The 205205-nt window shown below is 42.8% G+C and overlaps 5 protein-coding genes across 7 annotated transcripts; 1 reads left to right on the forward strand and 4 right to left on the reverse strand.

The window, feature by feature from the left end:
* The first annotated feature begins 25138 nt into the window (after window positions 1-25138).
* Window positions 25139-61691, forward strand: LOC121158219 (endoplasmic reticulum metallopeptidase 1-like). 3 transcript variants are annotated; one of them, XM_040982879.1, is made up of 7 exons: window positions 25139-26574; window positions 43915-44027; window positions 44943-45087; window positions 52303-52505; window positions 53324-53439; window positions 59826-59989; window positions 60089-61691. In XM_040982879.1, exons 4-7 carry the CDS (start codon window positions 52306-52308, stop codon window positions 60251-60253), a joined length of 645 nt encoding a protein of 214 aa, XP_040838813.1. In that variant the 5' UTR covers window positions 25139-26574; window positions 43915-44027; window positions 44943-45087; window positions 52303-52305; the 3' UTR covers window positions 60254-61691. The 3 variants fall into 3 exon arrangements, with proteins under 3 accessions (XP_040838813.1, XP_040838814.1, XP_040838815.1); XM_040982880.1 differs by lacking the exon at window positions 25139-26574 and adding an exon at window positions 39081-39186; XM_040982881.1 differs by lacking the exon at window positions 25139-26574 and adding an exon at window positions 41186-41859.
* Window positions 61692-63952: 2261 nt separating this feature from the next.
* Window positions 63953-81586, reverse strand: LOC121158217 (guanine nucleotide exchange factor subunit RIC1-like). The gene is given in 13 exon segments (XM_040982877.1): window positions 63953-66566; window positions 67305-67493; window positions 67635-67812; window positions 70275-70466; window positions 71246-71532; window positions 74408-74544; window positions 74631-74789; window positions 75070-75738; window positions 75740-75784; window positions 76208-76324; window positions 79811-79949; window positions 81200-81355; window positions 81582-81586. Coding segments are annotated over 13 exon segments (2562 nt in total). The 3' UTR covers window positions 63953-66277.
* Window positions 81485-92026, reverse strand: LOC121158222 (kinesin-like protein KIF20B). Its single transcript, XM_040982883.1, has 4 exons — window positions 91529-92026; window positions 89918-90019; window positions 89420-89570; window positions 81485-81753 (listed from the first exon to the last, which is right to left on the reverse strand). Exons 1-4 carry the CDS (start codon window positions 91613-91615, stop codon window positions 81602-81604), a joined length of 492 nt encoding a protein of 163 aa, XP_040838817.1. The 5' UTR covers window positions 91616-92026; the 3' UTR covers window positions 81485-81601.
* Window positions 92027-94680: 2654 nt separating this feature from the next.
* Window positions 94681-154114, reverse strand: LOC121158220 (kinesin-like protein KIF20B). Its single transcript, XM_040982882.1, has 17 exons — window positions 153999-154114; window positions 127333-127480; window positions 123808-123894; window positions 120100-120216; window positions 118579-118717; window positions 117891-118075; window positions 113951-113987; window positions 112239-112463; window positions 109993-110104; window positions 108741-108812; window positions 108505-108651; window positions 106975-107137; window positions 99261-99545; window positions 97952-98088; window positions 97605-97743; window positions 96143-96371; window positions 94681-94979 (listed from the first exon to the last, which is right to left on the reverse strand). Exons 1-17 carry the CDS (start codon window positions 154055-154057, stop codon window positions 94927-94929), a joined length of 2334 nt encoding a protein of 777 aa, XP_040838816.1. The 5' UTR covers window positions 154058-154114; the 3' UTR covers window positions 94681-94926.
* A 3445-nt stretch (window positions 154115-157559) lies between these two features.
* LOC121158218 (kinesin-like protein KIF20B) lies at window positions 157560-193568 on the reverse strand. The gene is made up of 11 exons (XM_040982878.1): window positions 193548-193568; window positions 173922-174206; window positions 172612-172751; window positions 172265-172403; window positions 167281-167565; window positions 165971-166110; window positions 165624-165762; window positions 160640-160924; window positions 159331-159469; window positions 158984-159122; window positions 157560-157752 (listed from the first exon to the last, which is right to left on the reverse strand). The coding sequence occupies exons 1-9, from the start codon at window positions 193566-193568 to the stop codon at window positions 159431-159433; spliced, it is 1473 nt and encodes a 490-aa protein (XP_040838812.1). The 3' UTR covers window positions 157560-157752; window positions 158984-159122; window positions 159331-159430.
* Between the last annotated feature and the right edge of the window lie 11637 nt (window positions 193569-205205).

A 205205-nucleotide genomic window follows, 5' to 3' on the forward strand; every position in this document is an offset into this window, starting at 1 on the left:
TGGTAGGGATATGCGTATCTGTGAATTTTTGTGCCTGAAGAGTATTGGAACCAATCCTCTGTGGTAATCAGGAGATCATTTCCACGGGAAACAAGAACGCAAGTGGTCCTGGGAAGGCCAGCCTCCAGAGTAAGGAAGTGCAGGGCCGACACAGACAGAGCCCTCTTCGTCACGGGCCTTTCCGGGAGCGCGGGAGGGGAGGGTTAGTGCGCCCTCCCCATCATCGTCCAGGTGACGACTGGCCAGCATCGCTTGAGTCCATGGGGGAAGAATTACATAGGGGCGGGAGGTACGACTTCTCCACTCGTAAACCTGAACTTGCTGCCTAAGACAGAGACAGTCATCCCCTTAATGTTCATGTCTGGGGGTGCCGGGTGCTGCAAAAGTCTGAGCTTTGTGGAGCTCTCCTGTGAACTGTGCTGCTTCTCAACTATGAACGTAAAATTTCTGTTAAAATAGATGTTAGTTTAACAGTCACTGCTTGTCCTCTCTCAGTGTCACTTTCTTAAGAGTTTATTCCCACTTCCGTGTCTTCAGTTCTGTAACTGTCATGTTTGGGAGAAGGCAAGAGGTCATTCCAGCGTCTTACTTCCGTGGCCTAGACAAACCTTCACGAGTCCTTCACCAAGAGAAGCAGTGACTAGATCTCTTTTTCTAATTGTGTCCAGCCCATAGCCCTTATCTGAGAAGTGATGACTGTAGACTTGAAGTCTAAGAAGGGGTTACAGTAGTGGGTGCTGCGTAGGTTCATTTAGACTTTGCAGATGGGGAACTAGAACAGCATACAACACACATCCCAGCAGCGCTTTTGTGTAACAGGACAGCACCAAATTCGTGCTTAAAGTGGTAGGTGCAAAGTTCTGGATTCTAAGCTAAGAATTCTAGTTGAGACTTACTGTTCCCTTAATGAAATAATGGTGCAATGTTCTAGCATGCCATTAGCTGACTTTCCCCGAGCTGTGTGCAGTCTCACAGTAACTATGCCCTGAGTAGTTATTGGACAACGAGGACCTCTTGGCTTTGGAAAGATCTGAAAATGATACATCTCCATGTTCATTACATTTGCAGTTGTGAGTAAGCATTGCAAAAAAGCAAGACTTTGATTCTCCTGTAATTGCAATTTATCAGAATTTTATTAAGTAAATATAGAAACATTTTGAATAGAAAAGTGGTGAGTATTAAAGCAGAGTAGGGCACTTTTGGAAGATCCACATTTCAGACAGCCTCCCCTTAGACAGCTAAGCAGGAACCGAGTTCAATGTGCCTTTGTTGGATCAGCGCTTTCTCTCTTTTTTAACAGCCGCAGCTGGTGGTGGCCAGTAACTCGCACAGATATCTGGACGGTTTCTTTCTGTTGAAGAAACAACCCCTTGTTCTACCCCAGACGGATTATCAAGGTCATGTTCTTGCATAAAAGCATCATCAGTCCCACGTGAACCAGGGGTCTCCACCTCTTCTCAATTACAGATCTGTTCCTGCGCCACTGCTTTTTGCCCTGCTCTGCCCCCCTGCTTTAATGCAGTAAATTGCTGGTGTGACCCAGCTATGTAGGCTAGGATGGGGGTTAATTTTCAAAACAATGCTTGTTTGCTAAAGCCCATTTCTTCAGCCTTGTCTTGAGCTACGCGTGACTTTACCTTCCTGTTTTTCCGTCTAAGCTCAGAAAATAAGGAACTCACCTACTTTTACGAGAGCAGAAACATATATATATATATAAATATATTTTTTCCTCCTGTTCCCACAAATATACATGCAGCCTGGATTTGGCCTGAGAAGGAATTGAGTCGCTAAGCGAGTGCAGAGTGGGGATGTCTCCTGCCTTCACGAGCTTCTTGACTCTGAACCAACCCAGCTCTTCATCAATTCAAGTAAGGAAGAGAACCAATGCCAGAAGTGACTGCTGCCCCACAGTGTGTCTGTTCGAATTTCAGTGACCGTTTCCCTGGGCTTACTCTCTCAGCATTCTACAAGTTTTCGTTGCTTTGTTGTCAAGGCTAGAAAACACACTTCTGTTTGTGGGCTTTTGTGTCTCGGTGAGTTGAAAGAATATTGTAAAATGAACATCAGCCCTGACCGCGAGCAGCCATGCCCACTTGCCCTCACCAGCCTGGGCAGCATGCCTCCACTCCGCCCCTCTCTGGAGCCACACCAGTCCCCCTGCCAGTCCCTGCACCGGCCATGCTGATGTGTGTCACCCTCCTGTGGTTTCTCCTTTCTGACCTCACGATTCTGTCAGTCCTCTTGCTGATCGTCTTTTCCCGATAGCATCGCTTCTCCATCACGGAGCCTTCACGACAGGCTGCCTTGAGTGCGTAGGTCGTTAGTTATGTTTATCTCCATGTGATTTTCAGTGGTTCTTGTATGCACGCGTCGTCTTTCCTACACAGGTTGTAAGCTCCCTTTGAGCAGGGACCGTATCTTCTCATCCTTTTGTATGCCTAGGACAGTGCTGTGCACAGGTAGGCGCGAAATAAATGCTTGTTAATTAAATTGAATCAATTTAACTTACAGCAGTTACATTATGACATTAAAACTGTTACTTGCATGAAAAATGTTACTATGATGAAAGAAATGGATTATGTGTTGATGGGCCAAGTTTATTATTTCATTAGATTGGAATGCTGATGAGTAAATAAAGCCAGAGTTGATTTCAACTTGGAAAATTTTTGCACTGTGGTAATCATATCAGATATTCGATGTATTATATTGCCAAATTTACGGTGTGGTTGACACTCCCTTGCCGTTGCTCTGCCTCATAAACATGGTGAGAGGTGACAAACTGCTCCCCCAAGACATTCGCCTCCCTGAGGCGGTGCGCTCATGTGATATGCTGAGCAAAGTTTCAGCCTTTCTGTCAGTTGAAAAATGCTTGGAGTTTTTAAACCACTTAAATACACTGACTGGAGCATGTTGGTTTGTCCTGCCGTCTCCCCAGCGGCAAAATCCCCACACAGCGACTGCTCCTTCCGGGCTGTTCGAGAACTGTTCACGGTGGCTGGCACTGGGATGATCGGACTGCCAGCGGTTGTGTCTGCATTGCTGTTTCCATGATTATGATCAGAGCTCTAGGGAAAATTCAGACAGCAAGGAAGCAGGAATTAGGTGGCGAATCTCTGCAAAAACTAAATTTACTTAACCGAATTATTTGATCATTCGTTTTGAAAACCCAGAACCTGCATTCACACACACTCTTTGAATTGTTGCTTTTGACCTTTGAGGAGTACACATGAGCTAAACCAGCTCCAAGGGTTTATTACAGCATGAGCCTCATCAGGACTGGTTTTTTTTTTTGTTTTTTTTTTTTTTTCTTATCTTAAAGGAATCATCATGTTTTTCTTCAAGTCTCTGAACCAAAAATATATATCAAAATAAAAAATAAACAGGTTGTCAAAAACAAGAAACTTCAGTCAGGCTGGCAGGTGTTCTTAGCTTCCATGTTTGTATGAATTTTTGAAAGAGATGCTGAAACTTAACTATAACTTAAAAAAACCTCAATTGTCGTATTTTGTTCCGTCTACTTCCAACAGGAAGAAAGTCCGTCGCTGTGATGTTACAGTCGTTCTCAAACCTCTGGAAGGTGTTTTTCCTCCAGGTTGTCTCGTTTGTCAATTATTTTCTCTGCTTGACCTTGGGTGCGCAGGTTGCCTTATGTGGGAGTGGTCTTGATGGAGAGTGAAGAGAACTTAACTGTTAATGTTATAGCCTTCATGTATTACATCAGGAGTTTTCACTCACATCTTAGCACCGCCTGCTCATCACATCAAATTTGGGAATTTTAAATAGAATTAAAATACGAGACACCACATGATTTTATCACTCATAGTAGCGTCTAATAACAGCTTTGCTGTTCAAATTCTCAATCATATACACAAAAACCTCCCCAATAAAATATTTTAGGTCAAAAATAGCAACCAATTTTATCCCACTTTTTAAATTTAACATTCTCATTTCATAAAAATGACTTAAGGATATATTTAATAAGTATAAAATATCTGTATATTTAGTTAAGGTCTTCTAAATTTGAACTTTTGGATTGATTTTTTAAAAGATTAAATATTAACTTTAAATTTGGGCCTTTTAAGAACACTTTGTGTAAAAGTGTTAATTGTTCATCTCCATTTTTATTTTAAAGATTTGTTTGAGACCGAGCAATTGAGAAGGACAAAGATCTTCCATCTGCTGGGTCTCTGTGGTGACCACAACAGCTAGAGCTGGGCCAGAATGAATCCAGCAGCCAGGAGTTCAACTCTGGCATCCCAAGCAGGTGGCAGAGGTTCAGGTGCGTGGACCATCTTCCACTGCATCTCAAGCAGGTGGCAGAGGTTCAGGTGCGTGGACCACCTTCCACTGCATCCCAAGCAGGTGGCAGAGGTTCAGGTGCGTGGACCACCTTCCACTGCATCCCAAGCAGGTGGCAGAGGTTCAGGTGCGTGGACCACCTTCCACTGCATCCCAAGCAGGTGGCAGAGGTTCAGGTGTGTGGACCACCTTCCACTGCTTCCCAGTCACATTAACAGAGATGCTGGCATTGCAAGCTGTGGCTCAGCCTGATATGCTGGCCCTTTTAGTTTAGGTTTCTAAATGAACACATATACTTTTGAAGGGAGTCTCAGTCAACTTATTGACACCCGTGTTTGATCATTCATAGAAATGATCCATAGATCTCTCATACACACACAGAGTCTGTCGGCATACTGATGTCCAGGATTCAAAACGCCTTAGATTTTTTTTTTTTTTGGCAGTTCCTGGAAGTTTGTCAGGACTTCATGAAAATGGTAAGTCTCTCCTAACTCCCCATGGAGCGGTTGACCAGTTGGTGGAACCTGCCACTCGGCCTGCTTTCTAACATGCCACCACAAGGCGGCGCCCGAACCATTTTCTTTAAGTTTTTAACCTAATTCCCATGGAGCGGTTGACCAGTTGGTGGAACAGGCCACTCGGCCTGCTTTCTAACATGTTACCATAAGGCGGCGCCCAAACCATTTTATTTGAGTTTTTAACCTAATTCCCATGGAGCGGTTGACCAGTTGGTGGAACGGGCCACTCGGCCTGCTTTCTAACATGCTACCACAAGGCGGCGCCCAAACTATTTTATTTTATTTAAGTTTTTACCTAACTCCCCATGGAGCGGTTGACCAGTTGGTAGAACAGGCCACTCGGCCTGCTTTCTAACATGCCACCACAAGGTGGCGCCCAAACCATTTTATTTGAGTTTTTAACCTAATTCCCATGGAGCGGTTGACCAGTTGGTGGAACAGGCCACTCGGCCTGCTTTCTAACATGTCACCACAAGGTGGCGCCCAAACCATTTTATTTGAGTTTTTAACCTAATTCCCATGGAGCGGTTGACCAGTTGGTGGAACAGGCCACTCGGCCTGCTTTCTAACATGCCACCACAAGGCGGCGCCCAAACCATTTTATTTGAGTTTTTAACCTAATTCCCATGGAGCGGTTGACCAGTTGGTGGAACGGGCCACTCGGCCTGCTTTCTAACATGCTACCACAAGGCGGCGCCCAAACCATTTTATTTTATTTAAGTTTTTACCTAACTCCCCATGGAGCGGTTGACCAGTTGGTAGAATGGGCCACTCGGCCTGCTTTCTAACGTGCCACCACAAGGTGGCGCCCAAACCATTTTGTTTAAGTTTTTTTTTTTTTTTTAATTTTATTAATTGTATTGCATTATGTGACACAGTGTTATGGGCACTGGGATTCCCCCCTCCCCTCCCCGAACCCTCTCCCCATGGTGGATTTCTCCACCTTGTTGTATTACCACAGTTCAAATTCAGTTGAAGGTCTTTCATTGGAAATATTTACCAAGCATAAAGTCCAGTGTCTTATTATCCTAGTGGGTTCAATGATTTCTTGGTGAGACCATCTCTGGTCTGAAGGTAAGTCCAGCTAAGCATCATCCTAAACAATTAAAGGCCCCGACATGCCGTCAACAGCCATTTACAACCTCATGGCATCAATTGACATGACATTGATTAATAGTATGTTGATGGGAAGATGCGGTTTCTTAACTACATCCTGTGACTTCTTCATAGACATTTCAATTTTGGTTTGTATTCAGCCTGATTCCATACAGTTATCAGTTTAGGTACAATACATTTTTTTTTTTTTAATTTAGGATGGGTGTGCAGAGAAATCCCCAATACCCCAGTGAGGCGTTACTAATCTTTGTGTCCCACCTAGTGAGGCCTGTTTGGGTCCACGCTGGGCGTTTCCTGTCTGATTCTAAGCTTTCCATGTTGTTGTCTGTCCATTCTAGATTTTTTGTTTGTATGTATATTTGTTTGTTTTGAGAGGTTACTGGAGCGATCCTAATGGTCACCGTGAGGAACGGTGGGGACCCAGAACCAGAGCCAGGCCAGAAACCAGCGCCATCGGAACGACGGCCAGGAGCCCTGAGCGATCTGCAGAAACAGAAGAATAATAAACTTCCTCTGGGAATAAGGAGGCGAACTCTCTGTTTAAATTTTTAACCTGACTGCCCATGGAACGGTTGACCAGTTGGTGGAACGGGCCACTCGGCCTGCTTTCTAACATGCCACCACAAGGCGATGCCCAAACCATTTTGTTTTAAGTTTTTACATTGAATTGACACTAACGTGACTTTTTTCTACTACCTTCCTTTTTCGTTTATTTATTTTTACTTTTAAATTTTTACTTATTTATTTTTTATTTTGAATTTTTAAAAAATTTGCACCTAACATCCACATCTGCTGTTAGCTTCAGCTAAGATAATCCTGCCAATATCCCTGAGATGTCAGGCTTCCTAGGAATGAGGACACGGCCTCCCCAGTGAGCTGAGGCTCCACAGCAGGACGGTGACGACAACGTGGCCCCGGGCACCACGCTCCTTACGGGCTCTGGCATTGGGGCGGGACAGTGTGACCTAAAGGAAAATGGCCAGTCTAAGGTAAAATCATTCCTTATTCCTTTCTGAGTCATATTATTCAGGAATTGTTTGATAAATATTTATGGACAGGTCCGGGGCCCACCCGCCGCCTTCATGGGGCGGTGAGTGGGATTTGGGAGGGGCGCGACCTTGGGCCTGGGTTATTTAAACCTCCAGCAGCCTCCTGGCAGCTGGTGGGTCTCAGGATGGGGCGTCTCATGCCTGGATCCCGGACGGCCGCCATGGGCACATGGTGAGCCGTCCTCCCCGGGCGGCCAGTGCGCCATTGGTGCCAGGCTCCGCCTGCTGGCCGCCCGGCTGGGGAGCTCTGGGGATTTGGTTCTTTGAGTTGCTGCTTAATTAGCTCCAGGTTGAACCCATTGTGCTTCTTGGACCTGAAACAGGCAGTAACTCTTCCTTAGCAAAACTTGTAATCACTAATAATGCTGAGCACCAAATACCAGTCATGCAGAAGCTATGGCTTGGGGCTTGCCCTGCACAAGTAGCTCCAACAGTTGGCCAATGTGTCAACTGGTAATGGAACAGAGTAGATTAGGCACGACTGAGCAAACCTTAGCCCACAAGTAAAACTAGAAACCAGGAGGGAGCAGAGGTCATGCCGAGCTAGGCTCTTGTACCTGCTGGTCTGTGGGAGCCTGGGACGCTAAGCCACAGTGTCTAAGGCAGAGTTCGAGACAGGGGAGGGGCTGTGCCAAGCTGAGTCAGAGCATCCATTGGCAGGCATGTGATCTATGCCTGGGAACGGACCCGATTGGGGAGCAAAGGGGACAACCCTAGCTGGGCTGAGGTTCCCACCAAGAGGCGCGTGGCCTGGAAGGGGGCTGCGTTCTGATCTGGAAACAGTTGTAGTCTCCCTTGGCACAAGTGTGGACTGGGATTGGATGCACCGAACAGGGCCGGACCCCGACTCCCCCTGGTGTTCTGGAGGACCAGGGCAGATGTGGGATGGACTAGGCAGGGTCTCAAACCCCTACTGAGCCATGTGTGAGCCATACGTGGGTATGGACAAACCATGGCTGGGCTGGAACATCCAACAGCAAGAACCAGATTGGGTTGAAGGCCAGTCAGGAAAAGCCACAGTTCCTGCTATGACAGGAGGTGGACTGAGTAGGGTTGGCTCATGGACCCACTGGTAAGCGTGAAACCTGGCATTGGGAGAGGTTCTGATGGAGGAGCCTGGGCAACTCCTCTGGCAGGACACAGACCCAGCAGGTAAACGCAAGAAACATGATAGGAAACAGCCCAGAAAAGGCCATGGAAACCTACCCACTGGCATACAGTTGGCAGACGTGGGGGCAAGACCAGGCTGAATCTGTCCACATCATCCACTGGCAAATCCAGGCACCAGTGTGGGTCGACCCAGGGTCGGTCGCAACAAAGACTAGTGCACATTATGGAATGCCGAGGTGAGGTTGCCTGTACCAGAAGGGACCGCAGCGCCCAACCAGCCTGAGAACAAGAAAGGAAGTGGGCAGAGCTGGCAGGGGAATAAGGGAGGGTTCCTTTGCTGGACAGCTACTTCTGCAGGAGAGCATGGGCTGGGATGGGGGCAGACCAGACTAGGCAGAGCTACCACACCTGTGCGCCTCATGTGGACTAGATCAGGGAAAAGCCAGGCTGGGCGGATTATTCCTACTGGTGCAAACAAAATTAAAGTGGGCGAGGTTTGTTTGGGCAGCATCAACTGGAATCTGGGAGTGGGAGAGGCCTGGGAGGGAAATAGTGGGCTCATCCCTCTTGGGTTACCACTTCCACGGGAGGACATAAAACTAAGACAGCGGCTGGGGTGGAATGGGATGTGGGACAGACTGGATTACTGCTACACTTACTGGCAAACCAGGGTAGGGGGTGGGCCTGGTTGGGGTTATTGTGGGTCGCTCCAACCTAGGCTACAGCTCCCGCTGGTTTATGTGAGGGCCAAGTATGTGCTGGGCAGAACCAGACTGGACTGCAACACCCATTGGTTCCAGTGGAAGTCGGGAGTGAAAACAGAACCAACCCAGGAATTGCAACCACCAGCTGATTGGAGCGATGGACGGTGCCAGGCCCTGTACTTGTTAGCACATACAAGAAGTTTCTTTGGAGATCTTCCTAATTTAAATGCTGGACTCAGAACCCTAACGAAGAAAAGAGAGAAGACAGAACAGGTCAACCAACCATCTAAGCTATGATGGACTATGTCAATCAGTGGATTTTTCAAAGACCTCATAGTGCTTGGAGCGGCAAGATTGACAGCGATTCATAACTGTTGCAATATCAAAACCACTTGAGCAAGAACCTCAGAGCATGCCCTACACCCGGGACTTGGGGAGGGTGGGAAATTGGGTGGGCCTTCTCCCTTAATACCCCCCTTTTAAACATGAAGGTAACAATATGGAAAACATATTAGTATTATCCACTTTCCTGTAGCCCTTGAACCTTCTTACCCTAATTAACTATGTAAAGAATGTCAAAATAAAATTTATTAATAAAAAAAAATATTTATGGAGAACTTACGGGCTAGCTATTACTCTGGTTGCCAGGAAACTTCTGTGAATAAAACAGATCAGGGTAGGTTTTTTTTTTTTTTTAAGATTTAATTTTCTTGCAAAGTCAGACATACAGAGAGGAGAAGAGACAGAGAGGAAGATCCTCCATCTGATGATTCACTCCCCAAGTGACCGCAATGGCCAGAGCTGTGCCAATCCAAACCCAGGAGCCAGGAGTCTCCCCTGGGTCCCCCAAGCGGATGCAGAGTCCCAAGGCCCTGGACCTTCCTCGACCGCCTCCCCAGCCACAAGCAGGGAGCTGGATGGGAAGTGGGGCCTCTGGGACAAGAACCAGTGCTCATATGGGATCCTGGTGCTTCCAATGTGTGGACTTTAGCCACTAGGCTACCGCACTGGGCCCAGACCAGGGTACTTTTATTTTCTTTCTAATCATGCAATATCAGACAGAAAGCTGTAAAATAAGACTACATGAGTTACAAACATGGCCGGGTTGGAGCCAGGAGCGTTTTCTCGTGTCACGAGGAGTGTCCAGGACTCAAGCACTTGCCGTCCTCCTTTGCTTTTCCTGGCCCTTAGCAGGGAGCTGGCTCAGAAGTGGAGCATAAGGGACACTGCTGGTGCCCAAAGGGGGTACCACTGTGCCAACGCCGGCCCCAACATCACCACTTCATATGGTGCCCAAAGGGGGTACCACTGTGCCAACGCCGGCCCCAACATCGCCACTTCATATTAGAAACATACTAGGGAGTATGTCTCTACCAAATAAATGTCAAACAAAAACCATTGAAAATATAAATATGAGTATTCAATATTTAACATTAACATTGCTAAACTTTAAGCAAGAGTGTTTGAAAACAGAAAATATGAATAGTGCTGATCTTTGTCATTCTGCGCTGCTGTTTGCTCACGTACAGTGAGTGCAGGTAAAGTCACCTTCAGCGTGGGCATGAGGCGAGTTGTTTCATGCAAGCATATTTAAAACAAATGGCTTTTTAGAAAACATTTTTGTTTTTCCTATTATTTTGCTAATTCAGGTTTTAGTTTATGATTTTTAAGGGAGTATCTGTATAATATTGATATTTTATAAGACTTGTGTTTACACAATGAAAATCAAACAATTAAATACATCCTTACAATATCTTCACTTGCTTCTTATTGTATGTTCTTTCTTGAGATGTTTACAAAGAATGGTAAACCAGCATAAATATTCAGAACCGGAACAGGCCAGAAAGTACCGGCGGGCAGCGTTGGGCAACGCGCCCTTAGAACTGCCGGCCGCACTGCCGAGGTCCTGACTCGAAGCTGTTCACTTGAGAACTTGTGTTGCTTTTCAAATGTGTTGTTATGGCACCACCACTCATAGAAATTTTTAAAAGTAACGTACAGATATGTTGTGTTGATAAACGTATTGATATTTATTTCAATTAAAGAATAGCTAATAGAAATGAGTGCCGCGAGCTCCTGTTTGGGACATTACGGCAGCCCCAGCGAGGCTGAAGGCTGAGGTGCCGCCTGCCCACCTCTCTGCTCCGGGAAGGGCTCTGGAAATGTCTTTAGGTATGGGGTCCACTCTACCTAGTTAGTGAGGGTTCAGCTGTTCGTTGTTAGTCTTCACTTTCCATAGGGGAAATACTTAGGTTTTCCCTTTTCCTTGATATCTCAACTTATTTTTCTTGAGACCCTGATAAGTGCATATTTTCTCAAAATTTCCATGTTGAAATGCTAATATGGAGGAGTCCGCATGGGGGCCTAGTGGGCCGGACATGTCCTGGGTGCCCGTTGGCCAGACAGGTGCTTCCCATCCAGCCCGCTGCTAATGAGCTCTGCAGAGGGGCTGACGAGGCCCAGGTGAGGCAGCCACGGGAACTCAAATGCAGCTCTGGAGCCTGGCTTTTGCATAGTGCAGCCCTGCTGCGGCCGCTCCTGGGGGAAGCCAGCGGGTGGAAGGGTTTCTCTCTCTCTCTCTCTCTCTCCCTCCCTCCCTCTCCTCTCTCTCCTCTCTCTCTCTCTCTCTCCTTTTCTCCTTCTCCCCACTGCCTCTCCTTGCCCCTCTTCTCCCCTCTCCTCTTTCCCCTGCTCTCCTCTTTCTTACCTTCTCTCTTTCTTCCTTCCCCTCCCCTCTGTTCTCTCTTCCTATCTGTCGAACTCTTTTAAATAAGGAAATGATTTTTAAGAAGATGCCAGTGTAGAGTACCTAGATGCTGCTCTCGCATTTTCAGCTAGAACTTTCTTGCGTGTTTCTTTGTAAAGCTACTCTGTTGACTCTGTTTTTGGGATTCCTCCCAACTCAGATAACTTCTGTTTTTGGGTTTCAGTATGACTCCGCGTATCTTTAAAAATATTTTCTGTTCTGCTATGAGTTTGGTGAGATAGTGAAAGGTCATGTCCTTTCTCCTATCTTGAGGAGAAATCCGGTCAAGAAATGAGTCCAGGCCTTTTCGACAGTGTTGGGGAGCCCGAGAGTCAAGGTTCCCGCCTGCCTCGGAGATGGATGCTGCGGTATCGAGCTGCCCCGGACGCCTGTGCTGGCAGGTAAGTGTTTTTATCAACAGGGTTTGGTTTTTTACTTGTTTTTCTTTGTACAAAAATGAATCATTGTGACCGCAATAACTGCTTTAATATATGAATCTGCTTTTGGATGAAACACTGGTTGCGATCAGAGGGAAGGTTTTTGTCATGAGCGACACCTGTCTTACGTACAGCAACTGCTTGCACCTGCTCTCAGGCCCGAGACTTTCAATTAACTTGCTTCATTGTTGCATAATTTTAAGCATACTGAGGGGTTGGCAAGTAAGAGGTGCAGAGTTCGGGAGAAGGAAAGCTGTTTGCACACGCTCCTTCCCGCTCCTTCCCATGTGCGGTGGCAGTTAGGCACAGAGAAGCGAGGAATGAGTGAATTCCTTCGGGGGGAGGACGGCACACAGGAGCGGTGACTTTAGGACCGTCGTGGTGGAGTTCAGACACTTGGCCGGTGAGAACTGTGAGCCGTCCATGACAGATGCTGCCTGCGATTCAGTTTAACTTTACAGACAATTCTTGTACAGTGAAAAGCAAACAATTAAGAGTAACTTTATATATGTTTAAAAGGGTTGAAATGATGAGGCACAATTTCATCAAGGTAAAGATAGTGTCCTGTGGAAATACTTAACAGGTGGATTCAAATCTAGTGAGGAATAACACATCCAAGATGTTTGGAGCGACAGGAGCTTGATTGTGGTGGAAATGTGCTGGCTTTTGGCTGTCCTTCATGGGACTATCGAGAGATTGGCTCCTGTTGATGGATTCAGCAGGAAATAATTTCTTCTTGATGGAAATAAAAGGGTTGTGTCTTTCTCAGCATTGCCCAGAGCAGCTGGGGGTGGCCTAGAGCACATGACCTAGACCCAACAAATCCGAAACTAAAGGTTCTTTAACTCACAAGTGAGTGACACACTGGGGCCATCCAGTGGGGAGGCATTGTGAAGGCGTGCCCTTGTGCACTGAACTGAGCTAAGCGCGATTTTTGCTCTGGTTTCGTTGGCAGCTTGCTCGCTCGCTCTCTGTCTCTTCTCCTCTTGTTTTGTTTGTCTGTTTTTTGTTGTTGGCCCAGAGATCTTGCATCCCCTGACTCCCTCCCCGAATGGCTGCAAAGGCCAGAGCTGGGCTGACCTGGAGCTGGGGGCCCCTCTGCACGTGCATCGTTCTCCCCTGCCTTCCAGGCCATCAGCTGGAAGGGTAGCAGGGACTCAAACATGTGCCCAGATGGGGTGCTGCTGCCTCAGGCAGAGGATGAGCCCACTGTGCTGCTGGAGCAGCTTTGGCAGAGCTCTTCAATTCTTCATATATTAGGCCTGATCCTAAGCTTATCTGATTTTCTTAAAGTAGGAGTTGGGAATTTTTGTCTGCAATTGAAAACTCTAGATTGTGTCCAATAAAATCCAGTGATAGAGAAAACAGTGAAGGGTTTTGTGGATTGGGTTCAAAACAGAGGGACAGAAAGCAGTGTGAAAGTCAACACTGGAGGCCAGCACTGTGGTGCAGTAGGTTAAGCTTCTACTTGTTTTTTTTTTTAAGATTTATTTATTTTTATTGCAAAGTCAGATATACAAAGAGGAGGAAAGACAGAGAGGAAGATCTTCCATCCGATGATTCACTCCCCAAGTGAGCGAAACGGCCGATGCTATGCCAATCCGAAGCCAGGAGCCTCTTCCGGGTCTCCCACACGGGTGCAGGTTCCCAAAGCTTTGGGCCGTCCTCGACTGCTTTCCCAGGCCACAAGCAGGGAGCTGGATGGGAAGTGGAGCTGCCAGGATTAGAACCGGCGCCCATATGGGATCCCGGGCGTTCAAGGCAAGGACTTTAGCTGCTAGACCACGCTGCCGGGCCCTAAGCTTCTACTTGTGCTCGCATCCCATAAAAGTGCCGCTTAAAGTCCAGACCATTCCATTTCTGATTCAACTTCCTGCTAATGTGCCCAGGGAAGCAGTGGAAGATCGCTTACATCCTTGTAAGCTATCTTTGGAACATAGCTTCCAACCATCGCCTCTGTGCCCATGTGGGAGACCCCAGGAGAAGCTCCAGGCTCCTGGATTTGGATCCAGCCAAGTTTTGGCCATTGGAGCCACGCGGGAAGAGAGCCAGTGGATGACAAATCTTTTTCTTGGTCTCTCCTTCTCTGTTTAATCTGCCTTTTAAATAAAATAATTTGTTAAAAGTGAATGCCAACCGAAGTACCTCAGTGACCGAAAGCAGAGACAAAGTCCAAGGCGTCTGGTGGGGAAGCAGTATGTTCCTTTACCGACAGAAGGAGCCGCCCAGTATTCCACACTCTTGGGACTCGGTTCATGAGAAATCATCTAAGCTTTGGGGAACACCTAAGTTCCACCAAAATTGATTTAAAAATCTACTTGTTCACAATTATGCTGTCGTTCAAAGCAAACAGAGAATTCTAACTCAAGGGAGAGGTTAGTTACGGATGCTGTCTGGGGTAGAGTCGGTGTAAAGTGGAAAGATCTAAAGCCCCCAAATGTGTTAATTCGCCTAACCCAACGGTGAGCAGAGTTTATGCCTCGCTTAAATATATTTTTTAAAAGATTTATTTTATTATTTTTATTGGAAAGGCGGATATACAGAGAGGAGAGACAGAGAGGAAGATCTTCCGTCCAATGATTCACTCCCCAAGTGAGCGCAACGGTCGATGCTATGCCGATCCGAAGCCAGGAGCCTCTTCCGGGTCTCTCACGCGGGTGCAGGTTCCCAAAGCTTCGGGCTGTCCTCGACTGCTTTCCCAGGCCACAGGCAGGGAGCTGGATGGGAAGAGGGGCTGCCGGGATTAGAACCGGCGCCCATATGGGATCCTGGGCGTGCAAGGCGAGGACCTTACCACTGCGCCACCGCACAGGGCCCTCGCTTAAATATTCTCCGAGTATTCACTTCGGCCTGAAGTTGGGCAAATTCCTCTACCACAAAGTCTATTTCATGATTGAGACTTGCATATTTCAAGCAAATTTTTTTTAAAGTTTTATTTGTTTTAATTGTTATTAACATTGTATTATGTGATACAGTTTTATAGGCACTGGGACTCCCCCCACCCCTCCCACAACCCTCCCCCCTGGTGGATTCCTCCACCTTGCTGCATAACCACAGTTCAAGTTATTGATTAGAAGGGAGTAAGAAGCAGCGCATGGAGGCACTCTCACGCCGCCGTGACGTCTGGGCATTCTAGATCGAGCTGTTGTAGGGTGGGAACCATCTACACTTTGGAAAACGTATTGTCTGTTTCTGTGCTTATGTTTTTAGTTGCTACCTATTGCTGGGTTTCTAAAAATCATCCCGAGATGTGTGGTTTAAAGCGATGATCTGTTCAGCTGAAGATTCTGTGATTTTTCTGCGTGGTTCCGTCGGGCAGGGGCATTCAGCTGGGGGCTGGGCAGGCCCAGGATGGAAGCGTTGGCTGTGCAGCGGCTGAAACTGTTGGTGGCTAGTCGGGGAGGGGACTGGATGTGCTTCTGCAGTGTCTTCTTCCAAGGAGGCTGTCCTTCCTCCCAGCAAGGTGATCTCAGGGTTAAGAGAACAAAAGCCGTGTGGGCCTGGAATGTGTCAAAGCAGGTGACAAACCAAATCCAGAGGAAGTGAACCAGAGCAGTGCAGGAATGGCCAAAGGCTCGGAGGGGTGGGAACCGTCGCCGTGGTAAAATATTCAGTGTGTATATCTGGACTGAAGGCTTTTATACCATTTTGTTTCTCTAAGGGTGGAACTTTTCTTACAACACATGCACTCAGCAAGGCAATCCATTTTACAGTAATGCATTATATAAGTAAGTAGAAGTTTGATTATCTTTTAAGAACACGAGCAACCACATGTGCCATATGGAATCTCCTTTGAGAAGGCTTTCCATGCGGGACGAGCAGTAGGATTTGGTTAAGGTAATAGATGAGGTGCCCACTTCACATACTGTCTGGGTTGACATAGCTCACTGTGCTTTTTAGCCTCCTGTAGGCAATTGGCATTGAATCCTGGGCTCCTGGTCATGGCCTGGTACAACCTTAAATATTGCAGGCATTTGGGAGAATAAACAGATGGATGATCCCTCTCTTCCTCTCTCACCCTTTCTGCTTTTCAAATAAAATGAAAATGAATTAAAGAGTAAGGATAAAAATGAAAGAGCTGGATCTAATTTTATTACTTGTAAAATAGACTACATATCATTTCACAAGATTGTAAAGATAAATAGAAGAAAATATATAGTACTTAAATCTATCTTCGCATATGTTTATATTTTTAAAAGATTTTGTGTGGCTAGCATGATGGCTCAATTGGCTAATCTTGCACATGCAAGCACTCACATCTCGTATGGGTGCTAGTTGGTGCCTTGGCTGCTCTAATTCCCATCCAGCTCCCTGCTTATGGTGTGGTAAAGTGTACTCCTGGGAGATCTGAAACAGGCTTCTGGCTTTGGATTGGCCATCATTTGGAATGCGAACCAGTAGATGGAAGATCTTTATCTTTTTTCTGTAAATCTACCTTCCCAATAAAGATAAATCTTCAAAAGACACGACTTTAGGCATTTTATTTGAAAGAGTTACATAGGAGGAGAGATACACAGAGAGCTTTCATCTGCTAATCCACTCTCCAAAAGGCCTCAATATTGAGGTCTGGGCCACCTGAAGACAGGTACTTCATTCAGAGCTCCTGTGTGAGTGCAGAGGCCCAGGGACTTTGAGCCATCCCAGGCACATTAGCAGTGAGCTGGATCAGAAGTGTGGCTGCGGGGACTTGAACCGTCCCCGTATAGGATGTTACTGCCACAGGCAACACCTTCACCTGCTTTGGGGCAGCACAATCCCCACATTTCTTGTGCTGTGATGATGATGTCATTGAGAATACTAACTATTGTGGTCATGTTAAACTTTGTGCTGCAAAAATAGACTGTCACATCTTCTTGTAATGTGTGGAAACGGGAATGATTTAGCGTGTTGATTTTTGTGTCCTGAAGCTTTGCCAGCGTCATTTATTCGGTCAGTCTATGTGGGTGGAATGTTCAGGATATTCCATACATCAGATCAAGTCGTGTGTGTCATTCCTGTTGGCACGCTTTCAGCTTTATATTTCTTGCTAATGCTTTGGCTAGAACTTCTAAAACTAAACTCAACAGAAACTGTGAAATCGGGCGTCTCTGCCTTTGTCCGGATATTAGAATTGCTTTGGTCCATCACCAGATGTGTAATGTTATCTGCGGGTTTTCAGGCATGCTTTTTATCGTAAGGTGGTTTCCTCTGAACCATTAAAGAGAATGGAATGTTAGTGGCTTTTGTCTTAATCAGTTTAAAACACATTCAGTTTTTGTTCTTCATTCTGTTAATGTGATATATTGGTTGACTTGCATAGGTTGAACCATCCTTACATTTCAGGAAAAATCTCATTTGGCGTGATGTGTAATAGGCTGATGACTTTGTAGGCTGGTGTTTTGTTGAATTTCTGTAATTTTCTTGTAGTCTTTGGGTATTGAACGTGCAGGAGTTGGCAAATGTTTCCTCTTCAATTTTTCAGAATTTGATGAAGATTGGGTTTTTTGCTCTATACGAAGTGAAGAAACTTCACAAATCTCGTGACGCAGATTTAGGAGTACAGCAATGCTTACCACCCTACGCCCCCTTTGGCTGTATTCCCCACCCAGCCGCCTCCTCTTTAATTTCTTGTTTCTCCTAATTTTACAATGCTTTGATTTCAAGTCACTCTACAGATCAAGAAATACACAATTGTCTTTTTTTGGTACTGGATGATTTCGGTAAACCAAATAGTTTCCAATTGGATCCATTTAGTTACAAAAGACAAGAGTTCTTTAAAAATTTCTGGCTGACTGATATTTCATAATATGTGTATGTGTGTCACATTTTATCTGGTCTGAATTGAGCTGCTCTCAGCATGGGTTGCAGAAAAAGCTCATATGCTGATTTCATTTGACTAAATTTCCAGGAATAGGACAGTTGGGTCGTATGGTAGATCTATTTTTAAAGCTCTGAGGAATCTTTCCCACCAACAGGGGGTTAGGGTTCCTTTTCCCCACATCCCTGCCAGCATTGATTGTTTTTGATTTCTGCATTTTAGCCATTGTAACTGAGGTGAGGCCAACCCTCCCTTTTGGTTTTTATTTACATTTTTCAGATGGCTAGTGAACCTGAACATTTGTGTCTCTGTGGATCATTTGAATTTCAAGCTTTGAAAAATGCTTGTTCATGTGCTGCGCCTGTTTAACTGGATTGTTGTTGATTTTCCTGGATATTAATCCTCTACCAGTTGCATAGTTTGCACCTATTTCCTCCCATCTGTTGACTGCTACTTCGTTTTGTTGATGGTTTCCTTTGCAGTGCAGAAGCTTCTTAGTTGATGTAATCCCGTTTTTCTATTTTTCATTCAATTTCCTTTTCTAAGGAGTTTTTGCCTGTGCCTCTGTCTTGCAGAATTTCCCTAATATTTTCATCTAGTAACTTAATGTTATCATGTTGTTGACTTAGATCTTTATACCTTATACGAAAATCAGCTCTAAATGCCTTTAAAGTAATTAATTCCCTTTCGATTTATGCTTCTGTGCCCATGGATCTCATTTTCCTGGCACCATGTGTTGAAGAGACTTTTATACCTGGAGTGATTTCAGCTTCTTTGTCAAATATTGGTTGACTGTAGATATGTGGGTTAATTTCTTGGAAACTATCCTGTTCTGTTGACCTGCGTGTCTATTTCGGTGCCAGCTCCAGGCTGTTTTGAAAACTGCGATGTAGTACATCTTAATCTGGTATTGTGATGCCTGCAGCTTCGTGTTTAAGATGCCTCTAGCTATTTGGGGTGCCTTGTATTTCCATATGAATTTTCGCATCCTTTTCCTAGATCCGAGAAGGTCATAGGTGTTATGTTTGGGATTATATTAAAATCTATACATTTTTTGGTAGGTTTGACATTTTGGCATTAATTCTACATGTTGTGGTGTCTCCTGTGCTTTAATGTTTTGTAATATTCATTATAGAAGTCCTTCACATCCTTGGTTACATTTATTGCAAGGTATTTACATTTTTTTTGCTGTTGTGAATGTGACTGATTTTGCACGTGTTCTCTGGTTGACAGGGAATTGTAGAAAGGATATTGACTTTTCTGTCGATTTTATCTCCTACAACTTTGCCAAACCCCCTTGTCAGTTCCAGCCGTCTCTTAGTGGAGTCTTTTGGTTCTCCTACAGAGAACCACGTCATTTATTTAAAAAGCCGGCTTGGCTTTCTCCTTTCCAATTTGTGTCCATTTTATTTCTTTTTCTTGCCTAATGACTCTGGCTAAAACTTCCAGGACTGTATTAAATAGCAGTGGCGAGCCCTCACATCCTTGTCTGGTTCCAGATCTCAGCAGGCATGTCTCTGACTTTCCTGGTTCAGAATGATGAGTTTTCACATACTGCTTTGGCTGTGTTGAGAAATTTTAATTCTGTATTACATTTGTTTAAAATTTTTTTTTATCATGAAAGGATGTTGTATTTTATCAACTGCTTTTTTGTGCCTGTTGAGAAAAGTCATGTGTCTTTTAGTCTTCACATTGTTAATGTTGTGACACATTGCCACACAGCAGCGATAAATCCCCCTTGGGCTGGGTGAATGGTCTTTCTATGTGTTGTTGCAATTGAATGTCTAGCATTGAGCTGTATATTCATCTGGGATATTGGTCTGTAGTTCTTTATTTTGTTACTAAGGTGTTGGTAACCTCCTAGAAGGAGTTGGGGAGGAGTCCTTCCCTTCCAGTTATTCTGAATATTTTGAGCGAAGTCTGGTAGCATTCTGCACTCAAGCAGTCTCTGTTCCTCGGGCTTTTGTTTTGGGGAGTGCCTTTAGCACTGATTCAATCTTCATCTTAGGAATTTGTTTTCTATGTGGTCATGACTCCATTTAGGTTTTTATGTGTCAAGAAATCTAACCATTTCTTCTAGAGTTTCTGGTTTGTTAACCTGCAGATTTTGTACCAATTGTTTGTATGGCTGTTGTTTCCCATTTCATTTCTGATTTTATTAATTTGTGTCTTTGTGGTTAGTTGGTCAAATGGTGTATCAGTTTTTTTTTTTTAAAGCTAGCTTTCCTATTTACCAATCTTGTGCATTGCTTTGTTTGGATTTTTGATTTCGTCCTTGTTTCTTCTTGACTTCTAATTTGGGGTTTGGTTTGTTTCTCTTCCAGGTCTTTGTATTGGTGATAGATAATTTATTTGAGGCCATTCTGATTTCTTGACAGAGGCACTAATTGTTATGAACTTCTCTTTTTTTTTTCTTTTTAAAAAATTTATTTATTTATTTTTATTTATTTTTTATTGTTAATAACATTGTATTATGTGATACAGTTTTATAGGTGCTTGGATTTCTCCCGCTCCTCCCACAACCTATGAACTTCTCTTAAAGCTACTTCCGTTGGATCCCAGAATTTGTGACGTGTCATGGTGTCTTCTTCATTCCCTCTTCCATTTCTTCTATGATCCACTCTTTGTAGTAGCGTATTATTCAGTCTCCGTGTATTTGCATATTTCCTAGATTTCCTTGAGCTCTCGATTCCCAGCTTCATTCTCTGGTGGTCCTAAAAGGTATATAGTATGATTCCAATTATTTCTTTGAATTTGAAGAACCTTGCTTTACGAGCAGTCCTAGAGTAGGTTCCATGAACTGCTGAACAAATTGTGCATTTTGCATTTGTGGAATGAAATGTTCTATAGGTGTAAATTGGATTCATTTGGTCCATAATATGGATTAGCCCTGTTACTTTGATTCTTTAATTGACACCCCCCCCCCGTAAAAGTGGGATATTCAAGTTTCCCATTGTTATGGAATTGGAATACCATACCCCCTTTAGAATCGGCAATAATTGCTCTTGCTTTGGGTGCTTTCATGTTGACTGTAGTCTCTGCTTGCTGAACTGATTCTCGAATCATTACGTAATGGTGTTCTTCACCTCTTTTTACCAGTTTTTTTTGTTTGTTTGGAAGTCTATTTTATCTGATATTAGAATGGCTGTACCTGGGCTGTTTTTCCTGTCGGCATGGGATATTCCTTTCCATTCTTTAGTTTTCAGACTTTGTGTGTCTTTGTTGGTGGGATGTTTCTTGCAGGTGGCAAGTAGATGGGTCATTTTTTTTTTTTTATTCCATTCAGTCAGTCTGCATTTTTGGAGAGTTTAGGTCATTTTTGTTCTGGGTTATTATTAACTTGATCCTACCATTTTACCAGGAATATTCTCATTATTTCATTTGTGCTTTGTGCCTTTATTAAGATCTATATACCCTGGTGTGTGTGTGTATAATACATATTAGCTTTGTGTTCTTAATGATGATGGTTATTATTCTTTATTTCTGTGTATAACACATCCTTAAGCATCAGTTGAAGGACTGAGTTGATGGTAGCAAGTTCTTCCCCATTCTGTTTAAGGTCTTTATTTTACCTTCATGTGTAAATGAGTGCTTTGCTTGCTAGAGTATTCTGGGCCAACAATGCCTTTTTCAGAACCTGGACTACGTCTCTTCATTCTTGCCAACCTTGTAGGGTTTAGGATAACAAGTCGGTTGTCTGTCTGTTTGGGGGTCCTCTGAATGTTTGCTTTAATCATGAAATTAACTCTTCAAACTTCTTTGTTAACCAGTGGTTCAGAGAGGTGTGAAAGTATTTAATTTGCTTCTTAGAAAAAAATGACTAATAACATTATGAAAAAGACTCAGTAGGAAGGGCAGTTTGGAATTTTTTTCATGACACAAGTGATAAAATGCATGGGCTAACGCAGCAAATGTGTTCTCCAACATGAGATTCTGTTTTGTGTTTGTGTGTTCTTTGAGTTAAATTTTGGAAGGCTTAAATATTTATGCAGGCAACATGTCACTCTTACCATAATTTATTGTCACTTCTAAAGTGAAAAAGTATATGTGTGTGTGTATGAATATGTCCAAGTTCTTGGCTTTTAAAAAAAGTATTTACCCTTATTTATTCACTAGATTATCTTCATTCTCTAGAGCTCATTAAAGATGCACAGGCCCTGAGTCAGAAACCACTTGAGGGTTTTCAGGGGAAGGAACTGAATAAGGGAGTTTGACACTCCTGGAATTCTGTGTTTAACAGCTGCTGGGCATAGCAACAACCCCTCTGCCTGAAGGAGTGCAAGGAAGCCTGTTGTTGCATCCACTGGACTGCTAAAGCTGAGTATTACGTCAGTGCCAGTCACAACACAGCTATAATTACAGAGGCAAGGCGACCGACAGACCGACCGGAACCGACACCCCTACCAGTGCAGCCCCGACCAGCACGTTCACAGAGCTTTTGTAGGGCAGTTGGCAGTGGCTGGCACAGTGTAGCAGCAGAGGCACTACGCGTTCACTGCCCATCTCAGCTGGGCGTCCTGTGCTCGTCTCCCCTCCGGTCTGGCAGTCCAGATAACCAGACTTGGGCCTTGGCAACATCTGTGAGATAACCAGTCTCGGACCTGAATCCCTGGGAACTGGGGACCATTCACGCTGAAGGTCACGTAGAAGGCTCATCCTGCGAGCCCACACAGTCCCATAGCCGAGCAAACAAGGCAGGAGTTACAAAGCGAGAAGCATTGCAGTGGGCAGTGAACCATGATCACTCCATCTTTATTTCAGTTCGACACTGTGACATCACCAGACCCAGCATCCTGGAGAAGCGGGCTGGATGACTCAGCCCGGAGGCCACAGGGAAGCACCAGTTAAAATAGGTGCGGGCCTCCCGAGGGGCTGGGACAAGACTCTGGTGACAAGGGTTAATAAGATCCTAGAATGCTAACTGTCCCTGGTTGCTAGAAAACATCAAAAGAACCCAGAACAGGAAGCAAGTACCGTTCCCACCTCCTACACACTTGCGAGTACTGTGCCTTGGTGGCAACTGCTTGGAAGACACGTGGCAAGTAACTAGACCAAAAAAAAAGCAAATAATATGCAAGCTTTCTGGTCTCTTAACATAGATGACAGAACACTGAAGGGCTAAAAACGAGGCTGGCAAAGCCATTGTTTTCTTTGCTTCTGAGTGGGCAAATTGCATAGAGGTCACTTGGCTGGATTTGGGGCTCCTGCATCTTTTCTTGCAGTTTTGCGACTCTCCACCAGGGGGAGCGAGAGGCCAGTTTGTTTAAGGGTTAAAGTTTAGATTGGATAAAGAGAAGATGAACTGTTGGGGAGGCTACTTGTTTCCTTAGAAGCTTGCTGGAATGTTACCTTGTTATTGTCATAGTCGCTAGGGCTGTTATGTCTACGGGCCGGTTAGCTGGCTGAGACTTCGGATACTTCTGTTGTAAGAATCACGGTCTCATTCCAGCTGGCTCAAGAAGAAAGAATTTCATTATCAACACACAGCAAGGAATATCATGGATGTTTCTAGAAGAGAAACAAAGTACAGCCAGGGCTTAACGGGGGCAGGGCTACTCCTTATGCATGATTCATTCTCCACTGTTTATTAAGTAGGCACTGGGGTGCTGGGGCCTCGCTACACAGGGATAGATGAGATGTTCAATGAGAGTTTAAGAAACCCACACACACAAAATACTGTAGACTGCTGTAAGTACTGCGAGGGAAACTGCCCGAGGATGCAGTCACTAAAATGATGTGAAGAAATTAACTTAAATCCGATTTTTGATTTTTTTTTTTTTTGAGAAGAAATAAAGCTGCAGGGAGGAAGAGAGGCGGAGAGGGCATGAGGGCAGAGCTCCCGTGTGCTGTAGGCTTGTCCACGTGCGTGCCACAGCCGCATCTCCTGCGTGGTCTACTGGGGCCACCATTTGCACCTCCCAGGTCTGCATTATGATGGGATGCAGGGAGTTGAAGATGGGACACGGGAGTCTTTAAAACAGGGCTAAGTGCTGCTGCAGAGTCCTCTCGGAGAGCTGTTTGAGTATCCGACAGAATGACTAGGAGCTGCCAGCTGAGGAATGGGCAGGGAGTTTGATCCATCGTAAAGGGTTAGAAGAGGAAGCAGGTAACCATTTCCTGTGCACACATAATCACAAGGTTGGCTTGTTAATTATCTTATTCTTTTAATATGAGCTCAACACACCCATTCATGGTGAAAGGGACTATTCAATCAGAATAGCCAAAACCCTTAGTTGAAGGAATCTGGGAAATGAATACAATTACATCCAGAATAGTTCTCTTATTTTATACGTAGTTTATTCCACTTGATAATTTAAGGCAAGGATTATTAATTTGCTCACAGCTTGTTTCCCAGCATGACTTCCTACGTACTCTGAAGGTGCCTGACCATACCTCGCTTTGCATCTTCACTTGGCAGCTTTCCCGGTTCTTGTGAGAAGTTTATTTTAGGAACCGGCAAATCTGGCTCTGTCTCCACTTGAACATCTCGGAGGCAAAGTGGAGCCAGACACAGAAACGGAGTCCTACCTACCAATGATTGTTGTTTTAAGTCCTTTCATTCAGACCACACTGCACGGTCTGACACGCACATGGACAGGCAATGGTCCGAGGTCTCGTAGGCAATCCTGATTCTCTCTGACAACTCCTAAGTCCTGGGATAATGCTGCGTTAGTGAGATGGCAACTTCCACTCGGGAGGTTATTGACTGGCCCACCACTGCCATCTTCCACTTCCTGGTTTCATATAGAACATTCTACCATTAAAGCCATTGGTTTGATGAAGCTTAGTGATGGTTCTGCCTCATCCATCGATGCTCCTGTGCCCCACGTATTTGGGATAATACACTTCTAGAAAACAGATGTAAATCAAGGGGGTGGAACATAGTCTACCAGAATGAAAGAATGAAAATAAAATAATGAGTTTTTTTTCTAGCTGTGTAAGTCCAGCCAAAGCGTTATTTAAAAACCCTGCCTATAAAGAAAATATTGCACCTAGAATTTTCTAAGAAAAAAAAATCAGAAAATTTGATAGCAAATTTTAAATGATAGCATTGGCAATTTGCTTTTCTTTCCTTTATGAAAGTACTTTTATTTCTCTAAAGGCAGTGAAAGAGAGCTCTCCCATCTTTTGGTTCATTCTCCAAATGCCCGCAACAGCGGTGGCTTGGCTGGGCCAGGAGGTTCAGATTCCCAGGTGGGTGCTGGGATCTCAGCTTTCTGAGCCATCCTTACTGGCACGCAGGGCATGCAGTAATGGGGTATTGGGATAGGAAGAGCAGCAGGGACCTTAACATGAGACTATCATGGGATGCAGCCACCCCCCAGCAGTTTTAACATTTATTTATATTGAAAAGACTGATTTACCTAGAAAAGGAGAGGCAGAAAGATCTTCTACCCATTGGTTCACTCCCCGAATGTCCAATCTGTATCCAAGAGCCTCTTCTTGATTTCCCATGCAGGTGCAGGAGGTCGTGGGCCTTACTCCGCTGCTTTTCCAGGCCATCCACAGGGGGCTGGACAGGAAGTAGAACATCCGAGACATGAATCGATGCTCATTTGGGATCCTAGCACTCGAAGAGGGTGCGGTAAGCCAATTGGGCCATCATGCCGGGCCCACCCTAAGCAGTTTTCAAATCGGATGCCTTCACTCAGAAGTGAAAGTTTTAACGACTTGTACTAGGCCAAAGAATACTTTGTGTTGTTTTTTTTTTTAAAGAATGTCTGACATCTTTCACTGTATTTGCTTTTTTTAAAGCATCATTTTTCTTTGGGTTAGAAAGGGATGGGAAGAAAGAAAGGGAAAGATAATCTATTTTGGGGTTCACTCTCTGAACGCTTGCAATATCTGGGGCTTTCAAGCGACGGGCACGGACCCCAGTGCTAGAGGTACCATTTGCTGCCTTGCAAGGCGTGCACCAGCAGGAATCAGGAGTTGGGACTCCCCACGTGATGCAGGCATCCCAAGGGCTGTCTGTCGCACCTGCTGCACCCCTCAATCCTCACTGGCAGCTTTTACTCAAGCGCCCACTCGTGCCTTTGTGCTAATTGTTGAGCTATTCCCAGAGAAGTAGCAGGCATCTTTGGTCCTAGCCAGTTGTGTTCCATTATCTGTAGGAGTTTTCTTGGTTTCTACAAGTTAGTGGCTGGCAGGACTGCCAAAAGATAAATCACGTTATGAAACATTCCATTCCTCAGAACTAACAAATATTTTATCTGGATACATGAGCAAGACTCCCATGAGCAAAGAATCATCTAAAATGAACTTGATTTTGTCCAGGAAGGATGAGATGCAATACTCAGAAAAGGATTGTACTATACACAAGATGGTAGATGTTCATTTTTCAATGCTGATAGTTTTATGTTCAGCTCACGGAGGTGTGAAGAAAAGGATTGAGCCTAGGACAACTTTTGAAGGTTTTTTTTTTTTTTTTTCATGTCTCAGTGACTGATGAACATGACAGGCCAGAATTCACCTGCCAACTCTAAGGATCATTAGTGTGTCGTTAAGCTCTTTGTGCCTCAGTGGCCAAGCCTATAAAATGGGCATCATTCCAGCATGTACACACCTAAGATTATGATGATAATGGAATAAGATCAGGTTGCTGAAGTACTTGGTGTGTAAATAAACGCCTTTTAAACAATCATATAGCATTACTAATGGCCTGTGATTTTGTTTGATCACTTCTCTTTAACAGGGGGCATCTCTGGTGCTGTGGTTCTCAGCTGGGATTGAACTTGACCTCAAAGCCAGGGGAGACTTGGCAGTGTGCGGAGAGATGTGGAAAAGTGGTGCTACAGGTGTGTAGTGAGTGGAGCTCAGACAGCAGAGCCGCTGACCGTGCTGCAGTGCACAGGGAGCCTCCTACACACCCACCAGTGTTCATGTTGCCGAGACCGAGGAAGCTGTTCCAGGATACACTTTGTCACTGTTTGTAGCTGAAGTTTCAACTTCATGTTATGTTCCCTGACGCAGTCTGGGTACTTCCCTCCAACTGTCCCCGCTGGAGAATCTTGAGGGCAGATTCCAGGCCCCTTCCATCAGTGCCTGTTTGCTGCAGTGTGTTTTAAAGCTCCACAAGAAAGCTGTGCCTGTCTGTTGTGCCTGGTGACCACATCCTCTGAACTAATACCCAGAACATCAGTGCTGATGGGGGATGAGAATATGCACCTGGTAGCAGTCAGCACAGGTTTCGGATTTGAAAAATCCCCCATTGGACAGCTGCGGAGCTGTCACAGGGCGGTGACTGTGAAGGGCCTGGCTTAGACAACGGCTCCAGTAGTGAGAACCTTCCAGGGCTTCCTGTTGTGGAGATGGTCACTTCCTCATGAGATGCTCAAAGGATTAACTTAAATCATGATGTGCTTAGAAGTGACATAGTGACTTTCATTGCAGACAATTCATTTCAATGACAAAAAGCTTAAGAACATAACTAGTTCTGTCTTATCCTTTCTTCTCGTTACATCTTTCATTCATGCTCCCTGGAAAGTAACAAAATGAGACAAGGGAGCCAAAGAGAGACATTAAAATGGGATTTTTTTCCTATTCCCCAAATAGGAGAATTTAAAGCTTTCTTCCAAGCTGATCGCGTTTGTTCTTGCAGCCCTCTGGCAGGAGGAGGCATGGGAGCTTGGACTTGTTTCTGGGCTCATCTTCAAAATATCGAATGATCTCTCAAATACTTTCTCCATTTCTTGTGACAAGAAAAAATAAACCATGATCGTAACTTGCAGCTTCTTCCTCTTTCCCTCTCTAAAAATGTATGAAGGATGCTTCCTAAACCTTGAGTCCAAGGCCAACACACAGCAGTGCAGGACGTAGAAAAAGGCAGTCTGTAACATTAGATCTGATAAAATGGGGATTGTGTGTGTGTGTGTGTGTGTGTGTGTGTGTGTGTGTGTGTGTGTGTGTGTGGTGTGAGAATCCATATACACACATGCCTGTCAAGCATGAGGGTCAAAGAGAAAATGTGAAATTCCACTGGCTTGCTAAGCCCTGCCTTAGTGAGGACTCTATTTGGGTGGCAGAAAGTCCTGGGTCTAAATCCGAGGGAAGACCCTGAGGAAGAAGTGTGGAGGGCTCTTCTCCCTAAAAGAGGTTGGAGCCCATCACTGTGTCCAACCAGGCAGCCAGCAGAAGGGGAAACAAATCATTTCTTAAGAAAGAAGGAGCTTGTTTGCATCTGAACTGTACTTCCCCTCCCTTCTCCCTGCTATTTGCTTCCTCCTTCCCTTTTCTCTGTCTGATACTGCTCACTCTTTGTCATCCTGCCTTTCAAATAAATCTTTTTTTCTTTGAAATTCCAGAGGGACCTGAGGGTGATGTTTTATTTGAGCTGACTATGCTTAACTGATTTGATATTTGAACAGATGTTTGAAAGAGAGGAAAAAAAAAATTAACCATGAAGAATTAGGGAAGAACAATGTGGGAAAGTAGAACAGCTAAAACTAAGGTCTCGACTGGATGTATCTATTCTCTCTCCCTCCCTCTAAGAACAACAACGGCAGATCATTGCAGCAGAAGCAGAAAGAAGTTGGGGAAAATGGTGAGAGTGCAGTCCAAGAACAGTGGCCTTTACCCTGAAGGAGAGGAGAAAGCTTCAGAGGGTGTGGGGACAGGTGTGATGGAGCAGAGCTGCATTTCAGCAAGCTCACTTGGGTTGCTAATTTGAGATGCCTTGGGGTGGGGAGGGAGGGTGGGGCAGTAAATTCCCATTGGGAGGCGTGTCAGTTATCTGAGCCAGAGGTGAGGGAAACTTAAGCTCAACTGGTGTCAATCCCAGTTGGAGGAAGTGGTTCGATTATGCAGAGAACTTGGAAGAGAGTCAAATCAGGCTTTCTGAGACAAATGTGGACTGCAAGATGAAGGCAGCAGATGAGCAATGCTATGGCCCCAACATGTTCAGGGAAGGGCAAGAATGACGTCAGCTAGACCGTTGTGACAACAGTCAAGGCCTGAGGGAAGTGGTGCCGGGCAGTGCTGCAGTGTCTGACTCGGCAGCTGAACTACCATCTTTTTCGGACTTCTTTTTGGTGTCTCTTCCCAATTGTTACTGTAGTCCTTAAGTACAGAACTACAATAGTTCATCCACCTGCTGTGGATTTAGTTGTTTACTCCCCAAATTTGTATGTCCTAATACCCAGTGCCTAAAATGTGGCTTTACTTGAAACTAGGGTCATTTCAGATAAGATTCAGATGAGGCCATCAGGACGATCCCAAATCCAGATGACGAGGGCCTAAGATGGAGACTGAAGCATCGCGTGTGAGTCAAGGAGAAAGGAGGAGCCACGTGTGCCTGCAGGGAGGAGAGGGACCAGAATAGAATGTCCTGTGTAGTCATCTTCTGACAAATTGATGTTGTCAGTATCTGACAGGCTTTAACCCCGAGGAACTGTGGGACAACGATGCCTGTTTTCTGAGACATCCGCTGCTTAGTCCTTTGTTAATTCCACCCTAGCACAGGGCGCATAGCGTGCGCTGGGCCATCTTTCTGATGGGGGACCCTCTACTCGTTGACAGTGGAGGCCCAGTGTTCTGGATCTCTGTGGTTGCGTCTGAAGGAATGTGAGAACTGACCTTCCTCAGTCACCTCGGTCTCCTTGGCTGGGCTGCAAACTCGGTCGACATGACAGATTAACAAAGGGGAAAGCATAGGCAGCGGCTTCATGTTACCTATGAAAGAAGTGGCATAAGTTTATTTTATTGAAACACCTTTGAAATCCACGCATTGTATTTTCCATGAACATTTTGAACTTCACCCTCCTCCCCAAGGCTGAATTACTCATCTACCTGGGCACAGGAGACAGGACAATGAAATTTGAAGAAGTGTCAGATGATTGAAGATTTCTTGGTATATTGAGTTACAGAGAGGATAGGGGCTTGGCACTCCTGAGGAGAGACTGTGGTACAAATGACAGATTGAGGGAGGGAAATGGAGGGTCAATAAAAGTTTGCTTGCTTTCAGACCAAACGTTTCATGAACTGGTGTTGCGCAGTGAGCTAAGCTACCAACCACAGGCTGGCATCCTATATTGGCATGACGGTTGAAGGCAGTCCTGGCTGCTCCACTTCTCTTCCAGCTTGCTGCCAGTGTGCCTTAGCAAGCAGGGGCAGCCCCGATGCTTGGTCCTTGCTGGATAATCCGGGGAGAGACTCCAGGCTCCTGGCTCAGCCTGGCCCAGTCACAGACATTGTGGGTATTTGAGGGAAACGGACCAATGCTTGCTCGCTCGCTCTCTCTCTTCCTCTCCCACCCTCGCCCCACCACATGCTTCAAACATTTAATTAAGAAAGTTGTCACCTTGCAATTCCCTCTCCTGGGATCCTAGAGGTAATCCCTGTTTGATAAGACTCCTGGATGAGTCTGATGAGAAGCAAATTCCCTTTGGAGAGTCGCTGTAGATGATGAGCTCCCAGAGACAATTCGGCCTTCCTCTGTTCAAGTGTTCTCAGTTGAGTGAAAGCCAGCGCACTATAGCACCATCCTTCATCTACACAGTGGGTACTGGTGGAGTTTTAGAATTAATACATTCATAAAATATTTAGTGAAGAAAATAATAGTTAAATAGTGAAAGGAACTATTGGGGTTTTCTGCAAGAGAATGGTTGAGCATCTGTAGGGGGTAAAAAGCCTGGTCAGTACAAAGTTGCTGCCAGTTCTAAAACATGAGGAAGTGCCCCATCTCAAGGGACTAGAGAGAGAAGGGAGGAGGTACAAGGGGTGAGAGAGGGAAAGAGAGCGACAAGGAGCAGAAAGATTGCAGAGGTCTTTGCAAATTCTGCACTGTTACAGGCTGGAGAGTTCTGTGTTCACGGGAGTGTTTTCGTGATGCTCCTGGACAGTCGGCCAAGATGACCGGGTGCGGGGAGCTGCTCTGTTATCGCCGTTTGGGGGATTGTGGTTGGGAAGACGAAGTAAAAAAGGAGCAAACATACAAGGAAGCTTAGCAAGGTGACAATGTTGGAACAGTCCAGAATTCAACAGTCACGGCAGAAAGATGGTGACCACATGAAGACATTCCTGATGACAAAGTGACCAAATGATATCACATTGGTTATTTTTTTTTCTGATTTGCAAAGCACATAAAACTTAAGTTCTACATATTCATAATAGAGACTAAAATCTTCTAATATTTACTTTCCGTTGCTGGTCTCCAATAGCTAAACATGCCTTTGATGCATATTCTGCTAACAGTTGTTACCCATCGGTGTGCTTCTGTAGGTTGGCATGGTTATTTTCAAAAGACTCTAAGTATAGGAATGATTCATATTTGACTTAGATGTGTTACTCTAACCCCCAGAGCAAGTGAAATATTTTGCACACATGCGAATGATTGCTTTTCTGGGGAATAAAAAAGCACCCCTGTTTGTAAACCTGCCACATCACACCCCGAAGGTGTGTACTGGGATTGGTCCAGAATAGAACAAGAGAACAGAGATCTGGTGGGACAGGTAACATGAGGAGCTTAGGTTAAGATGGTACTAATAGTTGAAACTAACCCAGGTTTCCTTAACTCAAATTGGGATGAAAAACTAAGGTTCACGACAACAGTGTTTTAAGAATTAGAGGAGAAAATAATTTCAGCTAATATCTGACTTTGAAGGGTAAGATTGTCACGACTATGCTTTCAATTTCTGGAGACGCCAACTCCATGATGAACCTCTAATGAAGGATTTCGTGGTATCTTTTAAAAAGAAGTCATGCGGTCACTAAAACTGTCTTTTCTGACTTCTTTTCTCTCATGTAAAGCAGGGATTCTCAGTTTTAGCAGTATTAAAATTGTGGGCCAGAAAATTCTTTGATACTGGGGACTGCCCTGTGCATTTGAAGATGCGTGCTTAGCAACATTTCTGGGCTGGACCCAGTGGATGCCAGTAGCAGCCCTGATCCAGTTGTGACAACTGCTAACTTCCGCACAGATTGTCGCTCATCCCGTTGGGATAGTTGGTGATCTGGGACTAGTGGAGGCCCCTCACGATACACTGAGCACAGTTCAATGGGTTTGGCACTTGCAGATGTGAGCGAATGGACAGAAACTGGGAAGTCAAGTGATTCTTGGTACTTTGTTAGCTCAATCTGCTGTGAGTGTGCCCACCCTTTCTGTTCAATCTGTTGTAGTGGGCTATGATAATGGGATCGTTATCCCTTCTAGGAGCCTATACTTTGAAAGAAACAGGAAATTTAAAAGCACCGTGTTCCGTTGGTGGACATGACAAACGTCTAATGTCACCAAATCATGCTAGTGACCTCGAGTGTTTTTCAGTTTGACACATGAAACGTATCTTTGGGCCTCGCAGACACCTAGGAAAGGAGGGAGAGCAAATCCTCCAAGGCACATCTCGCAAGATTCCCTCCTTGGAATTCCCAGATGGCTGGAGTGGGTCAAACAGCGGGGGACAGTGGAAATGCACCCCCAACTCTCACTGGACTGCCAAGAGAAATATGACGATGCGTTTCTGGCTCTTAACCCCCAGCTCTATGATCCCCAGTCATCTTTTCCCATAGTCTATATTCTTCATCAAATTTATTGCAAAAGGATATACATTTTAAGTTTTTTCAGACATTCATTTCCTAATGAAGGTTCCTGCATGTAAAACTATATATTTACATTTTTGTCTTCCTAATCGGGCCCTTGTTTCCAGGGGCCCACTCGGGGAAGTGAGGATGAGTGGAAGGTAGCGGCTTCTCGCCCTGCGTGCCTTCCGTCACAGCCTGACATCTGCCTCGTTCTCTTGGGCAGTGTTAGTGTTTCGTTTTCGTGCCTTTTGGTGGTCACAGCGGTGACTTTTGTGCATCTATTTCCTCTTTATTTCTTCTGCTTCATGCTCCACAGGAATTTGTTTTCTTTTTGGTTATGTCTCCAGCACTTAGAATAGTGGCTTGTCATGTGTCCTAAGTCTTTTTTTTTTTCCCTAGAGATACATTTGTGTTTATTGGAAAGTCAGATGTGCAGAGGAGGAGAGACAGGAAGATATTCTGTCTGTTGATTCTCTCCCCAAGCGGCCGCAATGGCTGGAGCTGAGCCAATCCGAAGCCAGGAGCCCAAGCCCCTTTCAGGTCTCCCATGTGGATGCAGGGTCCCAAGGCTTTGGACCGTTCTTGACTGCTTTGCTAGGCTACAAACAGGGAGCTGGATGGGAAGCATAGTTGCCAGGATTAGAACCGGCACCTGTATGGGATGCTGACACATTCAAGGCGAGGACTTTAGCTGCTAGGCTACTGTGCTGGGCCCTGTCCTAAGTCTTTTTACATGAGGTTCTGTAGCTCCCTAACCCTATGACCTAAGTGCTGTCTTTATTCCCACAATATAAGTGATACAGTCATAGACTAAGACACCTTGATCAAGGTGGCACATTGAGAACTGGTGACACCAGCATTTGGACACAGATCTGCCCGGCTTTCAGGATCTCAGGCCCTGCAGCCTCTTTTCCATCTGCAATGTTTCAGTTGAAACCAAGTCAATTTCTCAATGGTCAGATGACTTTTTCTGAAGTCTTTGATCACCAGTGGGGTTTGTCCTTTTGTCCCGGGGTAAAGCCAGGAGAAGCCACGGTAGCCGGGCAGTTGGGCGTGTAAGCGTGGATCTGGAATCCTTATTACTCAGAGGGCTGGGCTCGCTTGTTCCCTTGAATACATCCTTCTGGGTGTGGTGGTTTGACTAGGGAGAGGGCAAACAGGAGGGCACTCAGAAGCAGGGCAAACAATAAGGAAGAAATGGAGCCAGCAAATGAATGTGTCAACAGATCTCTGAATGGAGAAAGGAATAAATGAATTGGAGCGAAAGCTTTCCAAAGCAGAGAGCGGACATTGCGTCATATTTAGTAATCTGCCCGGCTTGCCCTCGGTGCTCGGATGAAAGGAGAGAAAAGCGGCAAGCTGTGTCTTCCCGCTCTCCTTCCTTCCACCACACCTGCCCTGTGCAGGTGAAGCCCAATTAGTGACTGGGAACGTCTTACGGGGTCTGGAAGCGTTCTCGTATGCCACCTTTGTCATCTGGTGCCGAGGGCTGACTGCAGCCGTCTCAAGCTGCGTTTGAGTGATGGCTTCGCAGTGGCTTGCACATTTGAGGAAATGGTTCTGTTCTTGGACTTCACGTCCCTCCGTGATTCCTCGCTCTCTTGAGATATCGCGAGAATGGTTAGCGATGTAGACTGCACACTTAAACGCAGTGGAGCCACGAGTCTCACTCAGCCCCAGTGTGTCTTGGGGCTAGCACTGCAGCACAGTGGGTTAAACTGCTAATGGTGGTGACCTTCTCCCACAGTTGGAGTGGTTGGTCTGAAACCAGCGAATCTTGCTAAATATACCTGGGAAACAGTCGGTGGTGCTCAGGCGCTGGGAGCCCATCACCCACCTGGAAGCCGCAGGCTTCAGCTTGGCTCCATCCTGGCTTCTGTGTGCATTTAAGGAACAAACCAGAATGTAACAGATCTGTCTCTTTAATCTCTCTCCTTTTCTGTATGTTGACCTGCCTTTCAAATAGATATATTTCAAAACATAAACCTGATTGTCGATTGCCATGGAAAGGAAAACCACGGCAGGGTGTATCATCTGTCCTAACAGGCTTGCCATGGTGTATAAAGTTGCCAGAGTAGTCACTTGGTTTCCATCCCACTTTCTTTCTGGTTCCAACTTAACGTATTTTCTTACAGAAAGGCAGATTCCCAGCTTTCTGTATTTTTCTTATTGGGAGGTAAAGCCATTTGATAGCTTTGTTACTGGTTTTGCTTTTGGGCCATCTGTGTCTTTTTTGTGGCTGCAGTCCACTTAAGTTGCTGCAGGTTCGTCATTCCTCAGATGTCTTTGGAGGTTGGAGGGAGCCTCACTGTTGCAGTGTAGATGCTGGACGCGGGGACTGTTCTCGGCAGGTCTCGGTTCCCTGTTTGGTCTGGGGGCTGTGGAAGCACACGGACACCCACGGACACCTCGTGGGCTAACGGCTGTTGGCCCGCATCACAAGAAGTAAAGTACTAAAAGAAGAGGTGAATGCCCAGTGAACCCCAAGCAGAATTGCCAAAAGCTTTTCCCTTCCACCTTTTGATCAAAATTTTATCTGGATGGATGTTTAATGGTTTTAAAGATCATTTTTGTATTTATTTTACTTGACAACCTAAAAGACAGGGAGATGAAAAAAGGCACAGAGAGGCCTCTTACTGCAGGCTCACTCCCCAGAAACCCAGGACTCGGGAAAGTGACCCAGGCCTCCCAGGAGAGGGACCATCCAGGGCACATCGCTACATCCCTGGAGTGCTTTGTTGGGAATCAGACACCAAGAGAAGAGCTGGGCCTGGAACCTAGGCATTCTTTTTTTTTTTTTTTTTTAATTAAACTGTCATTGAGTCTTTTTTTTTTTTAAAGATTTATTTTTATTTTTTTATTGGAAAGGCGGATATACAGAGAGGAGGAAAGACAGAGAGCAAGATTTTCCGTCCGATGATTCACCCCCCCAAGTGAGCCGCAACGGTCGATGCTATGCCGATCCGAAGCCAGGAGCCCCTTCCGGGTCTCCTGCGCGGGTGCAGGTTCCCAAAGCTTTGGGCCGTCCTCGACTGCTTTCCCGGGCCACAGGCAGGGAGCTGGATGGGAAGAGGGGCTGCCAGGATTAGAACCGGCGCCCATATGGGATCCCGGGTGTGCAAGGCGAGGACCTTAACCACTGCGCCACCACGCCGGGCCCCCTAGGCATTCTTACATGGAAAATGGGCATCCTAAGTGAGGTTTTAACTAATGCATCCAACACCTACCCTCCTATTTGTGCGTTTATGGAGTATGACTGGTTTAGTTATGAAAAACTCGCAAAAAATATTTATAGAAAGAATGGCTAAGCTTATACACAGGCAAATGTGCTGCTCTGAGTTGGTGTGAAATGCGATGCACTTCCCTGTGGTGTTGCCAAGGGTTCTAAAGTTCATCAGATCCCTCAAGCTCTGTGAGCCACGCTGTACGTGTGCCGTGTTTCTTTTGGCAAGAGACGGTTACAAGCTGCTCTGCCTCTTGCATTTCTCCTCTTGCTACCTTGAAGGTGACACACTGCACCTGACCTGGGACTCAGATCCCGACGCTGCAGCGACCACATGCGCATGGATGTGCACAGCAGTCCTTTCCTATTCAGACTGGGATCTGATGGTTTGTTATTAGTGGTCCTCACATAGCCCCTCCGGACTGAATAAGGGACACTGGGAGATGCTCCTGGGAAGAAGGCCAAAAGAGAAAGCGGAAGACGCAAAAAGGGATGAAATCTCCTCAGTTCAGGGTCTGCCAGAGAAACTGAGTCTGTATGATATTCCTGAATCCGTTTCTCCACTCATAAAGGAATAAAATCAGTATGAACTTCAGAAAGACATAGTAAAGATAATTGAGAGAATTCATGCGGCGTACAATATGTACATAATAAAAAATTTTAATTTTCATGTCTAATATTTTAATTATGAGTTAATCTAACATGTAAATATTTTATCTTTATGTTGTTATTTAACATTTTTACTTTTGTACGTACAAAAGTAAAAATATTAAATAACATTCCTTGCTCAGGATACTAGTCAAGCCAGTTAAAGCCATTCTGCAAGAAAGAAGCTCTTATTCTGTAAGGCCCACAGTTTTAAAAGTATGTAGACCCCATAGGACCTTGTACAAAAATTCATGTATAAAAATATTTGCAGGAATCCAAAGGTTATGAATCCCAGATAAGAGTGCCTGACAGTTTCATAGGCAGAACATATAATGGAAATGGAGAAACACATTTGGAAATAAGCTACAGCAGGAAAAATGTCAGGAAATGAAGACTGGTTAGATGCTTGTGCATCAGCGAGGGCTCCAGTTACTCAGGACCTGCAGAGTGGAAGCCCAGAGGCTGTGGCTGTGGTCACTTGTCTAAGCGGGCTCTTCCAGGCTCCAGGCCCAACCAAGCCAGACCCTCGCATGCATCATCTGCCTTTTGAGGAAATCAGACTGTTTTTCTCTCCACTCCTGCTTGTGCCTGAAAATGACTTAAGAAAAAAGATAAATTGCATAACTTGTAAACAGTCTGCACAAGTCACTTTCTGTTACTCGTCTAGTTTGAGAGCTTAGGATTTATGACAACCTAACAGAACTTCAAGCCGTGAGTGTCGAGGTTGTCTTTGGTTTGATATTGCTTGGGACGTGGGATTATTCCCGAAGCAGGCTATAGCTAAACGTTCTCCTGTGTCTGGAACCTTTGTGCCCAGGGCAGGACTGGACAGCCCCTGAGCGGTAAACGAAGGCCTCACGATCGGCGCGGTGCACAGCCTTTATCTTCCCAAAGCTCCTGCTCTGTCTTGCCTGCATGTTTTGGCCCTTCATTCATAAATATTTTACTTGCAGCATCTGTTTGAATCCAGGCTCCCAGATTTGCCGTAGTGTCCCACTCACTCACCATCCAGGTGTTCTAAAGCTTTTCTCTGTCTTTACAATGGATTTGGACTGAGATGAACAGGTCCCACCCAGGCAGGACTCGGTGCAGGACAAGCTGGGCCCCCATCCTGCTGCCAGAGTGCCTCACTCACCCTGCTCCTCACTCTGCTTAGTATTGAAAATATCAAGAGGGGGAAAAAAACCGGGAAATTAAGGCCTGGCTGTTCACACAAAAAGCAGAGCACAGCAAAGCAACCTTTCTTGGGGAGCGATATTTCACAACCTTCTTTGTAGCCGCTGGGAGTGCCATATCTTTTTGCGTTGCCCTCTTTGGACTCTATGGGCCGCGTGCAGGGCAGGCGCCACCGTTCCTCCATGAGCACTGCGTATCCTCTTTGTCTTCCTTCTCTGCCTCACTGGGTTCTTTGCCCCAGCTGCTGCAGCTCGAGAATACTCTGGCTTTAAAAGTATGGGGAAAGAGATGCTGTCCTCGACTCTAGTCTTAGAAGTAAAATCATTTCCACATAATCTTTGTGCCATTATTCCTTTGTGACTTTGGACAAGTCAGAACTCATTTTAGAAGTTTTCTCAGGTGTTCAGTACGATAGCAAGATCTTCCTAAATCAGCTCGTAGTATTTTGCAAAAATCAAGTACAATAAAGTTTGTGAAAACGCCACCTAAAATGCAGCAATAATATTAACTATAGTGAATGATAGAACAGCTAGTTTTTATGATTCACCAAGTATGGGTTGAGTTTGTCTTATGTTATTCCAACTGGAGCTGGCTCTTGGAAGCGTGTGTGTGTGTGTGTGTGTGTGTGTGTGTGTGTGTGTGTGTGTGTGTGGCGACAGTTACCTCTCGCACTCCGTCCATGGTGTTTTCTTCAATCAATGTTCCAACCTGTGTCAGGAAGACATACTTCTATCCATTCAGATTATTTCTGTCCACACGTGGGCCGTGCGGTGACGAGATTAGCAAAGATAACCAGTTGGTCTGGTTCGCTCTTTTGTTCATTGTCATCTTCATTTTTTCCATTAGAGCAAGATTTGAAGGATTGATGAGCAAGCGAGTCAGAGAATGAAATATGTACACTTAATATACAAAGTGGTTTTTAAAATGTAACCGAGAACTTGAGGAGGACTAGGAGTCAGAACAGACATTTATACATTTTATTTGAACTGCTATTAAATGCCAGGTTCTATACTAAAGCAGGAAAGTATAGCCTCAAATCTCAAGTAGTCATTTCAGCATTTCAAGTGGCCGTTTCATTCTCAGCATGTGAGGCAGGCAAGGTAGTGTTGGCTGTGTACAATGAATTCTTTGTAAAAGATCAACTGGGTGCACTATGGACCGTGTGAGAATCACCCACCGGGGAGGGTCAGGAGTAGGGTGGCAGGGCACCCACCTGGGAGGGTCAGGAATAGGGTGGCAGGGCAGGTTTCTGGACTGAGCTCACGACCGAGTTGAATCTTAAAGACACAGCACAAAAGTTGCTCCCATGGTGAAACACAGTTCTTATTCCCCCTTGGATATTCTGTAATCTCTTTATAGCTTGATTCCACATTTTCACTTACTCTAGCCTGATTTTGCAATTTTTAACATAAAAAGTTTTAATTCTGAGAATCTAGAAGTCTTAAATCGAAAGGAATCCACTCTTGAATTTGAGACATGATTTGCTGAAAAACTCACCACCCCTCTTTTGGAAGACGTGAACCCAAATACAATCCCTTTAGCTGAGAGCATGTGTCAAAGCTTTAATAACGGAGTTGTCATTATCGCCTTACCTGGCCTGTGGAGACTTCGGGCATTAGAATTCAGGAAACCATTATAAACCATTCTTCTTGTTTTTGTTTTGTCTTTTTAAAAATGATTTATTTGGGAAAGAGAGGGAGGAGCAGAGGGAGGGGACGAGAGGATGAATGAATGTTGGTTGTTCATTTTCTCCCTAAATGCAGAAAACCACCAGTTCTGAGCCAGGCTGGAGGCAGAAACCAGGAACTCCAGCGAGATCTTCACATGTGGCCTGGCTACGACAAGAAAGGTCAACTGGATTTCGAAATATTTTTCCTAATGATCCTTTCTCTAAGATGTGTCAAGACAATTGCCATTGAAGTGATGAAATGCCATCAGGAGTGGCTTTGTATGATTCAGTGCACAGAGCTACCTGGATGAATCTCGGGGGAATTATGCTGAGTGAGAATCAAATGTCCATTCCCTAAAACTGCATTCTAATTCTTGGAATGAAAAATTCTAGAAATGGAGGACAGTTTGTTAGAAATTAAAAGGAGGAAGGGCATGGATGTGTAATCAAGGAGCAGCATGGGGGATGGTATGATGATGAGCAGCATGGGGATCGTATCATTCTGGTTTAAAAATTTTTTAGATTGTTTTCCATGACACCTGGTATAGGTATAGGGATTCGTCCTCTCTCTTCTCCCTCCCTCCATTCTCTCTCCACCTCCCTATCTCTCCCCCACCCCCATATTGTCACAAAGGACTTATTCTTCACTTTGTGGTGGTATCCATTCTGGTTGTGACTTTTTTGGTGGTGACTTTCTGCTAGAATTTTGCAAGATGCTGTCATTGGAGGAATTTGAGTAATGGATACATGGGACCCCTTTCTTACCAATTTCAGCTCCCGCATGTGAAATAACTAAGCATTTAATTAAAAATTCAACTACAATGAATTTACCAGTCATTTTAAGTTTTTTTTCCCCATCTGATTAAGTTTTCATGCCCTGATTTGGAATTCAAATTCCCATGACCTTAACCCAAACTACCTGCCAGGTCCTATTTATTAACCAAACAAGACTTTGCTGTAGGAACCTAGGGCTTTTCCACATTGGCCCCTGAGCTCCAGGACAGCCTCCTTGCTGCCCTCTGTTAGACCCTAAGCCAGGTGTTGCCTGCTCCATGGAGGTCTCTGCAAGGACAAGCACCTGAAGATTTTTATTACTAAAAATATGGCGATGCTCTGTATCCTACCTTTCATTTCTGTGATTTTTGGGTGCATTTCTCCTCTTTTCTTAGACTTAAATATTATTTGCAGGTCGAACCTTTGCTTTTCATGTGATGTAGTTGATCTGTGCATAACACTGACAACTCCATTGGCACAGATCAAGTTATTGATACCCTTGTAGCCCTGGATGCTTTGTTCATATTGTTTTGACTCTTCAATGACTATTAAGTCAACGTGGTTTCCTGTGGAATAAATTTTCAATTTTATGTTTGTAGATAAGTGATTAACATACTGTATTTGCAAATGGTTGAAATTCTCATTACTTGGGGGCTTATAAAAGCTGCCATTTAGAGGTTTTTCCAGGCTTAAACAGCAGGAGTACATTGTCAAGAAGTAACTTCATGCAACTGAAGTGTAACAATGTCTTTTTTTTTCAGGTAAAATGAGTAAAATATATACATTTAATAATGGTTATATATTTAACCAAATATCAACTCAACATTTAAAAATGGGACAAAGCAGCAGAGTTATAACACACATGGTATTAACTAAATTCTTAAATAATTTAGGAATCTTTCAGGTGTCACTTGATTTCTCTCTGCTTCCATGAACCGAAGTTATAGGGCTAGGAGAACACCGGGTTGTTTTCTAGCTCTGACCTTTTGTGGTTTCATGAATGTGGGATGACTGAGCACTGGACACAAAGGTTGAGCCATGTGTCTTTCTGTCCGTTAATCCTTCCCGTTGCGTTCATGTGGGCTGAGTCTCCGAGTCGGCCACTGTGGGACCAATGACACTGGGGACACCGTGCTGCATTGAAACCAGCTTCTGCTGTTTGTGACTCACTCAGTCCCGCTGTCCCTGACTGTTAGCTAGAGATTAATCACGAGGAATGGTAGGCTGAAAGGCAGTCGAGTTCAGACTTTGCTATTAGACATGTTCAGATTTTCTGGCCTCAAGCCCAAGCCGTGTTTTTGGCTTCCATTCTTCCCCACCATGCTCCTTTTTTGATGATAAATTTTAACCTTTACCTGAAAGTAACAATTAAAAACCTAAGAAAATGAAAGGCATGCTCCTTGTATGTATAAATACAGCATTGTAGAGAGTCTCAAACGAGGTCAACGTAATAGCTAGTACAAAGGAAGGCCAAGACAGAGAGTATATAAAGAACTTTCATAGTCAAGGTCAAGAGTAAAAGTCTCTTAGGCATTATTGTTGTTGAAACAACTATTAGCGTCCAGAGATTTGTGGAGTAGATTAGCAACATACACATGGCATTTGCTGCATCCAAGCAACTCTTAAGAATTTTATAAACACTATGTTATTTAATAGAAAATCCAATTAGGTGTTACTCTATTTTGTGTATAAACCAACTGGAACTTAGAAAGATTGAGTAATTGGTGCCAAATTCCGAGAACAGCGAGTACAGAATGGCCCATATTTTTAGGTAGAACATTTACTGCTTCTCAAATACCAAAATCTACATTATCATGCGAATGCTTAATACATGAGCATGGCTTAATAATTGACCTGAAATTCTGTTACCTAGTGAGTATTTGGCTTATAAAGATCAAGGTCTTGGTAGCATATTTGTACTTTGAAATGGAAGTATGGTTTCTGTGTGACTAAGGTATTTGCAGTTAATTGATATTGAGCTCCTTCTGTAGGCGTTATTAACCCACCAACATGTCAGAACATCTGGGGTGATGACAGCATTGAAGAGTACCAGACAGACAGAATCCCTGACAACTAAAGGTGGTATATGATTCTAGATTAATATTGTGATCACAGGGGAAGTGCGGGAAAGGGAACTGTAGAGAGACTCTGAAAGAGCTGTAAGTACTTCTAGATTATAGTATGTTCCAGTGTTCTGTCAACATGTGGGAACTGTAGAGAGACTCTGAAAGAGCTGTAAGTACTTCTAGATTATAGTATGTTCCAGTGTTCTGTCAACATGTGGGTTCCCATATTAGATAACAGTATTCTCATGTTGGGAAAGAACGGTTTTATTCCTGAAAAAAATGACGTATGTTAGGATAAAAGGACATGCCATGTACGAATTATCATCAGATTGCTCCCACGTGTATATACAGAGTGGGAGAACAGTGGAGAATCCTAAACTAGCGAGGCAGATACACAGGAATTCTTCCCATTGCAACTTAGAACATTGTAGTCTTTTAAAAATAAAAAAAAATTAGAAATCAGTTACCAATCTAAATCAGTTCTATTTTTTTTTTAATATTTAGTACTTCTGTCTGCTAGCACCCATCCCGAACAATCTGTAAATAAGTAACTTGACAAAAAACAAAGAACAATGATGAAATTCTGATGAAATCACTTCAGAATAGTACCCTGTCTACTTCAGTATTTATGTAAAGGTCAGAAATACTCTTTTTTTTGCCTGTCTTTTGCCACAGGTACTTCTATTGAGTGTAGTGCTAAACCACCATGAATTTCATGTTATCTTGGATATTTAGGCCTGGGACTTTTCTGTTTCCTTGGAGTAAGCCACTGCTTAGCAACGGAGGACTGGTTCACAGCTGGCCTAGAGCTTCCTGTTCCTTGCAGGAATCTTGATGTCCTCAGAGAGGGTTGCAGCCTGTACTCTATCAGATGTCAAAGCCGTTATTGAGCCTTCTCCTACTCTTGCGTGTTGCCTTCCATTTTTATTTTTCAGAACACCACAATCTTAGTGTGTACTAAGAAAAGTTTCAACTACCCTGAAAGTCATTGAATTTGAGACCTAGGGAGTTTGTCTATCATGTCTAATTCTCTATTCTCCATATATCTTTTGCCCATCAAAAGAGAAGGGCTAAAACACATCTTCAGAGAACCTAGAAAAAAAAATCCCAGAGTAAACTGCTAAGTGGGAGTCTGATGGGCAGTTTGTGTTTCATGTGAAACTGTAGCCTGGGTAATTCCGTGCACACTGAGAAAGTCGCCAGGAGGTACTGCTTTTGTTGATGTGCCACTTGCACATGGCAATTCCAAAAGTCAAGTGACATTAGACACTTAAAAACCAGCGCTCTGCCCAAGGAAGGGACGTTGGAGTCCATCGTTCCCTTCTGAATAACGTGAAGCAAGGGCTGAACCTGCTGCGAACCTTAGAATTGGCTTTGGGATTATCACACAAGCTTTATTTTTTTATCAGCTATTCGTGTTTAGCTATTTCAGAATCAAGTCAGAAGCAGAGCTTTGACAATTTGTATTTCTGCATGATGGATTTTGAGACAGAACTGCATTTGTGCCTCTAATATGGATTTCTTCATGATAGAATTCCTTATGGAATTTCCTGTAGCATGTGGAGGAAGAAAATGCCTTTTAACTTTTCAAGGTTTTAAGAATTATTGCAAGCATGGCTTTCATACAAAGAATGGAATACAAATAATGTCTAAAAGTTCAGGATAAGCCAATATAAAACAGATATTTTCTGTTTAATCCTGTAATGTCTTATTTATACAGTGAAGATTTAATTTTTAAATCTTTAAGCTTGCTTCTGGCTTTTGTCTTCTTTTGTGTCCAGTCCTCTTCCTTATACATTAAAAACTGTTCTGCTGGGTTGGTGCAAAGCCATTAAAACATTAACTTGTCTACCTATTAATTTATTTACACATGGCTTTATATACATCTTTTAGAAATGTGGACACCGTCTGGTTTTAGGAAAAGGCAATCTTCTATATTGAGATAATTTTTCCCTTCTTAGTATCAAAAAAAGTTTTTAGTACTTCTCAACACTTTGGCCGTTGCAATTTTCTAAATAATAATTATTCCTCCAATCTCACAAGCTACTCCAAATTATATATCTTATAGGCCCACACAAGTCGGAGAAACCTTGCTTTCAAGTCTAAGAAGCTCATGGGATTCACTCGCATGGTTGCACTTGTCTGTGGCAGTTATGGTGTCCTAACAACAGTGTTGCTGAGGTATCTGGTAATGTAACTTAGAAAAAAATCTGAATCTGAGGTTACTGTTACTATTTTAGGTAGCTGCCCCAAGGACATTCTGGGACCTGCACATCTACTTGATTTTACTTGAGTCGAAGTCAGCTCAACAGGAGTGCATGATAGCAGGCAGCATCGCCAGTGATGCCCTTGTGAGGATGTGAGTGTGACAGTGTGAACACAGGGACTGTTCCCCGGCGGTTCCCTTCTCGGCCACAGACCTCTCCTCCAAGGAACAGGAAGTTCTCCCTTGCTGCATCAAGCAGCAGCAAATTTTTAAAAATGTGATTTGACAATTAGATGAGGCTAGGGAAAAGGCCAGGACTCTGCTGAAATGAATGTAAAGTATAATAAAGATGTTTTAAAACTAAATGGGGTACAGGATTTTTAAACCCTTAAAATATTCAGCTGATGTGCAATTTGGAACTCAGAGAATAATATATAGAGTATTTCCTGAGAGATTGTTGTAAAATCTTTGTCCTTTGTTTCAGATCAGATTAATTGATCTGGTCAACGCCCCATGTGGGATCACTCTCAGCAGCTGTCATATTCCAGCTTTCTATCTTGGACACGTCTCTGCACGTACAAGGCTTCTAGAATCTTCATTTCTGTCTTACCTTGCTCCAATGTATTTTTCTAGTTTTCTAGTTCTTTTTTTTTTTTGATGGGGGTGGTGATTTAGAGAGGCATCTTTATTCTCCCCTAAATTATAGTTTCCTTGACATAACAGAACATATGTTCATCTGTCTTCTAACAGTGTCTGGGATTTAGTAGGAATTGAATGCTTATGGAAGAACTGATGTCATTTATCTCAAATGTGTGCTGTTTATTTCAAGATTAAGAAAATGCTTTGTAACCCTTTGAAAATTAATAGTGATACTTTTATTTGCATGACAGAGAGAACACCCACATATTGTTACACTCCCTGAATGACCCCGACGCCGGATCAACACTGGACCCAGGAGCTGGAATGCACAGGAACAGGTCTCCCACATGTGTACCAGGAACTAAACCACTTGAGTCATTACTACCACGTTAGCAGGTAAGTCAGAAAATACACTCTAGAACACCAGTGTGGAACAGGGGTACCTTTTATTTTGTATTGGAAGGGTAGAGCAATAGAGATAGGGAGGTACAATCTGCTTCTTTATCCCACATGCTCACAAAAGCCACAGGTCAGCTTGGTCATCGCAGGAGCCATGGCCTCCATCTTGGGGCCTCCTGTGTGCGTGCACAGACCCAGCTCTTGAGATTACCTGCTGGTACCCAAGGTCTGATTTAGTGGGAGTCTGGATTGGAAATGAAGTGAAACTCAATCTCAGACACTTGGGTAAGGATTGTGGGCATTTCAAGGGAAGGTTAACCTTCCAGACCACATGTCCACTTATCCCCCCAATGCCTGAGAGAGAGACACACACTGAGAGAAGGTGAGAGAGAGGAGAGAAAAAGAAAGACACACACATAGAGTCAGAGAGAGTGACAGGGAGAAAGAGGAGACAGAAAAAGAGAAAGAAAGAGACACAGGGAAAAAGAAAAATGGAGACAGACAGACAGACAAAGAGAGCCAGAAAGAGACACAGAGAGAAAGGGACAGAGTGAGAGAAAGAAGATAGGAGAAATAGACAAAGACACAGAAAGAGAGAGATAAAAATAGAGAAAGAGGCACACAGAGTGATAGAGAAAGACACACAGAGAAAGAGACTGACAGAGAGAATGAGATAGGAGAAATGAGACAGAGACAGAAAGAGAAATAGACACAGAAAGAGTGACACACACACACATACACATTGAAGGTGAGAGAGGAGAGACAGAGAAAAGGAGACAGATTCAGAGACAGAGAGACAAAGAGACAAAGACAGAGATAAAATAGAAACACACAGAGAAAGAGAAATAGAGACAGTGACATCCAGAGAGACACACAGAGAGATACACACAAAGAGAAAGATGGAAAGACAGAGAAGAAAAAGACAGAGACACAAGGGTGGATGAATACAGAGAAAGACACAAAGAGACACTGAGACAAATAGATACACACACAGAGAGAAATAATGTGACAGAAAGAGCCTGAGAAAGAGAAAAAGAATGAGAGAAAAAAGATAGGAGAAATGAGACAGAGAAATAAAGATAGGAAAGAAAGAAAAAGAGAGAAATACGCACAGAGAGAGAGACATAGAGAAGTGGGGAGAGAGGAGAGACAGAGAGACCATCAGAGACAGGGAGAAAGAGACAGAAAAAGAGATGGAGAAAGACACAGACACAGAGACACAGAGAAAGAGAAGGAAAGAGAATCAGAAAGAGATAGGAGGAGAAAGAAAGGAGAGACGGATACATAGAGACAGATGAATACAGAGAAAGACAGAGAGAAAGAGAAATAGAGACAGTGACACCCACAGAGACACACAGATAGAGAAAGAAAAAGATGGAATGAGACAGAAAGACAGAGAGCAAGAGAGTCAGAGGCAGTCTGAGACAGAGTGACAAAGGAAGAGAGACACAGAGATAAAAACAGAGACACACAGAGAAAGAGAAATAGAGTGACAGAGTGACGCAGAAAGACACAATGAAACAAAGACAGAGATACAGAAAGAAAGAGGGCGGGGGGGAGGAAGAGAGACAGAGGTAGAGAAAGGAGACAGATGGATACAGAGAGAGAAACACAGAGACAAAGAGAAACAGACAGATTGTGAAAGAGAATTGAGGAGAGAGAGAATGACAAAGATAGCAGACATGAGACAGAGATACCTAGAGATGCAGAGAAACAGACAGAGGAAGAGATAGACACAGAAACTGTGAAAGAGACAAAGAGGTAAAAATAGAAAGACACAGAGAGTGACAGACACAGAGAGCCAGGGAGCAACAAAGAAGGAAAGAGATAGAGACTCAGAGATAGTCAGAGACAGAGAAAGATACACAGAGAAAGATGGGGAAATAGTGACAAAGAGACAGAACGAGAGAGACAGGGAAATAGAGATACACAGAGATAAAAATAGAGAAGGAAATAGATAGAGTGACAGAGCCAGAGAAAAATAGAGACACAGAGACAGAGAAAGACAGAAACTGAATCAGAAAAAGAGAGGAAAGAGGAATCCACCATGGGGGGAGGGGTATGGGAGGGGTGGGGGGAATCCCCAGCGCCTAGAAAACTGTACTACATAATACAATGTAAGCAACAATTAAAAAAAAAAGAGAGAGGAAAGAGACAGAGGGGAAAGACAGAAAGACAGAGACACAGAGAAAGAAAGAGTGACAGAGAGACCCAGAGAGAGAAAAAGGGAGAAAGAGAGACACACAGAGAAATAGAGAAACACAGAGGAAGAGACATACAGAAAGAAGGAAAGAGGAGAGAGAAGGAGGGAGAGCAAGAAAGGGTCAGAGTCTTAGAGTGAGAGTGACAGAGAAAACAAGGGAAAATAGAGACAGAGGGAGAAAGGGAGAAAAACAGACACAGAAAAAGAAAAAGAGAATGACGCAGTGATCCAGAGAGACACACTGAGAAAGAGAGAGAGACACACACACAGAGTCAGACAGTCCAAGATAGCAGGAGAGTGAAAGAAGGAAAAGACACAGAGATGCAAAGAGACACACAGAGAAAGGAAAAGGGAGATACAGAGAAAGAGACAGAAAAATAGAGTGACAGAGACAGACAAAGTCAGAGAGATAAAAAGAGAGAAAGAGGGAGAGAGACACACACAGAAGGTGAGAGTGAGGAGAGAGAGAAAAAGAGATGGAAAGAGGAGATAGATACAGAGAGTGACAGAAAGGAAGGCAGACAGACGGAGACAGACACAGAAAGAGAATAAGAGTGAGACAGAAAGAGAAAAGAGAAACAGAGGCACAGTGAAAGAGAGTCAGAGAAACCAAGAGACAGAGACAGAAAGGAGACAGATGAAGACAAAAAGAAAGAGTGTCAGAGAAAGAAAAATAGAGTGACAGAGACACCCAGATTCCCAGAAAGACTGAGAAAGGAGGGAGAAAAATAGAGAAAGAGACACACAGAGAGACACACACATTGAACGTGAGAGAGAGGGAAGGTGGAAGAAAGGAGAGACAGCGAGAGAGACAGATGCAGAGAGAGAGAAAGTGAGACAGAAAGAAAGAGAAAAAAATGGAGACAGAGACACAAAGAGAAACACAGAGAAAGAGACAGAAACAGAGACAAAGACAGATAAAAATAGACACACAGAAAAAAAAATAGTGACAGAGTGACAATGAAACACAGAGACACAGACACACAGAGAAAGATGGAGAGAAAGAGAGAAGAAAGATAGGAGAAACAGAGACACAGGAGACAAAATACAGAGAAAGAGTTAGAGGCACCCAGAAAGAGGAGAGAAACCGAGAAACAGAGTGACAGAGACACCCAGGGAAACAAAGACAGAAATAGTGACAGAGAGCAATAGAGACATAGAGAAAAACAGAGACAGAGAAAAAGAGGTAGAGAAAGAACAGAGACAGATGAATACACAGAGACAGAGCAAGAGACAAAGAGAGACAGAAAGAGATAGTGAAAATGAGACAGAGCCAGAGAGAGAAGGAGATATAGACACAGAGAGAACAAAGTAAGAGAGAAAGAAAGGCAGAGAGACAGAAGAAAAAGAGACCACAGAGAAAGAGAACTAGAGAGTGACAGAGAAAGAGATAGAGACACAGAGAAATAGAGTGATAGAGAGAGAGAGACAACACAGAAAAAATAGTGACAGAAAGATAGAATGAAAAAGAGACAGAGATAAAAATAGACACAGAGAAAGAGATGCAGAGAGCCAGAAAGTGACAGAGACAGAGAAAGAGACAGACAAAGATAGAGACAGACAGAGAAAGATACATTGACACAGAGAAAGAAACACACACAGAGAAAAATGGAGAAATAGAGTGGGAGAGACAGAACGAGAGAGACAGAGACAAGGAACTAGAGACCCAGAAAGAGAGAGAGGGATAAAAGTAGACAGAAAAAGAAAGAGAGTGACAGAGACCCAGAGGGAAAGAGGAGAGACTGAGAGAGACAGACAGAGAAAGATAAAGAGAGAGACACAAAGAGATAAAAATGGAAAGATAGAGACCTAGAGAGAGACAGAGAAAAGACAGACACAGAAAGAATGAGCCAGAGAGAGACAAAGAGAAAGAAGAAAAGAGACAGAGACAGCGTCAGAGAAATGAAAAAGAGACAGAAATAGGGACAGGGAGAAAGAGATATTGACATACAAGGAGAAAGAGTAAAAGAGAAAGAAAGAGACAGAGATATCCAGACACCCAGAGAGACAGAGAATGAAAGGAGAGAAAGAGAAAAAGAGACACACACACATTGAAGGTGAGAGAGAGAAAAGGTGGGAGAGAGATTCAGAGACAAAGAGAGACAGAGAAAGCAAGAGAAAGACAAACAGAGATAAAAATAGACACACAGAGAAAGAAAAATAGAGTCACAGTGTTCAAGAGAGACACAGAGACAGACACACAGAGAGAAACAGAGATGGAGTGAAAGAGAAGGAGAAATGAGACAGAGAGAGAGAGAGACAGACAGTGAGAGAGAGGAGAAAGATAGACAAAGAAATAGTGACAATGAGACCCAAAGAGACAGACACAGAAGAGAGGGAGAGAGATACAGAGAGAGACAAAGACAGAGATAAAATACAGATAAAAATACAGAGAAAGAGAAGCGCCATAGAGAGAGACACACAAACAGAGAAATAGAGAAACACAGAGGAAGAGACATACAGAAAGAAGGAAAGAGGAGAGAGAGAAGGAGGGAGAGAGACACAGAGATGCAGAGAGAGAGAAAGCAAGAAAGGGTCAGTCTTAGAGTGAGAATGATAGAGAAAGCAAGGGAAAATAGAGACATAGAAAAATAGAGAATGACACAGTGAGAAAGAGCGACACACACAGAGAAGATGAGAGATGGAGACAGAGATGCAGAGATGCAGAGACACACAGAGACAGAGACAGAGCAAGAGAGAGTCAGACACAGTCTGAGACAGAGAGAATGAGAAAGAAAGAGCGAGATACAGAGAAAGAGACAGAGGAAAATAGAGTAACAGAGACACAGACAGAGCTAGAGATAGAAAGAGAAAGAGAGAGGGAGATAGACACACAGGGAAAGAGAAATAGTGACAGAGACCCAGAGACAGAAAGTGAGACACAGAGAAAGGGAAAAAGTCAGACAGAGTCAGAAAGGGGGTGACAGAAAGAGACAGACACAAACACAGAGAAATAAAGAGTGACAGACAGTAAGAGACAGAGAGACAGAAAGACAAAGAGAAGAGAATGAGAGTGAGAGAGAAAAAAGAGAATCAGAGACGGACAGAGAGAGACAAAGAACAAGAGTGAGACAGACTGAGTGTGAGAGGAAGAGACACAGAGTGAGAGATGGTAAGAGAGCAAGAGAGAAATAGTGACAGAGACCCAGAGATTGAGAGAGACAGAGACACAGAAGAGAGAAAGAGAGATCCAGAGACAGAGATGAGAGAGAAATAGTGAGACAGAGAAAGAGAAACAAATAGAGTAAGGGAGACACCCAGAGAGAGACACACACAGAGACACACACACATTGAAGGTGAGAGAGAAAAGGAGAAAGAGAGAGAGATGCAGAGAGAGATAGAGACAGAAACAGAAAAGATGGAGAAAGAGACAGTCATAGACAAAGAGACAGAGAGACAGAGACTCAGACAGAGAAAGAGACACAGAAAGAGAAACACAAAGAGGAGACAGAGAAACAAAATCAAAGAAAAATAGACACATAGAGGAAAAAAATAGTGACAGAGTGACACAATGAAACACAGAGAGAAAGATGATAAGAAAGAGAAGAAAAAGATAACAGAGAGAGAGGAGAGATAGAGACACTGGAGAGAGAATACAGAGAAAGAGACAGAGACTGAGTCAGAGACCAAGAGAGAATGAGAGAAAAGAGATAGGAGAAATGTGAGAGACAGAGATAGACACAGAGAAACAGAGTGACAGAGACACAGACAGTGAGAAAGAGACAGATTGAGAAAGGAGAGACAGACGCACAGAGATAGATGAATATGGAGAAAGAGATAGAAAGAGTGACAGAGATATCCAGAGACACACATGTTCACAGAGAAGGTGGGAGAGAGGAGAGAAAGACAGGGAGAGAGGAGAGAGAGACAGAGAAAGTGGGACGAGACAGAGAGACAGAAGCAGAGAGATAAAGAGACACAGAAAGAGACAACCACAGAGAAACATACACAGAGAAAGATGGAGAAATAGAGTGGGAGAGACAGAATGAGAGAGAGAGATAAAAGTAGACAGAGAAAGACACAGAGGGAAAGAGGAGAGACTGACAAAGACAGAGAAAGAGAAAAAGACACAAAGAGATAAAAATGGAAAGATAGAGACATGGAGAAAGAAATAGTGAGAGAGAGACCTAGAGAGAGACAGAGAAAGAGACAGAAGGAGAAAGAGTGAGCCACAGAGAAAGAGTGAGACACAGAGAAAAATACACAGAAAAAGGGTGACAGAGTGATCCAGAGAGAGAATGAAACAGACACACAGACAGAGAAAGAGAATCAAAGACAGATAGAAGAGACAGACACAGAGACAAAGTGACAGAGACACAGAGAATCAGAGAGAAAGACATTGAATGAGAGAAAAAAGAAACAGAAATGAAAGAGACTGAGTGAGAAAGAGGAGAAATAGACACAGAAAAACATTGTAAAAGAGACACAGAAAGAGAGACAGAGAGAGAGAGACAGAGAGAGAAATAGTGACAGAGACACCCAGCGAGACAGAAACAGATACAGCGATGCAGAGACAAAGACAAGACAGAAAAAGAAAGAGATAATGAGAGAGAAAAAGAAATAGTGACAGAGAGAAATTGCTTAGGAAATTGCTCCATCTAACGCCTGGAAAGGAAGGGGGTGTGGGTGTGGGTGTGTGTGTGTGTGTGTGTGTGTGTGTGTGTGTGTGTGTGTGTGTGTGTGTGTGTGTGTCTGACTGACTGTCTGTCTGTCTGTCTGTCTGACTGACTGTCTGTCTGTCTGTCTGTGTCTGGGGTGCTTCACTTTAAAGGCTCCGCTAAACTGTGACTGGAAACTTACATTCTCATAAATGTGTGTTGTAGATGCAATGCAACAAGCACGCACATATCCCCTTAGCCCTGCAGACCGCAGGCGGCCCCTTGCCCTGGTTCCACGTCCACCTCAGTTTTCGGTCTGGTCACACTGGCTCACTGGGGCGAGTCCAGCCTGGGGATGTGGGTGAGCTGAGTGGGACGGCTGTTTGCTCATCCGTCTTAACCTGCTTACAGCACATGACTAGAACATTTCACGGCCTCGACGGGCAAGTCGTTAAGCAGGACTCAGGAATATGGATCAATGGCTTTGATTACACTGGGATGTCGCATATCACCCCGCACATCCCCGAGATCAACGACACCATCCGGGCTCCCTGTGAGGAGAGCGCGCCCCTCTGCGGCTTCCCGTGGTACCTGCCCGTGCACTTCCTCATCAGGTGGGTTGGCTGCTCTTCTGCCGCGGGGCTGGGTGGGTAGCACCGTGTTCTCTGCCGTCCGGGCACTGTGATGCTGGTTTCTCCCATCACTACAAAACTTGTGTTTCTTTAGCCGGGTAAAGCAGTCGATAGATGATTTTGTTTTGCTAAAATTTGTAAAAAAAAAATTTATTTTTATTGGAAAGGCAGATTTACAGAAAGAGATACAGACAGAAAGGTCTTCCATCCGTGGGTTCACTCCCCAAATGGCCACAGTGGCTGGAGCTGAGCCAATCTCAATCCAGGAGCCAGGAGCCTCCGGGTCTCCCACGCGGGTGCAGGGTCCCAAGGCTTTGGGCCGTCCTCCACTGCTTTCCGGGCCACAGGCAGGGAGCTGGATGGGAAGGTGGAGCAGCCGGGACACGTGGGCTCCTGGCGTTGCAGGGTGAGGATTTAGCCACTGAGCCATCATGCCAGGCCCCATTTTGGTAAAAAACTTAGACTCTTTTCTCTCGAAAGCTGAGCAGTTAGGGCGATCTGCCTCCCACCATCTGATACAATATCTAGTCGTTAAAAAATCAGTATCAAGTTGTTTTACCTTGGGAAGGTTTTTAAGGATTTGGCAGTGAAAGATTAGATAAAAATCGGAATGGGTAGTGAAGCGAAGGCCAGCAGGTGCCCTCCAGTTCCTGCGCTGTAGCCGTCGGTGCCACAGTCACGCGGGTTCCCGAGGCGGCGACGTCAGTGTGAGCTCATGCCCAGGGACCCCGAGCGTGCCCGTGAATTATAGTTACCAACTGATAAGGCCTCCTAAATAGTGAAGCTAACTTTCCAAATAGGAAAAACTGGTACCTTCCCGCCCCAGAAGTTTCTCCGAGAACTCCTGCTCATTTCAGACTTGTATCCAAAGAACAGACACCTTGGGATTCTGTAAAGTTGACTTTTGAAGCAACAGGTGAGTCGTGCGCCGGTCCTCTCCCCTTCTGCCGCGTGCCCGTCATGCCACGTCGCCCTCAGGAGCTCTGTGTTTCAGAGCGCAAGGAGGAAGCTTATTCTGACTTCGTAAAGCAAATGTCTTAGATGATGTTCTTCAGAGCACTTGGGAACAAGCTGACCGCGTGGCCTGGCGGAGGCTCACTTCACTGCCTTCTCTGCTGCCGAGCGCCAGCTGCCCTGGCCGTTGCTCCCCGTCTCCCTGCTCACGCTTGGGCTGTCACTGGCTCGTTTCCTTAGTTCACTAAAGCAGAAGTAAGGCAGTGAAGGCAAAGGAACAGTTACTGATTTTAGATTATCTTTTCTAATATATTCATTCAGCACTAACCAGTTTGACTCTTAAGAATCGCTTACACTCCAGCTCACAAATTTAAGTTGTATCTTCATTTTAAATTTGGTAAGACTGAAAATTTCTCTGTTTTCTGGACCCTTTTCTTAAATTTAGAAATGTTTTCTTGCGACCTGCCTGGTGGCTTGCATATTAATTCTCTGCCCGCATGGCCGGCATCCCAAATGGGTGCTGGTTCCTGTTCTGACAACTCCACTTCCTGTCCAGTTTCCTGCTGATGGCCTGGGAAAGCAGGGGAAGATGTCCACTGATTGATTCCTCAGATGCCCACTTACAGTGGCTGGGGCTAGACTGTGCCAAAGCCAGGAACCTGGGAAATGAGTCCAAGTTGCCATGAGTGACAGGGCTCCCAGCACTTGACCATGCCCGCTGCCTCCAGGGGCTGCGGTGGCCGGGCCCCAGAGCCTGGCGCTGCACCCAGGCGTTCAGGAGGGGGCATGGGCATCGTGATGGTGAGCTAACTACACGCCCAGAGCTTGTTCTGGTCTTTAATATTTCACTGTGACGTGAACCTACGCTCACTGTAAGCTTACCCAGAGTGTGCGTGCTGCTGAGCAGTGCACGTGACTGCGGGTCCTTGTCGCTTTCCTGTCACTGCTGGTGGGCTGTTGGAGCCAACTGTGAGGTGTCCCGGCCTCCTGGGTGCTCTGGCGGGAGGCGTTCACACACAGAGGAAGTGTTACTGTCGTCAGCAGTGTCACCATATCATCAAACCAATCCGCTCTTTGTCCCTGGTCCTCTCTTTCCCCTGAAGTCTTGCTCGTACAGTTCTCACCTTTTCCTTGGCTGACTTGCCTTTCCCCGTCCACCCGTTTACTCCGTGCAGCACAGTAAGCCTCGTCATGCCTGCAGCCCAGCTGGGCGCCCGCTGCTCGCGGCCACTTCACTCCTGCCCCAGCCCGGCACCACGTGGCGGCTCGCGGAGGCCTCTGCACCCCCAGCGCCGAGACGGACGGACGCTCTGCAGCCTTTGTGGCCGGTGAGGGAGTGAACCAGGAGATGGAAGATCTGTCCCCCGCCCTCTCTGTAACTGTCCTGAAGCCTTTTAAAACCCATAAAAATCTGGGCCCTGTCTTATGTCGCAGCCTGACAGCTGATCTTAAGACAGGGTGGCCTCTCACCTGCTAGGTCATTCCACACCCAGGAGCCTGAGCCCTCCCCGCGGCCCCCCGCGCACTCCCCAGGCCTGCTAGCAGCCCAGCAGCCGGGCTGCCCTCTGCCCTAGGGACCGGGCACGTGGCCACCCGGGTGGGGTCCCAGCCCGCAGTGCCTGGTCCCACTGTCGGTTGCTGGCTGTTGATGTGCAGGGCGTCCTGACACAGCTCAGCACCTGCCACGTTTGTGGCCGCTTTGTTGGTTGCCTCTGTTCCTCTGTTTTTGTCTTGCATTTGTAGACTCATTTTAAATTTAAAAAATTTATATAAGGTGAAGTTCCATATATTTCATTTATAGGTTTAAGTGCACTATAGCTCTTACCCCAGCCTCCCTCCCAGTTCCCTAGTGTTAGGATGTCTTTGAAAGGCAGAGTTAGATGGTCGGCCCTTCCCGCCTGCCTTCCTCCCAGATGGCCGGGACAGCCGCCCCAGGGCAGTCCGAGCACCGTACGGATCGGAGAAGGAGCAAGCAGGATTCCGGCCACGCTCCGTGAGGGGTGTCGGCACTGCAGACGGAGGCTGTGTCCACTACTCCATAGTGCCGGTCCCTCTTGTTTTTTTTTTTTACAGTGGCATACTTGCGGTTTATTTTATAATAACAAGCTTACCCATTCCTCAAAGAATTCAAGTAATAAGTAGAAAACAAACAAATCCCCACTGTTCCTCAGGAATATACGCGAAAATAGATGTCAGCTGTGCTCATCTGCATTTTTTTATATTCAAGTTACTGCAAACCAGGGAAAACTGTCTTTTGGTGACTGGCTTATTCACTAAGCCTAATGGTTTTCTGTTGCATCCATTTTGTTGCAAAAGATAGCATTTCATTCTTTTTTATGGCTGAGTAGTAATCCAGCGTGCCACAGTTTAAGATTTATTTTATTTTTACTGCAAAGGCAGATATACAGAGAGGGGGAGAGAGGAAGATCTTCCGTCCGATGATTCACTCCCCAAGTGAGTGCAACGGCCGGTACTGCGCCGATCCGAAGCCAGGAGCCAGTAATCTCTTCCATTTCTCCCATGCAGGTGCAGGGTCCCAAGGCTTTGGACTGTCCCCCACTGCCCCCCCCCACCCCCTCCAGGCCACAAGCAGGGAGCTGGATGGGAAGTGGTGCTGCCGGGATTAGAACCGGCGCCCATATGGGATCCCAGCAAGTTCAAGGCGAGGACTGTAGCTGCTAGGCTACTGCACCGGGCCCAGCATGCCATATTTTCTTTATCTACTTACCCATTGATGGGCATCTGGATTGATGACACATCCCGGCTCTTATGGACGGAGGTGCTATGAACACAGGGATACAGGTAGCTCTCCTATTGCGAATTTCATTTTCTACTCTCATATTTTTAGCTGAGAACTCTCCGTGCTGTCCTCCCCAATGGTTGTACAGATTCACGTTCCCCCCAAACTTCCATGCTGGCCCTTGCTGTGTTTCTGATTTTGATATGACAACATCCTTCTATCTGGACTGAGAGAAAACCTGTTACTTCATCTCCTGGGTGGAATCTTTTCCATGTGTCTGTTGGTCATTTGAATTTCATCCTTTGAAAAATGCCTGTTCATGCCCAGTGTCCATTTCTCATTTATTTATATTGGAAAGGAAGATTTCACAGAGAGACAAGAAGATCTGTTCACCCCACAAGTGGCTGCAAGGGCTGGAGCTGAGCCGATCCAAAGCAGGAGCCTCTTCCGGGTCTCCCACGCGGGTGCAGGGTCCCAAGGCTTTGGCCCGTCCTCCACTGCTTGCCCAGGCCACAGGCAGGGAGCTGGATGGGAAGTGGAGCAGCAGGGACATGAACTGGCTCCCATATGGGATGCTGGCACGTACAGAGGATGAGCCAGTTGAGTCATCGCACCATCTGTTTGCCCATTTCTTAACTGGATTTGTTGCTGCTGTGTTTCTTGACCTCTTTGTAGATGCTGGAGGTTAATCCTGTGTCAGTTGCACAGTAGGCAAATACTGGATGCCATCCTGCTGGCCGCCTGTCTCCTGTGCTTCCTCGCAGTGTGCGAGTTTCCTGGTTTGACTTAATCCCGTTTGTATGCCACTCTGTGCTGCCTGTGTTTCTGGGCCTTTTTGCCAGGAAGGCTTTGCCAGTGTCCTTCAGAGCTTTCCTCTGGTAATTTGGTGGTTTCGGGGTGCCCACTGCAGTCCTCCAAGCATTCTGAGTTGACTTGTGCGTGAGGGGGAGGCGAGGGCTCTGTGGACTTGCGCACCCTGGCGCAGCGCTTCCTGGACCGTTTGTTGAAGACACGGTCCCTTCTCTGGGCACCGATTGTTTGTTAGCTCATTTATTGAAGAGCTGGTTGTAGATGTGTAAACTAATTAATTTTTTGGTTTCTATTTAGTTTTGTCTACATATCTGTTTTGATTCCAGCTGTCCTGTGGCAGGTCTTACAGTCGGCCTGATGCTGCCTCGGGCTTTGTTTTAGTTAAGCTTACTGCAGCTGTCCATGGGCTCCTCTGTTGCCATCTGTCTCTGTCCGTTGTTTTGCGAGTATTCCTTCTTCTAGTCCACAACCACGGATTCGCCTCTCATAATTTTCACCGTAAAGATCTGTAACCTGCTTGGTTATATTGGTGGACTCTGCGCTACACGGGGCCGCTGTTGAGGCACAGTGGGTAAGGCTCAGGAGGCCTGCAGTGTTGGCTGCCAGTTCATGTCCTGGCTGCTCCACTTGTGCTCCAGCTTCCTGTTACTGCACCCGGGAAAGCAGTGGAGGAGGGCACAGGTATCTGGTCCCCTGCCACCCACGTGGGAGACCTGGAAGAAGCTCTGGTTTGCCCTACCCTGTGCCCGGGCGCAGTGACCCGGGGGATGGGCCAGCAGATGGAAGGTTTCTGTCCTCTCTCTCTCTCTGCCTCCCACGTACATTAGCAGGGGCCTTTACTGAAAGCAGCATGATGCTGGCTTTCCAAATGGCAGCTTAGCCCGCTGTACCACACTGCCTGCCCATGTGTGTTTAGCTGGATATTTAAAAATATTTTGTCTTAAACTGCTTTTTGTGGTTGCCTTAGACTTGAGCTTACAACTACTTTAAGCTCATTTTTAGATCCACTTAAAATAACAATGCTAATTCCCTTTCCGCTTCCCTTGTATCCTCAGTCATTGGTTTCACTCGTGTGCGTGCGTGCATGCGTGTGTGTGTGTGTGTGTGCGTGCGTGCGTGTGTTTGAGTTTGGACACAGCACACACACTTGCTGTAATTCGCGGCTGGCTATGTTTGGGTCACCTAATCAAAAACAAAACCCCCTGAAAGTTACTCTCCACTTGTCTTGCAGAACTGCTTATCCTGTCTTGGCTTACTGGAAGTATCGTGGCTTTTCCTCCCCCCGGCTTTAGTGTATCACAGCTTATTTTTACAAGGTTAAGTTTCCTGCTTTCCAGATGGAGCTGCTCAGCTCTGTTAGCTTGGTGCAGTGGTTAAGCCGCCGTGTGGGGTGCTGCACCCCACACCGGAGAGCCCGTTCTCACGTCCCGAGCCTCCCGCACCCATGGGAGGCAGTGACGGCCTCAGATTCCAGGCTCCCGCCACTGGGGCCCAGTTCTGTCTGCTGTGGACCGCAGGGGAAGGAAGACCTCTGCTTCTCAGATAAAGTTTCAAATTTCATTTTGAGTTGTTGTTTCTGATATTTACAGTTGCAGGTAACTGTGCTACTTTCTGACCTTGGTAATGTAAGTACTTCATGCTGGGAAGTATGTTCTGTGCTGTGAACACACGGAGTGTGAGGTTCACGTGAGGGCACTTGAGAAAAGTCGTGTAAAGCGGAAGTCAAGGATGCTTAGAATTCTGTAAGCCACGATGCCATTTCCCCAATGCACATTAGTGTTCTAACCTCATTCCATTCGCCTGCTCGTATGATTCATTCATCTTGTTCAGATCCCCTGTGTCATTGTGGTTGATTTTTTTTACTGAGAGTAGAATACCAGTATGTTTTATTGGGGTGTTGGAATGTCACCCATCTTGTCTAGTTCTGTTTCATAAAACACGTTACATGGTGCAAAGATAGTTTTTAACCGACTAATTTTAAAATGCCCATTTGAATATGTTTTTCTTGAAAAAAAATTTCTTTGGCTTATCAGGCTTTTACCAAAACTATTTCAACGTTGTTGAAACACTTAATACCTTTAATTCAATAAAAAGTTTGTCAGATTGGTAAGCTATTTTAAAAACTAAATAAACCTAACTCACTCACTTCTGAGTGGGTTTAGATTTATCTAGTTTTTCATGACTGATACTTGGACTAGTCTTATTTGAAAGACATCTTCCATTCTCTGGTTCGCTACCTGGATGGCTGAGCTGGCCAGCTTCTGCTCCTTCCCAGGTGTGTTAGCTGGAAACTGGGTCAGGAGGGAAGTGTCTGGAACCTGAACCAGGATTCTGGTGCCACAGGCGGCAGCTTTGTCCACCTGCTATGCCCCCACACCGAATGCTGTGAGCAGCCGAGCACCGGGGCGGTGACCTAATTAGGCTTTCTCATTTGGCGTCCCATCCTTCCCCGTTGCGGCTCTCTCATCACTTTGGGCGTTGAGCCTGTACCACAGGAATGCAGAAGGTATGGAGAGACTTCAGAAAACTTTGTGGGAAGTATAATTAAAACATTTATTTTTAAACAATTTTCAAGTAAAACAAGAGGGAAAGACAGGAAGTAGTAAGGTTATTTTCATGGAAAACGTGTATGAGAAATTATGCATTTTCTTAAAAAATCTGAATTGTATCGCTTTCCTGCAAGCTTTCTGAAGTGCTCAGGCATAACGTGCTACAACAGTCTGAGCCTTGGGTGGCTTGGTTGCTTTTTCAGATAATTCTTACAAGACTAACTCTTCTTCCTTCCTGCTGTCTTTCAGGACCCAGCCACATGTCATTCTACGTGCGCGCTCACAAGGGGTCCACCCTCTCGCAGTGGTCTCTGGGCAATGGCACCCCGGTCACAAGTAAAGGGGGGGACTACTTTGTCTTCTACTCCCACGGACTCCAGGCTTCCGCGTGGCAGTTCTGGATAGAAGTGCAGGTGGGAATTTTCTTGGCCAGGCTCCCAGGTGGCCCTAGCGAGCATCCACGGGTTTTGCTGTTGGCGTGCTAAGAGAGCTGCCCGTTTCTCTCCTGGCAGGGCTCGGCGGACCAGCCTGAAGGCATGGTCACTGTGGCCATCGCCGCCCACTATCTCTCCGGGGAGGACAAGAGATCGCCAGCACTGGACGCCCTGAAGGAGAAGTTTCCAGACTGGGCGTTCCCCTCCGCCTGGGTGTGCACCTACAGTGTCTATGTGTTTTGATCTTGTGACTGAGCGTGAAGCATGTGGCCAGTGGATAATTCCTGTGACACAGTCTCTCCCTGGGTCACGTGGATGTTTGTAACTCAAGTCACTGAATTTTAATGGAGAAATGTTGGAAGAACTTCGGTTAGCACTTTTCAGGGCCCAACACTGCAATGGTTAAGCTGTGGGACATACATGGCCTGCTGACACTTGACACTGCCAGTCCTCTGGCACTTAAGCACAAGCGGGCATCGCCACTGTCATTCTGTGACCTTCAGGACAGAAGCCCATGACCACTGCAGTAGCCACTCCTCCAGGATCAAGGACATAAACTGAGGCCATCCTTAAGGAGACAGAAGTCCTAGCCAGCCCGCGTGCTGCCTCAGGGGAAGCAGCTCTCGAGGTCTAACTGGGGGGCCCTGGGAAGGGACAGTCCTGCAGATGGGACACTGGGCCACGCAGTGGACTTTAGGCCCCAGCCTGTGCTGAGCCACCTGGCCCCGAGGGGAGCAGGCTGGGGTCACCACAAGTTGACAAGGGGTCCCCGAAACGGACTCTTTCCCTCTGAAATGTGCTCCACTTCCCTAGGGATTCTTGCAGACTTTTTAGGTTCCAAATTATTTTCTGTGCAAGTCCTTAACTTCCTCAGCACTGACCTGCCGCTCTGGTTACCATGGGGTAGAGCAGAGTGGAAGGGGGAAGGTGGGGATTTTATAAGTATTATTTTTTTTCTCGTGGGAGTCTTCTATTTTACAAGGTTAATCCTTTAGGACATGATGTCCTGGCTGAATTGGGGCCTTTTGTTCTCAACCGTGCCCAGTGCTTGTGTCGTCACTGACGGGGAAGATGGGCATGCGACACACGCTGATCTGGGCTCTAGCTATGACGTCAGTGGTAAACTGCTGAGCTTTCTGGATAAATTCTATGAAACGACAGGCCAGGAGATAGGTGAGAAAAAAGGCACAGCCAAAAGGGGGAAAACAAAGTTGGCATCTCCTGGGAGTCCAGGCATTGCAGCGCGCCCTCAGGGCGCCAGGGGCAAGGGCGCAGGGCCGGGATGTGCTCGCTGGAGCCTGGGCTGCGGCAGTCACTGTCTGGTAGACAGGCTGTGCTGTTTCAGGTGTTTCAGGTGTCTGGCTTGTGCTCCTCTCCTGCCGGGTCTTGTTTGTAACCGTTAGCACAGTTGAGGGCTTAGACTCACACTTGTAAGGGAAAGGAAAGAGACCAATGAATTTGCAGACAGGCACACTGCCCCGTGGCTAACATAATCACTAGAAATTAGTACGTAGGAAAGCCACCCCCCATCTCACCTTGAGGACCTTCTGTGAGAGCTGCTGCCTGCGTGGCCTCCTTGGGAAAGGATGCTGGGACTCCTCAGCAGGGGTCACGGCTGTCCTCGGGGGTACTTTCCTCCTCAGCATTATGGTAGTTTTGATGCTGTATAGTCAGTAACAAGCTGCTAAGCAGTCTCAGGGCTTGTTAATACACTGGCCAGTTGTCTTTAGCGCCCGAAACAGGTCGTCATAATCAGCATAGCGTTACTGCACCATTAGGAAGCACACCATCGGAACATCGGAACACCTTCCCCGAGGGTCTTGCCCAGCTCTAACTAATGCATTATTTTCTACAGAGTTAAATTCAAGTAGCACAGTACACTTTCAGGGAAAATATGAAGAATTATGATTTAAGTGCTTTTTCCTTCTGTTGAGCTAAGAATGACTGTCGCATGGAGTGCTTCCACAGTTAGCCAGGATGCCTCCAGCCGTCCCCGCCCCGGGAAGCTGGAGGGAAGCAGACTGTCTGATCCTGGTTTGCTGCCTTGTTGAAGATTTGTTGTTGCCTTACAATGTTACTGAAATAAACTTTTTACCATAAATGATTGCTCTCTCTAATGAATGAAGCAGTTAACTTGTAATGCAGAAACATGCCATACCATTTCCTGTCCACAGGGTGGCTAGCATCCCAAACCAGCCAAAGTGACACATGTTCTCTGCCTCCATCACTTTCACTACAAACTGAAGTGGTGGTACCCTTCCAGAGAAGTTGACCATATTTATACATCTTAAAGAACTTCCTTTTCAACAGTGACCACCCCCCACAGAGCGTGCCTTGGAGGTGAAGCAGCTCTTCGTGGCGGACTGTAACCACAAGTATTTACGCATCTCTTTGAAACTACCGCCTTCACATTTGATTTTCAAAAATGTAACCTGTAATTTCTGCTCAGTTGCACTCTGCAGTGACGCAGTGGGGCTTACCCCAGAGGTCGTTGATTTAATGCAAAACAGTAAGGTAGTACACTCAGTAATACAGAGTAGAAGCAGGGGAGCGTCTTAACAGACGAGTAAACGCTCTCCAAAAATCCTATGAGAAACCTCAAGCTAATACGGTACTCAGCAAGCCGGCAGCTCCCCTAAAGAGCAAGAAGACACGAGGCGCGGCTGTGTCTCAACTAGTGGCTCCATCTAGCTGGGGAATTTGCCAAGTTCAAAGGGACAGGATGGATCTTGGTTGAAATAAAACACAGCCTCAAATGTATGGCATTTTCCATCAACTCCTGCAAAGCTACAGCCATTAAGCCCGCCTGGTACTGATCTAAGGACAGCCTATGCAACGTTACACAACAAAGTACAATTAAGCAAATCCAGCGCCTGGCGTGATGGCGCAGTGGTTAAGGTCCTCGCCTTGCACGCCCGGGATCCCATATGGGCACTGGTTCGAATCCCGGCAGCTCCTGCTTCCCATCCAGCTTCCTGCCTGTGGCCCAGGAAAGCAGTCAAGGACGGCCCAAAGCTTTGGGACCCTGCACCCTGTGGGAGACCCGGAAGAGGCTCCTGGCTTCCGTGCTCACTTCGGGAGTGAGAAGATCTTCCTCGCTGTCTCTCCACCTTTCCAAAAAAAATAAAGCTTAAAAAAAAAGAAGTAAATCCAGCGCCTGGCGTGATGGCGCAGTGGTTAAGGCCCTTGCCCGGGATCCCAGATGGGCGCCGGTTCTAATCCCGGCAGCTCCTGCTTCCCATCCAGTTCCCTGCCTGTGTCCGGGAAAGCAGTTGAGCACGGCCCAGGGCTTTGGGACCCTGCACCCGCGTGGGAGACCTGGAAGAGGCTTCTGGCTTTGACTGTTGTGCTCACTTGGGGGGTGGGTGGGGGGAACATACATCTTAAACCTGAGACACCGGCCGGGTAACAGGTCTGTGTGGAGGTTAGGACACTTGGGATACCCTTCTCCTGTGTGTCAGTGAAAGAGCCTCCTAGGCTTCGGTCCCCACTATGGGGGAGTGAGTCCTTTCTCTGTCTCTCCTTCTTTCTCTGTCTCTCCTTTTTCTTTCTCTGTCTCTCCTTTTTCTTTCTCTGTCTGTCTCTCCTTCTTTCTCTCGTCTCTCCTTCTGTCTCTCCACCTTTCCAATCAAAATAAAGCTTTAAAAAAAAGAAGCAAATCCAGCACCCGGCATGATGGCGCAGTGGTTAAGGTCCTCGCCTTGCACGCCCGGGATGGCCGGTTCTAATCCCGGCAGCTCCAGCTCCCTGCTTGTGGCCCGGGAAAGCAGTTAACATTTAACATTGCCAACTCTGATTCTCCCATTACATATCTACATAGAATAAGAATTTTAAATCTCTGAATTTCGAGTTGCAACATAAGGAAAATTTAAAAAGGTAAAATTACAAAAAGTGGCTTTCAATACATATTTTTGCTGTTGCCTGATAACAAATAAACAGAAGTTTGTGCAATCATTTTTATTGCCCTTATTAAAAAAAATACAAATTACAGAAGTAGCAACAAATTTAATTACAAGCAAATGTTGACTCTCCCCTTAGATGATTTCTTTTGGTATCAACAAATAATTGACATGAATGCACTAAAATTCAAATAGTTATAGTAATATTTAAGTTCCTTGGTTAAAATGATGGCTTAAAACAATTGATGTGAACCAAACAACATGGTAAAAATGAGTTTTTCAAAGAATTCAAAGTATCTAATAAATAGAACATGTAAACTTACCAATTTTCTTCCCTTGTGGCCTATTTATTAGTTGAAAGCCAACATTTCACAGAGGAAGGGACTCGCTCACGGCCTCCACCGCAGGAGTCACCCTGTGGGCGCTGCTCGCAGGGTGACCTCGGCGGCAGCATGGTGTGAGCTAGCCAGCTGTGTGCAGCTGTTACTAAATGAGGATCTGCAGCAAACGACAGTGATGCTGGTTCCCTCTGACGGACCGGGGCAGGAGAAGAGAGGTCAGTTTATTTTCTGGCTGGGCTGCCTGGACTCATTCAGGAAACACTGACCTTCCAGCCATTCAGGGAAAGGTGGTTTGAAGCTGACTTAAGTAACAGTAGCACCAGAAGGACCAGGTACCAATAAGACCATATTTGATCCATTAGGAGTTTTATGGTGTGAAATTATTGCACTTCTAATGTAAAAAGTAAATGACAGTCAATTCCCCCAAATCAGTAATTTTGAAGAGTTTGATGAATTATGAACCAAACAATTCAAGATAGTTTCAATTCCCTTCAAAGGAAACGGGCTAAGAACTGAATCCGGGTATTTCCTTTCCAGGGCAGCGAGAGGACCAGGCCTTGTTTCTGAACTGGAATTGCACTGTGAGAAGAGGCTTTTTTTTTTTAAACATAGTGGTACGAATTTGGTCCATATCAAATATGTTGTTACAAAAATAAGTTTTTGTAAAAAATAACATTGCATTCCTTGTTCAAATTGCACAGTACAAACAAGCTATCTAAATTAATACTGTTATAAGGTAATTAGATACAGTGGAGGATAGGTGACTAGTATGAACCAATTATGAAATATGCAGTTTTCACAACATGAAAACAAATTTGTCATCTACAAATACATAAAATACTCTAAAGTTTACAATGAAGGATGCATTCTTTACAGACTAATTTTTAGTAGCCGTGATAAGGTTCAGCAGTCTATTTACATAAAAGTCCATTTTATTCAATTTACAAAATCAATAAATAGTAAACTATGTTAATTTGCACAAAAATCTGTTCCATTTCATGATCAGTGTGAGCATTTTGTTATGACCAGCTGAGCCAATAAGGAGTCTGTCTTTATGAAGACCGCTCTTTTTGGGAAAGAAAAACAAGCCCTGTTGCTATAATTCTCTAAGTATTTATAGGCATGCGGAATCCAGCATAAAACCTTACAAATTATAATACAAGTGCTAAAAATATGAGTAGTGTCTTTGGATTTATTTACACCAAGAGTATTCACAAAAAGGTACAATTTTTTGATACAAAACAGTTTAGTGGCATCTACCAGCAGAATTGGTGAGAATTCCTCAGCCTGTGCCCACACTGATCTAGGAGGAACAAAGCTCGCTCCAGCGGGCACCCTCGCTCCGTGTGGACAGCCTGCACGGATAGGACTGGGGTCTGACGGGCTGCCAACGGCAAAGGAGAACGGCTCACGCTGACACGGGCAGGGGAGCTGCCAAGCCGGGCATGGAGAACGGAACCGGAGAAGGTTTGTTTTGGTGCAGACACCCTTGGCGTTCACGTGTTATGACACTCAGTTTCCACGGCTTTTGGAGGCCCCCGCGGCACCAAAACCAACATCCCGGAACTCCGCTTTCCACGGCCCTCGTGCGCGTCCCCGTGCTGTGCCAAGGCAGGCATCTGTTCGGGAGGGCCAAGCAGGGAGTGTAGTGAGCTCGGACCCGGTCAAGCACCTTAGCACACACAGTCAACCAGGGAAAAGCGCGAGAAGCTCTAAGCAGTCAAAAGCTCACCGGGGCCAAGCACTCCCTTAAGAGCTACCAGCCTGTGAATAAAGCCCAAATCTGCTAATGTACGTATGTACAGCATGTTGTATTTCTCCTGCAGCTTAAGAAATTTTTTATGAAAGATGCTTTATTTGATATCACATTTTTACGGAGTCGGAGATTTCTTACTTAAAATCTAATAATACTTTACGAAAGAGACTCTGAGCCCCTGCGTTCTCTTCCCCTTTAAGTCATCCGTCAGCAACTAGGACACAGTGGACTCAGCTGCTGCTAATACTGCTTGTCACACGTCGCCTCACGGTCAGGACACAGAGCAGTCGTAAGTCCCATCCGGAAAGGGCTCCTCCTGCTCTGCCCGAGCCGTGTCATCCTCCTGGCGGCTGGCTGCACTGGTCCCCGCCGCCTCGCCCTGCAGGACGGCTCCGTGGCTGCAGGATCCCCTGCGCTCCTCGGCCCGGGGACTGGCCTGCTCCGTGGTCTTGCCTGTGGTTACTGGCTGGAAGGCGTCAGGCTCAACTTGCTCTTCCGTCATCTCACTGAGCTTCTGCAGTTGAGGCTTAATCATGTTTAAAAATGGCTTATATCCAGGGCTAAGCAGAGGGGGAGAGAAAAGCAGCTCTCATCTTCCAAATTCACAAGCCTTGGTACAGTGTTAGATCAACATCTAAGCGCGGACAGTAAAGGCAGCAGCAGGCTGTGGGAGAAGGCAGGCTGCCGAGTGGCCTGCTCAGTGCCCTGGGACTGCCACACATGGGGCCACGACTCCAGGATCTGAGCATTAGAAGCAAACACTGACATTTTAACATCAAACACATGTGGCAACTGAAGAGAATGAGGTCCATGTAAGGGAAATCCTGACGCAGAAACCCACATCCCGCTGACAGCAGCGGGGCTGGGCTGGACCACGAGGCTTCTCCAGTCCCGTCAAGCACTCAAAATGTGAGCTTGCTAGCAGCCACCATGAAATGCTAACTTCAGACAGATTTTTTCATCTTTTCAAGCCGACCTTTTCTTCAATTCCATAGAACTATAAGCCTTAAGTTCGAGACTAATTCTAAGATGATCTGCTGTGCGGCAGCCCCAGCCTAGTGATGTCTTTTCATATTGCAATGTATAAACTCAACTTCACTAAAGAGACATTAATCATTCAAGTAGCTGGGTCAGGAATGACTAAAGTAAAAATTAATATATGGGAGTATTTTTATTTCTAGTTAACTTAAAACTATCAAACTTGAACAACATAACTAAACCAGCTGAACCACAACTAAGCTGTGAGGAGAAGGGACAGATCCACCGAGGGCTAAGGGGCCCAGGGAGACCACACTTACCAATCCGTAGAGGCCCACTGGTCCACAGCACGGAGCCCCGTCTTAATGTTCTGTAACATCTCTCCATCCACCTCTGAAGACTGTATAATAGCCAGAATCTGGTTGATTACTGAGGATTCTCTCAGAATCAGGCCAATGACAATGCACCAGTCCAAACATCCGGCCTCCATGAAAATATGCAGGAAGTACCTAGAGCGGAAACACCAGGGTTGGGACTGGGAAGAAGCGAAGCTTGCATGGGGCGGCAGTGATCAGAAGGCAGCGGTCCCTCTAAGCCATCTCTACGAACTCCCCGAGTCGAGACTGAGCTTGAAGATCTGAGGGACTCACCGAAGCTGGACCTGGGATTTATGAGGGCCTTTGCTTGCCAGCTCCATGGAGATGTGCTCCAGCTCGGACGGAGTCAGACTGAGCGTGGAGAAATTCTCCTCGACCACCGTCCAGTCCCCATCCACCATGGAGCTGCTCTCAGTCAAATCCGTGGCTGAACCAATACTGCATTCGTCACCTGATGAAGAATCAGCAAATCACAAACCAGGTTCATGTGGAACACACTATGTATGAATTTTGCCTAAATATTTACTTATTTATTTCAAAGAGTTACAGAGGACAGACAGATCTTCCATCGGCTGGTTCGCTCTCTAAGATGGCCACAATGACAAGCGCTGGGCTAGCACAAAGTCAGGAACTTGAGCCAAGTCTTCCTGGTGGGTGGCAGGTGCACAAACGCCTCGCCATGTCCCGCTGCTTTCCCAGCCACTGGCAGGGAGTTCAACAGAGGTGGAACAGCCAGCACCAACTGGGGCCCACAGGTGATATACAGAGTAGCTTTATCTTCTATGCCACAATGCTTACCCCTCCTTTAATTTTAACTTTGAGCTGTTTTTGCAGATGTTAGCTTTACAATTTTGAACCAAAAAACACTGGATTCACTGCTGAGCTTGTGCCATTCACAGCAGTAGATGCTTGAGAAGAAGGTCGCTGGAGTCGACCAGACAGTACGTGCCTTCAGTGTCACAGTGACCATGAGCGGACAGTGTTCTGTCTCCCACAAATAAGCTTTGATCAAGTCCTTAGATTCAGCTAAATTACAGCAAATACAGAGGAAACTGCTTAAAAACTAAGCACTTAGAAGCAATCAATAAAACTACCATGAGAAAAGATCCCCAGACACAAGTTTCTTCAATGAATGTTCTATAAGAGGTGGGGGAAGAGAAGGGTACACTCAAGAACAGATTTAAAAATGTGAATGCAATGTGTGAGCCTGATTCGGGTCTTGACTCATACTATTACAAAACCGTGACATTTGGGTGTTGGTTCAGTTGGCTAATCTCCCCTGTCAAGTGCCAGGATCCCATGTGGGCACTGGTTCACGGTCCCGACGCTCCAGGGCCCGAGATGTACATCAGCGTGGGAGGCTAGAAGACTCCTGCCTGGGGATCAGCTCAGCTCCAGTGACACGGCCGTCTGGGGACTGAACGCTGGATGGAAGACCTTTCTCTCCTCTCTGGAAATCTACCTCCCCAACAAAAAGAAATCTTTTTTTTTTTTTTTTTAAGATTTATTTATTTATTGGAAAGTCAGATATACAGAGAGGAGGAGAGACAGAGAGGAAGATCTTCTGTCCGATGATCCACTCCCCAAGTGAGCACAATGGCTGATGCTATGCCGATCCGAAGCCAGGATCCAGAAACTTCTTCCAGGTCTCCCACACGTGTGCAGGGTCCCAAGGCTCTCGGCTGTCCTCGACTGCTTTCCCAGGCCACAAGCAGGGAGCTGGATGGGAAGTGGAGCTGCCGGGATTAGAACCAGTGCCCGTATGGGATCCCAGCGTGTTCAAGGCAAGGACTTTAGCCACTAGGCCACGCCGCCGGGCCCCAACAAAAAGAAATCTTAAGAGAAAATCAGGACCTTTGAGAAACAAGCGGATGGAAGACTGACCTGTCTCCTCTCTGTAAGTGTCAAATAAAAATAAAATAAATCTTAATAAAAAAGTGTTCTTGTAGGCTAGCTATTTACAGATAAATTATGTGTACTGAATCAGGATGAATTTGTCACAAGTTGTAACAACAGAAGCTGGGTAACGGGGGAATGGCTCGCTGTTTTTCTAAATGTCTGAAATCCTCTTTCACAAAGTGTCCTAAAAGTAGCTGACCACTTCACACCCCTTAGCAGGACTAGTCCAAAAAACAACAAACCCATACACTGGCAGGAATGTAAAAGTGGTAACGCTGCAGGGAAGGGTACGGGGATTCCTCACAAAGTGACAAGAACTGCCGCTGGACTCTGACGCCTGCTCCACAGTTACTGAAAGCCGACTTCTGAGAGCGCGTCGTGCCTCAGTGTTTGTACCGGCATCCCCCCAGAGACAGCCCAGATGCCCCTTGCCAGCCGCGTGGGCAAACGGGCGCAGTGTCCACGCAGTGGCTGGAGTGGCATTCCGCCTCAGAGGAAGCAAATGACGACATCATCCGAAGAAGAACAAGCCGTCCCAAAGACAACTTCTAGAAGGTTCCTAGTCGGGTACTTCATCAGACCAGGGAGGTCGGGCAAGAACGTGGATGTAAATAAAGCTACTAAACTGTTTAAAATGGTTAAGACAATGTTTTTATTCTAATGAGAAAAAAAATTTCTACAAATTTTTAATGGGTAACTGATAATGGAGTCGAACTATTTTCATCCTGGTCTGCGGTAAGAATTCTCCATGTATGAATAGCATTTTATCTACTTGGGCTCAAATTGATGGCAGAGTCATCTATTGGTGTTGATCTATAATGACATTTAAATGATTTCATTTCTCTAAGATAAACAGATCCAGTGTAGGCAGAGCCAACATGCCCGTCCTCTAGTACGCTAACTTGGCCTTGCCTCATCTTTGGACCTGCAGGCAGAGTGGAGTTCTACTCAGCAGAGCTACAGCACATGCCTTACTTTGAAAGGAACTAAAGAGGAGCTTGAAGTGATGGTTACCTTTATTGGATAAGGGTGACAGGAAGGCATCTTGCATTTGCGGCCCGTGGGATGAGGCTGTGTCCAGCTCAGGATGGCTGGGGCCGACACTGCCCAGCCAGCTCTGACTTCGCTGCATGGCAGAGATGCCAGCCTCCACGTCCAGGTTTGGAAACGGTTCAGCCGACTGAGACTTGAACAGCTGCTCTCCCACTGCAGTGAAGTTGCAAAAACAAGACAAAACACAAATGGAAAAGAAATTCAAGATGTACCTGTGGAAATTTCCAGTTTAGCTGTTGAGTCTCTCCCATTTGGCCAGCCAATGCTAATACTCAGATAATTATCCTCCTTCACCCTGAAGCCAGGAACTTAGGCTTCTACCAAAATGAACCTCACTGTAAAATCTCATCTAACAGTATCCTCATTATCTCTGAACTGGAAAGAAACAAAACTTTTATTCTGTCAGTCTTCTAAGTGGTTAGCCTTGGGCTCTAGGATGCTATCAAGTTTCCAGATGGCTTATTAAAACTTTTTGTTTAAATTTCTCATAGAAAGTAGAACAGTTTTTTTAAGATTCAAAAGGAAAAAGCAATTTTTTCTTTTGCGTGAATATACAGCTTCATTTCTCTCCTCTCCTACCAGACGCTGAGGTCGTCAGAGATGCATTTTTGTTATTTTTAACGACCAGTAAAAATCACAATTTAGCTCATCGCGAGGTCACAATCGCCTAGCTCCAAAGCTCCTCTCCACAATTATGGCAGATTTTTTAAGTTCAGTCAGTCCTCAACTTGCTTATGATGTAGAATAACAAAGGTTAGGATTATGAATTAGATTTCAAAGAGTTGGGGGCATAAGCTCTTCGCAGAATGTTGCAAATAACGCACAAAGAGTTGGCTTTGAGTTTGACCGAAGTATCGAGTAAGACTTCCCTGACTCTAACAGCAACATGTCAAGATGGGTGGAGTACAACGCAGATTTCCTCGTGCTATTACCTGTTCGGAATTTCCCACTTTTGAAAGGAGAACTGATGGAAGAGGCTGGGATGATGGGGAACGGCCACAGGAAGTCTTTGTGCAGTCTCTTCAGGGCCACCACAAAGTTATCGACCCGAGCAGCTCGCGTACGCTCCTTGCACAGCCAAGCAATGAGCTCAAAGCCCAGCTGCGCGGTGAAGCAGCCCAGATCCTTGAGCCGCATGTCCTCTAAGAGGCGCCGGGCGTGTCTCCAGAGCATCATGTCGATGTACATGTTCTCAGCACAGTCGCTGTCTTTACTCCATCTGTAAGTATGAACACAGAGACACTCCAGAACGGTTCCAACCGGCGGGCTGCGCCTAGCTTCCTGCAGTAACACTGGTACGTCTGAGAGAGATGGCCTCAAAGGGCTGGCCCTGCACAACTTCATGAGCACAGAACACTGGGGGCTCTACAGAGTGACTACACGGAAGAGGGGAAAATTGCGACAAAAGAAGCTGGGCCAGGAAGACAGAGATGAATAGCTGAAGAAAGAAAGAGTATGAAGGAATGGGTATCTCAAAGGATGAATGAAAGGAGGGAAGGAAATCAGATTCAAGAAACCAAGCATAGCATACAGGCCCTGGTGTGAGTGAACCAGCAGGTGCCAGATCTGCTTCTCCCTTCTTCTGTAAATCTGCCTTTGCAACAAATAAGTCCTGAAATAAAAGGAAGGGAGGAAGGAAGCAGAATGGAATCCCTCAACATGGGTTATATACATGTGGGAAAAGAAAACTGATTCTTTCAAATGGCTGGACTGCCTCGAGCCCAGCATCCCTCATGTGCATGGCCCGAGATGGCAGCACTGCCTCACTGGGGCCCGTGAGGCAGAGGAGCTCAGGAGAAGAGCCTTGTCTCTGGATAGATCTGTCTGCACTGGGAAACCGACGGCCGCTCGCCACTTGTATGGATGTTCCCGTTGCCTCTTATATTTCTTCACCCGGGAAATGTGCAGCATCGGGGGGCATTGAGTCAGCTCGGCCCCGATGCCTGGGCCCCTAGCCCCAGTCACTGCTCCCAAGTAGTGTGTGAATTCAGGGCTTGCTGGTGGCCACAGCGCCAACCGGTGCCAGGCTTCGCCCGCTGGCTGCGCCGCAGCAAGCTCTGGGCCCTTGAAGGGGCGAAATGACTGCCCAGGGATATCACTGGATAAGGCCACTGTACTGCAGGTAAGCAAAGGGACTGAGATCTCGTGGTGTGGAGGGGAGAGACTGGAAGGTGTTCATGGGTCAGGCTGACACACTGGCCCACGTGAGTCCTGAGCAGGGCTTGTTAGCTTGGAACTTTGCTGACCACCACGTGCCAGTCCATGTGAAAGCTAGGGCTGGGGGACCGTGTAGCAGGGCTAGATCTCAGTACCAGACTGAATGTCAAAACAGGGGATGGGTCACATTAAGCAAGGTCAAAGACACTAACCAGCAAATGAGAGAACCAGGGCTAGGGGAAATACAAGTTCCCCAGGTTAGCTTATGAGCTGGGGTGATGATAGCCTGAGCTAGGTGTGACCAGGGAACCTGCCAACACTCATGGGTACAGGAACCAAGATTAGTCAGGGCAGGTCCAGGCTGCAGCACCCACATGTGCATCCTGGAACTGGGTGTGGGCAGTGGGCCAGGCACAACACTCATCAGCTCATAAAAGGACGGGGGTGTGGGGTGCAGGCTATGCTGGGCGAGGGCCTGACACCTGCTGGCATGCCTGAGATCTGGGTCTGGGAGTGGGCTGAGTAGGCGAATGTGGGAAACTCCCCTAGCGGGTCACAGCTCTCACTGGTGGACATGTGGTCCAGGACTGGGGGTCAGTTAGCTGGGCAAGGTAGCTCCAACTGTTGGCAAATGTGTGGGCTGGTTTTGGAAGGGGGTGGACCTGACAGGGCCAAGCAAACCTTACCTCACTGGCAAGTGCAGAAACCAGGTTGAAGCACAGGTTATGCCAGGCTAGGCTGTCACACCTACTTGCATGAGCTGGGGATGGGAGCAGACTGAGCAGGATCAGGTCCCAACACCTGCCAGCGAGAATTGGGACTGGAGGCAGGCTGGCTTAGGCCAGCCTGCAGCACCCAAGGACAAAGGCCAAGACAGATGAGGGGCTATGCTAAGCTGGGTCAGAGCAACCACTGGCATGCACAAGATCTGTGGCTGGGAACAGGCCTGGCTGGGGAACAGAGGGGATGCCCTGGCTGTGGTTCCCACTGGTGAATATGAAGGACAGAGTGGGGCTGCGTTCCGGTCTGGACATGGCTGCAGTGTCCCTTGGCCTGAGTGTGGACTAGGTCTGGGTATACCAAGCTGGGCTAGACTGCAGCACCCTCTGGTGCGCATGAGAACCAGGGTAGATGCAGGACAGGCTAGGCTGGGTCACTGCCCCTGCCGAACCATGCATGAACTATGACTTGGTGTGGACCAAGCTTGGCTAGGCTGTTAACACCAACAGTGAAAACCAGGACAGGTGAAAGTCAGTCAAGAAAGGCCACTGTTCCTGCTAGGGCAGGAGATGGACTGAGTAGGACCGGCCATGGACCCACCGGCGTGTTTGAGATCTGGCACTGAGAATCTGGCTGAGAATACACTATTGCCTTGTAATTGTTTATCTCCTTCCATGGCCGCACTTGCACATGATGTAGGACACGGGGGTGTGTGCACGCACGTGTGTGTGATGGTGGATGCTGGTGTGATGTGTGACTGCTTTCTCTTCCCACCAGCTGTTGTGTTAACGGTGGTGAGAGAAAGCAATCAAACACCACAATAAAAAATACTCAACAGAATACAGTTGCTTGGCTCAGCCGCTCACTGTCGGAGGACCTCAGCCCTGCGCTCACAGAGTCAGAGTGCTTTACCGTCAGGAGAAGTTAGAACTACTGCCTTCAGCGAGGCTTCTGCAATACCTGCAAATTTCTCTCTCTCTTCCTTTTAATTCAGAGGTAATCCATGGTTAGTTACAGCAGGTGTATCAAAATTGATCTCAGCAACAACAGAAAGTATGGGAGTGAACGCAAAAGCAAAGGAGAGCGTGCATGGCCCTCCCGGGAGGAAAGCAGCTGCAAATGGGTCGTAGCTATTTGCACAAGATCCAACTTATAAATGGCCTGCAGTGCGTGTGTCCCGGATGCACTAAAGAAACAGCAACAACTTTTTGTTTTACCTCTTTCCAGAAGGGCCGGATGGCATACTTAGTGTCTTCTGTAAGCTGAATTTACTAGGTGCGGCATTTTCAGCTGACTGCGATAAACTGATGCTCCGGTTCCTGAAGAACTCAAATCCGCCACTAGAGCTGGGTTCCTAAGGTTACACACACCGTGCAGGAAGTCAGGGAAAGGTGTCACGGGGCGCGGGACGCAGAGAACCCACGAGGCTGTGCGACTGACCTGAGCTGTGGGGGTGGGAGGAGGTGTCTCGGACTCTCCAGAGCCGATGGCTTTAAGGAATCGGATCATATGCCGACACAGGTCCCACTTGCCTTGTTCCAGAGCTGTGTTGAACAGGAGGGTGGCATGCTGCCTGCTGACTGCGGGGACTTCCATGTTCTAGAAACAACCAAGGGAGACAGCACTCCTTTTACTCAGCGCATCACTGGGGAGGCTAATGACCAGTTTTCACTTCTAGGGTTTCCTAAGGTCAGGGCCTGCACGTGCCGCGCTGCGGACGCTGGCTGAGAGAGAAGACTGAGGGAGCAGGAGTCACCGAGGAGAAATGCAGCCAGCACCCGCTAGCAGGATTAAACCAGCCGGCTCTCACTAACTGCTGTCGACTTCCAACACTGGAGTGTCAACAGGATGTTGCATTCAGTGCAACCCTGCAAGTTACCTGCAAGATGATAAGGTACGAGGCGGCCGTCTCCAAATCCTGGGCCATCAAACACTCTTCAAACAAGTCCTTGGGGTTCCCGACGGCTGCAAAAAGGTAATTCCACAGGGCATACTCGGTCTTCCTGGCGCAGTGCACCACCGTCTGCAGGAAGAGCGGGAACTCGGTGATGAATTTGGCCACGGTGGGGAGCAGGGGGTCGGGGATGGGCTCCCGTGAGGTAGCTTCTTCTTCCAGCACTTCGTGCAGCATGAGCTCGAGCACGTGCGGGAAGTAGGGCAGCGTGGCGCAGGACTGGGCCAGGAGCAAGGCCTGCTCCCCGAGGTTCCGGACGAGCAGCTGCCGCAGGAGGTGGTGGAGGTAGATCTGAGAGGTTCTCTCCACGACGCAGAAGGGAAAGAGCACCTCGGGCTGCTCCCTGCCACTGCGCGTGTACAGAGAGTCGTAGAGCACAGTGTCGTTGACGGCACCGAGGACCAGCGCGTCCAGCGGGTAGATGTTGATGTGGAAGGGCAGCATGATCCTCTGGGCCAGGAAGGAGTGCGGCTTGCGCTGGTCCCTGGGGAAGAGCGGGAGCCAGACCTTCATGCCCGCCCCGCCGCAGCTCAGCCACAGGGCCTCCAGGAGGTGACGCTTCTGCTTGTCGGCCCGGCACGTCGTCCAGACGTTCGTTCTCCACCGACTGGGCCAGCACCACGGGAAAGCAGAATGGCAGCTGGGGGAGGAGAGGCGACAGTCAGCCTTTCTGTTCCTTTACTGCGTGTGGAGCTTCTCAAATTCCTAGGGATTAGTTAATGACCTCTTTCAAGATGAAAGTTGAACAACTTTGGGGCAAAAGCAGGGACGGCTCTTTAGAGTTAGAATTAAGCACGGTACCTTTCCTCTCAAAGCATAAACAGGACAATCCCACACTCTGCCACCCGCTGTGTGTCCCTATTACAACTTCAGCTCACACCACCTCGGCAGTAACATCTGACACACGCAACCACTTACTCTCAACAGTTCCACCTTCATAATGTCTTATACTCGGAAGCTTAAAACCAGTTCCAAGTCCTTTTGCAGCTTCTAAGGCGCATGGCGGCAGTGCGCCCTGCACTCACCCAATGCCGTCTCCCCGTGTTCCGAACGCCGCACTCACCAGCTTCCTCTGGTTGGGGTGACTGTCCTTCTCCCGGATCTGGGGGCCTGACCTGTCCCTCTGCATCATGATGAGCTGTCCCGCAAGGTTTAGCATGATGCTCTCTGCGTCACGGGCCTAAAAGTTCAGAAAGAGAAACTGGTTTCATACTAAATCAGATATAGTTTTGGCATGTCTTTTATAAAGTTTACAGATGGAATCATGTTTAAGTGAGGCTGTACCATCCGTAGCCACGCTGCTGGGCCCTGCAGGGACGCAGGAGCTGCGCAGCGAGGGTGGAAGGGCGCTCAGCACGGTCTGCAGCCTGTGGCCAGTGCCTTCAGGTGACTGCGCGGGGGCTACATCATCTTACAACTGAAAGGAACTTCAACAGTCCACAAAATTAATCTCCCTAGTACAGGAAGAGAAGGTTTCCAGGATAAAGATGGAACCAGAAACACACAGGAGGAAGTGAAGGGCTTGGTGCTTTAGTTGAAGCTGCAATATAAATGAAGACGCAAGAGCTAGGGCATGAGAGCTGTACACGAAAAATGAGACTCATGGGAACAGAGCAGGAATATTTTGGGAACTAAGTGGATGGTATGTTGTAAGGAGGATTTGGAAAGTCAGGTAAAGTACAACAGGAAACATATTACTATGTATGTTCTCAAATAGGAAAGTTCTGGGTCTGGCGCGGTAGCCTAATAGCTGAAGTCTTCACCTTGCATGCGCTGACATCCTATATGGGCATCAGTTCATGTCCCAGCTGCTCCAGTTCCCATCCAGCTCCCTGCCTGTGCCCTGGGAAAGCAGTCGAGGACGGCCCAAAGCCTTGGAACCCTGCACCCGCGTGGGAGACCCGGAAGAGGCTCCTGGCTCCTGACTTTGAATCAGGTCAGCTCTGGCTGTTGTGGCCACTTGGAGAGTCAACCATCGGATGGAACATCTTCCTCTCTACAGATCTTGCCTTTCCCATAAATAAATAAATAAATCTTAAAAAGGGGGGAGGGAGGTTCTTTTGGGAAAGAATTTTTAAAAATCTGAATTAGGATGGGTTGCTGGGGAGAGGCAGACTTCACGGGCGTTGAAAATTTCCACCTGCAAGGTTAGAGAAACTGACTTCCCATTGATTCCTTTCATCCAGCTTAAGCATAACACACAATTTGTGAGAAATATTGCTTTGGAGGAAATCTCAGATGTCAAGTATTTTTTTTACATGGAAGAAGTTAACAGCATCTTGATTTCAAGAAAAAAACAGAACGTGCTGCTCTTGTAGACACGGGTGATAGGAACAAAGTAAGGGGGCCTAGGTAAGACGCTAGAGGAGCTGGTGCCAGCACCGAGGGATGCCGCTTAGGAAGCAGCGTGGTGTCGTGGGGCCCTGGGCCATCCCACACTGAGGTGCCAGCTCTGGAGCCCAGTCCCTGCTCATGCCCAGGAGGGGGCAGAGGGGGCCTGCTTCCTAGCCCTGGCTGTGGTTCCTATCCCTGGCTGTGGTTCCTAGCCCTGGCTGTGGTTCCTAGCCCTGGCTGTGGTGGGCATCTGAGGATTCGGGCAGCAGATAAAAGCTCCCTCTCTCTCTCAACTCTGCCTTTCAAATACAGAGGAATAGTCTAAAAAAGAAGAGAAATTTAAGAAAAACTTTTCTTTTTCCTTCACTAAATTTGAAAGACTGAGCCCGAGCTGAACACGCCAGCAGGTAAGTGTGAGGCTGCGTTTCCTGGGACACAACCACAGGGGGCCCAAAGGAGCCAGGGGCATCATCGGGGCTTCTGGAGGCAGTAAGAAAACAGAGAGGCAGAGCATCCCACGAACCAAGGGAGGAAAGACTCCGACGGAAGAGACGCAGACTCCGCCCGGGCTCTGCTGCTCCGTGGCTGAGGAGCTGGGAACTGTCGCCACCCTTTGGGGCTCAGCCAGGGACACAGCGGGCACCCTATCTGCGAAACAGCCAGGCAGAGACTCTTCCTCCTTTCTGCTTCCAGTCTCTGGAAAGAGATTATATACGCGGAAATGGCAAACTAAAAACTCAGAAATCTGTAACACGCGAGAAATAACCAATAATTTGCAGGATTGAGAAAATACGGAATTTGAAATGTGTGTGGAAACGTAGGCACTCTGGTACCCGGAAAATGTGGCTAGGTGGCAGAGCAAAAAGAAGAGCGTGCAGACGCAGAACGGAGGCGGATGGCCGGGGCGTGGCCTGCTCAGTGCAGCCCAGCACGTGGGCCGTGACCGGCAGAGCCCCTCGGCCGGAACCACTCCATCTCACTCTGCTTCACCGACACGGCTGCCGGGAAGGGCGGCTGGAGCCAGACGCTCTCCCTCGGGAGGCGGTGTCACACACGGTCTAACCGCCACCCCGGGCACTGTCTTAACGCACTTCTTGATCTGCCCTTTGCCAAGGTACACAGGTCACCGTGCAAGGCCTCTCTGGGATGCAGTGTCAGTGACGGCAAGGGTTGCCCACTCCACCTGGAATACATGGACTCCCCCTCTGTCCCTAACATGAAGACTTCACCCGTGATGAAACGGAGAACAGCAACACAAAGCTGCATATTCCCTTCATCTGAATTCACAAATATCATGATTTTGTCACACCTGTGTCATCTGTGTGAGTTAATTTCACAAAGTATTTTTAAGCAAGTTATCATTCCCGCTTACCTCCATATATTTAATTTTATAATCAAATAGGAGTATTTATATAACTAATTATACAATACAGTTAGCTATGTAAGCATATGTAAATGTAACAGTAATTATATAAGTGTATGCTTATAAAACTTACTATGTTTAATCACATTCAATATATGGGCATACGCTTATACAACCTTGATGCTACCGCGCTAGGCCCGAGAAGCAGTTACCGTTGACCCTAACACATTCCACCCACACACTCTTTACCTTCTGCAAAGTAACTTTCCTTATCAAATGGGACTAACTGGTTACAGTGGCAGAACTTGCATAGAAACCGGGAACTGTATTTTGTTTTCTTGAATGAAAGAAGCTTCTAGAGTGTGCACCAGGAGGAAGCTGAAGACAGCGGTGCAAGCAGAAGCCAAGTTCTCCTTCCTAAAGGAGATGCGGGTTCCCGGATGTCACCGCGGCATGCCACAAACCACATGACTGTCCTATGCTTCAGGGTCCCAAGGCTCTGGGCCGTCCTCGACTGCTTTCCGGGCCACGAGTAGGGAGCTGGATGGGAAGTGGAGCTGCCACGATACGAACTGGTGCCCATACGAGATCCTGGCACATGCAAGGCGAGGACTTAAGCCACTAGGTTTTTGCGCTAGGTTCATCTGTAGGCTTTTGAATTACTGCTCCCTCTGCTTGATCTTCTCCCTCCTGACTCAGATCATCTCTAGTTTTTTTCTAGGTTTCAACTGAAGTGGTATAGAAATCTTTTGTTTCTGTACCAGCCAATGCAGCACAAGAACAAGTGAGGATATATTTAATTAGTTGTTGAAAAACCATGCACAAGTCACTTCTGCTTAGCCTACCGTGGTAACTGCATTTCCCCACAAGCTGTATTAGATTGTCAGCATTGCGAGCCGAACGCGACTCCCATCAGCTTACAACATCACCAACAGAGAGGCCCAGGCGGCGCTGGCAGCGGAGTGGTACCTGCTGTGGTATTTTCAGCACGAGTCCATTCTCCGTGCTCACTGACGTCAGGGTGACAGACACCACGAGGAAAGGGTGAGGGATGTAGCGTGACATGGAGACCTCCTGCAGAACCTGAATGCCAGCGGAAGTGTGCACACTGCAAAAACAAGAGACAGCACACAAGTGAAGGCTCCCGCTGCTCACAGGCTCACTCCTGATACGGACAGGATCAGCATCTTATGCTTTACGGACGATCTGCATCTCTGCTACCTACCGTCTCCTGCAGATGTTTCAGCCACAACTGGAGAGGGTGAGGAATCCAAAGAACACATATGGGACAAGAAAGGAAGAGTAAGACGTAGGAGAGAAGATTAAAACAAATAAAAAACCTAACGCAGCTGTCAAGAGTGGAGATATTTAACGGGAAAAAAAACCCTAGCTGATCCAGAGAGGACGAGGGTTCCATCACTAAAGCTGACACGTCTGAAGTGTTAACGCTGTGCTAGTTTCCAGTCACTGAGCTACTACAGCCACCGGGTACTTTATAACTGGTTCAACAAAAACAGACATACAAAAAAATATCAGAAGAAAGCAAGATTCAAGAGCTGCAGTCCAAACGATGCAAGCTGACCGGATGCCAAGAGTTCTCGGGCAACAGGTAGTAACAACAGGGTTTCGTTTCTCCCCCCTCCAGGACGGTGGAAATAAACCAAGCACAGCTTGCATTCTCCCCAGGTGCGAGGCCGCAGGGCGCCCTCCAGCCTCCCCGGTGACTCCCAAGACTAAGGCAGTCAGCACTCAGTCTGAAGTTGTGATAAAAATTCAGTCCCTGAGAGTTAAAAAACTAGGTTTTCTTTTTTTAAATTCAGTTAAGTAGCTGAAGGAGTTAGCATTTCCTTTTGTTCTGTCAGTTACTAAGTAAAATAATAGTAATTAAAATTACTTGTTTTTTGACATCCAAAAAAGTATAAAGATATAGTAACTTTTTTGAAAGATTTATTTATTTTTATCGGAAAGGCAGATGTACAGAGAGGAGGAGAGATGGAGAGGAAGATCTTCCATCCGATGATTCACTCCCCAAGTGGCTGCAATGGGGGGTGCTGCACCGATCCGAAGCCAGGAGCCAGGAGCTTCCTCCATGTTTCCCACATGGGTGCAGGGTCCCAATGCTCTGGACTATCCTCAACTGCTTTCCCAGGCCACAAGTAGGGAGCTGGATGGGAAGCAGGCTGCCAGGACCAGAACCGGTGCCCACATGGATTCCCAGGCATGTTCGAGGCAAGGACCTTAACCACTACGCTATCGTACCGGGCCCAATATAGTAACTCTTGAGAAAACACAATCTAGAGAGGCAAAATTAGAGAGGAGCAAAAAAAATGACTTTTCCTATGCTACACGCATACTCACCCATCTGATTTTCTTTCAATACTGTAAAGGCATATTGAACAGTCTGCTCGAAACACTACGACCATGTCCCGGAAGACACTAAGCAGCAACGTCTCCACTTGTGTCTTGGTTACATGAGCAAAGGCGTTGTCCAGATTTGACATTCGTAGGTATACTCTGAGCTGAACAAAACAAAAATCAAATCAGGAAACAAGAAGGCTGCCTGGATCAGTGAGCACTTCACACGGTGCCTTTTGTGAATCAACTTTTTCAAGTAGGAATTCAAAGACTTATTTGAAAGTTAACTCCAAACAGGTCACGGTTCTACTTGGGCACGCCAGGCCGAATGTACGTAATATAGTCACACACAAGCAAAGGCTGAAGCGATCAAAGCTGTGAATACATCATTCTGAGCGATTCCTATTAGAACTGCGTATCTAGACCTGGCCCGACAGGAGACCAGCAATTTCTCAGAATAACCTCATCAATCAACAATCCTACCTGTAAGAAGACTGTTGGCAACGCCCGCGTCGCCACGTACCCCGAGCTCCAAGTCTCCAAGTCGAGCGGAGGGACTAGGGTTATGAGACAGACAAGACAGACAACACACAACACACAGTGGGTCATTCGTGTGAGGAGAATGCCGAATGCTGTTTATTTGAAGTCAAGCTGCATCTTTTATAGTCTGCTTGGCCCCTCCCAGGATCCTCCCAATGGTTAAGCCACACCTAAGCTCCCCTAAGGACATGCAACAAGGGGAAACAATAAGGAGGGAGATTGCTAAGCCACACCTAAGCTCCCCCAAGGACATGCAACAAGGGGAAGCAGGAAGGAAGGAGATTGCAGTCAAGCCACAGGCTAAATGTATCAGGCCATGATTGCCTTTCCTGTTACACCCTTGAGAAACAAGCTGTGCTGTGGAGTTAATCCTTGGGAGACTGGGGCCTATATCTCCCCCTTTTTTGTTTTTTAATGGACGCCTGTCTTAGGTTGTCCAGCAGTCAGTTGATGCCTTACCCGTCATGGGGAGCCCCACCCGGGGCACGTGGGATCCCTGTCTTAGGTTGGTCATCAGCTCTGCCAGATCTTACCCGTCTCTGGCTGCCCATTACACATCATGCTCAACTAGAATTGAGCTCTAGGATTTTCCACAGCTAAAGTCATCATAGTTCAAATGATGACCTGCTCCAGGGCTTGTTGCCTAGGTGGCAAAGAGGAGTAAACAGTACTGCAAACATGGCTGTAGCCATTAATCCCATGGCTAAGACTCCACTCCATTCCTATAACATCCCTGCTCTCAGTTGAATGCCATTTCACGGGGGTAACACGTATATGATGTTAAATTGAGGTAGTAGCTGAAGATCTGCATTTCCCATGGGCAGGATACCAGGAAGTTGCACCACTGCTGTCAGGGTGTCCTCCTCCCAATGGCTTTTATCCTGCAAGAACATCATTCGGAGTGGGATCATGCTGAGTTGGAGCCAGGGAGATTTGTCGTGTAAGTCTCTCGGGAACCCATCTCGGCGTTTCTTCATCCTGAGGAAAAACACAAACGGAGCCTCGCCCCCATGTTAGTACTGGGTCTGGTCCCCGCCATTTATTTGTGGCCAGATCTTTCCATTTTACTTGGCCTTTATTCTCATTAGCAGAGCGTAGCCAATGGCGCTCTGCAGGAACTACATCATTGGTGACAGTTAAAAAATTTAACACATAGATGGCGGATGCCAGTAGGGAATGGGGAGAGCTGCAGTGTTCGGCTACATCCCCTTTCTTTATTTTTTCTAGATAAACTTTAAGGGTGCGATTGGGAAAAACAACCGGATGTCTTTTGAAAAACTGCACTAAGGGATGGGAAGGATAATGATTAATTAACTGAGAAGAAACCGTGGCACAAAAGACAGACCAATCATCAATATTATTTTGTAGCCACGCCACCTGTTGGGAATCATAGGGAATGGAGATGAAATCAGGATATTTCCCTAAAATCTGCAGGCTGATCTTGCATGCCTTATACAACAAAGATATAACAGCAGTGGGATAGGATTGCACAATTTGTCCAGTGGATGCTGGGGAGTGGACCCAATATATAGGTCCAGTCTGCCAAAACACTGCTGTAGGCGCGTGATTGGAAGGAAAAACCAACAACCGCATTGGCGCCTTATAATCCACATAACTGACATGAGCATTCTGAATGGCATGCTGGACTAGCTGCAGACATTCCCTGCCTTCTTTGGACAGTTATCTGGGTGATGAAGGATCTGGATCACCTTTAAGAATATCAAAAAGGGGCTTGAGTTGCCCAGTAGAAATATGCAAAATTGGTCGGATCCAATTAATATCACCTAACAAACTCTGCAAATCATTCAAAGTTTTCACATCACTTAATCTGATGGTCAAATTCTGAGGGGTGACACCAGTTGGCAAAAGCTGATGGCCTAAATACTGATAAGGAAAATCTGTCTGAATTTTATCCGGGGCAACAACCAATCCGGCTGTGGCTAAAGCCTGATAAATACATTGTGCTGCTGAGGATAGGATGGAACGAGTTTCAGCCGCGATCAAAAGATCATCCATATAATGGATCAAATAGATATTTGGAAATTGTGATCTAATTCTTTTTAAGGCCTTATCCACATAGATCTGACAAATAGTAGAACTGTTCATCATCCCCTGAGGGAGGACAACCCAATGGAAACGCTGGGAAGGCGCTTTTAGATTGATGGACGGTAAGGTAAAGGCAAAACGCGGAGCATCTTCCAGGTGCAAGGGAATGGAGAAAAAGCAGTCTTTTAAATCTAACACAAGCATATGCCAATCTTTTGGTATTCCCACAGGAGATGGCAAACCAGGTTGCGTGGCCCCCATAGGGGCCATGACAGCATTTACTGCACGTAAATCTTGTAAAAGCCTCCAGTTGCCATTTTTCTTTTTAATAACGAAAATTGGGGTGTTCCAAGGAGAGGTGGATGGAACAATATGTCCAGCCTCAAGCTGCTCCTTTACCAATTCAATTGCAGCCTCTAATTTTTTGCTTGAAAGGGGCCATTGTTCAACCCAAACAGGTTCATCTGTTTTCCATGTTAATTTAATGGGCTCCTCTAACTGACGAGGCTGCTCTACAATGGCCCCTGCAAAAAATGTCCTAACCCTGTTCTATCCCCTGGGCTACGAACTTCAATCTCTTTATCACAGACTGGTTGGGGGTCACCTTGAAGATGTCTGCCCAAGCCCTTTCCAGGAAAGTATCCTTGTCTATTAAGCATATTTGGCACAGGCTGAGAGGTCAACACAACATTCATGGCACTCAGCAAATCTCGTCCCCACAGGTTGATGGGAATATGTGGTAAAACATATGGCTGGAAAATTCCTGAATGACCCTCTTGATCCTTCCACCTTAACAACCTAGCACTTTTCTGTGGTTGAGAAGTTCCTATCCCTTGGAGAATGGTTGGGGTGGCCTCTAACGGCCAGGAGCTTGGCCACATTGCCTGGGATATAACTGTAGTATCTGCCCCAGTATCAAGTAATCCTGTGAATTTTATCCCTTCTATCTCTAACTGCAAGGTAGGTCGGGTTTGCATGTCGGAGACCCAACATGCCAAGGGGCCGGAATCACCAAAGCCTCCTTGTCTATCTCTTTTATGAATAGGGTTGTCTGTTGGAACCTTAGGGATCAAGATCAGCTGGGCAAATCTCGCTCCTGGTGGAATGATGATAGTGCCTTTGGCTGATTCTACCATGACTTCTATTTCTGCGGGGGTATCCTCATCTATCACTCCTGGGAGTACTCTGATTCCATGCATGGTAGCACTGCTTCTTCCTAGGATCAGGCCCAAGGTATTCTTAGGCAAGGGGCCCCTGACTCCTGTCTTTATCTGCTGGGGCCCCAGGAGTGGGGTCAATACCTCTCCGGAGGCGGCACAGAGGTCCAGTCCTGCGCTACCTGGTGTTGCTCTGAGGAGAGTTGAAATGTCTGCATTCCTTGCCGTGGGAGCGGGACTCTGAAAGGAGTTGGTGCTGTTCCAGAAGCTACAGGTGTCTGCTGGGCTCCGTACACCTGAGGTTGGGGGGCCCGGAGCGGGCCCCTGACCCCGTTTCCCGATAAGGGATTGCCTTGGGCATCATACCTGGACCTACAATTGCTGTCCCAATGATAGCCTTTATGGCATCTGCTACAGATATCTGGGACTGGCAAGGATTGTGGGGGGTGATCTTCCTTGCCGCGGAATTTTAGGACACTGTTTTTTAAAATGTCCAGGCTGTCCGCATCCGAAACAGGCTTTAGGACGCGCCCTAGGGTGGGGCTGAGGGTATTGAACAGCAGCTGCTATCACTTGCCCAAGGGCATGGGTGGAATCAATATGTCTGCAAATTTTAAGGTAATCATGCAGAGACTTATCTCTATGGGACCGAAGAGCATCCTGGCAATATTTATTGGCATTCTCAAAAGCTATATGTCTAATTACTGACATAGCTGGTTCTAGGTTACCAAAGATCTTAGTAGCAACCTGCATAATACGGTCCACAAATTCTTGAAAAGGTTCTGCAGGGCCTTGCAAGACCTTAGAAAGCTGGTCTCCTGTATTAGCGTTAGGTAAAGCCTTCCAGGCTCCAAGGGCTGCATTTGTTATCTGTGCATAAACTCCTAAATCATAATTAACTTGTTGTTGGATGCCTTCAAAAGGTCCAGTGCCAGTAAGCATTTCAAGGCTTCGATCTGCATGTCCCACAGCTGCATTCTGCTCAGCAAAATTTCTGCACCTATCCTGAAAGTCCCCTCTCGATAGGAGAAAATCACCGCCATCCAGAGCGGAACGGCATAATTGCATCCAATCACTAGGAGTAAGATTCAAACTTGAAAAGGACTCTACTAGTGCCAGAGTAAAGGGTGCCTGGGCACCATAATCTTTAACAGCCTGCTTTATATTTTTGAGGTCTTTAAATTGAAGGGGATGATGCTCCCGGCGAGGGGGACCCCCTCGAACTGGGACCTCTATTACTGGGAAACATCGAACCCCGCCCACTGGCTGATCAGTGGGGCTATCACTCCAGGGCCGCATGGGATACTTATTGGGTGAATGACCCACAGCTTCCTCCTCAGGAGTGGTAGGGGTCACAAAATTAGGGGCATATGGTGGTTGCCGTGAATTGGATAATTTGCCAGAGAAATGTTTATCTATTCCCGCCTTCTTTAATTTTCTTTTAATGTCCCTAATTTCTTGCTTTAAGAGAATCTTCTCCTCATCTCATTTGTTCTCACTCACTACTGAAGAAGAGGCCTCATTCTCTTCTGAAGAAGAGGCTTCATTCCCCCAAGAGTCAGCTTCACTCTCCTCTAAAGAAGAGGCCTCACTCAGGGTGGCCTCACTCGAGGTCTCATTCGAGGCCTCACTTGAGGCTTCCACAGACCGCAGAACCTCCCTTTCCTGGATTTCTTCAAAAGTAGTCTGCACTTCTTTTAACTGTTTTTTAATTTCCACCTTATCACTAGATAAAGAATCACGGACTAAGCGCCACAAAGAAAAGTTGGTAATAGGGAAATCTGGGTCCTTTTGTAAGCAGGATTGTAAATTAGCCTTAACCTGTTCCCAATCAGGGATACTCAGGCTCCCTGAAACAATAAACCAAGGACTACTGGATCGAACGGCTTTAACAAAATTTCTAATCATCCTAGTTTTAACTGGCTTCCCCAGTTGATGTAAAAGTTCTTCAAGCTCAGCAGCCAATTTATCCTTGGAGAAGGCAGAACCCATCTTTTTCGCAAGGCAAATGAAACACCAAGATCCAACAATACTTCAAAATAAGGCTAAACCTAACTGTATTTCACAACAAATCTTAAACCAAACTGTGTTTCAAAATAAGACTAAAACCTACTATATTTCCCAATAAATCTTAAACCAAACTGTATTTCAAAAGAAAACTCCCTCTCCTACCAGTTTAGGAAAGTCTTACAATACGTCCCACTTATCCGCTGACCAGCTTCCCGGGACGACCCTTCGTCGTGTATCCTCTCTTTCTCGATCTCCAGATCGGGACCTCCAGATGTTGGCAACGCCCGCGTCGCCACTTACCCCGAGCGGAGGGACTAGGGTTATGAGACAGACAAGACAGACAACACACAACACACAGTGGGTCATTCGTGTGAGGAGAATGCCGAATGCCGTTTATTTGAAGTCAAGCTGCATCTTTTATAGTCTGCTTGGCCCCTCCCAGGATCCTCCCAATGGTTAAGCCACACCTAAGCTCCCCCAAGGACATGCAACAAGGGGAAACAATAAGGAGGGAGATTGCTAAGCCACACCTAAGCTCCCCCAAGGACATGCAACAAGGGGAAGCAGGAAGGAAGGAGATTGCAGTCAAGCCACAGGCTAAATGTATCAGGCCATGATTGCCTTTCCTGTTACACCCTTGAGAAACAAGCTGTGCTGTGGAGTTAATCCTTGGGAGACTGGGGCCTACATAAAACGGCATGATAATTTGTAACACAATCATCTTTAAATCGTTTGTCACTTGAAAGAGGTTAATGCAACAGTAAACTCATAACCAGTCAACTATGCACAATTTAAAATAGTAAGGTACTAGATGAACTTCAGTATTCATGTGTGAAGGTGTCCAGTGAACATCGGGGATGGTGTGATGGCTTAGTTGCCCAATCCTCTGCCTGCAAGTGCCAGCACCCTACATGGGCACCAGTTCATGTCCTGGTTGCTCTCTGCTGAAGGCCTGGGAGAGCAGTGGAGAGGGCTCCGGTCGTTAGGCCCCTGCACCCACCCGGGAGACCTGGAATAGCTGCTGCCATTGTGGCCTCTAGGGAATGAATCAGCCTGGCAGATCCATCTCTCCCTCTTGCTGTAACTCTGCCTTTCAAATAAAAGTAAAACAAATTCTTAAGAAAAAAGAGAAGGGTTTGCTACGAATACAGTATGTTTTGTCAAACTGTATTGAATCTGTCAGGCATACTCTGATAGTTTTGACGCTCCGTATCTAAAAGTTCATGGTTATCCCCCTTGCCTGTGGTCCTGCTGAACTATGATCATTTTGCTGTTTGTTCAGCCATTTAGTGGGGCTGAGTCTCTGGCTATAATTGAACATGAGAATGTGTTATCTCACAAAAAATTTTTAATTAAAAAAGGACAGCCGGGCCCGGCGCGGTGGCGCAAGTGGTTAAGTCCTCGCCTAGCACGCCCGGGATCCCATATGGGCGCCGGTTCTAATCCCGGCAGCCCCGCTTCCCTTCCAGCTCCCTGCCTGTGGCCCGGGAAAGCAGTCGAGGACGGCCCAAAGCTTTGGGAACCTGCACCCGCGTGGGAGACCCGGAAGAGGCTCCTGGCTTCGGATTGGCATAGTATCGGCCGTTGCGCTCACTTGGGGAGTGAATCATCGGACGGAAGATCTTCCTCTCTGTCTCTCCTCCTCTCTGTACATCCGCCTTTCCAATAAAAAAATAATAAAAATAAATCTTTAAAAAAGGACAGCCAAGAGGCCTCACAAATCTGAATCCCCCAAACTGTGGATGAACACGAAGCTGACTTGTAGGAACACATCAGGGTGTTTTCAATCTTCACCGGAAAGAGTGACACTGACTAGCTCAAAACAGGTTCCAGATGACACCATATTCCTTCTAATGATGACATATTTTTGGAACTTTAGACTTTCACAAGCAAATCTTTCCATGGTCCTTTCACCTTAGGTTCTAATGGTCAGAGTGATTTTTGTAAATAACCGTACAAAGAAAATGATTATTCAAAGTTAAAGGGCACCTAAGCAAGACGTTTGAGAAGCTCTGGGTCGTTTTTCATAGCAAATATTAATCACACAATCCGTTTCACTGAGTTAACTGTCTCCCACTGCCAGGCCCTTTCCCTACCCTGCCCATTCTCCCCACCCCTGGTGTCCAGTTCATACTAGTGCTCCACTCGTCTAATCCCCAAAACACCTCATCGTCCACGCTCCCCCGCGAAGGGCTTTCCACCTGCCACGAGCAGGACACCTACTGCTGCCTCAAACTGCATCCACACTCCTGTCCTTTACTGGGTCTCCGCAGGTGGTAAAGCCTTTCTCCTGCACTGTCAGCAAACACCTGGCTATTTCATCATTTCAACTACTTCTTCTCATTGTACACAATGCAGGACCAGGCCTGTTTAAAGTGCGATATCCGCTAAGCAGCTGTTGAGGCTATGTGCTCATGAGAGATGAGAATGTACTCTACATCTCATGGAAAGATCACCATGCATTACAAACCTTTTGACTGAAGAATTGTTGGAGAACGCTGTAAGGAGTCTCCAAATTTCTGAAATGTTCCTTCTTTTTTCTTAGTGGTCAAGTTTACATCTATCGTGGGTGCCTGACTCCGTAAAGAGTATGTTTTCTTAGGTGATGGACGTATGGAAACCTAATAAACGAAGAGTTTTTGTTACTGTTGAGGAGGAATGCCAGAGGAAACAAGTGATGGCTGCAGGTGAATTAAAGAGGCCACAGATAGGTTATGAATTCTCGTGTAGAAACGCAAGAGGAGCCTCACCGGGCACGTATGACATCAGCAGTGCCCGTATTGATCAAATGCTTTAGGTTCCTTCCCAAGCAGAGACAGCCCCCAGGAGAGGGAAGATAACTGAGTTATACCGGGCACACCTGGCATTCTAGATAAGTACTGATCAGAATTTGCTATCTTTATTTATCTCCTGGTTTAAATATACATAAGTTAAAGTTACAGAAATGTTCTTGACAATGAAGACAAACCTTCTGTTCTTTTTTGATGGAAGAATTTCTATGCTCTGAAACAGGGAAGTCCAAATTACTTCTGGGAGTAGCATTCTTCTTATTCTCACATTTCACAAAGTCCTACAAATAATGAATGAGACCAAGGGTTAACTTCCTGACAAAGTGCTGCTTCTCTAGACTCAGAAAAGGAAATCCATAAAATACTACACATGTATTGCCATTTAAAATAGTGGTTTGTAATTGAGGGTGATTTTGACCTCAGGTGACACGAGGAATGTCTAGAAATACTTTGATTTGCCTGGAACAGCAAGCTGTTCTTGGCCACCACTGGGCAGAGGCTAAGGTTACCCATGCAATGAGCACCCCCGCCCCCTAGGTATCCATGCCAAAGTGTCAATTGTGTTGAAGCTTAGCAGTCCCGTGAGAAGATGGGAATTTTTCACATACATCATAAATAGTACCTGAGAAGTATAAAAGGCATAACGTGTTTTATTTCAGATTCATCTTTCAAATACTACATAGCAATACACCTAAAATTCCCAAATTTTCTAGCATCTATGTCCAGGATCTCTTATTTACATTTGACTATCAAAAGCAAAACTCAAAACTCCAGTGGATATACAGGCACATGTGCAAATCAGGAAATACTATAATCTTTCTTCTGTACCACCTAGGCATGACATCTTACTCAGTTATTTTCTCACATATCCTCAACAAAGCAAGCTCTTTTATATGCAGAGTGAAAGGTAACCTATTTGAATATTTCCATTATTTTGAAAAGGAGCAAACTGAGCAGCATGAAGCTGATATGACTTGTCAAATCTGCATGGCTAGTGTAGCGCACGGGGGCAGCCCTATAACCAAAGAGCCACGCTAAGGAGGACGAAGTAGTTCCTGGCCTGCAACTATAGAAAAGCACAAATCGTAACAGAGGCTGATTGAACAAGCATTTCCCAAAACTTGCTACAATCACAGAGACCTAAAATCTTAGTTTATTGACAAAAACTATTACTCAAGCAAACATAGCAATTCTGTTTTCTTTTTTTAAAATTTCTATATCAATCCTTTTGAACAGGACCAATTTACAAAAACAGCTCTGCAACAAAATATATCATCACTGGGCCTTCAGTCTAAATGAAACAAATAATATGCTATAAATTTTAATATTCATAGCTTTTTGTCTCAGTATGATTAAACTAGAGAGATATGCTTTAAAGGTATTGCCATAACTGGGGCCAGCAAGGGGGCATAGCCAGCACCTGCCATGCCAGCATCCCACATGGGTGCTGGTTTGACTACTGACTGCTGTATTTGGGTCCAGCTCTCACTAATGCATCTGGAAAGGCAGCATGGTTCAAGTGCTTATGTCCCCCACCCAGCCTGGTCCAGCCCTGACAATGTGGCCGTTCAAGAAATAAGCCAGTGGATAAAATCTCTCTCTCTCTGTAACCGTTTCAAATAAATAAATCTTGAATAAGAAAAAAAAAAAAGACCATAAATGAATATGCTGGTCTATGAGAGCAGGGCTTATCAACACGAAGATAGGGCAGCAAAGCTCAACTATGTTGTCTGACTGAGCTCAGTAAGAATTATTTGTTAAGTTTGCCCGTCAGATAAGCAATTTATTGCCTCCTCCATTTCATTGCTCTTCCTCTTCCGAGCCTTGGAAATCTTAACTGTCACTGGTGTAGCACAACCAGCGTGCTTCACCGCCATTCTGTTGGGATGCAGAGGTGTGAACTGAATCTCTAACTCAGGCTTTGGGAATCGAGTGCTTTGATCATTTTCTGATGATACTTCACAAGAGTCAAGAACTACCGATCCATCCTAAAACATAATTGAAAAGGAAAAAAATTAGCTGTAGAATATGAATTTACTAACCACAAAAACACAAATCCTTTCAAAGAACTATTCCTAGCAATAAGCCAGTCAAGATTAAAAAGTGTGCAAGCCTATTGCAAGGCTAAAAGATGGGAGTTATCACTCACCCTCTCCAGGCTCGCCCATGATAGGTCAAAACTGGGAGAAACTTAGATCTCATTTCTCAAAGGTAAACCATTCTAAGAATTATCTAGAGAATTTCTTTAAAAGATTATTGGACTCAGGCCCGGCGGCATGGCCTAGCAGCTAAAGTCCTTGCCTTGAACTCCTGGGATCCCATATGGGCACCGGTTCTAATCCCGGCAGCTCTGCTTCCCATCCAGCTCCCTGCTTATGGCCTGGGAAAGCAGTCGAGGACAGCCCAAAGCCTTGGGACCCTGCACCCGTGTGGGAGACCCGGAAGAAGTTCCTGGATCCTGGCTTTGGATCGGCATAGCATCGGCTGTTGCGCTCACTTGGGGAGTGAATCATCGGACGGAAGATCTTCCTCTCTGTCTCTCCTCCTCTCTGTATATCTGACTTTCCAATAAATAAAATAAATCTTTAAAAAAAAAAAAAGATTATTGCACTCTACCACAAATCTATCAGATCGGAAATCTCTAAAAACAGTCCAGGACTTTGAACATGCACTACAGTTATGCACATTTAAAGCCAGTTGCATATTCATTGTTGGTGTTGCCACCTAGAGATGGAGTCTTGGCTGTATTAGCAAATTTTCATAGAATGTAGTAGAAATAATTTGATGGTCCTCAGGCTGTCTTCCCTTTCTCTGGGAATGCTAAGGTTCAGGACACTGCCCGATGCCCCATCTTAGAATCCTGCCACTGTACGAGGAGACACCATGCCCACAGAAGTCACAAGCTCAGTACAGTGGAATATGAATGAGTCATTTTGTGTTTTCAGCCAAGTTCGGCATGCTGAGTTTATGAAGGTGAAAATGGAAGACAGCATTATAATAAGATTCTCCAAAACTCTGAAACATATAGCAACTTCTAGAATTACTAATGGGAAATTGAAATTTTAAAAATTTAGGAAAATACATACTTAGGGTTAAAAGAAATTTTACGATGTATGACTTCATGCAAATGAGAATCAAACCTTGTTTACAGATTAAAAAACTTTACAGATTCATGCTGAGATTTTCCACAAGCTTTACAGTTTATATTAGTCAATGCTAATTACTTGAAACTACCTAGAACAATCAAGGAAAGGCCAGAAAAAAGGAATGGCTCATGTTATCTTTGCATATGCAAGTATCCTTCTCTTCCCTTCTCCCTCCCTCACAGCCTCTCTTCGTTTTTATGATCCAGTTTGCCATCGACACATCTGTCTTATTAGATTCTCATTCCTTGATGACTGCACATCCTCACTTCCAAACAGGGAGTGCTCCCAATAATCATGGTGAATAATTATTAAAGTAATTTTACCTCAAAAGCTTTTAGTAACATAGAGCTAATTCGTGTCTAATGAGAACCTCTGTACACTTCAAGGTTATTCACAGAACTCTAAATTCAACATAAATCAAGCGAATTCTCAGTGAGTTACAGAAGGTTGATGATAGAGTTATAACATACAATTTCAAGACACAGTAGCAAACAGTGTTTTAGGGGATGCTGCTGCGGCCAGTAGGCACGGTTGATGCACCAGTTCCCCTAGAGGCACCAGTTCAAGTCGCAGCTCCTCCTCTTCCAACCCAGCTCCCTGGTATGCAGCTGGGAAAGCAGTGGATGGTCCAGGGCTTGGATGTCTGCAGTTGGGCATCTGTGGGTGACCCAGAGCTCCTGGCTCTGGGCTGTGGACTGGCCCAGCAATGGCCACTGCAGCCATTTGGGCAATAAACCAGAGGATGGAAGATCTCTCTCTCCTTTGTTCTCTCCTTCTATAACTCTGCCTTTCAAATAAATATAAATCTAAAAATAATACAAATAAAAGTAGAAGACAATGTTTTATTAAAGAAACTCTTTACAGTGAGTAATCACTTTTATCTTTGGTGGGATTTTCAATGACTGATCATCAAATTCATTCACACTAACAGATCTGTTTCTCAGAGAAGATTAACTTTGCTTGGTGATCTAGTTTCCCAGAAGAACTTCACCTTTCCTCGGAAATCTCTTCGCACAACCAACTGTGCAGTAAGCAGCCTCAAACAATAAACTCCAATACGCGTGCAAGCATTCATTAGTGCTGAGTAAATAACTCAAAAGCAGACAGTGCCACCTGACACTCACCTCTGCTGCAGTCCCAGAAACTTTAAAACCTGCTGACTGAGGGATGGAGCTTGTTCAAACCCCAGACCGCATAGGCTGTGAGAAGTTTGACATTATTGCCATTTTACATCATAAAATATGCAAATTTCAGAACATGCAGATAAAATAACATTAGGTCATAAGGTAGTGGGTTTTATATATGTGTATGTCTGTATACATGCATACATATATACACATACATATATATATAACACAAGTAATAAGGAGTTAAGGGAATACACATGTGGACAGTGGCTAAGATGCTGCTTGGACAGAGAGAGATCTCCCATCCATTGGTTAATGCTCCAAATGGCCAATAAAATGGGTTGGGTCAAACTGAAGCCAGATGGCAGGCATTCCATCGAGGTGTCCCATATGGCTCACAGGCGCCCAAGCACTTGGGCCATCTTTTGTTGCCTTCCCAGAATATCAGAAGGAAGCTGAACTGGAAGCAGAGCAGCTGTGACGTAAACTGGCTCCTACATAAGATACCAGCAATGCAGGGAGACTTAGCCGGTGGTAATACAACACTGGACTCCCTTTTTATTGTTGGTTTTAATGAATTCAGTAAAGGAAGGATACATATCTGTAGGTATTGCTTTAGAATAATTTGCAAGACATAATTTAGAGAGGAAGAAAGCAAAGCAGAAAATCACTCTACTTATGCAAACTTTTTAAGACATATGTATCCTTCTATATATGTCCACAAATTTCCCATAAGGCTTATAGAATCTTCCCAATGACCATCACTGAAAAGCAGTATAAAGGTGAAGGCACTTAGACTTCTCAATTTTGTTATCACCGTCTTCATTACTTTTTCTGTAATTGGTTTTAAAATAAACATTTGTAGTAATAAACTGTACTCTTCTACTCCTCATCAAAACAAAGAAATAAAAAAGCTTAAAGTATTACCTTACTAGATTTCTTCAGCCCTTGGACTAATAAATCTGATTCTGAAAAAACAAAGAATTTTGAAAATAAGTTCATATCTAAGAAACGATGACTAAACTCATGAAACACAAGTTTCTATAGTGGACACTTTTATCAGCATTACATTCAGGAAAAAGAATTTTGACAGCATTACAAAGGCACAGCATTCGTCTTACAAGAGAATAATGTTTCAGAAAAATGATACTTTCAAAACCCAGGATAAAAATGAGTGACACGTTAAGTAGTAGAGAACTGGCATGACACCAGAGAAGAGACAGAGTCAGGGCTTTCCTGGTCCACTCCAAAGGCAGAAGCATCACTTACCGGCTGTTTCTCTACCCATCTAGTATTACACAGAAAAGGGAAGATGATTTTATCCAATTTTCTCCAACTCCAAATGTTGCAACTAATCATACAGAAAGATACTTCAAAACCACTAATGGAAAATGAGTATTATGAAAAAAACTATCTGTATTTCAAAAACTTTTACTTCAATACAGACTTTCTCTTTTCCTTTTTCCGTTAAAATTTTGAAGTACCCTCCTACAAATGTAAGATATCCTCAAAGACAGAACAAACCTCCAATCTAGCTTCAGCCACCCCATAGGAGTTAGTCTATTTCAAACTTGTAAGCCAAGAGCATAATCTCCTACACTAGAATGCATAAAGAATATGGAAGAATAATTTCTTCATTTACGGAAAAAGCTAATACTTTCTCTTGAAAAGTCCTTGACCTATAGGTTAAGATGGCAGAAACCTTTCTATCACATGGGAGAACCTGGGACTGATTCAAGCTTCCTAGTCATGCAGATTCTGGGAGGGAGCTGTAGACAGGCCCATTACGTTCCTGTCACCTAATGGAAATTTGGATTGAATGCCAATACGCAGCCACAGACCAAGCCTTCCTATGGCTGTTGTGTGCATTTAGGGAGTAAACTAATAGATGGGAGTGCTTTCTGCCTTTAAAACTAACTATTTCCCAAAAACTAGTGAAATACGTGATGGTCAAATATATTTCTTGTAGCAAATTTGTATAAATTCATATAAATGATTACATACTAAAACTTACTACCCTAGGTTAAGGAATTTCCTGGTCACTGTAATAAATAAGTTGTGTAATTCTCTTATATTTATCAGATTTTATATGTTTATAATATCTACAAAGGAGTAAAATACATCTACTTACCATTCTCTCTCTTTTTTAACTCTTCTTTGGTTTTGATTAATTCTTCTTTAATTTTATCTAATTCAGTTTTAACTTGACTTAACTTTAGTTGAAAACAAGCCATGGCTTCCTGGGGATCAGCAAGAGATGCAATGCATAAGTGAGCAATTTCAGCCTGTTTCTTAATATCAGTGACATCATCTTGAAGAGAGTCAATAATATCTTCAAATCCTACATAATTATGTGCTTCCTAAAAACAGCAAAAACCACATGCCTAATGTTAACCCTGGGTTTCACCCTGACGTGTTACCACATAATACACAGAGCTTTAGAAACAGCCAAAAACTTATGATAGCCTTTTAGGCAAATCATATAGAAGCCCCCAATGGAAAAAAAAAAATTTCATTCTACTACTGATTTTTTAAGGAACAGAATCATTTTTCCTCATTAAAATGTCACAGGGAAAATGTCCGAAACAGTGAAAATTATACAATTATGGTAAGTTAGTTAGGTATCATCTCAAATAAATAATGATACTTAAAAGACTATGTTAGAATAGCCAAGAAAACTAATCTTCATTTAAACAACTCAGTTCAATTCCAAATCATAGCAGTGACACAGAATGGTGAAATGACAGCAAGAGTCTAGACATCACTGTCACAGGTCCCTGAACTGAGTGACGACAAAGCAAGCAAGTGGTGCAGGCGGCCCTGTGCACCACGTTAAGCCACTGCTTCCAACACTGGATTTCCACACTATAGGGGCCTGCTTGAGTCCTGGCTGCTCTGCTTCCAGTGCAGCTCCCTCCAATGCACTCCACAAAGCAGTCAAAGCAAGATGGCCAAAGCACTTGGGCCACCTCCTGCCACCCATCTGGGAGACCCAGATGCTGTTCCAGGGGACTGGTTTAGCCTGGCACACCCTCTGGCTGTTGGAGGCATTTGGGAAGTGAACCAGCAGATGGGAGATAGTTCCTTCTTTCTCTCTAATTCTGACTTTGAAATTAACGTAACTATTTAAAAAGTGACAACAACAACAAAAAAACCTAGAAAACCCAAGAAAACCTAGTCAGTTTTCTGAGGAAACAGCAGAAAAGGATAAATTTTCCTTAAAACTAGGAAGCTGTAATTATTCAGTAAGAACAAATATTTTTGTGGTAATCAAAACAGTAAGTAAATTACTCCTTTTAGAGTTCCTTATATCTTTAGATAGTCTAATTTAAAAACTGGAAGTTTAAGACTAAGCTGGGGAAGGTTTCTTATAATTAAAAACACTGAACCTCTTTGTCAGTCCATATAATGACTCAAGCAATATCAAAACAATTTGCATTAACATTCCTAACAAAACAGATATAAGTATAATAAAAAAAAAAAAGAGTTATTTTGCGTTAATTCTAAACTAATGTTTCTCATCAATAATGCCACCACATATTATATCCTGCTATCAAACTCTCCCTGGAAATCTAGCATTTGAGATACAATACCTCAGTTTCAACTTTCACAGCACAAACTCTATTGCTTGGTTCTTCCTGAATGTCACATACACCAACCAATTCCTTGAAGATCGCCAAACGGCATTCAGCATTTTCTTCTGACATCTCTCGTTCCTGAAGCATTGCTTCTCTGCATTACACAAATTAGTTCCATTTAAAAAACAGAACAGAATTCTACACTGCCAAGGGCTAGTACAGATTAAAACAAACTTCATGTAAGACGATTAGTAAAAGCTATTTTCAAACTACTGAAAAGAAATGAGAACTCAGAAAGCAAGAAAAGGAAACAAGGCAATGAAATTCTCAGTTTTTACTAAATCATCAAAGAAACAACTTACTTAAAGTCAGCCTCACGTTCAGCCAAATATTGAGTAAATTCCTGTGTAACTTCTCGAATTTTAAGTTCCAATGTTAACTTCTCTTTTTTTTCATTTATCAGTTTTTTTTTCAGTTCTTCTATTAAATTCAATAGTTTCTAAAATATTTAAATATTAGAATTCTTATAAAAGGATAAACATAACCCAAATACTGTCCAACTATTTCAAAAATAATTTTTATCTAATCAACCACAATTACGTATCCTTTTTAAAAATTGCATTCTCACTAAATTTTTGGCATTTGCAGATTCATTACTTTGTAATCTCTCCACCTCATAGGAAGACCTACATGAAAAATAAACTCAAACATCTCAATGCTCAGCTGAACTAAGAAAAAAGTAAATTTGCCTCATGTATTATCCACCAGGAACTACTTACTATTCCACTTAAACCCAACACTGTGAATTTCATTAGTAGGGATAGCCTCTACTTCTAAAAGATATCAATGCTAGATTAAAAATGACTACACAAACGTGATGCTAAAATCAATGTTTTTTTGTAAACAGAAATTAAATGGTTATTCAAGCTATATTAATACCACCAGAGAAATCTCAGGATGGGTGGCCTAACAGATAGCTTTGTTACATCAATATTAGGCTTCTTAGGTGAAAGAACAGTCATGGAAATTATGAGGAAAATTTCTCATTCTTAGAAAATAAATACCATCATAGTTAGTTTTAAGGTATAATTTTGTATAGGTTTTTACCTACAAGCAAAAGAATCTTTACTTACATATTTATAATATGACAACAATTGGTGACCCAACTACTCATTATACTAGCATTTTTATAGGCTTAAAATTTTTCAAAACAAACTTGAGATACAAAAAATGTCAACGTATGATTGAAAAAATGGGAGAGGAAACCTTAAGAACTATTAACTCTGTATGCCAATAAACATATACCATTAAAACATTTTTAAAGTTATTTATAAAAATTGCTAATGAACTTCAAATTGGAAAGTCAGATATACAGAGAGGAGGAGAGACAGAGAGGAAGATCTTCCATCTGATGATTCACAATGGCCAATGCTATGCGGATCCGAAGCCAGAAGCCAGGAATTTCTTCCGGGTGTCCCACGCGGGTGCAGGATCCCAAAGCTTTGGGCCATGCTCAACTGTTTTCCCAGGTCACAAGCAGGGAGCTGGATGGGAAGTGGAGCTGCCGGGATTAGAACCGGCACCCATATGGGATCCTGGTGCATTCAAGGTGAGGACTTTAGCCACTAGGCCACGCTGCCAGGCCCCAATCAATAAGTTTTTAATACCTACCTTGTTCTCCTTGCAGTTAAGTAAAGTCTTATCTTCCACAGTTCTATCCAAATCTTCATCACTAAGTTCCATTTCTTTATTTTGAGTTTCTTCACCTTCTTCTAGATCCTCAGCCAAATCTTCATCTTCTACCAAATCTTCAAGATTATTTTCCCATGAAACAGTGGCTCTTTTTACATTTAACATTTTATTATCTGAATTATTATCTACTGATATGTCTTCAGAAGACTTGGAAGTTCCACCAGCTCTCTCTCGAGAGGAATTTAAAGCATCAGGAACATAAACCTGTTAAGATACCCAATGTAACTTTTAGAATAGCAGCCAGGTTTTTTCTAAGATGGCGGCGTAGAGTGCAGATGTGTTTGGTGGAATGGAGAGTCTTTAGGCAAGGAGAGGTACAATAAGTAGATTTCAGGGAAAAAATAGGGCTCAGGAAGTGAGCAGGGGGCACCTGGAACTCTCCTGGACACAGGGAAGCTGCGGAAACGAGACAGCAGTGTTGTAGTGGACCGAAGAACCCACCAGCAGTTGGCGAGTAGCAACTCAGATCCCAGTGATCCAGGCTCTAGCGATCCGTTTCCAGCGCCAGCCAAACATCCAGCAGCGGCCTCCACACAGCTCTTGTGACCGCCAGGTGAGAGCCTGGGTCCGCGTGGGGAATAGGAAAGTTAATATAGTCTGGGCGCTGACAATCAAGCTGAGTGACTGGAACCAGCAATAGGCAGAGGGAGCAGGGGACTCAGGGCGCCATCTTGTGCGGAGAGACAGAACGAGGAGTTGACAGAGCCGCACAGCGGCTCCTTTCTGGCTGTTTACCCGGGACTGATCTACGTGGGGAGGGAAACGCCAGCTTCGCTCCCTGCAGGGTTGGTGTGGTCCCTGGAGCTGACGGCGGACAGCCCACCCACCTCCCGACCTTTGCTGGTGCCCCTACGGGCGCCATCTTGGACACTGTGGCAAGTGCTCCAAACACTGATAAGCTGCAAGAGGAGGAGTGGTAATCTGCTCATGTGCTAAATCGGCAGCTCTCAGATAACAGTGTCACGTGACCAGACAGTTTTACACTGAAGGGAGAACAGCTGAGTCACCCAAGTACTGACCTGGGGACAAAAATACCACCATTTTAGAGCACTGCACAGCCGCAGAGAAAACAGCCCATACAAGGCACGCCGCCACCTCCACCCAAAATACCCCCAGGAAGTACTCTGACTTATCGGCCAGCAGCGGGCGACAAGCTCAGTGCTGCCTACAAAATCAGTACCACAGACAAAATAATTGTCAGGACAGCTGTGTTTCCCAAATCCGGGGCACTGATTGAACATAAAAATCAACTTATAGACCTGTAGGTAATATACCATAGAGATGATTTCGTCAAACAGAGCGGCAACTACAAAAGGTAAAAGACAAGACAAAAGTACTGTGAATGTTACTGAAGACTCTCCAACAAAAGAGCAAAAGCTCCGCCCACTCTCAGAGTTAACTGAGGAAGACATTGAGAAAATGGGGGACAAAGAACTCAGAAAACTCATTGCAAAGCTGATGGTCTACAATGAGAAGCACAAACAAGAGTTCAAAGAAGAAATAGCAGTACTACATCAAATTAAGGCTGATATATCAGAAATTAAGAACACAGTAGAGCAAATTAAAAATACAGTGGAGAGTCTCAACAACAGAATGAATGAAGCAGAAGAAAGAATATCAGAATTAGAAGATATTTCCTGTCACCATGAAGCAACAAGCAAAAAGCTGGAAGCAGAGCTAAGTCAAGCTAAAAAAAGTATCCAAGAATTAAAAGATATGATTAAAAGGTCCAACATAAGAGTTATGGGAGTTCCAGAGGGTGCAGAAAGAGAAGTCGGCATTAGAGGAGTATTCAGTGAAATAATAAAGGAAAACTTCCCTAATCTGAGCAAAGAATTGGAAAATTATATACAGGAGGGATACAGAACTCCAAACAGAGTTGACCAAAACCGAACTTCACCGCGACACATGATAATCAAGTTCTCTTCAGTTGAACAAAAAGAAAAAATCCTTAAATGGGCACGGGAAAAAAATCAAGTGTCCTATAGGGGAGCTCCAATCAAACTCACAGCTGACCTTTCAGAGGAAACACTACAGGCCAGAAGAGAATGGAATGACGTATTCCAGATCCTAAAAGAGAAAAATTTTCAGCCCAGAATAACTTACCCTGCAAAGCTCTCCTTTGTCTTTGAAAATGAAATAAAATTCTACAGCAAAGAAAAATTTCAAGATTTTGCCTCATCTAAACCTGCCTTACAAATGATATTCAAGGATGTTCCCATGAAAGAAAAAAGAAATAACAACCCCCAGAAACAAAGGCAAATGTGGAGAACATCCCACTAAAAGGCTAACAAACGACTCAATTATAGAACAACACATTGCCAAAATGACAGGACCAAACTGCCCCTTATCCATAATAACGCTGAATGTAAACGGCTTAAACTCATCAGTCAAACGCCATAGATTGGAGGACTGGATCAAAAAACAAAACCCTACTATCTGCTGCTTACAGGAGACACATCTCACCAACAAAGATCAGAAAAAATTGAAAGTGAAAGGATGGAAAAAGATATTCCAAGCAAATGGTAAGGAAAGACGAGCAGGTGTAGCCATTCTTATATCAGATGACATGGACTTTGACGTAAAGAGCGTCAAAAGAGATGAAGAAGGATACCACATAATGATCAAAGGATGCCTTCAGCAAGAAGAGATCAGCATACTAAATGTTTACGCTCCAAATGCCAAAGCATCTAGCTACATGAAACAAATATTAACGGACTTAAAGGGAGAAATAAACTCCAATACGATCATAGTGGGAGACCTGAATACCCCATTAACACAAATGGACAGATCAAAAAGCCAGAAACTCAGCAAAGAAACAATAGAACTCACCCAAACTCTAGAGCAAATGGATTTAGTTGACATCTATCGAACCTTTCATCCTACAGACAGAGAATACACATTTTTTTCATCAGTGCATGGAACTTTCTCCAGAATTCATCATGTTATAGGCCATAAAACAAGCCTCAGCAAATTTTAAAAAGTTGAAATCATACCATGCATCTTCTCAGACCACCAAGGAGTGAAGCTTGAGACCAAGCAGTCGAAACACCAAGGAAGAATTACAAACATGTGGAGACTGAATAATATGTTACTAAATGAGCAATGGGTTAGAGAGGAAATCAGAGGAGAAATTAAAAAATTGCTTGAAACAAATGAAGGCATCGACACAACTTATCAAAACTTATGGGACACAGTCAAGGCAGTGCTGAGGGGAAAGTTCATTTCAATCAGTGCTTATGTCAAGAAACTAGAAAAGCACCAAGTAAATCAGCTAACCTTACAACTGAAAGAACTAGAAACTCAACAACAAAGGAGTCCCAAGATTAGTAGGAAAAACGAAATTGTCAAAATACGGGAGGAAATAAACCAAATAGAGACCAAGAGAACTATACATAAGATCAATCAATCAAAAAGCTGGTTCTTTGAGAAAATCAACAAAATAGACTCTCCACTAGCTCAACTAATCAAAAAAAGGAGGGAGAAAATATGCATCAATAGTATCAGAGATGAGAAAGGAGATATAACAACAGATACCTCAGAAATACAAAGAATCATCAGGACCTATTACAAGCAACTATATGCAAACAAATCAGAAAACCTAGAGGAGATGGATAGATTCTTGAACACATACAATCCAGCAAAATTGAATCAAGAAGCAATTAACAATCTAAACAGCCCAATAACATGCACTGAGATTGAATCAGTAATTAAAGCCCTCCCAACCAAGAAAAGTCCTGGACCAGATGGCTTCACAGCTGAATTCTACCAAACATTTCAAGAGGAACTTACCCCAATCTTACACAAGCTTTTTCAAGCAATAGAAAAAGAGGCAATCCTCCCAAGCTCTTTCTATGAAGCTAATATCACCTTAATACCAAAGCCAGAGAGAGAAACAACAGAAAAAGAGAACTACAGACCAATATCCTTGATGAACATAGATGCAAAGATCCTTAATAAAATACTAGCCAATAGGATCCAACAACACATCAGGCAGATCATTCACCCGGACCAGGTGGGATTCATCCCAGGCATGCAGGGATGGTTCAACATTCGCAAAACAATAAATGTGATACACCACATCAATAAATTGAAAAATAAAAACCATATGATCCTCTCTATAGATGCAGAGAAGGCATTTGATAAAATCCAACACCACTTCATGTTAAAAACCCTAAGCAAGATAGGCATAGAAGGAACATTCTACAACATAATCGAAGCAATTTACGAAAAACCCAATGCCAGCATCATACTAAATGGGGAAAGATTGGAAGCTTTTCCGCTAAATTCTGGAACTAGACAGGGATGTCCACTGTCACCGCTACTCTTCAATATAGTTTTGGAAGTCCTAGCCAGAGCTATTAGGCAAGACAAAGCAATTAAAGGTATAGAAATTGGAAATGAAGAATTGAAATTATCACTATTCGCAGATGACATGATTCTCTACATAGGGGAGCCAAAAGACTCAGTCAAGAGACTATTGGAACTCATAAGAGACTTTGGCAGAGTGGCAGGATACAAAATTAATGAACACAAATCGATGGCGCTAGTGTACGCAAATAATTCCACGGCTGAGCAGGAAATTGTAAGTACTGTCCCCTTTAAAATAGAGGAGAGGAATCTTAAATACCTAGGAATTAAGCTAACTAAAGATGTGAAAGACCTCTATGATGCAAACTATAAATCATTTAGGAAGGAAATAGAAGCAGACCTTGAAAAATGGAGAACATTACCATGTTCTTGGATTGGCAGGATCAACATTATCAAAATGGCCATATTACCAAAAGCAATATACAGATTCAATGCAATCCCAATCAAAATCCCAACAACATTCTTCTCGGAAATAGAAAAGATGATACAAAAGTTCATTTGGAATCACAAAAGACCACGAATAGCTAAAGCTATCCTGAAAAATAGAAATCAAACTGGAGGACTCACAATTCCAGACCTCAAGACATACTACAGAGCAGTGGTTATCAAAACAGTCTGGTACTGGTACAGAAACAGAGAAGAAGATCAGTGGAACAGAATAGAAACACCAGAAGGAAACCCACACATGTTTACTCACCTAATCTTTGACAAGAAAACGGAAAACAATCCAGGTAAAATACCTGGTTTATTCAACAAATGCTGTTGGGACAACTGGATAGCAGCTTGCAGAATAAAGAAGCAAGACCCACACCTGTCGCATTATACAAAAATCAGCTCTAACTGGCTCAAGGACCTAAATTTACACGCAGAAACCATCAAACTATTAAAGGAAAATATAGGAAACACACTCCAAGATATTGGAACAGGGAAAGACTTCTTAGAAAAGACACCCAAAGCAAAGGCAATTAAATCCAAAATGAACAAATGGGACTACATCAAACTAAAAAGCTTCTGTACAGCAAAGGAAACAATTAATAAAGTGAAGAAGCAACCAACAGAATGGGAGAAAATTTTTGCATACTACACAAGTGATAGGGGACTAATATCCAAGATCTACAAAGAGCTTCAGAAACCCAGGGACAGCAAAAACAACAACCCTGTAACAAAATGGGCAAAAGAAATGAACAGACATTTCTCAGAAGAACAGGTTCAAATGGCTAACAGGCATATGAAAAGATGCTCAGGCTCCCTAGCCATCAGAGAGATACAAATGAAAACCACGTTGAGGTACCACCTAACTCCAGTGAGGCTGGCCTACATTCAGAACTCGAATAACAACACCTGCTGGCGTGGATGTGGGGAGAAAGGTACCCTCCTTCACTGCTGGTGGGAGTGTAGGCTAGTACAACCACTATGGAAATTAGTATGGAGAGTGCTGGGAAAATTGCAAATAAACCTGCCATATGACCCAGCTATCCCGCTCCTAGGAATATACCCAAAAGGAGTGAAATCTGCCTGTGAGAAGGGGATCTGTAATTCTATATTTATAGCAGCACAATCTACAATAGCAAAGACATGGAAGCAAACCAGATGTGCGTCCAAGGAAGAGTGGTTAAAGAAACTGTGGTATATCTACTCCATGGAATATTATGCAGCTATTAAGAAAAACAAAATTATTCTATTTACAACCAGGTGGTCCCAACTAGAAACCATTATGCTGAGTGAAATGAGTCAATCACAAAAGAACAAATACCATATATTCTCTCTCATATAAGGAAGCCAACATGGAAAGGGTAACTCCAACAGTCCAATCCATGCTGGTTTTTTGATGTTTTTACTTCAGTTTGGTTGCTTCCAAATAATCTCTATTCTCTAGTAGAATTCCTCATGCGCTTATGAAGTATATGATGGCACCATTTTTCCCCAGAGACTTCTGTGTTTCCTTTTTGTCATGCATGTGTTGGCTATTCAGTGGTGTTACTTTTTTTCAGGGTGATATACTTTGTTGTCGATGTTGTTGGTGTTGTTGATGTGGTTGTTATGAATTGATATCAATCTGAAACAGTAATATTATTTCAACCCCAAACAACCTGTATCTCATGCAATAAGATATTGTGAAGTAATCAAGGAATCAATAATCGATATGAGTAGACTGCTTCTGATCTACATCAAAGAATTGTAAAATTGTAAGGCTCTAAACAAGATGGAAGAATCCACCATGGGGGGGGGAGCGGGTTTTGGGGAGGGGAGGGGGGAATCCCAGTGCCTGTAAAACTGTGTCTCATGATGCAATGTAATAAAATAATAATAATAAAAAAAAAAAAAAAGAATAGCAGCCAGTTGTGCATATACTAAAATTGAGATGTCAAGAAAGTAGTTACAGGATGTGGTTAAGAACTTGCATTTTCTAACATATTGGTCACTCAATACCTTATTAATTTACTTGAAAAAAAAAAGAAAGAAAAGGCAGGGCCTGCCACAAAAAATTAATCTTGTAAATTAGATCAAATATCTAATTGAGTGTTAAAAGATTAAACAAACATACAAAAGTTAAATTCACACCCATTTTTTGTATTTTTTAAAGATTTATTTATTTGTTGGAAAGTCAGATATACAGAGAGGAAAGAGACAGAGAAGATCTTCCGTCCAATGATTCACTCCCCAAGTGGCCACAATGCCCAGAGCTGCACCCATCCTAAGCCAGGAGCCCAGAGCCTCTTCCAGGTCTCCCACATGGGTGCAGGATATCAAGGCTTTGGGCTGTCCTCACCTGCTTTCCCAGGTCACAAGTAGGGAGCTAGATGGGAAGTGGGGGCCACTGGGATTAGAACCTTAGCCCATATGGGATCCTGGCACGTGCAAGGCAAGAACTTTAGCCACTAGGCTGCTGTGCTGTGCCCCAAATTCACATCCTTAAAAGAACATTCTTTTAAGAAACAAACTACTTTTACGTGCAGACTACAAGCAAAACCATAATCCTAGGCTAAGTTCTTAGTATTGGCAGTCAGGCAAATAGCAGAGCAGACTATTTTTTCCAAGAAAATTTCTTAATTTGTAATGTTTACTGTTAATATTTATTTCTAACCTTCAAGTCAATTCTATTAGGGCAATCTTCAATCTTTTTCCATGTTATTCTACTTCATCAAGCATTTCCATACTTAATTTTCAATTATTTCCTTGGCTTTAAGTAGCAAATACAAAACATATTATTTCTTAAAAATCTGAGTCTTAATAAATTCTGTAGGAGTGTGAATATACTTACTTTTTGTGCAATGGCTGAGAACTTCAGCACATTGAGCATTTCATCATAGGCAAAACAACACTGACTGATGTTGACAATCATACATATTTTCCCTTTACCATTAAAAAAACTTTGAAAATAATGGGTCAGTTTACTTTCCCGGAAAGGCACATGCTGTTGAAACCTGTGAAATAAAAAATTTTTTAAATAATATTAAGTCAAATCAAAGCTCAGGTTAATATTAAGCTCAAATCAAAGCTGAGGTTAATATGCTGATAAAGTTTACCAGGAATAATTTGATCCACTTAATACAGACTTAAAATTGAAAGTTAAAAATTAGCTTCAACTGTAACAGGCTTCTCTGCTCATTTTCTTTAAACGATTGAACAATGACCTACTAGGAAAAACAAAGAAAAACACATTTAATGGAGCTGTGTTTCATGGTATACAACTGTTGGATAACAGGTAGCACTGGATAATGACATAGAATATTATGCAACGGATACAACTGTTTGATAATAAAAATGATGAAAGATGACTTATCATTACTCAGCTTACAAAGCTATATAATGCAAAAATCTCCATTTCTAGAAGAATGCACACAAATTATTAGCAAAAATGAAGTAGCAGGTTTCACTGCGATGGCCAAACTAACTCATCCTGTCTACAAATGCCAGCAACCTAAGTGGGCAGCAGTTTATGTCCCAGCTACACTTCCCGTACCGTACAGCCCCCTGCTTAAGCTCTGGAAAAGCAGCAGATGACGGTCCAAAGCCTTAGGACACTAGTTCCTCAGGGGAGACCTGAGAGTCCTCCTGGCTCCCAGCTTTGGATTGGCTCAGCTCTGGCCATTGCAGCCACCTTGGAGAGTGAACCAGTGGATGAAGACCTTTCAGTCACTGCTTTCTATAAAACTGTACAATCTACCTTTCCAATAGAAATATTTTCTTTAAAAAAAAAAAGAGGACCTGGGGTAACCTAGTGGCTACAGTCCTCTCCTTGCATGCACCAGGATCCCACATGGGCGCAGGTTCATACCCACTTCCCTTCTAGCTCCCTGCTTGTGACCTGGGAAAGCAGTAGAGGACAGCCCAAAACCTTGGGCCCCTGCAACTACATGGAAGATCCTTAAGAAGCTCCTGGCTCCTGACTTTGGATCAGCTTAGCTGCAGCTACTGTGGCCACTCAGGAAGTGAACTAGTGGATGGAAGATCTTTCTCTTTGTCTGTCCTTTCCATAAAATCTGACTTTTGAATGAAAATAAATAAATCTTTAGAAAAAAAAAAGTAGCATACAAGCATCATGAGAGGTTCATTTCTAAACTGCTAATACATTTTTGCTTTGGAAAACATAGCTTAACTGATGAGTTACCAATACCAATGAATCTTTTTCTTTATTTCTATCATTTTTTTAATCCAAGATCTCTAAGTATTTAAATAATAAATACCATCATCATGTAAGAAGCAAGTTAACAAATAAAAAAAAAGCAAACTTTCTAAAATCAGTAAAGTTGAAAGTTTAAATACTAATACATACACTAACAACACCTACTTTGATTTTTCACTGTTCTTCAAAACATTAATGCACTTTCCCAGAGTCAATAAAGAAGTATTGATGTGCCCAGTCTCCCTTAATCTTTCACCTTCATTCTGTGTCTTCATGCTGCGTTCTGAACCAGCAAGATCGCATAAAGACAATCTGAATTAAACAAAACACCAAATAGGTTATTTGAAAAGTTCTTCTAAACAATTCAAAATAATTAAGAACTTGATAAATTTTGAACTTACTCACTGACTCCAATTACACGAGGCATTTCAGAAACTTCAATGTGTAAGATTCTAATAGTGAATATGCTGTGACTAAAAGAAATATACAAAGATTAAATATTACAGATTTTTAATTTTAACATCCTAAATTAGAGATAAGCATCTAAACCAATCTCAATACCCTAGTATTAGCTTTAGTTCATCACAACATTTTTTCAAAAAGCTGCCAGATATTTCAACCTATATACTACCAAGAGTCCTACAATTTGTGTACTGCTAATTCTCCTAACACTTCTCTTCCTGACATTCCAACCACGAGCAATGGAATCACTTATAACAAAATCTCACTCCATCACAAAATCTACATTTGACCTTTATATTTAAATAGACTTTCTGAGTCATAAATTATCTGTAGCCCAACTGAAAACGGAGCCATCACTGTGTATTGTACTTTTTTCTCCCTTAGGAGAAAACCTGTTATATAAAAAACAAAACAAAAAACTTACTGCTTAAACTTAGTCCCTCTGTCACTCATCTCCCAGTGTTTCACTTCTTAGGAGCCAGTATGCTGGCACAGCAGACTTTGCAGCTGTCTACTGTCTGCTTTAAGCTCCAGCTGGCTCATTTCTGATCCAGCTTCACTCTAAAACAACCAGGAAGGCAGCATATGGCCTGGCTCCTTGAGACCCTGACACTCATATAGGAGACACAAACAGAGCTCTGGCCTACGGGCTGTAGGCTAGGCCAGAACTGACTGTTGCAACTGCTGGAGAGTGAACCCATGGATGCATGCTCTCTCAACCAGTGCGTGGGAAATAGTTTGCATGTTTTTCTTTTCACCTCTTTCCCCCTCTCTTTCTTTTCTATCTCTCCATCACTCTGCTATTCAAATTAATAGTTTTAAAAAATCCTCTTAAACTGCTTGGGATAGCAATATTCAGTATGCATATGGCATTTAAAAGGTAAATGGGGAAAATGCAGGGAAAAGCCACAATTATAGATAACTGAAAATAATCAGCTGAAATATCGACATAAATAAAGACTAAATATATCTGAGACTTTCTACAAATTAGCGAAGTTAATATTAGGGCCAGAAATAGCATTGATAATATTATATGTTATTGCTCTTTAGTTTACAAAATGTTTTTATGTGCTGGAATTAATTTAACTTACTACAAAACCAACTACTTCCTTTAATTTAAAACTGACTATATTTAAAATACACAGGATGCCATGGGTGCTTCAGGCTTATCCCACAGAGCCTGTACCTTACCTTCTACTGGAAGCATTATTCAGTTTTGTGAAGGCAACACTCTGGTGCTTTATTCCTAGTTTTAAAAGTTTGTATGCTTCTTTGGAATCAGATACTTGAATCCATTGTAGATCTTTAAACATAAAGAGGATATCAATCAATATACTAAAACAACAGAATCTGTTCTACAATGACAGCCTTTTCTCAGTGACACAGATCAGACTTTCTTCTACTAACACATCTGAGTTTGAATTAAGCTTATACTCACAATCTTATTATACTCCACAAGAAAATAGGTATAACAAGAATTATATGATGTTGGAGTATTCAGGTTCCACACACAAAGTAAATGACCTTCAATAGTCTGCCAGGCGATAGGGGGCTAATTTCCAGGATATACAAAGAACTTCAAAACAACCAAAAAACCAAAACAAACAAGCCACTCAAGAAATGGGCACGGGAAATGGGCAAACATTTCACAAAGAACAAGTCCAAATGGCAAACAAACATATGAAAAAATGTTCCAGCTCCCTAGCAATAAGGGAAATCCAAATTAAAACATCGATGAGGTACCACCTAACACCAGTAAGATTGGCCCACATAAACAAGAACACCAATGACGCTTGCTGGCGAGGATGCGGGGAAAAGGGAACCCTACTCCACTGCTGGTGGAGCTGCAAATTGGTACAGCCTTTATGGAAATCAGTCTGGAGAACACTCAAACAACTCAAAATCTGCATACCATATGACCCAGCAATAGCACTCCTAGGAATATATCCAAAACACCTGTTTTACGACAAACCAACATGCATCCCTATGTTCATTGCAGCACAATCAGTAATTGCAAAAACATGGAAGCAACCGAAATGCCCATCAGCAGAAGATTGGATAAGAAAGCTTTGGTTCATCTACTCCATGGAATACTACTCAGCTATTAAAAAAACAAAAATGCAGTTCTTTGTGGCTAAATGGGCACAACTGGAAACTATAATGCTAAGGGAAATGAGCGAATCCCAAAAGGTTAGATACCACATGTTTGCCTTGATTTAACCTGTAATTTATTGTTTGGTTGTTTGTCATTTTTTGAACATGTCATTGATACTGTCTCAACCCAGATGTTTCGAAGAATGGAACTTGCATTATTTTTAACATATTGTTTACCCAATACTATGTCAATTAATTCCATAATGTTGTATAATGATACTGAGGCCTTGTTGGGGCTTTTAACTGACCGGATCTTTACTCTGTTAGACCTATCTTCAGACCATAGAAGGTCTCCCCAGGAGGCCACTGAACTTATCTGGACAATAAGACGCTGAACTTTATGCTAGGCATGTGTTTGCAAGCAATGAATCTCAACTGAACTTGAACTATGGTTATGCAACAAGGTGGAGGAATCCACCATGGGGGGAGGGGTATGGGAGGGGTGGGGGGAATCCCCAGCGCCTATAAAACTGTACTACATAATACAATGTAAGCAACAATAAAAAAAAAAAAATAGTCTGCCAGGAATGAAAACTGGAAAAATTCCTTAAAATTAAACACTCAGGGGAAAAAAAAAAAGACAAAATATACAGTACAATTAAGCTCATAAAATTAGCCACAGAGTCATCATTGAGATGTAGCAAGTTAAACCACCACTTGCAACACCGACAAAGCTTATCAGACTCAGTTCTAACCCCAGGTGCTCTGCTTCCAACACAGCCTGCTGCTAACACACACGGCAAGAAAGCAGAGGATGGCCTACATGCTTGAACCCCTGCTGGCCACACAGAAACTTGGTGTTCTAAGTTCCTGGCTTCAGCTGGACCAGCCCCAGCCACTGTGGTCATCTGAAGAGTTCACTAGCAAGTTAAAAGCATGTTTTTTCTTATTTGACATTCTGTCAATATGTACATAAACAAATATTAGAAACAAAGAAAAAAAGAAAACAGAATGGTTTCCAAAGTATTGAAAAATCCCATTATGGGAGAACAGTAACACTTCATAGCTCAAAAACTTGGACAATAACCAAGTAGCATAATAAAGTGACTTAGTGACTTTAATGATACAAAGCATTTCCATGACTAAGAATCCAAACAATGATATTCAAGTAAACACAATAGCAAACTAGGTCCTTTTATATTTGCTTGCTAAACACATCAAACCACTTTCCACAACATACTTCTCTTATTCTTTTGATATTAAAAAGGAATATGCAAATTTTCATATCCCTGCTGGCTTTCCTACAGATGTCCCAAACTCTACAAGGCAATTCATTAGTTTACCTTTTATGAAAGAATAGCCCTTTACATCTTGGGAGAGGCACAGCATCTTTCTCTTTTGGAACTTCGATGATACAGGAGCAAACAAATCATAAATACATTCATTGTAAATCTCAAAGAAAGAAACCCATACAGAAAATTTTATATTATCCGTATTCAAGCTAGATGGTTCACAATCTTTCAGGGATTCTTCGAGCTCTGGAATATTCATAGAGTTGGTGAAGCTTCCTACCAAAAATAGAAAAAAAAAAGGATAATAAAAAATTCAGTTAACTAAAAATGAGAGAAACGTTCAATTGAAGACAAATAGACAAATCAAATATATTTAATCCTATTATATCTATATCAAGCAATTTTAGAAATAAAACAAGATGTAAATCACACATGGATTAAGCAAAGTTTGCCTTTTTGTCCTTTTATTTAGAAACATGCTAATAAACCAAAAGAATGAACAGGTATCCCTCTTGAATTCAATTATTAAAATTACAAGCAGTAGGGACGGGCTCAGTGGTATAGCAAGCTAAGACTCCATCTGTGGCACTGGCATCCCTTACAGGTGCAAATTCATGTCAAACCTGCTCCACATCCAACCTAGCTTCTACCTTACTGCCTGGGAGAGCAACCAATATGGCCCAAGTCCTTGGGCCCCTGTGCCCAAATGCAGACTGGGAAGCAGTTCCTGGTTCTCAACTTTGAACCAGCCCAGCCAGGGCCATGGCAGCCATCTGGGGAGTGATTCAAAGGATGACACATCTGCCTCTCTCTCGGTCTCTCCTTCTCTCTATAGCTCTGACTGTAACTCTCTTCTGTCTGTAACAAATATTTTTAAAATAAATAAGTTATGAGCATTAAATGGATATTTGTGCAATTTAATACAAACAAGACTGATATTTCTAGATATTATTATGAAGTCAAAGAAATTTGTGCAGATAATGCTATAATGCACTACTTCTCTTTAAAGAAAAAAAAACCAACAGAATAGGATTCTGAATGTTTTTCCAATAAAGAAATTTTAGATACTTGAGAAGATATTGGACCATAACTGTGTAACTTACACAATGCACACATATATTAAAATATCACCTAACACCCAACACACACATATAATTTTTGTTAAAAAAAACTAATATTAAAAAAAGAAATCACTCCTAGTAGCCTTTAAAATTAAAATTTAAAACTAAATTTTAAAATTAAAAACTAAGTTTTAAAATTAAAAGCTGCTATATAAATAGTAAAAAATTACAATTTTTTAATTAAAAATTTTAAAATAAAAAGCTGGAGAAGGCGCTCAGCTTAGCAATTCTGCTGGTTGAAACATTGGTGTCCCATATTAAAGTGAACTGGATTCAACTCCTAATTCCAAATTTTTGCTGATACAGAGCCTGGAAAGCAGTATTGGACCAAGTGGTAAGTCTCGGCCACCCATCTTTGAAATCTGGATTGAGTTCCTAACCCATGGCTTGGCACAGTCCCAAGCTACTGCAAGCATCTAGAGACTAAAAAAGATGTCTTCCTCTCTGTATCTCCTTTTCTACACATTTGCCTTTACAATAAAAATAAATAAATCAAAAAATAAACCAAACCAAAAAAAAAAAAAAAAAGATGGAAGAAAACCCACTCTGTCAACCTCTTAGAAAATAAATTCACACTAAAAACTTTTGAAATGTATTTCATTTGATCAACAAATGAAAACCAGGAAAGACCAGAAACCTTACCATGAAGGGTATCATCATTGTCACTAAGTGTAACAACCTAAAAAAGAAAGTTTTTAGAGGTTAAAAATCACGTTTAGATATGAATTACCTACTCACATTCATCATCAACCAAATTTCAATTCAAGATCCCCTAAACACCTGACCTTCATTCATTAAACTGTTTTTAGTTTAATACAATCTTGTGGAAGGAAATCCAGAAAAAAACTAACCCGAGTTAATTTAATAGGCAATCGTAGCCCGTCAGAAGCAATTATCACAGTATCTCACCGTCTCCCCCATCTGTTCTTTCCCTACACTTATGATAAGGCTTTTCTCACTAAAATTAAAAATTATAAATATTTGAGGTCTATGGAACATTATTCCATTATTAAACATTTGCATTATTTGCAAATCTTGCCAGAAATAAACACTAGAATAAGCGTTTTATATATTTCCTACTTCATTCTAATTATTCCCTTGGTTTACACAACTAAAATTGAACTGGCAGATGAAAAGATCAAAAATCTAAAGCTCTCACAATTTACCAAAGTATTGCCAAAATGTTTTCTAGAAATACTTTATAATCAATATATAAAAGTGATTGTCATTTTGTAATATTATTGTATTTCCATAGATGACACATAACTGGACAATGTGTCAGAAAATTTTTCTTCATCATTAATCATGCTCATTTCCTCTGAATTACCTATGCAATTATCCATTAACTTTTACAATTTTAAAAATACTAGTTTTAACTTTCACAGATTGTAGTCATGGACTCTGAAATGTGAATTTCACTGAAAAGCACATTTTTCCTATTTTGTTAGTTTTTAAAACTAAAGATTTGTTTTTATTTACTTGAAAGGCTGAGTTCCAATAAGAGAAGCAAAATGAGAGAGAGATCTCCCATTCATTGGTTCATTCCCTAAATAGCCACAACAGCCGGGCCAGTCATAAGCCAGGAGTCTCTTCCAGATCTCTCAAATGGATGAAGACATGCAAGCACTTGGGCCTCTTTCACTGCCTTCCCAGGCGCTTCCCAGAGAGCTAGAAGGGAAGTGCAGCAGCCAAGACTTGAACAGGTGCCAAAGTAGGATGCTGGTGTTGTGCCAGCTTTATAACACTATATTATATTATTAAAACTCTGATTTCCAAACATCATTTTTTCAAAGATTTATTTATTTTTATTGGAATGTCAGATGTACAGAAACGAGGAGAGACAGAGAGGAAGATCTTCCATCAGCTGACATGGCTACAACAGCTGGGGCTGAGCTGGTCCAAGCCAGAAGCTTATTCCAGGTCTCCCATGTGGATGCAGAGGCCCAAGACTTTGGACTGTCCTCCACCGTTTACCCAGGCCACAGGCAAGCAGCTGGATGGCAAGCGGGGCTGCTGGAATAAAAACTGGTGCCCGTATGGAATCTCAGCAAATAGAAGGCAAGGACTTTAGCCACTATACTATCATACCGGGCCCTCCAAACATCTTTATACACATTCCCACTAATATTTTTAAAATCCACCCATAGCAGATTAGTGCGTTAATGGGCTCCCACCAGTGGGTTTGTTATAAATGTCCATGACCTTGGAACTCTAGAGAACACCGACCAGGAAGAAGTGCCCTCACATAATTCAGGCTAGCAACCATGGACTTCCTACAATCCAGAGTACAAGCTAAAAATAATCCTTATATAATCCCCATACACCTTATAAATTAGTGAATCTGAAGTATTCACGGAACAACAACAACAAAAGAAAAAACACTAGAAATGGACTGAGGGTCAGTGCAATTGTCCAGGTTTTCATCTGGACAATGGTTCATTCCCTAGCTGCTCCAGCTCCCATCCAGCTCCCTGCCTGCGGCCTGAGAAAAGTAGGCAAGGACAGCTCAAAGCCTTGGGACCCAGCACCCATGTAGAAGACGCAGAAGCTCCTGGTTCCAGGCTTTGGACTTGCTCAGCTCTGGCCCTTGTGGCCACTTGGTGAATGAACAAGCAGAGGGAAGAACTTTTTCTCTGTCTTTCCTTCTCTCCTGAAAATCCGTCTTTCCAATAAAAGTAAATAAATCTTTAAAAAAAAAAAAAAAAACTAAGGCAGTCTCCAAAAAGGCACTATCGTTTAGCCTTAACAAAAAACACTTCCTGAAGAATCAAGATGGCAGAATAGGGTAAGGACACGTTTAAACAGATGGGGAGAAACATTTAATCTGGATGAAGCAGAGAGGACATATTTCAGGAAATAGGAAAAGGCAGAATAACAGTAGAGGGGTACCTGGAAGCTGACAGACACAGGAAAGCAGCAGGCACAGCAGTGTGGTGTTGCAGTGACCGATATCCAGGACGGCATTCAGCTAACGGCGATCTGAACTCCACCAGCAGCCGGAACTTCACCAGCAACCAGGTGGGAAGGGACTTTCACTGGAAGCTTGGGAGGTGAATCCAGACAAAGAACTGTCCGTCCTGCTGGTCCGTTTGATTTGACCAGGAGCAGAGACAGAGCAGCAAATTTCAAACGGGCAGTGCGAGAACAGAGTGAATTTCATAGCCCAGTCAGCCCCTAGAGCTGAATTGGGTGCCATTTTGTGTAAGGAGGAAAAGAGCAAGGGAAAGGCAAGGGAAAGGACAGAGCATGTGCTAGCTGGGGGTGAGCTCATTTCTGACTTGGTGAACTGCAATGACGCAGCATTCTACGGATTCCATCTGGGGCAGGTCTGGGTAGCCCTAAGACCTGACGGCAAGCTGATCAAGAACTGTAGTGGTGGTACGTTCAGGCGCCATTTTGCACACTGTGGCAATAGCTTTGGGACTGCAAGGAACAGGAAACTGCGCATGTGCTGAACTCACGAGAACTCACTGAGGTCACACAGGAAAATAATAGACTGTGGCATGGTATGTATCAAAATAGGTCTGTGTGGCACCCAGACCTAACGTCCAACATGTTCCGACAAGATCAGCGCCACCAACAACCTAACTAGGATAGGACACCTGGTGTCTCTCTAATCCTGGGACCTGCTCGAACCGGAAGTGGGAGAAAGGTTGCAGAGACAATGGTGTAGCCTCAGCACGGTATCACAGGAGGTAGAGAGTGGTGAGCCAAGAGCTGGGGCTGTGGAAAGCATGGTGGAAATCTGACATAAGAACCCAGACCTGGGGGCCCGGCGCAGTGGCGCAAGTGGTTAAGGTCCTCGCCTTGCACGCCCGGGATCCCAGATGGGCACCGGTTCTAATCCCAGCACCCCGCTTCCCTTCCAGCTCCCTGCCTGTGGCCCGGGAAAGCAGTCGAGGGCGGCCCAAAGCTTTGGGACCCTGCACCCGCGTGGGAGACCCGGAAGAGGCTCCTGGCTTTGGATCGGCATAACATTGGCTGTTGCGCTCACTTGGGGAGTGAATCATCGGATGGAAGATCTTCCTCTCTTGTCTCTCCTCCTCTCTGTATATTGACTTTGTAATAAAAATACATAAATCTTAAAAAAAATACACTACATGTATTACAAAGATATGAAACTATATGGAATATATATATATATACACACACATACACACACAAAAAAAACTGTATACACAAACATATCAAAAAATGTTATTTGGGTTTTACATAGAGAAAAATTTCAGAAATGATACTTTACAATCTGCTAACGTCATCTTCTCAGCAAGCATTTAAAATTGCCATGTTTAAATTTTGTATACCCAAAATTTTTTTAAATAAAAATCAGAATTTTTATAAATTAGTATTTTAAACATACAAACAAATAAGATTTCAGAACCCCTTGTCTTCATAAGGTTTAAAGACTGCTGTTACTTGTATAATGTAAGCACTAGTTTTCTAAGAAACTTCAAATGTTTTCTCAAATGGAAAAAACACAAAAATCTTCTAATATAGCTGAAACGACCTAAATTTATAAAAGATCAATATGTACATTACATTTATATTACTAATTCCATTACATACTGAAATACCTCCATACCTCTTTAATTTGCCGAAGCAATGTACTTTTGTTTATAACTTCTTCTTTCTCTTGGGCGGGTGATAACCGTAAATATTCTCTTGATCTATTCGGTTTAATGTTCATCTTTGTATACAGTTTTTCCTGAAGATTGGCAAACAACACATTCAGAGTTCGTGGAAGAATTCCAATGTTTTCCTCTGTACCTGCAATAATAATTTTTGTGTAATAGTCTCTCAGAGGACTGGTAGGAAAAAGGTAACACAGAATGTCAAGATTTTTATGCTACCGTTAATAAAGAGAATAGCTAAAACAAGAAACATGATGAATGATCACTTTTCTATCACTTTGGTCTTCACCATAAAACCTAAAGTTCTATATTCAGATTTGGCCATAACATTAATATTTGGAATCACTAATCATAAAGCATAAAAGTAATATAAATATGTTTCCCTGGTCAGCCATGCATAATTGCTTGAATTCCATCTATGTTTTTTCTGGACTTTTATTCATCATCTTACTCTATACCATACTGAGAATATAGTTTTTTTATCTAATAAAATAAATTTGAATCAAAATATATCACAGATATATATTCAATATGCTAGATGAGTACTAAATGATAGAAATATAATTATATTAAAGTTTTATGAGAACACTGAGCTAATATTATCTCACTTCTTTCCAACCAAAATAAAACAATATTTACCTCGAAATGTGTATGTTTTTCCAGAATTGGTAAAGCCATAGGTGAAAATTAGACGACTTTGTCCTTTCAATAGGTCTCTTACTGGTTGCATAATACAACCATGAAAGAATTCCTTCTGTGTAGTTTCTGGGCCAAAAACCTAAGAAAGAATTTGTAAGACAGGTCATTTTACAAAATCCAAATTGGTGTAGGGCTGGCACAACGCCTAAACTAGAGGTCTTCCACCTCTAAGCGTGGCATCCCATATGGGCACCAGTTCTTATCCCGGCTGCCCCACTTCCCATCCAGCTCCTTGATTCTGTCCTGGAATAGTGGAGGATAGCTCAAGTGTTTGGAACACTGCACCTGTATGTGAAATCTGGAAGCTTCTGATTACTGGCTTTAGACCGGTTCAAGCTCTGGCTGTGGCAGCCATTTGGGTAGTGAACCAGAAGACTTTTCTCTGTCTCTGCTTCACTCTGTAAAATTTGCCTTTACAATAAAAATAAGTAAATGCATTTTTTAAATCAAGTTGATTTTTAAATCAAGTTCATTGTAAGATCTAGTAAGACCTACTCTGTTGCTCATCTTTCAAAAATTTGTTTTTATCAGATTCATTCTTAAAACAGGTGCCACATATCTACTCTCAAACATCAGAATATGTTCAAGATAAAAATATGACCCAAACAGCAAAGCAAGTTTTCATCTTAATCTTGAAAAGGACATTTAGCTGAGGGGTAGTTAAAGTGGTACCATTCTGGCACAGCAAATTAATATACCATCTGTAATACCAGCAATCCCCATCAGGCACTTCAAGTCCCAGCTGCTCTGCTTCCTGTCCCACTCGTTATTATTGTACCTGAAAAAAGCGTCGGAAGATGACCCAAGTGCTGGGGCCTCTGCCAACCATGTGAGAAAACCAGATTGATTTTTCTGGCTCCTAGTTCCAGGTTGGTTCAGGCTATTAAAATCATTTTGAAAATGTGCCAACAGAACAAAGGTCATCTCTCTCTTTTTCGTGTTTCTAAAACTGATTTTCATGTGAATAAATCTCTTTTTAAAAATGGAGTTTTAAGAGCAGTAAAATGATTTGTTCCCTTTCGATTCTATTACCTCAGACCAGAAATTTCAGACCTACTTTTTACGAAAAAATACCAGTAACTAAGATCTAAGCTGCATAAACAGGATTCATTATATATATTTATATAGGAATTCGACATAAGCAAAGTCTCTCACCACCCTTTTTGTTTTGAATATTGAACCAAAGTTGAATTACAAGAAACAATGAAGAGTACTCCTGACAGACCAGGCAATCATCATAAGAAAGAGCCTGGTCTACAGTCTACATCCAACTTGGAGTTCGAATTTGGTTATGGGTCTTCTCCCTCATCTCTGTCTAGGAGCCTCATTGGGTTTTCCTGAGTGTAGAATTCCTAAAACTCTTCCCAGAACTTCATAATAGCCCTTCTCGTACAAGGTAGACACAAATCTCTTTCCTTTTAAAATAATAAAGCAAAAGTTGAGTTTCACAGAGGCACTTACCTTGGAAAAACTGAATTTTTGTGCCATCAGCCCAGAGCTTTTTTCACTTAAGTGACCTAGGATGCTTTGAGGCTCTTTCAAGAGAACACTGTGTGAATCCAGAATTTGCACACAGCCCTAGAACACATCACAACCATAAATAAGAACAATGGCATTTTACATGTTTAAAAAGTAAATTAAAGTTCAATTAAATGTAATACAAACATTCCAGCTGTAAACAAATTCCTAGGTTGTCTTATACCTAGGCAAGTGTTACAAATCTAGGAGAACAGTCAATAGCTGGTTGGCATTCTGGGACTGGTCAATGCCAAGATTCTGTCAATGACACCACTGTGCTAGCATAGTTGCATATTCTGTTTCTTTTTTGTTTGTTTTATTGTTTTGTTTTGTTTTTAAGAAACATGGGGGATACAGGGCCCCTAGTCACAGCGCCATGCAGCAGGGGTGATAGATTTTCTAGGAAAAAATATCTGGTGATTTATTTGATTGGGAACAGCTGAGGGTATGTTCAACAGGGAAGCAATGACTTCTAGGGACTTCCACCGACTAGGCCACTGCACTTGCAGGTAGGTGAGGGAACCGACACAGAGTGATTCAGAGTGGAAAAACTGGAGGTATGTTGGGGCCAGACAAGACAACCGCCCAAATGGGATACCTGGGCCAGACTAAATAGCATCACTCGCCACCCACAGCAGCAAATGAAAGCTGGGGCTAGGCAGCATGCCTGGCAGGAATAGGCCACCCACCTATGAGTGTCAGGGCAGGGGGTGGGCCATGTCAGACTGAGCTGCAGCATCCATCAGAATGTGAGAGAAGCAGATCTGGGAGCAAATTCTGTAGGTTTGTGGGCTCACCTCTGCAACTGCAGCATCTGCTGGTTTGTGTGACAGCTGGGGGTGGTGACAGGGCAGGCGAGGCTTAAGGGTAGAACTCAAGGGGACACCTGTGGGAGCTGGAGCTGGCAGGAGGCTAAGCTTGGCCAGGGCATAATACCTGCCAGTACATACAAAAGCCAGGTCTGATGGAAACCATGCCAAACAGAACCAAGGCACTCACCAACACACATGAGATGTGGGGATAGGAATAGGTCTCGTAGAGGACTTGGGGTACTCCCTTGTTAGCACATAGCTCCCACTAGGGAGCACTGGGGATAGGCTAGCAAGGTAAGGCAGTACTTCATGTACTCTAGCAGGTGCCATGACCTAGTCAGGTAACCTCCAATAACTCTCACCAGGCCTGCCCCCAGCCCTGGTTTTTGCCTCTGTTGGATTGTGCTGCAGCCTAGCTTGGCATGCTCCATATCTCATCCAGCTCTTAGGCAAACCAGTGGGCACTGTGGATTATCTCAGCCTGATGGGTTCCCCAGACCCGTCTTACGCATATGCCAAAGGGTACTACAGCCTTGTCCAGCATGGCGTACCCCCAGCTCTGGCTCTCATGCTCACCAACAGGACTGGGCGAGATCTGGGGCAGACTAGGCTGGGTCAGATCAGAGAATCAGCTGACATGCACAAGAGATAGGATGGGATGTGGGCTGCAACACTGGCCAGTGAAAGCTCAGAATAAGCCACATCAAGCTGAGTCAAAGCACTCACTAGCACACATAACATCTCGGATTGAGAGCAGCTTAGTGGGGGAACTGCAGAGACTACCTTGTTAAACTTCAAGTCCTGTTGGCCTGGTGAGGGTTATTGGAGATTACCTGACTAGGTCATGGCACCTGCTGGAGTACATGAAGATCAGACTTGTGGCATCCACCCATATGTGCACTGGCTGCTGCAGGTGATACACCACACCTTATCCTGCACTGGGTGATACACACAAGAGTCAAGTCTGAGGTCATCCCAAGCAACATTTCTTGAGGCACACTCCAACTAGATTGCTGGACTCAAAACCAACCACAGGGAGAATCACAAGTAATACAGTCTGATCTTGGAGTGCACATATTACTACTGGGCCTCCTCAGCTACTGATGTCTATGCAATGGACAGCATGACCAGATGCACATATGGGGACATGACAGCCAGCTCATCTAGCCAGCAGAAGACAGTGTTTCATCAGAGAATGGATGGAAAGCAGAACAGGTTGGACAGCCTTCACAGTAAAGCTTTGAGCCAACCAATAGACCCTGAATTTTCCTCAAATGCTGGGGTCCATGCAGTGTGTGTAGATGACATGAAGGTGTAAGGAGAATAGCTCCCCTGTTGGCAAGGCTTCCAGCTGTATGGCAAGGCCTGGCGGATGTTTCTCTAACCACCTCGACACAGTTTTATCCCCTTTGCATGGACATTCAACCACCCTGCTAAGAATTCTGTAATCTACTAAGGCAGTGTTGTTCGCCCTTGTGAGATGGCTTTTGCAGCCAATGTGAGCTTTGGGAGTTAATGTTGCTGATAATGTCTTGGCGAGTGGGCCTTTAACAATTTGCACACAGGAGTACAATTAAGTCCATGCTATTTCTGGACACCTTATTTTGTCCCAAAATCTGGCCCAGACATGTATCACGCTTTCTGAGAAACGGCTTGGTAAGAATCTCAAAAATTAAAGAAAGCGATGGGAGCATGAGTTGAAACTACTATGACAATAAACATAGTTACTGTGACCTCAAAGGCTAGCCTGTCCTTGCAAATCTTTGGATCACAGAAAATGTATCTGTTTCAGTCACTTTTATAATTTTTTGGCTAGAGGAATTCTAGGGTATTTCCATTAATATTACAGATATGATTTTAATCATTGTTTGACTGTTTATAGGGTTATAGAGTCTATAGTTGTAGAGAGATTTAATGTTTGAAACTTTTGTCTTGGCACTGTTATGGTTTTTTTCCCTTTTGATGTATTTCTCCCATTAAATGATAGACAAGTTGTAGCAATAGCAATGTAGTAGGAGTGTATTACTGATTAAGATCTAATTGCATGTGCCCTGGCCTTGCAGTCCTGCCTGCTGCCCAGTGGCTACTACTAAAGAATTAATAATGGTTTCCTTTGAAGAAAAATGATTATAGTACCTTATAGAATTATCTTTAAGAGCACCTGGTCTACCATGAAGAAAAAATTAATTAGTTGAACATCTGTGTATGCCAGCTTACTCATGAGGTTAAAAATAGAACAATCAAACGTTTGGGCAGAAGTTTGTGATGTGTCTGATAGAATCAAAACGAGCTTCTTGAGCTGTCAGTAGAGGACATCAAGTGACTGTCCTGTCTCTTTTCCTCGCTGTATCCACACACCGTCTTGAGGTCCAGACTCAGCAAGAGCTGGCCTCTGGCACTCAATCCTCATGCAGCAAAGCCGAAATGTTCCAGAATTATCAAAGGCACTCAAGTGGGCCCAGCATGATGTCTCAGTGGCTAAATCCTCACCTCACATTCATTGGGATTCCATATGAGTGCCAGTTCTCGCCCCAGCTGTTCTACTTCCCTCCCAACTCCCTGCTTGTGGCCTGGGAAAGCAAAAAAGGATGGCCCAAGTTCTTAGGACCCTGCACCATGTGGAAGACCCAGAAGAAACTCCTGGCTTCAGATCAGCTCAGCTCCAGCCATGGTGGCCATTTAGGAAGTGAGCCAGTAAAAGGAAGATCTTTCTATCTGTTTCTCCTTCTCTCTGTAAATCTGACTTTCCAATAAAATTTTAAAAATGTAGTTTGACCAAAAAAAGAGCAGTGTCTCCCCTTTTCCCTAGCGGGAAAAAAAAAAAAAATGTAATACAAACCTCTGATTCATGTTCTTTCTCTGACTGTGTGAATGGTCTTATTTGAAGACAAACCTGGAGATAATCTTTTGATTCCAAGTTGTTTACCTTGAAAAAAAAAAGAACAATATTTTGTGTTTTATTTATTTAAAAAGCAGAGTGACAGAAAGAGAATGAGAGAATTTTGCATTTGCTGGTTCACAGCCAAAACAACCTCACAACAGTCAGGGCAGAATTAGGCCAAAGTCAGAAAACAGAAACTCTATCTGGATCTCAGATATGGGTGGCAAAGAACCAAGTATGTAAGCCACTTCTGCCGCACATTAGCAGGGAGCTGGAATCAGCCATGGAGCAAGGACTCAATCCTGTGTACTCCAATGCAGAATACAGGCATCACAAACGTATTTTAAACCAAAAATGTAGTCGACACTGTTAACAAAGTCATCCAAACAACTTAATGAAGGGCTGGCATTTTGGCATAGTGGGTGAAGCTATGGTCTGCAATGCCAACATCCCACACGGACAGCGATTCAAGTCCCATCTGCTCTATTTCCAATCCAGCTCCCTGCTAAAGCAGCAGAGGATGGCAGAGGTAACTGGGCTCCTACACACACACGGGAACCCAGATGAAACTTCAGACTCCTGGCTCCTGCCTGACCCAATACTGGGGAATAGGTTAGAAAATTGAAGACCTTTCTCTCTCTGTCTCTCTTTCTTCCTCTGTAACTCTACCTTTCAAATAAATAATCTTTACAAACAACTTAATGAGGAAATGAAAGCTTTTACAGTATATGTAAGTGATACCAAAACAGATGAGTGTTCAAAACCTGAAAAAAAAACCGAAAAAAGAATAGCAACCTAGATCCCTGGGCTCATCTATCAACTCACATAAACATTCTATGATGACTCCCAGATAGAACCATGGGGGGAAAAAAAACAAAATCTCTGCCTAATTTTTGCTCAAAGTATTTAAGACAAAGTGAATGCGTAGGTCCACAGAGAGGCCTGCCAAAGAATGCTTAAAGCAACGTTATTTGTAATGGTCCAAAACCAAAACCACCTAAGTGTCAATGAATCCTAAATGCAAACGTGGCACTTACGCACAAGAACTATTACAAAGAAAGACAAAAGCAACAAACTACTAACCTACCATGTATGATGACCCAAAAACAGATCATTAATATTTTAGGCTCTATAGACCCGATAGCCTCTGCCACAACTATTGAACAATACAGTGCAAAATACAGAAAATATGTACACCAGTGAGTCTAGCTTTGTAGGAGGACATTGTGACCCTAGAGGGTCAGCAAGCACAGGATTACAGCTGATTGGATAATATTTGCATGAGAACAACTGATTGGCTACCTTTTGTATACCTGATTGGATATCATTTGTATAAGAACAGTTGAATGGGCAGTATGTGTGTGAGAACACTTGGTGCAATATACAAGACAAAAGGAGTTCCAAACAAAAACATAAAACTGTTACTGGATTTTGTTGATGAGCTCAATACTTCCTCCCTTAGCCCATATGACTCTCAGTGTATAAAGTCTGATGCCACTAATAAACTTCGGGTTTGAGCATCTGTCAGGGTCCATGCGTGTTATTATCGGCTCCGTGCACCAAGTCCATCGCTGCGAGACGACGACGTAGCATGACACAACAGAACTTTAATTATAGGCAGGTAAGTGTCATATAATTTTCAAGTCATTAAACATTCTTTTATCCACAACTATTTAAAAATGTAAAAACCATTCCTAGCTTGTGAACGAATTAAAAAAATAAGCACTAAAAAGAGAGGTAATTATTTGCAAATCATTCTGTTAAATGAATGAAGGCAGACACAAGCAAGTATGTAATAAATAGTTTCCATTATATACTAAAAGCACATGTTACAGAGTTCCTTTCCTCTGCTTTATATTCATTTATGGCAAATAAGTTAAAGTGTCAAAATACTTAAACCTGAAACATCACAAATACTAAATAAGTATTTTTCTTTTTTTAAAGATTTATTTTATATTTATTGGAAAGTCAGATAAACAGAGCGACAGCAAAGGCCAGAGCTGAGCAAATCCGAAGCCAGGAGTCAGGAGCCTCTTCCAGGTCTTCCACACAGGTGCAGGGTCCCAAGGCTGTAGGCTGTACTCAACTGCTTTCCCAGGCCACAAGGAGGGAGCTGGATGGGAAGTGGGTCAGCTGGGACACGATCTGGTGTCCACATGAGATCCTGGTATGTGCAAGGCAAGGACTTTAACCGCTAGGCTACTGTGCTGGGCCCAGTATTATTCTTTTATCTGTGTGTCTTAACTTCCATTGTGCTACTCTATAAAATGGGTCAGTTCAAGGGGCTAGCAAAGTAGTATAGCAGGCTAATTCAACATCCCATATGGGCACAGGTTCGAGTTCTGACTGCTCCACTTCCAATCCAGCTCCCTGCTAATGGCCTGGGGAAGCAGCAGAGGTGGACCTTAAGCGTTGAGTTTCTGCATCCACATACGAGAACCGGAAGGAGCTCCTGGCTCCCAGCATCAGATCAGCTCAGCTTTGGCAACTGAAGCCATCTGGAGAATGAACCAGCAGATTAAAAATCTCTCTCTCCCTCTCTCTTTGTAACTCTTGAATTTCAAGGAGAAATAAATAATAAATGTTAAAAAAGAGTAAGTTCATATTTAAGAAATCAAAATTAATAACTTAAAATGTAATAAATACAATATAAAGTCATTTAAAGTATATATTCAAGAATGTCCATAAGCTAGGTAAGACAGCAGAAGGACTCGACCTCTTAGTTTAAATACTACTGAGTTACAGAATTTGTTAAAATCTCTATTGTTGTGAAAATTAAGGGACATAACTCCTGGGGGCAGGGCAGAATACAGAAGAACCTGTGTAGAAGACAGATTTTTTGAAAAAACTATGCATAAATTTCAAAATGCTATTGAACTAAAATGAACCTCATCTTTAATTCCATTTTCCTACGAACTTTGACATCCCCCATAGTTCACATTTTGAAGGGAATCACAGCAGTGCTTGCCATGCCGGTAATCACGAATGGCTAAGCAGGTACAGTTCCACTTTATATCATATTTCCCTCTTGGTTTGGTCATATATGTGATAACGGCATCTTTCAGTGACTGCCCATGATAAACAAGCTTAGCACTATTTCAAAACAGTGAAAATCAGCAAATGAGGGTGGTTGAAGTCTAGTTGGGTTGCAAGGTTTAAGAAGTTGTAGAATGCCCAATAAGCACCTATCTCATCAATAACATTGCTAGAGGGTCATGAAAGGGTAAAATATTCAAAAATTTTCTTTTCATATTATTTGCCTAAACTGGCTACTAGGTTAAGGCAAAGATACTTACTAAGTTGTTAAGACTTGAAAAGGGATGCCTAATAATTTTTGCAGCTCACAGCTTCCATAAGAAAGTTACTGATACATCACTGCCCCAGAGAGTTTGGGTATCTCTTCTAGGTACAGTAAAAAATGTACCTACACATACACATTTCCATTCAATCAAATAATCTTCACAATACTTTTCTTACACTTACCTCAGTCTTTGAAGCAACTAAGGAAAACTCATGAGAGAGATCAAGCTTGATACCATCAAAATTTATTTCTGAAGGTCTTGCAATTGGGTCAGCACTAAAAACATAAGATGGCCTAGGCACTCCATCTTGATTCAAATTAGACTCCATTCTGTAAGAATAACCATATTTTTTAAGACAACTTTAATAAATAACAATGTAAGCCACTCTAACTTTAAAAAGCCTAAGTGTTCAGCCTACTACTTCACTCCATTTCAAACAACCAGATTTCAGGCAGGGAGAATCTTAGTCTACTTTATTGACATTACAATGACCTATGGAAAAGAGAAAAAAAAAAATCACACTACATTTATGGATTCTGAGTCTAATAATACTAGACACGGCCTAATACTTTTTATCAGACTCAAACGTTGAACAGATTCATCCAACAAGATTTGGTCAGTAAAGGTCATCTGTGGAGTAAGGCAGCATAAAATAATCCCATCTTCCCTGACATCTTCTCAGAGAGTAAGTAGTAGGAAGATGAAAGAATAAAGTTAAACTCTGTGTCTTTTAAGATTCATTTATTTTTATTGGAAAGTCAGATATAGAGAGGAAGAGAGACAGAGAGGAAGCTCTTCTTCCCGTTGATTCACTCCCCAAGTGAGCGCAACAGCTGGTGCTGCACGGATCTAATGCCAACAGCCAGGAACTTCCTCCAGATCTCCCACACGGGTGCAGGGTCCCAAGGCTTTGGGTCGTCCTTGGCTGCTTTCCCAGGCCACAAGCAGGGAGCTGGATGGGAAGTGGCACTGCCAGGATTAGAATCCGGTGCCCATATGGGATCCCAGCATGTTCAAGGAGATGACTTTAACTGCTAGGCTACCACACAGGGCCCTCTGTGTCGTTTTAATTACTTAGCATCTTGCAAACACTGATAAGGTCTAGACTTTGTCTTTGCATTGGAACTCAGTTACCTAGAATATTACTTTCAATTTAAAAAGTAAAATATGAAATAATGCCTCAGTGAACTATTATAAGTGAATGAAACATCAGATTAAATGTAAAGGGAAGCTGAAGGGTGATCTTACTAAGATATATTAATACTCAAAAAATTCACAGAGACTCTACCAGGTGCCAAACACCAAGGAGAAGGCGAGCACTCAGTGCGCTGCCCTTTAACAAGACGATAAGACATCCAGAACAGCAGCTCTCAAACTGGGATTCCTGGCTTCAGGAACTAGTTCAAAAGTCTGTTAGGTAGACAAAGCTTGGTGATGTCAGCACAGACAGTCCAAGAAACTGTGGCATTGAGTGTGCTGAACCCAGACAAATAACAGTATACACACAGTCAAATTTTAAGAGAAAAGTTCTTTCTTTAGGCTTCAAACACTGTTACATGGATCAATTGGCTAATCTACCATCAAGTTCCAAGATTCCATATTGGTACTGGTTCATGTCCCAGCTGCTCCAACTCCCACCCAGCTCCCTCTTTGTGACCTGAGAGGGCAGTGGAGGATAGCCCAAAGTTTTGAGACCCTGCACTCACGTGGGAGACCCAGAAGAGGCTCCTGGCTTCAGATCAGCTCAGCTCTAGCTGTTGAGGCCAATTGGAGTGTGAACCAGTGGATGGACGATCTTTCTGTCTCTCCGCCTTTTCAATAAAAATACATAAATCTTTAAAAAGGAAAAAAAAAAAAAAAGAAAACACCAGTTACAGATGTATAACCTATAGCAAAACTAAAAATCTGTTGCAAAGTTATTGGGGAGAGGGGGCAGAAACTGCATTGCAGCACCAAATTTAAATATACATCCATCCATTTGCTTTAAATACAGCCCAGAGACGCATCAGCCATTTAGAGTCAACCTGACATGCACATCCCATGAAACTACATTCAACACCTGCTAAGCACAAAGAACACCTGGGACAAGCAGGACCTCAGGCTACTGCAGGCTTTCCAAGGTATATGACCCGGAAGCCACCAAGCACTAGGAAGAGGAGCAATGCCACTTAGACAAATAAGTTCTTCATTAGTTTTTCTCCTTCTCTCTTAATTTTCTCTGCCTCTGATCCCCTTAGATGGAAGCCCCTAACCACTCCTAAGGCAAGGCCGACAACGAGGGGCTGCTGCAGCAGGTAATTCTGTCAAACCACTGTCCAAATAAAGCTTGTTGTTCGCCACCGCCACACAACCCCACATTTCTGCTTGACCCCTGAAATTATCAAACTGTCACAGCACCGCTGGTTTTCCTCCTGAATAATAAATCAGGCTAAAGAAGCCACACATTTGCTTTTGACAAGGCCCACGTAAACAACAAAACCAACTATATAATTCAACAGGTTTTATATCTTTCATGCTTAAACTATTGATAGACTGTTCCAAACAGGCAATGTATGGGTGAAAATTAATAAAAGTGGCACAGTAGCAGATACTGTGGCATCGTGGAGTTAAGCAGCTTCTTGGTAAGCCCATATGCCACATTCTAGTTCTTGGATTCCTGCCTCTCTTCTAGCAGAACCAGACAGAGTTCCTAGCTCTTAGTTCCAGCCTGGCTATCATGGGCAGTTGGAAAGCAAACCAAAAGAAATGAAAGATCTTTCTCTTTCTGTCACTGTGCCATTCAAAAAAAAAATTTCAGTATAGTGAAGACTAATCACTGCTGTGAAACACAGGAGAAAAGTTTGCCAAAAGCATGAGAGTACTAACTCACTAGTTCACATTGTGTACTTCCTGCAAACACCTGCAACACGGAAGGTAACCTCGACTCTGGCTTCCACGAATGGTGCTGATTTTAAGGTACTGACAAAATGTTCGTTAAAAATAGTTCTGTCTCCCCCAAAAATGCTGTAATAAGGCAGTTTGTATTTGTTCACATGCTCATTTTCAATGAATAAACAACTCCCTAATATATCTAAAACTGCTCAGATATGTGTCATTTCTTACATCTCAGAAGGCTTAGGTGAGTGGCCTTTCTGACTGGATGACACCTTAAGACAGGACTTTACAACAAAGTCACAGGCTTACAAGACAAAGATTCTCTGTCCAGCAGAGAAAAAATGGTTAAAAAACAAACAAACAAACAAAAAAAAACCCCACAAAATTCCTTTGCAGGAAGGAAAAAAAAAAAAAGATCCTACTCAAGTGCCAGCAGGATTCAAGATCTCATTTCTCATTGGAAAGAACAGTCTCATGACTGTAAAACTCCAGCTTCTCTCCCGCAAGCTCCTGTGACTGAAGACTTGAATGAAAAACCAGAGTCTGCCCTTGAATGGGGCTTCTGAATGTGGTGCGCAATATGTAACCTCAAAAAATGTACGCTAATTCTATACTGCAATAATACTACATATTATAATATTAATCATATCATATATTAACATTTTATCGCTTGGTACCTTGGAACGTGGGGTCTAGGAAATGGAACACATCATATGCATGCTGCCACGCTACTCCTGGATAAACTGCCTAAGCATGTTCCCTTCTCAACAAAGCTCAATGAAGCTTAAGCAGAGACTTCAAAAGACAACTCATAGGGCAACAACGTGTGTCCAACGAGTCGGTTACCAAGGAGGCAGCCAAGAAACAGGACTAGGAAGAGGCGGGGTGTAGCCTACCCTGAAGGGCTCCCATGATCACGGGCACACGGACCCACCCCCTGCGCCTGGCACCAAGCCCTGCCACATGGGAACCCAGCCCCTGCGCCTGGCACCAAGCCCTGCCACATCCCAGCCCCTGAGCCTGGCACCAAGCCCTGCCACATGGGAACCCAGCCCCTGCGCCTGGCACCAAGCCCTGCCAGGATCCCATGGCCATCAATCAGGACGAGAAAGCGGCCAGCTCAGGCACACTGCTCAGCTGAGGGAAGTAGGCCGGGCACCAGCGCCTCGCCAACAACAACAACGACAGCACTGTCATTCGTAACTGGCCACAGTCCCCCTGCGTGCCAACAGGGTGGCACGAGACCATTCAATCCAGACAAGGGTCCCAAGTGGGCACCAGGAGGACACTGAGGCCTAAGAAAATGAGGCGAACCCTTATGTGCCACTCAGGGTGGAGATCACCCAAGTGAAATGGCTTGATTCTCGCCGAGCCGTTCTCAACCGAGTTCCTGACACACGGCCGTTCCCTCACCCCAGGCCCGGTACCTGACCCAGTCGCTGCCCCCTCGTTCCCCAGCCTCGACCGCGTATCACTTCACCTTCTATCATCACCAGCGCAGCCAGAACCTTAAACACCAGCGCGATGCTAAATTCAAAGAATGGCGGCCCGAGCAGCGCACTGCACGCCGGGAGTGGGCGGGGCTTCCGGAACGCCTCCGGTTCTCCAGCTTTCAAATCTAGGGGCGGGACGTGGGCCTCGAGGCGACCAATGCGCGCAGGAGGGCGGGACGTGGGCCTCGAGGCGACCAATGCGCGCAGGCGGGCGGGCTCGTGGGCGGGCCCCGGGTGCGGAGCTCGTCGTTTCCTTCAGGGCTCCCGGCTGCGGGAGGAGACAGCCTGCCTGTGAGCTCCTTGGAGACAGGCCGGCGAGGCTGCGGCCCTCGCACCGGGCTCCGCAAGGACTGACTGCCGACTGGCCGGCTAGCTCTCCTCCCGGCCTGTCCCTGCGAGCCCCGGTCGCAAACCACTTCCCTCGGCCTGCGTGGGTGAAAACAAATTTCACCCAGAATGGATTTCTAGGAGCGGTTTTGTTTTGTTTACGGAAATAAGGCAGCCGCAATAATTTTTTCATAAAACAAGGTCTTGGCAGTGTCCAGAATGTAATTGCCAGTGCTTCGTTCACAGTGACGCTCCTTAAGCGAGTAGAGTTTTAAACACATTCTTAGGACGGTTACTTACCACTCAGCTGAGGTCTCTCTGGGCCTCAGTTCATTTTAAGACTGAACTGCTGACTTGAATGGAGCCTTGACCTTGTGCCAGTCGTGGTGCAGTATCTTACATGGATTTTCTCCCTGAGCCTGAGAGCATCCCTTTGAGGTAGGCACTCTGTACTTATCCCATTGTGTCGATTCTGACTGAGGACGCTGAGCTTGCAGCCTTAAGTCATGTGCTCAGAGATCAACGGAGTTTAGATTTAAACGCAGCTGGCTTTTGCATCCATCCTCCTACATGGGACCTTATTTTCAATTGTTTTACCTGATTGGAAGCATCTTGTAACATCTGATTCCATGAGCTTGCTGTCTTCTTTATCATTCTCTGTGCCTCTTTCTTTTGCCCTACCCCTGCGCTTATTAATTTATAATCTCTTTCAGTTTACCTTCTTTTCCTGGAAAATAACTAAATGTAAAGTGAGCCAGGTTGGAGTAGAGAAGAGGATGCAGGACAACGAGTAAAAATGAACAAAAAAGTAGATGTGAAAGGGTAGGAGTGGGGGGAGATAACTGAATCCTAAATTTTTCCATCTAGAGTGGGCTTATGGTGTTCCGTGGACCCTTTTTGAAAGAGTCCTTTGCTCCGTGCTTTGGTTGTTCCTCTTGATTTTGCTCATTGTTGCTGATCCACGGCTCAAGCCATGTGAAGGCGTGGTGAAGGCTGGCAGGTGCATCTTCAGACGCTTCATTTATTTCTTCTTTGACAGATTTACTGACAACCTGTAGATCATGCACTTTGCTCAGAGAGGAAACTGAAAGAGGGCAAGCATCAAGACACTGACCCTCAGAGGGTTTACATGCAAATGGGCAAGAATATGCAAATGAGATAAATGACAGCTGTACTCGCATGTGTGAAATAGTCCTGAGCTGTAACAGGTGTCATGGGGTAACCTAAACACATAATGTTTAATCTGAATCATTAGGATTTAGCTAGGTTAAAAAAAAAAAAAGAAGCAGAAAAAAGTGAAGATGCTAGGCTATTAATAGGAGTGCTATTTCTGTTCTGCAGCTCACGTCTCCTTTGTGGACTTTCCCAGTCACAATGACCCTTTCTTTATTTCGTTCTTCCACTTATGAGGTTGTCATACTCAATGTTCTCACCTGCCACTTAATCAACAGCAAATGGTCATAGGTGATTTAACAAGTTTTTTTTTGTTTTTTTTTTTTTTTTTTTGCTTTAGACTCCCCTGAAACAAACCATCAAATTTCCATTTGAAGATTTTCCCATGTGGGTCATCCACCACTTGTTCCCAGGTCCATCTTTCCCAGAAGGACTAAGCAGAAAAAGCCACAACCTTGCCATGGCTACATATGGGCTTCAAAGGTAACATATGCATACACTGAAAGTGAAGGGTTGGACGAAAATATATAAATGAAAACCAAAATCAAGCAGGAGCATATACACATTTATCAGGCAAACTTTGAGACAGAAGGACATCATATGTTGATAAGAGGATCAATTCAGCATGAAGATTTTGGACACAAATATACATATATCAAATGTTAAACTAAAGATAAAGACAAATTACACAATAGTTGGGGGATTCCAACTGCCTGTCACCAATAGACATGAATCTATTTTCCGTCAAGATGACAAAGTTGAGCTGTAACTATTGATCAAATGAACCTGACATTTACATTATTTCACCGAAAAGCCACAGAATACACATTATCAGCAGCATATGGAACAATTTCTAGAGTATACCATTTATTAATGCACAGAGCAAGAGAAACCACACCACACTCAAGTGTAGGATGTGAGAAGAAGTCTATTGACCAAGCTTGGCGATGGCAGTCTCTGCTACACTCCAGGAACCACTGTACTGCATGATCAAAGCCAGGTGTTTTCAAGCTCTTAACACACAGCAGCCAGGGATTTTGAATCAACTCAGGTGGTATGTATTACGTATCAATTGGCTTACAACTTAGGCTAATCAGGTACAGAAGCAGGTAACTGTGTATCCATACTCAAAATCTAGTACAGACTTAGGGTGCTATTATCAGCTGTACCCTACCACATTCTCCACAGTGTTCTACAACTTGAGTCAAATTGGTGATTCTTTCTCATATCCAGGGGATCACTATATGATTGGTACCTTGATTTCCAAATAAGGAAGTTTAGGATTCAAGTGCACCAGCAATATTCCGCAAGGAGTTTGGAAGTCTTACAATAGGCCCAATGGGGTGGGGGACTACAGAGAACTTAACTGACTTTTGTTGATTCAGAAGCCTCATAGCAGGTTCTCCCCATGCATACCTGAACTTATTTCCTCATGTATTCCCACATCCCACACTGACTTAGACCAATGAGCGATCAGATCAGGATGTTTTATGAACACTGGCTGGGGTACTGGTAGTTAAATTTCTAATATCTGCATCCCAGAGCTCCCACTCATACAGGGTAAAGATGTTGACAGAACAGTCTTTAAGGGATCTCCAGTGTGTTGAACAGTCCATTTTTCTTCTGCTTTAGATGTGACCTTCTTTAACTGGGAATGGTGAACCTAGGGGGTGATTCCTGCCACCTTCACAGCTGTAGAGTGCTCAAGGTCACTGGGTAAGGTCCTTTCCAAGCAGATGCTTGGGTCCACAGTTTTCTTAACCTATGACATCTCTGTGTGTAAGAGTGGCAGTTATGTCAGTGTCCACCACAGGCTGGGAGAGCCACAGCTGATACATCTGCTGCACCACCTGGACAGGCCTATTGGGACCTGAGTAGCCTACTGTAATTTTAACCACCTGGCCTTGTCGGACAGGACTGCCAGAGGAGGCTGTAACCATTACTTCGGAAGGCCCCACTGGTGTTAGCTTCACCTCCTTGGCTACTGAGTTAGTATGGTGGTTGCCGTTAGTCTGGACTGACAGTCACATACAGACTCCCCAAAGGGATCTGGAAGCAAGGTGTGACTTAATTAGTATCTTCCAAGGAGGAAGAATTGAGCCAGTGATCTGCCCTTTAGAGTGACAATGCACAGTGATCTGTGTGCACTGTGGTGGACTATCTAAACGTGACCTATTCCATCTCCCAAGTAACTCACAAATAGCTGTTCTCAGATAAATCAGCAAGCTTCAGGTAACAATGTTACGATCTTGTAATAAGATTCAGTCAATTTGCCTAGCCTTAATCCTTATTTCTCAGATAAAGAGATTAAAGATCTTCCTCAATACCTCATTGAGGCTGCCATATACAGATTCTAGCATTAAGTCATCTGTTTTTAAGTGGGGACCCTCTAGAGGGTACATTTCAACAATCACACATAAAGACCCTCCCTTCAGAACCTGTCAGCTTTCATCAATTTGGCTTAGGATTGACACCAGTGACTCCATCTTGATTTTCATGCCCTCCTTGCAATGAAGATTCATTTCCCAAAAAATCAGAGCTAATAAATCATGTTCATGTTCAATTTCTCCCTTGTTGCCAGGTTTAATTTGACCAGGTTATTGATCCAGTCTGATTTTTTGGAGGGAAACATCTGACAAGGAGTCAGTGTCAGATACCCTTTTAAGACACATAGCATCAAAGTGGTTTTAGAAGGAATAGGCCTTACGCTAACCTCACCTGATACTTTTTGTCATCTGTTCTATAGACATGGGTTAACACCTGAGAGTACTAGGCCAACATTACCTTACTAGGAATCACATTCTGTATAATTCTGGCAGGCAATGGACACAAAGCTCAAAGTCAACATAAACAAATCAAGTTTGTATCTTTAACCATAGGACAGGCTTAGGCCTGCTTCCCAAGTGTCTCAAAGGTTGATCAACTGTGGCTAGCTCATGCCAACATCTAGATCATTCTGCTGAACAAGTTTAGTTGCCAAGGAAGCACCAGTTCATAAGACCAGAACTACAACTTCAGGAAGGATGAGTTCCCCTGAATAGAACGGTAGCTAGTCCAAAGCTACAAAGATTTTCAATGCTTGCATCTATTGTAGCCATATGCATTGGTCTGTTAACTTGCACATGATTGAAAACCCAGTGCTATGTTGGTTGCAGGTGTGAGGAAATGAATATGCTACGTGAAGTTGAAGACAACATACAACTTTATAAACAGTGTACTATAGTTTACGTGTACTTTATACAAACAGTCACACGACAATCACAGACTTAACAAACTCCCAGAGACAAAATGCCAATCCAAGGCAGACATTAAGTTGCAATGCTGGAGAACGTCATTGTGCAAAGCCAGATTGCTGTCTGCAGTACGCTCCAGGTGTACTCACTACAGTCTTAAACCCTCAGGCCTCATAAGAAACAGGCTTCCATTGTTTGGTACCCGTGTAACTACTTGACTGATAATTCCCTGTGCCTCTATTTCAGCACGGGTTTGGGGCCCACTTTCTTCACTCAGAACAGTTGCAGATGAAGTATTAAAAAGTGACACTTAATCCTTTGAAATTGTAGGGCTTCCTGAGAATTGCTATTTTACTGTAACCTGAGGGACTATTGAAGACAAGCACTCTAATATTTTCAACCCCATCCTGTTAAAACAATCTCAAAATCCTGACAACAGAAATAGTTAAACTCATTGAATTGGAAAGGAGTCACATGGCAGTTTTGAAAAATCCCTCAGGTGCTTTCAAACTTTTGTCCCTTTTAGCAACCATGATTGATAGTAACACAGAACCATGAAATTTCCCCAACATATTAAGCACGTTTGTATCACAAGAATTATATAGCTTAATTTTACATCTTGGCAATATTTTGCATACAATCCAAATAACCAAATTCGTTTTTTTTAACCAGAGGGGAAAAGAAATATCTGACTTTCGTATTTTCTTCTCCTTTTGAGATGCCCAGGGGCCCATCTTAATGTCAGAGTAACCAAACCTCCCAAATATGCCAGGAGACCTTACTCAAAGCATCTTTTAAAACTTGGCTCTTTCAAAAACAATAAGAACTTGACAGCATCGTTTTACAATTTCAACTTAGACTTCAAGTAATTCAGATAGTCACTCAAATTTTCTGCAAATATTTTACATGCAACCCAAAGACATTCCATCTGCCAAATTCCTTGATCCTGCACCTAGCTAGGAAGTCAGTTTATAATTTAAAATAATCTTAGCACAGTATTTGCACAGTTTAGCAACACATTAGAAACACATTCAGTATATTTAACAGTTTGTTAAATATTTAAGAGGCTGGGAGTATTTGCTTTCACGATTAGAAATATTTTCCTTGTTTATCTGCCAGTTTGTACATTTAACATCTCCTGACCCAGCAAACAATGACACACTCTGAAATTTTCCTAAAGCAACACTAGCTAGAAAGGAGTGGCATAAAACCAAGATCTATTACAAGACCATTCCTCATTCAGTTTCAAGGGACACGATGACCAAACAATGCTACTGTAGAACACCACCTCTTAAGCACATCTACCTTTAGTTTTCTGGAACAGAAAATTCTTTAAACTCAAACTTGCAAACTACACCCCAGGGAACTGTTAGAATAGAGCTCTGATTACCAATTGTCGCAGCACTGGACCTATTTAAACACAGTTTTAACAATATAGACAGACATCACAACAGACGAGTGGTTGCCACACTCGATCCAGAAACCTAACAGGAAACCAAAAACTTGATAGACTGTGCTTTGCCCCATGTTCAGACAAAAATGAAGCTCAAATGAGACAGAACAGAACATCCTTAGAACAACAAATTTCCAAACACCGGTGCCTGCCACTCTCACTAGCGGCTGCTACAACACAAAACTGAGAGGAACTCAAACACCTGAGAATCAAACCTGATGGAAACCCAGAAACCTGGGGACCCAAGCCCGACGGCTCATAATTACATTGTGTATAGAACCCAACTCAACAAGTTATGCTGTGCCCAGCCTCCTCAGAGTCCCAGATGAGTACTCCGAATAGAAACAAGTGGTGGGATATAAACTCACCTATAACCAGGAATGACTCCTCCTCCGAAAACTCAGCACGAAGCCCGTGAGTCAGGAAGCTGGATACGCTGAGGGACCTTATCAAGTCACTTCATGGTGACCTCCCCAGATTGCCAAGCCAGATTCCAGAACAAAGGACGGCCACTGCTAAGCTCTCACCAGAGACTTAACTCTGGCTGGGGCCTCCAAAATCTTGGCGAGAGCACCAACGGACACAAGTGCAGGATGTGAGGAGGAGTCTTCATGGACTAAGCTTGGCAACCGCAGCTCCAAGCCACATCGCAGGAACAACTGCACCACCCAGCCAGAGCTAGGGGTTTTTAAGCTCTCATTAAGCCAAAGCAGCTGGGCATTTTGAGTCAACTCAGGTGGTACCTATTACTAATCAATCAACTTGCATACCAGGCCAATCAGGTACAGAAGCAGATAGCTGTGTTTATCCATCGCTGGAAACCTAGTACTGCCTTGGGGTGCCATTAGCCAGCCAGCTGCACCCTATCACAAAATTAGACCGCAAATCAAGTTTCATAAACTGAAGAAGATTTAAACCTTCCATAGATCTTCACATCACAAAGAATAAAACTAGAAGTCAACAAGAACAACAAAAGAAAATTTAAATACGTGGAAACTCTACAAGCTGCTCCTGGTTGCCAGCGATTTTACTGAAGAAATTAAAAAGGAAATCTTTCTTAAAACAAATGAACATGAAAATACAACACATAAAAACCCAAGGGGTACAGCAGAAGTAGTACTAAGAGGGAAGTTTATACCAGTAAGTGCCTACAGTGAAAAGTACAAGTAACTTCAACAAAAAAAGCTATTGGTCTACCTCAAGAACTAGAAAAAAAAAAAAAAAAAGAAGAGGAAGAAGAAGAAACCAAACCTAAAATAAGAACGAGGCAAAAATAATAACTACAGAACAAATAAATGAAAATGAAAAAGTACAAAAGATCAACAAACTGAAAAACTCATTTAAAAGGATATAAACAAAATGAACCAACCTTTAGTCAGACTAACAAAGAGAAATATTTAAAATTAAAAAGGAGACATTAAGAGAGATTTTGTTAAAAACAGGACATGGAGATACGTTATGGTCTAGCTAACACACTAATAGGATATCAAAGAGATGACAGCTTTGCCATGTTGACAACAATATGGGTCACAGCAGCCACAATAGGAAATCAACCAAGGTGTCCAACATCAGATGAATGAATAAAGAAAATATACCATGCAGCCAGAATGGAAAATGAAGTCCTGTTGTTTGCAGCAAAATGGATGACACTGAAGGACATAATATGGAATGAAGTGAGCCAGAGAAAGACAATTCTGCATATTCTTCCTTATACATCGGAGTAAAAATTAAAACAAAACAAAAAAAAAGCTCAATCTTAACATAGAATACTGATTACTAGAGATTGGAAGGAGTAAGATATACAAGAAGTTCAGATTAAACACAACAGGGAGAGCTGGGGAATGGTCCGTATATTGTGACAAATTTACTAACATAAGATGTTCTTAGGGGAGTGGGATGAAAGGTATATAAAAACTCTATCACTACCTCACAAATTTTATTATATACATTTAAAATTATTCTGAAATAAATTGTTATAAGGAAAAAAACATGAGCCTATGAAAGACTATGATGGGGCTGGTGTGGTGGCTCAGAAGCTAAACCCCCAGCTTACATGTGCTGGGATCCCATATAGGCACTGATTTGTGTCCTGACTGCTCCACTTCCCATCCAGCTCCCTGCCTGTGGCCCGGGAAAGCAGTGGAGGACGGCCCAAAGCTTTGGGACCCTGCACCTGCGTGGGAGACCTGGAAGAGGCTCCTGGCTTCGGACTGGCTCAGCTCCAGCCGTTGTGGTCGCCTGGGGAGTGAATCATCGGACGGAAAATCTTCCTCTCTGTCTCTCCTTCTGTATATCCGCCTTTTCAATAAAAATAAATCTTTTTTTTTTTTTTAAAGAATCTGGTCTGGGAACACCTCAGACAAGGTTTCTTTGGGGATCTCCCCAGTGGAACTGCCGGACTCAGAACCCCTAACCATGAAAGGACAGAAGATGGAACAAGTCAATCAACCACCTCAGCTATATGTTGGCAGCAAAATACGGGGCAAATGGAGACTCTATGATGGACTATGTCAATCAGTGGATTCTTCAGCAACCTCATCATGTTTGGAGTGGCGAGACTGGCAGCAATTCATAACTGGTAAACTATTGAAACCACGTGAACGAGTATCTCAGAGCATGCCCTACATACGGGACTTGGTGTGGGTGGGAAACTGGGTGGGGCTTCTCCCTTAATATCCCCCTTTACCTCAGATACATGAAGGAAACAATATGGAATTAATAATGTGACCCACTTTCCTGTAGCCCTTGAACCTTTTTATCCAAATTAACTATGTAAAGATTGTCAAAATAAAATTTAAAAAAATAATTAAAAAAAAGAAGAATCAGGTGCTGCTCTGCCTTTTTGAGATGGAACATTCATTTTCTCCTGCCCTGGGGCACCTGATTCTCAGGCCATCCCACTTCAGCCCTTAGACAAGTACTCTGCACCCTGTCCACGTCTGGTTTTGAGGCATCTGGCTCCAGAGTAAGAATTACAACATCAGATGCTCATTCTCACATCATTAGACTTAGCCTAACTGCACTATCAGGAATCCTGCTTCTGCACCTGCACACAGCATGTCACAGAGCCTCTTAGCCTCCATATTCACATAAACAAGTTCCTGTAATGCATCTTCCTGTGTCTCTCCCATTGGTTCTGCTTTCTGGAGAGCCATGTTGGCTAGATGGTGAGATATATGTGTGTGTACATTTTTCACATTATTCTTTCTACATTTCTGGTCTGTGTCTGGAAATTTTCCATGAACATGGAAAATTATTATGGTAAGGAATAGACTGACAAAAACAAGAGAAAACTGTTGTTACCATCCAATCCCTTCTCACAAAGTGTTTAACTCTGAGCCAGTTTGACTGTCAATACAGAGAACTCAAGACCCATTATTATTCTCCACCCAAAAAATGAATTTTGCCATTGACGAATCTTCACAATTATCCAAAATAAGCAAGAAAATTGCTTCTATCATGCTTTGATTAACAGTGGCTTCATTCATCTAGCATCTCAGGCATGTATTCGTATACATCAGTTAAATGTATTATTATGTCTTTTTCTCATATTTTCTCTATTTTTTTAATAACATTACATCATTCTACTTATTTCCATTGCTACTTTCCATTTATGGCAAGTGACTCTTATTTTTCATTTACAGTAGTTTCTTTTCCAAATCAATTAATTTTAAAAAGCAGTTTGGGTAAGAATTATAAAGGTGATAACTGAATGGCTGAAAGTTAAAAGCACTAAGCAAAAAAGAAGAATAAAAACTACATGATTATCTCAAAGGACGCAGAAAGTACTTGATGAAATGCAGTATCTTCATGACAAAAGCCTTAAGCCAAGTGGGTGCAGGGGGACACTCATTAGCATACTGAAGGCAGGATATGACAAACCCACCACCAGCATCACACTGAATGGGAAACACTGGAAATCATTTCCACTAAGATTTGCAACCAGACAAGGATGGTCGCAGTCACCAGTGTTAATCAATACAGTTCTGGAAGTTTCAGCCAGAAGCATTAGGCAAGAGAAACAAACCAAAGGATCCACATCGCAAAGGAGGAAGTGAGATTACCCCTGTTTTTAGAGGACATGATTCTGTATTTAGGGGATCCAACCACTCCACCAAGACACTGTGGAAACTAATAAGCATTTGATAAAGACGTGGGATAAGAAATCAAGACACAAAAATCAATAGCCTTTGTATACACACATCATGCCATTATTGAGAAAGATCTTACAAGATCACCTCCATTCACAACAGCTAAAAAAAAAAGAAAAGAAAAGATTAAATACCTGGGAATAAATTCAACCATGAAGGTGGAAGATCTATATAATCAAAAACATAAAACATTAAAGAAAGAAATAGAAGCAGAGGGCCCAGCGCAGTAGCCTTGCAGCTAAAGTCCTCGCCTTGAACGTGCCAGGATCCCATATGCGTGCTGATTCTAATCCAGACAGCCCCGCTTCCCATCCAGCTCCCTGTTTGTGGCCTGGGAAAGCAGTCGAGCACAGCCCAAAGCTTTGGGACCCTGCACCCGCGTGGGAGACCTATAAGAGACTCCTGGCTCCTGGCTTCAGATCAGATCAGCTCCGGCCTTTGTGGCCAGCAGACAGAAGATCTTCCTTTCTGTTTCTCCTCCTTTCTGTAAATCTACCTTTCTAATAAAAATAAATAAATATTTTTTAAAAAGAAAAAAATACAAGGAGATACACACAAAAAAGTGGAAGAATCTTCCATGTTCGTAGATAGGAATAATTTGTATGATCAAAATGCCCACACTACTTACAGAAATTTACAAATTCAATGCAATTCCAAAGTACCAATGATATTCTCAGATACAGAAAAAAAAACTCTAAAATTCATGTGGAAACCTGGACACGCAGCAACACCCGCTTTTTGACATGCACCTTCAGAAAGGTGGGCAATGAGGGGTACCCACATACGATGCAGAATGCCATCGTGGGGACACAGCGTCACGCTGAGGACAGGGGAGGCCGGATGCCATCGTGGGGACACAGCGTCACGCTGAGGACAGGGGAGGCCGTGGGACAGAAGAAGGGATTCTGGCAAGGACGCAGGCGGGAGGGGAGTCCACGGGGCTCAGTCATTAACCACCTGAGGGTGCTCCAGGGACTCCCCCCAAGTTCTTGTAAAGCTGACAGGGACAAGGAAAACAGCAAAGCTGAAACTGGGAGTTAGTTTAACACAAGACAGGACGGAACTGGAAAAGCTTTAGGCAAGGAAGCGACACAGGTGTGGGTCTTGGGGCAAAGCTGTCTGCAGCTGCTACAGACAGGGCTAGGGACGGAGAGAAGCGTCAAACTAAGAGTCATCCCTAAGAGTTTAAAATAAGTGACAGTTTTTAAGCAATGAGGAAAGAAGAGGTGAGTTTTGGAAATAGTGGGAGCTCAAACAGGCAAGCCGTGGCTGTGCTCACTTAAACAACTAGTAAGACAAAGAGGAAGAACAAATGAGAGCTAGCTTTGTAGCGCGGGTGACCAGCCGGTTTCCCCTGCACACCGAGAAAGCGCGCCACGGCCGCCCCTTCGCCATCCTAGAGCGACGTTCGAGAATGTTCTGTGTCTGCTCCGTGCCAGTCCGCTCTAGACAGAGACCACAGGGACCCATGTCCGGCTCTGCCCATCCCCGTGTCCTCAGCTCAAGCGGAGAGCGTGAGCGAGCAGGCCCGGCGCTTTAAAATACCCGTGGAAAAGAGACAGTACCTCCTCAGTGCATTTCTCCCACAAACTTTTTAAAAGCCCTTTCATAGTTGTCAAAAGAAAAAAAAAGTAAATACACAGGAAGAAAAGACGCTTGCGTGCGCTCCGCCGTGGCCTCGCCGACGCGCACAGGGGCGCGGGGAGCGCCAGGTCGGCACGAGGTCGGGGTGGGCCCCTCGGACCTCCCTCCTCCGCCAGGTGCGTGGTCCCAGCACCCCGGCCGTGCGGAGGTGCACCCAGCCTCCCCCTGGAGTGTGCTGCCCCCGGCCGCCCTGGAGCCCCGGCCAGGCCCCCCCGACCCTGCCGCCCTGGAGCACCGGCCAGGCCCCCCACCCTGGAGCACCGGCCAGGCCCGACCCACCTGCCGGACACTCGGCGGGGCTGGCGCGGGCAGCCAGCTTGGGGTGGGCAGTCTGGAGGCCGCACTTGCCCCACCTGTGCAGCGCTTTCCGCCCTGCGCGTCGTCCGGCACGTACCCGCCATGACCTGGGCTGCAGGAGGGCGAGGAGGGTCGCTCCCGGCCACGCCCTCCAAGCCAGGAGGGGCTCATCCTGCAGGCCCAGCCGGACTTCCTGCACTTCCCCCTCTGCACGGCTCTCCCCTGCTTCCTGTGGGGCGACTCTAAACCAACTGTAGCAACTTCTCTCCCTTAAGCACAAAAAGTATCGGACCCGGCGGCATGGCCTAGCGGCTAAAGTCCTCACCTTGAGCACGCCCGGGATCCCATATGGGCGCCAGTTCTGGTCCCGGCAGCTCCACTTCCCATCCAGCTCCCTGTTGTGGCCTGGGAAAGCAGTCCAGGAAGGCTCCTTCGCTCACGAGCGAGACCCGGAAGAGCTTCTGGCTCCTGGCTTCGGATTGGCGCAGCTCAGGCCATTGCGGTCACTTAGGGGAAATCAGCGGAAGGAAGATCTTTCTCTCTGTCTCGCCTCCTCTCTGCATATCTGACTTTGCAATAAAAGCAAATAAATCCTGAAAAGAATAAAAAGTATCAACCTCTGTCTCTCCCTTACCCTTTTTCTTTCTGCTGCTTAGTCCTGCTGGTTTGTATCCCTCACTCTCTGAATAACCTTTTTAAGCAGTGTTGGTGTCTGCGCTTAAAATGCTATTTAAGTAAAAGACAAACAGCTGGGAAATATTTGGCCTAAAACTGTTGTGGTCTTAGGCGGTTGGCTCAGGGTCACCAACTGGTCCTTTCTGCCCACCTGCGACAGCTGCCGCCACCCGGAACCTGGGAGGGCTGTGGTGTTGTGCAAACACTGCCCTCAGAGCCCCCGGAAGGCCCAAGACGGAGAGGGGCTCACTGCGGGCCACCTGCCGGGAGGGGATAGAGAGAGGCAGAAAGAAAAACGGAAACTGCCAATCGAGTTCTTCAGACTTCAGCGTAAAATAAGAGTAAATCTAAACCACACAATTCCATCTGCACGTTTCTTGTTTTAATCAGGCCTGTGAGCAATGTATCTTAATTTTCTTGTGCTGGTGATTTCTATCTGCACAAATACTTGGAGTGACCTTCTTTTAAAATATCCCACTCTGTAGTATATGAAAATCCTTACCCTCTTCTTATAGATGGTTTATCAAAAACGACTCAAGAAAAAGTTGAGAATATTTCAGGTAATTGGGTGAATGGCATATTTTCAGCCACATGATATTTTTTTTAAATTCATTCCTGGAATTTTCCTGAGAAGTGACAAGAATTTCTTTGGTTGGCAAGCAACAGCACAAAAGATAACTTTACTCGTTTTCCCACAATTCTGCCCTGCTTGCTACATTACATAAATTGGACATAGTGCAGACACAAACGTCATTTTTCCAGAGACTCTTGCACTGAGAAGGGCTTTGTCTCCACCTGGTGGACGCTCATGGGATTGCACTGTCAGCGGTAATTCTCTGAATTGTAAATAGTCCCAAACTGGAAACCTACGGAATATATAATGGGATATAGCAATAAAAGTGAAAAATACAACCACATACAGATAATATCACAAATGCAATTTTGCATAAGGTGAATGAATATATAACATTTTTCATTCTATGCTATTGAAAATCAAGATAATAGTAACCATGTTCCTTTTTTTTTTTTTTTTTAATGAATTCTTTTCATTGGAAAGGCGGACTTACCAAAAGGAGGAGACACGGAATAAAATTCCATCCACTGGTTCACTTCTCAAATGGCCGCAACAGCCACAGCTGAACCAATCTGAAGCCAGGAACCAGGAGCTTCTTCCAAGTCTCCAGCATGATGCAGGGTCCCAAACACTTGGACCTCCTGCGCAGCTTTCCCAGGAAACATTCAGGGAGTTGGATGGGAAGCACGGCAGCTGGGACATGAACTGGCGCCCAAGTGGGATGCCGGAGCTTGGAAGTGGAAGATTAGCAGGTTGAGCCATTGCTCCAGCCCCTATCATTTTCCTTTAGATATTTCTTTCAATTATGAAAGTTTTCTCCAAGGGCCCGGTGCAATAGCCTAGTGGCTAAATCCTTGCCTTGCATACTCAAGGATCCCATATGGGCACTGCTCGGTATCCCGGCAGCCCCGCTTCCCATCCAGCTCCCTGCTTGCGGCCTGGGAAAGCAGTCAAGGACAGCCAAAGCCTTGGGACCTGCACCCGCGTGGGAGACGCAGTTCCACGTGATCCAGCAGCTGCAGGATCTCTGTCTCTCCTCTTTATAAATCTGCCTTTCCAATAAAAATAAATACATTTTTAAAGTTTCTTAAAGTTTCTTCTAAACATTCTTGAAAATATTTGTTTTTAAAAACATTTTTTAAGGATTTTTTTAAAAAAATTTTGTTTGAAAGGAGAAACACAAGGAGACCCTCAGTCTGCTGGTTCACTCCCCAAATGGCAGCAGCCAGAACTTAGTTGATCTGGAACCAGGAGCCAGGAGCCTCCAATGGGTCTCCCACGCAGGTGCAGGGTCCCAAGGCTTCGTGCCGTCCTCGACTGCTTTCCCAGGCCACAAGCAGGGAGCTGGATGGGAAGTGGAGTTGCCGGGATTCAAATGAACAGGTGCCCATGTAGGAAGCTGGCGCCACAGGCAGAGTCTTAGCCTACTAAGCCATGATGTTGGATCACATGATCTCCTGTTATACTCAAGAACGGAGGGAGGGGTCACTATGGTGACAGAGTGTTACACTGGGGCCTGTGACGCAGACATTCCACAGAGGGTCTGTGTCCTGCTGCCTCCACTTTCTTTGTTTTCCTTCTTTTTTAAGATTTATTTTTATTGTAAAGTCAGATATACAGAGAGGAAGATCTTCTGCCCGTTGATTGACTCCCCAAACAGCTGCAACAGTTGGAGCTGAGCCAATCCGAAGCCAGGAGCCTCTTCCGGGTCTCCCACGCGGGATCCCGGTTCATGTGAGACAGAGACTTTAGCTGCTAGGCTACGGCGCTGGACCCTGCTGCCCTGCTTCCCATCCAGCTCCCTGCCTGTGGTCTGGGAAAGCAGTCTAGGACAGCCCAAAGCCTTGGGACCCTGCACCCGTGTGGGAGACCCGGAAGAAGTTCCTGGATCCTGGCTTTGGATCGGCATAGCATCGGCTGTTGCGCTCACTTGGGGAGTGAATCATCGGACGGAAGATCTTCCTCTCTGTCTCTCCTCCTCTCTGTATATCTGACTTTCCAATAAATAAAATAAATCTTAAAAAAAAAAAAAGATTATTGCACTCTACCACAAATCTATCAGATCGGAAATCTCTAAAAACAGTCCAGGACTTTGAACATGCACTACAGTTATGCACATTTAAAGCCAGTTGCATATTCATTGTTGGTGTTGCCACCTAGAGATGGAGTCTTGGCTGTATTAGCAAATTTTCATAGAATGTAGTAGAAATAATTTGATGGTCCTCAGGCTGTCTTCCCTTTCTCTGGGAATGCTAAGGTTCAGGACACTGCCCGATGCCCCATCTTAGAATCCTGCCACTGTACGAGGAGATACCATGCCCACAAAAGTCACAAGCTCAGTACAGTGGAATATGAATGAGTCATTTTGTGTTTTCAGCCAAGTTCGGCATGCTGAGTTTATGAAGGTGAAAATGGAAGACAGCATTATAATAAGATTCTCCAAAACTCTGAAACATATAGCAACTTCTAGAATTACTAATGGGAAATTGAAATTTTAAAAATTTAGGAAAATACATACTTAGGGTTAAAAGAAATTTTACGATGTATGACTTCATGCAAATGAGAATCAAACCTTGTTTACAGATTAAAAAACTTTACAGATTCATGCTGAGATTTTCCACAAGCTTTACAGTTTATATTAGTCAATGCTAATTACTTGAAACTACCTAGAACAATCAAGGAAAGGCCAGAAAAAAGGAATGGCTCATGTTATCTTTGCATATGCAAGTATCCTTCTCTTCCCTTCTCCCTCCCTCACAGCCTCTCTTCGTTTTTATGATCCAGTTTGCCATCGACACATCTGTCTTATTAGATTCTCATTCCTTGATGACTGCACATCCTCACTTCCAAACAGGGAGTGCTCCCAATAATCATGGTGAATAATTATTAAAGTAATTTTACCTCAAAAGCTTTTAGTAACATAGAGCTAATTCGTGTCTAATGAGAACCTCTGTACACTTCAAGGTTATTCACAGAACTCTAAATTCAACATAAATCAAGCGAATTCTCAGTGAGTTACAGAAGGTTGATGATAGAGTTATAACATACAATTTCAAGACACAGTAGCAAACAGTGTTTTAGGGGATGCTGCTGCGGCCAGTAGGCACGGTTGATGCACCAGTTCCCCTAGAGGCACCAGTTCAAGTCGCAGCTCCTCCTCTTCCAACCCAGCTCCCTGGTATGCAGCTGGGAAAGCAGTGGATGGTCCAGGGCTTGGATGTCTGCAGTTGGGCATCTGTGGGTGACCCAGAGCTCCTGGCTCTGGGCTGTGGACTGGCCCAGCAATGGCCACTGCAGCCATTTGGGCAATAAACCAGAGGATGGAAGATCTCTCTCTCCTTTGTTCTCTCCTTCTATAACTCTGCCTTTCAAATAAATATAAATCTAAAAATAATACAAATAAAAGTAGAAGACAATGTTTTATTAAAGAAACTCTTTACAGTGAGTAATCACTTTTATCTTTGGTGGGATTTTCAATGACTGATCATCAAATTCATTCACACTAACAGATCTGTTTCTCAGAGAAGATTAACTTTGCTTGGTGATCTAGTTTCCCAGAAGAACTTCACCTTTCCTCGGAAATCTCTTCGCACAACCAACTGTGCAGTAAGCAGCCTCAAACAATAAACTCCAATACGCGTGCAAGCATTCATTAGTGCTGAGTAAATAACTCAAAAGCAGACAGTGCCACCTGACACTCACCTCTGCTGCAGTCCCAGAAACTTTAAAACCTGCTGACTGAGGGATGGAGCTTGTTCAAACCCCAGACCGCATAGGCTGTGAGAAGTTTGACATTATTGCCATTTTACATCATAAAATATGCAAATTTCAGAACATGCAGATAAAATAACATTAGGTCATAAGGTAGTGGGTTTTATATATGTGTATGTCTGTATACATGCATACATATATACACATACATATATATATAACACAAGTAATAAGGAGTTAAGGGAATACACATGTGGACAGTGGCTAAGATGCTGCTTGGACAGAGAGAGATCTCCCATCCATTGGTTAATGCTCCAAATGGCCAATAAAATGGGTTGGGTCAAACTGAAGCCAGATGGCAGGCATTCCATCGAGGTGTCCCATATGGCTCACAGGCGCCCAAGCACTTGGGCCATCTTTTGTTGCCTTCCCAGAATATCAGAAGGAAGCTGAACTGGAAGCAGAGCAGCTGTGACGTAAACTGGCTCCTACATAAGATACCAGCAATGCAGGGAGACTTAGCCGGTGGTAATACAACACTGGACTCCCTTTTTATTGTTGGTTTTAATGAATTCAGTAAAGGAAGGATACATATCTGTAGGTATTGCTTTAGAATAATTTGCAAGACATAATTTAGAGAGGAAGAAAGCAAAGCAGAAAATCACTCTACTTATGCAAACTTTTTAAGACATATGTATCCTTCTATATATGTCCACAAATTTCCCATAAGGCTTATAGAATCTTCCCAATGACCATCACTGAAAAGCAGTATAAAGGTGAAGGCACTTAGACTTCTCAATTTTGTTATCACCGTCTTCATTACTTTTTCTGTAATTGGTTTTAAAATAAACATTTGTAGTAATAAACTGTACTCTTCTACTCCTCATCAAAACAAAGAAATAAAAAAGCTTAAAGTATTACCTTACTAGATTTCTTCAGCCCTTGGACTAATAAATCTGATTCTGAAAAAACAAAGAATTTTGAAAATAAGTTCATATCTAAGAAACGATGACTAAACTCATGAAACACAAGTTTCTATAGTGGACACTTTTATCAGCATTACATTCAGGAAAAAGAATTTTGACAGCATTACAAAGGCACAGCATTCGTCTTACAAGAGAATAATGTTTCAGAAAAATGATACTTTCAAAACCCAGGATAAAAATGAGTGACACGTTAAGTAGTAGAGAACTGGCATGACACCAGAGAAGAGACAGAGTCAGGGCTTTCCTGGTCCACTCCAAAGGCAGAAGCATCACTTACCGGCTGTTTCTCTACCCATCTAGTATTACACAGAAAAGGGAAGATGATTTTATCCAATTTTCTCCAACTCCAAATGTTGCAACTAATCATACAGAAAGATACTTCAAAACCACTAATGGAAAATGAGTATTATGAAAAAAACTATCTGTATTTCAAAAACTTTTACTTCAATACAGACTTTCTCTTTTCCTTTTTCCGTTAAAATTTTGAAGTACCCTCCTACAAATGTAAGATATCCTCAAAGACAGAACAAACCTCCAATCTAGCTTCAGCCACCCCATAGGAGTTAGTCTATTTCAAACTTGTAAGCCAAGAGCATAATCTCCTACACTAGAATGCATAAAGAATATGGAAGAATAATTTCTTCATTTACGGAAAAAGCTAATACTTTCTCTTGAAAAGTCCTTGACCTATAGGTTAAGATGGCAGAAACCTTTCTATCACATGGGAGAACCTGGGACTGATTCAAGGTTCCTAGTCATGCAGATTCTGGGAGGGAGCTGTAGACAGGCCCATTACGTTCCTGTCACCTAATGGAAATTTGGATTGAATGCCAATACGCAGCCACAGACCAAGCCTTCCTATGGCTGTTGTGTGCATTTAGGGAGTAAACTAATAGATGGGAGTGCTTTCTGCCTTTAAAACTAACTATTTCCCAAAAACTAGTGAAATACGTGATGGTCAAATATATTTCTTGTAGCAAATTTGTATAAATTCATATAAATGATTACATACTAAAACTTACTACCCTAGGTTAAGGAATTTCCTGGTCACTGTAATAAATAAGTTGTGTAATTCTCTTATATTTATCAGATTTTATATGTTTATAATATCTACAAAGGAGTAAAATACATCTACTTACCATTATCTCTCTTTTTTAACTCTTCTTTGGTTTTGATTAATTCTTCTTTAGTTTTATCTAATTCAGTTTTAACTTGACTTAACTTTAGTTGTAAACAAGCCATGGCTTCCTGGGGATCAGCAAGAGATGCAATGCATAAGTGAGCAATTTCAGCCTGTTTCTTAATATCAGTGACATCATCTTGAAGAGAGTCAATAATATCTTCAAATCCTACATAATTATGTGCTTCCTAAAAACAGCAAAAACCACATGCCTAATGTTAACCCTGGGTTTCACCCTGACGTGTTACCACATAATACACAGAGCTTTAGAAACAGCCAAAAACTTATGATAGCCTTTTAGGCAAATCATATAGAAGCCCCCAATGGAAAAAAAAAAATTTCATTCTACTACTGATTTTTTAAGGAACAGAATCATTTTTCCTCATTAAAATGTCACAGGGAAAATGTCCGAAACAGTGAAAATTATACAATTATGGTAAGTTAGTTAGGTATCATCTCAAATAAATAACGATACTTAAAAGACTATGTTAGAATAGCCAAGAAAACTAATCTTCATTTAAACAACTCAGTTCAATTCCAAATCATAGCAGTGACACAGAATGGTGAAATGACAGCAAGAGTCTAGACATCACTGTCACAGGTCCCTGAACTGAGTGACGACAAAGCAAGCAAGTGGTGCAGGCGGCCCTGTGCACCACGTTAAGCCACTGCTTCCAACACTGGATTTCCACACTATCGGGGCCTGCTTGAGTCCTGGCTGCTCTGCTTCCAGTGCAGCTCCCTCCAATGCACTCCACAAAGCAGTCAAAGCAAGATGGCCAAAGCACTTGGGCCACCTCCTGCCACCCATCTGGGAGACCCAGATGCTGTTCCAGGGGACTGGTTTAGCCTGGCACACCCTCTGGCTGTTGGAGGCATTTGGGAAGTGAACCAGCAGATGGGAGATAGTTCCTTCTTTCTCTCTAATTCTGACTTTGAAATTAACGTAACTATTTAAAAAGTGACAACAACAACAAAAAAACCTAGAAAACCCAAGAAAACCTAGTCAGTTTTCTGAGGAAACAGCAGAAAAGGATAAATTTTCCTTAAAACTAGGAAGCTGTAATTATTCAGTAAGAACAAATATTTTTGTGGTAATCAAAACAGTAAGTAAATTACTCCTTTTAGAGTTCCTTATATCTTTAGATAGTCTAATTTAAAAACTGGAAGTTTAAGACTAAGCTGGGGAAGGTTTCTTATAATTAAAAACACTGAACCTCTTTGTCAGTCCATATAATGACTCAAGCAATATCAAAACAATTTGCATTAACATTCCTAACAAAACAGATATAAGTATAATAAAAAAAAAAAGAGTTATTTTGCGTTAATTCTAAACTAATGTTTCTCATCAATAATGCCACCACATATTATATCCTGCTATCAAACTCTCCCTGGAAATCTAGCATTTGAGATACAATACCTCAGTTTCAACTTTCACAGCACAAACTCTATTGCTTGGTTCTTCCTGAATGTCACATACACCAACCAATTCCTTGAAGATCGCCAAACGGCATTCAGCATTTTCTTCTGACATCTCTCGTTCCTGAAGGATTGCTTCTCTGCATTACACAAATTAGTTCCATTTAAAAAACAGAACAGAATGCTACACTGCCAAGGGCTAGTACAGATTAAAACAAACTTCATGTAAGACGATTAGTAAAAGCTATTTTCAAACTACTGAAAAGAAATGAGAACTCAGAAAGCAAGAAAAGGAAACAAGGCAATGAAATTCTCAGTTTTTACTAAATCATCAAAGAAACAACTTACTTAAAGTCAGCCTCACGTTCAGCCAAATATTGAGTAAATTCCTGTGTAACTTCTTCTCGAATTTTAAGTTCCAATGTTAACTTCTCTTTTTTTTCATTTATCAGTTTTTTTTCAGTTCTTCTATTAAATTCAATAGTTTCTAAAATATTTAAATATTAGAATTCTTATAAAAGGATAAACATAACCCAAATACTGTCCAACTATTTCAAAAATAATTTTTATCTAATCAACCACAATTACGTATCCTTTTTAAAAATTGCATTCTCACTAAATTTTTGGCATTTGCAGATTCATTACTTTGTAATCTCTCCACCTCATAGGAAGACCTACATGAAAAACAAACTCAAACATCTCAATGCTCAGCTGAACTAAGAAAAAAGTAAATTTGCCTCATGTATTATCCACCAGGAACTACTATTCCACTTAAACCCAACACTGTGAATTTCATTAGTAGGGATAGCCTCTACTTCTAAAAGATATCAACGCTAGATTAAAAATGACTACACAAACGTGATGCTAAAATCAATGTTTTTTTGTAAACAGAAATTAAATGGTTATTCAAGCTATATTAATACCACCAGAGAAATCTCAGGATGGGTGGCCTAACAGATAGCTTTGTTACATCAATATTAGGCTTCTTAGGTGAAAGAACAGTCATGGAAATTATGAGGAAAATTTCTCATTCTTAGAAAATAAATACCATCATAGTTAGTTTTAAGGTATAATTTTGTATAGGTTTTTACCTACAAGCAAAAGAATCTTTACTTACATATTTATAATATGACAACAATTGGGGACCCAACTACTCATTATACTAGCATTTTTATAGGCTTAAAATTTTTCAAAACATAAACTTGAGATACAAAAAATGTCAACGTATGATTGAAAAAATGGGAGAGGAAACCTTAAGAACTATTAACTCTGTATGCCAATAAATATATACCATTAAAACATTTTTAAAGTTATTTATAAAAATTGCTAATGAACTTCAAATTGGAAAGTCAGATATACAGAGAGGAGGAGAGACAGAGAGGAAGATCTTCCATCTGATGATTCACAATGGCCAATGCTATGCGGATCCGAAGCCAGAAGCCAGGAATTTCTTCCGGGTATCCCACGCGGGTGCAGGATCCCAAAGCTTTGGGCCATGCTCAACTGTTTTCCCAGGTCACAAGCAGGGAGCTGGATGGGAAGTGGAGCTGCCGGGATTAGAACCGGCACCCATATGGGATCCTGGTGCATTCAAGGTGAGGACTTTAGCCACTAGGCCACGCTGCCAGGCCCCAATCAATAAGTTTTTAATACCTACCTTGTTCTCCTTGCAGTTAAGTAAAGTCTTATCTTCCACATTTCTATCCAAATCTTCATCACTAAGTTCCATTTCTTTATTTTGAGTTTCTTCACCTTCTTCTAGATCCTCAGCCAATTCTTCATCTTCTACCAAATCTTCAAGATTATTTTCCCATGAAACAGTGGCTCTTTTTACATTTAACATTTTATTATCTGAATTATTATCTACTGATATGTCTTCAGAAGACTTGGAAGTTCCACCAGCTCTCTCTCGAGAGGAATTTAAAGCATCAGGAACATAAACCTGTTAAGATACCCAATGTAACTTTTAGAATAGCAGCCAGTTGTGCATATACTAAAATTGAGATGTCAAGAAAGTAGTTACAGGATGTGGTTAAGAACTTGCATTTTCTAACATATTGGTCACTCAATACCTTATTAATTTACTTGAAAAAAAAAAAGAAAGAAAAGGCAGGGCCTGCCACAAAAAATTAATCTTGTAAATTAGATCAAATATCTAATTGAGTGTTAAAAGATTAAACAAACAAACATACAAAAGTTAAATTCATACCCTTTTTTTGTATTTTTTAAAGATTTATTTATTTGTTGGAAAGTCAGATATACAGAGAGGAAAGAGACAGAGAAGATCTTCCGTCCAATGATTCACTCCCCAAGTGGCCACAATGGCCAGAGCTGCACCCATCCTAAGCCAGGAGCCCAGAGCCTCTTCCAGGTCTCCCACATGGGTGCAGGATATCAAGGCTTTGGGCTGTCCTCACCTGCTTTCCCAGGTCACAAGTAGGGAGCTAGATGGGAAGCGGGGGCCACTGGGATTAGAACCTTAGCCCATATGGGATCCTGGCACGTGCAAGGCAAGAACTTTAGCCACTAGGCTGCTGTGTTGTGCCCCAAATTCACATCCTTAAAAGAACATTCTTTTAAGAAACAAACTACTTTTACGTGCAGACTACAAGCAAAACTATAATCCTAGGCTAAGTTCTTAGTATTGGCAGTCAGGCAAATAGCAGAGCAGACTATTTTTTCCAAGAAAATTTCTTAATTTGTAATGTTTGGACAACCACTCCCATTGGAGAGCATGAATTGGGATGGGGGCAGACCAGACCAGCTGTAACACCTGTGGGCCTCATGTGAGCTAGACTGGGGAAGGGCCAGATTGGACCGAGTGTTAGAACTGGTACAAGCAAAAATTAGAGTGGGTAAGGGTTGGTTGGGCTTTGCTGCAGCATCAGCTGGCAGAGGCTGGCACTGGGTGCTAATTCTGTCAAGTTAAACCACAGAACTATCTGGAGAGTGCATAATTGAGAAGTTGGAGTGGACTAGTAGGAAGATAGTGGGCACCTCACTCGTGGGTAACCACTCCCACTGGAGAGCATGAAAACCAGGATTGGGGCAGGGGTGGCTAGACAGAACAGCACCTGCCAGTATAGGTGTGGGCTGGATGATAGGGCAGGTTGGGTTCCATTACGCTTCAATGCCCATTGACATTTACTAGAGCTAAATGGGATGTGGGACAGACTGAACACATCTGTGGCACATACTGGCAAGCATAGGAACCAGGGGAGAGGGCTGGACTGGTGGGGCTAATGGGGAGTTGCCTCAACCAGGCTGCAGCTCCCACTGGCTTGCGTGAGGGCTGAGTATGAAGTAAGCAGAATCGGGCTGGACTGCAACACCCATTTGTTCATGTGGAAGACAGGGCTGGAAAGAGAACTGACCCAGCAATTGCAACCACCAGCATGTGCATAAGCTGATTGGGGCGATGGATTGTGCCAGGCCCTGTACTGGCATGCACACACAAGAATCAGATCTGGGATCACTTCAGACAAAGTTTCTTTGGAGATCCCTCCAACTGAACTGCTCCTACGTAAACTGACGTAAACTGGCTCCTACATAAGATACCAGCAATGCAGGGAGACTTAGCCGGTGGTAATACAACACTGGACTCCCTTTTTATTGTTGGTTTTAATGAATTCAGTAAAGGAAGGATACATATCTGTAGGTATTGCTTTAGAATAATTTGCAAGACATAATTTAGAGAGGAAGAAAGCAAAGCAGAAAATCACTCTACTTATGCAAACTTTTTAAGACATATGTATCCTTCTATATATGTCCGCAAATTTCCCATAAGGCTTATAGAATCTTCCCAATGACCATCACTGAAAAGCAGTATAAAGGTGAAGGCACTTAGACTTCTCAATTTTGTCATTACCGTCTTCATTACTTTTTCTGTAATTGGTTTTAAAATAAACATTTGTAGTAATAAACTGTACTCTTCTACTCCTCATCAAAACAAAGAAATAAAAAAGCTTAAAGTATTACCTTACTAGATTTCTTCAGCCCTTGGACTAATAAATCTGATTCTGAAAAAACAAAGAATTTTGAAAATAAGTTCATATCTAAGAAACGATGACTAAACTCATGAAACACAAGTTTCTATAGTGGACACTTTTATCAGCATTACATTCAGGAAAAAGAATTTTGACAGCATTACAAAGGCACAGCATTCGTCTTACAAGAGAATAATGTTTCAGAAAAATGATACTTTCAAAACCCAGGATAAAAATGAGTGACACGTTAAGTAGTAGAGAACTGGCATGACACCAGAGAAGAGACAGAGTCAGGGCTTTCCTGGTCCACTCCAAAGGCAGAAGCATCACTTACCGGCTGTTTCTCTACCCATCTAGTATTACACAGAAAAGGGAAGATGATTTTATCCAATTTTCTCCAACTCCAAATGTTGCAACTAATCATACAGAAAGATACTTCAAAACCACTAATGGAAAATGAGTATTATGAAAAAAACTATCTGTATTTCAAAAACTTTTACTTCAATACAGACTTTCTCTTTTCCTTTTTCCGTTAAAATTTTGAAGTACCCTCCTACAAATGTAAGATATCCTCAAAGACAGAACAAACCTCCAATCTAGCTTCAGCCACCCCATAGGAGTTAGTCTATTTCAAACTTGTAAGCCAAGAGCATAATCTCCTACACTAGAATGCATAAAGAATATGGAAGAATAATTTCTTCATTTACGGAAAAAGCTAATACTTTCTCTTGAAAAGTCCTTGACCTATAGGTTAAGATGGCAGAAACCTTTCTATCACATGGGAGAACCTGGGACTGATTCAAGGTTCCTAGTCATGCAGATTCTGGGAGGGAGCTGTAGACAGGCCCATTACGTTCCTGTCACCTAATGGAAATTTGGATTGAATGCCAATACGCAGCCACAGACCAAGCCTTCCTATGGCTGTTGTGTGCATTTAGGGAGTAAACTAATAGATGGGAGTGCTTTCTGCCTTTAAAACTAACTATTTCCCAAAAACTAGTGAAATACGTGATGGTCAAATATATTTCTTGTAGCAAATTTGTATAAATTCATATAAATGATTACATACTAAAACTTACTACCCTAGGTTAAGGAATTTCCTGGTCACTGTAATAAATAAGTTGTGTAATTCTCTTATATTTATCAGATTTTATATGTTTATAATATCTACAAAGGAGTAAAATACATCTACTTACCATTATCTCTCTTTTTTAACTCTTCTTTGGTTTTGATTAATTCTTCTTTAGTTTTATCTAATTCAGTTTTAACTTGACTTAACTTTAGTTGTAAACAAGCAATGGCTTCCTGGGGATCAGCAAGAGATGCAATGCATAAGTGAGCAATTTCAGCCTGTTTCTTAATATCAGTGACATCATCTTGAAGAGAGTCAATAATATCTTCAAATCCTACATAATTATGTGCTTCCTAAAAACAGCAAAAACCACATGCCTAATGTTAACCCTGGGTTTCACCCTGACGTGTTACCACATAATACACAGAGCTTTAGAAACAGCCAAAAACTTATGATAGCCTTTTAGGCAAATCATATAGAAGCCCCCAATGGAAAAAAAAAATTTCATTCTACTACTGATTTTTTAAGGAACAGAATCATTTTTCCTCATTAAAATGTCACAGGGAAAATGTCCGAAACAGTGAAAATTATACAATTATGGTAAGTTAGTTAGGTATCATCTCAAATAAATAACGATACTTAAAAGACTATGTTAGAATAGCCAAGAAAACTAATCTTCATTTAAACAACTCAGTTCAATTCCAAATCATAGCAGTGACACAGAATGGTGAAATGACAGCAAGAGTCTAGACATCACTGTCACAGGTCCCTGAACTGAGTGACGACAAAGCAAGCAAGTGGTGCAGGCGGCCCTGTGCACCACGTTAAGCCACTGCTTCCAACACTGGATTTCCACACTATCGGGGCCTGCTTGAGTCCTGGCTGCTCTGCTTCCAGTGCAGCTCCCTCCAATGCACTCCACAAAGCAGTCAAAGCAAGATGGCCAAAGCACTTGGGCCACCTCCTGCCACCCATCTGGGAGACCCAGATGCTGTTCCAGGGGACTGGTTTAGCCTGGCACACCCTCTGGCTGTTGGAGGCATTTGGGAAGTGAACCAGCAGATGGGAGATAGTTCCTTCTTTCTCTCTAATTCTGACTTTGAAATTAACGTAACTATTTAAAAAGTGACAACAACAACAAAAAAACCTAGAAAACCCAAGAAAACCTAGTCAGTTTTCTGAGGAAACAGCAGAAAAGGATAAATTTTCCTTAAAACTAGGAAGCTGTAATTATTCAGTAAGAACAAATATTTTTGTGGTAATCAAAACAGTAAGTAAATTACTCCTTTTAGAGTTCCTTATATCTTTAGATAGTCTAATTTAAAAACTGGAAGTTTAAGACTAAGCTGGGGAAGGTTTCTTATAATTAAAAACACTGAACCTCTTTGTCAGTCCATATAATGACTCAAGCAATATCAAAACAATTTGCATTAACATTCCTAACAAAACAGATATAAGTATAATAAAAAAAAAAAGAGTTATTTTGCGTTAATTCTAAACTAATGTTTCTCATCAATAATGCCACCACATATTATATCCTGCTATCAAACTCTCCCTGGAAATCTAGCATTTGAGATACAATACCTCAGTTTCAACTTTCACAGCACAAACTCTATTGCTTGGTTCTTCCTGAATGTCACATACACCAACCAATTCCTTGAAGATCGCCAAACGGCATTCAGCATTTTCTTCTGACATCTCTCGTTCCTGAAGGATTGCTTCTCTGCATTACACAAATTAGTTCCATTTAAAAAACAGAACAGAATGCTACACTGCCAAGGGCTAGTACAGATTAAAACAAACTTCATGTAAGACGATTAGTAAAAGCTATTTTCAAACTACTGAAAAGAAATGAGAACTCAGAAAGCAAGAAAAGGAAACAAGGCAATGAAATTCTCAGTTTTTACTAAATCATCAAAGAAACAACTTACTTAAAGTCAGCCTCACGTTCAGCCAAATATTGAGTAAATTCCTGTGTAACTTCTTCTCGAATTTTAAGTTCCAATGTTAACTTCTCTTTTTTTTCATTTATCAGTTTTTTTTCAGTTCTTCTATTAAATTCAATAGTTTCTAAAATATTTAAATATTAGAATTCTTATAAAAGGATAAACATAACCCAAATACTGTCCAACTATTTCAAAAATAATTTTTATCTAATCAACCACAATTACGTATCCTTTTTAAAAATTGCATTCTCACTAAATTTTTGGCATTTGCAGATTCATTACTTTGTAATCTCTCCACCTCATAGGAAGACCTACATGAAAAACAAACTCAAACATCTCAATGCTCAGCTGAACTAAGAAAAAAGTAAATTTGCCTCATGTATTATCCACCAGGAACTACTATTCCACTTAAACCCAACACTGTGAATTTCATTAGTAGGGATAGCCTCTACTTCTAAAAGATATCAACGCTAGATTAAAAATGACTACACAAACGTGATGCTAAAATCAATGTTTTTTTGTAAACAGAAATTAAATGGTTATTCAAGCTATATTAATACCACCAGAGAAATCTCAGGATGGGTGGCCTAACAGATAGCTTTGTTACATCAATATTAGGCTTCTTAGGTGAAAGAACAGTCATGGAAATTATGAGGAAAATTTCTCATTCTTAGAAAATAAATACCATCATAGTTAGTTTTAAGGTATAATTTTGTATAGGTTTTTACCTACAAGCAAAAGAATCTTTACTTACATATTTATAATATGACAACAATTGGGGACCCAACTACTCATTATACTAGCATTTTTATAGGCTTAAAATTTTTCAAAACATAAACTTGAGATACAAAAAATGTCAACGTATGATTGAAAAAATGGGAGAGGAAACCTTAAGAACTATTAACTCTGTATGCCAATAAATATATACCATTAAAACATTTTTAAAGTTATTTATAAAAATTGCTAATGAACTTCAAATTGGAAAGTCAGATATACAGAGAGGAGGAGAGACAGAGAGGAAGATCTTCCATCTGATGATTCACAATGGCCAATGCTATGCGGATCCGAAGCCAGAAGCCAGGAATTTCTTCCGGGTATCCCACGCGGGTGCAGGATCCCAAAGCTTTGGGCCATGCTCAACTGTTTTCCCAGGTCACAAGCAGGGAGCTGGATGGGAAGTGGAGCTGCCGGGATTAGAACCGGCACCCATATGGGATCCTGGTGCATTCAAGGTGAGGACTTTAGCCACTAGGCCACGCTGCCAGGCCCCAATCAATAAGTTTTTAATACCTACCTTGTTCTCCTTGCAGTTAAGTAAAGTCTTATCTTCCACATTTCTATCCAAATCTTCATCACTAAGTTCCATTTCTTTATTTTGAGTTTCTTCACCTTCTTCTAGATCCTCAGCCAATTCTTCATCTTCTACCAAATCTTCAAGATTATTTTCCCATGAAACAGTGGCTCTTTTTACATTTAACATTTTATTATCTGAATTATTATCTACTGATATGTCTTCAGAAGACTTGGAAGTTCCACCAGCTCTCTCTCGAGAGGAATTTAAAGCATCAGGAACATAAACCTGTTAAGATACCCAATGTAACTTTTAGAATAGCAGCCAGTTGTGCATATACTAAAATTGAGATGTCAAGAAAGTAGTTACAGGATGTGGTTAAGAACTTGCATTTTCTAACATATTGGTCACTCAATACCTTATTAATTTACTTGAAAAAAAAAAAGAAAGAAAAGGCAGGGCCTGCCACAAAAAATTAATCTTGTAAATTAGATCAAATATCTAATTGAGTGTTAAAAGATTAAACAAACAAACATACAAAAGTTAAATTCATACCCTTTTTTTGTATTTTTTAAAGATTTATTTATTTGTTGGAAAGTCAGATATACAGAGAGGAAAGAGACAGAGAAGATCTTCCGTCCAATGATTCACTCCCCAAGTGGCCACAATGGCCAGAGCTGCACCCATCCTAAGCCAGGAGCCCAGAGCCTCTTCCAGGTCTCCCACATGGGTGCAGGATATCAAGGCTTTGGGCTGTCCTCACCTGCTTTCCCAGGTCACAAGTAGGGAGCTAGATGGGAAGCGGGGGCCACTGGGATTAGAACCTTAGCCCATATGGGATCCTGGCACGTGCAAGGCAAGAACTTTAGCCACTAGGCTGCTGTGTTGTGCCCCAAATTCACATCCTTAAAAGAACATTCTTTTAAGAAACAAACTACTTTTACGTGCAGACTACAAGCAAAACTATAATCCTAGGCTAAGTTCTTAGTATTGGCAGTCAGGCAAATAGCAGAGCAGACTATTTTTTCCAAGAAAATTTCTTAATTTGTAATGTTTGGACAACCACTCCCATTGGAGAGCATGAATTGGGATGGGGGCAGACCAGACCAGCTGTAACACCTGTGGGCCTCATGTGAGCTAGACTGGGGAAGGGCCAGATTGGACCGAGTGTTAGAACTGGTACAAGCAAAAATTAGAGTGGGTAAGGGTTGGTTGGGCTTTGCTGCAGCATCAGCTGGCAGAGGCTGGCACTGGGTGCTAATTCTGTCAAGTTAAACCACAGAACTATCTGGAGAGTGCATAATTGAGAAGTTGGAGTGGACTAGTAGGAAGATAGTGGGCACCTCACTCGTGGGTAACCACTCCCACTGGAGAGCATGAAAACCAGGATTGGGGCAGGGGTGGCTAGACAGAACAGCACCTGCCAGTATAGGTGTGGGCTGGATGATAGGGCAGGTTGGGTTCCATTACGCTTCAATGCCCATTGACATTTACTAGAGCTAAATGGGATGTGGGACAGACTGAACACATCTGTGGCACATACTGGCAAGCATAGGAACCAGGGGAGAGGGCTGGACTGGTGGGGCTAATGGGGAGTTGCCTCAACCAGGCTGCAGCTCCCACTGGCTTGCGTGAGGGCTGAGTATGAAGTAAGCAGAATCGGGCTGGACTGCAACACCCATTTGTTCATGTGGAAGACAGGGCTGGAAAGAGAACTGACCCAGCAATTGCAACCACCAGCATGTGCATAAGCTGATTGGGGCGATGGATTGTGCCAGGCCCTGTACTGGCATGCACACACAAGAATCAGATCTGGGATCACTTCAGACAAAGTTTCTTTGGAGATCCCTCCAACTGAACTGCTCCTACGTAAACTGACGTAAACTGGCTCCTACATAAGATACCAGCAATGCAGGGAGACTTAGCCGGTGGTAATACAACACTGGACTCCCTTTTTATTGTTGGTTTTAATGAATTCAGTAAAGGAAGGATACATATCTGTAGGTATTGCTTTAGAATAATTTGCAAGACATAATTTAGAGAGGAAGAAAGCAAAGCAGAAAATCACTCTACTTATGCAAACTTTTTAAGACATATGTATCCTTCTATATATGTCCGCAAATTTCCCATAAGGCTTATAGAATCTTCCCAATGACCATCACTGAAAAGCAGTATAAAGGTGAAGGCACTTAGACTTCTCAATTTTGTCATTACCGTCTTCATTACTTTTTCTGTAATTGGTTTTAAAATAAACATTTGTAGTAATAAACTGTACTCTTCTACTCCTCATCAAAACAAAGAAATAAAAAAGCTTAAAGTATTACCTTACTAGATTTCTTCAGCCCTTGGACTAATAAATCTGATTCTGAAAAAACAAAGAATTTTGAAAATAAGTTCATATCTAAGAAACGATGACTAAACTCATGAAACACAAGTTTCTATAGTGGACACTTTTATCAGCATTACATTCAGGAAAAAGAATTTTGACAGCATTACAAAGGCACAGCATTCGTCTTACAAGAGAATAATGTTTCAGAAAAATGATACTTTCAAAACCCAGGATAAAAATGAGTGACACGTTAAGTAGTAGAGAACTGGCATGACACCAGAGAAGAGACAGAGTCAGGGCTTTCCTGGTCCACTCCAAAGGCAGAAGCATCACTTACCGGCTGTTTCTCTACCCATCTAGTATTACACAGAAAAGGGAAGATGATTTTATCCAATTTTCTCCAACTCCAAATGTTGCAACTAATCATACAGAAAGATACTTCAAAACCACTAATGGAAAATGAGTATTATGAAAAAAACTATCTGTATTTCAAAAACTTTTACTTCAATACAGACTTTCTCTTTTCCTTTTTCCGTTAAAATTTTGAAGTACCCTCCTACAAATGTAAGATATCCTCAAAGACAGAACGAACCTGCAATCTAGGTTAAGCCACCCCATAGGAGTTAGTCTATTTCAAACTTGTAAGCCAAGAGCATAATCTCCTACACTAGAATGCATAAAGAATATGGAAGAATAATTTCTTCATTTACGGAAAAAGCTAATACTTTCTCTTGAAAAGTCCTTGACCTATAGGTTAAGATGGCAGAAACCTTTCTATCACATGGGAGAACCTGGGACTGATTCAAGGTTCCTAGTCATGCAGATTCTGGGAGGGAGCTGTAGACAGGCCCATTACGTTCCTGTCACCTAATGGAAATTTGGATTGAATGCCAATACGCAGCCACAGACCAAGCCTTCCTATGGCTGTTGTGTGCATTTAGGGAGTAAACTAATAGATGGGAGTGCTTTCTGCCTTTAAAACTAACTATTTCCCAAAAACTAGTGAAATACGTGATGGTCAAATATATTTCTTGTAGCAAATTTGTATAAATTCATATAAATGATTACATACTAAAACTTACTACCCTAGGTTAAGGAATTTCCTGGTCACTGTAATAAATAAGTTGTGTAATTCTCTTATATTTATCAGATTTTATATGTTTATAATATCTACAAAGGAGTAAAATACATCTACTTACCATTATCTCTCTTTTTTAACTCTTCTTTGGTTTTGATTAATTCTTCTTTAGTTTTATCTAATTCAGTTTTAACTTGACTTAACTTTAGTTGTAAACAAGCAATGGCTTCCTGGGGATCAGCAAGAGATGCAATGCATAAGTGAGCAATTTCAGCCTGTTTCTTAATATCAGTGACATCATCTTGAAGAGAGTCAATAATATCTTCAAATCCTACATAATTATGTGCTTCCTAAAAACAGCAAAAACCACATGCCTAATGTTAACCCTGGGTTTCACCCTGACGTGTTACCACATAATACACAGAGCTTTAGAAACAGCCAAAAACTTATGATAGCCTTTTAGGCAAATCATATAGAAGCCCCCAATGGAAAAAAAAAATTTCATTCTACTACTGATTTTTTAAGGAACAGAATCATTTTTCCTCATTAAAATGTCACAGGGAAAATGTCCGAAACAGTGAAAATTATACAATTATGGTAAGTTAGTTAGGTATCATCTCAAATAAATAACGATACTTAAAAGACTATGTTAGAATAGCCAAGAAAACTAATCTTCATTTAAACAACTCAGTTCAATTCCAAATCATAGCAGTGACACAGAATGGTGAAATGACAGCAAGAGTCTAGACATCACTGTCACAGGTCCCTGAACTGAGTGACGACAAAGCAAGCAAGTGGTGCAGGCGGCCCTGTGCACCACGTTAAGCCACTGCTTCCAACACTGGATTTCCACACTATCGGGGCCTGCTTGAGTCCTGGCTGCTCTGCTTCCAGTGCAGCTCCCTCCAATGCACTCCACAAAGCAGTCAAAGCAAGATGGCCAAAGCACTTGGGCCACCTCCTGCCACCCATCTGGGAGACCCAGATGCTGTTCCAGGGGACTGGTTTAGCCTGGCACACCCTCTGGCTGTTGGAGGCATTTGGGAAGTGAACCAGCAGATGGGAGATAGTTCCTTCTTTCTCTCTAATTCTGACTTTGAAATTAACGTAACTATTTAAAAAGTGACAACAACAACAAAAAAACCTAGAAAACCCAAGAAAACCTAGTCAGTTTTCTGAGGAAACAGCAGAAAAGGATAAATTTTCCTTAAAACTAGGAAGCTGTAATTATTCAGTAAGAACAAATATTTTTGTGGTAATCAAAACAGTAAGTAAATTACTCCTTTTAGAGTTCCTTATATCTTTAGATAGTCTAATTTAAAAACTGGAAGTTTAAGACTAAGCTGGGGAAGGTTTCTTATAATTAAAAACACTGAACCTCTTTGTCAGTCCATATAATGACTCAAGCAATATCAAAACAATTTGCATTAACATTCCTAACAAAACAGATATAAGTATAATAAAAAAAAAAGAGTTATTTTGCGTTAATTCTAAACTAATGTTTCTCATCAATAATGCCACCACATATTATATCCTGCTATCAAACTCTCCCTGGAAATCTAGCATTTGAGATACAATACCTCAGTTTCAACTTTCACAGCACAAACTCTATTGCTTGGTTCTTCCTGAATGTCACATACACCAACCAATTCCTTGAAGATCGCCAAACGGCATTCAGCATTTTCTTCTGACATCTCTCGTTCCTGAAGGATTGCTTCTCTGCATTACACAAATTAGTTCCATTTAAAAAACAGAACAGAATGCTACACTGCCAAGGGCTAGTACAGATTAAAACAAACTTCATGTAAGACGATTAGTAAAAGCTATTTTCAAACTACTGAAAAGAAATGAGAACTCAGAAAGCAAGAAAAGGAAACAAGGCAATGAAATTCTCAGTTTTTACTAAATCATCAAAGAAACAACTTACTTAAAGTCAGCCTCACGTTCAGCCAAATATTGAGTAAATTCCTGTGTAACTTCTTCTCGAATTTTAAGTTCCAATGTTAACTTCTCTTTTTTTTCATTTATCAGTTTTTTTTTCAGTTCTTCTATTAAATTCAATAGTTTCTAAAATATTTAAATATTAGAATTCTTATAAAAGGATAAACATAACCCAAATACTGTCCAACTATTTCAAAAATAATTTTTATCTAATCAACCACAATTACGTATCCTTTTTAAAAATTGCATTCTCACTAAATTTTTGGCATTTGCAGATTCATTACTTTGTAATCTCTCCACCTCATAGGAAGACCTACATGAAAAACAAACTCAAACATCTCAATGCTCAGCTGAACTAAGAAAAAAGTAAATTTGCCTCATGTATTATCCACCAGGAACTACTATTCCACTTAAACCCAACACTGTGAATTTCATTAGTAGGGATAGCCTCTACTTCTAAAAGATATCAACGCTAGATTAAAAATGACTACACAAACGTGATGCTAAAATCAATGTTTTTTTGTAAACAGAAATTAAATGGTTATTCAAGCTATATTAATACCACCAGAGAAATCTCAGGATGGGTGGCCTAACAGATAGCTTTGTTACATCAATATTAGGCTTCTTAGGTGAAAGAACAGTCATGGAAATTATGAGGAAAATTTCTCATTCTTAGAAAATAAATACCATCATAGTTAGTTTTAAGGTATAATTTTGTATAGGTTTTTACCTACAAGCAAAAGAATCTTTACTTACATATTTATAATATGACAACAATTGGGGACCCAACTACTCATTATACTAGCATTTTTATAGGCTTAAAATTTTTCAAAACATAAACTTGAGATACAAAAAATGTCAACGTATGATTGAAAAAATGGGAGAGGAAACCTTAAGAACTATTAACTCTGTATGCCAATAAATATATACCATTAAAACATTTTTAAAGTTATTTATAAAAATTGCTAATGAACTTCAAATTGGAAAGTCAGATATACAGAGAGGAGGAGAGACAGAGAGGAAGATCTTCCATCTGATGATTCACAATGGCCAATGCTATGCGGATCCGAAGCCAGAAGCCAGGAATTTCTTCCGGGTATCCCACGCGGGTGCAGGATCCCAAAGCTTTGGGCCATGCTCAACTGTTTTCCCAGGTCACAAGCAGGGAGCTGGATGGGAAGTGGAGCTGCCGGGATTAGAACCGGCACCCATATGGGATCCTGGTGCATTCAAGGTGAGGACTTTAGCCACTAGGCCACGCTGCCAGGCCCCAATCAATAAGTTTTTAATACCTACCTTGTTCTCCTTGCAGTTAAGTAAAGTCTTATCTTCCACAGTTCTATCCAAATCTTCATCACTAAGTTCCATTTCTTTATTTTGAGTTTCTTCACCTTCTTCTAGATCCTCAGCCAATTCTTCATCTTCTACCAAATCTTCAAGATTATTTTCCCATGAAACAGTGGCTCTTTTTACATTTAACATTTTATTATCTGAATTATTATCTACTGATATGTCTTCAGAAGACTTGGAAGTTCCACCAGCTCTCTCTCGAGAGGAATTTAAAGCATCAGGAACATAAACCTGTTAAGATACCCAATGTAACTTTTAGAATAGCAGCCAGTTGTGCATATACTAAAATTGAGATGTCAAGAAAGTAGTTACAGGATGTGGTTAAGAACTTGCATTTTCTAACATATTGGTCACTCAATACCTTATTAATTTACTTGAAAAAAAAAAAGAAAGAAAAGGCAGGGCCTGCCACAAAAAATTAATCTTGTAAATTAGATCAAATATCTAATTGAGTGTTAAAAGATTAAACAAACAAACATACAAAAGTTAAATTCATACCCTTTTTTTGTATTTTTTAAAGATTTATTTATTTGTTGGAAAGTCAGATATACAGAGAGGAAAGAGACAGAGAAGATCTTCCGTCCAATGATTCACTCCCCAAGTGGCCACAATGGCCAGAGCTGCACCCATCCTAAGCCAGGAGCCCAGAGCCTCTTCCAGGTCTCCCACATGGGTGCAGGATATCAAGGCTTTGGGCTGTCCTCACCTGCTTTCCCAGGTCACAAGTAGGGAGCTAGATGGGAAGCGGGGGCCACTGGGATTAGAACCTTAGCCCATATGGGATCCTGGCACGTGCAAGGCAAGAACTTTAGCCACTAGGCTGCTGTGTTGTGCCCCAAATTCACATCCTTAAAAGAACATTCTTTTAAGAAACAAACTACTTTTACGTGCAGACTACAAGCAAAACTATAATCCTAGGCTAAGTTCTTAGTATTGGCAGTCAGGCAAATAGCAGAGCAGACTATTTTTTCCAAGAAAATTTCTTAATTTGTAATGTTTGGACAACCACTCCCATTGGAGAGCATGAATTGGGATGGGGGCAGACCAGACCAGCTGTAACACCTGTGGGCCTCATGTGAGCTAGACTGGGGAAGGGCCAGATTGGACCGAGTGTTAGAACTGGTACAAGCAAAAATTAGAGTGGGTAAGGGTTGGTTGGGCTTTGCTGCAGCATCAGCTGGCAGAGGCTGGCACTGGGTGCTAATTCTGTCAAGTTAAACCACAGAACTATCTGGAGAGTGCATAATTGAGAAGTTGGAGTGGACTAGTAGGAAGATAGTGGGCACCTCACTCGTGGGTAACCACTCCCACTGGAGAGCATGAAAACCAGGATTGGGGCAGGGGTGGCTAGACAGAACAGCACCTGCCAGTATAGGTGTGGGCTGGATGATAGGGCAGGTTGGGTTCCATTACGCTTCAATGCCCATTGACATTTACTAGAGCTAAATGGGATGTGGGACAGACTGAACACATCTGTGGCACATACTGGCAAGCATAGGAACCAGGGGAGAGGGCTGGACTGGTGGGGCTAATGGGGAGTTGCCTCAACCAGGCTGCAGCTCCCACTGGCTTGCGTGAGGGCTGAGTATGAAGTAAGCAGAATCGGGCTGGACTGCAACACCCATTTGTTCATGTGGAAGACAGGGCTGGAAAGAGAACTGACCCAGCAATTGCAACCACCAGCATGTGCATAAGCTGATTGGGGCGATGGATTGTGCCAGGCCCTGTACTGGCATGCACACACAAGAATCAGATCTGGGATCACTTCAGACAAAGTTTCTTTGGAGATCCCTCCAACTGAACTGCTCCTACGTAAACTGACGTAAACTGGCTCCTACATAAGATACCAGCAATGCAGGGAGACTTAGCCGGTGGTAATACAACACTGGACTCCCTTTTTATTGTTGGTTTTAATGAATTCAGTAAAGGAAGGATACATATCTGTAGGTATTGCTTTAGAATAATTTGCAAGACATAATTTAGAGAGGAAGAAAGCAAAGCAGAAAATCACTCTACTTATGCAAACTTTTTAAGACATATGTATCCTTCTATATATGTCCGCAAATTTCCCATAAGGCTTATAGAATCTTCCCAATGACCATCACTGAAAAGCAGTATAAAGGTGAAGGCACTTAGACTTCTCAATTTTGTCATTACCGTCTTCATTACTTTTTCTGTAATTGGTTTTAAAATAAACATTTGTAGTAATAAACTGTACTCTTCTACTCCTCATCAAAACAAAGAAATAAAAAAGCTTAAAGTATTACCTTACTAGATTTCTTCAGCCCTTGGACTAATAAATCTGATTCTGAAAAAACAAAGAATTTTGAAAATAAGTTCATATCTAAGAAACGATGACTAAACTCATGAAACACAAGTTTCTATAGTGGACACTTTTATCAGCATTACATTCAGGAAAAAGAATTTTGACAGCATTACAAAGGCACAGCATTCGTCTTACAAGAGAATAATGTTTCAGAAAAATGATACTTTCAAAACCCAGGATAAAAATGAGTGACACGTTAAGTAGTAGAGAACTGGCATGACACCAGAGAAGAGACAGAGTCAGGGCTTTCCTGGTCCACTCCAAAGGCAGAAGCATCACTTACCGGCTGTTTCTCTACCCATCTAGTATTACACAGAAAAGGGAAGATGATTTTATCCAATTTTCTCCAACTCCAAATGTTGCAACTAATCATACAGAAAGATACTTCAAAACCACTAATGGAAAATGAGTATTATGAAAAAAACTATCTGTATTTCAAAAACTTTTACTTCAATACAGACTTTCTCTTTTCCTTTTTCCGTTAAAATTTTGAAGTACCCTCCTACAAATGTAAGATATCCTCAAAGACAGAACGAACCTGCAATCTAGGTTAAGCCACCCCATAGGAGTTAGTCTATTTCAAACTTGTAAGCCAAGAGCATAATCTCCTACACTAGAATGCATAAAGAATATGGAAGAATAATTTCTTCATTTACGGAAAAAGCTAATACTTTCTCTTGAAAAGTCCTTGACCTATAGGTTAAGATGGCAGAAACCTTTCTATCACATGGGAGAACCTGGGACTGATTCAAGGTTCCTAGTCATGCAGATTCTGGGAGGGAGCTGTAGACAGGCCCATTACGTTCCTGTCACCTAATGGAAATTTGGATTGAATGCCAATACGCAGCCACAGACCAAGCCTTCCTATGGCTGTTGTGTGCATTTAGGGAGTAAACTAATAGATGGGAGTGCTTTCTGCCTTTAAAACTAACTATTTCCCAAAAACTAGTGAAATACGTGATGGTCAAATATATTTCTTGTAGCAAATTTGTATAAATTCATATAAATGATTACATACTAAAACTTACTACCCTAGGTTAAGGAATTTCCTGGTCACTGTAATAAATAAGTTGTGTAATTCTCTTATATTTATCAGATTTTATATGTTTATAATATCTACAAAGGAGTAAAATACATCTACTTACCATTATCTCTCTTTTTTAACTCTTCTTTGGTTTTGATTAATTCTTCTTTAGTTTTATCTAATTCAGTTTTAACTTGACTTAACTTTAGTTGTAAACAAGCAATGGCTTCCTGGGGATCAGCAAGAGATGCAATGCATAAGTGAGCAATTTCAGCCTGTTTCTTAATATCAGTGACATCATCTTGAAGAGAGTCAATAATATCTTCAAATCCTACATAATTATGTGCTTCCTAAAAACAGCAAAAACCACATGCCTAATGTTAACCCTGGGTTTCACCCTGACGTGTTACCACATAATACACAGAGCTTTAGAAACAGCCAAAAACTTATGATAGCCTTTTAGGCAAATCATATAGAAGCCCCCAATGGAAAAAAAAAATTTCATTCTACTACTGATTTTTTAAGGAACAGAATCATTTTTCCTCATTAAAATGTCACAGGGAAAATGTCCGAAACAGTGAAAATTATACAATTATGGTAAGTTAGTTAGGTATCATCTCAAATAAATAACGATACTTAAAAGACTATGTTAGAATAGCCAAGAAAACTAATCTTCATTTAAACAACTCAGTTCAATTCCAAATCATAGCAGTGACACAGAATGGTGAAATGACAGCAAGAGTCTAGACATCACTGTCACAGGTCCCTGAACTGAGTGACGACAAAGCAAGCAAGTGGTGCAGGCGGCCCTGTGCACCACGTTAAGCCACTGCTTCCAACACTGGATTTCCACACTATCGGGGCCTGCTTGAGTCCTGGCTGCTCTGCTTCCAGTGCAGCTCCCTCCAATGCACTCCACAAAGCAGTCAAAGCAAGATGGCCAAAGCACTTGGGCCACCTCCTGCCACCCATCTGGGAGACCCAGATGCTGTTCCAGGGGACTGGTTTAGCCTGGCACACCCTCTGGCTGTTGGAGGCATTTGGGAAGTGAACCAGCAGATGGGAGATAGTTCCTTCTTTCTCTCTAATTCTGACTTTGAAATTAACGTAACTATTTAAAAAGTGACAACAACAACAAAAAAACCTAGAAAACCCAAGAAAACCTAGTCAGTTTTCTGAGGAAACAGCAGAAAAGGATAAATTTTCCTTAAAACTAGGAAGCTGTAATTATTCAGTAAGAACAAATATTTTTGTGGTAATCAAAACAGTAAGTAAATTACTCCTTTTAGAGTTCCTTATATCTTTAGATAGTCTAATTTAAAAACTGGAAGTTTAAGACTAAGCTGGGGAAGGTTTCTTATAATTAAAAACACTGAACCTCTTTGTCAGTCCATATAATGACTCAAGCAATATCAAAACAATTTGCATTAACATTCCTAACAAAACAGATATAAGTATAATAAAAAAAAAAGAGTTATTTTGCGTTAATTCTAAACTAATGTTTCTCATCAATAATGCCACCACATATTATATCCTGCTATCAAACTCTCCCTGGAAATCTAGCATTTGAGATACAATACCTCAGTTTCAACTTTCACAGCACAAACTCTATTGCTTGGTTCTTCCTGAATGTCACATACACCAACCAATTCCTTGAAGATCGCCAAACGGCATTCAGCATTTTCTTCTGACATCTCTCGTTCCTGAAGGATTGCTTCTCTGCATTACACAAATTAGTTCCATTTAAAAAACAGAACAGAATGCTACACTGCCAAGGGCTAGTACAGATTAAAACAAACTTCATGTAAGACGATTAGTAAAAGCTATTTTCAAACTACTGAAAAGAAATGAGAACTCAGAAAGCAAGAAAAGGAAACAAGGCAATGAAATTCTCAGTTTTTACTAAATCATCAAAGAAACAACTTACTTAAAGTCAGCCTCACGTTCAGCCAAATATTGAGTAAATTCCTGTGTAACTTCTTCTCGAATTTTAAGTTCCAATGTTAACTTCTCTTTTTTTTCATTTATCAGTTTTTTTTTCAGTTCTTCTATTAAATTCAATAGTTTCTAAAATATTTAAATATTAGAATTCTTATAAAAGGATAAACATAACCCAAATACTGTCCAACTATTTCAAAAATAATTTTTATCTAATCAACCACAATTACGTATCCTTTTTAAAAATTGCATTCTCACTAAATTTTTGGCATTTGCAGATTCATTACTTTGTAATCTCTCCACCTCATAGGAAGACCTACATGAAAAACAAACTCAAACATCTCAATGCTCAGCTGAACTAAGAAAAAAGTAAATTTGCCTCATGTATTATCCACCAGGAACTACTATTCCACTTAAACCCAACACTGTGAATTTCATTAGTAGGGATAGCCTCTACTTCTAAAAGATATCAACGCTAGATTAAAAATGACTACACAAACGTGATGCTAAAATCAATGTTTTTTTGTAAACAGAAATTAAATGGTTATTCAAGCTATATTAATACCACCAGAGAAATCTCAGGATGGGTGGCCTAACAGATAGCTTTGTTACATCAATATTAGGCTTCTTAGGTGAAAGAACAGTCATGGAAATTATGAGGAAAATTTCTCATTCTTAGAAAATAAATACCATCATAGTTAGTTTTAAGGTATAATTTTGTATAGGTTTTTACCTACAAGCAAAAGAATCTTTACTTACATATTTATAATATGACAACAATTGGGGACCCAACTACTCATTATACTAGCATTTTTATAGGCTTAAAATTTTTCAAAACATAAACTTGAGATACAAAAAATGTCAACGTATGATTGAAAAAATGGGAGAGGAAACCTTAAGAACTATTAACTCTGTATGCCAATAAATATATACCATTAAAACATTTTTAAAGTTATTTATAAAAATTGCTAATGAACTTCAAATTGGAAAGTCAGATATACAGAGAGGAGGAGAGACAGAGAGGAAGATCTTCCATCTGATGATTCACAATGGCCAATGCTATGCGGATCCGAAGCCAGAAGCCAGGAATTTCTTCCGGGTATCCCACGCGGGTGCAGGATCCCAAAGCTTTGGGCCATGCTCAACTGTTTTCCCAGGTCACAAGCAGGGAGCTGGATTGGAAGTGGAGCTGCCGGGATTAGAACCGGCACCCATATGGGATCCTGGTGCATTCAAGGTGAGGACTTTAGCCACTAGGCCACGCTGCCAGGCCCCAATCAATAAGTTTTTAATACCTACCTTGTTCTCCTTGCAGTTAAGTAAAGTCTTATCTTCCACAGTTCTATCCAAATCTTCATCACTAAGTTCCATTTCTTTATTTTGAGTTTCTTCACCTTCTTCTAGATCCTCAGCCAAATCTTCATCTTCTACCAAATCTTCAAGATTATTTTCCCATGAAACAGTGGCTCTTTTTACATTTAACATTTTATTATCTGAATTATTATCTACTGATATGTCTTCAGAAGACTTGGAAGTTCCACCAGCTCTCTCTCGAGAGGAATTTAAAGCATCAGGAACATAAACCTGTTAAGATACCCAATGTAACTTTTAGAATAGCAGCCAGTTGTGCATATACTAAAATTGAGATGTCAAGAAAGTAGTTACAGGATGTGGTTAAGAACTTGCATTTTCTAACATATTGGTCACCCAATACCTTATTAATTTACTTGAAAAAAAAAAAGAAAGAAAAGGCAGGGCCTGCCACAAAAAATTAATCTTGTAAATTAGATCAAATATCTAATTGAGTGTTAAAAGATTAAACAAACAAACATACAAAAGTTAAATTCACACCCATTTTTTGTATTTTTTAAAGATTTATTTATTTGTTGGAAAGTCAGATATGCAGAGAGGAAAGAGACAGAGAAGATCTTCCATCCAATGATTCACTCCCCAAGTGGCCACAATGGCCAGAGCTGCACCCATCCTAAGCCAGGAGCCCAGAGCCTCTTCCAGGTCTCCCACATGGGTGCAGGATATCAAGGCTTTGGGCTGTCCTCACCTGCTTTCCCAGGTCACAAGTAGGGAGCTAGATGGGAAGCGGGGGCCACTGGGATTAGAACCTTAGCCCATATGGGATCCTGGCACGTGCAAGGCAAGAACTTTAGCCACTAGGCTGCTGTGCTGTGCCCCAAATTCACATCCTTAAAAGAACATTCTTTTAAGAAACAAACTACTTTTACGTGCAGACTACAAGCAAAACTATAATCCTAGGCTAAGTTCTTAGTATTGGCAGTCAGGCAAATAGCAGAGCAGACTATTTTTTCCAAGAAAATTTCTTAATTTGTAATGTTTGGACAACCACTCCCATTGGAGAGCATGAATTGGGATGGGGGCAGACCAGACCAGCTGTAACACCTGTGGGCCTCATGTGAGCTAGACTGGGGAAGGGCCAGATTGGACCGAGTGTTAGAACTGGTACAAGCAAAAATTAGAGTGGGTAAGGGTTGGTTGGGCTTTGCTGCAGCATCAGCTGGCAGAGGCTGGCACTGGGTGCTAATTCTGTCAAGTTAAACCACAGAACTATCTGGAGAGTGCATAATTGAGAAGTTGGAGTGGACTAGTAGGAAGATAGTGGGCACCTCACTCATGGGTAACCACTCCCACTGGAGAGCATGAAAACCAGGATTGGGGCAGGGGTGGCTAGACAGAACAGCACCTGCCAGTATAGGTGTGGGCTGGATGATAGGGCAGGTTGGGTTCCATTACGCTTCAATGCCCATTGACATTTACTAGAGCTAAATGGGATGTGGGACAGACTGAACACATCTGTGGCACATACTGGCAAGCATAGGAACCAGGGGAGAGGGCTGGACTGGTGGGGCTAATGGGGAGTTGCCTCAACTAGGCTGCAGCTCCCACTGGTTTGCGTGAGGGCTGAGTATGAAGTAAGCAGAATCGGGCTGGACTGCAACACCCATTTGTTCATGTGGAAGACAGGGCTGGAAAGAGAACTGACCCAGCAATTGCAACCACCAGCATGTGCATAAGCTGATTGGGGCGATGGATTGTGCCAGGCCCTGTACTGGCATGCACACACAAGAATCAGGTCTGGGATCACTTCAGACAAAGTTTCTTTGGAGATCCCTCCAACTGAACTGCTGATTTAGAACCCCAACCATGAAGAGACTGTCAGCCAGTGGATTCTGCATAGATTTCATCGCTATTGGAATGGCGAGATTGGCAGCAATTCAGAACTGTTGAACTATCAAAACTGCTTGAGCAGGACCCTCGGAGCATGCCTCGTATCAGGGACCCAGGATGGGTGGGAGCCTGGGTGGGGCTTTTCCCTTTGTTTCTCCTCTGATCCCAGAATCAGGAAAAATTATATTAGTGTGGAAACGATGGTCTTACCCACTTTCCTGTAGCTCTTGACCCTTTGTACCCTAATCAACTAAGTAAGATTATGTAAAAAAAAAAAAAAAAAATTAAAACTAAAAGCTGAGAAAAACCTGTCCTTCCCATTGGTGATAGAAAAGGGACAGACTCTGAGAAGTCCCTGCACTACTGTTACCAGGCTTTCCTTAAGAATATGGTGCTGCGGGCCCCGCGTGGTGACCTAGCAGTTATAGGTCTTGCCTTGAATGAGCTCGCATCCCATATGGGCACCAGTTCTAATCCTGGCAGCCCTGCTTTCCATCCAGCTCTCTGTTTGTGGCCTGGGAAAGCAGTTGAAGATGGCCCAAGGCCTTGGGACCCTGCACCCACAGGGGAGACCTGGAAGAGTTCCTGCCTTTGGAACGGCACAGCACAAGTCGTTGAGGTCACTTGGGGAATGAATCATCGGACAGAAGATCTTCATCTGTCTCTCCTCTCTGTATCTGACTTTCCAATAAAAGTAAATTAATCTTAAAAAAAAATATGTTGCTGCAGTGGGCACAGTGGAGGCTTTCAGACTTCTGTGAAGTGTTCATGGCTGTGGTGGGCTTATTTCACTGCAATCACGTTCTATACAGAAGGAAAATGTTTCTCTTTTCAAACTGTTTATGCTGTGTCACAGCTCAGGACAGTGGCCTCTCCTGGAATGATTCACGTCAAGACAGCCATTATAGGCTTAAGATTCTTAAAATGTCATTAGACTCAGGGCCCTACGCGCTGGCCTAGTAGCTAAAGTCCTCACCTTGAATGTGCTGGAATCCCATATGGACACCAGTTCTAATCCTGGCAGCTCCACTTCCCATCCAGCTCCCTGCTTGTGGCCTGGGAAAGCAGTCGAGGACAACCCAAAGCCTTGGGACTCTACACCTGTGTGGAAGAACCAGAAAAGCTCCTGGCTCCTGGCTTCAAATTGGCACATCACCAGCCCCCGCGGTCACTTGGGGAGTGAATCATTGGACGGAAGATCTTTCTCCCTGTCTCTCCTTCTCTCTGTATCTGCCTTCCAATAAAGGAATAAATCTAAATAAATGTAATTAGACTCATGATGTACTGCACCATACTTAACATAAAAAAATGCAAATTATCCAAAATTATGTTTTTTCTCCTTTTGTGTCAAAGATTTGACAGGATCGTAAGGAGTTCCAATATCAAAGTTTGACTACTGATATGAAATTTGCGAGCGAGCAAGAAGGCGGAAGTGAAATCTAGGAAAGGGTAATCCCAACTGAGTCAATGACCTAGACACCGTTTACCAGCACCCCGGCAGGTTTCTCTTCAATAGGCTCAACTCCCCAGTCTCATGTCACACTCAAGGGAGCACCAGACGCCCAGCCGGGCTTCATCATTACCACCTGTGTGGCCTTGGAAGAAAAAAAAAATCAGCAACTTCTCTATACTTGGTATTTTGACCCGACAGTTTCATTTTTTTAACTAATTCTTACCCCAGCTGACCTCTTAAAGAGATGTATTACAGTACAACTGAGGTTAACTAACTTATTTTTAAAATTCCCTACCAATAAACAGTGCATTTCAGAAAACAGAATTCTTTAATCACCATCCTGGCCCTTGTTCGAGGAAATCTCTCAGGTAGGTTATAAACAGCTCAGCCCTTGTGGTGAGGTAGGTTCCTCATGCAGAGAGAAAGAATGTAGCATGTTTACTAACCACATCATACCAGCTCCAAGCACTGACGGACACAGAGTCTACACTGAGATTAGTGTTTAGGACAGAAAGTCAGCAAAAGCATAAATTTGGGTGGTAAAATGTATCCACAGACATGCAGGAATGAATTTACTATAGAGAAGGAAAAGATCGGGCTTGCAAGTGAAGATGGGAAAATATCTAAGATCAGTTTATGGGGTAACAGGAAAACCAGGAGCATCAGGACAAATAAACAAGCAGCTACCTTCCCTGTCTGGTGCCCTTTTCCTCTGCATTTTTTAGCCTTTAAACCTCTGTTAATGGACGAGGCAGTGGATATTAGGAAGTAACTATTACAAGGTTCTGTTCCAGGTCTTGGGGAAACTAGTTAACAAAACAATTGAAACTTCTTACCTCATGAACTTTGCATTTTAGGAATGTGCAAGGTAAGAATGAAGGAAATGAGCAATATGTAGGATACTGGTCATAAAAAGGTAATTTTGGAAAGTAATAGATACATAACAGGACAGTAAGTAGGAATGCAGTAAGCAGCAGCAAGAGCAGTAATTAGGCAGAGTGACAAATCTCCAAGGATATGAACTCTTAACTCTACAGCTGCAAGAAAATTTGAACTACAGTAAACAAGAAAGAAGCTCTCTTGACCCAAGAATGTAGGTGAGATACTGAGGCAGCAGCATCGGAACTGAATGACAATTGCAGGGTCAGATCTATGGAGCCTCAGAGAAGGGGATTCAAACCCAGGAAATACAGCCTTCTCTTCCAGTCTGGCATCTTCAGATTCTGATCTTCCTATTCGAGTACTTTAATAGAAGACAGGCTTTCACTCCCTGTGATCTGCTTGGTTGTGATGGGGAAATGGTGAAAGCAGCATGTTACCACAGCTCTGTGGATAGCTCAGTAGCTACCAAATTCTCCCATGTCCTACCCATTGCCTTCTAAGCACACACAAGGGGCTCTTAGCAATGAATTTCAAAATGCCTATTTATCAGAATGCCAGTATTTTTCCTATCAACAGGAAACATACTCCCCCTTTCCAAATGCACAGCATAAATTGCATCATTTGCTATGTCTAAACTCGCATCCTCTCAGTCCTGCCAAAGCATAAATTTAGCCATCCCAGAGTAACCAATATAAAATTGAGGGGGAGTATGCAATGTCTATAATAAAACATACAATTTGGAAAGTGCAGAAAGGAGAAGCAATGCCAGCAACCTCTGGTCCACAGTGCATGGCTGAACCACAAGCTCAAGGATTTGCCCCTTCAGCCACAAGCTAAGCCCTTGGATTATCTCCGCTTGCTCCTAACTGACCACAACATTTAGCTACATAGATGAAATAGAAATAGAATAAAGATTTCTTGATACTATAAAGCTGAATTTAATTGCTATAACTACAACTATAGCCATGGTAATGGTCACAGAGGATTGAGTAGTTATGGAACAATTTTTTTTTTTCTACAGATTTGGGGTTTACCTGTCAATGTAGTTTACTTAAAATCCCTGTTGGGTTATGCCTCTTCAATTCTTGTATATTCTAATCTCCAACACCAGAAACACTGTCAAAACACAATCCTTAAATTTGGCAACAGATAGCAAATTCTGCACTTATCAGCTCTGGTGTCAGAATTCCAACTTAAACATTTGGAATGAAGGATGCGATTGCCTCTGAGCTTCAGAGCTCAGCTTCTCCCCATCTCCCTAAATGAAATCTAATCACCAAATCCCCAAGTTTTAAAACTCAAACTCACTTTGATTGAAAGAATAAAATGTTCATTGGCTTAGTAACTAAACTGAATTCTGAAACAAGTATGAGAGAAAATAGAGCATGAATTAAGCAAAGTCTTAGAACGGTTTACTCAATCCTTTGAGCCAATAGGTTTCAATGAGAGGGCTATCTATTGTTCAAGACCCAAATCCCCTAGTTTAATAATCAAATAATTCAGAGTCGATATTAAGCAAAAGGAATGATTGGTTATTGTTGGATCCCATTCCAAACATGAGTTGGTGGGGAAAGTGGAAGGGAGGAGGGACAGCCTTGAGCAGGAAGAGTAACATTAAGACAAAAATTTTGCAAGCATATTACACTGTATTTACAAAGTTTATCAATCAGGGCCCGGCGCGGTGGCGCAAGTGGTTAAAGGTCCTCGCCTTGCACGCCCGGGATCCCATATGGGCGCCGGTTCTAATCCCGGCTGCCCCGCTTCCCTTCCAGCTCCCTGCCCGTGGCCTGGGAAGGCAGTCGAGGACGGCCCAAAGCTTTGGGACCCTGCACCCGCGTGGGAGACCCAGAAGAGGCTCCTGGCTTCGGATCGGCATAGTATCGGCCCGTTGCGCTCACTTGGGGAGTGAATCATCGGATGGAAGATCTTCCTCTCTGTCTCTCCTCTCTGTATATCCGCCTTTCAAATAATAAAAATAAATCTTTAAAAAAAAAAAAACCAAAAACAAAGTTTATCAATCAAGTTGACACTATATGCTAGAAATCATAGTGCTGTACTCCACTGTAATAGTGAAATCCATGGGGGCTGGTCCTGTGGCATAGTTTGTAAAGCCACCCCGTACAATGCCAAGTTCCCAGGTGGGCACCATTTTATGTACCAGTTGTTCTACTTCTGATCAGCTGTAGCAGCAGATGTCACAAGTTCCTATGTCTCTGCAACCACTTGGGAAACAAAAATAAAACTGGCTTCAGCCTGGCTTAGCCCTGGCCACTGCAGCCATTTGGAGAATGAACCAATGGAAAGAAGAGCTTTCTCTCTCCTTCTCTGAAACTTTGCCTTTTTCTAAAAGTCAATAAATACTTTAAAAAGCAGTAGATAAAAAAGGTAAGTGTGCAAACTGTTGTTTCTACTAAACAGGGCAAAGCTTGAGCCCCCACTGCAAGCTCCTAATACTTATCCATTTGTTATTTATTCATTAGCTACCACCTCCTAGCAGCACGTCAGGTGCAGACTATGCATCAGTGAACAACACAGATATGGTCTTCCCTTCAAGAATGCCAAGTCAAAAATGGAACAAGTAATCCCATGAAGTAAAATAATGACATTAAGTGATGTCAACCTTTGTATGAAGTGATACACAAGGGTACTCACCCTAACCTATGGTGAGGAGAGAGGTGAGGGGAACAATTCGTGGAAGAAATTGTATCTGTGTTAATATTTGAGAAATCCAGAATAGAATCCAGAAAATTCAAACCCTTAATGGCAATAAAAATCATGCACATGGGAAAACAGTGTTAAAGAGAGCCGGCCTTGCTATTTCAGTTAAATAGCATTAGTTTCATTTAATTTCTGCTCAGGGGAAACAGTCTAGCTTATCTCTTTCCATTTGTCTCTGTGCTTTCCCCTCAAGGCTTGCTTTATTATTCTTAGTCTGAAGCAGCAAAAAAATGAGAAATTCAGTTTAGGAGTCAGCAAAAGTAACTGAAGACATTTCTTCTCTGCCCACCTCTAATCCATCGTTTCAAGCAATGTTCTACCTTCATCTTTTTCCAGGGTTCCTACCGTCTCACGCAGTGACCTCCCAACCTGGCAGGGTAGATGGCATCTCCCCTACAAGTCACTGGACTTTCCTCCAACCTGACTCCTTGAGCCACTACAATGCCTATCGGAGCAGCTGAACTGCAGCACAATTGTGTCTTCTCCTAAATACCCTTGGCTGAGTAGGAGAGGAGCTGTTGCTGAATTCAATCTAAATCAGTATGGTCATGCCTAAGAAATAAATTGTGTATGATTGAAACAATGTATTATTACATCAAGTCTCAGATGACAAAACTAGCATCTGAACCTCTGAATAAGAACTGAAAGAAAGGGAAATATTTAGCAGATACTGTCAATTTGGAAGTTCAAGATTAGGTTGATACTGAGGATAATGAGAACATACTATAACGTGCTTGATGACAACTGGAGGTTTGCATAGATAATAGAAAATTTCTTTTGTATGAAGAGTGTTTGTATAAAGCTGCTTCCTCCCTTAATGCTAACACACTGTTGCACATGGCGCTCCTTCTCACCGATGATCTATCAACTTCCCGGTTTCTTCACCATATCCATGGAGGCCCTGGGCTTGCCGTTCATGGATTCAATGCACTTCAGGACTATCACTCTGACCAGTATCAGTTCATTCCACTGCAAGGCAAGCAGCTTCTCATGCTCAATTCTGATGGCTTTTAGTTCTACATCTTTTGCCACAGAGCTCCATTTGCATACCACAGCTCTTAACCAAAATTAGAACCACCTACCTGTGCCATTTACTCATTCATCCGCTTAGTTATTCTTTTCATAAATACCATGTTCTAGGCAGAGAAAACAGTAAATAATAAATGTCCAGAAGTAAAACAATACTTGGTGTATTTGGGGATCTGAAAGCTGTTCAGAAAACTGATTGGCAGTCTCTTATGCAAAAACAGGCAGTGTAAGAATCACGCCCAGGTTTGGGCTTAAGCAACTTGGCGAATGTTTGCATCATCTACCCATAAGGGGATGATGGTGGCAAAACAAGTCCACATGAAAAGTCAAGGACTGAATCTAAGGTGTGTGACGTTGGGAGAGGCATTCCTCCAAGAGATAGGAGATCTCTTCCACCAGTATGATCCACTTCCACTCGGCAGTGTACAAGCACACACAAATGCTTTATTTCCTGTCTTTTCATTCTCTAACTCGCCTCAGTGGCACCATTGCTGTTATGATCACCATCCATCCATGCTATATCTTGTTAATCTCAATCATAAACACGTGTTTTAATCACTATGCTGAAATAGCCTCTTGCATATCACTCTGAAAGAGTAAAACTTCTCCTTGGAGTGGGGTATGCATTTTAATGTTTTGGCAGCAACTTGAAATAAATAACTCCTAAGATGTTCCATCATTCATGCTTGTGTCCTGTATCACTGCACTAGTCAGAATTTCTGAAACTATGAGACAACGAATCTCTTCTGTTCTAAATAATGTCTTAATACAGTAAGTGCGAAATCAGAGAACACCTTATTAGAATTAAGGTATAGTTATAAAGTTGAAAAAGATAAGCAAGTGATGCATCGTAAGTAGGTGTCGGTTAAAATTTAATGAATGAATGGTTACTTGCATGAATCATCAGAACAGAGTCGACAGACTACCATTGTAATAGCTTTTCAGAAAGTGACTATCTTTGGGTAGAAATAGTGAATCTGAAAGTGTGCGATCTGACAGGATGAATTGCAAAGAACTCACTCCAAGGATGATTATATGAAATAAGAGATTTGGAGCTTCAGTAGGGAAAGGAGCTCCAGAAAATAGGACAGGTGGCTGAGCCATTTGGTAGGAGATTATTCAATGTTAAAGTCCTGTGGGTAGAGTGACTGGACATGTCCTTTAGGAATAGCACTATGCACCGATTTTAATGACAGTTCTGTTTCCTCAACCCTCTGCATCTGTTGGTTTCCTCAGATGCTATGTGGAAACCAGACATAACCGAATCCAGTGCCCCTGTTGATCAAAATGAAGAACAAAGACAATTTTTTGAAGAGAAATAGCACATAAAGCAACCTCAGATGACAAATAAAAACCACCAATAGTAAAGAGAAACAATTTTTCTGCTGCTATGTTAACTGCGGATGTTCATTTGTAAAATGGTTCTGCCTGTAAAATAGAATCTAAAATTACTGAACAACAACAACAACCAAAAAAAAAAAGACAGGGACTTATTTTCTAATATCAAACATGCCGCTCATTATGATGTGACCTGTAAGACCAGCATCCCTTGGATCAGGGACCTTTGCATGAAAACGGACACTGTCCTCAATATTGCTTTCATCCTACATAATGCTGCATAGTGTAGCTCTTTTTATTTATTCATTTCATTCATGAAGAGAGATGGCAAGTAAGCCCAAGAGTGCAATCCCATTGTAAGGGTTCACTTTCCACATTCTCATAGTAGCCAAAACTGGGTTGGACTGAAGCCAGGTGCTGAAAACTCAACTGAGGTCTCTCCCATGAGTGCTGAGACCCAACACTTTGAGACACACACCTCTGTCTCCCAGGGTCTTTATGGGCAGAAAGCTTCAATCAGGAGCTGGAAGTGGTAAGCATCCAACGTGAGACACGTCTTAACTGTCGACCTAACATTAATAGGCTCTTTCTTAAAGTGTCCCAGAATAAAAGTGATACCACCCCAAAGTTTAGATTACAAATGGGTCAATGCAAAACAGATTATAATCAACTTTTCTACCGTCAATGATCTTAGAAAGAAGATTACATGAATGAGCTCACAGGATTTTTTTCATGCCTAATTAGCCATGATTCAGTTATCATGAAGTTATAGGTAAATGTCTTTGGCATCTATATTGTTCCAGATGGTTTCAGTTGCAAGGCTCTGAAACCCAATTCCAACCAATTTAAGTTCCAAGAGGAAATTGTTCAGCTCACTGAGCTGTGAAAAGAACAAACTTGGCCTCAGGTACAAAGAAATCTAAGATCTAATATGTCAAAGATTCTTTTTTCTAGCACTTATCTCTGCATATCTTAACCTATTAACTTTATTGTCTTACTGTCTTTGTCAAAGATAGCAAGAGTTCTATTCAGCTTTTATCCCTCAACTTACTGAGTATTTTAACCTACAGTCCTCCAAGCTGTGAGAGACACTGGACTTCATCTAGTGTACTTATTAAAAAAAAAAAAAAAAAAAAAAAGAGGGAGTGTCTGCTGCGGTACCCTAGTGACTAAAGTCCTCACCTTGCATAAGCCGAGGTCCCATATGAGCACCAGTTCTAATCCCAGTAGCCCTGCTTCCCATCCAGCTCCCTGCCTGTGGCCCGGGAAAATAGTTGAGCATGGCCCAAAGCTTTGGGACTCTGCACCCGCATGAGCGAGACTCCGAAGAGGTTCCTGGCTCCTGGCTCCTGGCTTGGCATCAGCTCCTGCCACTATCGGATGGAAGATCTTCCTCTCATTCTCTCCTCCTCTATATATTTGACTTTGCAATTTAAAAAAAGGGGGGTGGCATAATCAAGTTGAGAAGACTATATGAAAAGAACTAATCTATTCTTTGAGATCAAAAAGGCTAATTAGGTATTAAACAATCCCTCTAGGAGATAATGCAATTGATCTGTATGCTAATATTTCTGGCAACACCAATAAACTCTTAAGTCCTGGGTCAAAGAGACTTTTGAACTGATTAAAAAGAAAATGAGACACAGCCCTGTTTTTCATCAACTTTTAATGCTGCTTTGTAGAATATATATTGCTTTGTAGTGAAATATACTTATTAAAATCTCTAAGAAACAAATATGTCCCTGCTTTAAGAAACTGACAAATTCGTTATATCACTACAAATCCTTATTAATGAATACCTTCAAAACCGTGTATAGGCCTTAAATTAAGGGTAAGAAATAGGCAAGCTGGGTAACTTTCAGACCTTCTTTTTCCCTATTCTGTCAAGGTTCTATAAGGTATTCAAATAACAGGCTTAAATGGCTGCTTTGAAAATGTCTGGTATGGGTGCTTGGTATGGCAAAGTCACTGCTTAGGGCACCGACATCTCATTTAGGATATCAGGTTCAAGTCACGGATGCACTTACTCCAGCTTCAGGTGAGGCACACAGAAGAGACAGCAGGTGATGCTCAGGCACTTAGGGCCCTGCTATTGACATGGGAAGACCAAGCTACTTTGAAGTCTCCTTGAGACTCCTCTAGGTTTCAGCTTGTCATACCCCTGGATGTTAAAGGCATTTGGGGTGTGAACCATCTGATGGAAGATTTCCTTACCCTTGTCTGTCTTTCTGGTTTTTTTTTTTTTTTTTGCATGTTTTAAAACACTTTTAGAGCTACCTTTTCTATCTTCCCGATTATTGGTTATATTCTTTTGCTGAAACTCTTGGTGGTTCTTTTACATCACAGGGGGAAAAGAAACTCAGAATGTGACAAGATTGATTAGGAAGATTCTAAACTTCTCTTTTCCTTTGTTATTATAGGGAAGAGCAGAACTGTATTAGAATTAGAGATGGGGTGAGTGAGTGGGTGGTATACAGAAATATGGTCCCTTGAAGGTAGGCATTGTTCAGCCTCTTTTACAAACTCATTTGTATATATATAAAAAAAAATCACTTAAGCATCTTTCATTTCATTCATTTCAGAATTGCAAATGACTGAGATACTAAAACAGCAGGCACAGGTAGTGAAAGAGCCCCCATTCTCTTTCAAGATTATTTATTTTTATTGGAAAGGTGGATATACAGAGAGGAGGACAAGACAGAGGAAAATTTTACATCTGCTGGTTCATTCCAAGTGACCAACAGCCGGAGCTGAGCTGTTCTGAAGCCAGCAGCCAGCCACCAGCAGCCAGGAGCTCTTCTGGGTCTCCCACATGGGTATAGGGTCCCAAGGTTTTGGACAATCCTCTTCTGCTTTCCCAGGCCACAAGCAGGTAGCTGGATGGGATGTGGAGCTGCTGGGACATGAACTGGCACCCATACACGATCTTGGGAATGCCAGGTGAGGATGTTAGCCACTAGGCCACCTCCCTGGGCCCGAGCGAGCCCACATTTCTGTAAAACCCTCATTTGCCTTTGAATCCAAGACAAGAACTGCTACACAGGGAAGTCGGTCAACATGAATTTGTGGAGCAACAAAGACACCCAGTTTGTGAAATTCAGATCAAACAACTCTGGTTGCCTTAGATGCATGAGCTGGGGCCCTTGGTATCCAAATAATTACTTTTGTCCCATTTTTTCTTTACAATAACTTATCTCAAATGGAGTTGTCAGAGCATCACTGGTACTTTGTAATGCAGCTAACTTTGATGTGAGGTTAGAGCATGTAAAAAAACCTTCCCTCAACTTTATAAACAGGTAGGAATGTTTGAACTATATTACTGCACCTTCATAGACTTCTAGGAGGGAAATCTTATTAATTAATATCTGATGACGCTGGTATCGTGATTTTATAAAAGTATGTGTGGTGTTGAGCTTAACAGGCTTCTGGCATGCATTACATGGAATTCTAGATATGGATGACACCTCTGGAAAACTGCCTGCATAAATGCAATAGAGAATTAATACCCAGTGATTAGCCCCCTTCAGCGAAGATTGATGTTCCCTTCTCAATCACCTCGTGGCAGTATGAACACTGAAAAACACATGGAATCAAGCACCCTTACTTGTTTACTCAAATTTTGGTGATTCAAGAAGTGCCAAGATTCCCACAGCACAACTGCTAAAACTGATCCTTTTAAGTTGCTAAATGCTTCCTTCATTCTTAGGAGCCACTGATACAATGTTCAGTACAAGCATGTTTATATTTCAAGGAGTATTACTGTAACCAAACACTGATCCACCCCAACTGCAATTCAGTCTGACACTGAATACTGAAAGACAAAACTTTTCAAATGATGACATGAAATTGAGATTTGGGATCCTGAAATGGATTCCTCTGAAAGCAGAGCACCTTCCCAGTTTCAGAAAGCACACAGGGCTGCACAGCGTAAGGAAGACAACACAGGTTCAAACTTGCCCCTTGGAGAACAGTACATACTGGAGCCCAAAGCCCAAGATTATCTACCCACGAGACGGTCACTTTCACTCTAATTTATTCTGAAGTGAACTTGAATTTTTAAGGTCTTTGAAGGGACCCTATTGTGACAGATTCCTTCAAAAGTATTTTCCAGGGATGACACAGTGGTATAGTGGGTCAAGCTGCAACCTTGGTGCTGGAATCCATTACGGGTCCCAGTCTGAGTTCTGCCTAGTCTACTCCTGATCCAGCTCCTTGATGTTGCATCTGGTAGAGCAGCAAAAGACGGCGCAAGTGCTTGGGCACTCTCACTCACGTGGAAGACACGGATGAAGCTCCTGGCTCCTGGCTTCGCCTTGGTCCACCCTACTTGCTGTGACCATTTGGAGTGTGTACCAGGGAGAAGAGGTCTCTTTCTCACTGTCCCTCCCTCTCCATCTTCCACTCCAATTTTTCCTCCCTCATTGTAACTCAGCCTTTCAAAGAAAGTTAAAATTAAACAAGAGTATTCTTCCCGGTCTGTGTTCATTTTCCAACCAAGCCTTGTTCCTCTTTTGATCAAAACGGACTGAATGCTACCTGACCAGGTTTCTACAGCATTTGTCTACCAATTTGGATGAGGTCAGACTGAGAAACTTCAAAGGGTCTTTAATGGCTAAATGTTCACATTTCTGCCAAATTCAGACACTTCAACCTAAATCCCATGTGATAGGAGATGGAGCTGGGTCTTGGAGATGATAGGCACTGACTAGATAATAAGGACTCAACCAATGAAGATTGAGATGTTCAGTGTCCCAGTATGGCAAAGCCTGGGTCTCTAGGGTGTTGTTACTGTGAGGCAGTAGAAACAGCAGATGGTTGGGTGAAGCTGAACATCTTTCAGGCTGCTGCAAAAGGTCTTCCATCTCAAAGAAAGGTGTTACAGAGGCCAGGGTTTGGCACTATCTAGTCCATTTGCCTTCTTGTCCACCATGATTCTCCCTCTGCAGTTTATCTGCCATCTATCCAGGAGGCTCTATCAGGCTGATTGATTTTCAAACTGAAATGATGTGAGCCAAATAAACTTATTTGTTTTCCTTCATTGGTAACTTATCAGCAAATTCATTATGGCAGCAAAATTAATAAATTCATATCATAACAAATTAATGCAGTGTCATGAAATTTTTGAAGAGTTCATGGAACAATTTGTTTATTTAAAGGATGGTGCAGATTTTTCATGACTATTTTGAGGCCCCTTTATATAAAGTCAGTGTCTGAGTCTTACATTTCCAGAGCTGTAAGAAAGAAGTTCTTGTTGCTTATAAGCTATCCAGTCTATGGTATTTTGTTATACTGCTCTAAAATATGGAGAAATCTGAGCAGTTCCTGCATACCAGAATATTTTTATTTTCTTTTCCTGGCGAACACTCACCTCATTTCTAAGGATAAACTGACTTTCAGAGGAAAGCAATACTGATCCAAGTTGCAGGTATAAAATGTGGGAAGGAAGGAAACAGAGCCAAGTCAGAGAGTCAAAGCGGAAGACGGAATTTTTACAGTATTTTTCTGTGTCCCATGTTTATATCCAAAAGCTAATTTATCCTGTGATACGTACTCTGCCAAATTATCGGCTAGACTTCTGCCTGACATTTGTTAAATGATTTTTCTCAACTAGCCTGAAGCCAAGCATAAATAAATGCAATAGGATCTATTTATTTGTGAAATGGGAAAATGCCAGAGAAACTAGTGTCCCAACAACTCCCAGGGAATTTATTTTGCATCTGCTCTTCCTATGCCTGCTACAGATAAAGAGTATCTATGCCTTATCTATAGTTTCAAAGGCCCAAATTGGGGCCAGCACTGTGTCATAGAGCATGTTAACTCTCTGCATGCAGCACCTCATATGGGCACCCGTTCAAGACTTGGCTGCCTATTTGTGAATACAGCTCCCTGTTAATGGAGAAATGAAAAAATGCTCTAAGTCCTTGACCCCTTGTACCCATATGGGAGACACGGTAGAAGTTCCTGGATCTTGGCTTGGGACCAGCCTAGATTCAGCCATGGCAGTCATTTGAGGAGTGAACCAGAGGATAGAAGATCTCCATCTCTCCTCTCCAACTCTGCCTTCTAAAAAAAAAACTCCATTTTTTTTTAAAGCCTCATCATTATATTATGATATTTATTATTCTTAAGAACCCTCATAAAAAATCCTTATCATTTTTAAAACATTAGATAGAAAATTAATAATCACTTGATTTTGTATCTAATTATTTTGTACAATGTAAACATTGCACGGCTGAGAATCACATCATTAAACTTCAAACACACTATCAATAAATTAAGAAGCACTATGGAAAAATTATTCAAGGTAGTTTTCCTTGCCAAAATATATACTGACATTAATATACCAGCATTAACTTGCAATTTAAATTGGTTTCTGTGCTCTTTTCTGGAGACAATCTTGTTTTTACCTCTACACTCAAAATTGTCTTTTCCCCAGAACACAGAGCTTAATTATGTACTGGCATTGTTGTTGAAAAAGGCAAAGATAGCAAGCAAATTGCTTTATAATCACAGCCTAGTAGCTCTTAAAATGGCAGCGCATTGAGGAAAATTAATAGCAATTTCACAAATGCAAGAGTGCGTAGGAGATACTGTGCTAATACTCACATCCTAATGCTTTTCTGAGTAAAACAGGGGATATTCTAGACAGTAAAATGCAGCCCCACACCCAACTGAGAATTCAATGACTAGAAGAGAAACACTTAGTTGCATGCTAATCATTCAAGAGGTATTTATGTGGCACTTAATTATATCAAGTTGTACTTCTCATAGTAAATTCTAGATCCTGGCATGGAACCCATTTCCATAGTTACTCTATCATACTGGAAGATTGGGCCTATCCCAAAGTACCATAAAAAATGGAATTAGAATTCCATTGAAGACAACGTAACAATGAGTAATGTCATAGAGGTATAGACGTAAACCACCCAGCTTCAACCATGGCTCGATCACTTTCCAACTGAGTATCTTTAGGGAACATAGAAACTTTCTGAGCTTCAATATTTCCTTCCTGTGATTACAGCAGTACTTATCTCTCAAGATTGTTCAGCATGAAAATGACAGCACACTCTGTTAAGTTTTGTTAGCTATTATTTCAGAATATCTAATGATGCACACTTAGCCTCTGGGCCAATGAAGCTGACTGAGCCTCTGGAGCCGCCTTATCTTTCTGGCAGGTATGTGTGTAGAGACATTTCAAACAGACTCAATAATGGATGTCATTCGCATGCTTTGAATTCTGACTTCAACCCCCCTCTGGCAGATGGGGAACAAGGTTGAGATCAGCCTATTGGCCGCAGAAAATTTTCTAGGAAACATATGAACTGAGAGGTGAATACAGAAAATGGAGTGTTCTGCTAGTTTACCTCCTGAGTAGCCTTCTGGATAAACTCTCTAGTTTTCATCTTCAAAGCTTTCTTATGTTAATTAAAAAGACAGAGTGAGGCCTGCATTGATATTGTAGCACCATGGGTGAAGATACAACCTGCAATACCAACATCTTGTGCGTGTACAAGTTCAAGACTCAGCCTGGGAAAAGCAGTGGAAGATGGTCCATGTAGTTGGGCCCCTTTCCTCAGGCAGAGATCTGGACGATGAAGCTCTTGACTCCTGGCTTAGTCCTGGTCCAGCCCCAGCCACTGTCAGCTAGAACCAGCAGATGGAAGACCTCCATCTCGCCCCTCTCCAAATGTCATTCACACAAATCTTTAATAAACTTAACATATGTACAGCATAATAAAAATAAAAGCTGTTTGAGTTCAGTTATGTATGTTTACCTTTACATAAAGGTCTACAAAAATTATGTTTCATTAGCTTTAAAAGTTTCACACGACATTGAAGAATTATCTCAAAAGATATTGGGATATGCTAGTTTGTGCCAATATTTCAAAGAGAATGGATGAACTCAGAATTTGTCCACACGATCATTTAATTTTTGAAGCATGCATGGCTTGTGGCAGATTAAACACTGGGGTATTTGTCATGTGGAAGATACAAATGACCAAAATGCAGCATGGACTCACACATACCTCACTAGGCGGGACACAGATTAGTCACTCCTCACTAAGGTATTGAAGATTTCTCTGCACACCCCTCCTAAAACTGTTCTGCACCTCAACTGTTGACATATGCCTTGTTAGAGTTATAAGCCAGCTTGGACTATCCTAAAATTCACCAAGTTCAGTAAAAATTATGCTTCAATACTATAAACTGCTAAATCTAAAAATGAAAATAGACATGAGACAGCTGAATAGTACCCTATAGCCATTTTAAGGTGTATGGCAGCCGGTTGTGTATAAACTAAAATTGAAATGTCAATGAAGTAGTCACAGGATGTGGTTAAGAACTTGCATTTTCTAAAATATTGGTCACTCAATACCATGTCAATTAATAATGTTGTAAGTTGTTATGTTGTGGCTTTTCATTGGACGGGATGATATTCTGCCAGCTCTGCTTTCAGACCAGCAATGGTCTCCAAGAAACTGTTGAATTTATCTGGACAATAAGATGCTGGAACTCTATGCATGGTACATGCTTGCAATGAAGGAATCATCATTGGATTTGAACTGTAATACAGCAACAATGTGGAGGAATCCACCATGGGGAGAAGTCATGGGGAGGGATTAGGGGAATTCCAGAGCCTATGAAACTGTCATAAAATGAAATTAAAAAAAAAAAAAGTAGAATTAGGGCCTAGTGTGGTAGCCCAGTGGACTAAGTCCTTGCCTTACACACGCCAGAATCCATGTGTGTGCCAGTCTGTATCGCTGCAGCCCTTCTTCCAGCCTGGGAAAGCAGTAGAGGATGGTCCAAAGCCTTGGGACCTTGCCACCCATATGGAAGACAGAGAAAAAACTCCTGGCTCCTGGCTTCAGATTAGCTTAGCTCCGGCCATTGCAGCCACTTGGGGAGTGAATCAGCGGATGGATCTCTCCCTCTCCTCCCGTCAATCTCATTTTCCAATAAATTTTTTAAAAAGTAAAATAAATGACTGACGGATATATGCAATCTACACACACACAGACAAACACCTGAAGATTTGACAGTCACCTAGATCACCTTCCTCAGAAGATTCTCCTTAAACTGTCCTGTCCTAAGCACTGGGCAGAATCCATGGGACAGAAAACCAGGCATGTCCTCATGGACTAACAAAGAATTGAGCTGTATATATAAAGTTCCTTAGACATGTGGTTCAAGCCAGATACTTGCTGGGTATAAAGCAGACCAAAAACCAAGAAAACTTAAAGCTCACATACAAAGTTCAGATAACAATGAATAACTGCTTTATCTCACGTGTGGAAGTTAAAAATAGTTGATCAGAACAGCAACCGTGATTACCAGAGACTGGGGAGAAAGAGTAGGTGGAGAGAGGAAGATAAAGAGGACCAGAACAGCTTTGGATAAAACAACACCTGGTATGCATTATCAATTATGTGAACAGGAAGAGAGAAACACCTCAAAAGATACATGAAAATGCTGACTGCATGACTTTAGTTTACACTGCACACTTGTGTTAGAATATTGCATGGCGCTCAGTGAAAAGGTACAATTACAAGTTAATTGTATCCCCTCAGGAAAAAAAAAAAAACACTGAATATTTACTGTGCTGGAAGGGACGAATAGGGGAGAATATGGATGAATATGGATGAATTCACATGACATCAAGGGCTTTCAAATTGTATTTTTTTAAATCACCATCCATTCTCTACTTTTTAGCAACCAGGAGGTAGAGTGACCACTCTAAGCTGAGAAGCCAACATAGGCTAAGGCTTAGAGAATTCTCTTCCTGGATGCTGGGAGTTGTGGCTGGTTAAGATGCCTGTAATGCCAGCCACCCCTATGAGTGTTAGTCCTTGTGCCAGCTGTTTCATTTCCTAAGTCCAGCTTCCTATTAATGCGCATAGGAAATCAGTGGGAAACCCAAATAATTGAGTCTCTGCCACTCATACAGAACACCAAGAAGAAACGCCTAGCTTCACCCTAGCCCAACTCAAATTGTTGCAGCTATCCAGGGAATAAAGATATAGATTTAATATTTCTCCCACTCTCTCCTTTCCTCTTTCATTCATTCTCTACCCCTGTCATCACACCTTAACCTGTAACTCAAACCAAAATATGCCCTTAAAAAAACTTTCAAAGCTAAACATCAGTAAGCCACCCCCTTCTCATGTCCCAACACTATTTGTAACCTCTTTCAACTTTGTTCTATTGGTAGAAATGCACATTAACTTTGTCCTCCATTCCTGGAGAAGTTAAGTTTTGTTCGAAGAAACGCTCCCATCTCATTCATCTTCAACCACAAATACCTTCTGGACATCAGCAATCATTTCGTTAAAGATTGTTCCTGGATTCACTCAAATTTTCAGGAACAGTAAATGCTTTAAGGATCATCTAAGCTTCCCTCACTTTATACTGTTGTAGCTGGTATTATAAAACTGAGGGTCATTATGAAAGTACCACAAACTGGCTTTGTATCCCATCAGAAAGCTAGATAAACAAAGTTTCAGAATTGATTCACTTGTTTGGATAGTTAGTTGTTCCTGATTTATCTTTATAATTCTTAGATCCATACAAGCAAAAGAGCAGGACTAAGCAGAGACTGAATAGGATGAATCAAGAGCAAGAAAAAAACTCAACATTTTTTTCCCTTTAGGACATTTTTTCTCTTAAATTGCACAAACAAGGTAAAATTTGATTTTTTCCTGTGGGTATATCACATACTAGTTAATGTCAAATCTATACATGTATACATTCTTCCTTATTTCAAGGTCCAAAAAAAAAAAAAATCAAGAAATTAAGCAGGAACCACTAGTAATTATAGGTCATATTGACAAGCCACCATCCGCAAGGTTGGAGTCCTATATCAGAGTCAATTCAAGTCCTGGCTGTGACAACCTATCTGACTTCCTGCTAACAAGCCTGGGAAAACAACACAAGTAGCCTCTGCCACCCAAGTGGGTGACGTGGATGGAGTTCCTGATTCTTGGCTTCGGGTTGGACCAGCCTTAACTGTTGTAGACATTGAGAGAGAAGATGTGTGCTCTTTTTTAAATGAAACAAATAAACTTTTAAAAACATGTCAATTATTCAAGCCCCAATACCATTTCCATCATGTTATCACACAGTGAATGTAGCAATTACAAATTGTACAATCAGAATCCGATACTACCATGTTCTATAAATTCTAACATTTGGGGCAAGAGGTTTTTTCAATCACTTGACTCATTTCTCAGATTTCCCTCTTTGTTTTAATCAGAATGACAGAATTAGAGAAAGAGAAAGACTTTCCATGCATTGGTTCACTCCTCCAGTGGTTACAATGGTTGGAACTGGATCAGTGCAAAGCCAGGGGTGAGGAGCTTCCTCTAGGTCTCCAACACGGTGCAGGGATCCGAGGACCTGTACCATCCTCTGCTTTCCCAGAACATTAGTAGGCAGCTGAATTTGAGGTGGAGCAGCCAGAACTCCAGTCGGTGCCTATATAGGACACTGGCACCACAGGCAAGAGGCTTAGCTAAGTTACCGTACAGGTCCCACCCAAATCTGTTACCCCTCTAAAAACTGCCTAAATCAGAGGAATAGAATCAAGCTTGGGACATCATTTGACTCAGTGCAACTTCTAGTTTTTAATATGTCCCATTTTGTGAATCTAGACACTTCACTATTAAACTATTTTATCTGAATGCTTTTGGCCATCAAACAGCACTTTGGGTTCTCTGTCTCTTTGGAAATTTGAGTGGATGATTCGGAAACAATTTTATGTGGCTGCTGATAGAGGTAACTGTGTGTAGGCCTCAGCAGAAACAATTAAACAGTGTTCATCCAGGCATTCTCCCACAAGTATGTTTACGCAGACTCAGCTCTTGAGAACAGATTTCTCGTAATTTGCACTTATCTTCACTTAGCCTCATCGGGAGACCAGGAGTCTCCATCTCAACTGCCTGCCAGAGCAAGGTTGGTAACAGAGTTGGACCAGCAAAGGTGCAAGAAAAGGAAGTGGTCAACTGCAGAGTACATATGATATCTGAGTATCTGAAAATACTGAAATGAGTTCAAAATGAAAAACAAGGCAAGACAATTAAGCAATACCACAGGACACTGGCCATGAACTCTCAGGGAAAAAAAAAAAATCAAGATTAACCAACTCAGTATTGTAGCATTAACCAGAAGTATCTTCACTAGTTGCTCATTAAGTATTTGTTGAATTAACTTCAGAGGAAGAGTTTGAGATTTAAACGTACTGACATCTGGTGGTGGGGCCAGGCATTGTCTACAGCTACAGTTAAAAGCCAAGGTCCCCTGTTCAGAGTCCGCGCTTGCCAAGTGCTTCCATGCTGTAAGTGCTTCACATATGGGATCTCCTTTAATGTGCACAAAGGCTCTGAGAGTTAAGTACCATCATCTCTCCATTTCAATTTGATGAAACATGGTCCTTAGAGAAGATGTTCAAGGACATAAGGAGAAGTGAGATTTGACAAGGAATTGCAGCCCTAAGCTTTAGTTTTTAGGGAAGAAAGTCTTCCTCCCAATCTGCATCTGCTTTGTATCACATTAGAAATATGCTTCCTAAACAATCATTAAGTTTCTGTGGAATAATTCAAACAAATATGTTTCTCTGGTTCTAGATAAAATTTTGTTTTCCCAATGGTCTTCTCTAGAAAATCCTATCTGAACTCCTCCTCTACCGTGGTTCTGAGCCCTTTCTTGGGTTTAATTCCTCCTAAAATAGAGCAAGCACACAAATGTGTGCCTTATGCCCTTGAGATGACAGAACCTCCTGCTGGCCTGGGTCCTTACACTGCTGTTCAAAACGCCAGTCTAATTGCCCTATCCCCAGTTTTTATATTTCCTTGCCCTCAGGGAGTAACACCCACCAAGAATGAAATGCTCAGAAAAAGCTGGTGCTGTCCCTAACTGGTCCTGCATTTTTGTGGAATTCTTCCACTCTTAGGAATACCTCAAGATCCCAAACTGTTAAAACCCTGTCTGCTTAAATCTGGGCCTCTGCCAAATAGTCACTCTGTCTATGCCCAGTCAAGTGCCCACCCATTTGGAATTTCTCTCATCGTTTCAATTTGGCTATTGGTTCGCTCCCCATCTCTGACTGCACCTCTTTCAATAATTGGTGTTCCATTTTTCTGTTCCACTTTCCTAACACTTCCCAAGTTGGAAATGAGGCATAGCCACAGCCAACAGGCAAGGCAGACAATGGCTAGAGTCTTGCATGATTGTGCAATTTCCCTTCCAGGTTAAAATGCAAGTGTTTGTCCTCCAAACAGCCCTTCCCTGATAAGAACCTGCACAGCACAGCCAGGATCCCTTCCCTCGGGTTTGTTTCCTATCACTCTATTAATAGGAGTGCTATTTCTGTTCTGCAGCTCACATCTCCTTTGTGGACTTTCCCAGTCACAATGACCCTTTCTTTATTTCGTTCTTCCACTTATGAGGTTGTCATACTCAATGTTCTCACCTGCCCCTTAATCAACAGCCAATGGTCATAGGTGATTTAACAAGTTTTTTTTTTTTTTTTTTTTTTTTTTTTGCTTTAGACTCCCCTGAAACAAACCATCAAATTTCCATTTGAAGATTTTCCCATGTGGGTCATCCACCACTTGTTCCCAGGTCCATCTTTCCCAGAAGGACTAAGCAGAAAAAGCCACAACCTTGCCATGGCTACATATGGGCTTCAAAGGTAACATATGCATACACTGAAAGTGAAGGGTTGGACGAAAATATATAAATGAAAACCAAAATCAAGCAGGAGCATATACACATTTATCAGGCAAACTTTGAGACAGAAGGACATCATATGTTGATAAGAGGATCAATTCAGCATGAAGATTTTGGACACAAATATACATATATCAAATGTTAAACTAAAGATAAAGACAAATTACACAATAGTTGGGGGATTCCAACTGCCTGTCACCAATAGACATGAATCTATTTTCCGTCAAGATGACAAAGTTGAGCTGTAACTATTGATCAAATGAACCTGACATTTACATTATTTCACCGAAAAGCCACAGAATACACATTATCAGCAGCATATGGAACAATTTCTAGAGTATACCATTTATTAATGCACAGAGCAAGAGAAACCACACCACACTCAAGTGTAGGATGTGAGAAGAAGTCTATTGACCAAGCTTGGCGATGGCAGTCTCTGCTACACTCCAGGAACCACTGTACTGCATGATCAAAGCCAGGTGTTTTCAAGCTCTTAACACACAGCAGCCAGGGATTTTGAATCAACTCAGGTGGTATGTATTACGTATCAATTGGCTTACAACTTAGGCTAATCAGGTACAGAAGCAGGTAACTGTGTATCCATACTCAAAATCTAGTACAGACTTAGGGTGCTATTATCAGCTGTACCCTACCACATTCTCCACAGTGTTCTACAACTTGAGTCAAATTGGTGATTCTTTCTCATATCCAGGGGATCACTATATGATTGGTACCTTGATTTCCAAATAAGGAAGTTTAGGATTCAAGTGCACCAGCAATATTCCGCAAGGAGTTTGGAAGTCTTACAATAGGCCCAATGGGGTGGGGGACTACAGAGAACTTAACTGACTTTTGTTGATTCAGAAGCCTCATAGCAGGTTCTCCCCATGCATACCTGAACTTATTTCCTCATGTATTCCCACATCCCACACTGACTTAGACCAATGAGCGATCAGATCAGGATGTTTTATGAACACTGGCTGGGGTACTGGTAGTTAAATTTCTAATATCTGCATCCCAGAGCTCCCACTCATACAGGGTAAAGATGTTGACAGAACAGTCTTTAAGGGATCTCCAGTGTGTTGAACAGTCCATTTTTCTTCTGCTTTAGATGTGACCTTCTTTAACTGGGAATGGTGAACCTAGGGGGTGATTCCTGCCACCTTCACAGCTGTAGAGTGCTCAAGGTCACTGGGTAAGGTCCTTTCCAAGCAGATGCTTGGGTCCACAGTTTTCTTAACCTATGACATCTCTGTGTGTAAGAGTGGCAGTTATGTCAGTGTCCACCACAGGCTGGGAGAGCCACAGCTGATACATCTGCTGCACCACCTGGACAGGCCTATTGGGACCTGAGTAGCCTACTGTAATTTTAACCACCTGGCCTTGTCGGACAGGACTGCCAGAGGAGGCTGTAACCATTACTTCGGAAGGCCCCACTGGTGTTAGCTTCACCTCCTTGGCTACTGAGTTAGTATGGTGGTTGCCGTTAGTCTGGACTGACAGTCACATACAGACTCCCCAAAGGGATCTGGAAGCAAGGTGTGACTTAATTAGTATCTTCCAAGGAGGAAGAATTGAGCCAGTGATCTGCCCTTTAGAGTGACAATGCACAGTGATCTGTGTGCACTGTGGTGGACTATCTAAACGTGACCTATTCCATCTCCCAAGTAACTCACAAATAGCTGTTCTCAGATAAATCAGCAAGCTTCAGGTAACAATGTTACGATCTTGTAATAAGATTCAGTCAATTTGCCTAGCCTTAATCCTTATTTCTCAGATAAAGAGATTAAAGATCTTCCTCAATACCTCATTGAGGCTGCCATATACAGATTCTAGCATTAAGTCATCTGTTTTTAAGTGGGGACCCTCTAGAGGGTACATTTCAACAATCACACATAAAGACCCTCCCTTCAGAACCTGTCAGCTTTCATCAATTTGGCTTAGGATTGACACCAGTGACTCCATCTTGATTTTCATGCCCTCCTTGCAATGAAGATTCATTTCCCAAAAAATCAGAGCTAATAAATCATGTTCATGTTCAATTTCTCCCTTGTTGCCAGGTTTAATTTGACCAGGTTATTGATCCAGTCTGATTTTTTGGAGGGAAACATCTGACAAGGAGTCAGTGTCAGATACCCTTTTAAGACACATAGCATCAAAGTGGTTTTAGAAGGAATAGGCCTTACGCTAACCTCACCTGATACTTTTTGTCATCTGTTCTATAGACATGGGTTAACACCTGAGAGTACTAGGCCAACATTACCTTACTAGGAATCACATTCTGTATAATTCTGGCAGGCAATGGACACAAAGCTCAAAGTCAACATAAACAAATCAAGTTTGTATCTTTAACCATAGGACAGGCTTAGGCCTGCTTCCCAAGTGTCTCAAAGGTTGATCAACTGTGGCTAGCTCATGCCAACATCTAGATCATTCTGCTGAACAAGTTTAGTTGCCAAGGAAGCACCAGTTCATAAGACCAGAACTACAACTTCAGGAAGGATGAGTTCCCCTGAATAGAACGGTAGCTAGTCCAAAGCTACAAAGATTTTCAATGCTTGCATCTATTGTAGCCATATGCATTGGTCTGTTAACTTGCACATGATTGAAAACCCAGTGCTATGTTGGTTGCAGGTGTGAGGAAATGAATATGCTACGTGAAGTTGAAGACAACATACAACTTTATAAACAGTGTACTATAGTTTACGTGTACTTTATACAAACAGTCACACGACAATCACAGACTTAACAAACTCCCAGAGACAAAATGCCAATCCAAGGCAGACATTAAGTTGCAATGCTGGAGAACGTCATTGTGCAAAGCCAGATTGCTGTCTGCAGTACGCTCCAGGTGTACTCACTACAGTCTTAAACCCTCAGGCCTCATAAGAAACAGGCTTCCATTGTTTGGTACCCGTGTAACTACTTGACTGATAATTCCCTGTGCCTCTATTTCAGCACGGGTTTGGGGCCCACTTTCTTCACTCAGAACAGTTGCAGATGAAGTATTAAAAAGTGACACTTAATCCTTTGAAATTGTAGGGCTTCCTGAGAATTGCTATTTTACTGTAACCTGAGGGACTATTGAAGACAAGCACTCTAATATTTTCAACCCCATCCTGTTAAAACAATCTCAAAATCCTGACAACAGAAATAGTTAAACTCATTGAATTGGAAAGGAGTCACATGGCAGTTTTGAAAAATCCCTCAGGTGCTTTCAAACTTTTGTCCCTTTTAGCAACCATGATTGATAGTAACACAGAACCATGAAATTTCCCCAACATATTAAGCACGTTTGTATCACAAGAATTATATAGCTTAATTTTACATCTTGGCAATATTTTGCATACAATCCAAATAACCAAATTCGTTTTTTTTTAACCAGAGGGGAAAAGAAATATCTGACTTTCGTATTTTCTTCTCCTTTTGAGATGCCCAGGGGCCCATCTTAATGTCAGAGTAACCAAACCTCCCAAATATGCCAGGAGACCTTACTCAAAGCATCTTTTAAAACTTGGCTCTTTCAAAAACAATAAGAACTTGACAGCATCGTTTTACAATTTCAACTTAGACTTCAAGTAATTCAGATAGTCACTCAAATTTTCTGCAAATATTTTACATGCAACCCAAAGACATTCCATCTGCCAAATTCCTTGATCCTGCACCTAGCTAGGAAGTCAGTTTATAATTTAAAATAATCTTAGCACAGTATTTGCACAGTTTAGCAACACATTAGAAACACATTCAGTATATTTAACAGTTTGTTAAATATTTAAGAGGCTGGGAGTATTTGCTTTCACGATTAGAAATATTTTCCTTGTTTATCTGCCAGTTTGTACATTTAACATCTCCTGACCCAGCAAACAATGACACACTCTGAAATTTTCCTAAAGCAACACTAGCTAGAAAGGAGTGGCATAAAACCAAGATCTATTACAAGACCATTCCTCATTCAGTTTCAAGGGACACGATGACCAAACAATGCTACTGTAGAACACCACCTCTTAAGCACATCTACCTTTAGTTTTCTGGAACAGAAAATTCTTTAAACTCAAACTTGCAAACTACACCCCAGGGAACTGTTAGAATAGAGCTCTGATTACCAATTGTCGCAGCACTGGACCTATTTAAACACAGTTTTAACAATATAGACAGACATCACAACAGACGAGTGGTTGCCACACTCGATCCAGAAACCTAACAGGAAACCAAAAACTTGATAGACTGTGCTTTGCCCCATGTTCAGACAAAAATGAAGCTCAAATGAGACAGAACAGAACATCCTTAGAACAACAAATTTCCAAACACCGGTGCCTGCCACTCTCACTAGCGGCTGCTACAACACAAAACTGAGAGGAACTCAAACACCTGAGAATCAAACCTGATGGAAACCCAGAAACCTGGGGACCCAAGCCCGACGGCTCATAATTACATTGTGTATAGAACCCAACTCAACAAGTTATGCTGTGCCCAGCCTCCTCAGAGTCCCAGATGAGTACTCCGAATAGAAACAAGTGGTGGGATATAAACTCACCTATAACCAGGAATGACTCCTCCTCCGAAAACTCAGCACGAAGCCCGTGAGTCAGGAAGCTGGATACGCTGAGGGACCTTATCAAGTCACTTCATGGTGACCTCCCCAGATTGCCAAGCCAGATTCCAGAACAAAGGACGGCCACTGCTAAGCTCTCACCAGAGACTTAACTCTGGCTGGGGCCTCCAAAATCTTGGCGAGAGCACCAACGGACACAAGTGCAGGATGTGAGGAGGAGTCTTCATGGACTAAGCTTGGCAACCGCAGCTCCAAGCCACATCGCAGGAACAACTGCACCACCCAGCCAGAGCTAGGGGTTTTTAAGCTCTCATTAAGCCAAAGCAGCTGGGCATTTTGAGTCAACTCAGGTGGTACCTATTACTAATCAATCAACTTGCATACCAGGCCAATCAGGTACAGAAGCAGATAGCTGTGTTTATCCATCGCTGGAAACCTAGTACTGCCTTGGGGTGCCATTAGCCAGCCAGCTGCACCCTATCACAAAATTAGACCGCAAATCAAGTTTCATAAACTGAAGAAGATTTAAACCTTCCATAGATCTTCACATCACAAAGAATAAAACTAGAAGTCAACAAGAACAACAAAAGAAAATTTAAATACGTGGAAACTCTACAAGCTGCTCCTGGTTGCCAGCGATTTTACTGAAGAAATTAAAAAGGAAATCTTTCTTAAAACAAATGAACATGAAAATACAACACATAAAAACCCAAGGGGTACAGCAGAAGTAGTACTAAGAGGGAAGTTTATACCAGTAAGTGCCTACAGTGAAAAGTACAAGTAACTTCAACAAAAAAAGCTATTGGTCTACCTCAAGAACTAGAAAAAAAAAAAAAAAAAGAAGAGGAAGAAGAAGAAACCAAACCTAAAATAAGAACGAGGCAAAAATAATAACTACAGAACAAATAAATGAAAATGAAAAAGTACAAAAGATCAACAAACTGAAAAACTCATTTAAAAGGATATAAACAAAATGAACCAACCTTTAGTCAGACTAACAAAGAGAAATATTTAAAATTAAAAAGGAGACATTAAGAGAGATTTTGTTAAAAACAGGACATGGAGATACGTTATGGTCTAGCTAACACACTAATAGGATATCAAAGAGATGACAGCTTTGCCATGTTGACAACAATATGGGTCACAGCAGCCACAATAGGAAATCAACCAAGGTGTCCAACATCAGATGAATGAATAAAGAAAATATACCATGCAGCCAGAATGGAAAATGAAGTCCTGTTGTTTGCAGCAAAATGGATGACACTGAAGGACATAATATGGAATGAAGTGAGCCAGAGAAAGACAATTCTGCATATTCTTCCTTATACATCGGAGTAAAAATTAAAACAAAACAAAAAAAAGCTCAATCTTAACATAGAATACTGATTACTAGAGATTGGAAGGAGTAAGATATACAAGAAGTTCAGATTAAACACAACAGGGAGAGCTGGGGAATGGTCCGTATATTGTGACAAATTTACTAACATAAGATGTTCTTAGGGGAGTGGGATGAAAGGTATATAAAAACTCTATCACTACCTCACAAATTTTATTATATACATTTAAAATTATTCTGAAATAAATTGTTATAAGGAAAAAAACATGAGCCTATGAAAGACTATGATGGGGCTGGTGTGGTGGCTCAGAAGCTAAACCCCCAGCTTACATGTGCTGGGATCCCATATAGGCACTGATTTGTGTCCTGACTGCTCCACTTCCCATCCAGCTCCCTGCCTGTGGCCCGGGAAAGCAGTGGAGGACGGCCCAAAGCTTTGGGACCCTGCACCTGCGTGGGAGACCTGGAAGAGGCTCCTGGCTTCGGACTGGCTCAGCTCCAGCCGTTGTGGTCGCCTGGGGAGTGAATCATCGGACGGAAAATCTTCCTCTCTGTCTCTCCTTCTGTATATCCGCCTTTTCAATAAAAATAAATCTTTTTTTTTTTTTAAAGAATCTGGTCTGGGAACACCTCAGACAAGGTTTCTTTGGGGATCTCCCCAGTGGAACTGCCGGACTCAGAACCCCTAACCATGAAAGGACAGAAGATGGAACAAGTCAATCAACCACCTCAGCTATATGTTGGCAGCAAAATACGGGGCAAATGGAGACTCTATGATGGACTATGTCAATCAGTGGATTCTTCAGCAACCTCATCATGTTTGGAGTGGCGAGACTGGCAGCAATTCATAACTGGTAAACTATTGAAACCACGTGAACGAGTATCTCAGAGCATGCCCTACATACGGGACTTGGTGTGGGTGGGAAACTGGGTGGGGCTTCTCCCTTAATATCCCCCTTTACCTCAGATACATGAAGGAAACAATATGGAATTAATAATGTGACCCACTTTCCTGTAGCCCTTGAACCTTTTTATCCAAATTAACTATGTAAAGATTGTCAAAATAAAATTTAAAAAAATAATTAAAAAAAAGAAGAATCAGGTGCTGCTCTGCCTTTTTGAGATGGAACATTCATTTTCTCCTGCCCTGGGGCACCTGATTCTCAGGCCATCCCACTTCAGCCCTTAGACAAGTACTCTGCACCCTGTCCACGTCTGGTTTTGAGGCATCTGGCTCCAGAGTAAGAATTACAACATCAGATGCTCATTCTCACATCATTAGACTTAGCCTAACTGCACTATCAGGAATCCTGCTTCTGCACCTGCACACAGCATGTCACAGAGCCTCTTAGCCTCCATATTCACATAAACAAGTTCCTGTAATGCATCTTCCTGTGTCTCTCCCATTGGTTCTGCTTTCTGGAGAGCCATGTTGGCTAGATGGTGAGATATATGTGTGTGTACATTTTTCACATTATTCTTTCTACATTTCTGGTCTGTGTCTGGAAATTTTCCATGAACATGGAAAATTATTATGGTAAGGAATAGACTGACAAAAACAAGAGAAAACTGTTGTTACCATCCAATCCCTTCTCACAAAGTGTTTAACTCTGAGCCAGTTTGACTGTCAATACAGAGAACTCAAGACCCATTATTATTCTCCACCCAAAAAATGAATTTTGCCATTGACGAATCTTCACAATTATCCAAAATAAGCAAGAAAATTGCTTCTATCATGCTTTGATTAACAGTGGCTTCATTCATCTAGCATCTCAGGCATGTATTCGTATACATCAGTTAAATGTATTATTATGTCTTTTTCTCATATTTTCTCTATTTTTTTAATAACATTACATCATTCTACTTATTTCCATTGCTACTTTCCATTTATGGCAAGTGACTCTTATTTTTCATTTACAGTAGTTTCTTTTCCAAATCAATTAATTTTAAAAAGCAGTTTGGGTAAGAATTATAAAGGTGATAACTGAATGGCTGAAAGTTAAAAGCACTAAGCAAAAAAGAAGAATAAAAACTACATGATTATCTCAAAGGACGCAGAAAGTACTTGATGAAATGCAGTATCTTCATGACAAAAGCCTTAAGCCAAGTGGGTGCAGGGGGACACTCATTAGCATACTGAAGGCAGGATATGACAAACCCACCACCAGCATCACACTGAATGGGAAACACTGGAAATCATTTCCACTAAGATTTGCAACCAGACAAGGATGGTCGCAGTCACCAGTGTTAATCAATACAGTTCTGGAAGTTTCAGCCAGAAGCATTAGGCAAGAGAAACAAACCAAAGGATCCACATCGCAAAGGAGGAAGTGAGATTACCCCTGT

The sequence above is a fragment of the Ochotona curzoniae genome, unplaced genomic scaffold, assembly GCF_017591425.1.
Source record: "Ochotona curzoniae isolate NIBS_2020 unplaced genomic scaffold, NIBS_Ocur_1.0 contig_3653, whole genome shotgun sequence".
NCBI classification, from domain to species: domain Eukaryota; kingdom Metazoa; phylum Chordata; class Mammalia; order Lagomorpha; family Ochotonidae; genus Ochotona; species Ochotona curzoniae.

Bases quoted from the DNA above. Each gene is read 5' to 3' on its own strand.
- LOC121158220 (XM_040982882.1), bottom strand. From the start codon at position 154,057: ATGAAGATTTGGATAGAAATGTGGAAGATAAGACTTTACTTAACTGCA. The intron at 113,988-117,890 runs GTATGGAGGTAT...TTTCTTTTTTAG, and splicing joins TGCTTCGGCAAATTAAAGAG to GTTGTTACACTTAGTGACAA. The intron at 110,105-112,238 runs GTAAACTAATGA...TTATGTTTAAAG, and splicing joins GGGCTATTCTTTCATAAAAG to ATCTACAATGGATTCAAGTA.
- LOC121158219 (XM_040982879.1), top strand. From the start codon at position 52,306: ATGACTAGAACATTTCACGGCCTCGACGGGCAAGTCGTTAAGCAGGAC. The intron at 52,506-53,323 runs GTGGGTTGGCTG...CTTTCCAAATAG, and splicing joins CCCGTGCACTTCCTCATCAG to GAAAAACTGGTACCTTCCCG. The intron at 59,990-60,088 runs GTGGGAATTTTC...CTCTCCTGGCAG, and splicing joins AGTTCTGGATAGAAGTGCAG to GGCTCGGCGGACCAGCCTGA.
- LOC121158222 (XM_040982883.1), bottom strand. From the start codon at position 91,615: ATGGCGGTGAAGCACGCTGGTTGTGCTACACCAGTGACAGTTAAGATT. The intron at 90,020-91,528 runs GCAATAAATTGC...CATTATTTGTAG, and splicing joins AGAGCAATGAAATGGAGGAG to GACTTTGTGAAATGTGAGAA. The intron at 89,571-89,917 runs GTTTGTCTTCAT...TTCGTTTATTAG, and splicing joins CCATCAAAAAAGAACAGAAG to GTTTCCATACGTCCATCACC.
- LOC121158218 (XM_040982878.1), bottom strand. From the start codon at position 193,568: ATGATTGCTGATGTCCAGAAG. The intron at 172,752-173,921 runs GTAGGTATTAAA...TAAATATTTTAG, and splicing joins TTAACTGCAAGGAGAACAAG to AAACTATTGAATTTAATAGA. The intron at 165,763-165,970 runs GTAAGTTGTTTC...TGTGTAATGCAG, and splicing joins GAACGTGAGGCTGACTTTAA to AGAAGCAATCCTTCAGGAAC.